The 288358-nt window shown below is 37.1% G+C and overlaps 1 long non-coding RNA gene and 2 pseudogenes across 1 annotated transcript; 2 read left to right on the top strand and 1 right to left on the bottom strand.

Annotated features, from left to right (window-relative positions):
• Positions 1–43024: 43024 nt before the first annotated feature.
• On the bottom strand, positions 43025–46956 carry LOC101045666 (partitioning defective 3 homolog pseudogene; annotated as a pseudogene).
• A 21587-nt stretch (positions 46957–68543) lies between these two features.
• LOC141581472 (uncharacterized) lies at positions 68544–231499 on the top strand. Its single transcript, XR_012514126.1, has 11 exons — positions 68544–69027; positions 116335–116476; positions 158173–163739; positions 187406–187487; positions 199237–199392; positions 210304–210391; positions 214863–214980; positions 219048–220393; positions 221476–221525; positions 230751–230827; positions 231073–231499. It is a non-coding gene; the product is annotated as an uncharacterized LOC141581472 (long non-coding RNA).
• Positions 231500–256544: 25045 nt separating this feature from the next.
• Positions 256545–256652, top strand: LOC120365388 (U2 spliceosomal RNA; annotated as a pseudogene).
• Positions 256653–288358: the final 31706 nt, after the last annotated feature.

Below are 288358 nucleotides of genomic sequence, written 5' to 3'. Positions count from 1 at the left end.
CATTACGTTAGAGAGTTATTGAGGTGCTTATGTTTACAGACTTGGAAACCTGACTGTGTGAGGCAATTGAGAATCATCTGTCTCTAAGATGCAGATTCATATTAGTTGAGCTTACAGTTGACATACAAACATAAAATGCAAATTTACTTATTCATAGTGAAAGCTCTGTCTTAGGAATCAGAATACTCAAGTCCTCAGCACCAGTGTGTTCTCTCGGGGAGCTCATTATAATCAGAAGACTTTCTAGGGTGGCATGAGATCATACTGTTAGCTTGATGAACTTTAGCGTTTCTTGGCGACAGGCTAAATTAGCTTGTCGTTTTCACTGCGACAAAAAGAAAGATCTTGACAATGGACTACAGTATTCTGGGTCTGGCTAGGCCTGTTCAAAATGCTTTGATGAGCAGCTTATATCTAACTCTCTTTTTAAATCTTCCATAACTTACCAGGCATACTTTGTATCAACATATTATTTCTTTTTTTTTCCAAGATGGAGTCTCACCTGTTCCCCGGGCTGGCGTGCAGTGGCACGATCTTGGCTCACTGCAAACTCTGCCTCCCAGGTTCAAGTGATTCTTCTGCCTCAACCTCCAGAGTACCTGGGATTACAGGCATCCACCACTATGACCAGTTAATTTTTGTATTTTTGGTAGAGATGGGGTTTCACCATGTTGGCCAGGTTGATCTCAAACTCCTGACGTCGTGATTTGCCCGCCTCGGCCTCCCAAAGTGCTGGGATTACAAGCATGAACCACTGCGCCTAGCCTTATATTATTTCTTTAGATATGTTAATGAACTCCATTTGATCCCAGTCATATTTTACAGGCTTAGTTCTCGAAGCGACCTTGCAAAATGGAATGACTTTAATAGAATAAATCGTATTTTCTTGTTCAGCTTCATTCATGATTAGTTAATTTTACCCTGTGGAAAAAAGGAGAAAATTTTAGTCATTGCTTGGTAGTAGGAGTGTGGTGTGGTGGTATCATTGAGGAATTTAGCTGGGAGTGACAAGTCCTTTAGTAAAAACATTGGGAATTGGGAGGGAGACTTCCATTTGTGGGAGAGATTTCTCGGTTGCAGGTGAAATCAGCTTGCGTTTGGAGTGGAAAAACTTGGAGAAGATCACTTGTGCCAGTTCAGCTGGGATGGTGATGAAGTGTTGACCCGCTGGTGAAAAGATCATATCTCTATACACATTAGTGCCAAAACCCATGGCAGTGGACGTGCAAATGAGTCCAGTGGCAAAACCAAATTGATGAGGGTTTTTCTCTGGTCAGGACAACATAGTAAAACCTAGACCTAATGTAGACTAACCCAGTGGATGCCCAAGGCTCAGAGAAAAAGGCAGGATGCAGGAGATAAACCTTGTGATTCGTTCTGGAAAACACAGTGCTACCCTGGCTGATGGAGCAAGCAGAGAAAGTAAAATTGTTATCTTTCTTCTTGTTATCTAGTCTTCCCTTCTTTCTGATAGAAAGTACACAAAAAAAATAGAGCATGGAAATATATATTTTTAAAAGGTTTATCGGCTTAACCAGTAGTCATGCTCATATTTTTATTTTCTCTTTATTGTCTTGCACTGACTGAGCATTAGAACAAAAAATAATTTATTTTACAAAGTGGCATATGGCACCACTACCCCCCACCCCAAAGCAACAACAAAAACAAAACTTTTTCATGGGGTTGTGCCACTGGTTTTGAATAGAGCTCATTAGCAAATCTAACTTTTGTCTTATTTAACCATTGCCTTGTAAATGAAAATCAAGGCATTGTTAAATTTTTAGAAAAAAAGGAATAAAGCAGTGGCTTAGTTAATAGTTCTCCCTTTCCCTCCCAAGACAAGAAAACAAAAACCAAACATTTATATGTTACTATAATTTGCACCAGCAAATATCCCTTTGATGGTGTTGTGTTGCATAGTATGTAACTACAGAAACTAATTTTGCAAACATACAAGAATGGGATATTTGCAAATAGCTCTGTTCTGCATATTAAGCACAAAGGGAATTGTTATTGAATTCCATTTAAGCAGCATTAACCTTGTTTTAAGCCTTTCACTTTCATGAGTCCACCCTTTTCTACCCACTTGGCTGTTTATAGTACATATTCTCAAGGTAGTACTTTAGAAAAGAGATGGTGGTAGAATTACCTGGATAATGAAAAACACAATGACATTTAAGACTGCATTAGAGTCTTTTTGTAATATAAGTCAGCCTCATGCTGTAGATCTAAGCTGTGGCTCTAATTTAAAAATATTAAATTTTATAACAGGCTCTTGGTTCAATGAATGAATGGTCTTTGATGTGCTCCAAGAATGGATTTTCCTGTGTTATATAGAATTGTACAAGAATGTTGTCAGGCTGTGTGTTGGTTTTATCTTGATGAACCTTCTTGAAATAGGAAAATTATAAGTACTGTCATTTCTGTTATAACATGACAAATGTGTTCCTATAAGTCACACTGTTATGGAAAATAACATAACATAAAAGAGCTTGTGAGAAAAATGGGGTTATGGGTGTAATACCCCCAAATGAAGTCATTGACACATAAATAAGAACCTACTAAAACAGGTAGCACAGTCTTACATATGTTAAGTGGTTAAGAAATAAATACTAGAATAAATATAGCCCTTTATCTTGCAAAATACTTGACATTTGGTTGTAGAAGAGTTGCAGCTTGGGAGTTGTTGTGAAGTAGAGGAAGGACAGTTATTCAAGTCATGGGAAAGTTGTAACACCAGAAAGGTATGGCTTATAACGCACGAATAAACTGAGATAATTGCCAAATTCTCGGTGTCTGTATGATTTGCATATTCCTTTGAGGCTCAATTTTGGCAGAGTGCCATTTTCTGCATTCACCTGTTGTTCCTTATAGAAGAAATAACTATACATTACTGTGAAATATAAAATTCCTGTTATGCTCACAGTTTTTGCTAATATATTGATGGTGTAGGAACAACTTTCATATCAAAATATGCATTCATAACAAAACCGACTACATCTAGTTCCAAATCTTCATTGGCATCATCAGCATCTTCATCATTTAACATTTTCATGAGTTGATTTTATAATAACATCTTGGGCATAAATTTTATCTGTAAGAATGTTTTATTGAAACAAGTTTTAATAACAATTCTGGGAAATAATTATCTTTCAGAAAAATATAAAAATCTATTATCACAATTAGAGAATAAATCCATAAGATGATATCTGACACCTATGAAGCTTTTGTTTTTGCCTTGCAGACTCTCCTTCAGAAAGAGGGAATTATTCTGTTATTTCTCTCAGTTCTAGGTAAACAAAAGGTGCCTAATACAGGCATGTTAACCTGACTTGACTTAACTCAGAGGAAATGAAGAGTCCCAGACAAGTAAGGTTAACTCAGACAAAACTCAGTTACCCTTTTTGAAGTCCATTCCAAACTCAATGGTGATTTATTTCGGTGACCTCTTTTACAGAGTACCTATGTCTCTCCAAGATCAGTGTATTAATCTGTCCTCATGCTGCTATGAAGAAATATCTGAGACAGGATAATTTATAAATAAAAGAAGTTTAATTGACTCACAGTTTTGCACGGCTGGAGAGGTCTCAGGAAACTTTTCAAATATGGCAGAAGGTACCACTTCACAGGGCTGCAGGAGAGAGAATGAGTACTGAGCAAAGGGGGAAGCCCTTATAAAACCATTGGCTCTTGTGAGAACTCACTGTCACAAAAACAGCCTGGGGACAACTACCCCATGATTCAATTGTCTCCACCTGGTCCCTCCCTCAACACGTGGGGATTATTGCAATTCGAGATGAGATCTCTGTGGGGACACAGAGATCAGGGATAGCATCCGTATATGAGGGCAGTAGACAGAGTCTAAGGAGCAAATAGATCCTGTGCATTAAGAAAAGATGAATACCTTTGGCTGTTTATCTGGATTTTGCTGGTAGGTCTCTATTTTTCTGCAGCAGTAAAACCATCATCCCAAGCTCTGAGGAGTAGTACTGCCACATCCACTTCATTTGTGGTCCCTGAATGCTCTTTGACCCTTTGGAGAAAACGGGAGGTACTTAGTTTCTAAAATACAATTTGAGAACATCCACTCTCAAACCACAATTTATTAAATTATCTGTAAAACGATTTGATTTCATTCTAACGATGACTCTCTCTGAACCGTACTGCGGAAGGGAGCCGGAATATTCTAAGTCCATTTCCTTTTCACCCTACTCCGATTTCTTAAGAAAAAAAGAATAGGATAACTACCACAGAGCAATTCCTTTGGGAATAGTAACAAATTCGCATTACTTATCACTAGAAATTATAGGTGGATGATAATGATTTGAATGATTTGCAGGTTTGTTGATGGTTTTCTGCAAAATTAGACCAGGGAGGACTGAGTATGTAGGAAGAGGAGGTTGGTGGAGGCCATGAACGATAAACTTGAGACGCCTACTACTTGACTTAACTCACATGAATATAATTTTTTGTATGACTATGATTATCAGTACCTATTATTTGGAATACAGAAATTCAGTAATACTACTAAATTAGTTCAACACCAATCTCCAAAGGTCCCATCGCTTAAATTCAACCTGAGACTCATCAGCAAAAAAGGAAACCAACTCATGGATATTGTATCAACTCTGTTTTACTATTGAAAACATAAACTAAAAAACTGATTTTATGTACCATCTAGCTGCTGTTAAATTTATCTTCAATGATTTATCGATTTGTAATGACACTGGAAAAAAGAGATTACACAGTGCAGGAATCTTATATTCTCTAAATAAGCCCTTCAGTTAAAAAACAAACACATATTATATAATCAAATAAAATTAGGATACAGTGTTACGGAAAGATAAATAGCTGTTAATTTATATGCAAAGTTAACAAAATTAAAAGCATTAAACTTACAATCGAACATCAGATACTACAAAATGTTGTGCTCTTTTTTCTCAAAAGGAAAAAAGGCATAAAGCATGAGTAAAAATTAATCTATAAGAATGCTCCTGTTCTTGAATTAACTAACCCACGGCCAAATAGAGGCAAAGGTATAAAGTGTATTGCAATGCTTGCACCAGGGATGTGATGCCAGGAGAATGTTCTATGAAACCTCCCAACCAGAATTCATAAGGCAACTTTTATTATTCAGAATTGGCATTCGAGGTCTATTACTTAAACTTGTGTTGAGGGCTTAGGAGAAAGGAGTTGCAAAAATGAGCTGTCAGGGCTGTGGTTCTCACCGTATGGAAATGAGTTGTGGAGAGGGAGAATGAAACTCATATGCACAGAGATGCAGAAATAAGGAGCAGGGAGAATCCCATGGAGTCCAAGCCCACACAATTCCCACCTGTATCCCTAATCCCACTCCAGGCTTGTTGCTGTATATGCGCCTTTAATTCCATGGATTAATGTATTTCTCTTTTTGCTCAAGCTGCCTAGAATTCTAGAATTTTCTTTCTTTCTTTCTTTTTCTTTTCTTTTTTATGCCAGTGGCAACCATATCACTCTTAAGTTATCTTTACGTTCATCCCATACTGAGGGCTTTTTGTGGATCTACAGCCCTGATCCTCCTTCCCAAACTCTCACGTGTTCTTTCAGCACACATCTGAGTGATTCATCTGATGCCACTGCTTTGAATTGGGCTGCATCTTGGTTTGAAGTAGAGTCACCATGTCATAGAAAACACTGCATACTTGAGTGGCAGAAATTAAAATCGCTAGCTAATGAGCAGAAATGAATACTAATTCTACCTGCTCCTGAGTCCAGGGAGGGGCACACTCCATCTCGGGGTAGTAGCTTCCTCTGAGATTCCTCATCCGTGGGGCTTTTCAGTTAACCAAGAGAGTATGTCCAGACTTGCCCACTTAGGCAAGGTTGAGGCAAGAGGAAGCTAAATGGCTCTGCCTGAAAAGAGAAGACAGGAATTTTTTAAGTGGGTAAGTCACACTAAGGCCATGGGGTTCCACAGCTCATCCATGTGCAACAGAACAACTAACTGTGTAACTATGCAGAGAAAAAGCTCCCTTCTTTCCAGAGTTTCTTCCTGGTTTCTGAGTAACTGAAGTTTATGGTTAACAGGAACTTCTGTTCAGGGTTGGAACATAAGCTCTTTTATGTTAGTTTTGGCACTTCCATGAGATTCAGGAGTCAAGCGTTTCTGGGTAACATGGAAAAGGTTTTGCAGTGACTCATCTTGGTTGAGGGCTATCCTGGACTACAGGGTAGCACAGCAAGATCATCACTCCTTCAGGGATTTACCTTATTATGTTTTGAAAAAGGTTTCTGCTCATAGTTATTACCTATCTTATTGGTAACCAACCTCTTAAGCTGGTGGTTATTCTTAGTAAACTTCAGCTTATTTCACTTCTGCTTTCATATTAGAATTTTAGGTTTGTAACTTTCATGAATTTAAGAAACTTAAATTTTAAACTAAGGAAGCGAGTACATATTTCCAGGATGGTCGCTTCTAACAATAAGTGACATTTATTTAATTTTTAAACAGTGGATTAAGTTTTTGGCTGAGGGGCCATTATGCCTTCTTCTTTTTTTTTTTTTTTTCCTATGATGGGTTATTCCTAAAGATAAATTTGTGCTTTAACTCTTCGTTAGTCACAGACTCTTTGCCTGTGACTAATGCCATTTCAGTGAATTTTACATTAGTAAAAAAAAAAAAAAAATCCTGATGATGATTTCTAAATCCAGACTTCAGGGAGAAAAAGAGGGTTTATTATTATAATAAGGAGGGAGAAAGAGCAGGAAGCGGGTGCAGTGTTTATAGGACAAGGGCAGACAGTGGCTGGGGATGGAAAAAAGAGATCTTTAGATGGAGTTTTTTTTTGTGTGGAATCCTAGGGATCTGCTGAAGCAAGCCTTTAATACTCCTGCGCAGATCATCATATCTCCATGCAATTGAATTTCTTCCTGAGGCTGGTGGAGCGGCTAAATTCTGAGTTAAGGTTGCACAGAGGTTAACAAAGAATGAAACTTAGCAGCAAGGATTATTTTAAATTTCTTTTAATGAGAAAAACTATACTTTCAATACACAAAAGTAAACTGTTCAAATTATATTTTATTTAATTCAGAAACCTGGCTCTGCTAAGTAGTATGGTGTCTGAATAGATAACATTAATAGAAACATAGTTGGGTCATAAAAATTAATTAAAAGCAATCACATTGAAATTGTTACGCAAGTTGGAGGGAAACTTTTACACTGTAGTAGCATCTAAAAATCCTCTTCTCGCTTCCTTTCTCTACCAATATCTCTCCTGTCCTCTGACTGCTAAGAAACCATTCTCCCCATCCTTCCATGTTTAACCCCAGACAAACCCCATTCCAAACCCAAGCCTTCTCCAAACCTAATCAAGAGCAACATATATTTACTGAATATTTACAATTCGTGAACGCTCATTTTGATTGATGAGGATATGTCTGTGGATAAAACAGAGAAGGAGTTCTAGTTCTCATGATCCTCTGCCCTTCACTCCGTGGGAGAAGTAGACAGTAAAAAGGCAGATGATAAGTAAAATATGTAATATGTCAGATGCTTATAAATGATAAGAACCAGCAAAGCGTCTATGATGTCTGTTGGAGGTGGCGGTGGCCAGTGAAGTCTTCCCTGAGGAGGGGATTTTTATTTTATTTTATTTTATTTTATTTTATTTTATTTTATTTTATTTTATTGCATTTTAGGTTTCGGGGTACATGTGATGAACATGCAAGATTGTTGCATAGGTACACACATGGCAGTGTGGTTTGCTGCCTTCCATCCCCTCACCTGTATCTGTCATTTCTCCCCATGCTATCTCTTCCCACTTCCGCACCCCGCCCCTCCCCCATTTCCCCCCAACGGACCCCAGTGTGTAGTGCTCCCCTCCCTGTGTCCATGTGTTCTCATTGTTCAGCACCCGCCTATGAGTGAGAATATACGGTGTTTGATTTTCTGCTCTTGTGTCAGTTTGCTGAGAATGATGGTTTCCAGGTTCATCCATGTCCCTACAAAGGACGTGAACTCATCCTTTTTGATGGCTGCGTAATATTCCATGGTGTATATGTACCACGTTTTCCCTATCCAGTCTATCATCGTTGGGCATTTGGGTTGGTTCCAGGTCTTTGCTATTGTAAACAGTGCTGCAATGAACATTCGTGTGCACGTGTCCTTGCAGTAGAATGATTTATAATCCTTTGGATATATACCCAGTAATGGGATTGCTGGGTCAAATGGGATTTCTATTTTTAGGTCCTTGAGGAATCGCCACACTGTCTTCCACAATGGTTGAACTAATTTACATTCCCACCAACAGTGTAGAAGTGTTCCTATTTCTCCACATCCTCTCCAGCATCTGTTGTGTCCCGATTTTTTAATGATCGCCATTCTAACTGGTGTGAGATGGTATCTCAATGTGGTTTTGATTTGCATTTCTCTGATGACCAGTGATGATGAGCATTTTTTCATATGTTTGTTGGCCGAGGAGGGGATTTTTAATAGAAACGTTGAGGAAGGGAAGAAGCAAGCCATGCAGACATACAAGGAAGAACATTCCAGGCTTAGGGAATGGCAAGACATACAATTTGTGTTTGGAGAAATTCCGGCGCCTTCAAGGAAGACAAGGGGGGTTTGTCTGATTGAAGGACAAGATACAAGGAAGAAGTGAGCAGGGTAAAGGGCCAGAGAATGTGTATGACTTTACACACAATAGAAAGGTTTCTCCCTTTATTCAGCATAAGTTGGAGGCCTTTGAGAATTTCTGAATGAAAGAGTACCATGATCAGGTCGTGTTCTACAAGCTCTGAGCTGAGAAGAGACGGAAGGGAGGCAAGCACAGACGCAGAAACTCCAAGAGGAGACTTGTACGATCATTCAGAAGAGAGTCAGTGATATTTTGGATCAGAGAGTTATGGTAATGGAAAGGATGTGAAGTAAAAGGATCCTGTTTATATTCTGAAGGTAGTATCAGTGGGAGGTTTTTTTTTTTTTTTTTTTTTTTTTTTTTTTTTTTTTTTTTTTTTTAAGACAGGGTATTGCTCTGCTGCCCAGGCAGGAGTGCAGTGGCATGATCATGGCTCACTGCAGCTTTGACCAGCTGGGCTTAAACAATCCTCTCACCTCAGCCTCCAGAGTAGCTGGGACTACAGGTGCATGTGTTATCACGTCCAGCTAATTAAAAAAAAATTTCTTTGTAGAGATGAGGTCTCTCTATGTGGTACAGGCTGATCTCAATCTCCTGAGCTAAAGTGATCCTCCCACTTCTGCCTCCCAAAGTGCTAAGTAAGATGGTAGATGTGAGCTACTGTACCCAGCTGGGATTGCTATATGATAAACCATGTGAAATAAAAAAGAAACAGTGGAGTAGCTATTGTTAATGAGAGCAAAGGCTGAGAGTGAGATGGTTTGAGAACGAAAACCAGGAGATCAGCTATGCATATATTAAGTATGAGATGCCCCCTGTATGCTCTAATGGATAGATCAGGTAGGCAGATGGATACATAAGTTTGGGTCTGGATTTTGGAGACACGTCTGAGCAGGAGATTTTAACATGAGACTTGTCAGAATGTAGGTGGTGCTTTATGCCACGTGGCCAGCTGAGCTCCCCAAGGGAGTGAGTTAGGACAGCATAAGGGAAGAGATACAAAGACTGAGGCTCTGGAATGCCAACATTTAAGCACAGGGCAAAGAAAAGGAGCACAAAAGACACAAGAAGGAGCAGCCAGAGAGATGGAAAACTGGCAGTTTACTGATCTGGAGGCCCGGGGAGGAAAGTATTTCCAGACCCAAGTGTAATCAGCTGGGTGGATGCTTTTGATAAGTAGAGTCTGATGGGGACTGAAAAATGATAATTGGAGTTAGTGATATGGAGACCATTAGTAACCTTGAGAAGAGCAGTTTCAATGAGTGATAGAGATAAATCATGACTGGAGAGGGTTTGTTAGAAACGAAGGACAAAAATTGGAGATGGTGAGTTATAAAAGGCTATTTTCAAGGAGTTTTGCTATTGAGGAAAAGAGAGAAAGGGAGCAATAGCTAGAAAGGAAAACAGAGCTAAGAGAGTTTTTTGCTTTATTCATTCACTCAGATCTAGGAGAAATGTTCGTAGGCTAACAGGACTCATCCAGTAAAGTGGGGGAAATGATGACTCCGAAGACAGAGGTAGAATTTCCAGAGCAATGACCTTGAGTGACCTTGAGTGGGCATGAAAGGCTGGGAACAAGAGCACAGGCAAAGAAGAGCTGGAGCTCAGGGACGAAGACAAGGGGCAGTGTTTGGACTCGGATGCAGGTCGGTGGGCGTCGACCTGTCGTGAGAGCTTGAGACATTGTCGCTCATCCTGCTTACGTGTCTCAGAGAGGTCGGAAGCAAAGTTGTTGGCTGACAGCGAGGATTGTTCAGCTTTGGAGGTGTAATAAAAGAAAAGCCAGAATGAAATGGTCACTCAGGTTAGTGGGGGAGTTTCTTCTAGAGAGCCATAGTAGCTCCGTGAAGCTTTTCTTGGAGTTTGTCCAGGCCTCTGGAGCAGGGAGATCTGCTTTAACCATGAGATCCTGCAGGAGGCCTATTCTCTGTATTGCTGTCTCCTGTGCTCAGCATACACAAGTTCAAGACAATCAGGATCAACGTCATCATGTGAGGTTATGGCCTGTCTGCATCGTCCCCAGAAGCATGCAATGCCATCATGAACAGGGTGAATGTCCTCTACAATGGGCAAGGCATCTGAGGCCAATGCAGCAGCTCTTCTGCTGGTGATGGGGCACTTGGAGGGAGGTGCCACAGCTCAGACAACCGTCCCAAAGAGGAGGGGTACTACACTCCTTTTAGAGAAACCTCTATGTCATTCATAAATGGGGAGCAGCCCCTTAGAACCCCTTTAAAAATTAGCATTAAAGGATCACTTGGTGGTGAGTGATTGCACACTTAAGTTGAGACAAGCTAGAACAGTTGTGTTTTCTTTTTTTTATTATTGATTGATTGATTGATTGTACTTTAGGTTCTGGGGTACATGTGCAGATCATGCAGGGCTGCATAGGTATGTACATATAAGGCAAGGTGGTTTGCTGCATCCATCCCCCCATCGTGGTTTGCTGCATCCATCCCCCCATCATCTATATCTTGAATTTCACCCCACATTTTCCCTCCCCACCCTCCCTACCCTCCACTATTTCTCCTTTAGCCCCTCCCCTCAACTGACCCCAGTGTGTGATCTTACTCTCCCTGTGTCCATGTGTTCTCATTGTTCAACACCTGCCTATGAGTGAGGACATGTAGTGTTTGTTTTTCTGTTCTTGTGTCAGTTTGCTGAGAATGTTGGTTTCCAGATTCATCCATGTCCCTACAAAGGACATGAACTCATTTTTTATGGCTGTGTAGTATTCCATGGTACATATGTGCAACATTTTTTTTGTCCAGTCTTATCATTGTTGGTTCCAGGTCTTTGCTATTGTAAACAGTGCCACAATGAACATATGTGTGTATGTGTCTTTATAATAGAATGATTTATAATCCTTTGGGTATTTACTCAGTAATGGGATTGCTGGGTTAAATGGAATTTCTATTTCTAGATCCTTGAAGAATTGCCACACTGTCTTTCACAATGGTTGAACTAATTTACACTCCCACCAAAGTGTAAAAGTGTTCCTTTATCTCCACATCCTCTCCAGCATCTGTTATCTCCAGATTTTTTAATGATTGCTATTCTAACTGGCATGAAATGATATCTCAATGTGGTTTTGATTTGCATTTTTCTGATGACCAGTGATGAGAATTTTTCATGTTTGTTGACCTTATAAATGTCTTCTTTTGAAAAGTGTCTCTTTGTGTCCTTCATCTACTTTCGAATAGGTTTGTTTGTTTTTTCCTTGTAAATCTGTTTTAGTTCTTTGTAAATTCTGGGTATTAGCCCTTTGTCAGATGGGCAGATTGCAAAAGTTTTCCCCATTCTTTTGGTTGCCAGTTCACTTTAATGACTGATTCTTTTGCTGTACAGAAGCTCCGAAGTTTAATTAGATTCAATTTTTCTATTTTGGCTTTTGTTGCCATTGCTTTGGTGTTTTGGTCATGAAGTCCTTGCCTATGCCTATGTCCTTAATGGTTTTGCCTAGGTTTTCTTCTAAGGTTTTTATGGTGTTAGGTCTTATGTTTAAGTCTTTAATCCATCTGGCGTTAATTTTAGTGTAAGGTGTCAGGAAGGGGTCCAGTTTCTGCTTTCTGCACATGACTAGCCAGTTTTCCCAACACCATTTATTAAACAGGGAATCCTTTCCCCATTGCTTGTTTTTGTGAGGTTTGTCAAAGAATCAGATGGTTGTAGATGTGTGGTGTTGCTTTCAAGGCCACTATTCTGTTCCATTGGTCTATATCTCTGTTTTGGTACCAGTACCATGCTGTTTTGATTACTGTAGCATTGTAGTATAGTTTGAAGTCAGGCAGTGTGATGTGTCTAGCTTTGTTCTTGTTGCTCAGGATTGTCTTGGCTATAAAGTTTAAAGTCTTTTTTTCCAGTTCTGTGAAGAAGGTCATTGGTAGTTTGATGGGGATAGCATTGAATCTATAAATTGCTTTGGGCAGTATGGTCATTTTCACGATATTGATTCTTCCTAACCATGAACATGGAATGTATTTTCATCTGTTTGTGTCCTCTTTTATTTCCTTGAGCAGTGGTTTGTAGTTCTCCTTGAAGAGGTACTTTACATCCTTTGATAGTTGTATTCCTAGGTATTTTTTTCTCTTTGTAGCAATTGTAAATGGCAGTTCATTCTTGATTTGGCTCTCTGTTTGTCTGTTATTGTTGTATAGCAATGCTTGTGATTTCTGCACATTGATTTTTGTATCCTGACACTTTGGTGAAGTTCCTTATCAGTTTCAGGAGATTTTGGGCTGAGATGATGGGGTTTTGTAAATATACAATCATCTTGTCTGCAAATAGAGACAATTTGACTTTCTCCTTTCCTAATTGAATACCCTTTATTCCTTTTCTCGCCTGATTGCTCTGGCCTATTGAATAGGAGTGATGAGGGAGGGCATCCTTGTCTAGTGCCAGATTTCAAAGGGAATGCTTCTAGTTTTTGCCTCTGTATATTGGCTGTTGGTTTGTTGTAAATACCTTTTATTATTTTGTGATACTTTCCATCAATACCTAGTTTATTGAAGGTTTTTAGCATAAAGGACTGTTGAATTTTGTCAAAGGCCTTCTCTGCATCTGTTGAGATAATCATGTGGTTTTTGTCTTTGGTTTCGTTTATGGGATGGATTACATTTATAGACTTGCAGATGTTGAACCAGCCTTGCCTCCCAGGATGAAGCCTACTTGACCGTGATGAATAAACTTTTCGATGTGCTGTTGCATTCAGTTTGCCAGTATTTTATTGAAGATTTTTGTTTTGATGTGCATCACGAATATTGGCCTGAAGTTTTCTTGTGTTGTTGAGTCTCTGCCAGGTTTTGGTATCACAACGATGTTGGTCTCATGAGTTAGGGAGGATTCCCTCTTTTTGTATTGTTTGGAATAGTTTCAGAAGGAATGGAACCAGGTTCTCTTTGTACATCTGGTAGAATTTGGCTGTAAATCCATCTGGAGCTGGACTTTTTTTGGTTAGTAGGCTATTAATTACTGCCTCAACTTCAGTCCTTGTTATTGGTCTAGTGAGGGTTTCAACTTCTTCCTGGTTTAGTCTTGGAAGAGTGCAAGTGTACAGGAATTTGTCCATTTCTTCCAGATTTACTGGTTTGTGTGCATAGAGTTGTTTGTCATAATCTCTGATGATAGCATGTATTTCTGTGGAATCAGTGGTGATATCCCTTTTATTATTTTTTATTTAATCTATTGATCCTTCTCTCTTTTCTTTTTTATTAGTCTGGCTAGTGGTCTATTTTGTTGATCTTTTCAAAAAACCAGCTCCTGGATTTATTGTTGTTTTTGAAGATTTTTGTGTGTGTGTTTTTTTTTTTCTCCTTCAGTTCTGCTCTGATCTTAGTCATTTCTTGTCTTCTGCTAGCCTTTGAGTTTTTTTTTTTTTTTTTTTTTTTTGCTTCTCTAGCTCTTTCAATTTTGACAATAGGGTGTCGATTTTAGATCTTTCCTTTCTTCTCATTTGGGCATTATTGCTATAAATTTCCCTGTAGACACTGCTTTAAATGTGTCCCAGAGATTCTGGTATGTTGTGTCTTCATTGTCATTGGTTTTGAAGAACATCTTTATTTCTCCCTTCATTTAATTGTTTATCCAGTTGACATTCTGGAGCCAGTTGTTCAGTTTTTATGAAGTTGTGTTGTTTGAGTTAGTTTCTTAATTCTGAATTGTAACTTGATTGCACTGTGGTCTGAGAGACTGTTATGGTTTCTGTTCTTTTGCATTTGCTGAGGAGTGAATAACTTATCTTAGAGTAAGTGTGATGTGGTGCTGAGAAGAATGCATATTCTGTGGATTTGGGGTGGAGAGCTCTGTAGGTGTCTACTAGATTTACTTGGTTCAGATCTGTGTTCAAGTGCTGGATATCCTTGTTGATTTTCTGTCTCATTGATTGGTCTAATATTGACAGTGGAGTGTTAAAGTCTTCCACTACTATGTGCGGGAGGCTAAGTCTCTTTGTAGATCATTAAGAACTTGCTTTATGTATCTGGTGCTCCTGTATTGGGTACATATATATTCAGGATAGTTAGCTCTTCTTGTTATATTGATCCTTTTACTGTCATGTAATGCCCTTCTTTTCTCTTTTGATCACTGTTGGTTTAAAGTCTGTTTTATCAGAGACTATGATTGCAACCCCTACATTTTTTTTTTGCTATTTTCTTGTAAATCTTCTTCCATCCCTTTATTTTGAGTCGATGTGTGTCTTTGCATGTTAGATGGGTCTCCTGAATAGAGCACACTGATGGTTCTTGACTTTTTATCCAGTTTTCCAGTCTGTGTCTTTTGATTGGGGCATTTAATTCATTTACATTTAATGTTAATATTGTTATGTGTAATTTTGATTCTGCCATTTTGTTACTGGTTGGATGTTTTGCTCTTTGGTTGATGCAGTTTCTTCATTGTGTTGTTGGTCTTTAGCATTTGGTTCTTTTTTTGCAGTGGCTGGTACTGGTTGTTTTTTTCTGTGTTTAGTGCTTCCTTCAGGAGCTCCTGTAAGGCAGGTCTGGTGGTGATGAAATCTCTTGGCAATTGCTTGTCCATAAAGGATTTTATTTCTCCTTCACTTATGAAGCTTAGTTTGGCTGGATATAAAATTCTGGGTTGAAAGTTCTTTTATTTAAAGACTTTGAATATTGCCCCCCACTCTCTTCTGGCTTACAGGGTTTCTACCAAAAGATCTGCTGTGAGTCTGATGGGCTTCACTTTGTGGGTGACCTGACCTTTCTCTCTGGCTGCACTTAGCATTTTTTCCTTTGTTTAAACCCTGGTGAATCTGATGACTATGTGCCTTGGGGTTGCTCTTCTTGAGGAGTATCTTTGTGGTGTTCTCTGTATTTCCTGTATTTGAATGTTGGTCTGCCTTGCTAGGTTGGGGAAGTTCTCCTGGATAATATCCTGAAGAGTGTTTTCCAGCTTGGATTCATTCTCCCTGTCATCTTCTGATACACCAATCAAGCATAGATTAGGTCTTTTCACATAATCCCATATTTCTTGGAGGATTTGTTCATTTCTTTTCACTCTTTTTTATCTTTTCTTGCTTTTTTGTTTTATTTCATTGAGTTGATCTTCAGTCTCTGATATCCTTTCTTCTGCTTCATCAATTCGGCTATTGAATGAAACTTGTGTATGCTTCACAAAGTTCTTGTGCTGTGGTTTTCAGTCATTATTCTCTTCTCTAAGCTTGTTATTGTTTATATTCTTCTCTAAGCTTGTTATATGTTCACCAAGCCGTTTATGTTCTTCTCTAAGCTTGTTATTCTAGTTAGCATTTTGTCTAACCTTTTTTAAAGGTTTTTAGTTTCCTTGCATTGGGTTTGGACATGTTCCTTTAGCTCAGAGAAGTTTGTTATTACCCACCTTCTGAAGCCTGCTGCTGTCAATTCATCAAATTCGTTCTCTATCATGTTTGGTTCCCTTGCTGATGAAGAGTTGTGATCCTTTGGTGGGAGCGAGGCTTCCGGTTTCTGATGGTTTCATCCTTTTTGCTCTGGTTTCTTCCTATCTTCTTGGATTTATCTAGCTTTGATTGCAGATAGCTACCTGGGGAGGTGGCCTTTCCTTTGTCTGCCTGCAGAGGTGCTGCTGGGCTGCCATGGATCCAGTGGAGCTGCTGCGTAGATTTCCTACCTCTTTTGTTTACTTAGGAAGATTAGGACCACCTCTGCAATGGTGGCTGCCTTTCACTCTGCTGAGCTTGGTCGCCACTGCTATGATGGCTGCCTTTGCCCCAGCTGAGCTTGGTCGTTCCTGGTTACGCTCTAACTGATGTGTCGGCTGTGATACTCTCAAGTGAGAGGGCTTCAGCCTGATTGTCTTTTTGGGGGAGAGATCCTCCCAGTTGTATTGTCTGATTCCCTGTTTTCAGTTCTCTTTCTTTCAGGGGGCTGGTAGCTCTGTCCCGTGGGCTTTCTCAGAGTCAGGCAGTGCTTCTGCCTAGATCTGTTCTGACAACCCCAGCACCACTGGAGTTGCTGCTCAGCACTGTTTAGAAGGCTCATGGGGGCTTTTCGGCCTGGTGAAAAATCTCCAGTTCCGTGGTTGTGGAGGGCTTGGATGAAGCACAGTATCTGAACTGAAGTCCCAGAGGGGGAAAGCCCCCAATTCTCCGATCAGCTGAACTCATCTCCTGGGTGGAGCATTGCCCCACCCTGCCTCAACTTGCCCTTTTTCGTTTATACACACTGTCCAACCAGACCCAATAAATGAACCTTACTCCTCGTTTGGAACTGTGGTGACCACTCAGCTTCTGTGTCTCTCTTGCTGGGAACTGTGTTCTAGAGCTGCCTCTTTTCAGTCATCTTAGAAAAACTCCCAGTTTTGTTTTCTTTTAACCACGTTCAGCTGCATAGGGGCAGCCATGGAATAAGAGGGTGTGGTTTGCCCAGACAAATATCACAAAGAAAGGGGCATGGGAGTGAAGAAAGGCCCATGCAAGAGAGGGGTGATGACGGTTGGCCAGGGTTAAAGCTGAGGAGGGAAAGAAAGGGTGAAGTCAGGGGAATGAGGAAGAATGAATAATAATCGGCAGGATGATATAATCACTGAAGCTCTAGAGGGAGAGTGAGATAGAAAGTTAACAGATGGCACTCAGAGACTGAAAGGTTAGAAATTGACACCATAGAGTGTTTACAGTTACTTGACTAGCAAGTTCAGGAGTTTGAATACTGCTTTATATTCTACTTTTCATTTTTCTCTTTTTCTGCACACTCCACTTTCTAAATGTAAGGTGTCCTTTCTGAGTTGGTAAATGCAGAATCTTACCTAAAATAGTGGTGTGGGGAAGGGAAGGGTGTGGGTTTGTTGGAAACCTACAAAGAGAGCTGATAGAACATAGGATGGTGGGAATGTTGAACACGTTCCCTTGAATATCTTTTTTAAGCCTTGAAAGTCATCTGTATTTGTAAAGAGAATGATTGATGATTATAGTTCAATAAAATAATCTTACGTCTCTCTATTTGTCTGCAGTACCATCAACCAGTTGAAAACTGAGAAAAATCTGTATAAACAACAGTGATTTAGATAATGCAGTGCTCATGAGTAACTTCATTCTTTTCCTCTACTGAATTGCCTGATTGTTTTCCCTATTGGAAGGGCACATATGAACCTGAAGGCTCATACAGGCCCCCATGTAGTCTGGTACCATAGCAATGGGCCCATTTGTTCTACATTAAACATTTGTTTGAAATTTTCTGAGAAGGTCATTATTAAATAGGAAAGAGGTTTGGTAGGAAAAGGAGTGGGATGGGGAGGGAAGGAGAGCTTGAGATTCTTTGGGGAAAGATAAGGATGGAGTTATAAAACTACCAAGGAAGGATGCTGTCAAGGAGTTAGGAGAGCCTTAAAGTTTGTCAACTCATATGATGAACAGGCACATAATTTTGAAAGTAATTGCATGCTAAATGTTCTAGAGTGGGATTATTAATGGTTATTGGTGACAAATGATTTGATTGACAATATCTAACCACTAAATGAAGACAGCTTAACAAGTTAAGCTAATAAATTTGTGTTTGATTTAAGAGCCACAGTTATTTAAAAATTTTATATAATACATATACAATTATAGACTCATATAGTGGGTGTTATATATAATATATATATATATTTGTAAAAAATGTATACATTAAAAAATATATATCTCCCAATACTAAGTGACTATAGCTTATTGGTAATTAGGTTTTTAGTAAACTGTTTTCCTCTGTGACAATGTTATTTATAAGCCAGAATCCTTGCAATGAAAGGCAATGAATTTGGAAAAGAGAGTCTCACTCCCTGACCTGGGAGAATGTTTCAGAGCTCCCCATTTGTGTGGGGCTCTTCCAAGGCTCTGTTCCTACTTTTAAAATCACAGTTTCATGTTTTTTATATTGAAGAGAGTCCCCAAAGTGATGAACTCAGGACTACAAATCCCAAGTCCACCCCTGCCTCAGAATGCTTTCAGCACAAAAGTGTTTAGTCTGTATGATAATTGCATAATCCCAGTGTAGTCTGGTATAATATCAAACCCCAAACTCATTCTGTATTCTCTTGCAGCTGAGGTCCAAATCAAGTGATGAAGTTGTCCAGGAGCCACCATTGGCTTCTGTTGTCTTTGCTCCCTTCCTCCTCCCGATGGCTTCTGTCCTTGGTGTGTCAAAGGCTGGGCTCAGGGGACAATCACAAGTGGCAGGTGTAAGCAATCTGGTGTGGGCTCAGCAAATAGTCCCACATGGCCTTCTTTTCTATTAGACAAGGCTTTGGTGGATTCCTTGGTGCCACCATTTTCTGGAGACTGTTCAGCTGCTTCCCATCTGATGAGGACAGTATCTTTCCTAGGCTGGCCACCCATGACTCTGACACTTCTGCACCTGGGTTCCCTTGGCCACTCTTTTGTTGGAGTGCATTTGCCTCTCCATGTAGACTTCTTCGCGGGATCTGTTTTAAGGTTTCCCTATAATAGAGCTCATGTTTGGACTTTAAGAAACCTCTCTGGGGGTAAAAATGTAGCTTGACTCAGTGCATCCCCCTTTTTCTCTGCATCTCAAATTCCTTAAGTCTCTCTAAGTCACTTTTTCTCTTGGCTTCAGGTTGAGGGGAAGTGCCACCTCCCCTTCCTCTGGGATGTGTGTGGGTAGCAATATGGCTCACTGACAACTCATGCTACAGAAGACTTTTTCTTCAGTCTTTTTTTCAGGCTCAGATCAGCAACCAGCTAATGCTGGAAAGACCAACTACTTTCCCTGCAATCTTTTTGTTTTTTTGAGATGGAGTCTCGCTCTTGTCGCCCAGGCTGGAGTGCAGTGGCATGATTTCGGCTTACTGCAACCTTCACCTCCCAGGTTCAAGTGATTCAACTGCCTCAGCCTTCTGAGTAGCTGGGATTACAGGTGCCCACCACCACGACTGGCTAATTTTTGTATTTTTAGCAGAGGTGGGGTTTGGTAGCCATGTTAGCCAGGCTGGTCTCGAACTCCTGACCTCAGGTGACCAGCCCACCTCAGCCTCCTGAAGTGCTGAAATTACAGGTGTGAGTCACTGTGCCCAGCCCCTGCGATCTTTTTGAAAATCTTGAAGGAATGGCTTAGACTAGCATCTCTCTTCTAATAGAAGTGGCCTTGGAGCTCACTGTTGTGTGCTTTACTTTAGAGCAATTATGTTGAAACAGGAAAAGGGGCATTTATTAACCTATTAACCCCCCAAATTGGCGAATCCAGGAAAATGCAGATAAAACAAGTCTAGAAGAATAGTTTGGCAAATGGAACCAAAGATAAAAATGGTACAAAAATCCTGTGGCATGAGACACTGGCTACTCATGGGGGGACAGCTTGGGGCAATGTACTGAGAATAAGACCATTCCATTTCTGACTTGGAGGATCAGACACATCTTTCTTTAAACTGTTCTATAATTTCCTTTTCTCATGTAGGTTTTGACCTGTAGGTGTAACACTTAAAGAGAAAGAGGGTATGGAAATGCAAAATCTGAGAACTCGTGAACACTTTTTTCACATTTGCAAATGGGTCCACAACAAGAAGCATCTAGCCCGGCTCCCTGCAGTTTTATACTCTGATATTTCCTTGGTCCTGTGGATCCAATTCTATCATAAAATCCTCAGGTCTCTGTCATAGCCTGGAAAAATTTATAATTCAAACTCCCAGTGGGTAAAGTTCCAGCCTAAGCTGGCTCTCATGAAGAAATACAATTTTATTCCTCTCTGTGTATTGTGCTTGAAATGGAAATGAAAATTCTTAGTTCAAAAGATTCTACTGGGTCTTCAGGATAAAATTATTACAATGGCAAACTCTTGTAAAACGTATGATCCCTGGTTGTCCATATCACACTGGTGGCATTTAGTTGGGAATTCCCTTGGATTTCACGTATGGACTTGTTTGGGAGGGAGGACAACAGAGCCGCCATATTTGTTCACTGTGGTCTGTATTCCTGTTCACCGTGGTCTGTATTCCTACGCTCATCTGCCAGAAAACCTGCATGAAAATTAACAATTTGCTAGAAAGTTTTCACTTTGGCCTGGCTTGACATGGAGTCATTAGGTTTTCATATATGCATAAAAAGCATAGGTTAAAAACTATCAAAAACAATTTAAAAGAGCATAATTTTATAATCCGTATCAAGGATGGGAAATAAGTTAATTAGAAACATTTAGTTCCTCAGGGTGTCTTAAATTTGCTTCAGGATATTAACCTTTCACATTTGGCCTCAATATGCATGCGGTTTTCATATCTGCAGAAATCTCAGTGCATTCCCATTAACCATCGTTTGATTGGAGTGAACATGAATTAGGTCATCTATACTTATCTTAATGTTTAGTTGTCATCAGTTCATGTCCGAGAGGGCAAAGCAGTTGAAAAGTGTACATGGTCACGGCAAAAAAAAAAAAAAAAAAAAAAAAAAAAAAAAAAAAAAAAAAATTCTTTGGTTGGAGGTCACTTGTCACCTTCTTTTCCTATGCATTAAGTGGCTGTGTAAATGCAATAGACTTGATTACTTTATAGCATGTGGTCTTGTGGCGTCTTAGCATGGCTAATTGGGGCAGAATTTTAAGAGACTGCTTTTTTTAGCTTTGTCTTTGTATATCAATTAAAAACCTGTTTAGGGCCAGGCGCGGTGGCTCAAGCCTGTAATCCCAGCACTTTGGGAGGCTGAGGAGGGTGGATCACGAGGTCAAGAGATCGAGACCATCCTGGTCAACATCCTGGTGAAACCCCGTCTCTACTAAATATACAAAAAATTAGCTGGGCATGGTGGCACATGCCTGTAATCCCAGCTACTCAGGAGGCTGAGGCAGGAGAATTGCTTGAACCCAGGAGGCGGAGGTTGCAGTGAGCCGAGATCGCTGCGCCATTGCACTCCAGCCTGGGTAACAAGAGCAAAACTCCTTCTCAAAAAAAAAACAAAAAAAAAAAACCCTGTTTAAATGAAGGAACCATGCAACATGAAATGCTTTTCACTTGAGAGTGGTAATTGTTCAGTGATACCTAGTATTTCCCATATCTGTAGCTGCCCCTGTGTGATTGTATAAGGTAGGAGTCAGCTAATAGGTTATCATTAAATATGACCTTCTTTCCAGAAATTCAGGTCATTCTCACCCTTCAGTGATTGTTAACATTAGTGAAGTTTTTCTCACTTGTTATGGCCAATTTCAACTCACCTCAAACTTCTAGACACTCTACTGATAATGCAAGTGACTAAATGCTCTCAGTATAATCTGGTGTTTGTGTTAGAATTTTCTGTGTCATGGGAGCCTTGCAATAAACTCTTACAACACATTGAAGACTTCTTTCTTGGATAACATAATCAATAGTTATGAAATCTATTATTTAAGTTAACATATAGTTTTATTTCCATAAAGATGCATTTATAAATCATTATTTGTTTATTTATTTATTAATATTATTTTTTCTAAATGGAGTCTCACTCTGTCACCCAGACTGGAGTGCAGTGGTATGATATCGGCTCACTGCAACCTCTGTTTCCCAGGTTCAACCTCGGGTTCAAGCAATTCTCCTGCCTCAGCCTCCTGAGTAGTTGGGACTACAGATGTATGCTACCATACCCGGCTAATTTTTGTAGTTTTAGTAGAGACGAGGTTTCCCCATGTTGGCCAGGCTGGTCTTGAACTCCTGACCTCAAGTGGTTTGTCCGCCTCGACCTCCTAAAGTGCTGGGATTACAGGCAGAAGCTACCATGCCTGGCCTACAAATCACAGTTTTAGACTTGAGACAGTGTTATTAAAATAATTGTCAATACTAGTGTAATTGATCATCTGTTCTACTAGCTAATGTCATGCTCTAGTTTTAAAATTTCAGTAGTTAGACCAGCCTGACCAACATGGAGAAATCCTGCCTCTACTAAAAACACAAAAAATTAGCTAGTTGTGGTGGTGCATGCCTGTAATCCCAGCTACTCAGGAGGCTGAAGCAGGAGAATTGCTTGAACCCGGGAGGCGGAAGTTACTCTGAGCCGAGATCATGCCATTGCACCCCAGCCTGAGCAACGAGAGCAAAACTCTGTCTCAAAAAAAAAAAAAAAAAAATTTCAGTAGTTCTCACAACATGCTTCCTTTGGTAAGAGGTTGTATTAGAATGTATACATTGAAATGCATTACAGAACATTGATATGCATTACACAACATCGAGGGCTGCCGCATGCTGAGGTCTCCACAGAACTTCCCTGAGGTGAAGTTCTGTGTGCATCGGTTGATTGAGAAGTTAAAGAAGCAGAACTAGGCACTGGGAGAAATTACAGGGCACTGTAGTTATACTGGAAACCTTAGCAGAGCCCTCAGGGAGTGCTGGAGCTGGGATGTCCAAGCCGAGTTGTCCCACATGGAAGCAAGAGGGCTGGGTCCACATGCTCCTGCAGTGAACAGTCATTTCTTACAGGTTTTCCCTGGGGAAGGGCTGTGCTCTTAGACCGGGTACCTCTGTTCAGACAATGGCAATTCCTGGAAAGAGACTCAGTTGAGAACCTTTGTCTACCAATACCCTAAGGAGCTGGCAGAATGACTGCTTCAGTTTCTGAAGAGGGTGGATCTGGGCAGACCACCTCTGCATACAACCTGCATAAGGGTTTACCAAGAGCAGATGGATCCCAAGAATAACAAGCGTGAGAAACTTCACTAGCTTACTCTCTGCTGGGGGTCTATGCTGTCTTAATATGCCATTCCAAGGTTATCAGAAAGTGCCTCAATCATATTTATATGAGCTTCCTCTGATGTGAGTTAATTCCGGAGAATAGCCTTGGTTAAGCTGTCAGTGGTGAAATGAAAATAGGAAGTAAAGACTGCTAAATGTTTGCAACAGAATTTTTCTCAGGTCTCAGGCTGGAAAAGGGCGATTGTTCAGTGTTTCATGTATTCATTCCAAGCATCCACTGAGTTTCTATAAGGTTCCAGACATTGTAAGAAATGACGCAGAAAAATCTGTCTCCACTTCTATAAACTTCTACAGGAGAAAAAAGACAAGTAAATAGCCATTACCCAGCATGATACTTGGGCCAAGCAGTAACAGAAAGGACAGATGATCCAGGAAGAATGACCCATGGGTGCGCTAGCGCCGGCTCCTACTGGTTCACCAGAGCCAGTTTGATTTTCAGGAATGTTGTCACCTTGTTTCTACTAAAAATCAAATGATATGAGCTTATCATCAAATTTTATTAAAAACAAGGTTAATACATACCAAAAACTCATTACTTCCTAATTATTTTACTATTATTTATGCTCTTAAGTTTGTTCTATTGTGCCTTTCTGGTAGTAATATTGCATAATGGTGTGCAGCTGTGCATAGATTCCCATTTCTGTGTTCAGTGATGTTACCTTGGAGGCTTGGAATTGCTTGCTATGGGAGCATTTATACCACAGAATTGGCAAATGCTTCCTCTCTCGCTTCATTCCTGAAGGGTTTGATTTATTGTTTTGTTGACTATCTAGACTTAAGAAAGTGATGGAGAAAATGCCAATAACATGGATGAAACTTACACATGTAATTTCTGTAGCCATTACATTGTGAAGGGCACAAAAATTGAGGAAATATTCTGCCTCTATTTACAAATCATCTGGTTCAGCAAGAGTTCCTCATGTCATTGACATATGAATAAACTTTTCATAGACATCTTCATTTTTTCACTTTTTTACTCATTAATGTAAATGAGAATATTAATATTAATTAGTTATCTCAGACCTATAGGATTTTGTCAATGACATGGGAAATTTCTGAATTGGAAAATAATCAAACGTTTATTCAGTCTAACTTTATGAAATTATAGCTGACTTGCAATCATTGTTTGGCTAAAGATAGCAGAGTTCAGAAAATCAAGGTAAGTATTTTGTGAGCATCAATTGGCTGTTTATAGTGAAGAGTAGTATATATTTTATTATTTTTGAGAATTGCTTGCTACACATTCCATTTTCATCAGTTAAAATTATAATAAAATAAATAAAATAAAATAATGTGCATATGTACACCCATACATTTTTCCTGCTTGAGAGCAGGTTGTTAAAACGTTATCGGCATAAAACTGGATAAAGCAGAGCTAATATAGAACTTTGCACAATTACCATATGAGCAACGGAGGGGGTGGGGGTCACATAACTCATTCTGAAAAGATTGAGTGAGGGGAAGCAGGAAGAGAAAAGGGAAGGCTGAGCTTAGATCATCAGTAGACTTCTGGTTCCTCCTCCTTCTCCTACACTGTATTCTGCTTTACAGCAGACCAAGAAGAAGACAAAATTCCTAGGCTCTCTTTCATTCTGGTGTTAATATTTCTGACTACAAATGTACCAAATATTTTCTGGACTAAATGAAGCTACCTAAATGCAGCACTTCTTATAGCTATTCACATTTCTGCCACAATCACATTTTTGTGACGACCCATTAGTGCCGTTGAAATTATTTGTGCTTTCCCTCACGAGATACTTCTGGGCAGTTTCGCTCTGTGTGGATTCGCTCTGTAGCACTCACTATAGGACCATTTCCCTGAGCTGTGTTTTGGGACACTTGACCTTCCCCTCACCATTGGGAAGCACTGTCCATTCATTATCCCAAAATGGCAAGGCCACTTCCTTTAGGTCCTGGTGTCCGTATTGGGCGTGATGATGCTCACCTCCTTCCAGAGAGCATGACGGAATGCTTTGCTTGGTTCCCCACGGGAAAGCATCTATTTAGGTGAGTTTCTGTTCTCAACCCTTCTCAAGTCACTTTTGCCCTGGTCCTGGTTCTCAGACCTGATTTCTCCATGTCTATTTTGCTATTTTCCTCATATGAATATGCTGTATTTAATCTTTATAGAATTCATAAGATTGAATATATGACAGATTAGAAATATGTTTGATTTTAAGTTTAAAGTATTATTTTTCCATTCACAACCACGTTTAGAATTCTTTAGGTCTTTTTCAGGGCAATTTTCAAAAGTGATTTTTTAAAGACAGCACAACAGTGGTGGCTCATGCCTGTAATCCCAACACTTTGAGAGGCTGAGGAGGGCAGATCACGAAGTCAGGAGTTTGAGACCAGCCTGACCAACATGGTGAAACCCCACCTCTACTAAAAATACAAAAATTATCCAGGCGTGGTGGTGGGTGCCTGTAATCCCAGCTACTCGGGAGGCTGAGGCAGGAGAATGGCTTGCATCTGGGAGGTGGAGGTTGCGCTAAGCTGAGATCGTGCCATGGCACTCCAGCCTGGGCAACAAGAGCGAAACTCCATCTCAAAAAAAAAAAAAAAAAAAAAAAAAAGTTGATAGTTGATTGCATAGGACACTCCTCTCCCTAGACTTTAAACTCCTTGAGGGAAGAAAGTAAATTTCACCTCATTATCCTGTAGGACTTGTCCAGTGTCTGTCATATACCTGGATGAATACACAAATGAGTATTTCAAAATAATTTCTTTAAAACCTGGTTATATTCGTGAAATTCTAAACATTTTTCTTTGTGTGTGATGAATATGTACTGAATCAAATTATTGTAAACAGAAGTCAACGAATGGTTTTTAAGATGTATTGATGCTAGCAAGGCCACTGTAAGTCCAGTCATCTCTGCCTTCCTCTCCCATAGCCATCCTAACTCCACACATTTAGAAAATCTATTCATTCATTTATTCATCTATTATCTATCTATCTATCTATCTATCTATCTATCTATCTATCTATCTTTCCACCCAGTTAGTCAACCAGTCACTTATTCTGCAGATATTCAGTTGTATCCTTGTTATATAATGGTGAGCAAGGTAGACATGGTCCTGCTTTCATTGGAGAAGTGAATATTAAGCCCATCACTTACAGTGCAGTAAGTACTGTGATAGAAAAAATACATCTCTCATGCATGTCAGCATTGACTCTCTCAGGTAAGAAATGAAGGTCTAGAAAAGCATGGGGGAGAAATGAAAATTATTCTGAGACTTCACAGGTGTGGAAAGGGTTAATCAAGAAAAGAGGAGAGGGGATGGTGTTCAGGCTAGCCAGCGTACAGTGTCTGCAGATCTACACCAGAGAACATGGTGTGTTCTAAGAGCAGAAGGAATGCAGTATTTCTGAAGCTTGGATTACCAAGTAGGGACTAAGGAATGATGAGGTTACAAGTACCAATAGGGGTTAGAATTTGAAAGGCTCCATGAATTGGTGAGAGTTTGAAGTTCTCATCTTGGCTGAAGAACAGAGAATGGGTGGCCAGGTGAGAATCTGGGACAAGAGTAGAGCCTGGGAAGCCAGTTAAGAAGATGACGCAGGGAAGAGGAAGAGGGTGATCACCTGACCTCAGGTAGTGGCTGTGAGGTTGTGAAAAATGGCACCATTCAAGTCAACTCTCTTAGTTACAAGGAACTGGCAGAACATGAAAGGATTGAAATGAATAAATCCTGGCAATTGGAAGATACAGGTAAATCATGTGTCTCTAAGTCTGTCTGTTGCTTCATCTTTGAGAAAGTGGTAATTTCTGATCATTTGATTTTGAGAGCTATTGTTTAGTCTTCCCTTTTAGCAAAACTGATCGCCGGGCACGGTGGCTCAAGCCTGTAATCCCAGCACTTTGGGAGGCCGAGGCGGGTGGATCACAAGGTCGAGAGATCGAGACCATCCTGGTCAACATGGTGAAACCCCGGCTCTACTAAAGATACAAAAAATTATCTGGGCATGGTGGCATGTGCCTGTAATCCCAGCTACTCAGGAGGCTGAGGCAGGAGAATTGCTTGAACCTAGGAGGCGGAGGTTGCGGTGAGCCGAGATCGCGCCATTGCACTCCAGCCTGGGTAACAAAAACGAAACTCCGTCTCAAAAAAAAAAAAAAAAAAACAACTGATCAACCTTTGCTATAGATGAGTAGATAGAAGAAACAGAGAAGAGAATTTAAATAGAGGACATATTTATTCTGGCATCTGGTAAATTTGTTATTTAACTTCAGGGCAAAATCAAAATAAGATGTCAAGTTGTGCTTAAGGTACATGCCTATCTCTGAGGCTATAAACATAGCATGACTGAGCAGACTACATGTGGTACCAGAGTCTTCTATGGTCTTTCTTGAAGGGAATAAAGACTATGAACAAGGACAGGAAATCTGGAAGGATATATCAAATCTGGAGATTCTGTCCCCCTGACTGAAAAAGGCATTAAGGCATTAGGGACACTAATTTAGAAGAAGACAAATATAGTAAACAGTAATTGTTGCATAAAGTCATGACATTATTGGTTTTTAAAAGCCCATTCAAAGTTTTAAAAATCATAGCTATATTCATATAATTTCTTTTTAGTGTCACATAGTATGACATTCTAAGGATCTCTATGAGTAAATGTCATTTTTTTATTCAATATTTGAGCATAATTAGTGAAGTTGTTTTTTGGTGTAGCTCATTTGCTCATGTTATCACTGTTGGTTACTGTTTTTATAAATTTCAAATTGTTCATTTTTAAAGATAATTTTATTTACTTGAAGATGAAGAGGAACTTCGATTGTAGGAGATTGCCTGCAGCGGCCTTAATAGTCAAAGAGATGGTTTAGTTCTCTTGGAAAAGGAAATGTGACCCTAGGATTATGCCCTTGAGAGATGATACTTCAATTCGAATTGTGATTCACAGAGTAATTGCAGCCTGTGGTAATGCATCTTCAACATCTTAAAATAGCTGTTAGACGGCAGAGCTTTCCCCTTGAGGAAGGCAGTGTTCAGGAGATGTCTTTTGTCTCTTTCAAACCAGCAGAGCAGACTTTGAACAATGAAAAGAAACCATGTATAATATTTTCTGGTGTGATTTCAAAATTAACTGAGAACAAAAATACCCTCACCTGTTTTGTACTGTGCTACAAATAAAAAAATATAACAACACAAATAAACACAATAATATCTGGAAGGTCTCTATGCCTGGGTTAATTTCAAGGCTTCTACAGGGAATATACAATTTAGACCTGGAGCTCTTAGTGTACAAGCAAGCAACTGAACACCTTCTTAATGTCATGGGTCGTTAAATCCATTGTACTCTTTACAGAGAAATATGCAAATGATAAAAATACATTACTATATTTTTCTATCTTTGTAGGTAAATGGTGGCTGATAGCAAACAGTGAGATATTTCTTTATTCTAATTGCGTAAATCGAATTGATGGTTTTCTTAAATATACAGTGAACGGAGCTATTTGACTACTTTTTTTTCTTTGTCAGGATTTTGACAGCAAGTAACCAGTATGATTTATTTTTTAAAGACTTATTGGAAGAGCCTTCCCTTCACATTGAAGGTTGTGAAGCACAGAAACACGTCAAGATGAAGTGGGTCATGGCAGGTGGGATAAGGCAGGCTCTCCCTGGAATAGCTAACAGGTAAGAGGCTGCAGGGGACAGCGCAGAAGGTGCATGGGTTCCTTTTTCATGTCCAGAACTGAGGGTTGGCTGCACCCAGCGAAGACTGTAGGGAGAGGAGGACAGAGGTTGAGTTGAGAAAGCCTGGCTGTGAGTGTGACTACGAAAATGCAAACCCCGGAGGGAAAGACAAAAGCCAGGTTAAGAAAGAAAATGAGATGGCTGAGAATAACAAGAGAATGGATTTTAAGTCAAACAGAACAAAAGAAGAATATAAATGACAGACAAGTAGCAAGGTTGGGCGATCGGGAAGATGGGACAGACAATATGACAAGGAACAAGGTGTGCTGCAGGTTGAGCTGATCAATTCAAGAACTAAATCCGTATGTGCTCAGAGGCAGCTTGGTGGTCGAGCTAAAAATTTTTAAACACAACGGGGGTTACTTAAAGAAAAATGTTGGGGTCCAACAGAATACAGACAGGGACTTGGCATCGAGACTAAAATATCAAGGATTTCAGCTAGATGGGTTGTCCAAAGTTTATAAAAGTAGAGACTGAGAGACCTGCAGATGCTGTGGCAACAGGGGTGTAAGCCAGGCAATGCCAATGTCAGCACAGCTCTAGCAACTGAGGAGTAGGGTAGATTCATTCAAAAACCAGGCAAAGAGCACTCATCATGTGGCAAGTACAATAGATAGGTTACAAGGAGTTTTCAGGGCTGATTCCTGTCCTCAGGAATACAACAATCTGGTAGTGATACCACCAGCAACCACTCCTTCCCCAACCCCACCCAACCAAACCAATGAAACATCTTGCAACACTCAGTAATACATTACTACATTTATTTTGCTCTATGGCAGGTGGTCTTCAGGCCCCAGTCAGCCTGACATGTAGGCTGTTATGTGGCAAGGCCTGCAGCAGTTCTGAGAAAAGTCATTGTTGAGAGATTAGAACGTAGGCTGAGATATTTTCTTGGCATCCTTCCTAATTAATCTCCTAGGCTTGTACCCATCAGATGCTCAGCAGCACAGTAGTTCTTGAACCCTCTCCTTAGCCACAGCAAGCACTAGACCCAAGATGAAATTACAGGACAGGTTTTTGGTGTGGTTTTATTGACAGAAGAAACAGGGTTTAATTTGCTAGGAAGGTATGAGTTTTACTTTTCAAAGAAATCTTCAAAAATAAGGATGCCTATACTTTGAAGAGTCCTTCCTGGCCCTGAGTTGACAGCAAGTGACTTTGAAGCAGCCTGTTTACTGTGGTTCTAAGTCTTTGTGGGTCACTTGGAAACACAAGTCTGGTAGGCAGGAGGCCTGTGTTATTCCTGTTTTTTCCTAACTCTGACTTTAGGCACATCGTCCCACCTCTTTGCACTTGAGTTCTGTTGTGGTCGGAATGTGTCCTTCAAAATGCATGTACTGAAGTTTAATCCCCAATGAAACACTATTGGGAGGTGGGGCACAATAATAGGTGAGTAAGTAAGTCATGAGGCTCTGTCCTCATCCACAGTTACATGTTATTATTGTGGAGTGGATGAGTTATTTCCAGAATGAGCTTGTTCTAAAAGTGAGTTCTGTCCTTTGCTTGCTCTCTTTCTCTTCCTCCCACTCTCTTTTTCATCCATTTTCTATTGTGGGATAATGCAGCAAGAAGGCCCTCACCAGATGCCAGACCCTCACCCTTGGACTTGGACTTCTCAACTCCCAGAACTGTAAGAAGTAAATTTCTCTTTCCGTCCTTCCTTCCTTCCTTCCTTCCTTCCTGCCTTCCTTCCTTCTTTCCTACCTACCTTCCTTATTCCTTCCTTCCTTCCTTCCTTCCTTCTTTCCTTCCTCTCTATCACTCTCCCCCCCCTTCCCTCTTTCTTATTACCCAGTCAGTGTTTTTTCTTATACAACACAAGATGGACTAAGACAAGCTCCTTGTTCATAGCCATATCCTGGGGTCAGACATATATGGATATAGCTCCTGGGTTGGCAAATTTTTGGCTGAATAGTCAGGTCTCACCATGGGCCCTTTAAGGCTGAACCTAAAGTCACTTTCTTTATCTCGACTTCAGTGTTCCCAACTTGTTCATTCATATTCTCTCTCTCTCTCTCTCTCTAAACAAATGTAGACATATTCTTGAAATTGTCAGAAATTTTTATGAGAAGCAGTCTAATTTTTTTGAAGAGATATGAGAATTAGGAAAAATGTACTTCCTTAAAACTAAAAAATGTGACTGTTGGTAGAATAAACACAGGCGTTATAACTGAAATTGAGTGAGTGCTCATGTTGATCCTTACGAAATGGAGTGTGTCATGCTTTTAGTACATGCAGAGATTACCCGTAGCGTGTAACATCAAGGGTGCTCTATGGGATATCTCTTTCTGTGAATCTTGACTGTACCTAGGAGATCCTATTCCCAGTGAGAAACACTCACTAAAGATAGGACCTTGTGTTTAAGGAGTGGGTAGGAGAGATCAAAGAGAGGGGTATGAGGTGAAAGTAAGTGAACTCCAAAGTGAAATCGTATTTTGCTTAGGGCAAAGATGGCATCGGTTGCTTTAGTCATGAAGCAATCTGGGTTCAATTATTCAAATTTGAGAAGAAAAACTGCATTGTTTAGTATGAACTGTGACCTATTTGAGTTTTCTTTGTTTGGTATTTGGCTACACATGGATTTAGCCTAAGTCAATACCTGGAGTAAATAAAAAAGGCCCATAAAACATGTATACTACCCTGTTTATCCTGTTGGGTTCTTAGTGGTTTCATAGGACATATGTGCAATAAGTCAGACTCTCCCTGGAATGGCTAACGTCATACCCATGCTGTGAGTTCAGAATACAGCCATTTGTTACTGGTGCCCAGGCATTAGAAATGTACAGCCAACCTCCTAATGTTCTGCTAAAATCAATTCCTTTTCTTTGCTTATTAGCATTTTTTTTTGTTTAACAGAATAAAAGTATTTCCATTTTTACATAAAAATAGGAACAAAGAGCACATGTTAAATATACTGGTGAGTGTAAAAAATCTCGGTACAAATTTTAAGAAACAGTATTATGCTTTGGGTAATAAATAATAATGACGCTTTTTTTTGTATTCCTTTCCCTACAGTTTAGCACTGTGATTTCCCGTTCCAGCATATTAAAAGTGTGGAAATTCTAGATTTTCCTAAGCATCAACAACATGAAATGACTTATGAAGATATCAGAGAAATGTCAGAAGAGATGTAGGGAGAAAGAAAGCACAAGGAAGCACGAGGTCTCTTTCTTGGAAGATTTTGCAGGGAAGGCTTTCTGTAGAAACTGATTGAGCTAGTTCAGTCTTTTTGTTAGGGTCCCCGTCTTTTTCTCTCACTTCCATGTCCAGCTCATAAGGAAACACTGTAGATTCTACTTTTAGAATAGATCTCAAATTTGACAGCATCTCACTGTTTTCTTAGCTCCATCACATATTGCAGGAGCAATTGCAGTAGCTCCTTCTATTTCCACAGTGACCCTCTGCATCCATCTCTTCTCCATATAACCACCAGGTCCCGAGTTGAAGATCAGATCATGTCAGTTCCCTGATTGAAGCTTCCAATGTCTCCTAATCACTGGGTTGTTGTTGTTGGTGTTTGTTTGTTTGTTGTTTTTGGCCGTGTTTGAGACATGGTCTCACTGTGTTGCTCATGGTGGAGTACACTCACGTCATCATGGCTCACTGCAGCCTTAACATCCCAGGCTCAAGTGATCCTAAAACTTCAGCTCTTCAAGTAGTTGGGACTGCAGTGGTATATCATCATACCTGGCTAATATTTTTGTGGAAATAGGATTTCATTATGTTGACCAGGCTGGTCTCAAACTTCTAGACTCAAGTGATCCTCCTGCCTTGACTTCCTAAAGTGCTGGGATTACACACTTGTGCCACCATACCTGACCTCCCAATCACTCTTAAGGCAAAAGTCCAACTTTCCATGGGCCATGTAACCTTTACTGGGTACACCTAAGATGTACCCCAATGATTGCTGCCTCATCTTATTCATGCTCTTGTGTATTTCCTGCCTGCAGTGTTTGGGTTAGAACTTCTCATGTGCCCTAACAAGCAGAATAAGGAAGAAGTGATGGCACCTCACTACTATGATTAGGATACAAAGGCCACAACTTCTCTCTTGCTAGAAGCCTCTGTGCGTCTTCATTGGCTCACTCTGATGAAACTGTCATACTGAAGGGGCCCTTGCGACAAGCAACCGAGTTCTCCTCTGGGAAGCAAAGAACTGAAACCCTTAGTCTAACAGCCCCCAAGAATTTGAATCTTGATAACAAAACTTGAAAGCGGATCGCCTGGAATTGAGTTGAGCCTTTGGATGATCCAGCCCTGGCCATTACCTTAATTGCAGGGATAGAAGGAAGGGCCGTGGGCAGAAAAACAGAGGAGGCAGCAGATCCATGAAGCAGGATTCAGCCCAGCTGTACCAGATTTGCGAACCGCAGCAACTGTGAGAGAATTAATGGTGTTTCAAGCCACTTGGAGGTAGTTTGTTTTGCAGCAGTAGGTAACTAATCCATGGCCTTATAGGAACTGACCCTTGGTTACTTCTCAGACCTCACCTCCCTTCACCTTCCACTTTCTACTTTTCTCCAGTATCTCTGCTCTTATTTCTTCTTGTTGGACATACCAAGCTTATTCTGACTCCATGGAATTTAGCTTGCTATTTAGAATGTGCTTGAATGCTCTTACATGAGACCTTTGCATGGCTGATTCTTTCCCATATCCAGGACTTCTTTCGATTCTCACTTTTGCAGAGAAGCTTTCTTTGGCCTCCCTCCATCCAGCAACTTCTTTTTCACACTCATTCTTTTCTCTGTCTCATTGTCCTGCATTATTTTTCTTCCTACCCTTATGTCTTTCTCATTCGTACTTTATTGCCTGTTCCTGTGTTCTGTTTTAAGCTCCATGAGGGTTGGGGTTTGGTCTGTTCTCAGTTTCTAGAATACATAGGTGCTAACTACATGTTGATTGAACAAATGGGTATGTTTTACTGTAATAGGCGGGCACTTCCTCATTTGCAAGATAATGGTGTTAGAACAGATGTCATTAAATTCGCCTCTCTATCTAAACTTACTGTTCTATGACTAATATGGCAAAGAGATTAAAAACAGGAAATCAAAATTAGAACAGAATAAGAATCGGGCAAGCGGGCTTTTGGAGTGGAAATCATGGGGTGTGTAAGACACCGTGGATGGAGAGGGGGTACTGTCATTTGACAAGAACCGTCTGGTCCAGGGTTTTCCCACAGAACTCTGTGATGATAGGAATATTCTAACCTGCACTGCCCAGCACAGGAGCCATAGCCTCCAGGGGCTATGGAGCCCTTAAAATGTGGCTAGTGAGACTGGATAAATTTCAAATTTTATTTTCATTTTATTATAGAGACAGAGTCTTGCTCTGTCATCCAGGCTGAAGAGCAGTGGTATGATCTTAGCTCACGGAAGCCTCAACCTTCTGAGCTCAAGCCATCCTCCCACCTTAGCCTCCTTTCCTGAGCAGCTGGTACAGGTGCAAGCCACTATGCTCAGATAATTTTTTTTGTTTGTTTTTTATTTTTAGAGATGGGGTCTTGCTATGGTGCCCAGGCTGGTCTTGAATTCCTGGCCTCATATAATCCTCACACCTTGGCCTCCCCAAGTGCTGGGATGCTGGTTACAGGCATGAGCTACTGCTCCCTGTCTCAAATGTTGTTAATTTAAATTTAAAGAGCCCTTTTAGATTCTAAATCATGTAATTCTTCATTGGCACTGTGATTGTACTTTCACAATCTTATACACCATGAAAGATCAGGGCATATTAGGCTGGCACAGCCATACCGTTAATTTTACTTCAGAGACAGCTGATGGACAGGAGAGGGGACATTATGTTCTCACCATAGATTTATGACTAAAATGCAAACTAGAAAAATTTTTTTTGCATAGAACCAAAAATATGCTATGGAATACACTGCTCAGTACTAATTAAGTGCCCTCCTGTAATAATGACAGTTTTCTATGGGGTTGATTTTTTTTCCTTTTCCTCCTCATTTTATTTTATTTTTCTGCTTTTCATTTCCATCTAGGTCGTTTTGAAAGTAAACAGAAAAAGCAAAAATAAACAAAAAGTCAGTGCTCGATAATTTTGCCACTTTTAGTGGAAGTGTTGATTACCACCTAAAGATATCTCTGTTGATGATTATGAACAAGAAATAAACCAATTGGTTGCCATTTTCTTTGGGTCTATGATGTCTCTCGTCATCTGGAATTTAAGCATCTGAGCATCTGAGCTTCCCAATTTCTTCTTCACTCTTTTTTTTTTTTTTTTTTTTTTTTTTTTTTTTTTTTTTTGAGACGGAGTTTCGCTCTTGTTACCCAGGCTGGAGTGCAATGGCGCGATCTCGGCTCGCCGCAACCTCCGCCTCCTGGGTTCAGGCAATTCTCCTGCCTCAGCCTCCTGAGTAGCTGGGATTACAGGCACACGCCACCATGCCCAGCTGATTTTTTGTATTTTTAGTAGAGACGGGGTTTCACCATGTCGACCAGGATGGTCTCGAACTCTCGACCTCGTGATCCACCCGCCTCGGCCTCCCAAAGTGCTGGGATTACAGGCTTGAGCCACCGCGCCCGGCTTTTTGAGCCACCGCGCCCGGCTTTTTGAGCCACCGCGCCCGGCTTTTTCACTCTTCTTAATTATTATCCCTTTTGCTTCCACAGACAGAATCTGAACTATCTTTTAACACGGGCAAAGGCAACATATTATCAACGGTCGCAGTTGCTCTTTATAACGAAGGGAATTCCCCTCCGCCCAGGCCCTTGGCTATAATACCTGGTATTGGAAAGAACCAAAATGCCTTTTTCTCTCTCTTTTTTTCATGTTAAATGACATGTTTATTTTCCTGGATAATAAAAATAATGACTCAAGAAAGTCCTACAAATGTTTGTTTTTCCTTAACACATGAATGTCTTGGCATCTGTGAAAGGTGATGTGTCGCATAGACTTTGAGACAAGGCCCAGGTTAAATTAGTGCTGTGTTAAGTATTTATACGTGACCCTGAGAAAATTGCTAAACATCTCTGTTTCACTTCCCTTCTCTCACAGGCAGAACAGACGTGGTAATAGGCATGTCTCAAGGTTACTGTGTGGACCAGCTGAAACCCTACATGTGAAAGCACTTCACAGCCAGAAGGGGGTAATGTGAGATTCAATTTTTTTTTTTTTTTTAAAATGGAAATTCATTCTAGTTTTGGGACACGGCTTTGTACTTGTTCTGCGTTGGGATGTTAATCAGCTCTTTCTCCATTATAACTGTCCCCACCCCACCTTAACAAATGGGCTCACCTCAGATGTCACTTCTCAGAGGTGATCTCCTTGACCACTCTCTGCCTATATAAAATTTTCCTACTTTAAGTATAGCTCTTATTAGTGTCTGAAATGATCAGATCTTTTGGTTTCTATGTATGTTAGCTGCCCCTTTCCCTGCACCTATGAGAATGTAAATTTTGTAAGGATAGGTACACTCACTACTTTGTTTACTTCAGTATCCCCAGTGCTGAGAACAGCGTCTGAACATAGTAAATGCTCCATAAATGATTGTTGACTGATAACCCCCAGGGACACTCACACTCGTCAGAAGCCAGCTGCGTTTTTTCATAACAGGTCGTATTTCCTGAATTTATGAGCCTTCCCACTTGTCAATTAATAGGAACGTGGCTGTTATGGAAGCCATATTTCCTTCTAGAGCCATTAGGGGTGGTTGTGGGAAATACAGATAGTTTGTCACCCTGAATCCAGGTTAAATATTTTGACAAAGATTTCTGCAGCTCACCAAAAGGCTGCAAAATTCCTCATTGGCAGTCCTCACAGTCTACAGTTTGCTAAGATATCTAGATGCATTTTTATATCCAAAGAAGAAATTTATATTTTTATTAGTGTCTGTATGCTAAACTTTTATAACATATTCCTAAGTGGTGTTATTTGGCTGCACAGCGTGTAAAATTCATAAAGTAATTTTGAATGGCATTTAACTAATACACACACACATACACACACACACACACACACACTCACACATATTTTCACTTTTATTTTTTGAGATGGAGTCTCACTTGTTCTGTTGCCCAGGCCAGAGTGCAGTGGCACAATCACGGGTAACTGCAACCTCCACCTTCTGTGTTCAAGTGATTCTCCTGCCTCAGCCTTCTGAGTAGCTGGAATTACAGGCATGTGCCATTATGCCCAGCTAATTTTTTGTATTTTTAGTAGAGACAGGGTTTTGCCATGTTAGCCAGGATGGTCTCGATCTCCCGACCTTGTGATCAGCCTGCCTCAGCCTCCCAAAATGCTGGGATTACAGGTGTGAGTCACCGTGCTTGGCTAATATTTTTATTATATGATCTTTGCTGGCATGAGTTGAAATACTGGCTCATAGCAAAATTTTCTGAAAGTTTCCTTTTGCCCTTTGCTAGTGCTCCAGCCAGAAGACTCTTTGCTGAGATGGGCAACTCAGGGATCTCTTGGTGTTCCTAATGTGTCACTTTGGTAGAAAGTGTCTATAATTTCCTGCTTAAAATACTAAGTGCACAAATAAAGATATTCAAATAACGTAGTGACATGATAACAGAAGAATTATCAGAATTGTTCCCCTATTTGGGGCCAGACTGCTGATGTCATGACATTAACTGCTGAATTCGAAGAGTTTCCTCATCACGGAAATATTTATTATTCCTAGAAGACCTTGAAGCTATCCAAATTCCTCCAAGTTATATGTCACATTAATTTTAGAGAAAACAGAAGGATTTTTTGTACTCTAAAAATTTGAAGGGAGAAGTCATAACCTTCTTATACACAAATTAGCTGAGAGTGTTAATTACTGCTTGAAAGTTCATTTTGGGGGGCCCTCTGATGGCTAATTTATGAACCACCAGGTTAAATAAGAATCAGAAATGATGTTTTTTGCCACATGTCTGCAAGTGACAGTGGCATCCTGCAGCAGGCACATCTATTTTGAATTATTTGTATTTAAGAAAGAATTAAAATAGAGGAGTGGTATTTTTATGGCATATTTATAATAGTTTCTATAAAAGTTGGACTAAAATTGTCTTGGTGAATGATATCATCAGCTAATAAAAAATCTTAGATGTATGGTGAAGACAGTCCTGAATGCAAAGTTAGACTCACTGGTTATGAATTAAAAACTTACCAATTATATATAGCATTAGAGAAGTCATACTTTCTTTAAGTTTGTTTCTTCTTCTTCTTTTTTTTTTTTTTTTGTATATAGAAGGGAGGGAGGTGAGGAGTGACACATAGTTTTTAATGTAAAGGATCCTATTTACTGTGTAGTAAGAAACTAACACTATGAGCAAGGGAAGTACATGTCAGACAAAGGCCTGGTGGCCTTGTCACCTAATACTTAGTAGTACATCAGGCTGATCGACCCCTCCTTTTGTATAGGCTGTCTTGAGATATTTGTGGGACTTGATTTATACACTTGCAGGTAGTCTGCATGGCAAAGTCTGCTTGATAGGAAAAAAGTTATACACTTGAGATAAGCCAAAGGAGGAACGCTGACTTTGTTACTAATGAGCCCACTGCCACCCTTGCAGCCTGGTTTTCAATTCTCAGTCTCAGAAATAATATAATTTGGGGGCTGGGGACTTTAATTACAGAAAAATTCAATGGATGGATACATGTTGCCTGAAAAAGAAGGCAACTTCAAGATATCCCTTATTTAGCTCTCATCTCCTGTCACATGGACAGTACTTGTTTCATATTAATTGCTAGAGAACACTATGATTTCTGGAACAGTGGGAGGGATTTATTTCATAACACACCAGCATAGCACCTAATTTTTAATTTAATCAAGTAGTTCCTCTCCTTTGTCATAAAGATTGGTTTAGAAAACCCAGGCTAAATCAATCAGCATAAGGCACTTTCTTAGTCCGAGATTGCTTTAGAAATGGGCATAGAACCAAATTTGGCCCAATAAAATACAGCAGAAGGTTTATTTGTAGATTTTGGGAAATAAGTGTTCTCAATTCTAAAATAAAACCACCGAGAGAAGTTCTATTTATTTCTCTTAAGATTGATGCATTTGGGAGACCCAGAAATGTGGATTCTATCTTTCTATGAGCCCAAGGATAAAGCAGAACAAAAGATCAATAGCAGAAAAAAGCAGCTGGATCACAGACGGTGCAGTCTGACCTCTGCTCTGCCTCTCCCTTTGTCTGTAATTTTCAGAGGTTTGACCATGATGTGTCTTGGTGTAAATTTCTTTGGGTTTCTCCTGTTTGTGGTTCCCTCAGCTTCTTGAGTCTATATACTTATGTCTTTTGCCAAACTGGGAAAATTTCGGCCACTATATCTTTGAATATTTTCTCTGATTTTCTTCAATGACTCAGATAATATGAATTTAGATCTTCTGTTATTTAGTCCCATAGGTCCCTGAGACTATGTTTATTTATTTTCTAATCTACTTGGAAAATGGATTTTCTCTTTTCCAGATCCACTAATTTGTAGCAAATTAGCAAATTGCTTTATCATCTTTCAGTTCATTATCTCTTTCCCCTGTCCCTTTCATTCTTCCTCGGAGCTCATCCACTGAGATTTTTATTTCAGTTACAGCTTTGTATATTTTTGTTTTAAAGTTCCCATTTGGCTCTTCTTCTTTATATATCTATATCTTTGTTTAGACTTTTCTTGTGTGTTGTGAACACGTTTGTAAATAGCCTTCTCAGCTAGTTGCATCATGGCTGCCACATTGGTGCTGGGGCTCTTTGTCTCTGCTGGGTGATGGTTGGGTTCTGTTTCCCCAGTAGCTCTCCATTGATACCTGTCTGGCTGGGAGGGGTAGAAATAACTCATGACTGCTGCCCGCATAACCTCCACTGACACCACAGAGTGAGGAGGCGGCTTCATTACCATTGGTAGTGCTGGAAGCCCAGGTCTTCCGTCGGGTCTCCTCCCACACCGCCCTGGTACAGACGGGGAGTGGTGGCTTGCTATTGCCAGCTGTGTATGGAAGGCCAGTCTTCCCAGGAGCCTGATTTATAGCCTTTCATCCCTTACCGCCTTCCCACCCTTTCCCCCAGAGTCCCCAAAGTACCATACTGTTGCCTTTGCATCCTCACAGCTTAGCTCCCACTTCCAAGTGAGAAAATATGATGTTTGGTTTTCCATTCCTGAGTTACTTCACTTAGAATCATAGTCTCCAATGTTTATGTTTTGAGTATAAAATTACTGACAACAAAGAGAATAAAGGGTGAGAATGAGGGTGCTGCATGGATGGATCTGGAACACCCCTGTGTGTCGTCAGAGAGGATGGTTATTGGTGATGAAGTGCGGGGCTCTGAGAGGCATTCTGCCTACTTCTCCCCAGCCCTGGGCCCACCCTGCACACCTCCACCTCGAGCTGATAGTTCCGTCACCCATTTATCCTTTTCCCACTCCCACTCACTTCCGTTCATCCCACCCTGGGCCCAGAGAATCACGGAGTGTCAACTATGGGCATATTAAGCTATATTATTTACTGAATATTAATTAGTGCCATTCTCTACATCTAAAAAGTTTTCTTAATTGTTTTTACAAATTATTTAAATATCTCCTGTCAAGGTGTCCATGATCAATCTAACTAGATGCACTCCGTCCTGTAGTTCATGGCACTACTCTTGCCTTCATGCTGAGTAATGCTTTGTTCGGGTTTTCTTGTACCCACTAGTCAGTTTTTTTTTTTTTTTTTTTAATTAGAGGGCTTAAATAAACATTCATTACAATATATCCTCAGTTGTGATAATGACTAAAGTCTTGCTGATTGAGCAAAGGATTACAACAATTTAAAATGTTTTCTTGAGTTTTGCTCTTCCTTCCTTGACTGTAAACATACCGGTATCTGCGTCCTTACTTTCCTGCTTTGCTCTGGATCCGTAGATGGAAACTCCACTCCTCTGAAGCTCAGGGTTGGCCTTTGCTACACACTTTCACCTTTGGGTCCCCTTTTCTAGAATTTTCCGTCTTTTAATTTTTTTACTAATTTTTGAATTTTTCTCTCCGCACCTTGCCTTCTCAACATTCTCTTATCTTGAAAAACAAAGCCAGGGAAAGAAACACAAACAGACCTTCCCCTCCAGCCTGTTTAATGGATTAGAGGGGGATGGGAAACCATTACAGTAACCCTGGTCCCGAAAGAGGAAACCTGAACTAAGCTCACGTCATTGCAGTTGGGGAAAAGGGAATGGTTTCAAGACGTATTAAGCAGTTTCTCTTCTAGCTGACAAGTCTCTATGATTCTGCTCTCTTACTCTTTCTTTATATATACATATATATATATATATATATACAAATTTTTTTTTAAATTGTACTTTAGATTCTGGGGTACATGTGCAGATCATGCAGGATTGTTGCATAGGTACACACATGGCGATGTGGTTTGCTGCCTCCATTCCCCCATCACCTATATCTGGCATTTCTCCCCGTGTTATCCCTCCCTGACCTCCCCATGCCCCCTACTGTCCCTCCCTTCCCCCCCAACAGACCCCAGTGTGTGATGTTCCCCTCCCTGTGTCCATGTGTTCTCATTGTTCAACACCCGCCTATGAGTGAGAACATGTGATGTTTGTTTTTCTGTTCTTGTGTCAGTTCACTGAGAATGATGGTTTCCAGATTCATCCATGTTCCTACAAAGGACATGAACTTACCATTTTTTATGGCTGCATGGTATTCCACTGTGTATATATACCACATTTTCCTTGTCCAGTCTATCATCGATGGGCATTTGGGTTGGTTCTAGGTCTTTGCTATTGTAAACAGTGCTGCTATGAACATACATGTGCATGTGTCTTTATAATAGAATGACTTATAATCCTTTGGGTATATGCCCAGTGCATTTCCCTTGCTGCTCTGTCTGTCTCCTTTGTTTTCTTCTTCACATCCAGGTTAATGAGCAAGTTTATCACCGTCTACCTTATTAGCTCCATTTCCACTGTCCTCTTAGTCTCTGCATGTGGTGAACCTGTTCCCTATCCACCACTCTGTTTGCTTCCCTTTCTTCTTCGTAACCTGACTGCTGGACATTTTTCAGTATCTTTGCTGCATTTGACCCTATTTTTGAACCAAACATGTTGAGAATGGTCATTTGGTTTCCAAATCCTTTCTCTCTGCAGTGTCTCTTTCTGCTGTTTCTTCGTCTCCTGTGAACATTTCTTCCTCTACTCTCTCTTTAAATGGCAGAATTCCCCATGGGTGTGCCCATGTTCCTCTTACCATGCTGAAACACTTGGGAGATCTTATCCCTTCCTATGACTTTACACTCCTTTACTCTGATGATTCTAAAGTTTATGTTTCTAGCTTTTATCTTTCCCTCCATGAGACCATCACAGTCACTAAACTATAACAAATGCAAACAGAATTCACCTCCACCTCTGTCCTGCCTTTCTTCCTGAACTTTCCCATCTTGAGGAATTAAGATGACTGAGACATCAGCATCAGGATCCCTCTGGATTTCTTTCTTTCTCTTACCCTGATATTTGGTCTCTTACCAAGTCCTCAGTGTGTTGCTGTCTCAAGCTCTGTCTCTCCATCCTCACTGCTACCATCTTTGTTCAGTTTTTTTTTTGTGTGTGTGATTTTATCCTGAATTATTGCTAGTATCTAACTCCTTTTCCATAATGCATGAACTTGGCCTTTCTAGAATATATTTCTGCCTTGAGAAAAGCCCTTGCTTCCTAGAAGAAAGAGAAGCACTGGGAACTCTTCGAGCATTTGGTACCTGTCACCTTCTCTCCCTGATGCCTACCATCTCTTCTGAGCTCTGAATTCTGTACATTTGTCCCTGTCTTTCACTGGTTGGGCTTCCTATCTGCTTCCAACACTATTCATTCCCTACAGCCATCTTTTGTTGTGGATATTTTTATTTGTCCTTTAAGACTTTAATCAGATCTGCTGACTTATGCGAAATCCTTCCCGTATCTTTTCCCTACCCATCTCACCCCAGACTAGTTTAAGGGCTGCCCGTTTGTGCCTCTCTGCTCACTGGGAATGTATGTTTCTATCACTGTTCTTACCAAACTGCATTGTAAATGGCTGTTTATTTATATATATATTTTTAACTTACAAAGATCTTTAAGTGCTCTGAGGAAAGTAACTGTTTCCTGACTTTTTTTTTTTTTTTTTTTTTTTTTTTTTTTTTTTTTTTTTTTTTCCCCCATAGGAAAATGTCTTTTATTGCTTGACATGAAGCATCCGTTCTCCGCGTGCTCAGGAATAGAAGGGCCTCCCTTTCTCAGGAGTCTGAAGTCTGTTCAGCCTCGCGACCCGAGAAGGGGATGGGGGCACGTCTTGCCGGAAGGGTCCCTTGGGAGGGGCGTAACTGGGGTCCTGGACTTTCTTATAAGAGTCATAATTGCTGGGCCCCTCGGAAGGAGCCTGCTTCTTCATCTGCTGCTCCTTCCGTCTCTGTTCCTGGCGGAGGAGCTCCTGCGTTTCCAGCATGACCCTGGCGTTGAAGCCATGTCCTCCCAGGTAGCCATTCCTGGAACCTTGGTAGCTGGAGTACCTGGGGTTCTCTTTGGCACTCTGGAAGCCTTCCCCGGGGGAGTAGTTCTGCTCCCAAGAGTCCTGGGAGACTGAGCTGGCATTTTTCCTGCTTTGCCGGGGCAGAGAGCTGTACTGGCGCTGCGCCTGCTGCGAGCTCTCGCGCTCCTCCTGCCGCTGCCGCTGCATCTGCACCTCCACGGACACCGAGTGCCGCCCTCTCTGCGCCGCCGGCCGCGCGTTCGGCCAGGGTTGCTCAAAGCTGTAAGTCCGTCGACGATCTTCTTCATCTTCATCCTGCTTTGCTTGTTGAAATTCTTGCCTCAGACGCTGTATCCGATCATGGTTGCTAGGAGTTGATCTGTTACTGTCTACAGGTGAAGGTTTGGAATTCCGCGGCTTTTTGACTTGAGCATACAAAGCATCCATCAAATGACCTTCTCGTGGGCTCTGAGGTCTAGCATTGAGAGCCATGGAACCTTCATAAGAAGAAACTCCCCCATACATCAACTCATCATCACAGCCAAACGTCCGATGAAAGTCTTGGATTTCGGCATAGTCACGCTCCCGGGCCTGTCGCTCCCTAAATTCTCGAGTTTTGGCTTGAATCCTCTCCTGTTCCTGCTTCATTCGTATCCTCTCCTCTTCTGACGTAAAGGATTCCTGAATTTTTATCTTACCCGTTTTCTCAATCTTGTCATCTTTTCGATGTTTGCCAAACCCGAACATGTCTCCCAAGCCCTTCAGCATGCCCTTCTTGGCTTTCATTTTATCCTTCTCCTTATCTCTTTCTTCTTTTCTTTTCCAGTTTTATCTTTCTTTCTATCCGTCTTATCACCTTTCTCTTGGTTTCCATTCATTTGTCTCTCCAGAGAGTGGGAAGGCTGATCACTGGCTGTGGACACAGACTCTCTCCCTGATCTTGAACTTTCTTCTGTGTCTTCTTCCAAGGTCTCCATGCCTTCGTCATCATCATCTGCCGCAGGCTTATCATAAGATTTGTCGATGGCAGTTCTGAAGCTCTCATTGCATCCCCTGCCTCTGATCATCCTCGGCCGTGGGCGATGGAAAGGAATATCCCCATTCAGAGTCACCGCGGCAACTGTGGTCTGCAGACTCTCTAATGAGCTTGACTTCTTCAGACCCAGGGAAGGACCCACATCTCTGCTGGGAGAACCTGCTTTCTGGTCATCCACTGTATTGAGTTTAGTCTCGTCAGCTATACCTAAATCCATGCTTTTTGATTTTTGTGTTTTAAAGAAATCCAATTGACTGGCATCCGAAAACTGCTTTGTGCGTTTTTCTGACATACTCTGACGTCCAAATCCTTCTCGTTGAAAAGTAAGAACTGGATCAACATCTGGATTCAAAGAGCAGTCGGCTGAATCACTAATTGCAGCCTTGGCCCAAGTACCAGCATCTGTTGTCACGAACCCCACATCGTCATGGGAGCTGGAAGAGGACTGGTCAGAGAGATGTGGAGGAAGCACTGGCAACCTGTCATCTTCTATAATGACAGTGTCATCTTGGGGCATATTCACTGTAGGGGACAGCTGGTATTTACCCATTATCCTACTGAGGGCAGCATTTCTGCTGGGCGATTCATCAAGTCCCTCAATCCCACCATAGAGGGAATGGGAAATTTTTCGTTCTCTGTCATCCAACGCTGTTTCAATGGGTAGCTCAGGTCCAGGGGGGCTCCCAGGTGACTTCAGCTATTGCACTTGCTTATTCTCCTCACAACAATAAGCTGGATCATTCCTCATTTATTGCCTTCAGTAGACATAGACCTTCTTAGGGTTTCCATGGCATCTTGGTTTGTCTTGCCCAACAGGGATTCTCCATTTACTGCTATCAGTTGATCATTCACCCGAAGCCTTCCATCTTTAGATGCTGCTCCTCCATTAATAATGGACTTGACAAAGATTCCCAAATCTGCGTGGTTCTCTTTTGACCGGTTACCCTTGACACTGACACCAAGGCCGGCAGATCCTGAATCATTAAGTGGGACTTCAAACGTCAGAAATTCCCTGGTGCCATCTGGTGTGAGAACAATATCCTCATCTTCTGCTTTCAGTTCCCTTGGGTGGAAGGCGTCTTCCTGGCGAAAGACCAGAAGGCTCACAGTTCCTTCCATCTTGGTGCTTCTCAACAGGGAAACAACTTCCTCTTGGGATTTGCCCGCTAAATCTACTCCATTTACCTCTGTAAGTCTGTCTCCTGCCTTAAGTCGGCCATCCTGAATGGCCGCCCCCCGGGGGAGGATGTTTTTCACATAGATTGGAGCTGAGCCACCAATTGTTACATCTCTAGAAGTGATGCTGAATCCCAAACCTTCTGTACCTTTCTTAAGCTGGATATTAAGCCTCTTGCCTATTTTTTTGGTGTTATAACCACTGTTTATAGTCGTACTAAATACATTCTGAGGTGCTGGGGCCGGAGCGGATGGCGATTTTCCCCAGGGGTGCGCGCTATGAGGTAGTCAGTCGTGAGTGAGAGTCTATCTGCTCAGGCGGGTGGTTCAATCGGGGTGCTCTCTGCACCGCGTGAAGCCCTGCACTGTTCACACTCCTGTTGTCAATATACTGGCTGTAAGGGCTAAAGCGGCTTGAATAATAATTGTTCTTCTCACTTTGGGATAGTTGTTCGTACTGCTCTTTATTTGCTGCAGGAACCACATGGAACCAAATGATGGGTGTACGCACGGCTTGGCGAAACATATGTTGTGCTTGTTCAAATCTTCTATTGCGAAGGTCGCCATCATTAATCCTGATAATGCAATCATTCTCATGAAAAAAATTTTCATGTTCAGCTTTACCACCTTTCTCCAATCGTTTTACTAATACCCCCAGGGTTCTGCCGCCTCGAGCACTGAAAGGCACTACATGGATTCCCAGAGGCCCTCCATCGTTGGGGACTTGTACGAGCTTTACCGTATCATCCGGAGAAAAGTTGGGTATGTTCTCCAAACCTGTGTCAGCATGTCCAACAGGTTCAACACGACTGCTACCCTCTTCTGTCCCATCCTCATCCTGTTCTTGCTTCTCCAGCCACTTGCCCACCATTGGGTGACTGGCACTCAGAGACGAGCGAGCGTTTTCTCTCTGAAATTGGTTAGACCAGTTACTAGTATCCCGTGGGAGGCTTCTGTAGTTTTCATCTTTCTTCCGGTCGCAGGTTTTAGGACTCCCAGCAGTGTTCTGCTTGAGGAACCCAGCTGTTGTTGACCAGCGTGTGGGATTTTTCCTTGAAGGCTCTTCAGAGGAAAAATTATTATCACTGATAGAGGTGGAGAGGCCAATTAGAGCTGGGTCACTACTGCATCGAACATGAAGAGGCATATTCTGTCTTTATCATCTGCTACATCACAGAGAATGTCATCCAGGTCTAGTATTCCTCCATCTCCATGTTCCAAGCGATGCACCTGTATCCAGTAGTTTGGATCCTTGGCGATGGCCTTCCGGTAGCGGGTCACCGCCTGCTGGATGAGGCTGAAAACTTTCATGTGGCCGTCCCCGCACGGCACGACTACCCAGGTCCGTCCGAAGCACACGGTCACTTTCATGCCGCCGCCGCCGCGGGCGGGCCCGTGCCCCTCCTTTTGTATTCTTTAAACTTAGCACATGGCTTTTTAAAATGAATAAAGAAAACTTAGCAGAGGTTTGGTGATAGAGCTAGATTGGGGTATCTAATCCAGTCTCATCTAATCTAAACATCAAATATTTTGATCTAATTGTTTTAATCTGAATTTTCTTCCAATCATTGTTCCTATGAAAACATTTTATAGTGTTTCATTTATCTTAACCTTATATATTATGGATTCATAGTTTTCATATTTTTTAAATTATACTTTAAGTTCTGGGGTACATGTGTAGAGTGTGCAGGCTTGTTACATAGGTATACATGTGCCATGGTGGTTTGCTGCACCCATCAACCCATCATCTATGTTAGATATTTCTCCTAATGCTATCCTTCCCCTAATCCCCCACCCCCACCAACTGGTCCTAGTGTGTGATGTTCCTCTCCCTGTGTCTGTGTGTTCTCATTGTTCAGCTCCCCCTTACGAGTGAGAACATGTGGTGTTTGGTTTTCTGTTCTTGTGTTAGTTTGTGGAGAATGACGGTTTCCAGCTTCATCCACAGTCTTCATATTTATTTTAAGTGTAGGGATGATACTCCGCTAAATTTCTGTGTAGCCATTTGTTTTCCTGTTCCTCTTTTGCTAGCCACCTTAGTTGTAAGCCTTTCTTTGTTATTTATAAAGCAACTGATTTTACAGTTCTTACAGGGCACTTTTCCCTGTTTTCTGTCAAGTGGGTGCTTAGTGGAAAACCAGGATCTTGCATAAGAGGATGCCATGCTCAAACACAGTCTTCGTTTATCATTTCAATTTCTCTGTTTTATAATTTTAGAATTTTAAATTTTCTTTTTAGAATTATTACGATCAAAGTTACATCAGAAACAAGGAATTAATGCTGACGCATCATCTTGACACTGTTGAGGGAGAGCATGGTTCTTAAGCTTGGACTGGGAGATCCTGTTTCTTGTTGAAATCTGCACTGGATTTCATCTTGGAAGAAAGTGACACTCAGGTTCTACATTCGTAACTCAAGCAAATACCTGTTCTGTTCTCTGCTGCTCTGAATTTTCTCCCATTGAAGTAATTGCTAAGGGAAGGATGGATGTTGGCTGAGATGAGAGTTTTTACCAAAAGAGGAGCTATAAAACCACATAAGGTGGAAGAAGATAGTGCCAGGCATTTTAAGCATAGAAGATACTTTGATATTTTCCAAAGTTTTAAATACATATTGGAAATTCAACAATACCAGAAATAATTAATTGATGGGCAAACAGGAAATAAACATTTCATTATCAACTGGGTATATATTTGCTACAGGGTGATACTCAAGACTTTTCTCTAATATTTTTTATATTATGTATTCCCACTGTTCCATCTTTCTGGTTATTCATCTTTCAGTAAGCTTCGGTATATTGGCAACTTTCTGAAAATGGAGCTCCTAGAGTATGTTATTCTAGATGGGGCATGTTCAGCTCTGAGAAGTGAGTTTATGGTTTTCCTAACTCTGACATACGTGCCTGTTAGTATAGTCAAAACTTGCATTTCCTTTTAGAAACCTCATCGTTACTGAAAAATGCAGTTCACCAATCATTCATGACAATGTTAACTCTGTTCTTTTCAAGGTCGTGCTCTGAGATTTTAAATTTGGGATGACAGGAACAAATCTATTGGTTAGGGGTGAGAATTTCAGGCCCTGTAGGAATTTCAGACCCTGTAGGAATTTCAGGAAGGTGCCATGACTGGGCAGTGAGGGAGTAACTTTTGAATAAACAGGATTTCACCTCTCACCTCACTCCATATGTTTCGTTTACTCAGCCCAGGCAGGTAGCCAACCTTGATTAGCACAACTTGACCTCATGTTGGGCTTCCTAGTCTTTGCTGGAGAAAATCTCATCTCCCTGTAGTAGTTACATGCCCAGTTGGCAATGAATTTTTTTATTACTTGTTAATTAATTCATTATTTCTGATATTATTGCATTTCCAATATGAATCCAAAATCTTTGGAAAGTATCTAGAAGCATTTAATATATTCCTTTATAATTAGACTGCACATCACAAAATGCTAGACTGAATATGATCTAATGTCAAAATATCTTTGGGGGGGGGGTCTAGATAGTTTTGAGTATCATGGCAGACATTTCTATCACTTACTGATATTTCTCATTCTCCTTTCCTTCCTGGATCCTTAGAGGGTTATATGCCTCTGTCATTTAAAATTAGGGATGGTCAAATTCCTTCCTTTACCAACAAAATATGAACAGAGACTCACTTTCAGAGAAACAAAATGTTTAAGAGTGGTTTGATTCTCATGGTCTGAACCCTGCCTCAGGAAACTGAAAGTTTCTTGTTGAAAGGTCAGCATTATGGGTAGGCAGACTCTATAGCCTCCCTGTCCTTGAATGATTACAATGAGCAGAGCTCCAGTGCAACCATAGTTGAACAAGTAGCCCTCCTGAGATTCATAGTAGTTACGCATTGAATATTTTTGGGCAAAACTATGCATACATGAATGAGTGTGAGTGTCCCCTAAGAAAATGATGTTTTTTTTTTTTTTTTTTTTTTTTTTGGTGGGAAGAGCGTTTTGGAATCTTGGCCCCCATATTGGCAGAGTCTGTATTTCTTTTCTGTAGGGCTAACATTCTAACACTTTCAAGACTTTTCTCTATGCCTGCTCTGTGAAAAATAAGCAGAAGTTTGAGAAAATTGTAATTTTTCTTCAAAAAACTATAAATTTTCAATGTTCACGGCCTTCTTGCTTATGTAGATTATCCTCCAATAAGACGGATGTGAACTGATCCAATTTTGCTTCAAATTATTTTAGAGCAAATGTTTATTCTTTACAACTTATTTTTGAGAATAAAATAAGACTTTTTTCTATTTAAATATGTGTTGTCCTGCTAACAATTTTATATGATGCATTGATTAAAACTTTGCCTGAAATATATGTTTTAATACATTTTGGATAAATAAGGATGCATTTTGCTGTAAAGAAATCACAGAATCTGAGAGTGGGCAGCGAACCTGGGCGTGGCACACTTTCTTCATTCCTTATATAAAGTGGAGAATTTAAGAGGCTTAGCCGAAGTGTTAGAAAGTTCCTAGTTTTAAGAAGAATGCTGAAAATTTAATTGGTGAAATTTTTGACTCAAAAATTACCACGAAATATTTAATTGGTTAAATTTTTTGACATGGAAATGATTAGCATGAAAGACCTTACAATTTTATGAAAAGTTTTTAGCATGTTAAAGTGATATCATCCATTACAGATTTTACCGATGAGGAGTCAACAATAGAGAAGTGAAGACAGCTGCTGCTTCATTTGTTATTTCTTGATCGATGTTTATCAGAGAAATAAATGAATGTTAAATGACTAACATGGGCTTTCTAGCTAAACATGAAAATAAGGAGCAACCGTGGTTTCTCTTTTGAATTTTCTACCATGTTAGTAAATTTTCTACCATGGTAGCGAGTGATGCATGTGTTCTGATTCTATTAATGTCACCTTATTCTCACCACGTCACTAACTGCAGCTGTGACTGGCATCTGGCTCTCCCTGGGACCATTCCAGTCAGAGGTGTAGTCCAAAGAAAACTTCCTGGCTAGAAATATCAGAATAGTGTTTGAACAAATAATTACTAAGAGTCTGCTCTATGCCTGCCTCAAATAGTGCCAGGCATATAGCAGGCTCTCAGTAATTGTTGTCAAAATGACACTTGAGTGTATCTTTAAAGCTTGTCATATAGAAAAGCGATGGTCTATGGAGTATTAATTTATTTGCAAAGTTACAAGCTATGGAAGGCAAAAAAATTATACTTCAAGAGCATGTAGAATGTAAAGGGAAGCAGATTCTTGTACCCTGAAGGAAGGGCACAGAAGAATAGAAGCAAGAGTGGCAGTTGAAGACATTTCTTGTTATATTTTATAAATTAGCTTAATTCTGCAATTAGCAGTTGAGTGGGTGATCCTTCCTTTTTCTCTTAGTTTGATTGACAAGTTTGTACTTGAGCATAGCTGAGTTAGCATTATTTCCAAATGTGTATTAAAAAAAAAAGTAAAACTTTTCCCCCCTTTCATTAGTGTCAGTAAAAACTTATTTTGAAAATCCCAAGAAACTAAACCACTTGAGCAAAATGAAGATTGTGTAAAGAGCCCTTTGATAAACTAATCAACACCTATCCTCTCTTCTTCCACATTGCAAATCCATTCTTTCATCATTTTATCATGTGCACTGAAATGAGATATGAATAGAAAGCTCAGTTTCATTTTGTTTTCTGTTGTTTTAATAGGACACTATGAAGTTAGTGCTTATGAAGCATCTATTTATCTAAGCATTCACCATGGACTCTTCTGGCATCTTTGATAAAGCATTGTCAAGAGGCTGACATTTGGTGTGCTTAGTGGGTGTGCATTTCTGCAGTTAACTTGCATTCGTGAAAGAAAACAAAGCATAAGCTTTCAAAAAACCTATATCTGGAATAAGAGATCTTCAAAAGAAAGGAATATTTTGATTTTTATTAAAATTACAAAAATTCACAGCCAGGCCAGTTCCATGCAAGTAGACATACCTGTGCCATGTCAAGGTCACTGCACAGATATGCTTATGAAACATGGAGGTGGTGTATAGCAGCTACAAGTTCTGTGTTAGGCCAAGTGGCAGGTTGAAAGAAGTGGATGTTGACAGAGGCCATCGACTCCAATGTTACATGAAGAATTGTGGGTGCCTCCCACATCTCTTCTGCCATGTTTAGACACAAAATAGATACTGCTCTAGGAAACAGCTCTCCAATTTTACAGATAGAGAATTGTAAGTGTGCTGACAATTATTTCATTATATTAGAAAGTAGTTTTATGTTACCTGATGTTGCATCTTTATGCTATTTTAAATAAATGAAAATATTTTATATAGCCAAAGTGAATCATTAGATCCCATTATCATTACGTACATCTTTTAATTTTTAACAAATTCTCGCAAAGAAAGATACATGCAGACATAATTAAGACTTTCAAAAATTATAGGGCAAATTTGTTAGTATGGAAACTATTTAGCACTTATGGGTTTAATAAAATATAATTCTAAATTTTAAATAATCAGATGGTGAAATAATTCGGAGTAGGAAGTAATATATCTACAATAAATTAAAAAATTTTAAATTGTTATCTGTTTGAATAAAATATTCATATTTATTCCATTTTATAATAAATATTCATCTTTTTAGGGTCTATAAATTTGAGAACTATTCCAGCATATTCTGGTGGGTTCACCTTCTCTCTGATCATCCACCCCCGGTCACCTTTGGGTGACATCTCACGGAAGGTGACCATTGTTGTCAGGGCCTGCCAGGAAGCTCCTGGGTCTAGGACGAGGCCTCATGAGGTTTAAATTTTGTGATGACCTCCTGGAGTCTTCACTGAGCCAAACTCACTCCAGCCCTTACATAAAGGAAATCCACTCCCCTTGTCCTCAGGCGGTCACAGCTTGCGCTGTGTCCTCAGCTGTGGTACAAATACCTTCCACCTTAAGCAGTCCTTCCTGCAAACAGAGATGTCACACAAAGGTGACCAATGGTAGATGATCAGAAGAAGCTGAATCCACCAGAATGTGTTGGAATAGTTCTCAAATTTGTAGGCCCTAAAAAGATAAATATTTCTTATACCTTCTACCTGATGTGTCCCCTAGAGGCCTCAGGCAGGGGCTCGTGCACAGACAATGGAATCTTTCTGGTTTTTATTCTCATCTTCTCTGGGGTCAGCTCCCACCCAAATCCAAACCAGTCAAATAGAATACAACACATCACCCTGCCGGGTACAGACTGCTGGCCCTTCCGTCAGTTTCTCAGACAAGCCCCGTTTCGTCCAAATGGCAGTTTCAGTTTGAACTGGATGCCTTGCTATTCTATCCCTTCTATTGCATGCATGTGAAGGTACAAAGAGAAAAGAAAGTTTGCTTTTTCTGCCACTCACCTTTTAAACCTGTACCGTGGAAAAGGCAGTTTTTTCCTTGCTCCTGGGTGAACTCTCAGATTCCTACCAGAGTTTTATTCAGTTACAGTTGGGTAAGAAAGAGCTCATATAAAACTCCAGAGAACAGTCTTACTTCAGCCATTAAAATGTCCAGGCCCGAATCATCATCACACTCAGACCCTGAAAATTCGTGCTCCTTGCTGCTGGGCTCCAGCTTGAAAGTGCTGCTCATCCCAGATTTACATCCCTCGCTCGCTTCCCCTCTTCCTCCCTCTCCCTATCTCTGCTGCTGGCTCAAGCTGTTAGCACCAGAGTTTCTCCCGATCTTCGCTTTTGCTTTTGTAAATCAGGTCTTAGTCAAGACTGACCTACGGTAAGTGGCGGAACCTTACAGATTGTAAAAATAGAAAAAAAATCCTTCTTTAAGTTTGATAAACAAGCGACCCTGAGTTACTGAGTCAAGTAGGCACTCCTTTCTCTTTCCCCTCCTTCATGATTCTCACTTTTCCCGGGTTCAGCAATGAAGAAACCTCAACCCCTCAGGGCTCCAGCGTCCTGTTCAGCCATTGGCAAGCTCTGTGCAGCAGCCAGTTGTTAAATATTTTGAATCTCACCATGGAAGCTCTCCACAGCCCTAAACCTTCCAGGGACATGGGTTAAGATCTTTGGTGGTACCTTGAAGCCCTTTGTGTCTGGCTGCCCTCACCCTTCGCCCTTCACAGGCAACTCTGTCGAAACCGATGTCCCTAATCTCCACTACAGGGGTGAGCACCCAAGAGCTGGCAGAACTACGCTGAGCTCTACCCTGTCAAGTAACCCACCCATGACCCGGCAGCTTGCTTTAAAAAGCAAAGGATACTTTGCAGCTACTCTTTGTTCTAGGCTGTTGGTGTTCTGCTGAATCACTAAAAGTTTATTTTCTAACCATCAGTCACATTCTGTTTGTTATGAGCCCAAATCCACCAAGAAAATTCATGTCCTTAAAAATCGCATTTTTGATTGAAATCTAATATTTAGCTGCCACTATATAAGGCTACTAAGGAGATATAGAAGGGGTTTCTTCAGGGGCAGATAAATGATTGTGTGACTAAGGTATACTTTGTCGACAATTTAGATATTATTTTGGCATCCATGAGAATGTCGGTTTCTATACTAATTATATACATATACATGTATATAAATATACAAATGTATTTATGCAGGTGTGTGTGTGCATGCTTACGCACAAAGAAAGCTTGGCAATCTACGTGTCACATTAAAATGCACAGAATTTATGGTTTATATTGTGAAGAACACAAATATGAAAAAGAGTAATCCGTGAGTGCTAGCAGAAAATAGAAAAATAATTTATTAGAAAATTATCTGAAGGTAAAAGGGGTGAAGATAATGCAAACTGTAGACTTCAGTTTTTCAAATGTTAAAAAATGGTTTAAAAATTACCCTATTTAACAGGCTGAATAGGCTGAAAATGACGTTCTTCTGAACCATCAACATACTCCCGATTTAACATGTCTTCCCTCTGTCTTCTCGTTTTTTCATCTCTATTCCCATCACCATCTCACTGAAGTTGTAAAACATCATTCAGTCATTTATACTCACCTATTTAGAATAAAAACCTCATCATACCAAGCAGAAGAAAAATGAGTCTTATGCTTTTAAGAGCGTGCCAAATGCCTGATGAGCATCAAAAGAGGAGCAGGGTAAGATTTGATTGTTACCTTAGTGCATTTTGAAATATTAGCAGGTCGAAGATGAAGACAGGGAGATAATTCAGGACAGAGAATCTACTAAGTTGCTAATGTATTTCAAAGAGCGCCAAGAGGAGTGTGATGTGTTTTGAAAATACTGATGAGGTTTTACTGTGGGTCCCCGCATGTCTGTGCTGCATTTTCATTCCTAATGACAGAGACGTATGCTTATTGTCCCACATATTCTCACTGTTCAGTAAAATGAAGAACTACCTTTAGATGTCACTAAATTACTCAGCTGCTGGCACATTTTAGTTGTTTTAGACATGGGTGCTTTTATGTCTCTCACATCAGTGGTGACTTTGAACACCTTTTGAATATGAAACTCATAGGTTATAAATAAAAAAATGGTGGTAGGTTCACATTCAAATATATTAGGGATATATTACAAGACAGGCATTACAAAAGGATCTGAGTCCTACTTTTCCCCCACATTTGCGTATTTCGGTAATCCTAGAGTGCGGTGACGGAGGTGGAGGCATAGTTTAAAAAGAGCTTTTTGACTTCTTCTTATAAATGATTGTTGCTGTTAAGTAGAAGATTCTAAATGAACTGAGCTCATATTTTCTCCAAGCCAGAATAATGAATTTTCTCAATTATGCACATGTTTTGTGGTTTATAATTTTAGTTCTTTGTGTTTTAGAGCTCTGAAGAAATACTAGTGAAAAATAAGAATTATCATATTAAGAGATGGTAAGTCAAAACAGAAATCAAGTAAGCTTCTTGAGAATGTTGTAAAAGTTTTTAAGGGAAATATGAATTTTAGGAATAAAACATACTTGATCATGCATCTGTTGTGGATTTCCTAATTTGGCCTCTCGAGTAGTAGGACACCTTGAGAGGCAAATAGTTCTACAATTGTATCAGAGATCCGAAGGTGCCAGCCGAGAGATTCCCTCATAGAGTGTGAAGTAAAGGAATGAAGCAAGGTCTAGGGAGGCATGCTTTTTTCTGTGTGTGATGGTTATAGCAATGATATAGCAATTTGTGGATGAAGTGTTTCCCGATCCTATTTACTCCCATATGATTATTTGATTATTTCAGTAACCACACACTCGGTCACCATTCATTCACACGCTCCTAGAAGAAACATCTCAGGAGCCACACCAAGCTACATTTCAAACATTTTATTTCTGCATTAAAGATTGGATTACTATGTAGCATCTCTGGACTCTTCATTTTTATGACATTTACAGCTTTTGTAACGTGCCTCTACAGATGCCATGAGGGTGGAGTGGGAGGAGAAGCAGAGAGCAGCTGAATTGTTTGGCATTCCTCCAGGAAGCACACCATCAAAAGGGGTGAAGGACCAGGTCTTGAATATGTTCATTGAAGACTCTTGTCAATCAAAGAAATCGAGATTGCTGAGAGGCTTCTTCTCAGGGACATGGGTCACCCTCAAAGCCGCATCCTGCTGGTGATTCCAGGCTGCATCACCCAATCTTGATGCACCTCCAGCTCAAAAGGCTCATGGTTTCCTCAGCCCTGCTGCTTATTTCTCTCCCTTGTTACATGCTTTGTATCTCTACTCTCTTATACTTCTTTTCCTCCTCACGACTGATTTTTAATAGACTCTCTGTTTCTCCTTTCTAGGCTGCATGTGAGTGACCAAATTCAGGTACGAAACATATTTCTTCCATTGCTGACTTCTGTTTCTCAAATCCTCCTCTCATGTTTACAACTTAGTTGAAATTTCCTGTCTCCATTCTCTTTTCTTGCCTTTGAACACTTCTCCTCCACTGCGCCCCTCCCCAGTAGAATCCAGCTTTGAAATGCCACCCTACGGTCATCGTTGAACTACTTTTCTCCCAATTTTCATATGGTTTACTAGAAAGCGTTTGTTGAGTGGGGACAAAAATTTATAAAGCACATTATGCTAAAAGACATCTGCATAACTTGGTATCCATCAACAATTCAAAGGTTGATGTAAAGCTAAACATAGGCTTACCACATGACCTAACATTTGTGCTTCTAGGTATTCATCCAACAGATTTGGAAAATTATGCTCACACAAAAGCCTGCACATGAATGTTCATAGCAGTTCTCTTCATATTTACCAAAACCTGTGAGGAATCAAGAAGTCCTTCAAAAGGTGAGTGGAGAAATAATTGTGGTACATCCATACCATGAACTACTATTCAGCAGTAGAAAGAAGTGCACCATCAAGCCATGAAAAGACATGAATGAATCTGAAATGAGTATTGCTAAGTGAAAGAACTTGGTCTTATAAAGCTACATGCCATAGAATTCCATTTATATTACATTCTGGAAAAGAAAAGAAAACTGTAGAAGCCAAATCAGTGATTGGCAGAGTTTTGGGGAGGAAGATGGGTTGATTAGATAAAGCACAGGGAATTGTTTTTCAAGTGCATAAAATCATCTGCACAAGACGTAGTGGTGGATACATGACATGATTATTTTTTTTTCAAGTTCATAAAACCATTTTGTACAGAACTGTAGTGGTGGATACATGACATTATTAATCTGTCAAATCCTATGTAACTTTATAGTGCAAAGAATTAACTGTAATATAGGCACATTAAAAAAAAAAATCAACCAGAAGGTCAGGAAATCTCAGAATGGGATGCAGACTATGACTAAAGAATCTGATTATATTACAAATATATGAAATAACCTCACTGAAGAGGTTAAGGATAAATAAATGCTGGTGTAATTAACTTCAGTCATTGGGTACAGTGTAAACTGCTTGGGTGGTAGGAGCACCAACATCTCAGAAATGAGCACTAAGGCACTTATTCATGTAATAAAAAAAACAACTATTCCCCAAAAACTATTGAATTTTTTTAAAAATTGAAGAAAAATATTATGTAAAAAAAATTTGGAATGACTGTAAGACTAATGAAAAACTATTAAGCTATGTAATTATTGTACTTTAATTGATAAAGTTATTTCTTATAGATGTATGACTTCACAATTGTGAAAGCTCTGTACATGTCTACTAAGATTAAACAAATAAATGGATGGTGGATGATGGGAGCTAGGTTTTTTACTGTTGGAATGGGGTTAACATGTGTTAAATAAAATAGGGCAGAAAGCCACTGGCCTCGTGCATTGAGTTCCAAATAATAAAGCACAACCTAACTTAGAGGTATGCATTTCGTAACAGATTTCTAGGTCTCAGCCAATCACAAGCAGTCAAGCTTCAGCCAATCACAGGTGACCAATTGACCAGACCATGTCCAAATAAGACAAATGCAACCAATCAACCTGTCTCTGTGCTTTATTTCTTTCTGTGTTCAGCCTATGAAAGCTCATTGCCCAAACTGTAGAGCAGTGCTCTCTGAATTCTCTTCTGAGAACTGCCTGTTCCCCCAAAAATACTGAAATTAAAAAAGAAAAGAAAAATAATTATTATGAATTGATATGGTTTGGCTTTGTCTTCACCCAAAATCTCACCCTGAATTGTAATCCCCATAATCCCAATGTGTTAAGGGAAGGACCATGTGGAGGTAATTGGATCATGAGGATGGGCTCCCTCATGCTATTCTTGTGATAGTGAGTGAGTCTCAGGAGATCTGATGGTTTTATAAGTGTCTGGCATTTCCTCTGCTTAAACTCATTCCATCATCCTGCCCTGTGGAGAAGATACCTTCTTCTCCTTTGCCTTCCATCGTGATTATAAACTTCCTGAGGCCTCCCTCGCCGTGTGGAACTGTGAGTCAATTAAGCCTCTTTCCTTTATAAATTACCCAGTCTTGGGTATTTCTTCAAAGCAGTGTGAGAATGGTCTAATACACATATTTTTAAAAAATTAACTTTGAAGATGAGTGTAAGACTAATGACAAATTAAACTATTAAACTGTATATGAGTATTATACTCTAGAGTGCTGCCCAATTCATGAATTATTCTTTGCCCAGATCAACTCTTTTATTTAATTTGTCTAAAGCTTTTATGTTAACACACATAAGCATGGGGAGAATCCTAGAATGAGCCTCATTATTCTGGATTAAGTTGGAAACATCCGTATGAATTCATATTTAGCTTAATGTAGGTAGTGATGGCTATGTGGATAAATAATTCTAAATAATGTGTGTGCAAAGGTTGACAGACACATATTTCCTAGGTATATTCACCCAGGAGCCTAAGAGCAATGGCATCCTGCTAGCCATGAGTACAGCCAGCACGCAGATAGTTTTTAACGTCATTCATCCGTAAAAGGAACCAGGACTTCTTGCAAAAATTGCTAATTTTAGGGCTGGTTCTGAAATACATGTGATGAGCCAGGGGCATATTCTAATGTCAGAAACTACAGAAGTGTTTTAAAAGATGTCATGGTATGTCAAAGAGATGCATGAGACAACTAAAAAAGTTTCCAATTGCCAAAGCTTATAATGTTATGTTTAATATAGTCATAGATTACAGTACAAAGTATAAATATGTGCTTGTAATCCCAGCTACTTGGAAAGCTAGGCAGGAGAATCACTTGAACCTGGGAGGTGGAGGTTGCAGTGAGTTGAGATGGTGCCACTGCACTCCAGTCTGGGCAACAGAGTGAGACGCTGTCTCAAAAACAACAAAACAAAACAAAAAGTATAAATAAACATCGTGATTGTATGCTGACACAAATAATTGAGTAAGTAAAGCAATGTAGAATAGATAAATCTGCTATATAAATAATTCCAAATAATCTACATAGCTGCTCCCTCCTCAAGGTGACAGAGTATACTTTGTGTTCCTTATGTGTTTGTGGGACGACACTTGGTGACATGCTTCCAAATAGTACAGAATGGAAATGGGTGAGTAACAAAGTAACTTTATAGTGGAGAAGCCTGTCAGTCTTGTTGAGTGATAAAGGTTTACAGTATCAGTGATAAGTTGTTAGCATAAACCCTTGATGTATTGTGTTGAGAATGGCACTTTGGCTTGTGATTTTCCTCCTCAAAACCCGTAACCCTATGTTAGCTGTGAGAAAAACTTCAGCCAAATTCAAATTGAGGGACACTGTACAAAAAACCCAACAGCTCAAGGTCATGTAAAACAAGAAAAGTGTAAGAAACTGTTACAGCTAAGAGAAGCTGTAGGAGACATGATGACTCAATGTAGTGTGGGATCCTGGAATAGAAAGGGGACATTAGAGAAAATTTAGGGAATCTGATAATGCATATAGAAATCTGATTTAGAAAAAACAATTATGAAAAAAATAGGAAATCTGATAACGCATATAGTAGTAATACTAGCTATTACTATATATAGAGTTACTCAGAAAACAGGACTTTACTGGTTAACAGCCCCAAACTAAGAAGTACCCTTGGCGAGACAAAAGCCTCCTGTGGGCACAGAGATGCATGGTAGACTGGAGTGGTCAGGATACTGGGACTGGGAGAAGAAAGGGTGGAGAAACGGAAGTAGAGCTCTATTATGGGACATAGACTTTGCTACAGGTGGGTGCTGGAAATCTTGAGAATCAATCAGCTGCAAGGATGCAAAGCCAGAGTGCAATGCAAAGGCTCTTTATTGGTGAGTGACTAAGAGATAGCCATACAGTTGTGTAGGATTCTTCAGAGTATCGCTTTCTGTTACTTTGGAATCCTGGGAAAACTAGAATCTCTATAGCTCAAAGCTAGTCTGGAAAGTTTGGGTAATGGAAACATGCTTTACATTGAGTTCTGAAGGTTAGCATGTGTATGGATTGTTGACGTTAAGCTATATGGGGTCCTCACAAATGAGAATTAGGCACAGGTAAACTGGCGGCAATCAACTGGCTTGTTTGGCTAAAATAGAGCAGACAAGTCTGGCTGTGACACTAGGAGAGAAATCAATTCAATTTGAATGTTGGGGGAATAAATAGAGAGAAATTGTAAAATGGCCAGTGGTGTCTTTACATAAAGTGGATGAGCTTATATTCTATATCAGAGAAATTATAAGCGGTTTTTCCTTGGTGAATGTATGTCTAACTCTTTTTGTGTATTTTTCTGTTATGTAAGGTATTTTAATTTGTTACAATGTGATTGTGATATTGTGAAATATTTTATTTGGTTTCCATCACTGTTTCCTGACATACAGCTCCTAAAATCTTTGTCATTTCCAGTGGTATGTGTCATTTGTATGCTAAGGAGGTGGCTTGTGGCTAGGAAGCGGGTTAGTCACCCAACTCCTAGAAGAAGGTCTAGGTTCCAATCTTCTATAGTTAGAAGATTAGAACTTTTAGCCCCATTGCCCAATTGCCCCTGACCTTTAGGGAGGGGAGAGGGGTTGAAAGTTGTGGCCAGTGATGTTATCAGTTATGTTTATGTAGTGAAGCCTCCATAAAAACCCCCAAAGAGCAGGGTTTTGGAGAACTCTGGATTGCTGAGCACATGGAGCTTTCTAAAGGAAAAATGCCTCCAGAGAGGGCAGGGAAGCTCCAAGCTACTTACATACCTTGCCCTTCGCATTTCTTTCCTCTGGTTGTTCATCAGTATCCTTTGTGATATTCTTTGTTAATAAACAAGTAAAATGGAAGTGTTTCTGTGAATTCTATGGGCCATCGTGGCAAATGAGTCAATTCAAGGAAAGGAGTTGTAGAAACCCTCAATTTATAGTCAGTCTTCAGGAGTTCCAGAGGCCCAAACTTACAGCTGGTGACTCTCGTGTGGACAGTCGCAGTGTTATGGCCCTGAACCCTTCACTTGTGGGATCTGACACTAGCTCCAGGTAGATAGTGTCAGAACTGGGTTGAATTAGGGGACACCCAGTTGGAGTTTGCCTTCCACCCCCACATTTTGGTGTCCAGAGATGAAGCATTCTGTGCAAGACAGGAAGGTAAGAAACTCATTTTTTGTTTTTCCTATAACTTCACTCACAGTGGTTATTTCCTGGTTGATGTGGATCAATTCATTTGTGTCATTTTATTAGGAGGTCATAGACACAATGCCAGATTTAGCCAGATAGTTAGGTTATCAGTTGGCCAAGTAACTAATCAAATATGGTGAATGAATAACAGGTAAAATTTTGGGTAGATAATAAATATATCTCTTCGTGATCTCCCAATTTAAATTGTTAAAGATATCTTACTTTAAAATTTGCATAATTTTCAATTAGTTAAGGACAGTTTTTGTCATTTTGAATGGCAGGCTCTCAAGTGGTCCCCAGTGATCTTGCATCTTGGTATTCACACCTTTGTATAATTCTCTTCCCTTAAGTGTGTGTTGTACGTAGTGACTGACTCATGAATGAATAGAATATGGCAAAATAGATGCAATGTCACTTTCATGATTGGGTTACAGAATACTGTGACTTTCATTTCTGTCTCAGTGTCTGTTACCAACCTCTTGCTCCTCTTGCTCTGGAGCAGGTGTCCCCAAACTACGGCCCACGGGCCGCATGCGGCCCCCTGAGGCCATTTATCCGGCCCCCGCCGCACTTCAGGAAGGGGCACCTCTTTCATTGGTGGTCAGTGAGAGGAGCACAGTATGTGGTGGCCCTTCAACGGTCTGAGGGACAGTGAACTGGCCCCCTGTGTAAAAAGTTTGGGGACGCCTGCTCTGGAGTATAATACAGCTACCTGCTGTATTGTGAGTGGTTTGCAGAGAGTCTTATGTGACATGGAGCTAATGTTACTAGCCCACAGCCAGCCAGGACTGGAGGGCTGCTGAGAGCTATGTGGATGAGTCTGGAATTAGGCCTTCTCCTCATCAGGTCTTGACATGATTGCAGCCATCGTTGACACCTTGATGGCAGTCTTGTAAGAGATGGTGAGCCAGAAGTCGCAGGGAAGCTATGCCAGGAGGCTGGACCCTGAGAAACTGTGAAATAAAAACCTTTGTTTCTAGGTGGTAAATGTTGGGGGTAATTTGTTATGCAGCATTACATGGCTAATCCAGTTCTATACCTTTTATATTACATTAAAATCAAGTCACCAGATGAGCTTTTGCCTTTAAATAAGGAAGGTAACATTAACATTCTGTGAAAACATCTTTCACCTGGTTGAATACGTGTTAACGGAGTTACTTCTGTAAATGGGACCATCTGAAACTAGACAGCAAGATTGCTATTTCTGGCGTGACACTGTGGCTCATGTCTGTAATCCCAGCACTTTGGGGGGCCAAGGTGTGTGGGTCACTTGAGGTCAGGAGTTCATTCAAGACCAGCCTGGCCAATATGGTGAAACCCCGTCTCTACTAAAAATACAAAAATTAGTCAGGCGTGATGGCACGTGCCTGCAGTCACAGATACTTGAGAGGCTGAGGCAGGAGAATTACTTGAACCCAGGAGGCAGAGGTTGCAGTGAGCCAAGGTTAGGCTACTACACTCCAGCCTGGGTAACAGAGCAAGATTCTGTCTCAAAAAAAAAAAAAAAAAAAAAAAAAAAAAAAAAAAAGAAAGAAAGAAAAAGAAAAAAGAAAAAAAAGATTGCTATTTCTTTTACCTTTTCAGAATAATCAGCAGCATGTAGTATATTTCAAAGACAGTTCCTTAACAGTTTCTTAAACAAACACACATGAGTCATCCTGTTGTGTTTTTATTAAATTTTCCCCCAGTTAGCATGGACTCATCAATCATTAAGAGGAAAAGAAAAAAAAAAAAAAACTTGACTTGAGGCATGAAATGGAAGAAAAAGAAATATTTAGTCTTGCTCTCAGACTCCTCCTAAATGTGTTTACATTTTAACTCTTCAAGGGGAATAGGCTTCTTTTACCTGTTTTTGTTAATGAAATGGAAAGGAAGAAAGTGATGGATCTAGATAAATAAGTAAAAGGCCTCTGTTGAAGCTCGGGACGGGGGATGGGGGAAATAAAAACAAAATGGAATCTAAAATAGTTTGTCCCACTATAATTTCTCTGGTTCTTCATTCTTATCATATTCAAAGTTGCTCCCTACACTTTTCTGTACAAATGTGGCCCATTTGCTGTACAGATATTTTCTTTTTTATTCTTTTTGCTAATGTTCCTTATATGCACAGATCTAGCTTCACACCTTCTCACACTCACGTTGCTTCTTTTGGCATGTGCTCTGTTTGGCTGCCGTATGTAACTATACTTGCAACATTTCCAGACCCAGTTTAAAGTCTGAAATACATTCTTCCCTACCCTTTGTGTTTTCGCACCTTTGGAACTTGGCATAACTTCTTTCCATTAGAATCTGATTGATCTTCTTCTTATTTTTTTCTTTAGTTAATTTCAAAGAAGCATTGCCTCTACTTTTATCGCTTTTGGCCCAACTCTGAGTTTCAGAGAACATAAAAATGTAGCAGTGTATCAGAAAAATGTCTTTGTAGTACTGTGGGGGCAATCCTAATAGACAGGCGAATGTGTTCATAGGCCAGCTGGATTAGATCAGAAAGTATTCATTTTTCAGCTGACTTTTTGTGTGTTGAACCTTCCTTTGCTAAGGAAAGATACTGTATCAAGTGACCTTTTACTAATATAAGAATGAAGGTTTGTCAAATGTGAGATCTGATTTATATTGTAATTCATAGAAGTATTATAGTTGGAGATATTGTTCCAAAACTAAAGTCATGCTTCCTAATTTATCTGATGACTCTTTACAGACACAGGAAATTATTCCATAATAATTTATATTGACCACCAAGTCACACATAGACAAGTGCTCATACAATTTTTCCAGATTGAATCTTCTTTCTTCTGCTGGATACCTCCACTTTGTTCTTTTTCTTTTTATTTTTATTATACTTTAAGTTCTGGGGTACATGTGCAGAACGTGCAGGTTTGTTACATAGGTGTACACGTGCTATGGTGGTTTGCTGTATCCATCACCCCGTCATCTACATTAGGTATTTCTCCTAATGCTATCCCTCCCCTAACGCCTCAAACCCCTGCTATCCGTCCCCTAGCCCCCATCCCCCGACAGGCCCCAGTGTGTGATGTTTCCCTTCCTGTGTCCATGTGTTCCCATTGCTCAACACTTACTTATGAGTGAGATCATACAGACAGCTCCATTTTCTAAGATCTAAGTCGAGTTTTACTCCCTTCACAAATTCTTCTCTGATTATACCCACATTGATCTTAAGGTATTAATTGTCTTTCTTACTTTACCTCTTAATTGTATATTCTTAAGTAGCTTGGAATACTCTTCCTTCTTTCCATTGCCTGACAAACACATACTTGTTATTCAGGACTCATGGAGAACATCACCTCCTCTTTGAAGTCATCCCCCACCACTCTCACCCAAGAGAGCAGGTATTCCCTTGACGCTGTTCCCATAGCATCACCTGTGTGGCAGAATATAGATGCATCCCTCCATTTGATAATGTACCTCTATCTACCGTTTCTCTCTTCCGTTGCAGAGTGAGTTCCTCTCCAGCAGGAGGTTGATCATGTTCAATTCTGTCTCACTATTACCTATCCCTGTCTGTAAAATTAAAGAAACTCAATATATATTTGTGCTTTTAAAATTCAACATATATTTGAGCTTAATAAATAAATGAACACAAAAGAATAAACAAATGAACATGTAAAGGAATGGATTATTGCAATTTATATGTATCAAGTAATGACAGATGCATATAAATTAGTTCATTATATGTATCAATACATCAAGCATGTGCATGAATTAATCACTGTGTATATCAATGTGGAAGCATCAAATTAATTACTCATACATATGAATTAAAGGTTATATACATATTTATTTATTGCTGAATCAGTAGAAAAAAATGAGAACATAAGATACATGAGCTCTTCTATTTAATGGAGGAAAGAGATTTTGTTTTATTCACATGTGACATATTTTAACAAAATGTTTTTTAGAAATACAATTTGCTCAATTTTAAGAAAGTTAGAATTTAGGGAAGAAAATAAGGAAGAAGTTACCTGGAGAACAAACACCAATAAACCCAGTGTTTTAGCCATAGCACTTGATGTATTTTCTTTACGTATTTTTTTCATGTAAAGAAGAAAATATAAGGATATAAGAATCAAAGTTTGTCAAGTGTGAGATCTGATTTATATTGTAATTCGCAGAAGTAGATATTCAATGTAGATATTGTCATGTTTATACTCTTGCATGCTATCATTAGAATGGTTGGATAATAATATAATAGAGGGTCACAGCTCAACCTATTGAAATCCACCAGCTGAAGATTGTAAAAACACAAATGAATGAAACAAAATGAGGTTTATTTTGCTTGCTGCTGCAAAGGAGAACACTCACTAGTGGACCCATGGAGGTTCCAGGAGGAGGATTTGAAGAAAGGCTTACAAAAGGATTTAGCCTCATCCAGGGTGATTCTAACAGGGCTTGAAGAGGAGGGGGCCATTTCTGACTCAGATGCTCTCAGAAAGCTGGGGCAATTTAGAGACTGGTTATATTGGCAATTACTCTCTAGAAGGTGGGAGGATCAAAACAACATTGTGTTATATTTGTAAATCAGCAGGCCACTAGGGTTAGAACAAAGAGAGGGCTGTTGAGTTATTTTGCGGCTGCGGAATGTGCTTGTTGCCGTCTTGTTTCAGTCATAGTCCCAAACACATCACTCTTAGGGCATCATTGACATTTAGTGCGTGTGTTTTTACAGCCTTCTCTTACTTCCCATTGCCAGGGCAAGTTTTCACTTTCTGAAACTACTTCTAATTGGATATTCAGTTTTTTTTTTTCATATTTTCAGTTTTGTGATGTAATGTCTTGAGCCCCATTGTAAATACAGTTTTCTTCTAAAAGATAGCATCTCAGAGATGGCTATTAGTGTCAAATATGTGGCCACTTTTCTTTGTTCTCCTTTATGGCCCTATTTTCCTGACAAATTGCCATGTGTCACTATTAACAGTAATATACGATATCGTACCCCCATCATTACTGTGAGTTGCACACTTTAGAAATGGATTATTTTAATAGGTAAAGATGGAATCTAATTTTTAACTTGAGTTTCTATAATTATTTGTGAGATTGATTTTCTTTTACCTCTGCGTTTATTCTTTTTGGAGTCTCTCTTTATGTTGTTTGTCAATTAGTCAGTTGGGACCTTGTGTTTCTTATTCAATCCATGTTAACTCTTCAAGTAATTAAAAATATTTCTACAGTCTAGTCAAAAACGTGTTTTTTCCATACTAAAATTTTACATAGTTCCATAGGTCCATTTTCTCCCCTTGTGCTTTCTACCACGCCTTTCTTATTTTCATACATCCTTCCAATGGCCCAAACTTGATTCTACTAAGTTTACCTGTTTAATCTATCTGAAATTATTTAGGAGTATGGTGAGAAATGCAACTTAAAAGTATTACTGTGAAATACATGATTATATTCAGTTTCTCAATAACTACCTTATTCATTTTCTTATACTGAGTAGCATCTTTGGACAGATGAATATATTTGTTGATGCTGAAAGCAAATATTGGCTGTTTTTGAAAATGGTGCTTCACTAGACAAAATATGCAGTAATTTCTTCAGGGCAGAAATGTCAACTATTGGCAGAAATCACAATGGATATTGTGAATAAGTGAAGGGATAAAGAAGAAAGAAAGAAATGATAATGAGCATGCAGTAAAATGTTATGACAATATATTTGTGCTGCATGATCTTCTATAAATTAAAATTTCAAAGTGAGTGCATTTAAAATTTCAAAACGAGATAATTGTGTTTTGCTTTAAGTTACTAAATTTGGGATGTTACTCAAGAATACTCTTGTATTTTTTTAACCATTTTCCCAAATAAATTTGGTTGGAAGTTTATTTGAGAAACAAAGGCTACTTCCTGAAAGAAAATGTGTCAGTCAATAATGTTTGAATCTGAATTTTTGTTGTATGTAATCTTGGTTTTAAGTCAGAGTGAGAAAATTCTATAAACGCAGTATAATCTTATAAATACCTATTGGAGGCTGGGTGTGCAGTGGCTCACACCTGTAATTCGAGCACTTTGAGGGGTAGAGGCGGGTGGATCACCTAAGTCGGGAGTTTGAGACCAGCTTGGCCAACCTAGTGAAACCCCCATCTCTACTAAAAATATAAAAAATTAGCCAGGCCTGGTGGTGGGCACCTGTTATCCCAGCTACTGGGGAGGCTGAGGAAGGAGAATCACTTGAACTCAGGAAGTGGAGGTTGCAGTGAGCCAAGATCATGCCACTGCACTCCTGGGTGACAGGAGCGAGACTCCATCTCAAAAAACAAACAAAAATACCTATTGGATGACAAAATCCATAGGTAAATGAGAATTTCTGAATGTTAATCTTTCAGTTCTACAGAATTTTCCAGATTGAATTATGAAATTAGGTGAATCTTAATAAAACACTCATAAAATAAATTCAAATATATTCCTTTGTTCAGGTATTGTGTACTAACTTTTATATCTGATTAGAGTTTTGAGGTAAGAAGGAAATGTACTCAATAATAAAATATATATTTTAAATGGCTGGTCTTTGAGTTTAAATAGTGTAATAATTCTCTGAGTATTGAGACTAGTAAATATTGAAACCAAATGCCGTGAACTATCTATACCAACACACATGTGTATTTTGTAAGTATAAATACGATTTCCTATATTAAACATATATAACTGTAAAAGCTACGATACTTTTAGAAATGTAAACAATTGCTTTTCTTCGTTGCATACTCAACCTCACTAGGACTCTCAGCTCTGAATATGACATGCTTTCTTCATGTATGGCAGTCTTACGGCATCAACCATGTCCTTCAGCCATTGTGTTACTCAGTGCTCTCCCTGTAATTATTTTCCAGAGTACTTCATAAAACGTTTTAATGCCACTATATGGAAACAGATATAAATTGATTTCATTTCCAAGGGCTTTTAAGAAATGTAGCTTTATTTTAGGTTGCAGCTAATTTTGAATTTTCTTTCAACAGAAGCTTAAAACATAGTTTTAGAAAGATGAGAGTTTCAATGTTGCAATCTAGGGAAAAATTGCAGTGTAACAGTGAAGGATTTTCGCTTTTTCTTTTTCTTTACTTTTTTTTTTTTTCTTTTTTTGGTCATGGGGAGTGGGGAAATGCAATCAACACTCCCTCTGCCATATGCTTCAACTTTCATGTCTGTTTTGCCATCATCTATTCCATGAATATTATGATTAATGAAACCTCACTAGAATTTCAAATATATTGAAAAGTGGCCAGTGCCAGCTCTTTGGAGGCTACGTTGAAAATAGAATAACAATAAAAACAGGGTGACTTAGGCTTTTGAAATCTTTGAAGAAACCATGACTATGATTTTTACTACTGCTGCAGAAGAGGACAACCCTGCACATTTCTGGCATTGTAAATGACAACACCGCAATGAAAGAAAGCTTGAATTTCTGCAAGTAGCTTTAGGATACAGGACTCCTGCTGAGCTCACCAGTTCCTTGCTCTACACAGCTGCTTTCTCAGCTGGGGTTTTGAAATTAGCACTGTGAGGAAAGACAGAAATGACCAGGATGCATCGTCCTCACTACGAGAAAAAGGTAATGTTTAATTAACGTGTCAGCCTTCTGATTTCCAACTTATTCCTGTATTTGTATGTTTTACTTGGGATCTTTTTTCGATGCTCTTGTTCCTTTTCATTGCATGGAATACAGTGCCTAACCAAAAATGTCTTTGTGCTTGTACTTATGCGAGAAGGATTCTGTACTTCTGGTTTCACTGAAATTAATGAGAGCAGCCTGCACATTTATACTCACAAGATATTAACATGGCCCGTGCTCACTTAGCTAAGCTTGTGTGTAATATAGTAAAAATGCCACAAGTGAGAGAGCCTGTTTTAAAAATATTTCAACAAATACAGCATCTGACTTGTTGAAAATTCATATATTTACTTTATCTGTTGCTGTAAAATTGTAACATGATGTGAACGATGAATTCTACTTTAAGGCTGGATTGAGTAGTAAGTAAAAAATTCGTCACTTTGAATAAATAATGCTTTAAATCTTCCAGGCATAAAAAATCATATTATCTCCATTTTAACTTGTTATAAATTGTACTTGGATTGCATAGATAAAAATTAATAAAAAACATGATTTTAAAGAATTCTATTCTCCGTAGCTTTATTTGGTTCTGCTTCTTAGAGAAAAACCCAGTGGGGTTCTTAGTAGTATCCTTTTCATCTCTTTGATAACAGAATTGACTCTTGAACAACACATGGGTTAGGGGCTCCAACCTTTATGTAGTTGAAAATCTGCATATAACTTTTTACTTCCCCAAAACTTAACTACTAATTGCCTACTGTTGAGTGGAAGCCCTACCAATAACATAAACAGTCAATTAGCACCTATTTTGTATGTGTTATGTACCACATCTTATAATAAAGCAAGCCAGAGAAAAGAAAATGCTAAGAAAATCATAAGGAAGAAAAAACATTTTTTACTGATTAGGTGGAAGAAGATAAGTATAAAGGTCTTCATCCTCCCATTGCCTTCACGTTGAGTAGGATGAGAAGGAGGAAGAGGAGGGGCTGGTCTTGTCTCAGGGTGCAGAGGTGAAAAAAAATCCATTTATAAGTGGACATTCACAGTTTGAATTTGTATTGTTTAAGGGCAACGGTAATTTATTTTACTAACCCAGAATGAGCTGCATAAAAATTGCTCCATGTTGTATGTATGTATGTATGTATATATGTATGTATGCATGCATGTGTAAGTGTATACTTTACTCCGACTTTGCTATTATGAATTACTTCTGTGATTTTCATTAGTTTTCTGGCTGGAAAGTTGAATACTTTAAAACTTGAATAATGTACTTAGGAATAAAGTTTAGAGGTTGGATGTTTATTGGAAACATGTCAACTTGGTTTTATTTTAGTGGTTTGAACGAAAATGTTGATTGCCAACACATCAGTAATCACTCAATATGAAAACTGGTCAGCAACTGATTTAATAAACGTTTATTATGTGTCAGGCTTTGGGCTTGGCAAGGATGACAGAAGATAAGTATGTGGCTCTCACTCTCAAGATCCTTCTAGTTTCACCCTTTGGCTCAATAAGCTGCTTTTTGAGGCAGGATCTGATGTTTAACTCTATTGCTGTGCAGCTTATGTTGCAGTGGGGTTCTGCAGAACTTACTGAATTCCGCCTCCAAGTAAAATAATATTTGCCTAGTAGGCAATTGGTCTTAACTGGATTAAGTTTTACCTACTCATGCTACAACTATTTATTGAATAAGTATGTTGTATCAAGGACTGTTGTAAACACTGCAGATATAGTAGAAATCAAGACAAACAGAACCTCCAACCTCATGGAGCTTACATCCTAGCAGGGACTGGGGAGGAGGAGGAGGTAGCATGCATTTTCACACTTTTTTATTTAGTAGGACAAGGAGGCAAAGGTGCCCTAGAAATTGAAGCTTCTGACTTGATACTAAGCAGTTAATATGGCCTGCTTGCTTTCTATATTGTATGGCACTGACCCAATGGAAAAGGAAGAGCTTCTACAATACTTGTAAGTAATTTCCTAATACTTGCAAATGATTTTAAAGTCAAACAGCAAAAAACTTGAAATAATATAATCCTTCCAAATTATGTATTAAGAATAGTATACAAAAAAACATTTACAATATTCATACAAGGTAGTGATTTTAAGTTTTGGGCATTCAGAAGTGGTTAAAATTTCTTAGTAATAGTTTACCTGGAGTTTTCCCTTGACAGACAGTTGGTAAAACTCACAGGTTCTTAATGCCTGCTAAAACTGCTGTCCACTCTCTGTGGGTCTGCTTAGGTTACTAGTGACAATAACATTTATACGTGGCTTATATTGCCTCTCTTTTCATTTTGAATAATTCATTTTTCCTGTTTTAAGATTGCAGTGGATTACATGTTTTCTATTTTCTTTCTTGATCTCTCATTTGGTTTCTTTCTTGATTTGTTTCTGTTTACTCTATTTTCACATAAGCATCTAATATTTTCAGCTCACACTAAAGTATTTTAAATCCATTTCTCCATTATCATTTCTGCCATAACAGTTGTAAAATCCTAAGTTATTCTTCTTTTTCTTTTTCTTTTCTTTTTTTTTTTGATAGAGACGGGTTTCACCATGTTGGCCAGGCTGGTCTTGAACTCCTGACCTTGTGATCCACCTGTCTTGGCCTCCCAAAGTGCTGGGATTACAGGCGTGAGCCACCACACCTGGCAGTAAAAAACTAAGTTCGTATGTCTTCAGTCTCTTTTGCAGTGAGAGCTGCCATGTGCTTTAGTTCTAGAAACTAAGATACGGCATGAACTTGCTAAGAGCTCTAGAAAGGATTTTGTATCTCCTTATGTAAGGGCATGTTATAAGGCATTACCTGATATAATCCCTGGCATGCCTCCTTCTCTCTTCTTTCTTGAAGTCAGACTGGAATGCTGAAAGCTACTGTAACCAGGAAGCAAACATGAGAAATCCCAAGAGAATTTCAGAAACTGTCAAACCATGGAACCAATGCTAGCTGCTTCCTTCAAGACTATTTGTTATGCCAGAAAAATTATCGAATATTTATTAAGTCACCCACTCTATATAGTGTTTCCTGTTATTTTCAGCTGGAAGCATTCCTAATGGATGATGTCATACACATAACATGCATAAACAATTGTTAGTAATTAATGAAAGTTGAGCATTAAGGTATAAATTAAAACATGACAATGAGGGCAAAACGCAATTTTTATCTTGTAGAAACTTATGGCAAACATTTCTTCTGTTAAGCCAATACAAATCAAAAGCTCTTCTGATATTAGTTGAAGGTCTGCAGCCAATCTGGACTGGTATGTTTCTGACTGATTCTTGGCATTTGTTTTCTCATATATAAAACAAGGGATCGCATTATTTCCCAGGTCTATTGCAGATGTAAATTTCCAAGTTTGTTAGGATAAAATGTATTTTAAATCCATGGACTTCTAACACTACCTGCCGAATGGTATTTTAACATTTGTTATCTATGGATACTTTGGATGTAAAAGAAGCTTTTGCACATTTCCTGTTTATGCTCAGGATTCTGTGCATACTACATTGAAGAAAAGCTATGAGTTTGAGCATTTTGATATGCCATTGTAAAATTTAATTTACTTAGCATTCTAAAAGTCTAACTTATTTATTTACCTACTGAACTTAGTATAAACAGAATACCTGGAAATACTTTTTTAGAAGAGTTTTTCCCAAGAAAATCCTGTACAACTTTAGTAATTTTTTTCCTTTTTATGAGCACACAATTCAGACAAAAATAATTCCATTAATACAGAGGTATGGCTGATGCACTAGGGTTTCCAGCCCTTTTATGATATGACTGCACCATTGTATGAAATTGCCAGAAAGAATAAACAGCATGAATTTCAGTCTATTATATGTTCCCATCTCTTTTTGCAATAGCAAGGGGTTATGCGTACTGACCAAGTGACAGTTGCTTCAACGAAGCTTTTTTTTTTTTTTTTTTTTTTTCTGGTCATGATATGTTGATGCTTAATTCGAACTTGTAATTTGGTTGATATTGGAAACTGAGATATGCAAAGAAGTCATCAATACTGGAACTAGAAATGGAGTAAAATATAAAAGAGAGAATTGATAGCAGCACAAAAACTTAAGACAAATTGATGAAAAGCCAAAAAGAAGAAAGAATGGTGTGTGTGTGTGTGTGTGTGTGTTTGTGTGTGTGTTTGTGTGTGTGTCGGCAGACATGTGGAGTAATTAGGCAGGGAGAATAAAAGTACATCAGTGTAGAAGTTGTGTCCTTTTTATGGAATGAGGAAATTATTTCTGGACAATTATCATTACTTCTTGTTTTCCAGAGTAATATGCAGTCCAATAGCTGGAGAGCCAATCTGGTACTTTAAAAAGAAAGATTCTTGCTTTCTTGAAACAGCATAGCATCTCAGGGTAGTGCTTGAGTACCACAAAAACAGAGATGCATGTTCTCTACATGCTGGAAGCAGTCATCCTGTTGCTAAGGAAACAGCCTCACTCAGCAAGGGTCACCTTTGGAAACAACTGCAAGACTTCAAAGCAGATTAATAGAGAAATACCAAAACCCTAACTTCCTAGCTAATATTGTCTTCTATTTTAAATATCCTTTTCAACAAAGGTTTGCTTATGTGATTTCTTTTTAGTGGGCAGTAGCAAGGCAAAATTGAATATGTAGTAAGTTGAGCCCAGTGTCTTTCAAGTTCTGGCTCTTGGAGATCTGTGGCTTTTGCTAGACGCTTTGAGTGTGGGATTGTGCAGGAACAGCAGGATGGAGACGGACTGACATCAGGTTTACAAAGAGACTCTGAATTTATGACTTCGTTTGAGGGAAAGGTTCCACTCATTAAAAAATGTAGAGTCTTTACTCATACAAGCATGTGTCATTACTCATTTGTCCACATTAGTGAGATTTTCTAATTTGGGAAAAGTCTTGTCATATCTTAGTTTTATGCATATTTTTTGTATTACTGAAGCAGATTTCATCCATGCATCCATTTATTCATTCATTTGTGACCTATCTTTGATTTCCTACTGTTTCAGGTACTCTGGGGATAAGAAGTGAATAGAACATATTTAAGGTCTGGGGGACTCAATCTGAAGAAAGCAGATATGGAAACAAAATAGTGGAATTACTTGCAGAGGGGACACAAAGAGATGCTTATAATTTTGTCATGGGGAGGTGAGGGAAGGCATTTGGGGAAAGAAAATGCCCGATCTTATCCTTGAAGGATGGATTAGAATTGAACAGGGAATCTGGTCCTAGAAGTCCCAAGACAGAGATAACAGCAAATACTAAGTGCAGAGATGTGAGGAAGAGATTTCACTGGGCTTCTGTTGATGAAGTTTAAGATATATTACGAAATGTGTTCGGACAAGAGACCAGAAAAGGAAAATGGGACTGGATCATAAAAGCTCTTACTTAATATAAAAATAAGTATATACTTTACTGCTAGTTTTTCATTTTTTTTTTTAAGTTTAATGTTACAATAAATAGAGCCCATCTTGGTAGTATTCCTCCCTTACCCCTTTGACAATATAAAATTTGTTACAAATGCCTAAATGCTTTCAGATGGCTTAAAAAACTGGAATTTCAGTGGCTATTTATCATCTAAAGCAAGAACTGTAAAATTTAATGATACATTCTTGCTATTAATACTCATTAAAATATTTGATTTCTTCAAAGATGAATGATGGATTTTTATAACTGAGATTAGGACAATTTCTACTTCCAAGATACCTAGTAAAATTAAGTTGTTGGTCTCAACCATTTCTTGAAATTATATACCTTTTTATTGGTAGAAAATTCAAGTGACAAATACAGATAACTGTTCTGTCTCCTAAAGTGTTATGAGCCACACTGAAGTGTACCCGGTTAACTCCTCCTTTATAAAGGACAAGAATGAAACTTGTGTACAAGAATATGCGGCGGGCACCCATGTTTGGGAGCTAGAGCTTGTTGGCATCATCTAAGTTAGCCACCTGTTCTAGCCTGCATTTGCTGAATAAATTAGATGCTCTGGGGAGAGTGTATGCAGCTGACTGGGTTGCCTTGTTACCAAGGTAACCGTTTTTCTTCTGCTCTATGACTCTGAAAGGTTTCATAACTCATTAGTGCTCCTCTGGGCATCAACATGACAAAATTCCTTTCTTTTTCTTTTCTTTGTTAAGTTCCTGGTCACGATGATGAGATTAGTGACAACTAATAAGTACTCTTACCATATTTGCTTACTCATATAGAATCTTTTCCAAATGTATGAAAAACTTAGGTCTAAACCTTAAAGGCACAAATGCGACAATTCGATGGAGGGATGTGCACAATAATGAATAAAAAGTGGAAAATATTTTCAATCGCAGATGTTTTCAGAAATCGAAAACATTTTCAAAGCGGAGTTTATCTAAGGCAAAATATGTAAAAACATCGATTCTCTAAGACAGTGGATGAAAACTTGTTTTTATGGTTATTCCAGCTGTTATTTCAGGCCTTTTTACTCAGTCTGATATAGCACAAGAAAGAACAGAATTTAGCAAAGCTGTTATCAGATCCATAAAACCAGAAATTCAGGGGCTAAGTGATCATTTTCAGAATGCCACAGGGCCCAAGGAGTCGTGGAGGGATGGCCAAGCCGACACGATGGAGCACCATCAGAAATCCATGCAAGTTTTTAATCCCCAGGTGAGATTTAGACCCCAGGATATTTGTTTTCTTCTATTTTGTGATCCATGTTTGTTGTCTTTCCTCTTCTCCTTTATATGTTGTCTTTTTTTTTTAGACAGAGTCTCAGTCTGTCACCAGGTGCCAGGCTGGGGTGCAGTGGCACAATCTCGGCTCACTGCAACCTCCGCCTCCTGGGTTCAGGCAATTCTCCTGCCTCAGCCTCCTGAGTAGCTGGGACTACAGGCACACTCCACCACGCACAGCTAATTTTTGTATTTTTAGTAGAGACAGGGTTTCACCATGTTGGCCAGGATGATCTCAATCTCTTGACCTTGTGATCTGCCCACCTCGGCCTCCCAAAGTGCTGGTATTATAGGCTTGAGCCACTGCACCCGGCCATATGTTGTCTTTTTTGATTTCACATCTTCATGCATTAGAAGAAATCAGGAAGCCTCCCACGCTGGTGAATTTCTTAAATAGTTACCTTATGCTAGGAATTCTACTTGTTATCTCACTTGCTTCATTTCTTATATCAACCTGATGAGGTGGATATCATTTACCTCATTTTACAAGTGAGAAGACTGAGGTTGAAGGGGTAGCAGAGCTGGTGTTTAGATTGAGTTGTAGCTTGTGCCAAAGCCGTATTTTCCCACTATGCTGTGGTATCTCTAAAGTTCTGTAATAATGATGTATATCCTTTCAGAACATTTGAGTATTAGAAAGAAAAGAAAACAGATGATATTTTGAAACGTTAAAATTAAGCCTCTCAGAGGGCTCTTGTTCTACAGGAAGAATGCAACTCTAAGGCTTTGCCAAATTCACTGTAGTGCTGAAGCTTTTGTACAGATTTACTATGGGGAATAGCTTTATCATACATGGCAATTTCTTTGACACTGCTTTTTATTATCCTTCTATAAGTACTAGAGAAACTGACTGAAATTGAACCTTAAACTCCCATTTTGTACCAATCTTACTTGTTGTTTGCAATTTGAAGAATAACATCCTGCTGATATCCACTGCAGGACGGCTAGGACCTCTGTTAGAGATTAAGCTCACGTTTTGATTGTAGACAAAACTTAGTGCAATTAGATTTACCCTAACTTCTTATTTTCTACTGATTTTACAACCTGAGATTTCAAAGATGGAATTGATATTTTCAAATAAATAGTGCATTGATAGATATAGGGACATTTTAAGCTATGACCACACCATGAATAGACAGTTTCTAAAGAGGAGTACAGTTAGCAGTGTCCAATAAAGCAGTGCAAATATTTTTCATGGTGTGAAGGCAGGGGATTATGTTTTTTTTTTTTTGTTGTTAAGTCCATTGTGATTGATCCCTGCTGTAGTTAAAGATTAACACTTCGCTAGACATCATAAACATGCAGGAGGAGCACAAAGATGTCATTCTCCTGGAATGCAGGGATTTGACAAAAAAAGGAAACACATACTTGTATTTGCTACAAGCATGATGCGTTTGCCTTTATCCTCTCCTATTTCCAGAATCAATGTAATGTCTGAAAGTCTCTCAGAAGAATATGGCAATTATTTGCAATCTGAAAAATAATGTTATGCAAAAGCATTCTATTTGCATTTTGAGAAACACCTTTATTTTTATTATTTACTTCTGCCATTCTCTTCAACATTTACCTCGATTAGATTAAAATACTACTTTTGTGCTTCATATAGTGTTCTGATGCCCTGGTTTATTCAGTGTGCTTTCAGCCACTATTTATGGTCTCCCTTGTATGAGGTACTCTGCTAAGTGCTTGGCACCCAGAGATGAACATGCAGTCTCTCTGTACCGTGAGCTCAGCTTTGTGTGGGAGACCTACAAGACAGTCAGTGGTCTAGGTAGGTTGAGTCCTGTCAAAGAGCACAATGCACTTGTGGGTTGAAGGATCTATTAGAAAGCATTTTCAACAGAGAGATTCTTCTAGCATCTATTCGAACTCAGTTTCAATCATCCTCAGTGCTTTGTACGACAGACCATTGTCCCTATCACTTGCCCAAACATGCCCTGCCCTCAGATAATGGCACTCCTCCTGGATGCCTGCTCAACTCTGTTGAGTATTTCTGCAAAACCTATGATTGATTTGCATGATGACCACCAGAGGCCACAGCACCAACCAGGAGGGCAGCCAGTGTACAGGCATGAAGTCTGCGGGCACTTCCCACCAACATTGGAAAGCCACATATTGTTCAGGCCAGGATTTATTCTGTCGTTGTTTTAAATCTAAATGTTAAGGACTTCTCTGTTTTCACAGAAATCATATTAAACATATTGATCTCCAACTTGATTTGTTCTCAAATAATTTGAAGACCTTTTGTTGTACTCAGGTCGCAAAGGGTATTTGGTGGTGGATCTTGGACCATCCAAACAGATCCTCCAGAGGGAAGCAATCAAGGCTGTTCTGGGGAGGCCAGAGCAGCAAATCATTAAATATTTCCGTGATGGACTCTAAACTATTTCCATGATGCCTCTTGCCTCTGGTTGTCCCTGCTCTACTTTATACATTCCTAACAGGGAGAATTTTTATCTAGCTTGGGTCACATGTCTCTACACTAGACTGAGCCAACCGTGACCAAGGAGACTGGTAGAAGTGACCACTGGAAGAGTCTCTATGAGCTTTCCAGCCCCCCGACCTTGTGTTCTGCAATTACACCGGCCTTTCCGTCATTTCCTTGAAAGGAGCCAATTTCTAAATAAAAGCAACTTGCCAGCATTGACTTTCAATTTATCGTCTCAAGTTTGAACTACTAGGCAAGACCTCTTTTTTGAACTTTATTTCTTCTTGCTTTATGTTATCAGGATCACTCTTTTTTTGGTGCGTATATATTACATATATACACACACACACACATATACATATTTTTGTGTATCTATATATGTATATATACACACACATATATATAGTGATCCTGATAACATGAAGGATATATGTATAAAATATATATAAATAGAGACAGGATCTCACTCTCACTATATTACCCAGCTTGGTTTTGAACTCAGGAGCTCAAGCAATCCTCCTGCCTATTTGTATATCTATTTATATATATATTTATAAATATATATTTTCTACCTATTTATAAATATTTATATATTATGTATAATATATATATGAATATATTATATATAATATGTATCTATTTTGTTATATATTTGTAAATAGAGACAGATCTCACTCTCACTATGTTGCTCAGCCTGGTTTTGAACTCTTGAGCTCAAGCAATCCTCCTTCCTTGGCTTCTCAAAGCACTGGGATTACAGGCAGGAGCTATCAAGCACAGCTCCAGGACCACCATTAACTTCTATCATTTTTTTTCTTTATGAGTAATATGTTTGGCCATAAACTTCCATTTGGCTTCACTGATCTTGATTTTACTCGAAAATGATTCCTGTCCTCCACATGATTACATGCCCTCCAGCTTCCTATATAGTGACTCTCCTACTACGGAATTGTCTTCTGTGTGAGGAATTCTTAGCTAATCTTCCATTGGCTCTGGAGTGGGTCTTTACTAAGCTGAATCTTGACAGCAGAAGGATGAACAAATGAATGGAGGCAAAAGGAAGTACAAGCCTTTTAGGAGACGTAGGAGTGCAGTCTATGTGTGGATGTAAGGATAGCTGAGCCTGGAAAGGTAAGAACAGGCCATGAAGAATTTGAAAGCAAGGAAAATCTCATGAAGAATTTTAAACAGAGGCATGATGTGATTAGATATGCATATCAGAAGGGAGGTTAGCTTGATATAAGACTTGGTGGCCATTGAAGGTCTAGTGAAATAACCTAAGGAAATATAAATAAAGTTGAAACCAAGGTAGTGGCAGTCAGGGAAGATGGAAGGTGGAGAACAAACATATGAAATGTTTAGGAGGCAGAATTTATAGTACTGGTGGAGTGATAGGGGAGAGAGTTGAGGCTGACCCTGAAGGCTTGGGGGATGTTGATGCTGTGACTTTGAAATGACTAAATCAAGCAAATTAACATATGCTTTACCTTACATACTTATCTTTTTTTTTTTTTGATAAAAAAAAACTCTCTTGGCAAGTTTTAAATTTACAACACATTGTTATTAACTATAGTTACCATGTTGTACAATAACACTCCTGAAATACTTCTCTTATCCAATTGAAATGTTGTACCATTTGCCCCAAATTTTCCTAATTCCATCTTGCACTCCTAGCCCCTGGAAGCCATCATTCTAATTTCTACTTCTATAAGTTTCATTTTTTTAGGGTCAACATATAAGTGAGATCATGTAGTACTTGTCTTTTTGTACCTGGCTTAGTTTACTTAGCATAATGTCCACCAGGTTCATCCATGTTCCTGAAAAAAGGATGTAATTCTTTTTCAACGCTGAATAATATTTCATGGTGTACATACATTACGTTTTCTTTAACCATTCATCCATTGATGAACAATTAAGTGGATTTCATATTGTGACTATTGTGAATAATGCTGCAATAAACATAAGAGTGTGGATCTGTCTTCAACAGTGTGCCCAGAAGTAGAATTGCCAGATCATATGGTAGTTTTATTTTTTTTTTGAGGAATTCCACACTATTTTCCATAATGATTATACTAATTTACATTCCCACTAACAATGTACAAAAGCTCCCTTTCCTCCACAGCCTTGCTAATGCTTGTTATCTCATCTTTTTCACAGTAACTATTCTAATAGGTGTGAGGTGATATCTCATTGTGATTTTAATTGGCATTTATGTGAGGATTAATGAGACTCAACTTTTTTTAATATATCTGTAGACCATTTATATGTCTTCTTCTGAAAAATGTCTCCAGGTTTGCCTGAAAATTTGCCCATTTTCAAAGTGGGTTATTTTGTTTCATTGCTATTGAGTTGTTTGAGTTTCTTAGATATTTTGAATATTAACCCATTATCACTCGTGTGGTTTGCACATTTTCCCTCCTGTTCATTGGTTGTCTCTTCATTCTCTTTGTTTCCTTTGCTGTGCTATAGCCTTTCAGTTGAATCCAATCCTGTTTTTCTGTTTTTACTTTAGTTGCCTCTGCTTGTGAAGTTCTGTGAAATTCTTAACCTCAGAATCTGATTGCTGATTCCTAACTGATGGGGCACTCAGGATTTCTAAACTTTTTCTTGTTTCCGACCTTTGATAATCACTGATAAATTACAGCCATTTTGAAAATATCTGAAATTTCAGCCCATTAAGAGTTAACAAAATAGGAATAGTCATTTTATTTCTTAGTGATAAATGTTACATTTTTATTAAAATTTTAAAGAAAATATAGAAATACAAAATGAAGAAAAGAAATATAGAAATACATATTGAAAGATATAAAGTATCTGAAGAATATATGCCCTACCCAGTGATAATTATTGCATAATTATTGCTAATCTTTCATTATACATCTTTTACGTTTCCTTTCTTTCTTCTCTCCCATTGGATATTTTTTTCTTTTTCTTTTTTTTTTTTTTAAAGACATAGTCTTGCTCTGTCATGGTGGTACAATCATAGCTCACTGCAGCCTTGATCTCCTGGGCTCAAGTGATCCTCCCATTTCAGTCTCCCAAGTAGCTGGGACTACTGGTGCTCTCCATCACACCTGGATGATTTAGAAAACCTTCAGTAGAGACCAGGTCTTGCTAGGTTGCCCAGGCTGGTCTCAAACTTGTGGCCTAAAGTGATCCTCCTGACTTCACTTTCCCAAGTGTTGGATTACAGGTGTGAGCCACCACACTCAGTCTATTATATGTTCTTTAATATTTAAATTGATGCCCTCTGGAGATTTTTCTGTTTACTGTTCATCTTATCTAGTACCAGAACTTTTACTTGACTGTAAAAATCTACATCTTTTTGTGTATGCAATAGGTTAAGATTTTCATCATACTCTTTGATGGTTGCTTGGTTTTCTCCTGTCTCTTCCATAATTTATGTAACTAATCTTTTGCTTATGGTCATTGAGTTATTTACAGTTTTAAAAATTATATATAACATTAAGATGGATGCATTTCTGCAAGTATCTTTGCACGTTTGCTGATTATTTCCTTAGCATGCATTCTCAGACATTAACTTTCTGGTCAAAAATAGGAATGTAAACATTTGAATATATGCTGCCCCGTTTCTGCCATTAGTTTCCTAGATTATTACTTTTCTTCTGCACGGTTGCCAAAAATTCCTTTAAAGTGACTGCTAACTTGATAGGCAATCAGAGTCCTACCATCGCCTGGCTCTCCAGGTCCTTATCCATATCTTGGGATCACGTGCTGCAGCTGCCTTGAATAACAAAGACTTCAGAAATCTATCATCTCTCTAAAGGGGGTTTTCTTAGTATTGAAAAAAATTTGGGTTTTTCTGCTTGGATTAATTACTTGGTAGTCACTCTTTTATCACTGCTAGCTGAACCCTTTCATTAAGGGATACCTCTACTACTAAAATGCTTAGCCAGAATCTCTTCGAGGACGTGATGTTTCCTGCAAGAACCAATTTCCTCTTTCACTCTTTCACTCTTGCCTTAGATATGCTTTTCCAAAAAAAAAAAAAAAAAAAAAATTGTCTCCTTCTTTCAAATATATCAACAATATTTGTGTGTATTAGCTTTTTTATTTTTTTCAATCGGCAAATTGTTCATGTTTGGCCAGAACTGCATGGATAATACATTCTACAATTTTGACCACCACGGCAAACCCCCCCTGCCCTGCCACAAGTGATGATGATAATGGTGGAAATTGCTTCAAAAGCAGACTTCTTGGACAAGGCATGTGACCAGATTCTGTGGCTTCACTCCTGACTTCCAAAGGTTTACTCACACTTGGGACTTTCTTCCTGTATGAATCACACTGACCAGCATTTTGTTGAGAGAACACACACAATATGGTTATGGCATCTGTCCCATCTTTAGCTTTTTATATAGAAACTTCTTTGCTATAAAATTGAACTGTGTAACATTGATTAAGATCACTCAGGGGCACACTCTATCACAACAAATGGTCAAGGCAATTCCAACACTACTGTATTTCACGGTGCCTGCCTTCTCATTCCGCTGGGGCTGACACCTGGCAACCTTTGGTTCCACTTCTCTGTCAAAGGTTTAATCATGCAGATACTTTCACGATCAATTTTTTCTCACTTCTTCACCAGAATGTGAGTTATTTAAGGTCACAGAATCTTTGTAAATGATCTTAGTATTCCCCACACACCTATCTTGCCAAAGGATTTATTTAGGATTCAAGAGATACTGAATGAATTAACTTTTAACTATGAGTCATGCTTCTAAGGAGGAATGCAGACATATCAAAGGCATAATAAATTCCGAAGCCTTTTCCCATTTTACTGCTACCAAGTTGATTCAGGCTACCTCTATTCGCTCACATCTCAAAGCTTTCCCAAGCAACATAGAAGAGATAAATGGCTAATCTTGGCAGTGATTACTCATGGTATTAATCTATTTCACATCCAAGGAATTTAGTACTACTCAGAATGCATCTGGTGTCTAGTGATTCAAAGGTTTTCATTCTGTCTTTTATCTTGGAAGTGTTCTGGTTCTTTGCTCATGGTCTTACCATGCCCTGATGCTGGTTTGTTTAAAAGATTTGGTCTCTCCCATCTTTTGGAGGCAAATCTATAACGGCACTATGTGATGAATTGCTCTTTGGAATATTGTCTGGGAATATTGTCATTAAAAGGCACTGTTTACATTACTTGGAAAGTAATGTATCCAGCACTTCCTTAAATCATCTGTGTTTACAATCATTTTCAAAAAAAGTGGGTCAAGATGAACTCTATCCTTACGACTATGCCATCGCTTTTGAACCAGGATAACAAATCCATTTGAAGGGATATATTCATGTTGGGATCCAGGACTATGAGCAAACAAAAAAATTGAAATTTGGGTTTATTTTTCTTTTTCTGCATCTGATGGTATAGCTTTCATTGGAATACTTATATTTCTAACGATTTCCTTGTCTTGAGTCATATAACAGTTATGGACAGATCTAGTCTTCATCTTGAACTTCCGGAATTCTTGGCAAAGAGAAAAGATAACAATTCATGACATTTGATCTACAGAAAACCTATTATTTAGGAAAGATGAGAGAAAGATAAATGGAGGAAAATATTTTTCTGGACCAAATGCAGAATTTTTGCATTTTTAATCTGGCTGTTGGTCCAAGTCAGTGTTTCCCAAACTTTACTGCACATTAGAAGTCTCTGGGGCATTTTAAAAATAACAACAACAGTGTTAATAAATGATAAATAAAGGCAAAGGTCTTATCTCGAGTACTCAGATTCACATTTGGGGTTTGCGTCTGATGGTTTTGATTTGTAAAGCCCTTAAGTAATTCTAATAGGCAGCCTCAGTGAAAACCACTGGTCTGTGTAGAAACACCCCATGATATTCTGATATTACCCTTTAATATTTTCTTAACAATTTAGTTTTCTTAGTTGCTCACAGTGTTTGCAACATTCTTCTGGCATCTCTCAAATATCTTTCATGTTAAAGTAAGAAAAAATATGCTTTTTATAAAGAAGAGACTTCATTGTTGATGTATAGTTTCTCTCACAATGTATTTTCATGACATGGAATGAGCATGACTCAGATACGCAGGGATGGGAATGATTTCTTTGGCTTTGGCTTCTCTGGTCTTATCAGCACTTTGTACCAGGGCCCTCATTTGTGGTGGAACTTATCATCGATCTGCTAATAAATCCGTATTGTTCTGTACCAGAAAATTCTGAATCATTTGCTTTCAGTCAGTTAGAAACAAAATTTATGCCTCATTGAGATGAGTTCCTCCTAACCAGATGCTCTTCAAAGTAAATCACTTCTTATATGACCTAATCACTGTTTCTTTCTCTGTCACTGTTGGCCACAGGTCTACAGGAAGGCTGCATGACACTTCTGCTCTGTAAAAATAAATGAGATAATAAATGACAAGGGCTCCCGAAGACACCTTTTCAACTTCAGGGTCAATGAACTATGATTTAAATAAACACTTTAGCGGACCACCAAAAGTCATTAAGATACAACAGCAAGAAGAATAGTCTTAATTTCTTCTGTAATTTTATCTGTTGAGGTAATTATAGCCAAATAAAATTGTTATGAGAGGACATGGCCTCCTAGCGTGTTCACATACATACAGTATTCCATTAAAAATATTCTACTGAGGTCTAAGGCCTGGTGCTGGCTGTCATAGGGACTATATACTTTTCTCAGGCATAATCACTAAAGAAATTTAATCTATCATCAGAGAGCTAAGATAGGTACACGAAGATGTAAAATACAAGGTTAAAAGTGACAAAGGCTATGAGATTGGTACACAAGAAATCCTAGTATTTAGAGAGAGTCTTTTCAGCAGCAAAAGATGTAAAGAAGATTGTTTTTGAATGAGAGCCTAGGCAAAATCATGAAGATGAGAAAATTTTGAATGCTATGTTTTAAGAAATTAGGGCAGCTCTGGATAATTCCCTTTCATTCTGGCTTCCAAATTTCTAAATCAAATACATTTTTCATCCTAAATCATGACTGAATGTATTCATTTGTCTCTGTTTCTTCCGCCTCCTGGTCCAAGCTATCCTCATTTTTCCACTGAACAACTGAAAAATCCCCTTGACTCTTCTCCTAGTATCCACTCTTGGTCATTGCAATGACTGTAATCAGATTAAAAATACAGACTTTTAAAATAATTTTAGGTTTACACACAGTTGTAAGAAATACCGCAGAGATCCTTTGTACTCTTTAGCCAGCTTCATCCAATAGCAATGTCTTACAAAACTATAACACAATTTCAGAAGCAAGATATTGACATTGATACAATCTACCAATCCATTTTAGATTTTTCCAATTTGACTTCTGCTCCTGTGTGTGTGCACACGTGTTTGTGTGTATGTGTGTGTACTTGTGTGTATTGATTTCTATGCAATTTTGCCACGTGTAGGCTTCTGTATCTACTACCACAGTCAAAATACAGACCAGCCCCATCACCACAATGATCCCTCTTTTTGTCTTTTTATAACTACCCGCCTCTTTCCCATTACCCACTTCTACCCAACCCTAAACCCTAGCAACCGCTAATCTGTCTTATCTTTCTATAATTTTTTCATTTCAAGAAAATTATATACATGGAATCATTTTGGAATTGACTTTTATTATTCAGTATAATTTTCTTGAGATTCAATCAAGTAGTCATGTGCCTCAATAGCTCACATTTTTTAAATTGCTGACAAGTATCCCATCGTATTTCATGACATGGATGCATCAGTTTGTTTAACCAGTAAGCCATCGAGGACCACTTGGGTTGTTTTCTGTTTTGAGGTCTTACAGATAAATTTGCTATCAATGTTTACATACAGGTTTTTGTGTGACTAATCTTTCCTATCTCTGGGATTCAATTCTCAAATGTGCATTGTGTAATATCGTAATTGCATAAATAAGTTCTTATAAATGCAGTCTGATTGGATCACTCTCCTGTTTAAATCCTTTCAGTGAACTTCCATTACTCTTTTTTTTTTTTTTTTTTTTTTTTTTTTTTTTTTTTTTTTTGAGAGGGAGTTTTTGTTGCCCAGGCTGGAGTGCAATGGCATGATCTCGGCTCACCGCAACCTCCGCCTCCTGGGTTCAGGCAATTCTCCTGCCTCAGCCTCCTGAGTAGCTGGGATTACAGGCACACGCCACCATGCCCAGCTAATTTTTAGTATTTTTAGTAGAGATGGGGTTTCACCATGTTGACCAGGATGGTCTCGATCTCTTGACCTTGTGATCCACCCACCTCGGCCTCCCAAAGTGCTGGGATTACAGGCTTGAGCCACCGCGCCCAGCCAGTCCCATTACTCTTAACATCAAGCCAGCCGGCCTAGGAAGCCTTGAAATACCTGGAGTCTGCTCTTCTTATGCAATGTCATGGTCTCCCTCTTCCTCTGCTTCTCTCCTTCAGACATGTGCTTTCCTTTCGTTTCTTAAATGTGTCACGCTTTTATCCTACCATAGAGCTTTGGAACATACATTTCACTTTTAGAATTTTTCACTTTTCCCTCCTCCATGCCTTTTCATTAAATTCGCTCCCTTCTTTCATATTTCAGCTCAAATCTTATCCTTATGAGGGATATCTTCAGTGCTACCAGACGGCTCCATCAATTACATGCCCTGATAACACTATTCTTTCCTTCTGTAGCAACAGTTTGCATGATGTACTTATTCATTTGAATATTTGCTTCATGGCCATTTCATTTAATTGAATCACTACTCTTTGTATCTCACTGTCATTAGTGAAAACTCCTTGGTAGAACCTAGACTTGCTACAGACCAACAGAATATGACAAAGGTGAGAAGATGCCACTTCTGTGACTCCATTCCTGTGATTCCATGATTGTGTTACATTATTCTCACTTGGCAACCGAGAGAGGTAAAAAGAGAAAAAGGGAGTTGCGCGCACACACACACACACACACACACACACACACACAGAGAGAGAGAGAGAGAGAGAGAGAGAGAGAGAGAGAGAGAGAGAGAGGATTTCTTGCTGGCTTTTATGAAGCAATCAACCATGTTGAGAAAGTCCATCTGACAAGGTGCTGCAGGCAGGTGGCTTCTAGAACCTGTCAGCAGACTCTAGCCGATGGCCAGGAAAAAAGTGTTGGGTCTTCAGTCATACATCCTTAAGGAAATGAATTCTGGTACAAACGAGAGAGCTTTGAAGCAGATTCTGACTCAGTTGAGTTTCCAGATGAAAATGAAGTCTACATGAAACCTTTATCTCAGCCTTGTGAGATTCTGAACAGAGGACCCAGTTAAGTCATGCCTAGACTCCCGATTCCCCAAAATTGTGAGATAGAAGCTAACACACTAGCTTTTATTACAACATTGTGGTCATGAGTTCTGGTCAATGTCACGGGGACTGAAGTGTTACATATAGCACCTCTGGGCTGGCTCATAAAAACTTTCTGCAAGATCCTCCCCAGTGTTTTCTGCAGTAGATTATCCCAGTTTTGAGCAGAGATCCAAGTACTGTAGACTGGAGGGAATCTGGAATGTTAATTATTGCTTTGGAGGTTGCCCACTAAATTCCTGCAATAAACAGTTGCTTATTTATTGTAATGCATCACTATGAATTTGGTGATTTTTGTTAGATTAGCTGATACTATTTAGTTTAGCCAAAAACCTATATTCTTGAGATATGTAAATAATATCTGACAGCAGGATCAGGGCTTGATACCTTAACAATAGAAGCTGGAAAAATATCAGATGGTAGGATAGCAAAACAACCAGAGTATCTTTAAAAGTCTCCCTAATAGCTAAAGGAATGAGATTTAGATGTTCTTATTCTATTACTAGATCACTTAGTAATAATTATACAAAATTTGCTGTTTCTCACACCTTCGAAACATTTTTCCTTGAAAATAACTTCAGGCCATGAGGATAAATTTGCCAGACCTTCAGAGTGCCCTTCTTGGGAATGCTTCTCTTCTTCTGGTTCTACCATATTTTTACAAATAACAAGAAATATCAGGTGAGCTAACCAATAGACCATTGCATTTCACATTCACTCTCAAATCACTAAGTAGAACAACTGGTTCCTTTTGTAGCCTCATCAGTGCTTGCCATAACATAATCTCCCATCCTTATATATAGCAAAAACAGTCTCTTTCTTTCAGCTGTTTGATTTTTTTAATTGCATTGAGTTCTTCAGCCAATTTAGCAATCACTGCATGAATAGAATATTTCCATGCAACCCAAAACAACATCATAAAGAAACTAAAAAAGACAAAGTAAACCTACAATGACAAGGGAAGTGATGATTTTTTTAAATTATAGAAGATGTACTTTACATCAAGTTAGTAGAAAACTAATGTGATGATTGGTCTACAACTGATTAGACTTTCTATGAATTCTTTTACCCTGTCATCCAGTTCATAATTCTCATGCTCTTTATCTCAAATTTAGTCATCATAATAAAGCTCATAGTACTATGTCCATGCGAGTACATATTTCTCTCACCTCCACCATTATATCATCTCAAGCGATAACATTTCCTAGTAAGGCAACTGTCTTGCAAGTCAATATGTGTTGTTGACTTAATCTGAATTCGTGCTTATATGTTTTGATGGGTCAATTCTATTTCCTTACTGGTAAAAAGTTTGTTGTTATTCAATTTGATTTAATATTCTATTGACATTAAGTAATTTTACTAATATGGAGATGTCTGTCCAATGTTATAATGGATTATTTTTACAATAAAAATGCATGGCTAATTTGTTTTTCTAAATAAAGACCAATATAATAAAGTCTAATGAACAAGAAGTCTAACATGAAACGATGAAGGGATTTATTAGCTTCCATTATGGTCCCAAAATGTGGTCTATTTAACAGCACTGAACTCAGTTAATGGTACAGTCATAGAGGCTAAAATAGAATAAACAAACGAACAAATGATTATGTTGTTTCTTGGCATCAATTATCATGCATATATATATATATATATATATATATATATGTATATATATATTTCACATCCATTTGGACTGTGTCCCCAAAATTAAGTTTTATGTTGAATGAAATGTAAACTCATCCTTTAAAATTAAGACATTACCACTGACTCCACAGAAATACACACAGACACACACACACAGTGACTATTATGAACACCTCCATGCACACAAACTAGAAAATTTAGAAGAAATGGATAAATTCCTGGACATATTTAACCTCTGAAGACTGGACCAGGAAGAAATTGAATCCTGAACTCAGAAATAAGTTCTGAACTTGAACGAGTAATAAAAATCCCGTCAACCACAAAAAGCCCAAGACTAGATGGATTCACAGCCAAATTCTACCAGAGGTGTAAAGAAGAGCTGGTACCAACCTTGCTGAACTGTTCCAAAAAATTGAGGGAGAAAGACTTCTCATTAACTAACTCTATGAGGCTAGTATCATCCTGATATCAAAACCTGGCAGAGACAGAGCAAAAAAAGAAAACTTCAGGCCAATATTTTTGATGAACATAGATGCAAAAATTCTCAACAAAATACAAGCAAACTGAATCCAGCAGCACATAAAAAAGCTAATCCACCACTATCAAGTAGGCTTTATCCCCAGAATATGAGGTTGGTTCAACATATGCAAATCAGTAAATGTGATTCATTATATCAACAGAGCTAAAGACAAAAACTACAGTTACTTAATAGATGCAGAAAGGATTTCAATAAAATTCAACATTCCTTCATGTTAGCAACCCTTTACAAACCAGGCACTGAAAGAACATATTTCAAAATAATAAGAGTCATTTATGATGAACCCACAGCCAACATTACACTGAAAGGAGAAAAATTGGAAGTATTCCCCTTGAAAACTGACACTAGACAAGGTTGCTCTCTTTCATCACTTCTATTCAACATAATATTGAAAATCTTAGGCAGAGAAATCAGACAAGAGAAATAAATAATGGACATCCAAATAAGAGAAGTCAGAGTATCCTTGTTTGCAGACAACATGATTCTATATCTAGAAAACTCCATAGTCTCGGTTCAAAAGCTCCTTGGGCTGATAAACCACTTCATTAAAGTTTCAGAATACAAAATCTACATACAAAAATCAGTAGCATTTCTATACACCAACAACATCCAAATAGAGAGCCATATCAGCAATACAATTGGATTCACAATTGCCAAAATAAAATAAAATAAAATACCTGGGAATGCAGCTAACCAGGGAGGTGAAAGAGCTCTACAACAAGAATTACGAAATACTGCTGAAAGAAATCAGAGAGGACACAAACAAATTGAAAAATATTCCATGCTCATGGATAGAAAGAATCAAATTGTTAAAATGGCTATTGCACCCAAAGCAAACTACAGATTCAATGCTCTTTCTCTTAAACTACCAATGACATTGTATTAGTCTGTTCTCACACTGCTATGAAGAAATGCCCAAGACTGGGTAATTTTTAAAGGAAAGAGGTTTAATTGACTCACAGTTCTACATTTCTGGGGAGGCCCCAGGAAACTTAGAATCATGATGGAAGGCAAAGGCAGCAGGATGGAAAAATGTAGAGTGAAGGGGGACGAGCCCCTTATAAAACCATCAGATCTCGTGAGAACTGCATTCACTAACATGAGAACAGCAAGAGGGAAACTGACACCATGATCCAATTACTTTCACCTGGTCCCACCCTTGACACCTGGGGATTATGGGATTATGGAAATTACAATTCAAGATGAGATTTAGGTGGGGAGGCAAAGACTAACCATATTGAACATTCTTCACAGAATTAGAGTTTTTTAAAAAAATATTCATGGAACCAAAAAGAGCCTGAATAGCCAAGGCAATCCTAAGCACAAAGAACAAAGCTTTAGGTGTCATGCTATTTTACTTCAAGCTACTGTAGGGATACAGCAACTAAAACATCATGGTATTGGTACAGAAACAAACACATGACCATTGGAACGGAATAGAGAACCCAGAAATAAAGCCACACACCTACAGCCATCTGATCTTGGACAAAACTGACACAAACAAACTGTGAAGAAAGGACTCCTCATTCAATAAATGATGCTGGATAACTGGCTAGTCGAATGCAGAAGCTTGAAATTAGACCCCTACCTTGCAACACATACAAAAATCAGCTCGAGCCTGATCAAATACTTAAATAGAAAACCTAAAACTATAAAAACCCTGGAACATAACCTAGGAAATGTCATTATGGACCCAGGACTTGGCAAAGATTTCATGATGAAGACACCAAAAGTGAATAACAAAACCAAAAATTGAAAAATGGGGTCTAATTAAATAAAAGAACTTCTGTACACTGAAAGAGATTATCAACAGAATAAACAGACAAACTACAGAATGGGAGAAAATTTTTGCAAGCTATGCATCTGACAAAGGCCCAATATTCAGAATCTACAAGAAATTGAAACAATTTTACAGAAGAAAAAGAAACAACCCCATTAAAAAGTGGGCAATGGACATGAACAGACATTTCTCAAAAGAAGACATTCATGCAGCCGACAAAAATGAAAAAATGCTCAACATCATTGATCATGAGAGAAAAGCAAATAAGAAGCACATTGAGATACCATCTCATACCAGTCAGAATGGCTATTACTAAAAAGTCAAAGAATAACGGATGCTGGGGAAGTTATAGAGAAGAAGGAATGCTTCTACACTGCTGGTGTAGATGTAAATTAGTTCAGCCACTGTGAAAAGCAACATGACAATTTCTAAAATAACTTAAAACAGAATTACCATTTGATCTAGCAATCCTGTCGCTGGGTACAGACCCACAGGAATAGAAGTTGTTCTTCCATAAAGATACATGCATGCATATATTAAATTGTGGTACTATTTACAATAGCAAAAATATGGAATCAACCTAAATGCCTATCAGTGACAGACTGGATAAAGAAAATGTGTTACATACAGCATGAAATACTATACAGCCATAACAAAGACAAGATCATGTCCTTTGCAGCAACATGGTCAGAGCTGGAGGCCATTATCTTAAGTAAAGTAACACAGGAACAGAAAGATAAATACCACATGTTCGCATTTGTAAGTGGGAGCTAAACAACAAAGACGTGTGGATACTAGAAGAGGAACAACAGACACTGGGGCCCACCTGAAACTGGAAGGTGGGAAGAGGGAGACAATCAGAAAAAATACCTATCAGGTACTATGCTTATTACCCAGGTGATGAAATTATCTGTATACCAAACCCCCATGACACAAAGTTTACCTATATGACAACTTTAAACATGTGCCCCTGAAAACAAAATGAGTTAAAATAAAAGGACTAACAACAAAAAAAGTTTGCTAGCTTTTTTCCTTCAATTTTCCATCTTAGCTTTTTTATTTTTCAGCTTTCCTAGTTTACCTCCTCCTCTTTCTGATTTCTGTATTAAGAAGAGATTAGAACAAGTCATTTCAATGTTTTGTTTTTTTTTCATTCCAGGAATTAGGCAAAGGATCTCAGAGTTATCTCTAAATAGAAAAAGTTGGACAAACAGGAAAAAAGAAGTTACATTTAAGAAACAACTGAAAGTATGAATTCTTTGTATTGGTAACTGATTTTTTGAAAGCAGCATTCTTTTTATGCGATTCAGGATTTCAATGAAAACGAAAGTTCTTGTGGCATTTAAATTATCTAGGGTGGGATATTCAATTATTATATTTCAATGCATAACACCTTTGGAAAGGTAAACATGATTAACTCTAGCAAAGAACAGAGAGAAAAAGAGGAATTTAATCTATAAGTAATAGATAATTTATTATGCTTCAGAGTACATTTCTGTACATTAATATAAAAAAGCGTAATTTAATTTACATGCCTTGCTGAATTTCCAAGGCACTGATGCTGGATCATCAAAGGAACAAGAATATATGTATGTAAAGAATTAATCTGAAGCTCAGCAGTCCTAATCATACACACTGAAAGAAAAATTTTTTGCCACCAATAGAGGTTTTCAGTTCTGAGTATCTACTTACTTTGAAACATCATTAAATTATTCCCAGTTTCATTAATTCCTTACTTCATTCATTTAACCAATTTGTATTACATAACTAATAATCACCTGACACTGTGCTAGGTGCAGAGATACATTTAAAAGCAAAAAACAGGAAAGGTTTCAAGGAAAGAGGGTGGCAGAAGACTATTAAGCGTGTTATTTCATGTTGATGAAAGAGCTCAGAAGGAGGAACTTTCATGACTCTTTGTAAGCTATGCCAAAGGCCTGGTTTAGGGTAGGGGATTCCATGTAGCTTTCTTGAGAAAATGAAGCTTTAGGTTGGACCTGAAGGGCAAATTGAGGTTAAGAGGGAATGTAAGAGGAGGAGCCAGTCAGAAGGAGCACTCAGGCAGGGTCACAGCACATGCAAATCCCATTTAGGAGAAAATATGTCATAAACAAGACACAAAGAAAGCAATTGTATGGTTGGAATGTCAGGATCCAATGGAGAGTCCTGTGCGTTGGAGGTGGAAATGTACCTAGAAACAGGACTGAGCATTACAGACCATTTCAATGACTTCTGCCCAACAAACCCATCTTTCTTATTGCAAGTTAGTATCGACATTGCATGTGAGTGCAGATAGTTAATTTTGGAAGAAAAGCCAACGAATGTAATATGAAATTTGGAAAACAGGACATTAGGTATCATGTGAACTATCACAGGAAGTAAATGGAATATATTTTACCAACTAAGTTTCCAACCTAATATTTCACAATGATTTTTCATCTAATAAATATTTTGGTGCTTTGGAAGAGGAGATAGGATCTCTGTATCAGAAATGCTTCTGGCTGTAAAAAACAAAACTTCTAATTAACAGTGCCTTTAACCATATGGATATTTACTGTTTACCTAACAAGAAATGTAGAAAAATATTTTCAAAATAGCCAAGGATAAAGTTCCGTTCTTTTCTGCCACACCTAATGACTTGGCCTCTCATGATTATGAGATGTTCGATATACCTCCAGCAAAAAAGAAAAATAAATGAAAACCTACGTTCAAAGCAGAAAGAAAGGAGAAGAGGGAGTGCAAATTATGATTTCCTACCTATAATTTTAATCAGGAAAGCAAAACACTTTCCTACCAAATCCAAGGCAGTCCTTCACTTATTTCTCATTGGCCAAAATACAATAATATTGCCTCTACTCCTACTTGGAAGGGAGCTGTGAACATGAGAATCTGGCATTTCTCAGACCCTCTGTAGAAAGCAGGAAAGGGAGAAAGCAGAGGCAGTGCTGCCTGGTTATTCAATCAACAGAGCAAATGCCTGAAAAGACTGGGTTACGAGAACACTTGCCCTGGAAACCAAGACAGGCAAAATTTATTTTGGACATTATTATGCGCCATGCTTCTGTTTCTCTAATTGTGGTTTTGCGAATATTCTACAATAGTTTCTTTGTTTTCTGTTCTGATTTTTATGATCACAGAGAAGCACTTGATGTTGGATCACATGGGTGACAGGACTAGAACATATCCCCATATTTGCTTGATGTTTAGATCACATTGACACCAATCGTACGTCTTTGATGGTGATCAGCTAATGAAAAGATAGTAGAACATGATAAAGAAAGCACACCATTCTGGCTGGGCGCAGTGGCTCACGCCTGTGATCCCAGCACTTTGGGAGGCCGATGAGGGCAGATCACAAGGTCAGAAGTTCGAGACCAGCCTGAATAACATGGTGAAATCCCATCTCTACTAAAAATACACAAAAAAATATTTAGCTGGATGTGGTGGTGCGCAACTGTCATCCCAGCTATTTAGGAGGCTGAGGCAGGAGAATCGCTTGAACCTGAGAGGTGGAGGTTGCAGTGAGTCAAGATTGTGCCACTGCACTGGGTAATGCAGACTCTGTCTAAAAAAAAAAAAAAAAAAAGAAAGAAAAAGAAAAAAGAAAGGAAGAAAACATACCATTCTTTCCCAGAAGTGAAGGCCAAATGATATCATGAAGCACTGTGCAAATAAAGGTTTCACATGAGTTTGAGTAAAGTGGTAGATGAATTGAGTTACGAGATGGCACACAGTAGCACAGGTGTGCTAAATGCTTTCAAAACCATGATGTGGCAGTCAGTGCGGTATTCAAATTTCAAACAGATTAAGATTCAACATGTCAAGATGATTCATCATATTAAATTAAAAACATTAATTTTAATTTTATTGCAGTGATAGTTTGGTCTGTAACTTGCAAATTTGTTTCTTACAGCTATGTCCTGTGAGCACAAGATGTTTATACCTAGTTTTATATTTATAAACATTTAAAAATATAATGAATATAATTATATTCTTAAGTATAATGAAAGCCAACACTGAGTATATGAGTTAATACTTTTTCTTTAAAAAGATTGTATTCAAATTTTAACAACACTGTATTAGAGGGCTTTTCAAGTTAGTCATGAAAGATCCTAAAATTACCCTTGCCTGCCCCCATGTCAAGAGTAATTAAGAACATCTATTTCAAATTGTAGAAGAAATATAATATTAATTATTCATCACGATAAAAAATCAAAAAAACATCTATTTCTTCCCTACTCTGTCTTTTGCTAGTCCACGTTTTAAAAAGCAATGCATATACTCTTCCTGTGTGTCTTTTAGGCTTTGCCCAGGGATTTTACACTCCAACTCAAGAAACAGATCAAAAGACACTGAGGTTTCTGAGCAGTGTCTGCTAAAGTCTTTTATTCAGTGTATACGATAAAGTGTTTACATTAGAGTTTTAAACCTCATAGTAGTTATTAATAATTTGCTGAGAAAAGTATTTGTGTTTATGCATGAAGCGTTGTAAAGAAAACTTGATGAATCTCCAATAGAAGTCTAATGAATTTGTTTAAACAGAACTTTGATTTTTGCTCACAGGAGGCAATTAACCCATTTTCAAGGAATGACCCAGTCAAAAGAAGTCTTAGAGGCCATCATGTTGTCTTCAGGAAACAGACTTCTGGAGGCTAAGTGCCCTGTGAAGATCATTTCATAAGCTTATAGAAACATAAAGCTTGGGACCCGGATGTCCAGAAGATTATGGGTCTTTTTCCTAGTATCACATACTTAAAAAAAAGGAATTATTTGGGGTGGAGGGGAGTGAAGGCATTTGTATTAAAACCTGGTTCACCTGGAACGTGAGTGAGAGTGGCCTACATGCCTCTCTCACTCACGTTCTCATTGTTGAATAATTGAATAAGTCAACACTCTACTCACAAATTATGATAAAGGCTATCAATAGATCAATCTGAAGTGCGCATTTAGGAAAAGTGATCCTCTAGTAAGTGCCCATCCTTTGTCATCAGGAAAACAGTACTAATGACCATAACTGTTTTAAAGTCACTTACAAAAATTTCTAAAGTTGATTCCACAATGAAATATTTACCTGAAAATATTCAATGATTGAAAAAAGGCAGTCAGCACACCCAGGACACTGAGAAATGTTTAGTCTTTAAACAAATGGATGAGGGCATCAATTACAAATAATTATGTTAGATAAAATAATGAAATCTCTGAGCAGTTTGAATGTTTCATATGAAATCAGACCTCTGCACAAAGATTAAAAAATGGAGACATGATTAAAAAATCTGATTAAAGACTTTGGGAAAAAATTGGTGCTTATTTTGAGCAAATCTTTCTTTAAAGTGGTCTTTCTAGTTAGCTGGTGTATCTTAACAGTCATTTGTGGTGGTTGCTTGTGTTTAAGCTGGGAGGCATATTTATGTTCAGCAATCACTACGACGTGCCAAATTTTTAAATATATTGGGCATGACTTAAATAAATACCACCCCAAAATTTCCACAATAGTAAGTTAGAAGATTCAGCTCTAAAACTCCAGATTTGCTGAATGACTCCTTAACCCTGAATGCAGCAACAGCTGAGCAGTTTTCCTCTCTCTGGTGCAATCCGTATATGTACCTGGTGGCCACATTTTCTTTTATCAGATACTGTTGCTACGGCAACCACCTCCTTTGTAAGGGCTCAGGGTAGCTGCTGCTTTTTGGAAAGGGCTTCTGGGCTAGTTGCCAGGTTTTTAATACCAAAATTCAGGATTCCACTGAAGCTTACTTAACCCTTTCACTGGCCTGAGAATAAATAGAGTGCAAAAGCTTTTTAAATTTATTTTTTTAAGTTCCAGAATACATGTGCAGAATGTGTAGGTTTTTTACATAGGTATACATGTGCCATGGTGGTTTGCTGCACTTATCTACCTGGCAACTAGGTTTTAAGCCCTGGATGCATCAGGTATTTGTACTAATGCTCTCCCTCCCTTTGCTTCCCAATCCTCGACAGGCCTCAGTGTGTTGTTCCCCTCCCTGTGTCCCCATGTTCTCATCGTTCAGCTCCCACTTATGAGAACATGAAATGTTTGGCTTTCTGTTTCTGTGTTAGTTTGTTGAGAATGATGGCTTCCATCTTCATTCATGTCCCTGCAAAGGACATGATCTCATTCTTCAAAACACTGCTCAAAGATATAAGAGAAGACACAAACACATGGAAAAACATTCCATGCTCATGGGTAGGAAGAATCAGCACCATGTAAATGGCCCTACTGTCCAAAGTAATTTACAGATTCAATGCTATTCTCATCAAGCTGCTATTAGCTTTCATTACAGAACAAGGAAAAAAAAACTACTTTAAATTTCATACAGGACCAAAAAAGAGCCTGTATAGCCAAGACAATACCAAGTAAAAAGAACAAAGCTAGAGGCATCATGCTACCTGCCTTCAAACTATACTACAAGGCTGCAGTAACCAAAAACGCTTTTATCCCCAAAGGGAAGCAGAAGATATCAGATGACAAAGCTAGAAATACTCTTTTACAGGGACACGTGCTGTGTTGAGAAGGAAAATAAAGGAGATTTTTGTTTTTAATAATTAAAGAGAAGACAATCATTCTTGATGTTTTTCAGGACAATTCACAAGGGTTATAATTTAAGTCCAATTTGTAGTTCTCAGATTCTAACCCCATATAGGGGAAAAATCAGTAGGGAAGAGTAAGGGTATACTAAAAATCAATTTCCATGTAGTTGTGTGGTTTTGAGTAAATTTCTTAGTCTTAAATTCTAATTTGATTGCACTGTAATCTGAGAGATTGCTACAATTTCAGTTCTTCTGCATTTGCTGAAGAGTGTTTTACTTCCAATGATGTGATTAATGTTAGAGTAAGTCCCAATGTGGTAATGAGAAGAATGTGTATTCTGCTGTTCATGGGTAAAGAGTTTTGTAGGTATCTATCAGGTTTGCTTGATCCTGAGCTGGGATCAGGTCATGAATATATTTGTTAATTTTCTGTCTTAATGATCTGTCTAATATTGTCACTGGGATGTTAAAGTCTCTCACTATTATCATGTGGGAGTCTAAATCTCTGCATATACATTTAGGATAGTTAGCTCTTTTTGTTGAATCAACCCCTTTATTGTTACCCTTCTTTGTCTTTTTTGATCTTTGTTGGTTTAAAGTCTGTTTGACAGAAACTAGGATTGTGACCCCTACTTTTTTCTGTTTCCCATTTGCATGGTAAATTTTCCTCCACCTCTGTATTTTTTATTTTTTATTTTTATTGAGCCTATTTTTATCTTTGCATATGAGATGGGTATCTTGAAGACTGCATACCAATGGGTATTAGCTCTATCCAACTTGCCATTCTGTGTTTTTTAATTGGGACATTTAGCCCATTTACATTTAAGGTTAATATTGTTATGTGTGAATTTGATTCTGTCATTGTGATGATAGATGTCATTTTGCAGACTTGTTTATGTGCTTGCTTTATAGTATCACTTGTCTGTCTATTTCAGTATATTTTTGTAGTGGCTGGTACCAGTTTTTCCTTTCCATATTTATTGCTTCCTTTAGCAGCTCTTGCAAGGCAGGCCTGGTGGTGACAAATTCCCTCAGCATTTAGTTGTCTGAAAAGGATATTTTTTCTTTGTTTATGAAGCTTAGTTTGGTCAGATACAAAACTCTGGGGGGCGGGAGCGGGTGCAGTGCACATGCCTGTAATCTCAGCACTTTGGGAGGCTGAGGCAGGCAGATCACAAAGTCAAGAGTTTGAGACCATCCTGGTCAACATGGTGAAATCCCGTCTCTACTAAAAATACAACATTAGCTGGGCGTGGTGGTGTGTACCCGCAGTCTCAGCTACTCAGGAGACTGAGGCAGGGGAATTGCTTGAACCCAAGAGGCAGAGGTTGAGGTGAGCGGAGATTGCATTACTGCACTTCAGCCTGGGTGACAGAGACTCCATCTCAAAACCAAGAAAAAACAAAAACAAACAAACAAAAAACCCTCTGAGTTGGAAACTCTTTTCTTAAGATTGTTGGATATTTACCCCAAAACTTTTTTTTTTGCTTTTAGAGTTTCCTCTGAGAAGTCCACTTTTAGTTTGATGGTTTGATGGGTTTTCCTTTGCAGGTGACCTGGCCTTTCTCTTTGACTGCCCTAACTTTTTTTTTTTCTTTTCAACCTCAGATTATGTGTCTTGGGGTTGATTTTCTTGTGGAGTATCTTACTGGGGTTCTCTGGATTTCCTGGATTTGAGTGTTGTCCTGTCTTGCTAGGTTGTGGAAGTTCTCTTGGATGGTATCCTGAAGTACATTTTCCATTCTCCCCATCTCTTTCAGGTGCCACAATCAGTTGTAGGTTTTGTCTTTTTTTCTCAGAGGTTTTATTTGTTCCCTTTCATTTCTTTTTTGCTGTTCTTTTTTGGCCTGATTTATTTCAGAAAGATAGTCTTCAAGCTCTGAGATTCTTTTCCCTACTTGGTCTATTTTTTTTTTTTTTTTTTGAGACGGAGTTTCGCCCTTGTTACCCAGGCTGGAGTGCAATGGCGCGATCTCGGCTCACCGCAACCTCCGCCTCCTGGGCTCAGGCAATTCTCCTGCCTCAGCCTCCTGAGTAGCTGGGATTACAGGCACATGCCACCATGCCCAGCTAATTTTTTGCACTTTTAGTAGAGACGGGGTTTCACCATGTTGACCAGGATGGTCTCGATCTCTCGACCTCGTGATCCACCCGCCTCGGCCTCCCAAAGTGCTGGGATTACAGGCTTGAGCCACCTCGCCCAGCGCTCTATTTTGTTTTTAATACTTGTGCTTACATTGTGAATTTCTCATGTTGTGTTTTTCAGCTCCATCAAGTCAGTTATGCTCCTCTCTAAACCGGCTATTCTGGTTATCACTTCTTGTATTGTTTAATCATGGTTCTTAGCTTCTTTGCACATTGGGTTACAACATGGTCCTTTAGCTAAGTGCAGTTCATTATTATCCATCTTCTGAAGCCTACTTCTGTGAATTAATCCATCTCAGCCTTAGCCCAATTTTGTGCCCTGCTGGACAGGTATTGTAGTCATTTGGATGAGAAGAGTCACTCTGGCTTTTTGAGTGTTTAGCATTTTTGTGATTTTGTGTTTAGCATTTTGTGATTCTTTCTCATCTTTGTGGGATTATCTACCTTCAATTTTTGTGGTTGCTGACCTTTGAATGGGGATTTTGTGGGCTTTTGTTGTTGCTGTTTGTTTCTTTGTCTTTTAATAGTCAGGTCACTCTTTCATAGGGCTTCTGTGGTTTGTCCGTCTCAATATGAGAACCTGGATATTTCTGTTAAAAGTTTTGAATTCACTGCCATTTGCATTCCTCTCCATGAGAGCTGCGCACTGCAGCCACTTCTAACTGGTGATCTTGGCCTTTACTATTCAGTTACTTTTTACTTCTTTGAATGAATAGTATTTTTTATTCATTTACATGTTGATAGTCATTTGGATTATCTCTAATTTTTGACCAATATGAAAAAAAACATGTATAATTTTATGACATATGCTTTCATTTATTTTAGTAAGTGGCAGTAAAAATGCTTCATCATATAACAAGTGTATGTTTATCTTTATAAAACTATGTCTAATTGTTTTCCAAAGTGGTCAGATTATTTTACATTTCCACTAATAATATATGAGAGGGAACTCATAGATTATTGGATTATTTTACATTTCCACTCATAATAATTCTAGGAGCTCTACATCCTCATCAGTACTTAGATTGGTCAGCCTTTTCCATTTGCCAGTCTACTGGATGCATAGTGATATTTCACTGAGGTTTTAATTTTCATTTTCTTGATCATTAACAAAACTACATGTATTTTTATGTGCATATTGGCTATTCTTGAATACATTCTTTTTTGAAGTATCTGTTCAAATTGTTTTTCTATTTTTAATAGGGTTGTCTTCTCATTATATTGTGAGTGTTTGAAAAATATTCCAGACACAGGCGTTGATAGGTGTATGAGTTTTCTTTCATTCCATGGCTTATCTCTTCTTATTCTCAAAGTAGTCTTTTGAATGACAGAAGTTTTCAATTGTATGAAGTATAATTTGTTAATTGTTTTATTGGCGTTTTTTGTGTTTAAACAATCTTTACCTTACTCAACATCACAAGGATTTTTCTGTGTTTTATTTTAGAAATTTTACAGTTTTGGCTTTTATGCTTTGATCTATGATTGTTGTATACGGTGTGTGTATATGAACTAGAGTTGTCTTTTCACCAATATGAACATCTAGTTCTAGCAGGTAAAGATCAATTGGCCTTATTTGTCTCAGTCTAGTTCTGTACTTTATTCTTTTTCATTAATCTGTAAGTCTAGTCTTACATGAATTACATACTCTCCAAATTCCTGCAGCTATGAAGGTATAATCTTAAAATCAGATAGTGTAAATCCTCCAATTTTATTCTTTTTAAAAACAGTTTTGGCTGTTTTATTTTGCTTTCTCCAGTAGATTTTAGAGTTATCTTTTCCATTCCTGCACAATAGGCAGGAATTTGGATTGGCAAATTCATTATTGTCAATTGACATGATAAAAATATTGAGTTTTTCAATCTTTAGATATGGTATATCACTCCACTTATTTGGATCTTTAATATCTCTTAGTAATATCTTGAAATTTTTACAATATAGATTTTGTACATATTTTATAATTTATTGCTAAACAGCTCATGTTTTTGTACGTAATTTTAAATGGTGTTCTTTGAATTTTATTTTCTGATTGTTCATTGCTAGTTTATAAAAATTTCTTGTGTATTTCCTAGGATGCTGAAAACTTGCTAATTAAGTTTAGTTCTAGTAGCTTCATTGTAAATTTTAAAAGATTTTCTATGTATATGACCAGTATATCTGTGATAGCCATGTTTATGTCTTCATTTTGAAGCTGTGCCTACTTTTTCTTTCTTTTTGCACTGGTGATACAATCCTGAACAAAAGTGATGAAAGCAAGAACTTTGCCTTGCTTCCATTCTTAGAGAAGAAGTTTTCAGTCTTTTATCATTAAATATTATTGTCACTGTGGGATTTTTAGAGATACTTTTTGTTAAGTTGAGGACATTTCCTTTAATCAATATTTTGATATAATTTTTTAATCAAAAGAGGTTTCAAATTTTTTGAAATGTTTGTTCTATATCTACTGAGATGATTATATAAAAGTCCCACATTCTTCTGTTAATGGCGTGAATTACACATCAACTTTGCATTCCTGGGATAAACGAATTTCACTTTCTCATGTTGCATTTTCCTGATGTTGTTGAATGCGATTTCTAAGTATTGTATTAAGAATACGGCTTGTCAATAAAAAGAATATTATTAATTTTCTTATTAGTAATATTCTTCTTAATAGTAAGAATATTACTTCTTAATACCACATCTGTGGTAGTCAGAATAATGGCTCTCCCAAATATGTCCACATCCTAATCTCCTTTATGTGTGAATATGCTACATCACATGGAAAAAGGAACTTTGAAAATGTGATTCAAGTGAGAAACCATGAGATGGGGAGATTATTCTGCATTATCAGAGTGAGGCCAGTCTAATCACAAGGATCTTTAAAAGCAGATAAGCTTTCCTGGTCGTGGTCAGGGACATGTGTCAAAAGAAGCAAGGTCAAAGAGAGGTGGTGTTGACGGCTTTGAAAATGCAAGAAAACAGCTATAAACCAATAAATGTGAGTGGCCTTTAGAGACAAGAAAAGGGAAAGAAATGAAATGAATACTGTACTAGAGCGTCAGGGAAGAAATGCAACCCTAGCAATCCTCGATTTTATTCCAGTGTGTCAGATTTCTGACCTACAGATCTTCATGATAATAAATCTGTGTTAAGCTACTAAGTTTGTAGAAATTTGTTCCAGTGACAACAACAGCAAAAAACTAATACAATGTTCATGAAAGATATTTGTTGGTAGGTTTCTTGTAGTTTTCTTCTTATTTAATATCTAGGTAATACTAGCCTTATAAAATGAGCTCAAAAGTGTTTTCTCTAGTTAAACTTTCTAAAAAGATTTGTGTAATTTTGCATTACTTCCTCCAGAAGTGTTCAATAGATTTTTACCAATGAAACTATCTTAACTTGTCCTTTTTTTTTTTTTTTTTTTTTTTTTTTTTGCGAGCAGGTTCTAAATTAAAACTTGAATTATTTAATGATTACAGAGCATTTCACAGTTCCTAATTTCTCTTGTCTGTTTTTATACTTTATATATTTGTTTATTTTATTTAAAGCTTTGAATTAATTAAAATAATATTCACAAGATTTTTAAATGTCTATAGGAGCTATAGTAATATTCCCTCTTTCATTCTTAAAACTCTTATTTTCCATCCTCTCACAGTTTACTTGACTATTGCAGCTAGAAGTTAATCAATTAATCTACATATTCTAATTAGCAGCTTTTAGATTTTAGATTTTTTATTTTCCTGTTTGCCAGAATTTTTTGTTACAGATTTCTGCTCAGATTTTTATTATATTCTTTCTTCTATATACTTTGGACTTGCTTGTTTCTTAAAATGGAAACTTAGACCATTTTCTTAGTCCTTTTCTAATGTAAGTATTTATAGCTAGACAGTTTTTTACTAACTCTTTTATCTCACTTTCAAAATTCTGATGTTATAATTTTATTTTCCTTCAGTTAAAATGATCTGAGTTTTCTTCTTTGACTCATGGAGTATTTAGAAGTGTAATTATTAATTTCCAAATATTTGCCAGTTTTCCAGACATTACTTTTTCACTCATATTGTGTTTTATTACTGATTTAGTTTTATTGCAGTCAAATAACATACTCTGTACAGTGTCAATACTTTAAAATTTATTGGGAATTGTATTATAATCCAGAATATGGTATAACTGTGACATTTTCATGTGCATTTGAACAGACTGTATTACGCAGTAAAAGAATGCAGTATTTTAAAAATATGAATTATGTCAAGTGTGTCAGCAGTGTTCAGATGTTCTGTATATTTAGCAATTTTAATATCTACTCGAAATTACTCAAAGAAGAATGTTGAAATCTCTAAATACAATTGGAAAGTCTCTACTTTTCTTTGAAGTGTGTCTGTTTGGCTTTACTATTTTAGCAGCTCTGTTATTAAATGCATACATCTTGGGATTATTGTGTCTCTTCGACAAATTGAACTTTTTTTTTTTTGTGGCTGTCCCTTTTTTCTTTTGGTAATATTTCTTCTTATGAGGCTTACTTTCTCAAATGTTACTATAGACATTTCAGCTTTCTTATAATTGATGATTGTGTGATATAAGTTTTTCCATTCTTTGGCATTTAAACTCTTAGTCACTTTATAAATAAGTGGAAAGAGAAATTGATTAATGGGTTCAAATAATAGAGTTTCATAGAAGAAATAAGATTTAGCGTTTGATAGAGCAGTAGGATGAGTATACACTAATCAATTGTATTTCAAAATAGCTAGAGGAGAATAATTAGAATAATTAGCACAAAGAAAAGCAAATATTTAGGGTGATGAGTATCCCAATTACATTGATTTAATTTTTACCAATTATGTGAATATACTAAATTGTCACATGCATTCTGAAAATATATACAGTTATGTATCAATAAAAAAATTTTAAAGTAACATACAGATAGCACGTATTTGCTTACAGCCAATGTATAGTTGGTAACCGTTTATTTGGTACCTCTCTCTTTTCTTGTCAATCTAGCTACTGATCTGTTCTGTTAATCTTTTCGAAAAACCTATTCCTGAATCCACTGATATTTTGAATGGGTTTTCATGTCATGATTTCCTTCAGTTCAAGTCTGATTTTGGCTATTTCTTGTCTTCTGCTGGCCTTGAGGTTGATCTGTTCTTGGTTCTCTAATTCTTTCAGTTGTAATGTTAGGTTGTTAATCTGAGATCATTCTAACTTTTGGATGTGGGTATTTAGTGCTAGGAATTTCTCTCTTAATATTGCCTTAGCTGTGTCCAGAGATTCTGGGACATTTTGTCTTTGCTCTCATTCATTTCAAAGAACTTCTTGATTTCTGCTTTAATTTCATTATTTACTCAAAAGTCATTCAGGAGCATGTTGCTCAATTTTCATGTAGAATTTCTCCCATCCCCTTATTTTGAGCCATTCCCTTATTTTGAGTTCTGTATCCTTGGTTTGTGTGGTTGCTTTATAGTGACACTGGTCTGTGTGTTTAAGTGTGTTTTTGTTGTAGCTGGTAATGGTCTTTCTTTTCTATATTGAGTGTTCCTTTCAAGATCTCTTGTAAAGCAGGTCTGGCAGTAATGAGTTCCCTTAATTCAATTCAATTGAATTGTTTTGAACAATTTTCTTAGTCTTGAATTCTGTTCGCATTGTACTTTGATCTGAAAGTGTGTTTGGTATGATTTCCATTTTTTTGCCTTTGCTAAGGATTGTCTTATGTCTAGTCATGTGGTCAGTTTCAGAGTATGTGTCATATGACAATGAGAAGAATGTATATTCTGGTTTTGGATGGAAAGTTCTGTAGACGGCTTTCAGGTCCAATGTTGAGTTCAGGTCCTGAATATCTTTCTTAATTTTCTGCCCCAACGATCTATCCAATACCATAAGTGGAGTTGCAGTCTCCCACTATTGTTGAGTGGGAGTCTATATCTCTTTGTGGGTCTCTAATAACTTAGTTTATGAATCTAGGTGCTTCAGTGTTAGGAACATATATATTTAGGATAGTTAGATCTTCTTGTTGAGTTTCACCCTTTTTTAAATACATAATTACTGTTACATAATGCCCTTTGTCTTTTTTGATCTTTGTTGGTTTAAATTCTGTTTCATCTGATATGAGAACTGTAACCCTGCTTTTTTTCTGTTTTTCATTTGCCTAGTAGATTTTCCCCCTTCCCCTTATTTTGAGCCTATGGTGTGTCTTCTTTGGAGTCCCCCAGACTGTTCCAACCTCTGCCTGTTACCCAGTTCCATAGGTGCTTCTACATTTTCAGGTACTTTATAACAACACTTGATTTATGGTACCAATTTACTGTATTAGTGGATTTTCACCTTTCTAGGAATAAATACCTGAAACTGGGTAATTTATATAGGAAAAAGATTTGATTGACTCAGTTCTGCATTGCTGGGGAGGTCTCAGGAAACTTACAATTATGGCAGATGGTGAAGGAGAAGGAGGCATCTTTTTCACAAGGTGACAGGATGGACTGAGTACAAGTAGAGGAAATGCCAGGCAGTTATCAATCCATCTGATCTAGTAAGACTCACTCATTGTGGTGAAAGCAGGATAAGAGAAACTGCCCTCATGACCCAATTACCTCCACCTGGTCCTGCCCTTAACACATAGGGATTATGGGGATTACAATTCAAGGTGAGATATGGTGGATACACAGAGCCAAACCATGTCAATTTGCTTATCTTAAAGAGATCTTATTTCTCCTTTGCTTAGATAGTTTAGTTTGGCTGGATATGAAATTTATGGTTGAAAAATTTTTTCTTTAAGAATGTTGAATATAGGCCCCCAGGCTCTTCTTGTTTGCAGGGTTTTAACTAAGAGGTCCACTGTTAGTCTGATGATATTCTCTTTGTAGGTGACACACCCTTTTTCTTTAGCTGAGTTTAACATTCTTTCTTTCATTTTAACCTTGGAAAATCTGATGATTATGTGTCTTGAGGTTTATCTTCTTGTGTAGAATATTGCAAGAGTTCTCTGTATTTCCTGAATTTGACTGTTGGTCTCTCTAAAAAGATTGAGAAACTTTTCATGGATGAAATCCTAAAATATGTTTTCCAAGTTCTTGCTTTCTCCTCCCTTTCAGGGATGCCAACAATTCATAGATTTGGTCTCTTCAAGTAATTCCATATTTCTTGGAGGTTTTCTTCATTCTTTTTTAATATTTTTTAAAATTTTTCTCTTACTGTCTTATTTCAGAGAATTAGTCTTTAAGTTCTGAGATTCTTTCTTCAGCTTGGCTTATTCTTCTATTAATACTGCTAATTGCATTCTGAAATTCTTGTATTGTGCTATGCCACTCTACAGACCCATTCAGTTTTCATATATATATATATATATATATATTCTATTTTATCCATCTATTTTCATATATATATGTATGCGTGTGTGTGTGTGTGTGTGTGTGTGTGTGTGTGTGTGTGTGTTTATAGGCAATTTTATCTTTCGGTTCCTGTGTTGCTTTATTGCGATTCTTATTTTTCCTTGGACTGGGTTTTACCATCCTCCTGAATCTTGATAATTTTGTTCCTATCATATTCTCAATTCTATTTCTATCATTCCAGCCAGTACTGTGTGGTTAAGAGCTCTTGTTGGAGGACTGGTGTAGTCTTCTGGAGGACATATGACATTCTGGCCATTTGAGTCACCGGAGTTCTTGCATTGGCTCTTTCTCATCTCTGTTTGTAGGTGTTCCTTTAACTGCAGTATAGATTCAGTGCAATCAATAGACTTCTTCTTTTGATATGTTCATTGGGCCAAGGCTTTCTGTAGGGTTTTTCTTTGAAGCTGACTTCTTGACTCTGGTATCAGAGGTGGGTATATTAGTGAAGCATTTTGGTGTTGAAGGTTTAGTGTGTGATTCAGCAGGTGGTACTTAGGCTTACTGGTCAGCTGGTAGACTCTTGCTCAGTTGTGTGGCTCCCTTGTCTTTCCTCACGGTGGCTGTTGTGTTCCTTCTCAATGCTCTGAAAGTGTGAATTCCTCTCCCCCTAGAATACTGTTGTAGACTGTGACTTGGCACTCCTGGGCTGTCCACTGCAGCTCTCAGGCAATTTTAATGTTTATGTTCCTTCCCCAACTTGGAGGCAGCAGAGGAAGGGACGTTAGTAGTGATTGTGGCCCAGGGTATTTTGCTTGTCTCCTAGGGCTCCACCCCAGAGAGATGCAAATCAGCAATTGCTCAGTGCAATCAGGCCAGGATGGAAAGTCTGTGCTGTGGGCCCAAGCCAGAGGTTACCTATATGGTGCCAAGCAGAGGTGGGTGTGTGGGACTTACCAAAATGGACTGACCTCCTTTCCTTGGATCTACTGAAACTTGTTGGAGGTGTAGTTAAAGCATTCATGGTCTTTGCTTCTCTATTAGTCTAAGAGTAGTGAGGGCAGATCCACTATTTGCCCTTACTGTAATAAGGAAGTGGCAGAGAGAGTTTCAATTGCCTCTGAAGGCTCTGTCCAGGGAGTTGCTGAGTTGGTGCTGGCTTGATAGCTCTGGCTGGCTAGAGGCTCAGGCCTAAAGGACCTGCTTGGTGAGAAGATAATGGGAATGGACACTTAACAGTCTGGCCACTTTTCTGTAGGCTGCTGCAGTCTGCCAGCGTCCCACTCCAGTCACTAGTCACCTCAGATTTTCCAGTACCTGGAGGTCAAATTTTGATTTGTTCTATTTTTATCTTTTATTCCTCACTATTTTCAGGTTTTCCTTTAAATCCTTCAGAAAATTTATAAAAGCTCTTTCAACCTTCTTGTCTACTACTTCCATCTTCTCTTGCATTTCCGAATCTGTTTCTATTTATTGATATTTATTGATATTTCTTATGTTTATGTGTCACATCCTTCTATTTTTTTTTTTTTTTTTAGACAAAGTCTCTCCTTGTTGCCCAGACTGAAGTGCAATGGTGTGATCTCGGCTCACTGTAACCTTCTCTTCCTGGATTCAAGCAATTCTCCTGCCTCAGCCTCCCGAGCAGTTGGATTACAGTTGCACACTACCATGCCTGGATAATTATCTTTAGTAGAGATGGGGTTTTAACATTTTGGCCAGACTGGTCTTGAACTCCTGATCTTGTGATCTGCCTGCCTCGGCCTCCCAAAGTGCTGGGATTACAGGTGTGAGCCACCGAGCCCAGCCTTCTTTCTACTTCTTGTAGCAGTTTTTATGGGAAGCAGGGTATCATCATAGTATGTTATTGAATACTTGGATTTTGTATTTTTCTTTTAAAGAGTATGAGGTTTTGTTTTGGCAGACAAGTTATTGTGGGTAAGCTTGATGCTTTTGTGTCTTATGTACAAACTTTATCAGAGTGAACCTAAATTAGCCTTTACCCTTAAATAAGCTTTAATATAGGGGCTGGTATATGTCTATGATTATGTTGTAATCAATGATTAGGATGTTCAACAGTGTCTCTTTTCTTCCTGGTTGAAACTCAAATATTTCCCAGCCCAGTGTGAGTCCTGGAAATTCTTCAGCTTTTTAATTCTTTGTCTCATAAAGTTTCACCCTGTGCATATGTATCTTAGTATTCAGCAGCATATTTAAGGGAATGCCTGCGTGTATTTTTGGAGCTCCCTTTCTTAGTAGCATCCTTTTTCTGTGCTCTGTATTGAAAATTCCAGGTATCTCAGCCTTTCTAAACTCCATCTGTCATTTCAAACCAGTGAGACAATAATGTTCTGCTTGGCTTTCTTCCTCGTATTCTATGGTCTAGAATATGTACAGGGTAGGAATCTGAAGTGACTAAGGTCTCACTTTTTTCCTCTTCTCTCAGGTATTACAGTATTCTACTGTCTAATGCCCAATGTCTAAACTCAACTTTTTAATATATTGTGTTCAGTTTTTTAGTGCTTTTTTTTTTTAATGATGGGAGGGTAAGTTATTATTCCATGTCCAGGGACCAGCACCAGTTTTTTAAAATGAGATTGTTTCTAATCTCTGTTTGAAGTTTTATGGTCAAAATAATTTATGTTTTCTTAAAAATCTTAAATTATGTCATGTTCTGTTTTTATATGTTAAGCTGGAATATTGCTTCCTATAACTTTCTCACAGATTAGTTATATCTTAAATCTGTAGGCTTCAGCTACATTGCATAGGTCTGTTTCTTTCTTTTTTTTTTTCACATGACAGCTGTTTGAAATTTGAAGACAGAAAGTACGTTTTTTTTCCCAAGAAATGGTTTTCTGAATCTTTCATCATCTTGGATACTTTTTGGATATTGTCAGATTCAAAATATCTTTTCTAAAATATATTTCCTATAAATAATAAAAGCATTCCAGATGTTATCTGATGAAATCATGCATATGGAGTTGATCTTGTGCTGTCAAATGATTAATAACTTTAAGTATTGTTACTAGCACTCTACCATAGAATCTGTATAACTTCAACAAAAGCCACTTTTAATCGCGTTTTTTTAATTACAAAATATAGGGTTATATAATTACAGAATTTAAGGCAGAAAAACCTACTGAGAACAGTTGATGCAACCATGCAATTCTACTGAGAAGTCTTTATTGACTCCCTGTCATTTTCAGCAGAGCCCAAAGTCTTAATGTGCAAACACAGGCTTGTCTACTTTTTTTCATTCATTACTCATCTCTGGCTCTATGATTTTTTGCTTCAGTAATTTGTTTTGTATTTTATAAATAGATTTCTTTCAGGAGTATTTTTCTATGCTATTTTCTTACCTAGAATGTCCTTTCTAACATGATTTCTTACCTAAAATTACATGTCCTTTAAGAATTTTTACAGATACTGATTAATCAAGGTGGACTTTCTTCTGTTGAAAGCACTAAGGATGAGTTAGCTCCTCCTCTTGCACCCGTAATCTTTTGAATAATTCTGTTGTTTCATTTACTACATTTTACCATAACATGAATGTACTTGTCTATCTAAAATAGTGAGAATCTTGACTAGTATTATTTATCATTTTATCACTAGTATTTAGTAAAACATCTGGGACATGGCATAAGTGAAATAAATGGCTATTAAGAAGAAAATGAGCTTTATAAGTTGGAAAATTGAGTTCTGAGAATCGACTTGTCTAAGGACACAGAGATAAATCTTCCTAATCAAGTCATAGAACTGAAAGTCTACATGTTTTTGAAATCTTGGTTTAATTTTCAAAATTTTAGTTTTTGCATCTGAAACAGAGAAAACTCATGTAGACATATATCTTTGCCTGGAAGGCAACATGCTTTCCTAGAAAGTAGTGTTAGGCAAATGTTTAAGACTTTCCTCAGGAGTCTTGGAGGTGTGGGAGAGAGGGAAAGGGGAGTGAGGCAGGAAGTAAAGAAAACGAATGTGAGGGGGTGTGTTACTGAGTTAGCCACTGCTTGAAGTCAAGTACAGTGACTATTTAACTTGGCAGGACTATTGCTGGAGAGACTGCATGATCTACTGGTCTCATAACAGTCCCTCTAGAGAGAGGAAGGGAGATAATTTACGTGCCAGATTTGTCTCTTACTGGTCTGAGATTGGTTCCTCAAGGATTGCTTCTCTAAGCTTATAGATCGAATATTCATGACTGTCAATTGGCTTCCAGGACGTCTTAAACGTCAGGGAGAACTTATTTCAATCTGCTTCAATTGTACCAACTTCACGTGAAAAATACCTCACAACTTTCTTATATAGCTCTTATTTGTTTTATGAAATGTTTATATAATGAAATCAGCTCTTTGCTGAAGTTGAGACTGTGCACTTTGACTCTTTTTCCTCTCAGGCATTTTGGGCACTAGAGTGGAGAAAGGAAATAAACAGAAAAATGACAAGTATGGTGTGTAATGAATTACAGTTATCTCCCACAAACGTTCACCCTAATTTTCTAAATGATAGATATCAAATAGAAGAGTCTTTTTGGGGCAATAGTATTGTCCTTAGAGATCCTCAGGAGCTTTGGTAGTCATTTTAATTTGTCGTTTTTAGAAGTTCCAAACTCTTTTTATGTTTTTGAATTTGATGATTGTCATTTACCAATTTCTGGTACCCTAAGAGATGGTATATGAAGCATGGTTTATGGTAGATTATTGCATGGCCAGAAAACAAAATAACACAGAAAAACATGTTTACTTAAGGTTTTTTGATTCTCTTTTCAACTCTTCAGAGATAAATATGGTTGAAAGTTTGGTACAATTTTTATGTAACCTATGTGCAATCATATACCTAGAGAAACTTTTCTATATTTCCTGCTCTGTACCTAGTCCTTTAAGCTAGGTAGCTTTCTTTTTTCTTTTTTCTGTTCATTTTTCTCTCCTTCCCTCCTTCCCTCTGTCCCTCCCTCCCTCCCTCCCTCCCTCCTTCCTTCCTTCTTTCCTCTTCTCTTTTTTCTCTTCCTTCTTCTTTCTCTTCTTTTTCCTTTCTGCCTTTCCTTCTTTTATTCTTGTAATTACACACTACTGTGATGATTATTCTATTGTCATAACTACTTGGGTAAATTTGTCCCTAATCACTAAAAGTTGAACTGTTAGTTCAAAGAGAAGGCAGAATAGGTATTGCAAAATATATTGTACCATTGGATCCTCCTTAAATGGTTGAGAATACCTGATCTCTTCTACATTCAAATGAGTATTAAGTATTTTAATCTTTGCCAATCTGTTGCATAAAAAATCTCATTGTTCTGATTTATAGTTTTTTGATTATTAAGATTCAAGATCTTATTATTTGCTTAATGGTCAATTCTGTGAATTGCTTTTTGCAAGTCTTTCCTGTTTGTTTGGAAAATTTGTAAAGTATTTCTTTTTATTATTTTTTGTTTACAAAGATAGGTCTGTTTTAGTATTAAATTGCAGACATTTTTGCTATTTTGCACAATAAAGTATTTCAAATGACTGAAATACTTTTTTTTCCAGCATTTTAAAATTTGCTTATAATGTTTCATAATTTGGTTTATGGGATTATTTGTTGTGAAACATTTAAATTACTAAGTTCTCAAATATATTGATCTTTTCTCTATATTGTTTCTAGGTTTTATATTCTTATTATAAACATATTTTTCATTTTAAAATTATGAAATGTTCTTTTTGTTTTTACATTTTAATCATCAAGTTGTCTTGATTTTACTTTTGAACATAGCAAGAGGTTGAGTAACACTTTAAAAGAAATAGTTACTCCAATTCTGCACACAAAACATATTAGGTAGTCTACCTTTAACTCATAGATTTAAAATATAATCTCTATTATATATTGGAGTTTCATAAATTTTTGCACTTGCCTGTGGGTTCTTGTCTACTGATATATACTCATATGTGCTATTTTTATATAATTTTGTTATGGCAAATTCATAATATATTCTTATATTTGCTTAGTCATTTGTCTGAACTGTGTGAAGGCCTGGGAATATAACATGAAACAAGAAAGATAAGGCCCTTGCTTATATAGAACTTGGTGAAGAAGCTAGACCATAACAAACAAGCAGATAAAATGTATCAAAAATTGTGCTAAATTTCTGTAAAATGATTGAGATGAAGTATTACAAGACAGAATTAAACAGAGTGCCCCTGAAGGAGGTCAGTTGAGGAGCAGTCTTTGTTTCTTATGCAGACTGAATTCCCCTTTATTATATAACATAACATATTTACAGGTTGCAGGGATGAGGTTATGAACCTTTCTGGAGGCTTGTTATTCTGCCACCTGCAAGAGGGGAGAGAAATGCACCAGTGTGTGTGGGAGGAAACCCGGATATGCTGGGGATGGAAGCTGTGGTTTTGCTAACGTGGCAAAGAATTTAGATTTAAGCGACTAGCAGCCATTTGTTTGTTTGTTTGTTTTGAGACGGAGTTTCCCTTTTGTTTCCCAGGCTGGAGTCCAGTGGTGGGATCTCAGCTCACTGCAACCTTCACCTCCCTTGTTCAAGTGATTCTCCTGCCTCAGCCTCCTGAGTAGCTGGGATTAATAAGCATGAATCACCACACCCTGCCAATTTTATATTTTTAGTAAAGATGGGGTTTCTCCTTGTTAGTCAGGCTGGTCTCAAATTCCTGACCTCATGACCTGCCCGCCTCGGCCTCCCAAAGTGCTGGGATTACAGGAATGAGCCACTGCACCCGGCCACAGCCATGGAGGTTTTTAACAGGGCCATACCATAATTTGATACAAGTTTTCAAATATCTATTTTTAACAGTGTTTAATTACCAATACAATAATTTACTGTTAGATGTTAACTCTAGAACAGGAATGATAAACGTTTTTCAAAAAAAAGAAAAAACAGGAGGAATTTTGATTGAACCGTGCTGAATTTATTGAAATATTTTATCAAATGTTATCTTTATAATATTTAGTCTTTTTTTGTACAGGATTTATATTTCCATTTATTTATTTGTGTTTTTAAACGTACACTTCATTAAAAAATCTTTACCTTGGAACTGTGTATTTCATATGAGATTTAACCATAGATATTATATAAAATTAAATATATTTTAATGTGATATCACTGATTATTTTTAGTTAAATTAAGTGTTATTGATTTTGTATATTTTTAAAAAATCTGGCAACCTAGTAAAATTCACTTATTCTAAAGATTTTCACTTAATATTTTTAGGCTTTCCAGTTAGATAATTTTTATATAACATTAATTCTTTCATTTTATATTTACATAACTTAAATTGCACTGACAAAGGCTTATAGTACAGAAGTATAAATGTAGCTATTGATTAGTAATAAATGCTTACTTTATTAAGAAACTTATTTCAGCATGTTTCATTTTTATCCACTGGTGGTAATGCAATGAATTTTATCATTGTATTTCCTCAGTATTAAACTTTTTTATTTCTGGAAGCAATAAACACTACTTTTCTCTTGGTACAATATTCTTTTACTTCTGCTGGACTTAATGAGCTAACATTTACCTTTAGGATATTAATAAAGTAAATGCATTAGGTGATGTTTATCTGTCATAATTTTTATGCTAGTTTTGTTCATTGAATATTAAAGATATACCAGCTTTATGAATAATGTTTGAAAGATCTCATGTTTTTCTGTGCTCTTGAACAAAATTAAAAACTTGACCCTTTGCTAAGATTTATGAATCTGGTGCCTTTGTTATGAGTCTGTTCAGGAGTTCTAAATATTTTGTAAAGTTGGTCATTTATATTTCCCAATAAAATAATTGTATTGGCCAGGCACAGTGGCTCACAGCTATAATTTCAGAACTTTGGTAGGCCAAGGCAGAAGGATTACTTGAGGCCAGGAGCTTGAGACCAGCCTGGGCAACATAACAAGTCTCCATCTCTGCAAGATTTTTTAAAAAAATTAGCTAAGCATGGTGGCAGGCACTTGTAGCCCCAGCTATTTGGGAGGCTGAAATAGGAGGATTGCTTGAGCTCAAGAGTTTGAGACTACAGCAAGCTGTGATAGTTCCACTGCATTCAAGCCTGGGTAAAAGGGTGAGACCCTGTCTCAAAAATAATAATGATATTATTATTATTATGAGACACGGTCTCACTCTGTTGCTCAGGCTGGAGTGCAGTGGTGTGATCTCGGCCTCCCGGGTTCAAGTGTGCAACTTCGGCCTCCCGGCTTCAAACGATTCTTCTGCTTCAGTTTCCTGAGTAGCTGGGACTACAGGTGCGTTCCACCATGCCCTGCTAAGTATCTGTATTTTTAGTAGAGACTGGGTTTTACCATGGTAGCCAGGATGATCTTGATCTCCTGAGCTCGTGATCCACCCACCTTGACCCCCCAAACTGTTGGGATTATAAGTGTGAGCCACCATGCCCTGCCATATTATTACTATATTTATAAGTTTATTGATACAAAGTTATACTTTATTCCCGTGTAACACTTTGACCTCTAAATGTTAGCCTTTAGTCTGAATCTCTATCAGTAATTTTTTAAGATCTTGGTTCTTTGTTCTTGGGAATATCTACAAGAAGTTTTTATTTTAATAGTATTTTGAAAAATGCAGCTTACTTTAATCAATTATGCTTATTTAAAGTATAATTTTCTATTTTACTTTTATTGCTTCTGCCATCTAACTTTCTCCAAGAAAAGACTGACTACCAGTACACATGGATGGATAGTTTGTTTTTTGATAAAATGGATGACTCACTCTACTGAAGAACAAAGACAAAAGTGTCTGAGTGTATCATGTATTTCACTCCTTAGACAGAATGTTTTAAAATTTTAGTACTTATATTTCTAAATTCTTTTGATTCTTCTTTGATTCATTTGTCATATGGTCTCAGTTTTCACAGAGAACACTAACATTCTCTCTTCTTTCTTGTATTAACCTCTGTTTAATTAGAAAAATGGCATTTACTGACTTTGAGCTTCTTTTTAGAATACTGACTATGTTCCTGTATCACCTTATCTGCCAGTAGTGCCAATTTTTTAGAATGGAGGATGGAGATCCATCCTTTGCAACTGTTGAAGACTTCCTCATTAAGGCACTAAGCCAGGAGTCTATATAGCTGTGCCGACAGGTTAGTATGCTTACCTTTCTCTCTGGGTTACAAAATCAGTTTGCATTGCTGCAGACATATCTTTTGACCATGACAACACTTTGTGTTTTGTTTGTTTTGTTTTAGTTTATTTTTATTTTCTTTACTAGGGAAACACTATACACTCATACTGAAAAGACCTTCTTTTCTTGTCTGTGGTGGAATTGCCCAAATTCTTTGGCTTGATCTCCAGTGTTGACTTTCTAAATCAACAAGATTTTAATCCTCTGATGGCAGAACGTTAGGAGTGTCTGTTTCTGGCCTGGATTTTAGTTGCTAGGGTGGTAAGTGTGCAGGAAAAGAATTGCTGTAGAAATTAAAGTTTCCATGGATTTTATTGCTACGCTGAGTCATTTATCCTCTTTGTGTGTTGGGGCTGAAAGTTAGCTGGAGAACTATTCATCTTTTCAAAGTCTACTTTGGCTCAAGTCCCAATTTTCTAATAATAAAGCTAAATTTCAGCATGGTGTGAATACTACAGTTAGTTACATTCTGTGTCTAGGAATGGGACAGTTCTTAAAGTCATGCTGCTATCTACCACAGGGCTTTCATATCACTTCCTCTTTCAACCCTGAGTTGTGGATTATTTTATTGAAAAAATATTATTATTAATGTTTCATAAAGCTTTCCTTTGTTTAAGTTCAGTTATGAGTGATATCTACTTGTCATCATCAAGAAATATTTTAGCCGATGTGATGGCTGATGCCTGTAATCCCAAGACTTTGGAAGGCTGAGGTGGAAGGATCACTTGAGCCCATGAATTTGAGATCAGCCTGGGTAACATGGTGAGACCCTGTCTCTCCAAAGAGAAAGAGAAATGTTTCATTTTCTTGTCTATTGATAGTACATGTCTCTGGCCTGAAGCCTTGCTTTCTCTTAATTTTTCTTACATGCAATTTTTGTTGGTAATTAAAATAGTATTTGGGAAAGAAAAATATGTATCCGGATAAATATGTCATCAAGAAATTGGAATTTGTAATTGGGTTCATTTAACAATTAATAGTTTTCTATATGTGTTTTTTCTTCTAATGATTTCTTTCTAGGGCATTCTAAACTCTCAAATGCCGCCCATGCACTTTGCTACCTTTTAATGAAAGCTGTAGAGTTACAGTAGCATTTGTTCAGAATCTATGGCTCCTCAGTGATGGAGAGCAATTTGTTAAGCATTTTATTGAAATGGAAAGGGTTAATGGCCTTGTTTGTCACGAGCCTTTTTTTTTCAATATCTGAAAATAGAATTATATGCTAATATGTAATTGAATTCTATATTTTCTGCAGTTACACAGCTCTCTACTGGAAGGGAACTTGAATACCATTTATCCAAAAACTGATATAGATCTCTTCTATTATTTTAGAAAGTCTGTCTCCTTTTTCAAAAAAACCTGTCAGGCATATTTGGTCTAACCTTCTATATACAGGTAGGTAAGTTGTCATTTAGTTACATTTTGCAGATGAGGCAAGTGAGGCTCATAAAATTTAAGTAATTCTCAAGATACCTAGTAAGAAAATACTAGAATCTAAATTGTCTATTTCTAATTAAAGTCATGCAGCTATCTCCCACAGGGCTTCCATATCACTTCCTCTTTCAACCCTGAGTTATGGATTATTTTGTTGAAAAAAACTATGACTTTTAACGTTTAGGACAGTTTTCCTTTGCTTGGGTTCAACCATGAGTGATATCTACTCGTCATCATCAAGAATTTTTTTCAGCTGAGCTGCTCTCACGTTAAATGAGCTCTCTAAATTTAAGACTAAAAAATTAGTAAAAACATATTTTATCAAGTATCTAATCTGTGCAATATACCAATATGGCCAGGAGAGACGTGCGAAAGTGAATATGGCATGATTCTGAAGCGTTAACAATGATCTGAAGAGTTAACAATGAAGAAACAGGGAAGATCTAAATTCATATCACTGTGTTCATGGACAGAGACGATGCCATTATAAACAACCAGAAGAACAATAAAAGATACACAGTAAGCACAGGTTTTTATTGTCAGAATAGCATCTTTATGATATTAGAGAACAGGAGTTGCCTCAGGCATGTTAATTGTAAAAAGTATCCTGGAGGATCATGGATAATTTGATGTCTCTAGAAACTGTTGCCTGTCCTGTGTCATCACAGATGCTTTCTGGGCTCCTGGTGGCTCCTTGGCTGCGGTTATTGACCATGGCATTGAGTGTCTGTCCTACTTGGCTCTGGGTGTTCTTGACTCCTGGATGCCCCTGTTCACCCCTGTGACCTGGCCTCTACCAGGGTCTGAACCTGCTGCTTCCTTGTTGCTTTTCAGTGCTGACTCTGCAAATTCCTGGTTTAAATTCTGCTTAGCCCAGAAGTAAGTGACAGTGGGGACACAGGTAGGAAAAGTGAATGGAGGGTTACATAATTGTCCAAATAACTCTTGCCAAATTCAGTTCAGCCAGAAGTATTCATTTTGATGTGGGTTAGGTATATAGAAAAAGAATCTTTTGATCAGACCTCTTAATTTAGTAATTCCTGGTTTCAACATGCCATACAATAAAGGAGTCCTAGTTTTATCATTACACAATGCACTGAGTAGAGACAATTAAAAGATAATCTGTAACTAAGAGATCTGTTGTAGAAAAGATAACTAAAAATAAGAAATCTCAAATGCTATTATTTTGGATAGACAATCTACAATAGTGAGGTAAGTTTAAATATATAAAAATTATCCTATTGTAGTTAAATCGTTTAGGACCAAAGACTCAAAATCCCAATGGATTTTATGTTATTTGAACCTCTGGGTTAGAAAGACATCTCTTCTCTCTCTTTCTTTCCTTTTCTCTTCCTCCACTACCACCCACCTTCTTTCTCTGTTCCTTCCTCCCTCTGTTCCACTTTTCTCTTTCTCTTTCTCTTTCTGTCTTTCAAATTGAGCATATGTAGTATAAAGAGTAGTCAGAGTGACCTTGATCTCCAAGATAAACTAACTGTAATCAGTGTTTTCATAGAAGTGTCTTGTACAAAACGAGATTGCTGAAAATGGGAGAATTTAGTCTGCCTATTTGTAAGAGATGGTTCTTGAGCAATGTTATAGAGAAAAAGATCTTATCTCTCAATGAAGACTATTATATCATCAATATCAATCCACCATCAGAGACAAAAAATAAAGAGCTCAAGCTTTACAAATGTTCCAGTAGTTCTTTGTGTTCTCTTGTACTTTGTAATTTTTTTTTGAATTTTAGGCAATTTTCTAGGTGTATAGAAGTTATGGTTTTAACTTGCGTTTCTCTAGTCACTAATGACATTGAATACATCATTCACAATGTTGAACAACTTTCACATAATTTTTTTAGTTGCTACCCATGTCTTTTCTCTGGTGAATGTTTATTCAAATATTTAACCTAAGTTTCATGGCTATCTTCTTCTTATTTGGTTATAACAGGTCTGTATGTAATCTGGATACAAAGCTTTATCAGACATGCATTTTGTAAATAAGTCAAATATCCATACCAAGATTTTGCAGCTAGAGAAAAGAGGGTATTTATTTTCAGGGCGTCAAGCAAGGAGAATTGGGCAGCTCACACTTAAGAACTGACCAGCCTCATGGCTTCCAAGTGAGAGGATTTTAAGTTAGATGTAAATTTCAGAAAAGCAAATTTACAGGCAAAATTGTAAATAAAGACATGAGGTTATATATTGGTTCAACATAAAAAGGAGGGATATCTTTAAGGTGGAGCTTACAGAACATGGGTGAATTTAAAGATTCTCTGATTTGCAACTGGTTAAGGGAGAGAAGCTTTGTCTAAAAACTTGGGGTCAGCAGAAAGGAATGTAAAGGTCTGGCATGTGGGTGTGACTTCCTCTAGGCCCCTCTAAAAAAGGTTTAGAACAAAGACTGTTGGTAGGAGTTTAGTCCTGAGTTCCACTTTATCTGAGATCTATGTGCTAGCAGATGGCATTTTCCATTTGGTGAGAGTCCAGTGTTCTGAAAAACAGCTCAAGGACATATGTTAAGATGTTATCTCCAGTTTGTATAGGGGACGATACATCCTGTGACACTAACATTTTTGGCCATTTTTTGAGCTGTTATTACCGTCTCACTTACCAGGTTGTTTGTTGATTTATCAGACATGGCTAGGTGTTTTGAATTCCTCTTCAAGGAACTCAAGATTTTCTTTTCTCTCCATGCTTTCTGGGGAGGCTGGTCGCCCCCTAAGAGGGTTTTCTACTTTGTTTTTCTTTTAGCCTGTGGCCTGTGCTTTCATTTTCTTAGCAGTGCCTTTCAACGGATCAAAGGTTTTGAGTGATTCCAATTTATATGTATTTTTATGGTTGATGCTTTTCTTCTTTTAAGAAATAGTTGCCTAAAGTTACAAGGATTCTCTCCTCAGTTCTCATCTAGAAGTTACATGGTTTCAGCCTTCAGAATTATGCTTGTGAAATATTTCTATCACTTTAGAAAATAATTTGGTAGTTTCTGATAAGTCAAGTGCTCCTTTAGCATATGATCTGTCAATCTCACTTCTAGGAATGAACTCAAAAGAAGTGAAAACCTTGATCTGTATGAAGTCCTATGCATACATTTTTACAGTGGCTTTATTCATAATTGCCCCAAACTGTAGACAGCCTAAACATCCATTAACTGATGAATAGATAAACAAATTGTGGTATATCCATATAGTGTAATTAAAGTAAAAACTATTGGTACATGTAACAACAAGGGCTCAGATCAAAAGCATTATAAGGAAAAAAGTCAAACACAAGAGCTACAGAGTATAGTATTCTGTTTATATGACATTTTAGAAAAAAACGTAAGAGACGGAAACCAGATGACGTTTTATCAGGTGCTAAGGGTGAGGGAAGGGAACTGATTACAAAATGGCTCAAATAAACTTTTTGGAGAAATGGAAATGATCTATATCTCAGTTACATTATGATTAATATGGTTTGGATCCATGTTCCTGCTCAAATCTCATGTTGAATTTTAGTTCCCAGTGTTGGAGGTAGAGCCCGGTGGGAGGTTAATTGGAGGTTAATTGGATCATGGGAATAGCTTCTCATGAATGGTTTAGCACCATCCCATTGGTGCTGTTTTGATAGTGAGCGAGTTCTCACAAAACCTTGTTGCTTAAAAGTCTGTGGCACCATCCTCCTTCCTCTCTCTTCCTCTTGCTCTGGCCACGTAAGATGTTACCTGCTCCCCCTTTGCCTTCCACCATAATTGCGAGTTTCCTGAGGTTTCCTTAGAAGCCAAGCAGATACTGGCACCACACTTCCTGTACAGTGTGCAAACCTGTGAGCCAGTTAAACCTCTATTCCTTATGAATTACTCAGTCTCAGGTATTTCTTTACAGCAGTGTGAGATCGGATTAACGTAATGGTTATGTGACATTTTATGTTCTTCAAAACACATTGACCTGGATATCTGAAAATGTTGAACCTTTCTGTATGTAAATTTTACCTGGAAAAAAAATCTGAGTAAATAAAATTTCTTTCAAAGCATTCAAGATTTTACAAAAGTATTTTCAAAGAAAAATTGTGTAATCTGTTTAGAAATCTCTGCCTCCCATTTTTTTTTCTATGAATGAACTAATATTTTCTAGGATGTGAAAGAACCCAACAACAAATTCCCAGCTTTCATATCGGTGCCTATAGATGTTGCAGAATTTCTCCATTTTTATTATAAATAGCACCTATGTTAGTGTTTCCAGCTAGAAAAATTAGACACTTATTAGCCTTTTGCTCTTATTCTTAATAAGTTATGTGTTCAATTATTGCTGCCTTTACTTTGATTCACATTTATTTCCTTTTCTCTCCTTTCCTCTCACTATGTTAGTCTAGGCTTCTGCACAATTTGAATTGAACCAGTAAATTTGATCTTTAATTTCTTTTCCTACCTGTAGGCTCTAATTCTTTCAATTCATATTGAATATGGTGACTGATACATCTCAAAATGCAGGCTTCATCAAATTGCCTAACATATCATGATTACGCCTTCCATTTGCCTTTAAATGCTTTGGATAATATGGCTTTAAACAAAATGTCCTCTCAAGAATAGGTGCTAAAGCATTTTTTTTTTTGGTTTAGCAATTATAATGTATACTTGAATATAAAGTAAGAATTTATTTTTCCCCAAATTGTCTACCCAAATGAAAGGTATGCTTGTGTCCTTACAAAGCCCCAAATTTTGGGGTACTCTATTACTTTATTTTGAGTAATAGTATATAATTGATGAAAGTCCTTTAGTCTTTAATGATGTCAGTAAAAGCTAGTTTACATGCTCATACAGGTCTCCTGTTGGAGTCAAATGCAGATGCAAAGAAATTTAGCATAAATCTAGTGAGGTATGTGGTCTCACTATTATTGCAAGATTGTACATTGTAAACAAGCCTTTACAAATGTTTAGTTGATTTCATAAGCTAAATTGTCTAAGAATATATTTCACTACTTTACATTATAGTTTAAATTGGCCAACTTCCTCCTCCTGCCTTTTTGTATATTCTCATAGAAACTTACCTATGTATCTGTTCATTTGTCTCTCTATTTATCCATCTATCTTGTCAGACAAATCAGTTGTTCAAGTGATTCTCCTGCCTCAGCCTCCCGAGTAGCTGGAACTACAGGCACATACAACCATGCCTAGGTAATTTTTGTGTTTTTAGTAGAGACAGGGTTTCACCATGTTGGCCAGGATGGTCTCAATCTCCTGACCTTGTGATCCACCCGCTTTGGCCTCCCAAAGTGCTGGAATTACAGGTGTGAGCCACTGAACCAAGCCAACAATGGATTTGCTATAGAATTCGGCGATGATTGACAAAATTTTGGTTTCTTAGTTCACGTTGTTATAACAAAATACCATAGATTTGGGCAGTTTATAAAGAACAGATATTAATTTCTCACAGTTCTGGAGGCTGGAAGTCTGAGATCAAGGTGCCTGCAGAGGTGAGGGCCTTTTTGCAGGTTGCAGATAGCCAACTCCTTGTATATTCACATGGTGGAAAGATAGCTAGCGAGCTCTCCAGATTCTCTTCTATAATGGCACTAATCTGGTTCAAAAAGGCTCCACCCTCAGGAACTAATTACCTCCAACCTCCTAATAACATAACACAGGGGATTAGGATTTCAATGCACAAATTTTGAGGGGACACCAATATTCAGTCTATAACAGCTGGGTTTATTGGGCTGTTGATACCCAAAAGATTCGGAAAATGTCATACTTGTACTACCTTCTCCTCTTATTAATCTATGGGAGTACCTTCATAGAAAAATTGAGGCTTTATAGAAAATTAAATCCTTAGAAATCCTTTAGGACTTGCATCTTTTCAATCATGTGCAAATATCTATCAGAATTTGCTCTTTTCATATAGCCTTTTGGACAGCATAATCAGTAAAATATGTAGTGTATACTGGACAGAGAAGTCAGTTGATATTTAGGAGTCTTTGGCTTTAGCCCTGGGTCTATGGTCACTTTCTCCTGGGCTTTGATTAGTCCTCCTTCAAATGGAGAAGGCAGGTGATATGGTTTGGCTGTGTTCCCACCCAAATCTCACCTTGAGTTGTAAAAATCCCTACGTGTAAAGGGCAGAGCCTGGTGGAGACCATTGAATCCTAGGGATGGTTCCCCCCATATTGTTCTCATGCTAGTGAATAAGTCTAACAAGATCCGATGGTTTTATAAATGGGAGTTGCCCTGCACAAGCTCTCTTGCCTGCTACCATGTAAGACATGACTTTGCTCCTCATTCATCTTCTGCCTTGATTGTGAGGCCTCCCTAGCCATGTAGAACTGTGAGTCAATTAAATCTCTTTCATTTATAAATTATCCAATCTTGGCTGTGTCTTTATTAGCAGCAGGAGAACAGACTACTACAGCGGGACTGAAAGTTGTGCATAATCTTTTCAGGCTTTAACACTGTTTGATCATATGTCATTCATAACCACAACAGATACTTAAATAGATGTGCTATCCTCAATATTTGCTGTACTCTCCTTTTAGTTGCAAAATTAATATTTTATTATATACAGATGGCCTGAAGGATGGATGCATATTGGATGTTTATTGTGGCTTATAGTAGAAAGACAATACCAAAAGTTCGATTATTTTTTCCTCTCTGCTGTAGGAGTGCTTGTGAGGGGTTGAGTCCTGTTCACATTGTTAGCAAATGTTAAGGCAAACAGAGGTGAGTCAGCATATCAGTGACTCATAATAACTTTCATAATTAGGCTCATATTTTTACATTTTTCTTGTGAGGAGAAAAACAAACAGAGATAGAAATGATTTCATGATTTTGTGATGACAAATACATCAGTAAGTAGCCAAGCAATCAAGAGTAAATGCTGCCAATTAACTTTGTGACCAGAAGAGACCTGTCTGTGTACTTGGGGATCCTGTATTTACACTAAAAGTCTCAGCTGCCCAAACCTACAGAGGACCTGAGTGGCAGAGTGTGTGGACAGATGGCCTATTTTCTTCTCTGGGTTTGTGGAAGTTATTACTTTCCCTTTCATGCTTAAATATCTTACATTAATTCCTTCTCATGACTGATATTCTCTATTTCAACTTATATTTTCCCTCATAGATGGTTTTACTGCTGCAGTGAAATTATTTAGGTCTGTAAGTCAAAATTTTTCAAGCTATAGATGAATGGTCCAGTTATCTTTCTGAGCAGTAATCATAATTCTCAGATATAAAATTAATATTCTCAAATGAAATTGATAAATGTGAAACAGAAGTGGGCTGCAGAAAACGCAGACTACAGCCTTTTTAAATTCATCTAAGAGTTACTGTGTACCCATCATGTATTAGGTTTTTCCCTAGACTTTTAGAAGATCTAAACATAGTGACCCTCAAGTAGAAACTTCCCTACAGGTAAAGAGTGTTCTGAAGAGAGTATCTCAATTGTGTACTGAGAGATATAATTACTACAAGGTTTTCTTTCCACCCAACGTAGAGTTCATCTTGACATGTTGAAAGCTGGAAGAGGTCTCATAGAGGAGAGACCTTTGTGGCTTTAAGTGCTTTCCCAGCTTAGCTGTAAAAATATCTCCTCCCACATAAACTAACTTTTTAGCCTAACTGGGCAGCCAACTATTATATTGTTAATTTTATCAAAAATATCTATGGTTGTGTGTGTGCATGTGTGCATGCATGCATGTGTGTCTGTGTGTTGCCCTGCTTAATAAATTGATAAGAAATTTATGCTTGCTCTGCCATTAGTTGAGAAAAGGAATAAGTGAAAGAAACTAAAGTTACAAAGAGATAGAGGAGTTAGGGCAGGGTTCTGGAAGTGAGAAACTCCTTGTAATGTGAATTGCTTTAGACAAAGGGATATGAAATGCTCAGTTTTATGTTTCAAGTTCTGTTGGACTTCGATGTAACACTGTGCTGTTACTTTTTGAGTCTTTAATAAAAGCCTATTATTTAAAACTGCTTGGTAAGAGTGCTGTTTGCCAGAAATCAAGATTAAAAGAGACTGTATATGACTTAAGGTCAACATAGGTTTGAAGGAAGTTGTAGTTGCTAGAAGAAAGATAAAAGTGAGTTGGGAAAATCAGGAGAGGCAGGGCTCAGAGCTAGAAGTATAGATAATTAGGAGAAAATGTAAGCCCGGACAAGCTCCTGTAACCGGGCCTGAGTTGTTTTGGTTTCGTCTCTGGGTTTGTGTAAGTTATGACTTCTCCTTTCATACTTAGAGGACTTGGAGACGTGGACATGGAGGTAACCATCTGGACTGAGATGGAGAAAAATTCTGAAAGTAATATTTATAAATTTAGAATTCGATCTCTGAAAATCACTAAAGAAACATTATGAAGTGACATCAGCAAGATGGCAGAGTAAAAGATCCCAACCTTTGTCCCCCGTAAAAAAGAATTAGACAGCTCTCCATGAATTAAAATACTCCTGAGAGAGCTTGGGAGCCAAATCAGGATGCTGTGGAAATGCAGTAGAATAAAATAACAGAGACCAACTCCACAGAAAGTATATGGAGTATAGTGTCATTCTACCTGCATCATTCCATCCTCCATGGCAACATGGCTTAAGCCAAAAAGATTCTCCCTGGCCCAGAAGTTTCCTCATGTATAAAACGTATAGCAAGTGATCTACCAGCTACCCTATCTTTTCAGGTCTCTTCTCTAATGACCTGCTTCAGTTTCACTACACCCAGATGGATGGGAAGATCAGCTTGTTCAGTATATCTGAGATGTCTGGAGACAGCTAGGAACAAAGAAGAACTGCAGGAGCTTAAGTGTCAGTCACAATGTGGGCACGACTCTGGTCCTCTGCTGAGGACCTCAAGAGCCATCATGGTCACCACAGAATCCTCACTGCTTCCACCAATAAGAATCCTATTATGCCTGCTTCAGACACCAGAGCCACCACTACAGTAAGTGCACCTGTGCCCTGGGTGTTGGAGTCATAATTATTCCATATGTGCCCATGCTCTGTACCTTGGTTTTGCAGCCACCCTGTGAGTGCCTGTGCATCACAAACTGGCAAGACCACTGCCATGAGCATTCCTCTGTGCCAGATCTGGCACCAAGAAAGAATTCCCTTAACCATAACTTCCTCTTATGGGAGAAACAGAATGGGCGAACCTCATCAGCTTTCTCCACTGACAGCCTCAACAATATTCACTACTGTCATGGATGTCCACAGCCTTGGTTGCTGAGGAACCCAATGGTCTTCTGACCTCAGTTGATGGGGCTAAATAGACTATCACTGTATCCAGAGCCAGAACAACTTCACCGTACCCAGCTGACACCCTGTACCCACTATAGTTAAAGACCTTTCCTCACCAAAACCAATTCATAAATCCTAGAATAGGTGAATGCTCTCCTAAATGATCAAGGAAACTTGAAAACACCAAAGGAAAACAATAATTTTCTGGTACCCAACTGCAAAGAAATGGATCTATACAAATTATGTAACCAAAGATTCAAAATATTGAGCTTTTTAAAAAGCTCAATGAGCTATAAAACAAACACACAGGCAGACAGACAACACAGTCATATCAAGTAAACAATTTATGTACAAACCTAGAAGTTTAACAAAGAGAAATCATAAAAAGGAACCAAACAAAAATTCTGCAGCTGAGTAATACAATGAACAAAATTAAAAAATGAAACACAGAGCTTGAACATCAGGTTCAATCAAGCAGAAGAATAAATCTATAAACTCAAAGATGGTTCATTGGAATTATCAGTCAGATGAGAAAAAAAAAAAAACAAAAACCAGAATTGAGAGGTGGGTGGATCACAAGGTAAGGAGTTCAAGACTAGCCTGACCAAGATGGTGAAACCCCACCTCTACTGAAAATACAAAAATTAGCCAGCGTGGTGGTGTGCACCAGTAATCTCAGCTACTCGGGAAGCTGAGGCAGGGAATTGCTTGAACCTGGTAGGCACCATTGCATTCCAACTTTGGGTGACAGAGCAAGACTCCATCTCAAAAAAAAAAAAAAAAAAAAAAAAAAAGGAACAAGAAGAGTGGAGACAGCTCTATGTGATTTTTAATATACTATAAAAGAAGCCAACATATGCATTTTGGCTTCTATCAGAAAAAGAAGAGAAAGAGAGAAAGAAGATACCTTGTTAGAAAAATGACTAAAAACTTCTCAAATTTTGAGTGGGGGGCACATGGAGAAATGGACATCCAGATTCAGGAAGCTGAAAGATTCCTAAACAGGGTTGATATGGTTGACTGTGTCCCCACTCAAATCTCATTTTGAATTCTCATGTGTTGTGGGAGGGACCTGGTAGAAAATAATTTAACCATGGGAGCAGGTCTTTCCCTTGATGTTTTCATGATAGTGAATAAGTCTCATGAGATCTGATAGTTTTAAAAAGAGATGTTCTCCTGCACAAGCTCTCCCTTTTCCTACCATCCACCATCCATGCAAGATGTGACTTGTTCCTCCTTATCTTCCACCATGATTGTGAGGCCTCCCTAGACATGCAAAACTATAAGTCCATCGAACCTCTTTCTTTTGTAAATTGCCCAGTCTTGGGTATGTCTTTGTCAGCAGCGTGAAAAAGCAGACTAATACAGTAAATGGGTATCAATAGAGTGAGACACTGCTGAAATGTTTAAGTGACTTTGGAAGTAGGTAACAGGCAGAGGTTGGAACAGTTTGGAGGGCTCAGAAAAACAAAACAAAACAAAACAAAAACAAAAACAAAAAAAACAGAAAAATGTGGGAAAGTTTGGAACTTTCTAGAGACTTATTGAATGGCTTTGCTCAAAATGCTGATAGTGATATGAACAATAAAGTCCAGTCTGAGGTGGTCTTAGGTGGAGATGAGGAACTTGTTGGGAACTAGAAGAAAGGTGACTCTTGCCATTTTTAGCAAAAAGACTGGCAGCATTTTGCCCTGCCCTAGAGATTTGTGGAATTTTGAACTAAAGAGAAACGATTTAGGGTATCTGGCAGAAGACGTTTCTCAGCAGCGAAGAATTTAATAGGTGACTTGGATGTCGTTAAAGGCATTTAGTTTTAAAAGGGAAACAGAGAGTAAAAGTTCGGAAAATTTGCAGCCTGACAAAGTGATAGAAAAGAAAATCCCATTTTCTGAGGAGAAATTCAAACTGGCTGCAGAAATTTGCCTAAGTAAGGAGAAACCAAATGATAATCCCCAAGGCAAACAGGAAAATGTCTCCAGGGCACGTCAGAGGTCTTCCTGGTTGTCTCTCCTCTCATAGATCTGGATGCCTAGGAGGAAAAAGTGGTTTTGTGTGTGAGGCCCAGGGTCCCCATGCTGTGTCTAGCCTAGAAAGTGGTTGCCCTGCATCCCAGCTGCTCTGGCCATGGCTGAAAGGGGCCAGTGTAGCACTCAGGCCAGGGCTTCAGAGAGTGCGAGCCTTAAGCCTCAGCAACTTTCATATGGTATAGAGCCTGATGGTGCACAGAAGTCAAGACCTGGGTTTGGGAACCTCCACCTAGATTTCAGAGAATGTATGGAAACACCTAGATGTCCATGCAGAAGTTTGCTGCAGGGGTGGGACTCTCACGGAGAACCCCTGCTAGGGCAGTGTGGAAGGGAAATGTGGGGTCAGAGCTCCCACACAGGGTCCCCACTGGGGCACCACCTAGTGGAGCTGTGAGAAGAGGGCCACCATCCTCCAGACTCTGGAACTGTAGACCCACTGACAGCTTGCACCATGTGCCTGAAAAAAACCACGGACAATGCCAGCCTATAAAAGCAGCCAGGAGGGGTGCTGTACCCTGCATAGCGAAAGGGGCAAAACTGCACAAGACCTTGAGAAACTATCTCTTGGATCAGCATGACCTGGATATGAGGCATGAAGTTAAAGGAGATTATTCTGGAACATTAAGATATGACTGCCCTGCTGGATATTAGACTTGCATGGAGCCTGTAGCCCCTTTGTTTTGAACAATTTCTCCCACTTGGAATGACTGTATTTACCTAATGCCTGTAACTCCATTGTATCTAGGAAGTAATTAACTTGCTTTTGATTTTACAGGCTCATAGATGGAAGGAGAGACTTGCCTTGTCTCAGCTGATACCTTGAACTGTGGACTTTTGAGTTAAGGCTGAAATGAGTTAAGACTTTAGGGGACTGTTGGGAAGGCATGATTGGTGTTGAAATGTAAGGACATGAGATTTGGGAGGCGTTTGAGACATAATGGTATGGCTTGCTGTGTCTCGTTCATCTTAAATCTCCATGTGTTGTATGAAGGACCCAGTGGGAGGTAATTGATTTATGAGGGCAGGTCTTTCCTGTGCTATTCTCATGATAGTAAATAAGTCTCATGAGATCTGATAGTTTTAAAAAGGGAATTTTCCCTGCAAAAGCCCTCTCTCTTGGCCTTCCACCATCCACATAAAATGTGACTTGTTCCTCCTTGCCTTCCACCATGATTGTGAGACCTCCACAGCCACCTGGAAGTGTAAGTCCATTAAACTCTTTCTGTTGTAAATTGTCCAGTCTTGGATATGTCTTTATCAGCAACAAGAAAATGGACCAATACAAGGGTCAAGTCAAAGACTACACCAATATATATAATAAAATGGCCAAACTTGAGGACAGGGGTGGCTCATGCCTGTAATCCCAGCACTTTGGGAGGCTGAGGCAGGTGGATCACGAGGTCAGGAGATCAAGACTATCCTGTCCAACATGTTGAAACCCCGTCTCTACTAAAATATAAAAACTTAGCTGGGCATGGTATTGTGTGCCTGTAGTCCCAGCTACTCAGGAGGTTGATGCTGGAGAATCACTTGAACCCAGGAGGTGGAGGTTGCAGTGAGCTGAGATCATGTCACTGCACACTAGTTTGGCAACAGAGTTGCCAAAGGGGGGAAAAAAAAGAGAGAGAGAGAATTTTGAAATTAGCAAGAGAAAAAGAAAAGACTTGGCAAAACCATCTATACAAAAGCATAAATTTTATTGATGAAATTTCTGAATATGCAGAAGTATGTATATTAATGTAATACTGTAACGATAGTGTGTAATTTAGTGTTAACTCTATTATAGAAGTTAAAAGATAAAAAAATTGTTTATAGATACACAATGTAAAAAGAATCAAACTCTGACTACAAGAACATAAAGTATGAGTGTATGTGGGAGGAAAAGTGTAGTGTTTTATAAACTTAAAACAGAAAATTACAGCTACAAGCTATTTTATGCAAGCTTTGAGCTGATCACAGAAAAAAGTCTCTAATACACAAACAAGAAAAAGGATGACAGCAAATTACTAAAAACCATGACCAAATGACAATGAGAGATGGCAAAAGAAGAAAAGAATGACAAAACAACCACAAAATAGACAGAAAACAATGAAATGGCAGTACTAAGTTCTCACCTATTAATAATTACCATAAATGTAAGTGGATTAAACTCATCAATCAAATGGGACAGCTTGGATGAATGTATTAAACAAATACAATATCCAGTGATATGCTACTTACAAGAGACTTACTTTAGATGTAAAGAACTGAAGAGGCTGGAAGTAAGAAGATAAAAAAAGCTATTTCACATAAATGGTAAACAAAAGAAACCAAAAGTGGCTACACTTATATCATACACAATATATGTAAAGTACAAAATGATGTATAAAGACTAACATCATTAAGAAATGATAAAAGGATCAATTCAATAGGAAGCTGTAACAGTTATAAATATATAAACATTCAACATCAGAGCACTTATATATAAAGCATATACTGCCAAATCTGAACATAGAAATCGACAGCAAAACAATAAAAGTAGGGTATCTTAATATCACACTTAAAATATTGAATAGAACATCCTGACAGAAAATCAGTAAAAACAACAACAACAAAACAAACAAACAAACAAAAAAAACAGCTGTCTTGAACAACAATATAGCAAATGGACCTAACAAACATACAGAGAACTTTCTGCCCAACAGGAAATGGGTACTTATTCTTCTCAAATACAGGTAGAAACTTCTCTGGGACAGAGCATGGATTAGATCACAAAACAAGCTTTAACAAATTTAAGATCAAAATCATGCCAAGTTCGTTTCCGAACATAATGAAATGAAACTAGAAACCAATAGCAGCAAGAAAACAGAAAAATTTACAATACAAAGAAACTAAACAACACCCTCTTGAATAGCCATTGAATTAAAGAGGAAATCAAAAGGGAGTTTAAGAATATCTTGAGATAACACGACATACCAATAGCTATGGGATGCAACAAAAACAGTACTAAAAGGAAAATTTATTGTGGTAAACTCCTGCATTAAAAAAGAACTATCTCAGGTGAAATAATCTAACTTTATACTTCAAGGAATTAGAAAAAGAAGCAAATGTGAAGTCCAAAGTTAGGAGAGGGAAGAAAATAATAAAAATTAGAGCAGAAATAAAACAACTTAAAACAAGCAGAGAATAAAACAACTATAGAAAAACATCAGCAAAATCTTTTTTTTAAATTTTCAATTATTATATTTTGTGGGTACATTCTAGTTGTAAATATTTATAGGGTACATGAGATACTTTGATACAGATGTGCAATGTGTAATAATCCCATCATGGAAGATGGGGTATCCATCCCCTCAAACATTTTTCCTTTATATTATAAACAATCCAATTACATTCTTTTAGTTATTTTAAAATGTACAATTAAGTTATTATTGACTCTAATTACCCTGTTGTGCTGTCAAATACTAGGCCTCATTCATTCCTTCTTTTTTTTTTAACCCATTAATCATCCCCACCTCCTTGTCACCCCTCAACCACTACCATTCCCAGCCTGTGATAACCATTCTTCTACTCTCTATACCCAAAGGTTCAATTGTTTTTATTTTTAGATCTCACAAATAAATGAGAATGTGCAATGTTTTTCTTTCTGTGCCTGGTTTATTTCGTCTAACATAATGACCTCCAGTTCCATCCATGTTGTTACAAATGACTGAATCTCATTCTTTTTTTACGGTATTCCATTGCGTACATGTATGACATTCTCTCTATCCATTTATCTGTTAATGAACACTTAGGTGGCATTCAAATCTTGACTGTTGTGAACATAACTGCAACAAACTTGGGGTACAATTTCTTTCACATATTTTATATGTTTTGGTTATATACCCAGTAGTGGGATTGATGGATCATATGATAGTTCTAGTTTTAGTTTTTTGAAGAATGTCCAAACTGTTCTCCATAGTGATTGCAATAATTTCCATTCCCACCGATAGCGTATGACGGTTCCCTTTTCTCCACATCCTTTCCAGCTTTCTTATTGCCTGTCTTTTGGATATAAGTCATTTTAATTATAAGTGAGATAATATCTTATTGAAGTTTTGATTTGCGTTTCTCTAATAATTAATGATGTTAATCACCTTTATCTATGTCTCTTAGCCATTTATATGTCTTCTTTTGAGAAATGTCTACTCAAATCTTTTGCCCATTTTAAAAACAGGCTAAGATAGGTAGGGATGAGGCAGCCTGGAATCCTGGGACCCCCTCTTGATCTGTGATGACAACAGTTGAAGACAGTGCACTCAGTGTAACTCTTCACCAGGTTTCGGGATACCCAGTCTAACTTGAGTGTGAACTTTTCTCTTGAGTGCCTGAACACTTCCATGGAAGCGGCAGCTACCCCAGCTGTGACTCAGTTACTCCTATTGAAAGTAAAATGCACCTGAGGCCCAATGCAGTGGCAATTTAGCATCTCTTCTTGACCCTAAATGATGGTCTCACTACTGGGATTTTTACATTTAATTCACTCCCTCCAGTACATTTTCTATATCAGTGGTCTTCAAATTACAGAGGGTAATGTCTGATTATTAAAATATATGAGCTCTCTGTTTGTATTAGTTTTATACAAAGCACGGCATTGTATAAGATTCAGGAAGTTCACAAAGATCATTCACAGTTTTTTCCTCCTTCAATGCAACGACTTCTACATTTTTTAGTTTACCCTCTTATTATTTGTCAGTCTTTTAGAGACAGTCTTGCTCTGCCACTCATGCTAGAATACAGCAGCACAAGCAAAGCTCACTTCAGCTTCAAATTCCTGGGCTTAAGCTATTATCCTGCCTCAACCTGTTGGGTAGCTAAAACTACAAATGCAGGCCACTACACTTGGCTTTTTTTTTTTTTTTTTTTTTTTTTTTTTTTTTTTTTTTTTAGAGATGGGGTCTTGCTATGCTGCCTAGGCTGGCTGGCCTTATACCCTTGGTCTCCCAAATTGCTGAGATTACTAACATGAGCCATTACACTCAGCCACTGTTGATCAATCTTTTGTCAGAATAGAGAAAGGAGCTCTTAGATATTTTCCTTAAAGATTTTTTTTTTAAGCTTCTAGTTTTGGTTTTGTGTTTTTTCTTCACTTCTATGAATTCCTAGTACCTCAAATTTCTTAGTCTTTTGGAACTTTGCAGCATAAGCTAGGATGTTTTAAAATGACTTTTCACACTTAGCTTTAGCTTAGCTTTAATCTCTTTTCCTAAGTCATATATCCCTAGTCCTTGTACTTTTCAGCTTCCAACATTTTATTGCTGTGGTCTCCTCTCTAATTTTCTTTGTGGTTTAATGCTATTCACCTTATATTTTTACTGTTATTTATTGTGGTTTGGGGAGAGAGCCAAAGAAGATGTGTATGTTAAATATGATAACTTTACCTGCAAGTATTTTATGTGTATTAAACTTATTAATATTCATGGCATATAATGATATAACTCATACTTGAAAGCACATATATTTTACTGATTGTTTGCACAAGACAAATTTTGGAGATCAATATTCACCTTGGCCAGAGAGTTCCTTCTAATTTAATAAATTATATTGATTGCAAATTGTGCCAGAGATTCTGCAGTGCTTGTAGATTTCCTACCAAATAAAACACGTTCATGTGAAACATTAATTCCTCTATATTTGAGAGCAGACACAAATCTTTTTTAAATAAAAAAGCTATTTAAATCTGGTGGGTGGGCATCAGGAGCAGTGGGACATCTGTCCATTTAAATTATTGGAAAATTGAGCAATTCAAGACATCAAACACTCAGATGGTCTTATGCAGTAAAATATGTACAATCTAATGATGTGGGTTTAGTGATGATGAGAAAGGGTCAGGTGAAGTACTGATCCTGCATTGATTCCCAGTTGTAGAAATCTCTTGCACTAATTTCACAGATCTGCACTCTAACTTCAGCCTAATAATGTGTGACAATAGGGTGCCACCGGTACAGTCTCATAGAAACTGCCCACCTGGAGAGAAGTCACAAAAACATTTAAATCTATGTATAGGAATCAGATCAATATTTTATTTTTGAGATCCCTTTAGTTAAACTTAAGTCAGATAGTTGAGATCACTTTTTAACTTTACATATGGCTTTAAAGTGTGTTTTTTTCCTACATATTCTTGGATAACAGACTTTAGCTTCAACTATTGAGAAAGTTGGATTTCCCCACTCCCCTTTCAGGAACTAGATGTTGTATATTATTTGGGGCTAAATGGCTATGCTATGGCAAAATGATTTTTCTTTTTAAAGTATTTATTTAAATTTTGTAATAAAAAGAAAAATCAAATAAATCTTGATCTTGGTCATTTCCTGTGCCCCTTCATCCTATATTACATTAAGATGTAATGATATCTGAAGCATCCTCTTTCTGAAAGCACCATTCATTACGTAATTACATTTCAGCAAGGTACCAGCCTTAAGCCAGCCTAACACATAAAATGAATGAGCCTAGACTCCGCCTGCAACATGTTACTGTACACCCCATGAAGGACCCTGGCAGTATGTTAAAAAGTAAAATGTTTTAATGCGATTTAGTTTAGACTGTGTTTCTTTCATTCTGACTTCCTCTCTGTCACATGTCCCTTCAAGAAGGGTAGATCAGGTACCTTTGGGATTCAGCTAAAGGGAGGTAGATATGGGGATACCAGTGGTTTGTGGTCAGGGGGCTATAACTGAGTGTGTCACAGTCACATTCATGTATAGTTCAGTTGTTGTCACCTATTTCAGCATATCATCTCCTTTAGCACACACTGGATATATATGGGTTATAAAAAAGAAACACATTTTGAAATGTACAGAAGCAGAAGCATGTCATTGGAAAAGGTGTGTCGTCATTGGATGTGCAAAACTTAAGTACAAGATTTAGTTCTCACTGAGCTTGTTGAAACAGAACGTTTTCTTGAAAACTGGACTAAACAAAGCAGCAAATAAAATTATAAGCACGCCACGTTTTACTTTGGATGGAAATCATGTGAAACACATTTTATTGGTGTTCTCAGGTTTTTAGGACACAAATGTGTAGTAGCTCTACAGACAACAGGACTGTTTATATGTGGAGTCCTTAAGTATCTCAACATGTCAGATCCTAGTGGATCTGATGCAATTTAGTCTGCTGAAGTCTGATAGTTCAACATGAAAATGCAGGAAAAAATTGCCTCCAGCATAGGAAAATGGCCCAGAAAACCCCAAGTATTCTTACGTATTTCATCATTAAGCCAATATATGCTAAGAATAACTTTATTACACAAATATGTAGCTCAACCTCAAATAGTGACAATTTAATCTGAGAGCACTGTTAAAAATAATTTTCAAAAGTAATGTAAAATCATGACTTTCATGGAGATGGAGAAAATGAATCCATGTTAAGGGTTTTATTTAACTCATTAATTAGGAAACTGGTAAGATTTTCCTCAAAGGGAAATCCAGAAAACATATTTAAAGGTCAGGAATGTGGAAACAAATGTGCAAATGGAGATAAAACTCGCTTTAGCCACAATGAGGGAGAGATGCTTTCCATGTCTACAGACAAGAATTTGGGTATTGCTATCAATTATCTACAACCTACAGAGTTATAAAAGAGCTCCTAAAGAATTAGAATAAGGTAACTCAGAAAGGTGTGCTCTAGAAAGGGTTGGCAAAGCTTTTCTGTAAAGACCTACACAGTAAATATTTTAGGCCTTGTCAGCCATACTGTCATTGCCATAACTACTCAACTCAGCCACTGTGGAGCTGACATAATCGTAAATAATATGTACATACACTACTGCAACTGTGTTCAAATACCATTTTATTTACAAAAACAGATGATGGGCTGGTCTTGGCCAGAGGTTGTGGTTTGCTAACTTCTGCTCTAGACAATGCACAGTTGTTCGTTGAAGCACATAATTCCCTCTTATGCTCTAAGTTCTAGGCTGAAGAATATTCCTGATCATCGCTCAGATGTTTGAAGCTAGACTGTAACTTTGGGAGAGAAACAGTTTAATTGTTATTCCTACTTATGCTGAAATCTATTTTTTTTTTTTGAATTTGTGCATAAAGAGAGGAAATAAATAAGAATTCCTGCTTGAAGATTTCAAATCTCGGGGGGACTATGGACTTCATATTTTTTCTTTGGTCCTGCATTGTCACCAAAATTCAATTATGTCTCAGGATTTTTCTCCTATAATTTAAAAATATATCTATCTGAGTGATGATCAGGAATATATATATATTCTCAGGGGCCAAAAAAGGTTTGAGTGCTGACCTTGTCTGTCTTTATTCATTTCTTTTTCTAGGTTTTGATGTAGTATATATTTACATGATGGTTGTTACTTTTAGGAAGATTTTTTTTTTCCAAAAATAATTAACCTTTATTTTTTAGTATCTATTTGGAGTGTTTGTCTGAATGTTTCAGTTAGCATTATTGTGCACAGAAGTCCCATTCTGTTGATTCTTTAAATACTTCAAATGTCCACTTAGCATCGCATAAAATAATAAAATGATTTTCATTTAATGTTTTTCCTGACTTTACATAGTCTCACTAAAATAATAAGACATATTATTTTGGTCATTCTTTTCTATTCTGAGCCTTTTGACTTTAGAAAATCTGGAATTAATATGCTTTCATAAAAAATTTAAAGATGATACTACACTATTTGGAATATTTTAATGCTGTTTTGATAAATTATGATATGTGTTTGGATATTAAAATACATTTTTATTTATTAAAGTTGAGTAAACTTTTAAAAATTAATCTAATGTATAAGAAATTTTATATGCATCTGACTATAGGTCTAATACTTTAGAGATAAGAGCAGTGTTCTATATCCCAAATTATATTTTTTACTTCTACCAAACCACTCAAAGTAAGAAAAAAGAAAAAATTATAAGACCACATTTATGAAACAGGTCAGGAAATCTATTTTAAATAAGCAAAAGTTATAAATTACAAATAAGTTTAAACATATAAATATTTTAAATTAAAAACATAGTCTCTATGACAAAGGCATGTTACACAGAATAAAAAGATGAAACACAGAATAGGAAATGACATTGATAATTTATAGGTACCAATTGTTAATTGATATATATCCAGAATCTAGGATGCATGGCAATTAAGAAAACATAGCCAATGCAATAGAAAAATTGGCAACAATATGAATTCCTCAATGCAGAAATTCTCGTGGCTAATAAACCCTAGTGGCAAATAAACAGATGATAAAGTTCCCAGCATTGTTACATGCTATCAAGGGAATTAACATTAAAACAAAAAACTAAAATTAAAATAAAAAATGAGAAATAACTGTACTTTAAAAAATGGTAAATATTACAAAACTGTTCTGCTTATTAATTGTTGTCCAGTCATATAGTACCACCTAAACCTGTGTAGGGCAGAAATGCCTGGAAGGCAGAGAGACCAATGGATTTGTTGAATGCCACAAATGCTCTCAACACCATGCCTAACCATTTGGTAACATCTGTTGAAGTTGAAGCGGTGCATAAGTAATGACTTGGCATTTAAACTTCTAGGAATCAACTGAAGATACTTTTGCACATGCACAAAAGAGGGAACAGAAAGAAAACTTTTATTTTTTGTTTTATTTTTTATTATTTCAGTAGTTTTGGGTAAAAGGCGATGTTTGGTTACATGCATGAGTTCTTTAGTGGTGATTTCTGAGATTGTGATGCAACCATCACCAAACCAGTATACACTGTGTCACATGTACTTTTATCTATCCTCTCCCTCCCACCTTCCCCCAGTATCCCCAGAGTCCATTATCTTATTCTTAGGCATTTGTGTCCTCATGGCTTAGTGCCCACTTATAAGTGAGAACATACGATGTTTGGTTTTCCATTCCTTAGTTACTTCATTTAGAGTAACAGTCTCCAACTCCATCCAGGTTATTGTGAATGTAATTATTTTATTCCTTTTTATGACTGAGTAGTATTCCATGGTGTGTACGTATATGTGTGTGTGTGTGTATGTGTGTGGTATATATGTGTGTGTGTGTGTGTGTATGTATATACACAGTTTAACAGTTTCTTTATTCACTCATTGATTGATGCACATTTAGGCTAGTTCCATATTTTTGTAATTGTGAATTGTGGTACTATAAACATGTGTGTGCAAGTGTTTTTTTAAGGATTTCTTTTCCTCCAGGTAGATACCCAGTAGTGGGATTATCAAATGGTAGTTCTTTGTTTACTTCTTTAAGAAGTCTTCCCACTGTTTTCCATAGTGGTTGTACTGGTTTACATTCCCACCAGCAGTGTAAAAGTGTTCCATTTTCACACATCCACACCAATATCTATTATTTTTTTGATTTTTAAATTATGACCATTCTTGTAGGAGTCAGGTGGTATTGCATTGTAGTTTTGATTTCCCTGATTATCAAATACTGATCAGGGAAATCAACATTCGATGATGTTGAGCATTTTTTCATGTTTGTTGACCATTTGTAGATATTCTTTTAATAACTATCTGTTCGTGTATTTAGCCCAGTTTTGACGGGATTGTTTGTTTATTTCTTGCTGATCTGTTTATGTTCCTTGTAGATTCTGGATATTAGTCCTTTGTCGGATGTATAGATTGTGAAGATTTTCTCCCACTCTGTGGGTTGTCTGTTTACCCTGCTGATTATTTCTTTTGCAGTGCAGATACTTTTAGTTTCATTACATCCCATCTATTTGTCTTTGTTTTTCCTGCATTTGCTTTTGGTTTCTTGGTCATGAATTCTTTGCCTAAGCCAATGTCTAGAAGAGTTTTTCTGACGTTATCTTCTAGAATTTTTATGGTTTTGGGTCTTAGATTTAAGTTTTTGATCTGTTTTTAGTTTATTTTTGTATAAGGTGGTAGATGAGGATCCAGTTTCATTCTCCTTCATGTGGCTTGCCAATTATCCCAGCACCATTTGCTGAATACGGTGTCCTTTTCCCACTTGATGTTTTTGTTTGCTTTGTTGAAGATCAGTTGGCCATAAGTATTTGGCTTTTATTTCTGGGCTCCCTCCCCCATTCCCTAGGGATGGGGCTTCCTGAGAGTTGACTGCATTGATTGTTATTGCTTTTTTGGGTCTAGCCACCAAGCGGGGCTACCAGGCTCTGGGTTGGTGCTGGGAAAAAGGGCCCTGTGATGAGATTCATCTTGAGGTCTCCCAGGCATGGACACCAGCACCTGCTTTGTTGGAGTTGGCAGGGGAGTGAAGTAGACTGTGGAAGTCTTTGGTTATAGTTTTTTTTTAGTGCACTGGTTTTTTTGAATGCTGGTTATGCTAGCAGTGAAGCTGTCATGTGGACAGACTCAGGATCTCTGGTTAGCCAGGATGTTGCAGGTGGTGGAATTAGCTGTTGTTTTCTCTTTCTTTTCTTTCTCTCTTTCTTTCTTTCTTTCTTTCTTTCTTTCTTTCTTTCTTTCTTTCTTTCTTTCTTTCTTTCTTTCTTTCTTTCTTTCTTTCTTTCTTTCTTTCTTTCTTTCTTCTTTCTTTCTTCTTTTTTTTTTTTTTTTTTTGAGATGAAGTCTCACTTTGTCACCCAGGCTGGTGTGCAGTGGCTCAAACTCGGCTCACTTCAACCTCTGCTGGTCCTTGTTCAAGCCATTCTCCTGCCTCATCCTCCCAAGTAGCTGGGATTACAGGCTCCTGCCACCATGCCTGGCTAATTCTTTTGTATTTTTAGTAGAGACGGGATTTCACCCTCTTGGCCAGGCTGGTCTTGAACTCCTGACCTTGTGATCCACCCACCTTGGCCTCCCAAAGTGCTGGGATTACAGGCGTGAGCCACCGCGTCTGGCTATTTTCTCTTTCTATAGAACAGGATTGTTCTGTTGTAAGTTGTTGTAATGGCTTGAGTTGCTTGGCCTCCAGCCAGGAGGTGGTGCTTCCAAGACAGCACCAGCTGCAGTAGTAGAAGAGGGATATAAGCTGGCCTAATTGGCCAGAATAAGTATTCACATTTCTCAGGCAATGGGTGGGGCTCTAGAGCTCCTAGGAATTTATGTCTTTTGTCTTTGGCTACCATTGCAGGTAGAGAGAATAGCAGGTGGGGACAGGATTAGGCATGTCTGAGCTCTGACTCTCTTCAGGTGGGGCTGGCTGTGGTCACTGTTGGGGGTAGAGGGTGGTTCTCAGGACAGTGGGTGTTCCAAAAGGGGTTATGGCTGTCTCTGCCGTCTTATACAGGTTGCCAGGGAAGTAAGAAGTGATAAGCTTCACCCAGTTCCTACACGGCCAGCAAGGCCAGTCTCACTCCCACTGGGCCCTACCAACAGCGCTGAGTTTACATAGAGGTAGCTGCTGTGTAGTGCTGAGATCTTTTCCCAGGCTACAGGCTTTCCTGCTAAGAAAGCAAGCAGGGTTTTCAGGCCTTGTCCCTCTCCACCTATCTGTGAGATCAAGCTGTGGCTTCTGTGCTTGTTTCTGCACTTCCTGTTTACCCCCTAGATTCTACTCAGGAAAATTTATGCTCAGTCAGAATTATTACAAGTTCAGCTAGAAGCTTTTTTCACCCTGTAGCCTGTCTCTCATTCTGCAGGCTGCCTTTGCCAAGGAACTCCGTGAGATGAGGTCAGGGAGTCAGAGATGGCTTCCCTGGGATTTAGCTGGGGACAAGAAATGCCTAAGGGCTCTTCCCACTCTTTTCTTTCTTCCTTCCTTCCTTCTTTCTTTCTTTCTTTTTCTTTCTTTCTTTCTTTCTTTCTTTCTTTCTTTCTTTCTTTTTCTTTCTTTTGTTCTTTCTTTCTTCTTTCTTTTTCTCTTTCTCTCTCTCTCTTTCCTTCCTTCCATCTTTCCCTTCCTTTCTCCCTTTACCTTCCTTTCTTTTCTTTTCTTCCCTCCCTTCCTCCCTCCCTCCCTCCCTTCCTGCCTTCTCTCTCCCTTTCTTTTCTTTCTTTCCCTTTCTTTCTCTCTCTCCCCTTCCTCACCTCTTTCTTTCTTTCTTTCTTTCTTTCTTTCTTTCTTTCTTTCCTTTGTTCTTTCTTTCTTCTTTCTTTTTCTCTTTCTCTCTCTCTCTTTCCTTCCTTCCATCTTTCTCTTTCTTTCTCCCTTTCCCTTCCTTTCTTTTCTTTTCTTCCCTCCCTTCCTCCCTCCCTTCCTTCCTTCCTCCCTTCCTTCCTTCTTTTCTTCCTTCCTTTCTTCCTTGACAAGGTCTTGCTCTGTCACCTGGGCTGGAGTACAGTGGCATAGTCTCAGCTCACTGTAACCTCTGCCTCCTCTGCCTCCCAGGTTCAAGTGTTTCTCATGCCTCAGCCTCCTGAGTAGCCAAGATTACAGATGCCTACCACCATGCCTAGCTAATTATTTTATATTTTTATTAGAGACTAGGTTTCTCCATGTTGACCAGGCTGGTTTTGAACTCCTGACCTCAAGAGATCTGCCCACCTTGGCCTCCCAAAGTGCTGAGATTATAGGCATGAACCATTGCACCAGGCCCCACTGTTTCTCCTACTTTTATATTTCCCTTGGTTCCCTATATCCATTTCAACTCTAGGTAAGGTTAAACCTTTCTCCCATGATCTGGATTTTCAGAATAATCAGTGGGGATGTGTGTTCAGAGGCAAACTTTTCCACCTCTCACACTTTGGGAACTCACATTTTTTTGGCTGTCCCATGGAGTTTGCAGTAGCACACTGCTTCTTTCAAAAGCTCTGTGGATTCTTTCAGTTTTCCTGATATGTTCCTAAAGTGGTTCTTTGATATGGTTTGGCTGTGTCCTCAACCAAATCTCATCTTGACAACAAGGTGAGTGCTATGTTCATATTTGCATAACAAATTTGTCCCCAACCAAATCACATCTTTCCATGTGTTATGGGAGGGACTTGGTGGGAGATAATCGAATCATGGGGGCAGGTCTTTCCCATGCTGTTCTCATGGTAGTGAATAAGTCTCATGTGATCTGATTTTTAGAAGAGGTGTTTTAGAAAGAGACGTTCCCCTGCACAAGCTCTCTTATTTTTGGTTTGCCACCATCCACATAAGCTGTGACTTGCTCCTCCTTGCCTTCTGCCATGATTGGAAGGCCTCCCGAGCCATGTGGAATTGTAAGTCAAATTAAACTTCTTTCTTTTGTAAATTACTCAGTCTTGGGTATGTCTTTATTCTCACTGTGAAAACAAACTAATGCAATAAATTAGTACCAGTAGAGTTGGGTGCTACTGAAAAGATACCTGAAAATGTGGAAGCGACTTTTGAACTGGATAACAGGCAAAGGTTGAAACAGTTTGGAGGGTTCAGAAGTGGACAGGAATATGTGGGAAATTTGAAACTTCCTAGAGATTTATTGAATGGCTTTGAGCAAAATGCTGATAATAATATGGACAATGAAATCCAGGCAGAGGTAGTCTCAGATGGAGATGAGGAACTTTTTGCAAACTGTATCAAAGGTAATTCTTGTTATGTTTTAGCAAATAGACTGGTGGCATTTTGCCCCTGCACTAGAGATTTGTGGAACTTTGAACTTGAGAGATTTAGGGTATCTGGCAGAAGAAATTTCTAAGTAGCAAAGCATTCAAGATGTGACTTGGGTGTTGTTGAAGGCATTCAGTTTTATAAGGGAAGCAAAGCATAAAAGCTCAAAAAATTTGCAACCTGACGATGTAATAGAAAAGAAAATTCCATTTTCTGAGGAGAAATTCAGGCCAACTGCAGAAATTTGCATCAGTAACGAGGAGCCAAATGTTAATTCCCAAGACAGTGGTGGAACCCAGGGCATGTCAGAGGTGTTCATGGCAGCCCCTCTCATGAAAGACCTGGAGGCCTAGGGGGAAAAAATGGTTTTGTGTGTCAGGCCCAGGATCCTCATGCGGTGTGCAGTCTAGGGACTTGGTGCTCTGCATCCCAGCCACTCCAGCTGTGCCTAAAAGGGGCCAAGGTACAGCTCGGGCTGTGGCTTTAGAGGATGCAAGCCTCAGGATTTGGCAGCTTCCACTTGATGCTGAGCCTGTGGTTGCACAGAAGTCAAGAATTAATGTTTGGGAAACTCCACCTAGATTTCAGAAGATATACGAAAACTCCTGGATACCCAGGTAGAAGTTTGCTGTAGAGGCCAGGTCCTCATGGAGAACCTCTGCTAGGGGAGTGCAGAAGGGAAATGTGAGGTGGAAGCCCCCAGCCAGAGTCCCTACTGGGATACTCCCTAGTGGACCTGTGAGGAAGAGGACCACCCTCCTCCAGGCCTCACAGTGGTATATCCACTGCCAGCTTGCACCATGCACCTGGAGAAGCCAAAGACACTCAATGCCAGCCTGTAAAGGCAGCTGGGAGGGAGGCAGTACCCTGCAAAAAGGCAGGGCTGGAGCTTCCAAGACCATGGTATATATTAGTATAGTTATCATTAATGACATGAAAACATTGACAGAAAGTATATATGCCATCTTTAGGAAGACGCAATAGGTATGAGGTTCTGTTAACTTTCTATTTATCATTTTTTTTCTAATCAAAAAATAGAATAAGAGAGAAGCCATGTATTAAAGGAAGCGGGTGGAAAAAAGTGGTCAGGCCAAGCCCAAAGTGTCCTGCCACACGTGAAGATTTTCTAAATTATCCTACATATGTGAGACTTGACTTCCACACATATCCATATTTCACAAAGATATTAAAGTTTTAAATTACCATTGAGTAAAACTGATGCACAAGAAGGTGACACATATTCCTATTTCTTTCCGTTTCTTTTGACTTGATTTGAACATGTACTTGGACTCCCAATGATCTCCCCCCCAGTGATCTCAGTGATCTCCCCTCCTCTGAACTCTCGTGATATTTCCTAGATGAGGCAACTGTTGTGACAAAAATTCCACTGCCTTGTGCAATTGCTTTCAACAGTTTTGTGAGTATTATTTGTGCCTGCCCTGTAGAGGCAAGCTCCTGGAGCTGTAAATATGCCCTAATCTACTTATATAAATGCTTACCACAGTGTTAAATTTATAAACAAATCCTCTTAATGTGCCTTATGACATTCAGAGATTTTATGTTATTATCATGCCCGTTGGTACAAAATAGCTTGTGTGTGTGTTTGTGTGTGTGCATGTGTGTGTATGGATGTGTGCATATGTGTGCCAACACTTGACAGAAGTAGATAGGGATAGAAATATTTAGATATAGGCCACTTGCTCTTTTAAGTTAGAGAATGGCAGAAGTTCCTAGCAAATGATTATATGTGTGTGACTTGTGGACATATTTGTTATAACACAGTGTGTGTGTTTTTGGAAAAAAAACAAAACAAAACAACAACAAAAAAAACAACCCCATGTTCTGCAGAATCATTGGATTAAAATTAAAGAGGATTATGCTGAACACAGGGTTATAGGTGGGCCAGTAAAATCATATGTAGGTTTGTAACTAATCTACTAAGAAAAATACGCCTAATAAAAATACTAGTAAAGCTCATAATATATTAACATTCTAATGAATATGTAAATACTTCCATACATTTTGAACTTTACCTTTAACAACCAAACAAACAAAAAACAAAGTAAGTATGGCAATAGCTTGATAGAAAGATTGGGATCATTGAATTGTGAAGAAAAAGGGGAAATATGCAGAGAACAAAGACAGTCATGCCACAACCCTTCCAAGACAGAGATCATGGCTCAGTTGAGTTCAAGAAAAGCACATGGATGAATGCAAGTCACAGAGAGGAAGAGACTTTTCCCTAGTTGCGTCCAGCAGCAGCTGACCACTTTGAGTTTGGTTGCTGTTTCACAGGGGCACAAGGTATGTTTACCTTGCTTTATTAATTTTATGTGCTTTGTTATCAAAGCGCTTTAAGACCTTCTTATTACTATTTTCTCTTCTTTCTTACACATGAATGCCATTACAGTTTTTTTTTTTCATGAGATCTGCACTTTAAGGAATTTAGCTTTTATATAACACATAGTGAATCAGCGTATGTACTTCTCTCTGGCTACCCATAAGGTAATGCATTGTCACCTTTGTCTTGATAAAACTAAAGTAATAAGAATTATTACATATCTTTATGTGTTTATATCTTTGACTAATAAGTATGGAATTTATAAATAATATCTATTTTAGACAGTAAAACTAGGTGAGTGCTGTGTTACTATTTATATAACAAATATGGAAGACAACATTGTAAAGTGGCTTTGCTAAGTAAACATTCAATTTATTTTCTATTTGATATAAAATTGTGTTTCTAATTGCTTTCTTAGCAAAGAGGTTATTACTCATTAAGAATCATCAAATGCATTTTATCCAAAACTCAGACTGACAGGATAATGGATTTCTGCTAATGTGTTGATTGATGATTGATGCTAAGCTTTGAATATCTTTCCCCAAAGTTATACTACAGAGACACATCTTTGGATAACAATCAGCCATAGCTAAAAAAGATTTTTGTTGAATAATTTGTGTTGCTCCACAGTGCACCCTAAGGTACTGAACTGATTGCAGAAAGGTAAATTACCTTTATGCCATTTTCTTCGTGACTACGTGGGTGGCAAGTACAAACATTGAATTCTGTCTTGAATTTAGATAATTATTTCTTAGTCTAACGCTGTATAAAGACTTTTTTTTTTTAATATTCTTTACTAAAAGTGTTTCTTAAAATTATAACCAGATGTCTAAAAATAAAAATGAATACATTCAGGCAGAAACTGCTACATAGCTATCTTTATCTACTGAAACTCATTTTTAAATAAAAAGATTTTAATAATCTGTGATCACATAACCATTTGACAAAATTAGCATATGTTTTGGCCTCAGATTTTCTGATTTCCTATTTTCTTTGAATAAGTGTTAAGAATCATGTTACTCTAAAGTGTGCTAATTAGCTAAGAAGAATATAATTTTTCTGACCTAATTATGAAATACTTCAGACTTTGGAATTTTAAGATTGGTATCATATTTTCCAACTTGACTATTAAAAAAGCCTCAAATCTCCCTTGAAATGGTTGAGTATTAAATTATTGTGAACCATAGATTATAATAATGTCTAAAATAACAGTGAGGCAATAATTTTAAATAAAGAAATCTACAGTCAAAATACATGCATGTTCTGCAATCCTTCCTTTTTCTTTTTCAAAATGTTGGCATATGATGCCTTTAAAATATATTCTCAAGCATTAAAATAAATTAGAAAACTTAAAATCAATTCTCTTTATTTTGTAATTAGTTGGATTCATCAAAGTATCACTCTTTTCAGTGATCATGGTAAGTTGTGTTTTCAGAAAAGACTTTTGACTGTAATTCACATTCAAAAGATTATTGTCACTGATTCCACTTTCTGTAATGGCTAAAATTAAATAGACTGTAAGGACCAAGTGTTGGTGAAAATGTGGAACGATTGGGACTCCCATAAATTAGAGCTGGGAGTGTAGAACGGTACGTCCAGATGGAAGAGTTGAGAAGTGTTTTAATAAATTTATTTATATGCCTACCTTATGACACAGCAATTTTACTTCTGGCTTCTTACTCAAGAAAAATTAAAATTTGGCCACAAAAAGACATGTACAAAACTCTTCATACCAGCTTTGTTTTATAATAACACAATCTGGATACAACCCAACACTCATCTTCAGGTGAATGGGTTAATGAATTACTCAATATGCATGTTCAGTAATAAAAAGCTATCAACTGTTGATATACACAACAATGGTATGAATGCCGAAACGTTACCTGAAATAAAAAAAAATCGCATTTATGTATTTGTAGCACAGATATACGAAAATGACAGAAACCAGATCCATACTTTTCTGGAGGAATTAAGTAATAGACTGGAAAGGAGCAAGAAGAAACTTTAGAGAGTAATGAAATTGTTTTCATCTTAATTAAAGTGGTATACATACGTATGAATGTAATTATCAAAATTCAAAAAACTGCGTACTTAAAATTAGTACATATTATTGTATATAAATTGAGTTCAATAAAAATAGTAGTAAAAGAGTGAAAACATTTAAAAAAAAGATTATTATTATTTGAAGGGCTGGAAAATATTACATTTAAAATAACTGCTAAGCCAGTGCAGTGACTCACACCTGTAATCCCAGCACTTTGGGAGGCTGAGGCAGGCAGATCACCTGAGGTCAGGAGTTCGAGATCAGCCTGGCCAATATGGTGAAACCCCATCTCTACTAAAAATACAAAAGAAAAGCTGGGCATGGTGGCCAGCACCTGTAATCCCAGCTACTTGGGAGGCTTAGGCAGGAGAATTTCTTGAACCTGGCAGGTGGAGGCTACAGTCAGCTGAGATTTTACCATTGCACTCTAGCCTGGGTGACAAGAGCAAGACTCCAAAAAAAAAAAAAAAAAAAAAAAAAAAAAAAAAAAAAGAACTGCTAGTGTTATACAGAAAGATCCATTTGCATCAAAAGTATGATTGTTGTGACAATATAATTGAGTATCTACAGTAGGGCACTTTTGAAAGTGAAAAGGATACTATGAATACAATACATTTGCCCAAAAGGATGAAATCAGTGCTTTTCCAGAACAATTGAAGAATATTGTTACCCCAGTGTTGACTGTTTCCCCAAAATGTTGATGTGAAGGACTCTAGAACAACTGCTGGTAGAGGTATATTCACCGTGTGCGTGTGCACACGTGCACGAACTCATTCCCTGCAGGCCTTCTTCAGTCCTTTGCTCACTGAATCTAGTTAGTGAAGCTGCTGATTATCTGCATCTGTGAGAAGTTCAAGGGCAGCTGACAATTTCCAGTAGCTATGAGCTACCATGCAGGCATGTAGAACCTCAGGATCCACAACTGATAATGAGGTGGGAATCGGACGTCCTGAGTGATGTCTGCAAACCCTGTGGTTCTGTGACTGAAATAACGGAACCGCTTTTACTCTGTTTCTCATCAACACCTTTGCCTCTGATCCTGCAGACTTGTTAGATTGCTTGCTCACACTCAAGACTTTTCCAGAAGACATACAAAATTGCCCTACAAGTGGAAGTGGTTGCCTTTACAGTGTGATTTGTCTCTCGGTCAATGACTAGTACATGTTGCTGTTTCTCCCAAAGTCAGACTAATATAGAATTATTTACAGGGAAGAGTGGGCATAATAAATTAGAATTATAAGCACATTTAAAGCAGGAAAGGCCCTCTGGAGAAGGTAATACTTGAACTGAGATTTTAAGCATAGGTAGGCATTATATAGACAGAGAAAAATAGAAGCAAGGGCCAGGCAAATAAAACAGCATAAAATGTGCTGAAGTTTCAGTGGGAAAAATTCAAGAATATACAAGTTGATGGGTATTACTACAGAGAGGAGTGTGTGAGGGGAGAGGGAATGGGAAAGTGATGATAAAGAAGTTTCCTTTACTTGAGTTTTTCTGTTGTATTGTGAGTATGCTACATGGCCTCTAGTCTTAAGTATGTAATCAATGAAATATAGACAAAGAAAACAGGACAAGCATCAAGTTTCTCACTTTATTTTTTATTTTATTTTTTATTTTTGAGACAGCGTTTAGCTCTTGTTACCTAGGCTGGAGTGCAATGGTGCTATCTCGGCTCACCGCAACCTCCGCCTCCTGGGTTCAGGCAATTCTCCTGCCTCAGCCTCCTGAGTAGCTGGGATTACAGTCATGCGCCACCATGCCCAGCTAATTTTTTGTATTTTTAGTAGAGACGGGGTTTCACCTTGTTGACCAGGATGGTCTCGATCTCTTGACCTCGTGATCCACCAGCCTCGGCCTCCCAAAGTGCTGAGATTACAGGCGTGAGCCACCGCGCCTGGTGTTTCTCACTATTTTTAAAGAAAATTGCAAAGATCGCATGGGTCTTACTTAGCACAATGTTATTGTAATTTGTGCAAACCGTATACATTTTTAAATGCTTTTGCATTGTTAATGAATTCAAACATATACCATAGAAAGTAATAGGAGCCTGTATTTCAATATATTTGAGTAGTATTTTTAACACTCACGTATCGGTTAGCTTTTACTGGGTAACAAACCACTGTAAATCATGGTGGCTTGAAACGACAATCCTTTATTATTGCTTATAAGTCTGTAGTAGGCTGAGCCCATTCAAGCGTCTGTAGTCCACCCTGGGTGGATAAATGTTGCTGCGGATCTCATTTATGTGCCGCTTGCTTGAGATCAACTGGCTGTCAGCTGGTCTAGAATGCTTCGTTTTCTCCCCATAGCCTCTCATCGCTTAGGAAGTTTGCCTGAGTTCTTACAAAGAGAGAAAATATGGTGGGCCTTGAAAATTGAAAGCAGATGAGGATGGAGACCGGCATTCCAACACTCAGCAATGCTCTGAACGAAGGTCAGACCATGTATGGAAAGTTAGAAGAGATAATAAAGAAAAGAGGCTAACTGAAGCTAAGGGATATGTATTAGTCATCTACTGCCAAAATAATGCCGCAAAGGATACTGCCAAAACCTCAGTGGCTTATGAGCGCAAGTATTTATTGACTGTGGTTTGACTGATCTGGGCTTGGCTTGACTGCAGGATTCTGATCCAAACAACTATCTTCTGAAATTGGCTCCAGGCTGTGGATGATTTTAGAATAGCTCCATATGTATTCATTCTGCGACTCAGGTTAAAGGAGCATCCAATACCAGGGTTAGCTCTTCTCACCGCAGAACACTGTAGTTTAAAATCCAAGCCAGACTGCATATCACATTCAAAGTTTCTGTTTGCCTCACATCTCCTAATTTTCAATTGGCAAAGTTAATCACAAGGCCACACTCACTATCAACAGAGCAGGGACATACACTCCACCTCCCCTGAGAAAGTGGCTATTTAATAAACAATAATCCAAAATATCAAAGGGTATATTTGGGGAAATAAGGGAGAAATGCGGACATAAGATAGAAATCGAATAGCCATATAATTTAAACTGAAAAATCAGGTTAAAATCATAGTATGTGAAGCACCTGGCATTTTCCAAAATGGCCACACCAATAATCCCCTATTCCCTATGCTCCTGTAGAAGTATAACGTGATATTATACTTCTATAAGAGTTAAGGTCTGTATCTGCTCTTGATTGTGGACCAGTCTTAGTGACTGGTTTACCAAAAGTATACCGTGAAGGTGAAACTATGTTATTTTCAAGCCTAGATTATCAGAAGGCACATGGCTTCCACCTGCTTCTCTGGAACAATCACATCAGAGCCCTTAGCAGCTGTGAAGCCATCTGACTCTACCAAGCCTATAAAGCTTGGAAGAAGTGCAAATCAGGCCATGTAGAACTAGCCACAGGGAGAAGCTCTGATATTGCATGAAGGGAGGGGGATGCCAAACTCACCCCCAGCTGTTTCAGTTCCACTGTTGCAAGTCCAGCCTTCTTCTGATTATAACCTCATGGAAGGTCCCAGGCCAGGACTACCCAGCTAAGCGCCTTGCAGATTCCTGACCCTCAGAAACTGAGAAATAGTAAGAGGATTGTTTGAAATCACTTTGTTTTGAGATGATTTGCTCAAAACCAAGTGAGGTCAACAAGGTCAAATGTTAGTTATCAGAGATTGTATAATCTAGCTACCCATTGTGAAAGAGAGACATTCCTAACTGCTTTTCAGTTGCAGATACTACTTCACATTATTGAAAGTAATGACCTAAATTAACTAAGGGAACTGACATGTAAATGTTAGTATACATCTAGTTGTTTATAATGTATATACAACAATATATGACTATATATATATATATATATATATATATATATATATATATATATACATGGCAGGGCATAAATATTAGGGAGAAAAATTTGACCTGTTTAATAAGAAAGAAAGAGCAACAAAATATTTTTGAGCAAAGAACAACAGGATACATGCAGTGTTTTAAGGAGTTCAGGCAAAGGACAGCATGGGATCACCTGAGGACAGGAGTACCTGGAAGCAGGGAAATGATCTCAGAGTGTTCCTGACAGCAAATGCACACACTTTGGCAATTCCTGTTTTAGAAAAGCTAAATGTGTCAGTTTTTGAGAACTTATGTATATTTTATAGATCTTGACCTCTTAAATGAATACACTATTGAGTCATTTTATGAAAAATACATTTAACTCCTAGTAAATCTGCTTGTTAAATGTGGGTTTTTATTAATTGTTTCAATGATTTTACTATTTAGTCACTTTTTGTTCATTTTCTTAAAAAATCTTCACTTAAAACTGCTATTGTGTGGAAGCCAAGAGATTTTTCTAGTATCCCATCATAAAAAATGAATAAGCTATCATTAAGCCTTTTCCTAAAAATGATTTGAAACAACAAGATTTAGTATACATTTCAGCAATTGGTAGATTTCATGACATAGTACCCTTAAGCCCAACATCATTAACTCATCTATTTTGCAATGTAGGGAAACTGATTCATATTTATATTGTTGCTGATGCTTCAGAGACATCTCAGACTGCAAAGCCTGTGATTTGTGACACGTGTAGCCTGTGTGTCAGTTGTTACCTTTGTCATTGAGGATCACCTCCTTCTATCACATTAGAAGAACAGGAGGGGTCTTCTCATAGCTGCCCTTGTCATGTCTGGCATGCAGCTCCTCCCAAACACGATGTGGCCTTTCTCTTTGCACCTGCTTCACTGTGAACCCTCACTCACTTCACTGATGTGCACCAACTGGAACTGCTTGGCAAAGACCCTTCAGTTCATGCCATTGCCTGCATTCCAGGCTTGCTGACAGGTACATGTGGGGTGGGCCATTCATCCCTTCATTGCTTGGTGCTTTCATTTGCAATAGTTCTGTTACTGAAAGCTCCAGAAAGTATGCCTCAGATGCTACCTAATGGGACTTAAGGGAAATTTTAAACTAGAAGGGAAAAAGTATGAACTGCACACCAGATATTTGATTCCTAGTGCTCAAAGTACACTCTAGAATGTAAACGTTTTTGTGTTTGAGTGTTCTGGAATGCCCACCCTGCTCCTGTCACTGTGCCTCTTTTTGAGAGAGACTTATTTTTCTTATCTCCATCATTACAGTTTTACTCTTCTTTTGTGAAATGCCCCTCACTGTCCATAGATTCAGCCTCAGGATCCAGCCTTTCACTTACATTTTTCAAGGTCAAGAGTATTTACTTATTCAAGAGTAATGAACGTGGTGACAGCAGGATGGTCTGTGATGGTATTTAGCATACCAAGTACTGTAAGTGGTTCGGGGGTGAATGCTCCAAGTATTATCCCCTTCCCTGTTAATTCACCCATGTAAATTGCAGTTACTCTTCAGATTCCATAATCTTCTCCTTCTCCTTCATTCTCATCTCTCAAGGTCAAATGTTAGTTATCAGAGATTGTATAATCTAGCTCCTCATTGCAAAAATGAAACATTCCTAACTGCTTTTGTGTTGGGGATACTACTTCACATTGAAAGAAATGAATTAAATTAACTAACTGAACTAATATGTAAATGTTAGCCATGCTTGTTGCCAGCCATATTAGTTCACTTAGTTCAACTTTTCCCTGCATTTCTTCTATATTTTGTCCCATCAGATCAGTTTAGACATAGAAACAGATCTGCTGATGACCCACTCACCCTTTAAAATGGCCAGTCTCTTTAGCTGAAGAGAGAATATTGAGAGACCTAGAAATTTGTTCAATTAAATATGGGACCAGGCATGGATTTTCTCATACCTGTAATTTCAGCATTTTGGGATGCTGAGGTGGGAAGATTGTTTGAGCCTGGGAATTCAAGGTGGTAGTGAGCTATGATGATGCCATTGCACTCCAAGTTGGGTGACACAGTGAGATCCCATCCTAAAAAAAACCAAAAAAAAAAAAAAAAATCAAAAATTGAAGATACCTAACCCTTTCTTGTCTGGGAAAAAGGATTGTTTTATTTTCCATGAAATAGAACTTCTACAATAATTTGTTTTGTTTACTGCATATTTTATCCTATTTTACAGTTTATTAATGAGTTTAGAATATATGAAATGACTGAAGGATTGCCATGCGAAGGTTTGGGATGAAAGCATGCAGACAGAAACGTAGGTGTTGCAGGCACATAAATGACTTTAGAATGTTTGAGGCAGGAAAAGGCCAGTGTGACTGGAGTACAACTTCTCCTTATCTTCCAAATAACTTTACTTTAGAAAGCAGAGGATGGAGGGGGTGATCAGGTCTCATATGCAACATTTTGTGTTCCTATTTGGAAAAAGAATTAAGTTCAGAAGGAGGTTTTAGATTTTTCTCTCTTGATCATCAACTATGCTTAAGAGCCATCTTCTATAAGGAAAGATTGGAGAAAGAAGAGAATGATGGTGTTGGAGAGTGATTTAGGACATTCTGCACCTCTTCAGAAAGAAGGAATAAAAGATTCAACTGTTTCACTTGGAAATTTTGACCCGGCTTTCTGACACGTTACTGTGGTTGAGTTTCTGTGGTGCGAATGTTGAAACCTGTTGTTTGCTGATATACTGTTCTTTTCTTTCTGGGAATGCAAGCCTGTAATGTATTTAATGGTTCAGGTAGAACAGCGAGATAAGTTTACCAGTAAAATATTTTGGATAAAGAAGTAGGAGAGAGAGACTGGCATGATTTTAGTGTCAGAAGGCAAACGGTACTGCTGGAGGGCATGTTGTCTCTTGCCAATCACAAAGATTCTCCCAGCTATCAGTCACTGGGATGCCTAGGTTCTGCGAAAACTCAGGAGACCTGCCAAGGATTTTGGCAATGCTGCATGCTCTGTGCTGGAGAATTTTTTTTTTTTTTTTTTTTTTTTTTTTTTTTTTTAAGCAGCATAAAGCTCCACGAAACTATTGTTGAAATGATTAAAATATATGAATATGCTTTTTTAAAGTCTTTAAACCAAACAATGCATTTTCTCCTGCTCTTCTGATGACCAAATTCTTTCTAGTATGGTAATTGGTTTTCAAGTAGTTTTTAACTTAAGAATAGCTATACCTGTGCAGAAGGCTCTAAGTTAAGGTGAACTTTTTCAAATTTTAGGCATGCTGGAGAGGATGATTAAAACAATTTAATTAAAATAATGAAAATAATTGCTAGGCTTTAATTAAGGTCATTAATTTCAATGAGTTTAAGTCATTACTTTCTCTCATACACACACGTATGTGAGTTTTGTTCACTAGAAACTTACTGATATGTTTTATACAATTCTTAAATATGGAATATTTCCACTCTAAAATGTCTTTAACTTTAAAATATTCAAATTTAATTTTTAATTCAACTGAGTATTTAGTTACGAGATAAAATCAGGTCTTTCTCTCTTTGCTGCTTAGTAGATACATGGTATAGTTGCTTTCTCAGTTCACACATAGACTTTGGGCAGTAATCAGTGGAGTGATCAAACATGGAGAACCGTATGCAATTGCCAAGTTTTGAGTGATTGTTCTGTTTAAAGAGAGAATTTAGATATTAACTTGAGAGGCTAAAATAAAACTGGTAACATTGCCAAGAAGGAGAGAATACTGTTAAAGCAGAATGAGATGTCCATTCATTTGTGGATAGATTGTTCATATTGCTCAGAGCTTGGAATACAGGACAAATGACTTCCCACTGAGTGGAGAGAAAGATTATACCTTCTTTCTCCGTTTTTTACAGAGCCATTAATTACACAGTCAAGTGTGACTGTTGTTCTTTACCTTATTCCCATTAATACTGACTTCAAAGTATAACCTTAAAAATTGAAGTCAACGCCTTGTAGCCCTGGATTCTGACAGCCTCAGAACTGTTACCACTTTCTACATAGCAGTGTCAACATTGGGTCCCTATTTCCATCTGCAATTGTGAGATTTTTAAGATGCATTATTACACCTATAATTAGTGTACTTTTAGCCATTATTTTACATATAGAGAAACCGGATGATGTAAAAATATTAAAAAGCTGTAAGTCTAGTACTTGAAAAAGTGACAACCAATATTTTAAAAAGAGGCAATGTTGAACACCTATAACGCACACATATTTTCTTGAAATGTCAAGTTGTTTATTTTTGCATAATTTAAACAAAACTGCCTAAGTTATCTATTATTAAATTCAGTTTTATCCTTTTAGGGGTAAGTTCAGTCATTTCATTTCTGTCCATGAACACTGCCGAAGAAATAAAAGTGGTTTTGATTGTTGGTATAGAAAAATTGAGTCCTCGCTGATAGCAATTGTATCTCCTCACTCAATATCCTCCTTTGACCTTGCCCTCAGGAACATACTACATTATTAGGCCATGAGTCAACCCTCAATACATATTTTGGATTAGTGTGCAATCTGAAAAATAAAAGCGATCTATCTATCTATCTATCTATCTATCTATCTATCTATCTACCTATCTATCTACCTATCTAGCTAATATATCAAATCATCTACCATCTATTTTTATTTCTCTGTCCTCATTTTAATTTTGCCTAGCACCCTATTTTTTGCATTTTAATTAATTTTTTTTTTTTTTTTTTTTTTGAGACAGAGTTTTGCTCTTGTTACCCAGGCTGGAGTGCAATGGCGTGATCTCGGCTCACCGCAACCTCCACCTCCTGGGCTCAGGCAATTCTCCTGCCTCAGCCTCCTAAGTAGCTGGGATTACAGGCACGCGCCACCAGCTAGTTTTTTGTATTTTTAGTAGAGACGGGGTTTCACGATGTTGACCAGGATGGTCTCGATCTCTTGACCTCGTGATCCACCCGCCTCGGCCTCCCAAAGTGCTGGGATTACAGGCTTGAGCCACCGCGCCCGGCCTTAATTAATTGTTAAATTGAAGTTTTTAGTTAGAATATATACAGTGGTATTTTAATAAAGTGTTACACTTGTATTTAAAAAACAAACAAACTGTAAGTGTTTAATTCTTTGTTGAGGATGAAAATCAAAAAGATCCTAATAAGATTTTATTCAGAACCTTATTTCTAATAAGCATTTTGGTTTTGGCTATTGTTTTAAAATTTGGGAATGTTTTTACTGTCTTTTTAAAAAATTTACACATACAATTTATTAAAAGCAATAATTTTCTTTAAGACATTAACATCTCTTTGTATGTATCTGTTTTTTATTTTTATTTCAGTAGGTTTTTGGGGAACAGGTGGTATTTGATTACATGAATAAATTATTTAGTGGCGATTTCTGAGATTTTGGTGTACCCACATCTGAGCAGTGTGCACTGTACCCAGTGTGTAGTCTTTTATCCCTCTCCTCATTTCCACTCTTTCCCCTGAGTCCTCAAAGTCCATTGTGTCATTCTTATGCCTTTGCATCCCCGTAGCTCAGCTCTCACTTATGAGTGAGAACATACAATGTTTGGGTTTCCATTCCTGAGTTGCTTCACTTAAAATGATGGTCTCCGATTCCATCCAGGTTGCTGTGAATGTCGTTATTTCATTCCTTTTCATGGTTGGGTAGTATTCCATGGTGTGTGTGTGTATGTGTGTGTGTGTGTGTGTACATATACATATAAAATGTGGTATATATATATATATATGTAAAATACCATATTTTATATGGCATACCATATATGTACCATAGATGGTATGTGTATATGCACATATATGCACATATGTGCATATATGTACATATGTATATGTATATATGCATATGTGCACGTATATGTACATGTGTGTATATATGTACATATATGTGCCATATATGGTATGTGTATATATGTACATGTGCCATATATGTACCATATGTGGTATGTGTATATATGTATATGTGTGTGTGTGTGTGTGTGTGTGTGTGTGTGTGTGTGTTTCTTTATTCACTCGTTAGTCGATGGGCATTTGGGCTGGGCTGATTCCATATTTTTGCAATTACAAATCGTGCTGGTATAAACATGTGTGTGCAAGTGTTTTTTTTCATATAATGACTTCTTTCCTCTGGGTAGATACCAAGTAGTGGGATTACTGGATTAAATGGTATTATATCTACTTTTAGTTCTTTAAGGAATCTCCACACCATTTTCCATAGTAGTTGTACTGGTTTCCATTCCCACCAACAGCGTAAGAGTGTTCCTTTTTTATCACATTGATGCCAATATCTATTTTTTTTTTATTATGGCCATTCTTGTAGGAGAGAGGTGGTGTCGCATAGGAGTGAAATGTTATCACATTGTGGTTTTGAATTGTAAATTCATCTGATTCTGGACTTTTTTGTTGTTGGCAATTTTCTTTACAGGTATTGATCCACTTACGACCTATGCAACTTACGACCATTCGACTTTACGACCACAATCTCTAGCCACGACTTCTCTGCATCTGACAGCGCGAACGTTGCACAGCTGGGTGTACGGCAGTGCAGACCAGCTTCCGGCAGCACTACTATCTCTGCGTGCACCATTTCAACTGTTATCCCAGACTCGGTACAGCAATGTGTGTTTTGTGTCTTAGATATTTTTCATCAAACCCCTCCCAATATGTCTACCAAGAGGAAATTGTCTGTCTACGCCTCAGCCTGCCAAGAAGGAAAGAAAAGCCATCGATCTCCACACGAAAATGAAGGTAATTAAGCAGTACGAAGGAGGAAAGAAAGTGAATGTGATCACACATGATACGAAGTTATCACACTCGACTGTGTTGATGATTTTGAAAGATAAAGAAAGAATTCCTGAAGCTGTGAAAGGTTCTGCACCCATGTGATCAACAGTTATAACAAAGCAATGAAGCGGGCCCATCCACAAAATGGAGAAATTGCTGCCTCAGATGACGACATCAACAATCCACAGCCAAGCACCAGTGGCCAATAAAATGTTTCATACATGTTTATATATTTTGATATGTTTTGCAATTGGGAAAATGTTTCCTATGTTATTTTTTCAGCTGTATTTTGCATTTTTGTATGCACCTGTATTTTGTAATTTTGTATGTTTTGCAAATATTAAACCAGTTGTACTGGTAATGCAGTGTTTTACTTAAACCTGACGAATGTAAAAGTAAGAAACAAAATGGTGTAGAGATGATACAAATGGCATAAAACGAACAAAGAAAATTATGATATATAACAATAATTTATTGAAAGAAAATTATGATAAAATATGACTTAAAGATTTTAACAACATCATTTCACAGTACTGTAGTGTACATATAGCCTACTCAACTTATGACCAAATCGTCTTATGACCGGTCTGTCGGAACCAATCGTGGCCATAAGTCGAACACTAGCTGTATTACCAGTTAAGTCTCACTATTGTTACTGGTCTGTTCATAGTTTATATTTCTTCCTGGTTTAAACCAGGAGGTTGTATTTTTCCAGGAACATACACATCTCCTCTAGGTTTTCTAGTTTATGCCCATAAAGATATGCATAGTAGCTTTGAACGATCTTTTGTGTTACTATATCATTTGTAATATCTCCATTTTGTTTCTAATTGAGCTTATTTAGATCTTCTCTCTTCATTTCTTGCTTGATCTTGCTAACAATCTACAATTTCATCTTTTAAAAAAACTGGCTTTTTGTTTCATTCCTCTTTTGTGAGGGGGCTTCAATTTCACTTAGTTTTCCTAGATCTTGGTTATTTCTTTTTTTTTTCTGCTGGGTTTGGGTTTGGTTTGATCTTGTTTCTCTGGTTCCTTGAGGTATGAGTTTAGGTTTTCTATTTGTGCTTTTTCAGACTTTTTGATGTAGGCATTTAATGCTATGAACTTTCCTCTTAGCACCACCTTTGCTGCATCCCAGAGGTTTTGATAGGTTGTGTCACTATTATCATTCAGTTCAAGGATTTTTAAATTTCCATTGAGAACCCAGAAAATTTGAAACAGGTCTCAGTTAATTTAGAAAGTATATTTTGCCAAAGTTGAGGATGTGGCCATGACATGGCCTCAGGAAGGCCTGAAAACATGTGAGCAAGGTAGTAGGGCACAGCTTGGTTTTACACATTTAGGGAGACAGGAAACATCAATCGATATATGTAAGAAGTACATTGGTTCAGTCTGGAAAGGCAGGACAACTTGAAGCAAAGGCAGGGAGACTCTAAGCTGCGATGGTGCTTCTAGGTCACAGATAGGTGATACAAAAAAGGTTACATTTATTTGAGTTTCTGATTAGCCTTTCCAAAGGAGGCAAATCAAATATGCATCTAAGTGAGCAGAGGTGTGACTTTGAACAAGGGAGACAGGTTTGTCCTAAGCAATTTCTAGCTTGAGTTTTCCTTAGTGATTTTGGGCCCAAGATATTTTCCTTTCACACCATTTTGATTTCATTGTTGAGCCAATAATCATTGAGGAGCAGCTTATTTTATTTCCATGTATTTGCATGGTTTTGAGGGTTCCTTTGGGAGTTGATTTCAAATTTTATTCCATTGTATTCTGAGAGAGTACTTGATATCATTTCCATTTTCTTAAATTTGTTGAGATTTGTTTTGTGGTCTATCATATGATCTATCTTGGAGAATGTTCTATGTGTTGATGAATAGAGTGTATATTTCTGAATAGAATGTATATTCTGCATAGAATTTAGGGTAGAATGTTCTGTAAATATCTGTTAAGTCCATTTGTTCTAGGGTATAGTTTTTAAGTCTATTGTTTCTTTGCTAATTTTCTTTCTTGATGACCTGCTCAGTGCTGTCAGTGGAGTATTTTTTTTAAAGTCTGTTACTATTATTGTGTTGCTGTCTATCTTATTTCTTGGGTCTAGTAGGGTCTAGTAGGAATTGTCTTATAAATTTGGGAGATACGGATTTAGGTGTATATATATTTAGGATTGTGATATTTTCCAGCTGGACTAGTTCTTTCATTATTATGTAATGTTTCTCTTTGTCTTTTTCTTAACTGCTGTTGCTTTAATGCTTGTTTGGTCTGATAAAAGAATAGCTACTCATGCTTACTTTTGGATGGTGAGTATGTGTCAGGTGAGTCTGTTGAAGACAGCAGATCCTTTGAGTTCTTATCCATTCTGCCATTCTGTGTCTTTTATTTTTTTATTTTTTATTTTTATTTATATTTATTTATTTATTTATTTATTTTGAGACAGAGTCTATTGCCCAGGCTGGAGTGCAATGGTACAATCCCAGCTCACTGCAACCTCTGTCTCCTAGGTTCAAGTAATTCTTCTGCCTCAGTCTCCCAAGTAGCTGGGAGTATAGGTGTGCACCACTGCATATGGCTCATTTTTCACCCTGTTGACCAGGCTGGTCTCGAACTCCTGACCTCAGGTGATCCTCCCACCTGGGCCTCTCAAAGTGCTGGGATAACAGGTGTGAGCCACCATGCCTGGCCCATTCTGTATCTTTTAAGTGGAGTATTTAGGCCATTTGCATTAAACGTTAGTGTTGAGATGTGAGGTACTATTCCATTCATCATGCTATTTGTTGCCTGAATACCTTGTATGGTTCTTTTTGTTTTCATTGTTTTATTTATAGGTTCTGTCAGTTTATACTTTAAGGAGATTCTATTTTGGTGTATTTGAGGGTTTGTTTCATGATTTAGAGCTCCCTTTAGTGGTTCTTGTGGTGCTGGCTTGGAGTGGCAAATTCTCTCTGCATTTGTTTGTCTGAAAAATATTGTATATTTCCCTCATTTCTGAAGTTTACTTTTGCTGGATACAAAATTCTTGGCTAATAATCGTTTTGTATAGGAGGCTAAGGATGAAATTACAATACCTTCTGGCTTGTAGGTTTTCTGCTGGGAAATGTGCTGCTAATCTGATAGGTTTTCCTTCCCTTCACAGGTTACTTGATGCTTTTGCCTCCCTGCTCCTGAGATTCTTCCCTTCATCTTGAGTTTAGATAATCTTATGACTATATGCCTAGGCAATGACGTTTTGGCAATGAATTTCCCCAGTGTTCTTTGAGTTTCTTATATTTGAATGTCTAGATCTCTAACAAGGCCCAGGAAGTTTTTCTCAATTTTTTCCTCAAATATGTTTTCCAGTCTTTTAGATTTCTCTTCTTCCTTGAGAACACCAATTACAATTATTCTTATGTTTGGGCATTTAACATAATCCCAAACTTCTTGGAGACTTTGTTCATTTTTTAAAAATTCCTTTCCTTTGTCTTTGTTGTATTGGTTTAATTCAAAAGCCTTCTCATTGATGTCTTAAGTTCTTTCTTTTATTTGTTTGATTCTATTGCTGAGACTTTCTAGTGCATTTTGCATTTTTCTAAGTGTGTTTTTGATTTTCAGGAGTTGTGATTATTTTTCATTTATGCTTTCTATTTCACTGGAGATTTTTCCATTGATATCTTGTATTTTTTTTTTCTCTAAGTTGGATTTCGCCTTTCTTTAGAGCCTCCTTGATTGGCTTAATACTTGTCCTTCTGATTTTTTTTTCTATCTATTCAGAGATTTCATCTTTGTTTGGGTCCATTACTGGTGGAGCTAATGTGACCTTTTCAGGGTGTTAAAGAACCTTGCTTTTTCATATTACCAGAATTGCTTTTCTGGTTCCTTCTCATTTGGGTAGACTATGGGTCAGAGGGAAGATCTGGGATTCAAGGCCTGCTGTTCAGATTCTTTTGTTTCACAAGGTGCTCCCTTGACGTGGTGTTTTTCCCTTTCCCCTATGAATGGGACTCCTGACTGCATTGATTGTTATTTCTCTTCTGTATCTAGCCACCTAGTGGAGCTACCAGGCTCCAGGATGGTACTGCAGGGTGTCTTCAGACATTCTTGTGATATGATCCATCTGCAGGTCTTTCAGCCATGAATACTAGTGCCTGTTCCTGTGGAAGTTGCAGGGGAGTGAAGTATACTCTGTGAAGATCCTTGGTGGTATTTTTGTTAAGTGCACTGGTTTTGTATTTGATGACCTCCAGCTAAGAAGTAGTACTTTTACCAGCACATCAACTGTGGTAATATAGGGAACATTAGGTGGTAGGCAGGGACATAAAGCTCCCAAGATATTATGTCCTTTGTCTTCAGCTACCAGCCTGGGTAGGGAAAAAATCATCAGATTGGGGCAGGGTTAGGCACTTCTGCGCTCATACTCGTTTTGGGCAGAACTTGATGTGGCTGCTGTGGGGTATAGAGGTGTGGTTTCCAGGCCAATGGAGTAATGTTCCCAGGGGGATTATGGCCAGCTCTGCTGCAACACACAGATAACCAGAGAAGTGGGGGAAAGCCAGCAGCCACAAGCCTCGTCCAGCTCCCATGCAGCTCACAGCCCAAAAAGCCAGTCTCACTCTCACCGCACCCCTCCAGCAGCACCAAGTTTATTTTCAGGCAGCTAGTGAGCAGGGCTGAGAACTTGCTTTAGGCTACTGGCATCTCAACTGAGAAAAAAAGCTTGCTGTCCCATGGATCTTGCAACAGCAATCCACCTCTTTCAGAGTCTGTGGATTCTCTGGGCTTATCTGGTGTATTTCTACGGTAGTTCTTGGAGCAAAAGTTCATGATATGCATCTCCACACACTGCTCTGTTCCTCTGAGTGGGAGCTGCAAGTTAGTCCTGCCTCCTATCCACCCCTTTTCCTCTAATTGACACTCCTAGTTTTTGAGGTAGAATTTTATTCTCATAACGTGAATAAAGGCATTATGTTATGGTATGAATGTTTGTGACCCCTAAATCCATATGTTCAAATCCGAACACCCAATGTGATGGTATCAGAAGATGAAGGCCTTTTGGGAAGTGATTACCTTATCATAAATGTATTAGTTCCTTATAAAAATAGGCCAAAGAAAACTCATTTATTCCTTCCAAAAACTCATTTATTCCTTCCACCAGGTGAAGACACAGAACAAGAGAGACTGTCCTTACTAGACACTGGACCTGCAGATGCTTTGATCTTGGATTTCCCAGCCTCCAGAACTGTGAGAGATAAATTATGCATTTTTTAAATGGCCCAAACAGACTTAGACACATTCCTAGAGCATTATTCTTAATATATGTAAGGTGAAGTAGTTAAGGAATGAACTATTTTCTTTTAACAGGTAATTTGCTTGATATAGTCCTAATACAATGAATGCCATATGTAATTGGAAGTCCAATAAATTACTCTGAAATAATTTTACCTGCTATAGGAAATACGCTTTCCCTTTACTATTTGAAGGTTTTTGAGTAGGGAAATATCAACTTTTTATAATAATGAAGATTTGGAACTACGTCCAGCATAACACTTGTTGGGAGATAATTCTTCAATTCTGCACATCTTGTGAGCAGAGTCACCAAAAATCTTTGTTTTGGGCTTTTTTTTTTTTTTTTTTTCATGGATGTTGGCACAGCAAGCAACACTGGAAGGTTGAGGTAATATCTCCTCCTAAGCTTGGGGGCCATTTAGCTGGGAAGCAAAACCAGTGCATGCACAGCATCGTCTTGGGTGCCTCTCTGTCACCCCTCTGAGACTTAGAGAGCAAGAGGAACCAATAAAACCATGAGGCTCTTGCTTCCTGCTGTGCTATGAGTAATAAAGGCCTTTGTTCCTGTCCCAGGAGCCTTGTGTCTTTGGTCAGCCTCCATGAAACTGTGGCATGCACACTTGTTACGTCGCACATAAGGTCAAATCTCAGGCCTTTCAAAATTCTTGACAAACTTTTGATGGGTTAAGCAGAACCATGCAAGTTGACATTTGCCAAGGAAAAAGGAAGTTGAAGGGGCCTATGACAAAGTTGCCTTAATCCCCTTTGTAATTAAATACCCTATATACTTGTTTTTTGGTGTGTTTCTTGTTTTTAAAATGGCCAAGAAAATTTGTTCAAGGAGTGCTAGGTAAATAAAAAAAAAGAGAGTGTTTGGATAAGGTATAGAAGAAGGCATTGCTAAGGTGCAGCCAGCTCCCAAGTGTGCAGCTCCAGCCATCAGATAGAATGGCAAAAATGTATGATTCCTAGTGGAAAGAAACAGGCTTTTGCTCAGTAAATACCTCATTCATAATTTATTCTCCTCAGTCCCCTTTTTAAATGGAGCATAAATATAGGTTTTATTAGTGATTTATTTTTACATAGCAGCCAACAATGTGTTTGATATATTTTTTCTGTAAAACCAAGCGGTGATTTTTTAATTTGTTTCTTCTTTCAAATTTGGCTTAATTATCCCTCAATAACTCCTCTTTCTTGAACTTTATTCCACCTTTTATTCATCGCCAAGGTAGAAAAAACTTAGAGTTTTAAAGACAACTTGTCAGTTTGACATATCAGATAAAGCAGCTAGTCAACCTATACCTTTTATGTTTCCTTGTGTGACTAAAAAGTCACAGTCACTCATTCTCTCTTTTTTTTTTTTTGAGACGGAGTTTCGCTCTTGTTACCCAGGCTGGAGTGCAATGGCACAGTCTCGGCTCACCACAACCTCCGCCTCCTGGGCTCAGGCAATTCTCCTGCCTCAGCCTCCTAAGTAGCTGGGATTACAGGCATGTGCCACCACGCCCAGCTAGTTTTTGTATTTTTAGTAGAGATGGGGTTTCACCACGTTGACCAGGATGATCTCGATCTCTCGACCTCGTGATCCACCCGCCTCAGCCTCCCAAAGTGCTGGGATTACAGGCTTGAGCCACCGCGCCCGGCTCATTCTCTTTTTTACTTATCACAGAGTCTCCAAATAACCAGAATCCATCAGGCGACTTAACATGCCTAAAGGCAATCTGTGTTATGGCTAGTGGATTAGATAGGTATCGAAAGTTTAGAAACTTGGGTATCTAACTTGAAAATTCAAAAATTTTTAGTAAAATACATCAACAGACTCAAGCTCCACTGTAAACAGGTTACAGTAGCCAGAGGGTCTGGTCTGTCATTCTGAAAAAGTTGGACCATCACCAAATGGGCACATAGCTTGCCCAGTTTCTCTGACAGCCATCAGGACAAGAAATATTTCAATATATTTCCTTCTTAAGCTGCACTTAAAGCAAAATTAGTGGTACTTTACAAAATTAAAATAGTTACAATTAAAGAGGAGTAATTTAGAAATTATAATCTTGTCATTTTTTATTAGTAAAAAGGAAAACCAAACCCAGCATAAAAGTTATACAACTTTTAAAAAATAGAATGGTCCTGGATACCACTGTTGACAATCTCCCTTTTTGATGATATTTGAATATGCTTTAATACTTGCACGGTTTAAAACTATTTTTGATTGTTTTAGAATCATTGAGACCAATATGTCATTACTGGAGGTCCTGCTGTTACAATGATCAAGAGTTGGTCAAGTATTGACTCCAATTAGGAATATCAAGGGTGTGTGTGTGTGTGTGTGTGTGTGTGTGTGTGTGTGTGTGTGTTTTAATCTATCTTTCTCTTTTATGTTTGCAAACCCCAAGAATGTCATTCAGGGTTTGATCAGAAAAAGAGGACTTACAGTATGGGCATACAATAGCGATATATTACAGAGATTTGACTTTACACAAATGTGGGGGCTATAGACATAGTCTCAGTGAGGCTGCTGTTTTTCTTTCTCTTGTTTTTTTTTTTTTAATTGCATTTTATGTTTTGGGGTACATGTGAAGAACATGCAAGATAGTTGCATAAGTACATACATGGCAGTATGATTTGCTGCCTTCCTTCCTCTCAGCTATATCTGTCATTTCTCCCCATGCTATCTCTCCCCACCTCTCCACCCCCCCGTCCCTCCCCCCTTCCCCCACAATGGACCCCAGTGTGTAGTGCTCCCCTCCCCGTGTCCATGTGTTCTAATTGTTCAACACCCGCCTATGAATGAGAACATACGGTGTTTGATTTTCTGCTCTTTTGTCAGTTTGCTGAGCATGATGGTTTCCAGGTTCATCCATGTCACTACAAAGGACACGAACTCATCCATTTTGATGGCTGTGTAATATTCCATGGGGTATATGTGCCACATTTTCCCTATCCAGTCTATCATCGTTGGGCATTTGGGTTGGTTCCAGGTTTTTGCTATTGTAAACAGTGCTGCAATGAACATTCGTGTGCATGTGTCCTTATAGTAGAATGATTTATAATCCTTTGGATATATACCCAGTAATGGGAACGCTGGGTCAAATGGGATTTCTATTTTTAGGTCATTGAGGAATCGCCACACTGTCTTCCACAATGGTTGAACTAATTTACACTCCCACCAACAGTGTAAAAGTGTTCCTATTTCTCCACACCCTCTCCAGCATCTGTTGTCTCCAGATTTTTTAATGATCACCATTCTAACTGGTGTGAGATGGAGGCTACTGTTTTTCTTTCTGACTTTAGTAGCCCAAGTCCACAGAGCAAGTAGTTTGGAAGGAAAAATGGATACAATGCAGGATCTCATGGACAAACTGGAATCAGAGAGGCTAATCTGGAACCTGTGAGAATAGAGAGGCATCCACGTGGCTTTCATTGCTTCCCAGATTTCAGCTTCAGTGACAGAGCTTCCTGCAGGACAAGCTGGTGTCCCCCTTGCTGTGACGAGTGCACACCCGGCCCAAGTGTTGGAGAAGCTGACCCAGGTTTCCTAGCAAGAGCTGAAGAAGCTATGGGCCCAAAGGTGGCCTGGCATGAACCAGGTGTGCCACAGGTGAGTGAGAATGTCACTGAGCCACTGCAGCCCCTCACACCTTGCACTGACCTCTGAGGGAAAGGACGTGGTTACTGTTTCACTTCCAACTTCTAAATCTCATGCAAATGCATGTTTGGTTCATACCAACCTGGAACGGTGCAGAAGTGCAGAGGAAGAAATCCTGGAGAAAAGATGTTCAGCTTAGCGAAACTGACATACTTCAAAATCCACCACAAAGCATCTAACCAGTTTAGTCTTTGTCACAATTCAGATAAAGGCTAGATTTCTGTGTCTCTCAAGACTATTAAAAAAAAAGGCTACGAAAATAAATGGCATTTGAACATTTGCCTGTTTCTATCTGTACCAGACACAAACAAAACCCTTATATGTAAAGCAAGCCTTTTGCTCTACAAACTTTCTCTAACATTGATTTGATTTATTCCATGATCTTGCATTTAGTGAAATTAAACTGAGTCTCAGTTTTTATTACTTAGAGAGGAGGACATGACCCAGATTAATTTCGATAAAGTTCTTCTCCACCACTAAATATGTAACCTTGAGCAAGGTTCACAGCCTCTGTGAGTTTTCCTTTTCTCATTTATAAAGTAGAGTACAGAAAAGTACTTGCATCTAGTTCCTTGTTGTGAGAATGAAGCCTGAGAATGTATGCCAAGTCCCTAGCAGGTTATGAAAAGTTAGCTCTCATTCTCACCCTCCTCTTCCTCATTCCACTTTGTATAATGTAAATAACTATAAAATATGAAATTCAAAATCTTAGGATTAAGATTTCTAATTCATACATAATAATCCTTTTATTACTTTTCCTTTGGTTTCATGTAAAATTATATTCTCACTTTTCAGATGAACGTAGAAATGTAATATTAACCAAATGTTAAGAAGTCCCCCTGCGAAGTCAAAATTAGGATAACTCATTGCCTCTCTACTAATTAGTTGTTGTTTTTTTAATTTAGAAGATTCTTGTGAGTCTTTGGTTTACAAAAGACTACCAAGTTTGGGATTGGGAAATAAGACCAGGAGAAAAATGATTTTTTTTCCCCCGATTTAAAAGGAGGACTTTTGCCCTAATCGCCAGTCCTGCCACGAATCAGAAAAGGGCAAGAAAGACAGTGAACAACTGTAGAATCAAGAAAAAGTGACTAAAGACTAGTGTGTTGTGTGTCTGCCCGCCAGAAGATTGCAGCTTCTGCTCCTGGAAGAGGAAGCCAAAAGAACCCTGTGTTGGATTCCTGTCGCTACTGTACAAATCACCCCAAACTGAGTGGTTAAAAGCCACCCAGATTTATTATCTCAGGCTTCTGGAGATCAGAGGTTTCAAATCAGTCTCAATTGGGGTTAAAGTCAAGGTGCCGGTAGAATTGCTTTCCTTCTGAATGCTTGAGGGGAGAACCTGTTCCTTGCCTTAGTCAGCTTTTAGAAACGGCTGGAATTCATCGGCTACCCGTTCCTCCATCTTCAAGGCAACCTCTGCTTCTGCTGCCCTATGTCCTCCCTTCTGCGGCTGATGCTCCTGCCTCCCTCTTTTAAGGACTTTTGTGTAAACATTGGACCAACCCAGATAACTCAGGATGACCACCCTATCATAAGATCCTTAAGCTAACCCCATTTGTAAAGTCCCTTTTCCCATGTGAGGCTTTACCATATTCACAGATTCCTGGACTTCGGGCAGACGCTCTGTGGAGCCATTATTCAGCCTGCTGCAGACCTGTAGCAAGGGGAGCATCTATTATCCAGAACAAAGTCACTTGCAGTACTGGAATCTAACCCCACTTTGACTTTCCAAAAATTTAGTTAATCTCTCTACCATCTATAAATACCTTAGTGAAAGCAATTGAGAGAGATAAAAAGATGTTCTTCTATTTGTGACTGGAATGAAATACTAGCTGCTTTGAAAATGTTAATAGCTTTGTTGTAAATACCTTAAAGTGTTTGCTCTTATCAAAGTCCACCAACTTTTCATCTCACTTATCTCCTTTTTCTACTAATCTGATTATTCCAAGCAATGTTTACAATAGATTAGGAATATTTTGTGCTAAAACAGAAGGCCTAGTTGAAATGTATTTTATGAAAATTATTAAAGTTCTAAAAGCAGAGGCTATTATATTCCTTGGGGCATTTGAAATCCCTTCAGTGGTCAGATGGGTGTTGCTCGGGAAGGATTTTGTTTTTTAATCTCTAATCAATCAAATGGTCCCTGAAGGGTTCTTTGAAAGAACAATTTAGAATTCTCTACAAAACCTCTCAATGATCAGTGTTAATGTTTGTCACCCACTGAAAAGTAATAAGCATTATTTGCATGTTATGCATATGTTATCTCTAGCTATCAGACCCTAAAATAAGACTTTATTGATGCCCTATCTGACATTAAGATGTCATTATGAAATATTTAATGACCTAATTAATTTTAAATGAAAATTTTTTTAGCTGCTTCTAAGTTTTTGCTGGTAAGATTTGTACCTTTCCTCTCAGAGCTCACTGATTTCATTACCATGTATAAAGATGTAGGTATAAATATTTTACATAGTTTTATCCCTTGAGTCTGTTATGACAATGTTTGATATTTATTATTTATTTAGTTTATTGTGGTTTTTACATTAATATACTTGCATATTAGCTCCAGGAGTATCATGACTTGAAGAAACAAAATAAGCTAATATACTGAAAGCTCTCTTATTTCCGGGTTGCCTAATTAAAACCAGTTTAAAGACAGAAAATAAAATTAATGATTATAACAGGATATAATACATGTAATCGTGGAAGGATTCTCAAGATCCCCTGGGAAATGATGAGAAGCATTCAACTCAGATAGGGAAGAATTCCAGGAAGTAACACTTGAGCCTTTGATTAACACTGCTAAAACTATATGTGCACACTGAAAAAAATTTACAAGTAATACAGAAGGGTATAAAACCAACAGTGAAAAAGGATATTAGTGGAAAAACAGATGGAAACTATAAAGTTTGGATTTGGTTAACAGTAATCTACCATGTTGGTTTTTTTTAGTTTTGTGAAATGTATTGTGGAAATGTAAGATATTAACAATGGGAGAAAATAGGTGAGGAAGTATTTACAAATGCTCTGTACTGTCTTTGTAAATTTTCTATAAACTTAAAATTATTCCAAAATAAAAAGCTTATTTAAAATAAGTGAACAATAGTTTTTTTCTTTCACTGACAGATCATAATAACATATTGTTCTATCTTCACCCCCAACTATATAGAGTTCACTTTCAGATTAATACATATGAATCTACCTTACTTTAAAAATGCCTGTAAGTTATTTCATGAAACTGATTTACATATCTCAAAGTCATTCTGTTATCTCCATAGATAACTGCAAAAATCATCTTTACAAATATATTCTTGTTTAAAATTGACAAAAAATAAAAATATTAACATTTTAACATGAAACAAATGTTTAAAATTGCCGAAAAGGAAGAGGAAAAATTCTTTTTCAAATGGTTGTTGGAGTTTATAAACCTACCAATATTATCTGAGAATGCCTTTTTTTCTCGTGTTCTTATTAAAATGGATATTATCATTTAAAAATATTGCATTCTATCAGAAAGCAGTTGGTATTTCAGTTGAGTTGTGATGGGTGAATGAATACTAGCTAGGCAAATGGGAATCTGTGAAATAATGGATAAGATAAAATCATGAGCAAATGTATGGGAGCACAGAGGAAATGATGTTCTCACAGTATGGTATTTTTCAGAAAAGCTGGAATTTATCATAGCACTGAGAATCAACATCATAGAGTTGGCTGCTATCATCATGAAATGTTTGCATCCCTCCTAAAGGGATGAACCTTGAAAAGTTAGAGACGTTACAGTCTTTATAAAGGGAAGGCCATACTCAGATTTTCACTTTAGAAGATCTCTATGAATGCATTGCAGGAGCCTGGCTTAAATGAAGCTACATATGGAAACAGGATAATCAGTTAAAAGGCTTTTAATATGATATGATAAATATCTGTACTGAGGCAAAGGAAGCACCTTTGAGAGAGGCATTGGAGACAGAAGTTTCAGGACGTAGAGACTGATGAGACCGAAAGGGTAAAACAAGTGGGATAGACCAGGTTAAATCTCAGTTCCATCTCTAGAATGTCAGTGCCAAATTAGAGACTGTAGGGAGAGAAGCAGGTTTGGGAAAGAGATGATAATTTTTTTTTTTTAGACAAATTTCATGAAAGCTGCCTGTAGGACTCAAAATTGAAAAGTACAAAGGACAGAGAGAGAAGCAGATTTCAAGCCTAATTCTGGCCCAAAGACACAGATTTGAGAGTTATTAGCGTACAAGTGGAAGAGGAGACTGTGTCATTATTGACATTGGAGTGGATATGTCTTTGTTGTGGGGACTTCCCCTGTGCTCTGTGGGATGGTTAGCAGCACCGCGGTCTCTGCCCACTGGAAGTCAGGAGGTCTTTCCACACTGTAACAACTAAAAATGCCTTTAGATATTGCCGAGTGTCTCCTCAGGTAAAAGTTTCCCTGGTTGATAACCATTGGACTATGTGATGTGAGAAGGGAAAAAAGAGGATTATGGATCCCTGGGGAACTCTGGCATTGAAATGTGTCAATGATGGTGCATGGGAGAAATCCAGGCAGGTAGGCGTAAAACAAGTAAGAAAAAACAAGTCCTCCATCGAGGACAGGGCATGAGATGAGGCAAGAAGGAAATAGACATCAATGTCAAATACAGAGAAGTCACGTCAATTGAAGACTAAAATTGTTAACTCCATGTGGCAATTTCAAGGTCACTGGTGACATTAACAAGAGTAGCTTTTTGGATGTCAGCTTCAGGTGCCACCTGGAACCAGTTCTCAAAATTCAATACACTCTTAGTTTTTGAGTGATGGCTGTCTCACTGTTTCTTGGGGGTTTGAATGACAGTTCTATTAACTCTTCTGACACTCACTCAGCCTAGGTATTTGCCTTGAGAAATACTAAAACCTTTCTACATATCTCACTCCTGGTTCATTTTTGGATTTAAACTTTTAATAACCAAATGCCTTTCTTATTTTAACATGACGACTCTTTTAGTATCTATTATTGTAGTCCCCTCATCCTAAAATACCCAGTGGTGTGTCCCGATGCTAACTGGAGTGGCAGACATTATCTTTGCCAGAAACCTCTCTTCTCTCTTACTCTTATACCAAATTTAGATGACTAAAAACTCTCCACTTTCAGGGTGAGTTCATTTCGGTGGAGCACTGGAGCTGGCTCTCACAAGCTCCAGGGCTGATTGTTAAATCTGCAGTAATTTTGGAGCCAATTGTTAAACGCGATCATTCTAAAAAATTAAGTTATAAAATGTGACAATTCATTTTATAACAACAATGGTAAATATTCAGCCCACATTACTTTTAAATTATTTTACTATTATCTAAGTTCTTGCGGTTACGTATATTATATCACAATGGTTAAAGTGTCATATGGTGTGGCACTTCTGTGCATCTCCTGTCAAATTTGTGTTCAATGATGTCAGATTGGTAGCTTGAAATCAGCCATGGTGAAAGTCTATACATTGCAGATATTGTCAGAGCCTGATAATTTTTTAACTGTTTAAAGTAATTGATAAAATACAATAATGCTGATTAAACTTAAAAGTATCTTGTGTCTGTAGCTGTTACATTGTGAATAGAACACACGGTAAAAATATTATGGTATCTAAAGACTAGTATCCAACCAGCAAAGAAGTCATTCAGGTCCGTGATGAAGGAGTGAAGTTACAACACATATCTCTATTGTTTCAGCGTCATCTTATTCATTAATAAATTAACATTCATGTTAGCCAAAATTCAGTTGGAATCATGCTCATTTGTTAATTGCAAAACTAGGTTAACTTTATAAGAATTTGGCAAAAAATAAATGAGCCATTTTGTGTGAATAAATTTGCCATAAGAAATTTACAATAAAGAGTAATATATATCTCATTTGCAAATTATATGCTGCATATCCTTTATATCAGTCAAATTTATAATGGACTTAATGTTTGTATATCTCTGTCTATACATATATTGTTTATATACACTTGTTTTTCAGAAAGTGAACTATTAAACATTTGCCAGAATTTCTTTCTTACAAGATTTTCCCAATTAATTTCCAGGTGCTGCCTTTTAAGGTCAATGGGTACCAAAATCTGACATAAATACACTTTAGACTTCATCAGAAAGTGTTACTATGCATTGGTATTTCTAAAATTGGTCTCTTCTCTGTTCTTACTGCTGTCCTTGTCCCACATTTTATCATATCTTTACAAAATTACTCTGTATTAGCCTTCCTGTGTCTACTTATCATACAGTATTTACCTTGTAATAATTTAACCAATGTTTATCTTGTAGAATCCGCATTGGTCTCTGGATTTATCTTTTTTGATTCTTTTCTGTGACATTATTGCATGTGGTATGAATTTAACTGTGCATATCGAAGTTCTACACATTTGGGTCTCATTACTGAATTTTTTTCTTATATACTTCTGTTTTTTATCTCTCTAGTAAGTGTAGTCTCTCTAGTCTTTGGGTGGGATTCATGACTGAAAAAAGGTTTTCTGTTTGTAGGTGTCATCTATACTACAGTCATTCACAGGCATTTTTCTCAAGGGCGGTAGAAAAGAAAATGATAAGGCTCATTCAATGTTTCAATGGATTAGCATCCCCTAGTTTTGAACAAAATGGAACAAAATCACCTGGAAACTTGGGAGAGTCTAGGGTGGTCTTTTCCCCTTTTTCTGCATCTATGTTCAATTTCTCTTTTTATATTTTCTTCATCGAGTCATACTGTTAGGCAGATAATCTTTCACCAATATTCAGCTCTCACATCCTGGTCCAGCTTGCAGAATGTTGTTAGACTCTAGTAAAACAGTGGTCTTTCTTTTAAAAGCAATTATCATCTGTTGTAGGCTAAATTTTGTCTTCTTCCCCCTATGCCAAAGTTATATGTTGAAGTCCTAATTCCTACTACCCCAGAATGTGACCTTATGTGAAAATAGAGTCATTTCAGATTTAATTAGTTAAGATGAGGTCATACTACAGTAAGGTGGACACATGAACCAAAATGGCCTTATAAAAAGTGGAAATTTGGACACACACACACACACACACACACACACACACACATACACACCCTGCCATGTGGACATGAAGGCAGAGGTGAGGTTGATGAGTCTACAAGCCAAAGAATATGAAAGATTTTCAGAAAATCACAAGAAGCTAGAAAAGAGGCATGGAACAGATTTTTCCTCATAGTCTACAAAAGGAACCAACTGTGTTAACACTTTGATCTCTGAATCTTTGCCTCCAGGACTATGAGGCAATTAATTTCTTTGGTAAAGCCACTCAATTTGTGGTACTTTGTTATGGCAGCCAGCCAACGAGTGTGTCATCTAATTATAATACTATCACTGTAACTTTATATCTTATATCACACATATAGTAAAAGTTTTTTGAGAGCAGGTACTGTGTCTATTTTGTTCATAATTGTAGTCTTTGTGTCTACCATAGTGCATGACATATACTAGGTGCTCAATCAAAATTGGTTAATTGAATGGTTAATTGAATGAAAATCCTCTTCCTCAACAAAGTTTACTCTTATGATGGTTAAGAGAATTTTAGTTGTAAACTTTCTATCAGATTTTTTTCTGGTTGCAAATTCAAGGGGATGCAAATTTCTTCTGTAAATTTGTCTTTGAAATGGAGAAAGGAAGGAAACCTCTTAGTTGGGTGGATGCATGTGCCTGGTGATGAGCCTTCTTTATTTTCACATAGGCTAAATTTACTCATTTTTGGCCATAGCAACAGAATGCGTGCAAAAGTCGATAGAGTAGTGTGTGGAATGTGAGGACAGCGCCATATGGGGAATTGTGTGGTACGTGGTTGATATGATATATTTTAATGTTTAATTTAAGAAGGTCTGATTTTGACTGTAGGGTTTGGTTCTAAAAATAGAAGCAAATGATAAATATGAAATAGAACTGTGTGATACTAAAACAAAACAAAACAAATATACAAATGAATGATAGTCCATTATGTTGTTTTTATATATAATGCTTTTACACAGAACGATAGCATTTCATCTCTCTCATTTACCTAATTTGCATTATAAATGCATATTGTCATTTTGCATGTGAGATGTGAGAAATCTCTCTCATTTGTCTCTATTTCAGGCTGTTTATTTTAGGTAATTCTTTTATTGTTGAGTCCATTTTAAAGATACTCTTTGTTAGCTATTTTTAATCTTATGTAAATAGAGTATTTAAATCCTCACAATGGAGTTCTGGCCACAGGTTGATTTATATAAATTATAGCATATGGATTAGCATAAGGAATAAGATCCAAAAAATCAGAGTTCATTCCAGAAGAGCATATGTCAGTTCAATGTTTGGTGTCATGTACATTAGCTAGATAAAATAAAATTGATTCCAAAATATATTTTCTAAATACATATATGTTAGTTTATTTTTAAATAGACTTTTCTTTATGGTTATAGTTAATATATACAACCTTCATATTGCTATGCTAATTAAATGCAATTCTTTCCCCATCACCCCAGCATATCTATGTAATTATGACATAATTTGATAAAAATACTTTTAAGCAATATCTATAATAACATATTTTAGTCTTCCATTACTATAAGCTTTTTAATATGGAGTCATGCAAATAAATTCAATTTTACAGATTTGGAAAGAGAATAAGAAAGAATTTTCTAGTAAGTACATACACACGAACATACATATACAACAACACAGGCATGCACTCATACACACACACACACACACACACACATGCACATGCACATACATGCACATACAAACACACACACTCCAACCAACTGTCATGAAATCATTGAATCAAACACAATGCTTTGGAAGCTACATTTGCCAAGTTTAAACAAACTGAAATTTTACGCTTTTAAAACAATCCTTTAGGGAATTCAGTTTATGGAAGTTAATTTCTAATTCTCCAAGAATAATTTAAAAGAAATTTAAAAATTCCAAAGTTTTCCTGAACCTCATAAAACTTTGCATAATCATAGAGAACTAAAAGTAGGTGCAGAAGGGAGAAAACAGAAAGACAAATTGTCCATATTCAAACATAAAATGGTCCAGGATTTTTGGAAATGAAGAATGACACAAAACACACACATACACATGAAACTAAGCATGACGTTTAATTTTTTTTCTATTTCTCAGGGATAGATTAAATGTTTAAAAGGAGATGTTTCAAAATGGAAAGTCTTTTACAAGTGAAACACCCATACTCTTAAATATTACTAGTTTTTTTTTTCTCTTCTTATATTATTATAAGACGCAGTATAACAAAATAAATTTTCTCCTGAAATTTTGAAAGGACAGAGACTAGAAAGATGTACATTTATCTGGGGAATCGTTTGACAAATGTAAGCACAGCCAATAAGGTGAAATATCTCTGTATCATTCTAGAGCTAGAGAATAATACTACCAAAGATAAAGAATTATTGGCATTTGTGAGCAAAAGAAAGATGACATGCAAAAAAGCGAAATCAAGTTATTTCAGTTGACTTTTACGTTGGAAACTCAGAACTGTCCACAGGTTTTGTAAAAAGGCCTGAATAGCCAAAATAAAATGAAACATTTCTGTAGTTTTTAGTGTTGATTCCGTCAATCATATGATGTCATTTAGAAGATGTCATAATCATCACATAATCAAGTTACAACGAGGTAATGGCTTTCAAAGGATGACAAAGTACAATGCACAGGAAAATTCTTTAGATAAATAGTAGCTAATTGAGATTAATATAAAATAAATAATTAAAGCAATATTATTTGGCTTTTATTGGCAGTAAAACAGAAAAAAAATCACACACTTTCCATGGGGAGCACATGACATGCACGGGAATGTACCCTGGCTGTGAGGCTTCCCGCTTCAATGCCGGCCTGGGGTTGGAGCTGCAGCCTAAGATCTCGCTTTACTTGAGCTCTCTGCTTGAAAAGATCTGGATACTTGCAATGGTTGGCTCAGGGTCTGAGCTGGAAGTGAGCTGCTCTCTCTGACTCACCCATGTCATACTGGAATCATAAGATGGTTCATGTAGGGTTTACTTGCCCTGCATTCACTCCAATCTTGTGATGTGAGACTCCTAAAGTAGGATTTTAACCTAGAACCTTGTTTAGAATTGTTTCTTTCAGTGGAACTCCGGAAAGATCACAACAGTTGTGGAGTTGCTACCTAAAGAGGCTTCTATTCCCCAAGGGATGCATAGGAGGAACTGGCTAAATCGAAGAACTGCACAAAATTAACTCACAAAGAAGAATTAAAAACGGAAGACGTTTACCTAAGTTAACGAACCTGCACATTCTGCACTTGTATCCCAGAACTTAAAATGAAATAAAACTTTTAAAAAAGAATTAAAAAAATAAGGATAAGAAAATCTAAAACTAAGAGATAGTCTTAAAGCTAACAATAAAAGAATTTACATCGAAGTTGAAATAGAGTTGGTAGGACACTCTTGGAAGTGGATCTCAAAATGAGTATAACAAAACTTCTTAAAAAGATAAATAAGTAAATAATACTCATGAAAAAGAGAATACAATTATGCACAAAGTAAAAATAAAAAAAAACTTTTTCTTTGCTTTCTATGAGGGATTATAGATAGATATAGAGGAATTGTTCCAAAATAGAGCCAGATACGTAAATAGAAGTTACAGGACCTAGAGAACAGAATGAGAAGCTCTAACAAAGGACTAAAAGAAGGTGCAGAAGGGAAAAAAAATAGAAAGAAAGGCAAATTGTCCATGTTCAAATGTAAAATGGCTCAGAATTTTCAGAAATAATGACACGAAACACACACACACACACACACAAACACACATACACACTCTCTCTCTCTGTCTCTCTCTCTCTCTCCATCAAACATGAAATATTTTTTTAAAAAAACAGAAGTAAGCAACAAGGTTACATTTTTTTTTTCTTTTGGCACCCATCTCCTATTTTGATGCTTTCACTAAGGTAATTTATCATTCAAGCTGATGACTGGTTGGTAACTGTTGTTGTACTCTATCTGCAGGCATCTTCCTGCTCATCACTGAGCCTTCCTCATTCTTTTGTATTTTCCCACATTGTTGATTAAAACCAATCGCTGCTCTCTAAATGGGTTCATGTTTAATAATAGTAATAAGTTCTTAGCACATCATATATATTTCAAATATTAAGAGTAGAAATATATTTTCAGAGAGTAGTTGAATTTTCATAGAATTTTAATTTTCTATTCAGTTTGTAATTCTTCTTTAATTCTTATAAATGAATAAGATTGTTAACGGTTCAAGAGAAAGCCAGGCAAAGATATGAACACAGAGTTCAAAAGGAAATACAAGGAACCAATACATACATTAAAAGAAACTAAATCTCAAGAACCACTTTAAACAACAAACATAAATTAAACAATATTGAGATAGGCTTTTTCGTCTAGATGGTCTAAAGTAATAGGCACTTTCATGTATTAACATTGGTTTATTCGGTTTAGAAACTTATTTTAAAATTTGTAGAAAAATTAAAATACCTTTTATAAGGCAGCTCTAATTCTAGAAATTTAAACAACAAAATTACTTAAACACTTACCTAATGTTTTGTGCAGCTTTTTAATAACTTAGAAGTGATTTTAATCTCACTAAAGGGATTCTAATTAGATATATTATGATCAACTTAAACAATGAAATATTACCCCAGCCATTAAAAGGAAGAAAGCATCACTGTATCTAAAAATGATAGGGGACAGGGGAGTTTGGGAAGGATGAAAGTGGTATTTCTCATTTCATCATATGAGCATTTTTACAACTAAATAAATATTTAAAATGTAAAAATCCAATTAAATATTAAAATGATCTATGGATGTTATATCAATGTCATAATTCTGATGTAAATATTATTTGATGTGTTGGAATAGAAAGCATACATGCACATCTGATTTGATTTGCTACTTTTCATTTAGGAGTTTGAATCTGTACTCACAAGTCTGGTTGTCCCTCAGAGTTCCTTGTGCTCTCTTGTCAGGTGCTGGTAATACATTTGTAAGATGGAGCACTACAAAAGAACTATTTTTTTCTTCTGCCTACTTAAGAAAAATTTGTGTTTTTTTTCCTTCAGTTAAGAAAAAGGGTAGAAAACAGTTATGAGGAGATTTTGTGGGATTTTTTTACATGCAAACCTGGCAGATCACGGATAAGAAACAAGATATTGAGGCCATTACAATCTTTTATTGGGTTTGACATTAAGCCCCTCCTCTTGGTACAAATGTGAGGGCCTCCCAAAGCACTCAATTTGTCTATGTGCTTCTCATTCATTGGGAAGAAGGGATCAATAGTCTTCAAACATCTGTCAGAATTAAAACATTTTTGGAATAAATTTGGGTGGGTGAAACCAAGATACAGAGGTAGGGAAGTGATTGAAGAAATTGAAGTAAAATGATCATGATGTTAGGGATGAGGTATCCAGTTGATTGGTTTCAGCAGGGAAACGGAGAGAGAAGAAAGGAAGATAGTTCTCTTTCATATCCTGTTGAAAATGGTTTAGACCTAGGAAACTACTTTATCTGAAAATTTAAACGTTAAGGTAGTCAGCTGCAATCATACTTGGGGATAAGTCAAATTGACCTGATGCCCTTTTGTGAGCAGATTTAACCTAAGTAAATTCTTTGGTATCTGGGCCTTGTCTCAGTGACAGACCAATACTTACTCTGGAGGAATCTCAGAAATTGTCCCTAATTTTTATAGCTGTAACCACCACATACGTAGGATACTAGAAAGTGTTTACTCTCTAAAACCTGGCCAGATTGCTGGGGAATCTTTTGCACTCTTTTTAACTGAGAAACTGGTCAGTCCACCTTGGCCACTTGAACGGCTGATACTGCAAAGACGAGATGCCACCTGCTACATGTGTTTGCTACTGAAACGGAAACTTTTCTTGAGCTACAACATTTATCACAAGCGCTATTGGTCAGTGATAACAAAGGCATGAGATTTTTGATATATTAGCAGTAAGTTATTAATATAAAACAGCAGAAAAAGGTGCTAAAACTAAGAAATGCAGTAGTGAAACAACCGTATCATTAGATAAGAATTAGTATAAGTATACCAAGATTTTATCATTTGAAGTTATTTAACTTTGAAAAAGTATAAATAAAACACAAATCTCTCAATAATGAATGAACACTAGGAAGTTTGATAATCCCCAAACTAGAATTTAATTTGCAATAAGTTAATTTTCATTTATATCCTTCAAATATTGATTCTTCAATTTTAAGCCAGCAATTTGTCAATGCTCCAAAACTTAGTGATTTCCTGAAATGGTTCTTCTGTTTTCTTTTTCTTTGAAGAGAAAGTAAACAGAATTATTTTATTAAAAAAAAAGTTCCTTACAAATACCAAACAAGAAGTACTATTAGCAGTCCCATTTTTTCTTTTATGTATATATTTACCAGAATGTATTAGTAAGTTCACATTAAAAGAAAAAATAGAGGAATTTTTAATAAAGTTTTCTTTTGATAATGAAGTTTTACAATGTTAGGCAGACCACATTGAAAAATGTATATGCATCAAAAATATTCTCATGGCCAGTTGTCACATAATCAGCATTAAGATGTGTAAATACTGTGCACAATCATTTGACCTTAAAATGAAATTTTTATTCTTTCAATAAAAAATGTTGAGCAAAATGGATTTTAAAGATAATAAGTACTAATATTACCAAATAAATATTTTAATAGTAGTTTAGCAAATAAATGCGTATATCTATTTAGTAGAGTTGTCCATTGGTGTTCATGAGTGATTTCGAGACCCATATAGGATGCTCAAGTCCCTGATATGAAATGGCACAGTTTTCTCATAGAATCTTTAAATAATTTCTAGGTTACTTATAATACTTAGTACAATGTAAATGCTATGTAAGTAGTTGTTATACTGTATTTTTATTGTTGTGGTGTTATTTTTATTATTGTTGTATTATACTTTTCTTTTGAATAGTTTAGAGCTTTGGTTGGTTGGAATCAGTTGTGCAGGAACTTGTGGACATAGCGGGTGGTCTGTGTGTTTAATTCTAATTTCAAGCTTTCACTTTCCTTGTAGAAAGAATACTTGCCCACTCTGTTCTGTGTTCTTTGTGAGTGCTTTTCTCAGTATGCTTCTTGGGTGAGTGACTGATCTAAAGAATATGATTTCCATTACTCTAAGGGCTGGATACAGTTGGAAGAACATAAGAAAACATGGAAGGGAAACTGAAGATAAATATTTATTCCTTTTCATAAGCTAATACCACTCCAGGGATTTTGTTTTTAATGCATATTGACAGCAGGTTCTACTTAGTAGCTAGTTTCCATTTGTGTAGATTCTGCCTAATGTAATTTCTTTTTTGCCTAAGCATTTGCATGACTATTAGTGCTTCAAAATCAGTTTTTTAAAATGCACAAGTTATAATACAGAAGAAAGATCAACCCCCCAAACCTAACAAGGACCCTGAACATTTTCATATTAAGACTATAAGTAGATCTCAGTTCAGCGTTTATTGTAAGTTGGTCAAAACATCTAGAAGAAAATGACTAAAATTGCATCTTTGTATGTATTTATTACTTGTTGTAATAAAGCTTATTTTCATTAACAACTTGTATTTAAAAAAGAAATGACAGATAAGATTTATAAAGGAAAAGGGGAGTGCTAATATTCAGCAAGCAAACACCAGTATTTCATTAGTTTGAAAGCACTGGCTTTTATAAGGTCTTTGATCAAATTAGCGTAGATAGAAAATAACCTCTTTGACACAGGTTTTGTCAGATACAATGTTATAGAAAGCAAGATTCCTGATTAACGATCTTCAATTAATCCATCCACTTGGAACTTCAGTTGGTCATGAATAATTTCATTGTTCTCTCTGTTGGCTCCTTTTTAAACCAAAGGTCTCTTTCCAGATAATTTGAAATTGACTCACTATTATCAGTTTTGATAATTATTTCTAATTTTGTTCATTCTAGGAATATTTATATTTTACAGAAATCAAAACGTTCACACTAATGGTAAATTTTTGGTGCCTTGTCTAGTTATTTTTTTTGATCAGTGTTTAGAAAAATAAGCTGTTTCTATGAAATAGCTAATTTTATGAAAGCAATGATAGTATTTTTATTTTCACTGGAATAAAGAGGCAAAAAATTTAAGGAAATTTTAACACTATTTTATATATAATAAATTAATATTAATAGGAAATATGCTACTAATTTTAAATCTTCCCTTGGTCAACAAGTTCTTTCAGAATCCTTCTCCCCTAGAGCTTACAAATATGTGTGTTTCTGATAGTGTGTGTGGTAAAAGTCTGTTTTATCTTATATTGACATATGGAACATCTCAGATTTGTTGTCTCTCAATTCCCATTTCAATCCCAGACACAGATAGGTTGAATGCTTGAGATGAAACACACACACACACACACACACACACACACCCCTTGGATAGCGTATAATCGACCTTCTCAGCAGAAGTGGGGTATTTCTCAACCCTTTACTGACAGATATTTTCCTATGAAAACTTCTTTCCACACCATGTGTCATCAGGTCTGTTACACGTTTTCTAGCTTCCTCCTTTTTAACAGAGCACAGAATCAAAGTTTACATCTCTAAGATCGAAGTTTACATTTCTAAATCTACCTGCCAATCAGGAAATTCCTAAGCAGTAGTTACTACTGGAGTTGTCAGGTGGGCCTGTCACACCACCACAACAAGAAGACAATGAGCCCAAGTAGAGTTGACAGTTTCGTGCCCACTGCGCAATAGAGAGCATGAACCTTTTGCTTACATCACTTCCTCTGGTCCCCACAGTTCCAAAGCAGGCCCAGGTGAATGCTGCTCACACAGAGTGGATCACGGCTCTGCCTGAAGAATGCTGAGTTTAGGAAGCTATCCAATCTTATGAGGGGACCACAAACACATTTGCTTATCTTTCACTCTGGAGAGGGCCATTACCTTTATAATTTTTTTTTTTTTTTTTTTGAGACGGAGTTTCGCTCTTGTTACTCAGGCTGGAGTGCAATGGCGCGATCTCGGCTCACCGCAACCTCCGCCTCCTGGGTTCAGGCAATTCTCCTGCCTCAGCCTCCTGAGTAGCTGGGATTACAGGCACGAGCCACCATGACCAGCTAATTTTTTGTATTTTCAGTAGAGACGGGGTTTCACCATGTTGACCAGGATGGTCTCGATCTTTCGACCTCGTGATCTACCCACCTCGGCCTCCCAAAGTGCTGGGATTACAGGCTTGAGCCTATCTTTATAATTTTAATCAGAGACAAATTGTCAGGTCAGAAAACAAAATCTGCCTTTGGACAGAGATGTTACTTTTATCACCCTGGAACATGTCAGGAGATGGGAGGAGGACTCCAACTTTAGAACTTTGGAATCTAAGGAAATCTGCTTCCTGTCCAGAAACATCTTTGCTAACACCTTGGACAAGTTTCCTTGAACAAGTTGCCAGCGCCTTTTGCTCAGATGTGCAAAAACGGCAGATCCATGAATCATCTCCCAGCACTATCTTTTTCTTACCTTTGGTTCCTTTGCCGAAATTTCACTCATTTTGCATTTTGCATTTTTTCTTTCTCTTTATGTATTACAAAAATAAAATTTTGTTATTTTCCTAGTTATTCTCCAAGACAGCAATTCCCATGTGCTTTACTAGATATAAATAAGTGTATATGCTTGTGTTAGATGTTATGGAAATCTGCAACTGAAGAGAAATTAATTTTTTAAATTTCCTGATAAAAACACTAAACGCTGACTACTATTTCAGATTGAATCAGTGTTAGTGGGACATTTGACCTTACAAATCTCTTTCTACTACAAAAAGAGATAAATTTGGATGTATGCTCACTGCTTTGGAAAATGCTAATATGAAGAATTTAAAGAGGCACAGGTATGAATGTACCCCTAATAGAGGAAGAAGGGGAAAAATATATTGTTCATTTCAAATTAGCAAATATATATTTTCAAAGTGTAATCTATTAAAGATATGATTACTAGGTACAGAGTCTTATTGTCTTACCACTGTAGCACCTGAAATCCATCTCAGATTAAATCAGGTTACCCTGGATTTTGCTTTTTTGATAAATTATTATTTTTTTTATTACCAGAATTCTTGAGAGGAGGCAGTGGCCAAGCTTCATGTCTTGTTGCTAAGGCCACACTGTCGGATGGATGGTGCAATGTCACGTGTCTGGTTTACAGCACTCACATATCAGTTGATAGAGTTAACGGAAGTGCTATTGGCTGGCAAGCACCCAAAAACATCAGGCTGAAAACCTGCTCACACTGGTGCTTCGGCCTTAGAGAGCCCTGAGAATTTTCACAAATGCTTAACCTCATTTGCTGAGAAAGGCCGATATGGACTTAAAATTAATGAATGCATTAACTAGTTAATGTAGAGGAACACAAAGTCAAGAATGTGTTCCTTGTTATTCTGTGTTTCAAATTTGGCTGGGCAGTTGAGCAAATGGTCTTAATTCTTCTAAATATTGGAAACCTGGTGTCTAGGCACAAAGCTAGATTTTTTGGCTTCATTGAGGAATAAATATATTTGTCATTCCATTCAACAAGCAGAGATCAATACAGTATTCTAGATTCATCAGGAAGGGGGGCCATGCTTGATAACTTACCTACCTAGTGCTTTGTTGACTGGAGGCAATGGGGCTCGGATGTACCTTTGCCAAAGGACTAATTTTAGTAGGACTTTGGGACTGTTGGAAAATGAACTAGTCAGTGTGATGAAGATCCCAGTCCCTTTGAGCTCTTGGAGCTTATGAAAGTCTAAATGTTAAGCCAGAGAAATTGTGAAGATTATTCTTCCTAAGTAGTAACCTCCAAAAAGATTAAGATGTATATTCACACCTACTGACTTTGGAGAGGCTACTATTTTCTACAATCCCTCAAATGGGGTTCTTATGCCCACCTTTCTCAATGTTAACTGATAATGAGATTGAATAAGTCATCAATGAGAACAGTGGTTTTGAAACTATGTAATGTAGTACATAAATATTACATAGAATTAAGGAGGCAGCACAGTCCTCAATAAGGTCTAGATATTCCACTTACATTTAAAGCTCTAATTAGTGCTTTTACCTTTTGAAATTGTAATACAGTTACACTGTTGTACATTCCTAAAAGAATGATACAGTTAGACCTTACCAACAATACTACAATTCCCCAAATACAAAGTCGTAAACCTATATTTATAAAAACTCTTGCATTGTGAACCTGAAACATAATATATATCACAATCATTCAGCTTACAATACTCTGAGAGTGCTGATGTGAGGATTTCATCTTGGTTAACCGAGGGAAGTAATATTTTGTTTAAGATCATCAACGTGTGGTCAACTTGAAATAAGAGCTTCTCTGTGTTATGAAAATTGTGATTTTGTAATGGGTAACACAATCAGACTAAAATAAGCCTTATTAAAGCAGATTTCTCTAAGGGTACTTCTGCTTCATTTTGCCAATTCTGGAATCTGCAATCTTGATTTCAGTGGTTAAGGAGGATCTACTCCCTCGAACGCAATACATGCAAATCATAAATTAGAATTGCTTGCATATAATGTAATAGAGAAGTTAGATTCGGCTTACTCTATTAGCAGAAATGTATATACAACTGGTATGATACACATTAACAGATTGGAGTGCAAATATGAACATATCTCTCTTATTTCAAATTTAAAACTGGTAGGGACCCCATTTTTCAGATTAGGAGGAAGTCCAGCATCTTTCTAAAGAAATCCCTCACTGTCTGACTTGTTAAGATACCGCACAGATTTATTCAATATCAGTTACCCATTCCAGCGTCTCAATTTTACTTCAAGACAAACTGGAGAATTCACTTGGTGCACAAGTGAAATCAGGTTTTTGCCTGTTTTTGTTCTTCATGCTGCCATAACATGTCTCTCTTGCAAGTTGCTCCATGTAATCCAGTGAGTGGTTAACACACACACACACACACACACACACACACACACACACACACACACTGGCATAGTCCCTGCCTGAACATGGAGAGGCTCATACTTGGACTTCTGAGGTCAGGCTCATTGATTAATGCTTACATGTTCAAACATTTTCCCCAAAGCATGGTTGCTAATCCAGGATGGCTGGGCCAGGCTGGGTTTCCAGCCACAGCTGGTCATTTTCCCAGAAACAGCTCTAGCGTGCTGTTTGAGTCACCAGCTCTGACCTTCCCTCCCTTCTGTTAAAATCCCCTTTGAGGGGGGCCTTGATGTCCTTTTCTGCTACTTGGTTGGGGAAACCTCAGTCTATCGGAGGATGTTCTTCTTTTCCACTGTATGCTATTAAATCCTGGTATCGGTTCAGGAACAGAAACAAAAACCTCAACTCTTTACAGAAACTGTGTTTTCCATTTATAAGTCTAATTTTTAAAGCATAGATGACAAATGATTACACTTCAGTATTTTTATCTACTGGATTCTGTTGAGAAGATTTGGAGACACTGGTGGGTTAGAGAGGTACAAGATCATGAAGGCAATTTCCTAACCAGTAAGAAAAGCCACAGTCACTTTCATCATTACTTATATAATTACTTCTAAGAGTAGCAAAAGAAAAGATTCTGCTTTCAAATGACAGAAGCCCTGAAAATCTCATCTAAGGAACTGGAAATAACTTGTCTGTACTTTTTCCTCTGTGCTCTAAATTCATTTTTAGTAGCAGTGGAAGCAATTGGAAATGAAATACAACACTTAAAGCAAATGAAACGGAAATGAATGCCAGCAGTAAATGGCAAGAAGAAATCCAGTTCAGTGTGTTCCTCAGAAATCCTATCTCTTGGGACTAAATATGGCAAATTTAAGTCTAATTCTTATTTTTCAAGTTTTACCATCTCGAAGTTACCCATTTATATTAAATTAGTTTTGTTATATTATGTCAATTTGTATCCTTAGGAGCACAAGTTTGGCCTCGAATAGACCTGAGTTCAGATCAAATTCTTTAATTTATCTGTGCTGTTTTCTTTTTCCTTAGCTTTAAAGTGGAAAAAATGAGACTGGCATTTTATTTATGAAGGTTAAAGATAAAGAGCCTGATACGGGACCTGTTATATGTGGTAAGCACTTAACACATGGTAGCAATTGTGATGATTATATCTGACATTAGCATTATTATGATAACTTGTTTTAATCTTCAAGATATCAACTGTTTCTATTACATTTGGTGTAAATGCTTCTAAACAGAGTTTTTAAGTTCAAGTGTCCAAAGTTGTTAGAAACAAAGATATTTGACAATAACATAATCATATCACATGGCTTTATGATTTAACCACCTCCCAAAGTTGCCTCCTCCTAATACCATCACCTTGGGGGTGAGATTTCAACATATAAATTTTAGAGGAACATAAACATTCGGACCACAGCAATAATGAAGCTACGAAGTTTATTCATAGATAAATGTTAAGAAATAGATACTGTTTGCTAGGAAAAGTGTCTACAGTTAAGAAGTAGTTATATGTCTCGTGTCTTCTTCGATTTTTGTGTTTCTTTCTGACTCCTGTTACCTGAATTCCTACACCATTTCTGTGTCTTTTTCTTGTAGTTAAATATTTTTTCCTTGAGTACTAGTCTACAATCAATCGTGCTTTTATCCAATGGACTTTCATTGAATATGCCCTACTGAAAAATTTAACAACAATTTAACAACTATTTGGCACTTTCTGTATCACCAACATTATTCAATGTCCTAAGAATACATACATAAATAAAACTCGATCTCTGTTCTCAAAAACGTTGATCTATTTGGAAAGACATCAAGGAAATCATCTTAAGAGAACCATGTGATTTTATAATAACTTAATTTCTTGGGGTACCTGTGGCTGGGGGAGGAAACACCAGAAACTTTCTTGGAGGAAGCTGAAGTTTTTGTGCAGTCTTTATGAATGAAAAGTTTAAAAGAAGGACAAGTATATGACTAGAGTTTCTGGAATCGAGAACATCATGAATAAAAGTACAGATGCAGAATATCATCATGTAATATATGGAAAAACTGAAATCCACTTGTAAATGATAGGGTTGGGGTTAGTAAGTGATAAAGACATAGAGATGCACAGATGCCCAGTGTGGGAGAGTTCTGTGTAGAAGGCTAAAGTGCATGCATTTCACCTCAAAGACAGTGAGAAGCTCTTGCAAGGACTGTTTAAATGAAGAATAATGTGCCATTTAGAATTTATGAGTACTGAGTAGCACTAATTTACAATTCAAACCAAAACTGATTCATACTAACAAAATTGAGAGTTCAGAAATAATTTAGCAAACATAGAAAGAGGTGTTCAAAGTCAAGATTCAATTCTCCGTGTGTATCCCATTCCATTTGCTCAAGCCCTGTATCCCTGAGAGAAATCCAGTGAAACGACCCTTCAGTAAGGATTTGAGAGAAATACAGTGTTGAGGAAATCACATGGTCTTTTTATAACAGTGATTTACTCATTGTTTTCTCTAATGTAGAAATGCTGGTGGCAAACACTACAAATAAAATGGGTTATAACCTTGGTTTTTAACAAAGAGATAAGCCTAAATGGAGGCTGTTATTAGGGAATGCAAACTGAGAAAGCAGGGGTGAGACAGAGAAGGAGGGAGAACAAATACCTGAATGTTAATAACAAGTTGGTAGCTGTTTGGTATTAAGTAAAACTGAGAGCTGGATCTTGTGGGAGTGTCCTGTCAGCTATATCCCAGGACAGCACCTTGGAAGATGAAAGAAGAATTTATTCATCAACTACAGTCTCCATTGTACTCTTCATCGTGTGTCGCTAACACTATCTACTTGGTTTGGCATCTTAAAATCCACAAGGGAAGACCTGGGTGTGAAATGAAGCATATGTGGGGCAATGGCATAAGGGAATGCACTATTGAGTTACACTGACATGAAGAACCCATATGGACTGAGCCACTTCTATTATGGCCAGTTGTGAGTGTTGGTGGTCAACAGCCCTGAGGTTGAGACAAATCTGAAGACTCTCATATGAACACACTATTGTCAATGGGGATGAAACAATCACAGTGTGCAGAGACTGGATTGGAGCACATTTATCTTCAATAGCGAAGTGGATGTGATGTTTAAAACAGAGAATAGGACTGGCATTATCATCATGTCTCTGAAGTTAGGATATGCTGAGTTCTTTCACATTGGCTAGTTGATAGTAAAGTATCTTAAGACTGTTTCTAATAGTCATTATGTTCTTCTTCAGTTGTTCAAATACAGGAATTCCAACTTTTACGAATAGAGATCTGACTTGAGCAAACATGATCAAGATGATATGCATCTTCTCCCAGTGTCAGATAAAGGATCAGGTCATAGACATAGATATTATGAAGGAAGAAAACCCAACTTGGTTTCCTGAAAAGGGGCTTCATGATGGCTGAGTAGAAGCATCCAGTACTTGCCTCCCTCACAAAAACCAAGATTGAGAGAAGATAATCAAACTTCAAATAGAACATCTAAGAGAGAATGCTGGAATTAAACAGAGAAGTGACAGGAAACACACCTAAGGCAAGAAAGGAGAGGAAAGTGAGGTAATCTGTTCATCTAGAATCAGCTGAGAGCCTGAAGAGGCTTCCCAATGCAGGGAAAGAGTAAGTGTGTAACCCCAGTGGTCTATATTTCTACCACAGACTCTTGTAAACCTCTCCAAGTTTTTCTTTATAAATGAGAAGTGATGTCTTTCTCAGATAAAAGCTGCAGGGATTCATCACTACTAGACCAGTTCTACAAGAAATGCTCCAGAGAATCCTACAGGTAGAAGTAAAGGAACAATATGTACCATCATAGGAACACACAAAAGCATAAAACCTGCTAGGTAGAGCAAATATACAAATGAGGAAGGTAAAGGATTCAAATGTTACTACTACAGAAAACTACCAAACCACAATGATAAACAATAAGAGAATAATAAGGGGACAAAAGATATATAAAATAGCCAGAATCAGTTAACAAAAGGACAGAATAAGACCTCACATAAAAAGAATTACACTTTGAACTTAAATGACATAGACTAGCTGAATGAATTAAAACAAAAACCAAAATGGTCCAACTACAAGTTGCTTACAAGAAACTCATCTCACCTGTATTTACACATTTAGGCTAAAAATAAAGGGATGAAAAAGGGTATTACATGCAAATAGAAACCAAAAAGGAGCAGGAACAACTATATTTATATCAAATGAAACAGAATTTAAGTCAAAAACAGTAAAAAGAGACAAAAATGTTATTGTGTAATGACAAAAGGATCAATTCAGCAAGAAGTTTTTAAAAATTGTCAACATATATGGTTCCTATACCAGAGCACAAAGATATATAAAGCAATTATTAGATCTGAAGGGAGAGACAGAACCAAACACAATAATAGTTGAGTATTTCAATGTCCCACTGTCAGCATTAGACAAATCATTAAAGTAGAAAGTTAACAAAGAAACAGTAAATTTATACTGTACTTTAGACCAAATGAATCCAACAGACATTTACAGAACATTTCATTTAATAGCTACAGAATTTACACTCCTCTCATAGCACATGAAATATGCTATCGCACTCCAGCCTGGGGAACAAGGGTGAAACTCCGTCTCAAAAAAAAAAAAAAAGAAAGAAAGAATTCACATAGTTGAAATGACCACACTACCCAAATCAATCTACAGATTCAATGCAACCTCTATCAAAATCCCAATGTCATTTTTTTGCAGATGCAGAAAAACCTAAAACTTGTATGGAAACAAGAAAGAGCAATCCTGAAGGACGAAAGCGATCTTGAAGAGAAAAAAATAACCTGGAGATATCACACTACCTGATTTCAAAATATATCAAAATGCTATAATATCCCAAACAGCATGTTATTGATATAAACAAAGAAGCAGAATGAAAATCACAGAAATAATCACAGAAATAAATCCAAATAAATCCATGCATTTACAGCTAACTTATTTTCAACAAAGGCACCAAAAATATCCATTGCAGATGGAACAATCTTTTCAATAAATGGTTCTGGGATTGTCAAATGCAGAAGAATGAAACTGGCCCTTATTTCTCGCTGTATATGGAAATCAACTGATGATGGATTTAAGACTTAACATAAGATCCAAAACTATAAAACCAATAGAGGAAAACAGGAAAAACACTTCAGGACAATTGTATAGGCAAAGATTTTAGGGATAAGGCCTCAAAAGCACAGGCAACAAAAACAAAAATAAATAAGTGGGACTATACAGAATGAAAAAGCTTCTGCACAGCAAAAGAAAAAATCAGCATAGTGAACAGACAACCCGTTGAATGGAAGAAAATGTTTGCAAACTCTTGATCCAACAAGGCACTAGTATGCAAATATACAAGAAATTCAACTCAATAGTCAACAAAATAATAATCCCATTTAAAAGTGGGCAAAGGACATGAACAGACATTTTTCAAAAGAAGATCTACAAATGACAATGTATATATTTTAAAAATATGCTCAGTCCCACTAATCATCAGGATCATGCAAATCAAAACCATAGTGAGATATCATCTTATACCAGTTAGAGTGGCTATTACTAAAAATACAAAAGTAAGAGATGCTGGTGAGAATGTGGAGAAAATGGGACTCAGATACTGATCTTGGGAATGTAAGTTAGTACAACCATTATGAAAAATAGTATGCGGATTTCTCAAAAAAATAAAAATAACACTTTCATACACTCCAGCAATCCCACTACTGGGCATTTGTCTAAAGGAAAAGAAACCAGTGTTTGAAAAAAGGTACATGCACTTCCATGTTTATTGCAGCACTATTCACAATATCAAAGATATGAAATCAACCTCAGTGTTCATCAGTGAACTAATGGATGAAGAAAATGTGAAATAGAAACACAGCAGAATACTATTCAGCCATAAAAAGAAATGAAATGCTGTCATTTGCAGCAACATAGATGGAACTCGAAGTCATTGTGTTACATGAAATAAACCAGCTGTAGAAAGACAAATATTACATGTTCTCACTTATATGTGGAGGCTAAAAAAATGGATCTCATAAAGGTAGAGAGTAGGATAATAGAGATCAGAGGTTAGGAAGGGTGTGTGAGTGGGGCAGGGAGGATGAAGACAGGTTAGTTAATGGGTACAAATATACAGTTAAATAGAAGGAATACATTCTCTTTCATATGTTCCCCACTTTTCCCCTCTCAGGCCCTGCTTTAATAACTCTTATAACCAAGAATCCTTTCCTGGATTCAGTGTTATCCTCAGGCTATGCTATCTACATCCCTTCTGTCATTCTGTTCACAGTTACAAGTGTCTAAAGAAGTCTTTAAAAAGGCAAGAGATGCAAATATTGGAAGGAAGGAATAAAGATATAGCCTCAACTTTCTAATCCAAATGTACATGGGTATGAGCAGATTCATTGAAAACATGTCAAGGGGAATATCTTTAGCAGAGACCCTGATTCCAGTTAGGCCAAAATATGGGGCTATCATTCAGCAAATAAGCTCAGAATTTACTGGGGCTTTGTTATCTTGCCAAAGATATTTTAACAAGTACAATGGTGGGGTATTGCAGGAAGGGAAGAAAGTGAGCAAGAAAAAAAGAGAGGAGATGAATTTGTTGTAGGTAAAGAGTATACAGTGAGTTGTGGAGATGACATTGGTAGAGCAGCGTTTCCCAAACTTTCTTATGCATAAGATTGAACTGCATGCAGGTGAAAATACGTTTCTCAGTTTTCCCCCCAGTTATGATCCCTAGAACAAGAAATTTGAACTTTTAACAAATGCTGTGGGTGATTTTTTTGATGGTGCATTCTTAGAGGGTCCTTAGAGGGGTGTGCGTGCATGTGTGTGTGTGTGTGTGTGTGTGTGTGTTTATGTGCATAGGTGCTAGTACTTAGCTGTTAAACAAAGATGATGGACATGGAGAATTTGGGTTCTAACAGTTCCTTGGAGCTCCATGGATCTTTGGACCACACAGACTTACCTGTGGCTTGAATGGTTAATTGTCTGATAAGCGTGTTCCTTAGGCATTCCCTTCGGTGTTTAAAGCTGGCATCTGTGGTTGTTGTATCAGTGATCAGCACAATGAAGCAAGGGAATATGAGGTCCTGGCCGTTTTATGACTATGATTATGTGGCTTAGAGGATTGAAGCCTCAAAGACTCGAGGCAGTTTCAGTCCAGCAGTGGTGTTCTTAGGGAGTATCTGGCTGAGATTCTTGGCTGGCTTGAGCACATGGCTTTTTATTATGTTCAGCCAAAACTGTTATAAGGGTGAATCAGGGCAGTGGTGTCAGGGGCCAAGATGAAAAGCAGAGTCAAGAAATATCTAAGCTACAACTGTGAGAGGAGTTTGTGATTGGTTGTAAGGGAGAGACAAAGATAAAGGAGCTTTCTGCCTTAGAGACTAGGTAACTGGTGATGCTGTGGATGGACAGAAAATGCGGGATAAAGAGCCTGTTTTCTAGGGTCGAAAAACTCAATTTTGCATCCTTGGAGTTTAAGGTGCCTATGCTACATTTATATGGACATGCTCAATGTTACATATTTATGGAATTCAGTAAAGACGAATGGGTGGAAGGAAGGTCCAGGTTCCATAGTGTGATGGTTAATTTCATGTACCTAGTTGGTTGGGCCACAGTGCCCAGATATTTGGTTAAACATTATTATGGATGTTTCTGGGAAGGTGTCTTTTAGATGAGATTTACCAGTGGTCCCCAAACGTTTTGGTACCAGGGACCAGTTTTGTGGAAGACAGTTTTTCCACAGCTGGCATGGGTGATGGTTTAAAGATTAGGCATTAGATTCTTGCAATGAGCTATAACCTAGATTCCACATATATGCAGGGTTTGTGCTCCTTGGAGAATCTAGTGCTGTAGTTGATCTGAAAGGAGGTGGAGCTCAGGTGCAAATGCTCACTTGTCCAGAGGTCGCCTCCTGCTGTGCAGCCTGGTTCCTAACAGGCCATGGTCCAGCACTGATCCATGGCTCAGGGTTGGGGACCCCTGAGATGACTGTTTAAATTGGTAGACTTTGATTTAAGCAGACTATCATCTTTAATGTGAGTGGTCTCATCTACTCCATTGAGGATCTTAATAGAAGAAAAACTGATACTGGCCGGGCGCGGTGGCTCATGCCTATAATCCCAGCACTTTTGGAAGCCGAGGCAGGTGGATCACGAGGTCAAGAGATTGAGACCATCCTGTTCAACATGGTGAAACCCCGTTTCTACTAAAAATACAAAAAAAAATTAGCTGGGCATGGTGGGGCGAGCCTGTAGTCCCAGCTACTCGGGAGGCTGAGGCAGGAGAATTGCTTGAGCACAGGAGGCAGAGGTTGCGGTGAGCTGAGATTGTGCCCTTGCACTCCAGCCTGGATAACAAGAGTGAAACTCCGTCTCAATAAAAGAAAGAAAAAAGAAAAGAAAAACTATCACCTGGTCAAGATGGAATTTTGCCACCTATCTGCCTCAGGTTCAGACTGTGACTCTTCTTGCATCTCCAGATTACTGGCCTACCCTGTAGATTTTGAACCTGCACCTGCACAAATATGTGAACTGATTACTTAATTTACATCTCTCTCTCTCCTCTCAGTATATTTATACATATAGGGCTCTAATAAATATGGTATATACCCTGAGAGAGAGGGATGGGAAGAGGAGAAAGAGAGGGAGAGGAGAGAGAGGAGGAGGAGAGTGAGCGAAAGAAGTATGTATTTAAATAGGCACACACAGAGTCATGAGGGGCTTAAAACTGTGGATAAATTTTGAGAAATGGTTTTAGTTAATCATTTCAGAGAAATGGTTTTGATATGTTTTGTCTGTATCACCACCCAACTCTCATCTTAAATTTCCATGGGTTGTGGGAAGGGCCCCATGGGAGGTAGTTGAATCATGGGGGCAAGTCCTTCCCGTGCTGTTCTCATGATAGTGAATAAGTCTCATGAGATCTGATGGTTTTACAAAGAGGAGTTCCCCTGCACAACCTCTCTCTTTCTCCTGGTGCCATCCATGTAAGGAGTGACTTGCTCTTCCTTGCCTTCTGCCATGATGGTAAGGCCTCCCCAGTCACATAGAACTGTAAATCCAGTAAACCTCTCTTTCTTCCCAGTCTTAGGTATGAAGTAGTGTGAAAACAGGCTAATACAGTGTTCATTGTGTGAACAGCAGAGTGAACTTACATAATTCTAGAGGGTATGCCCCATATGTGTAGGCATTGCTCTTATACACATGGCACTGTACTGAATACTACAGAAAATTTAACACAACAGTAAGTTATTGTGTATCTAAACATATTTAAACATGGAAAAGATAGTGTATCATGCCTATAGATTTATATAATCGCTAGGCAATAGGAATTTTTTAGTTCCATTATAATCTTATGGGGTTGCTGTTTTATATTAAATTGTTGCCCAAAATATAATTATGTGACACATACTATAACACACACACACACACACACACACACACACACACACACACACACACATGTTGGTCCTGTTTCTCAGAAGAACCCAATCTTCTCTGAAGATTGGAATTTGTCTAACAATAATACATGCTTTTCTTTTTCTGTATTGTATTTGGTAGCCTAAATTCAGGAGCAGAGCCAGCACTGTACTGTTCGTCTATGGTCCTAATGTAAGGTAACACTAGCAAGTTAGACAATGTTTCTTGTGGATAGAAATTAAGGTCAACATCAATGGGATCCAGGCTTAGTGGAGAATGAGGTGATGATAGAAAGGGAGCTGGTAGACATGATAAAAGGAAAGGTAAATTAAAAAAAAAAATCCTCCTCTTACCTTAGACTCCAAACTATATTTTTAAGGCAGCCATTTTTCCTTCCATGGCTTGAAGAATTACCCAAAAAGCTACCACTGGTGCTTGCTAATTGACCCAGAGAATTACTCTAGGTGGCTACAACTCTCACCATCTGCTTTGGACCTTATCTCCAGTCTGCTGTCCCAGATTTCTCTGCCATTGGCATGATTACTTGGAAGCTTTCTTTCTGCCTGGCCCCAACAGATTGATTACCTATTTGGACAGTCTGCCATTCTTTGGACAAGCACTGCAACGTGTGCAGCTTCTCAAATTATCCCCCATGGCAACTGCAGCCAGGAGTAAGGTGGCCCACCGTCCAACACAGTTCCTAGGACACTAAGTGCCTGCTTCATGGGAGCATTGAGAGCTTCATTGCCATGTTCTTATGTTGAGCAAATTTTGTGTCCAAATTTCTCTTGTAAACGGAGACACAATTAATATACTGGTGATATTTTACAATGCCCACAACCACATAGGGGTAAAGTACGCATGTTAGAGGGTTATAAGCATTAAGAATTTTATAATACTTGATAATCAACACAGTTATTTGGTGACGTGAAAATGTAGCTCCCTTCAGAAAATAACTTGCTGTGGTTTAATCTCATGTTTTCTGGAGAATTAAGCTATTATCTGAGCTTTCCCATTTGTTGAATCATCATCATGCCTTCTGGAATTTAGGGGCATGAGTGATCAGGATAATCATTATTTTGGAGTCTATTTGGTTTGGAGTAAATTTGAAACTATGAAACAATTCAGCTTTGACCTTTGGAATTTCTTAGCAGGAGCAGCTGTAGACCTAGTTTTGCCTACTTTTCAGGGAAAAATTATTGCTTTGTGACCAGGTCATCCATCCAATAAACTGCATGAGCCTCTAGGTGTTTTACATTGCTGTGTAAGGAATACTGGGGATGCTATTCTTCATTTATCGTAGCTGCTTGACTTGGCATTATTTTATGATGAAAGAAATATGGCATTTAGAGTCAGAAAATCTGGAATTTCTTTCTTACTCTATCAAGCTGTCACCTTGAGAAATTGCATCATTTTCAGGTCTTTAGTTTCTGCATGTGTAAATTTGGTCTGTCGTTCCATTCTTAAAGTGGATGCAATCATTTACACTAAGCTGTATCCTGAAGTTATAAATTGACTTTAATTTTACAATAATATTACACATAAATAAAATTTACAGAGTGATTCTTGTTTTTTAGCTTTTCTTTTTTTAGTTGTAAATAATATCATGTAAAGATCATGTCTTTCTTTTCGGTCACCAGAGTGCCATATAAATTGTACAAACTTATAGTCCATTAAATGTAAGGCTTGCTGATACTAATTGATTTTCTTCTTTTTTTAGTAATGCTTTCTTGTATCATGTTCTTTTTTTAAATTGGAAAATATATTTTAAGTTGTTACACTTGTACTTCATTATTACTTATCCGACATCAGTCAATATAAAAAGCATTTAAACTAGCAATTTCACAAATACATATATGGTAAACATTTGCACCAAATTCAGAACATATTTTTTTTACTATCTTTTAAATGTATCTTCCCTTAAGTATATAATTAATATAGATTTATTTCATTTCTTATATTATTACCTTACCTTGTTCTTCTCCCTCTATTCTTTGTCCTTCAGAAAAATTTCCTCTAATAAATCTTTTGCATGTCTATTTGGGGTATATTTTTCTATATATCACAAATGCTATAACCACATGTGTTACTAATTTTTCCGTGATACTTTGATGTGGAGTTTATTTTGAGGATTATTTATTTGTTTTTTATTTCAGTAGGTTTTTGGGGAGCAGGTGGGGTTTGGTTACATTAACAAGTTATTTAGTGGTGATTTCTGAGATTTCAGGGCAACCATCACTCAAGTAGTATATACTGTACCATATGTGTTGCCTTTTATGTTTCATCCCCCTCTCACCCCTTACCCCAAGTCTCCAAAGTTCACTGTCTCAATCTTATGCCTTTGTTTCCTCATAGCTTAGCTCCCACTTACAATTGAGAACATACCCTCTTTGGTTTTCCATTCCTGAGTTACTTCACTTAGAATGGTCTTCAGTTCCATCCAGGATGATGTGAATTGCCATTATTTCATTCCTTTTTGTGTTTGAGTAGTATTCCATGGTATATATACCACAATTTCTTTATCCACTTGTTGATTGGTGGACAGCTGGGCTGGCTCCATATTTTTGCAATTGCAAATTGGGCTGCTGTAAACATGTATGTGCAAGCATCTTTTTGATATAATGACTTTTCCCCCTTTGGGTAGATACCCAGTGGTGGGATTGCTAGATCAAATGGCAGCTCTAATTTTAGTTCTTTAAGGAATCTCCACACTGTTTTTCATAGTGGTTGTACTGGTTAACATTCCCACTAGCAGTATGAAAGTGTTCCCTTTTCACTACATCCATGCCAACATCTATAATTTTTTTGAATATGGTTATTCTTGCAGAACTATGGTAGCATTGAATTGTGGTTTTGGTTTGCTTTTCCTTGATCATTAGTCATGTTGAGCATTTTTTCATATGTTTTCTTGTTGGTCATTTGTATACCTTCTTTCGAGAATTGTCTATTCATGACCTTAGCCTACTTTTGGATGGGATTGTTTAATTTTTTCTTGTTAATTTGTTTGAGTTCCTTGTAGATTATGGCTATTAGTTCTTTTTCAGATGTACAGATTGCAAAGATTTTTCTCCTACTTTTTGGGTTTTTTGCTTACTTTTTCTAATTGTTTCTTTTGTCGTGCAGAAGCTTTTTAATTTTATTAAGTCCTGTCTATTTATCTTTGTTTTTCTTTAGTTTACTATTGAATTTTGCTCATGACGTCTTTGCCTAAGCCAATATTTAGTAGAGTTTTTCTGATTTTATCTTCTAGAACTTTTAGGCTTTCAGGTTTTTGATTTAAGTCATTAATCCATCTTGAGTTTTTGTATAAGGTGAGAGATGAGGGTCCAGTTTCATTCTTCTACATGTGACTTGTTAGCACCATTTATTGAACAGGGTGTCCTTTCCTCACTTTGTGTTTTTGTTTGCTTTGTCAAAGATTAGTTGACTGGAATCATTGAGCCCTCCTCAAGCACCTCTACAAGACAAAGTCAGAAATGGCTTCCCTGGGGACCGAAAGAGGCCACAGGGCTCTTCTCCCTGCATATTCAACTCCTGTATTTTGCTCGGCTCTCTACATTTGTTTAATCTGCAGGTAAGGTCAAATTCTCCCATGATCTGGACCTTCAGGTTCCCCAGTTAGGGTGTGTGTTCTAGGACAGATCAATCCCCCTTTCACACTGGGGGCATTCAAAGTTTTTCATCTCTCTCCTAGGGCCTGCAGGAGAAATCTGCTTCCTTCAAAGGGTCAGATAATTCTCTTGGTGTTCCTGATATGTTCTTGTGGTAGTTCCGGGAGCAAAATTTCAGGATGTGAGCTTCCACATACTGCTCTGCTTCTTAAGCTTTTCTTCAGTGAAGTTTAAGCAAAGGAAAACTTTTGATAAAATAACCATGTGCCTGTCAACATTTGTATTTTAAAGTGATTGATCACCTTTGTTCAGATGTAAAAATGTTACAAATTTTATGCTGTATATTATCGGCACATAGTAGAAGCAAATGTCAGAACAAACTTCTGTGATGTCATAATTTATGAAAAAAATGAGGGTTGAGCATATCAGAAATCCTCAAACTGTATCCTTTCAAATTCCACTCACATGTGGCCGTTGTCTTATAATTGAGAAATGGTCTTTCATTAAATCCCCATTGTCACTGCAATCTATTGTAAAATAAATTAATTTAACATCTATTTATTTCTTTTTCATCAATATTGTTAGAGGAATTTTACTCATAGAAAGAGGCGCTCAATTGTTATGAGTTATTTTCTCTGCATTTGCATATTTATTTTAAAAAACGTTTTAATATGAAATTGAATAATACAGTTTCCCTTATTGAATTGATTTACACAAGATGAAAATTTTCTAATAAAACTCTAAGATTCTAGTCATTACCATGTTGTATTCTGATATGTCTATTCTCTCTGCTAGCTGAGAACAAATTCTCTTTTTAAAATCATGACATAAATGATTTCTTTAGTTGCAAAGGACAAATATATCTTCATGCTTTTTGAAATTCAGATAAATTTGTAGAAGGCAAACTGTCTTTTTTATAGAAAATAAAGTATACTCATTATCAATTTCTTTATAACTACAGAACAGGTGATTTTGTTTAGCTTCAAGTAAATTACTGCACTAACAACAGTGGTCTAGGAAACATTTGAATCTGTAGAAAAAAATTGGCAGCAAGTGCATAAAATAACAGTGCATCATATATTATGTGATTCTGTTATGTGAATATTTGTTTAAGTGGGCAACACATTATATTTTATTTTTTTATGGGTGCCTCATTAATAGAACTGATTGGTAAGATTTAGTTTTACCATGTAATTCTATAAGAAATTTCTTACAATAGAGGGCACTAAACTAATTGCAGTAATTCACAGAATAACTCTTCCATAATGTTTAACAAACAAATACAACAGCTGATTTTAAGCCTAACATCAATAGACCTATGAAGAAAAGTGCCCATTATAAGAGGACCAATATTGATATCTCCTCTTCTATGAGACAGCTGGGCTGTCACAAATTTCAGAATAAAGCTGGTAATTAGGCAAAGAAAACTACTATGTTCTTTTTTAAATTTGACAACAGTTAGAAGGAATAAAATATAGTGTTCAAGTGACACAATAGGGAGACTATAGTTAAAAATAATTTATTGTATTTTTCAAAATAATGAAAAGCATAAAATTAGAATTTCCTAGCAAAAATAAATGATATGTGTTCTAGGTGATGGTTATCCCAATTACCTTGATTTGATCCTTACATGTTGTATGATTGTATCAAAATGTCATATGTGCCCCATAATATCTACAACTATTATGTATCCATAAAAGTTAAAAAATTCCAATTCGTAAGACTTACATATTTTAGCTATTTTTTGCAGCATCCTTTCTTGACACCCAACTAGGTGTCTTGTTAGAATACTCTGTGTTCAAATAAGATATTGAAATGTTAAACGTTTTTTCTCTTCTTCATTTTATTTCCTCTTTTCTTCCTCTCGGTTACTTGCATTATAAAACAGTATACCTCACGGAAACTAAAATATTACAGAAAAACAGAAGATTTTAAGCGCTGGAAATCTAGGGGGGCCCTATGGTACTTGGGATATAAAAATATACTCATGGGACTTGGGATATAAAGAAAACACGATTAATTGGAATAAGTCTAGACGAAGTTTTCCTAGATTGGTGGAGGAGAAGGAACAAAGTCAAAGGAGAAATGAAGATGTCTAAAAAGCCAATGTGTCCCTCGAAAGCATCCTCATACTCTGTGTACAGCTTCAGAGTTCTACACAACAAAAGAACAACCCAACCGAAAAAAAGTAGGCAAGGGACTTGAATACACTTTTTTCTGCAGAAGATCTATAAACAGACAACAGATACATAAAAGATACTTAACATCATTAGTGATCAAGAAATACCACTTTGTACTCACTAGGCTGTCAAAAATATAAAAGACCGAAAATGACAAATGCTGACAATGTTGTGGAGAAAATGAAACTCTTATACGTAGCTGAGGAACTTTTAGAATGGTGCAGCCCCTCTGGAAAGCATTTTTGGTAGTACTTCAGAATGTTAAACTTAGAGTTACCACATGACCTAGCAATTTCACTCCTAGGTCTATACCCAAAAGAAATGAAAATTTATATGCATACAAACCCTTGGACATGAATGATCACAGTGGGATTATTCATAACGATCAAAAGATGGGAGAAACTAAAGTGGCCATCAACTAATGCAATGGCTAAATAAAATATGGTATATCCACACAATGGAATATTATTTGACAATAAAAAGAAAGAAAATATTGATGCATATTACAATAGGGTTGAACCTTAAAAAGTGTTATGCTAGAAAAAAGCTTTAAAAAAGATAATTAGAAATGAAGGAGAGATGAAAAAGAAAAACACTTAAAAAAGTGTTATGCTAGGTGAAAGAGGCAAATTGCGAAAGACCACATATAGTATGATTTCAGTTATATAAACAGTACAGGCAATTTATAGAGACAGAAAACAGACTAGTGACTGTTAGGGGCTGAGAGAGGAATGTGGAACTACTGCAAAGGGGTGTCGAAGTTTTTTGGAAATGGTGAAATCTTCTAAAATTAGAGTTTTAACAACTTTGGGAATACACTAAACAGCACCAAAGTGTATATTTTAAAAGGATGCATTTTATTTTATGTGAATTGTAACTCATAAACAACAGTCAACTAGAATGAATGCAAGGGTATCTTGAATCATTGAATCTTGAATCATGGTCTATTCTCTTACGGAAGAATTGTGATATGGTTTGGATGTGTGTTCCCTCCAAATCTCATGTTGAAATGTGATCCCCAGTGTTGGAGGTGGGACCTAGTGGAAGGTGTTTGGGCCATGGGGGTGGATCCATCATTAATGGGTTGGTGCCTTCCCCTTAGCAATGAGTTCTCACTCTGTTAGTTCAGGCAAGAGCTGGTTGTTTAAGACAGCCTAGCATCTCTCTTGTTCCCTCTCTCACCAGGTGACACGCCTGCTCCCCTTTCTCCTTCTATCACGATTGTAAACTTCTTGAGGCCATCACCAGAAGGAGACGTTGGCATCGTGCTTCCTGTATAGTCTGCAGAACCATGAACCAAAATAAACATCTTTTCTTTATAAATTACCCCACTTCATGTATTCCCTTATAGCAATGCAAAGCAGCCTAATACAAATACCAATTGATTAGGCAGATTTTCAGAATGTATGGCTAAGTTAGAATTTCCTTGGTCCTATATAAGAATAAATTTGAAGTAATTCCATAGAATGTTATGAGTGTTCTGGGAAGAAAAAGGGTGATTTTTCAGAAGGAAAAGAGTAAAAGAAAAACATGAAATTCAATTTTCAAATGACAGTTCTGAGAACACTTAAACAAGGAGGGATGTGGGAAGTGATTTTTAAGTCTGTATCTAGAAATAGGAGTTTCTAAAATAACTGAATCTTTTTCTGGAGAGATTAAAAAAAAATACTAGCATTATTCACCAAGTAAGTAAAAGCAACCAAGCTAGCATGGCCCTTAATGTCATTAAGAGTGATCCATTGAGCACAGTAGAATGTCATCCCTTTCAACATCCTTTGGACACTATGATACTAAGATACAAAGTAACCCTAGAAAACACAGTGATCATCCCAGGAGAGATTATATTTCTAAGGTAACCACTACGGATTCAATGAAATCAAAACTCAAACTTCCAATAGGAAAACTAAACACACCATAATAATTATATGCATAATGAAAATGAGGCTTTGGAGATTATGGGAAGTCTGCAAAGAGTGTAGACATATTTATTTCTTGAGAATCTAAGCAGTAGACTTTAACTCACTTTTTCTCTAGTATTGCAGATTTCCTGTGTCCAGAGACAGAAAAATGACTCTGGTGAGAACGAGGAAGTGGTTGGGAATATGGCTAGAACATGGCTCCCCACCAGTTAATGTGAGTCCGTTGGGAGCTCCCTCTGAAAAGGGAAATTGTGCCTGCTTCCAAGTCCACGTTTCCCATGTAGAAATGATGTTACTGTATAGAGAAGAAAGAGCTTCTTGCAAGAATAAGGGGTGACCGTAAGTTCCAGTCCTAAGGGCAATGTGAACTTTACCTCTATCCAGCCTTATCTACCCATCCATAAAAAGTCTGGATATATGATACACATTTGTATCTGTTTCTCTTTGAGATGGGGTGGAGCTAATGATATCTACATAGTCACATGCTGATCGGCATGTGAGTAGTAGTATTTTGGAGAAATTAGTTGAGAATATAGTTTCAGAATACAGTACAAGTTCCCAAAGAGATTTTATATACATATATATTTAAAATATATAATGTGTATGTGTGAATACATATATATATGTATATATATGCACACACATTATATGTAGTAAATTATACATACACTCACACACACACACACACACACACACACACACACACACACGCTAAAAAATGGTACAAAGATGGAAAAGAGTTTTGATGTGTGCTTATGGTAACCACTGTGGTAGAAAAGATGACTTGAATTCACATGCAGATGAGGACTGATGAACATATCACCTGAAGATGAAGCAGAAATGACACTGTGGAAAAGCCATGGTATCTCGCTGGACACAAACAACCCAGCACTGCCTTCCCCACCAGATCCTGTGTCTGGTTCATGCAGATGCAAAACAGCCAGTACCCTTTAGAAGCACACACTGCACCATCATGCTCACAGACTGTCTTTTGGATTTCCACCCTTGGAGACTTGCATTTAAACAAGTGATTTATTATCAAATCACTGTTTAGATGAATTCTAAAGTCCTTCCTAATTTGAAAATCTAGGCACGTAAGCCTTATCATTAAATTGACACTGACTTTTATTGTACCTGAAATTTGAATTATTGCTAGATCAATTTTTACCTTGATAAATATCACAATATTTAATTTCCCAAGTTCCTTTGCTTTGTATAACGCTGATGAGAAAATCGTTGCATTTATGCTCCGGTTAGGGTACACCTTTCTATTTTTTTGACTCCTACAAGTACCAAGATGAGAGCAATAGTTTCATCTTATGGCATGATAGCAGTAGTTTCACTAGGTTTTTATAAAAAGAAGTATAGTCATTCAGTTTATCAAAACCTGACATGGAAAAATAAAAATATGTTGCTAAAACACTTATCAGGAAGGATTTTTGGCTTCATCTCTCAGAGGTAAAGAGCGTAAAAGTCTTCACTTTATCTTTAAAACAAGAAACAAACCAGGAAATCTAAAAATCAATGACTTTTTAAGATCCACCAAAGAATTGAAATTGTAATCCAAACCAGCACTCCAAAATCTGGAAAGACGGGTGCATCCAGAGAGGCACTGCTGAGTTTGACTAATCTGAAACAAATTTCGCTGGAGCCACAAACTCATAGAAACATGAAAATAGTAATTTTGACTAATTGCTGGAAGCTGAACATGGACTAGTGTGAGTGTGAGGATCTCCTGCAGGCCCCAATCTTAAGGGTCTTCCATCTTTTCATAGGCTTTGCCTCAAAGAACCTTACTAGTTTCTCATGATAAAGAGCTACTCATCTCAGTCTCATCAGGGAACAATATCCTTTGTTAAAATCTGGATTTCATGTGCATGCATATGTTTGTAATTAATTTCTGTGTACTGATATTTTGAGGAAACAATTGTAAGTATCCCAATGACTTCCCTCACTCTTCACTCAATTGCACAATTTTGACATAAATTTTTAGGCATAAATGTTTTCAACAGTATCCTCTCCTTTCTACTTACCTGATTAGTAAAACATTCTCTAAATACATCTTTAAATGAATTTCTCTAATTTCAAACAAGTAGAACAGTGGATGCAAAATTGCAAATCTGGATATAAAGATTTTCTTGTTATTTATCTAGTGTTTTTATTCCCGGATATCAAGCAAAGAAGCAGAGTAATAAATTTCTCAACTAGATAAACTCACAACAGCTTAGAATATATTCGTTTTAAAAATATGATTAAATTATTATAACAAAGTTTTGATAACTCTAGTACAAAACTGCTAACTTTTTACAAGGTATATATTTTTTCCTTATGAGAAGACATAGTAACATTTCTGAATCACTTTATTACATAGGGGTAACTTTATTGGGAGGCCGAGGTAGGTGGATCACCTGAAGTCAGGAGTTTGAGATCAGCCTGGCTAACATGGTGAAACCCTGTCTCTACTAAAAATATAAAAATTAGCTGGCTGTGGTGGTGGGTACCTGTAATCCCAGCTACTTGGGAGACTGAGGCAGGAGAATTGCTTGAACCAGGAGGTAGAGGTTTTTGTTTAAATAATGTTAATCAGTCAAATCTTCTGAACTATTGGATTTAAATAAAAACTAAAACAAAGTTTTATTGTCAACCCAGTAATAGCACAGTGCATGATACCTTGTGGTTCTAGACTTATCTGAGGCTGTTATAATTTTAGATCACCCAGTATGTTCTCAACGGAACAAAAATGAAAATGGGTTATTTAGGTCATTTGGTAGTGTCATAAAATAAAGTTTTCTCCACTATCTTTGATTAACTTCATGTAAAGTGTTCAGGAAGAGGTCTTAAAAAGCCTCTTTTAGAACGGCAGCTAGCCTTTCTAAGTGAGGAAAGCAAACCATTTCCGTTTGGACCATCAATCAATGAATAAGCAGCTTGGTTCCAATTGGAAAGCTGCTGCTGCGTTGTCAGATAGGAACAGTTATTAACCCGTCCCTCAGCAGAATGTATTATTTCCATTACTTTTATCCCTCCTGATGAGCACATAAATTGATAGAAAAAAATGATTTAAACAAAATAGACAGAGCGGAAGATGATATATTTGCAGGGCACCAAGGTGTAAATGAAATCCCTAATAGCTTCCGTTGTATCTGAACATAGGAGAGCAGAACTAAGTCAAGGAAACAAAAACTACTTAAGTGTGACAGTATGGCTCCATTCATGCTCATTTTGGATTTAAAAAGCTAAGGATAAAGGAAAAGGAGATATAGACCCTGCCCTCAAGGAGTTTTCAGCTGAGAAAACAGAAGGAAGGGAAGGTAAAGCATAAGAGTGTGACATGTATAGAGATAACAGTCAACCCAGGGTGTCTGGAAGTACACTAGCAAGGAACCTTGTCCATAATATGAGGGCCAGGAAGACTTCTTGTATTGAGATTTTAAAGATACATCAGTGTTAGACAAACTAATGAAAAGGAAGGACGGAAAGAACATTTTACGTAGAAAGAAGAGAAGGGCAAAAGAAAGAAGGTTTGTGAAACCAAGGCAGGAATGAAAACTGAGTATATGGTTTAGGATGGCTGATGTGTAGGGACTGGGTGGCTACGAAGTAAGAAATTAGGTGGATATATAGAGGGGGTGCAGATTGCCTTTTTAGAAAAGGTGAGAGGAAGGACTATTGCTAAAGGAGATTCAGAATAAAGACATTTTATCAGGACCAAGTAACCTACATACAGGCTCACGGGGAGTAGCTCAACTCCCCCTGAGGAGGAGAAGCTGAACGACACAAAGGTGTGAAAAGTTCCTGCTCAGAATGACTAGAGTCTTATCTTTCAAATGCGTAGGTGAAGAAAGTGAAGTGATATTGAGTTTGCAGCTGTGGGGGAGGGAGATTGGCAAAGTGCTTGACAGATTGTCTTTTTTACCAGAGGAATGTGGTTCTCAACTGGGGTCAATTTTTCCTCACTAGTAGATTTCAATATTGGACAATGTTTGGAGACACTCTTGATTCTCAAAACAGATGGAGGCACTGCTACTGGCATCTAAGGCATGGAGGCCAGCGTTGCTGCTAAACAGTCTGCAAAAACACAGCAGAAACCCCTGCAGGGCTGGTCTAGGGATGGTCTTGGATCAGCCCAGTTTTCTCTTCTTTATAGTTTTCAAGAATAACTGCAGAATGTGCTGGGAATGCCATATCTTGGGATAAAGGGGAGGTGGCTGAGACAGGCCTAGATCTGTTTTAGCTCTGACACCTCCAAGCAAGATGTCTTTGAACACTTTAGCCCAGCATGCATGTGACCCCCAGGGTATAAAACCCAGGGCAAGCTGCTTTCCAGGGGTCCTCAGCTGTGGTGCAAGTGGGACAGACACAGTTCAGATTCTAACTGCCCCAGGCAGCTTTCCTGAGTGATAAATCCTAGGCTTCTGGTGTCCTTTACTGCCTATCTGTAAATAATAAACCCATTTCATGTAACTTGCTGTGTGTGCAGATGTATGACCAGACTTAAACAAGTGGGTAACTAGTGCACAGTGAACCAACTTTGCACCACCCACATGAAAAAAATTATTCAGCCCAATATTTCCATGGTACCCAAGGTTGAAAATCCTACTTTTTGAAGTAGCAAATGATGTTATTTGCAGAATTAGGGATTTGAAGATTAGTTAGGCACTTTAAAAGAATAGACTGAATTTGGAATAGCTGTTTAGCAGAATGGTGGAAATGCTCAGGATGGTGAGCTATGAACAAAGACTGGCCAAAAATCTGTATGGCTACAAAATGTAGTGTGTTCAAGAAGGAAGGCAGTAGATGAAATTCAACTGAATTACAAAATAATAAGCAAGAAGACATGTATGGTGTTATGGCTGTAGAGGGTGGACACCAAGGTCACTATGTAGGAGAAAGGTTTGGGCCTCAGAGTGGGCAAGACGAGGCTGGGACCACGTCACTACGTTGCCTGTCTCTATTTGTCATTCAGACCTCAACTCATTGGCCATCTGCCTTCTCCTGCCTCGTCGCTACTGAAACCGCTTTCACCCAGGAAGCCAGTCACTTTGTTATCCTTTAATTCAAGAAACACGCTTCTCTGCTTACTTACCTTACATTTGAACGTCTGTCCTTGTTGACCACTTGATTCTTCCTGAAACACACTTTACTCTTGGTTCTTGAGATGTTGAAACTTTCTGGCTTTTATTTCTGCATCAGATTCTTAATTTTTCACTTTGCAATAGCCTCTGTCTTTGGCCTTCTTCTCATCTCACTGCCATCTCCGTCTGAATGTTTCATAAGCAACTTAAATTCCATGTATGCAAAATTGAACTCCTTTTCTTTCCCTGACAAACTCCTTCTTTTTGTATTTTTTAGCACTGAGTGATATCAACATAAATAGAGATAGCTATATTGGTTAAGATGATGAATGCGACAGAAAACCCAAATTGATGTTGGCTTAACCATCCTAGATTTTATTCTGTTATGTAAAAAAGGCCAGAAGTCAGCAGTTCCGGGCTTGTATGACAGTTCCATGCATTTTTAGAAATCATTTTCTTCTAGATTATTCCTCTGCCACCCCTACACTTCTCTCCTCTTTAGCATTGTCACAGATACCCGGCAGAGCTTCAACGGACATCATCATCATCATCACATAAGATAGTAGGAAAAAATCACTATGATTCAATTTAAGAACGCTTCTATGAAGTTGCACATGTTAATACTGCTTAGAACTCTGAACTCAGTCCCCTGTCCAAAGCAAGCTTCAGAGGAAGCTGGTTAATGTAGCATTATTTCAGGCAGCTCTGAACCCAACTGAACAGATGTTTCCAGTGCCATAGAAGGGACACTAGGCATTAGCAGCCCCTGCTATGCAGTCCAATGCCTAGAAATCTGGACATAAATCTATTTTTCTTCTCCCACTCTCACTTCTCATGCTCATTCAGTCCCACATCTATTGATTCCATCTTTCATATTTTCAAATGTTTATTATTGCTTTCATCCGTGTTGATATAGTCTCTCAATCAGTTTCCTTATCTATAGACTTGGATCTAAGAAATCTATTTACAACATTGAAGACACATCCTTAAAACAAATAACTACTAAAATTTATTGTTACTCTGCTCTAACAAACTATCATTAACTGCAGAATAATGTCTAAATGTATTAATGCCATTTATGTCCTCTGTGATTTCTCTGCTCCTTAAAATACAGCAATTTGTTTCCAAAATGCTATCTCATGACTTGTTAAAAGCCTAATATCATCTCAAAATGTCAGCGTATTACCAGAAAATTTAGTTTCTCATGATCAACTCTGACTCTAAGCATCTGTTTTATGGAAGTGGTTTATTTTAAGGATAGACGATGATGTTCCTGTTTTGTGCTAGGTCTAAAACTAGGCATAAGGCTCAGCTATTTTGTTTGGATGACAGGTTAAAAGTAATTGCTAAGGATTGATCGTGTGGTCAATAGATTGGATATTTGATGATACCAAAGATATTAGCACTTAGCCCTGCGGCAAAATAGGTCTAAAATTGAAGATGAAATATTTATTATTTGTTATTCAGCAGTTCCTTGCTTTTTATTAACCAAAAGATATTTCCTTGTCTTTACTAGCTTAAATCCAAGCTGTAAATACAAAAAGAAAAACAAAAAACCTCAAAATTGAATCCTATCATTTCATTACATTTAGATCTCCATAATAATAGCTACATTTGTTGATAGCTTTCCATGAGCCAAGCACTGTGGTTGGCATTTTATGTAGATCTAATTTAAGTCACCTTCTTCTTTCTTTCCCTAGGTTTGATTTTAGATGAGGCATTCTTAACTCTCAAACTCATTTTAGCTACTTCATCACATTGCTGAGTCATTCTTCTCCCTCTACACAGGTCAGTTCCATTTCTTTCTTTATTCTGTTAATTCTGGTATATTCCCAATGCAGTCGAGTTTAATCTTTTTTTGTTGTTTGCTAACTCCTTTCCTCAGGGCTCACCTTTTATTTCTATAAGTTCCCATATTATTGACCCAAACTGTATTAGTCCGTTTCACACTGCTATAGAGAACTGCCCAAGATTGGGTAATGTATAAAGTAAAGAGGCTGATTTAACTCGCAGTTCAGCATGGCTGGTGAGGCCTCAGGAAACTTACAATTATGGTGGAAGGTGAAGGAGAAGCAAGACACCTTGTTCACAAGGTGGCAGGAAGGAGAATGAACGCAGGAGAAACTACCAAATTCAAAAACCGTCAGGTATCATGAGTACTCACTCACTATCCTGTAAACTCCATGGAGGAAACCACCTTCCGCTACTCAGTCTCTCTCTTGACATGTGGGGATTGTAGAAATTACAATTCCAGTTGAGATTTTGGGTAGGGACACAGTCAAACCATATCATGAACCAAGACAGTTTCTGCCTTAAGTGGAATGCTTCCATTAAGATAATAGCATTGTTTTGTCGTATTTCATGCTTTACAATTATCTTAGTGATTTATCTCTCTTTTCCTTCTGTATCCTTTTCTCTTGCCATTCCAACCTTCTCTCTGTCTCTCTCACTTTCTCTCTCTCTCTCTCTCTCTCCACATACTCTGGACATTGACTCCTAATGTCTTTCTTTACTGTAGCCATCCTCCTCTCCCTACTTATCCTGTAAGTTATACTCAACCTGGCACTGCAGCTCTTGCATCTTTTTTTCACTTGAAGGTTTTACCTGAGTCTCACCAAGTTTTAAAAGAGTGGGGTATGTGCTTCTGCCATGAATTCTAAACTTCTGTTTTTGTATTTTCAATTTCCTTTTTTCTCCATGGCTTTCTATTTTAAAACACTCTCTTTTATTTTTCCAAACACATCTTGAACTTCTCCCCCATAATCCCAAATTTATCTATCCTACGCAACCAAACATCTAGATAAAATCTTCTATACCCACTGTATTTACTCCTTCACCTCCCACCTGCTCCCCTGTCTACTCTGCTCCCTCAGACTTCAATCCATTTGCTTCTTTTCTATGGTGGCTGCTGACCTTTGTGTCACTAAATACAATGTGTTATTTTCAACTCTTTTATTACTTGATTCTTTAATAAAGGTTGACTCTTTATTACTCCTTGCTTTTTGTTTTTAAATTTTGAGAACACTTTAAACTTTTTTATTTCTTGGTGAGAAGGCAATGGATAGATGAAAAAGAATATGTAGAGCAATAAAAGTGTACCTCTGACTCCTGCTCTCTATTTCCCTGGGTCTGCTTTCAAGAAGAAACCACTTTTAGCAGTCTCTCATCAATCTTTGTAGATGGAAAAATATATATGTACATACATATATATTTTATTATATATATATATATTTATTTATTCATATCCACTCAATGTCTCCATTCATTTTTACACAAAGACCCAGTATCTTATTCTATCACAAGTAACTTGTTCTCTAATTGTATATGCATAAATGTTTTGCAAATTGTTTCTTGTTAGAGATGAATCTTTTTAATGGAACAGTCCATTGTATTCTGACACCACTGTTTAACTGATGTAAAGAGTGCTTTTTTCACATTGTAATTACCATTAGTCTCAAGAAGGAGCCCTGGACACTCTTAAACTGTAATAGAAAATTGCTGTTATACATCAGTTTATGAGTACAGATAGAACTACTGTATGATTCTGCTGGGCATTTCCCTGGGGTCTTTTTTCAGGATCTTTGTTTGGTCTATAAATATAAAATAAGAAAGACCAGGACACATTAGATTTCTAGCTCTGAAACAGTGTGGGGGCAGCTTTCCTCCTGGCAACATTTGACTTGTAGAGATGACTTTGGCCAGCACTTTCTCAAGTGCACTCATTTGAGTGTGTGAGTTGTTGTGACTGTTGAGCCCTCTCAGTCCAGGGCTTCCATTTATTCCAATAACGGAAGCCCATGTATGTTAATTCTCAGAAATGTTCTTGAAACTTTTTTGACTCTTTCTTCTCCTTCATTTTCTTTTTTTTTTTTTTTTTTTGAGACGGAGTTTCGCTCTTGTTACCCAGGCTGGAGTGCAATGGCGCGATCTCGGCTCACCGCAACCTCCGCCTCCTGGGTTCAGGCAATTCTCCTGCCTTAGCCTCCTGAGTAGCTGAGATTACAGGCACGCACCACCATGCCCAGCTAATTTTTTGTATTTTTAGTAGAGACGGGGTTTCACCATGTTGACCAGGTTGGTCTCGATCTCTCGACCTTGTGATCCACCCGCCTCGGCCTCCCAAAGTGCTGGGATTACAGGCTTGAGCCACCGCGCCCGGCTCCTTCATTTTCTAATTACACTTTTTGTTCTTTGGATATTGGCCCTCTTGGAATCACCTAATTTTCTTACTTTTTCTCTATTAATTTTTATTTATTTATTTTTCTAATTTCTGAAATTTTTTTTGAAATTTACCTTCCATGTAAGTTTCCTATTGCTATTATAACAAATTATCACTCACTTGTAGTGGAAAACAATAGAAATGTATTACCTTACAGTTCTGGAGGCTGGAAGTCTGAAACAGGTCTCAGTGAGCTAAATCAAGTTGTCAGTGTCACAGGATCCTCAGGGTGTTGCTTGGCTAGCCAGAAACCTCTATGGCTGGTGGCACCTCTGTTTGAGTTTTGCTTGCGTCTGCTGGACTTATTATGCCACCTCGGCCCAGCAGGCTGTGCTCAGCTTGTACTACCAGCCCAGATCCCACGCCTGCCGAGGGTGAGTCAGGCATGGAGCCACAAGGGATGTATAAGTGAGTGAATGCAGGGTCCAGGCAATGCACACAGTTGGGCATGCTGGCTGCTGCAGCAGAGTGGGTAGCTCCAGGTACCAGCAAAGACTCTGGCTCCATGGGAGGCTGTAGCTGAACTAGACACAGTCAAGTGGCTCCTGCTGTGAGGACTAACATCTGAATGAGGGGAATGCAGTGGTGCCTGAAAGGTTGGAGATACAAGAAACCACAGAGCTCCAAAGAAGATGTTACAGAATGTCAGAGGCCTGGCTTGGGGAGCCCTGAGGTCTGGAATCCCAAAAGGGCTGCAGCATTTTTCTCCTAATTGCCTGCAGCTTGGTGAGTAGGGAGGCATGCTTGGAGCAGGAAGGGGAGCGTGTTTCAGCTCATTTGTGCTACAGCTCTTTCACCTCCCACTCAGCTCCCACCCATGGTTCCTGGGCTAGCCTGGACCTGCCACTGCTTCCCATCACATGGGGCAGGTGCCTTGCTATAGTGTTACAGACCCTTTAGCTCCCTCCTGCAGCTCAATGAGCCAGCCAGGGAAGAGTTACAGCTCCTTTCACACTCACTGTTTGGTGGGTCCTGAGTTTTTGCCCTGAGTCTAGGAAGAATGAAGTTACACAGACAACTGGAGGGTTAGCAAAGTGGAGAAGAGATTTACAAGGCAACAAAACAGCTCTCAGTGAAGAGGAGATGTGAAATGGAAAGCTCCTATCCTCAGGCAGGTAGTCCCAATAAGTATCTGAGTCATGCTGAGTCTAAGGTTTTTATGGACTCAGAATGGAGGAAGTGCAGGCTGACTGGTCCATGGCTGGGAGGAAATATGTGCTGACCGATATATGCGTGGCCATGGGTGGGCCTGGAAAAATAACACCATTGTATTAGTCAGGGTTCTCTACAGGGACATAAATAATAAGATATATCCATATAGACACATAAATATGTAAAGGAGAGTTTATTAAGCATTAACTTACATAATCACTAGGTCCCACAATAGGCCATCTGCAGTCTGAGGAGCAAGGAAAGCCAGTTCAAGTCCCAAAACTGAAGAACTTGGAGTCCAAGCTTTGAGGGCAGGAAGTGTCCAGCACAAAAGAAAGATGTAGGTTGAGAGGCTAGGCCAGTCTAGCCTTTTCAAGTTTTTCTGCCTGCTTTATATTCTAGCCATGGCGACAGCTGATTAGATGGTGTCCAACCAGATTAAGCATGGGTCTGCCTTTCCTAGCTCAATAACCCAGATGTTAATCTCCTTTGGCAAAGTCCTCACAGACACACCCAGGATCAATACTTTGCATCCTTCAATTCAGTCAAGTTGACACTCAGTATTAACTATCATAACCAACTAATTGGCTAAGAGGCATCAAGGAAGTTTTTACTCTGGGTTGTGAACTCCACCTGGAAATGGCAGCCAACCCACAAAGTTTCAGGCCATTCCTGGCTTGAACGTTGGACCTCACCAGGGACCTGTCCCTCCCCTCCTAGGAACCGGTTTGCCTTCCACTACTATCATCAGTAGAGCTGCCTTCCTTTCTGGAGGCCCTAGGGCAGGCTCCAGAAGAGAACTGATAGTTTTGCTTTTTCCAGTTTCTAGAGGCTTCCTGCTTGTATTCTTGGTTTATGACTCCCTTCCATCTTTTTTTTTTTTTTTAGAAAGAAAAAAAGAATAACAAGAAAAAGAATAAAGAAGAGGAAGAAAGAGAAAGAGGAAGAGGGAGAGAGAATGGGGGTATTGCTTTGTTGCCCAGGCTAGAATGCAGTCTAAATATGGGTATGCCTATAATTGTCCTTAATAATGGAGACATGAAAGAAAATGAGGGAAGAGAATAACAAACTAGGAGCCAACCAACATTTCATTTAAACTTCTAAGTTGATATGATGTGGTATTGATAAGAGTATATATTTTGTGTAAAGTGGAGAGTTCTATAAATGTTAGTTATGTTTACTTGTTCCAGATCTGAGTTCAAGTCCTGGATAGCGTTGTTAATTTTCTGTCTCATTTATCTGTCTAATATTAATGTTGAAGTCTCCCACTATTATCGTGTGGGGGTCTAAGTCTCTTTATAAGTCTTGTATGTCTGGGTATTCCTGTACTGGGTGCGTATATATTTAGGATCTTTAACTCTTTTTGTTGTTGTGTTGATTCTTTCATCATTATATAATGTCCTTCTTTGCTTCTTTTGATCTTTGTTGCTTTAAAGACTATTTTATCAGAGGCAAAAATTGTAACTTCTGCTTTTTATTTATTTATTTTTGCTCTCTGTTTGGTTGGTAAATCTCTCTCCATCTCTTGTTTTGAGTCTTTTTGTATCCTTGAATGTGAGATGGGTCTGGATGCAGCATACCGATGGGTTTTAGTTTTTTGCCCAAATTGCCTGTCTGTCTTTGAATTGGGGAATTTAGTCAATTTAAATTTAGAATTAATAATGATATATGTGAGTTTAATACTGCCATTTAATATTAGCTGGCTATTTTGCCCATTAGTTGATGTAAATTCTTCATTATATTGATGTTCTTTACTTTTTGGTATTTTTTAGAAAGGCTGATACTGTTTGTTCCTATGTGTAGTGGTTCTTTCAGAAGCTCTTGTAAAGCAGGCCTGGTGGTGATAAAATCTCTGAGTGCTTGCTTGTTCACAAAAAAACTTTATTTTTCCTTCACTTACGAAGCTTAGTTTGGCTGGATGTGAAATTCTTGGTTGAAAGTTCTTTTCTTTAAGGATGTTGAATATTGGTCCCCACTCTCCTCTGGCTTTTAGGGTTGCTGCTGAGAGATCTGCTGTAAGTCTGATAGGCTTCCCTTTGTGGGTAACCTGACCTTTCTCTCTGGCTGCTCTTAGTATTTTCTCTTTTATTTCAACCCTGGTGAATCTGACGATTACGTGCCTTGGGGTTGCTCTTCTTGAGGAATATCTTTGTGGTGTTCTCTGTATTACCTGGAGTTGAATATTATCTTGCCTTACTAGGTTGGGAAAATTTTCCTGAATAATATCCTGAAGCATATTTTCCAGCTTGGATTCATTCTCTTCATCACATTCAGGTACACCTATCAAGCATATATTAGGTCTTTTCGCATAGTCCCATATTTCTTGGAGACTTTGCTCGTTCCTTTTTATCCTTTTTTCTCTAATCTTGTCTTCTAGTTTTATTTCATTGAGTTGGTCTTCGAACTCTGATATCCTTTCTTACGCTTGATCAATTCGGCTGTTAAAACTTGTGCATACTTCACGTAGTTCTCGTATTGTGTTTTTCAGTTCCATCAATTCACTTATTTTCCTCTCTAAATTTTGTATGCTTGTTGACATTTTGTCAAACCTTTTTTCAAAGTTCTTAGTTTCTTTAGATTGTGTTAGAACAAGTTCTTTTAATTCACAGAAGTTTCTTATTATCCACATTTTGAAGCCTGCTTCTGTAATTGGAACACACTCGTTCTCCATCAAGCCTTGTTTCGTTGCTGATGAGGAACTGGGATCCCCTGCTGAGGGAGAGGCTTTCTGATCTTGGGTATTCTCAGCCTTTTTTGGCTGTTCTCATCCCTTCATTGTAGATTCATCCATCTGTGGTCTTTATAATTACCGTCTTTGTAATTGGGTTTCTGAGTGGACGTCCAACTTATTGATTCTCAGCGCTGAAATCTGAGCAACCCACTGTGCGGACTAAATCAGCGGCGTTAAGATTGATGGTGCTTTTCTGACTCTGCACCAAGAACTGACCTCCGAGGCACCAGCAAAACCACCTCACCGGTCACAAGAGTCGCGCTGGTGACCCGTGGGGCTCCTCCACTGGGAATCTCCTGGTGCGTGAGCAACAAGAATTCATGTGAAGGTGTGGCGTCCTCTCGTTCTTTGCGTTTTCACTGGGAGCTACAATCCCGAGCTGTTAGTGATCAGCCATCTTGGATCTACCTCTCCCTTCCATCTTTAAAGCTAGCAATCACCCATTGACTCATTTTCACATTGCATATTGGAATTTCCTCTTCCATGTTTAAAAACATTATTACATTGGGCACACCTGAATATCCTAGAGGCTCTACCTATCTTTAAAGTCAATTGATTAGAAATTTTAATTCTATGCAGCTTTAATTCCTCTTTGCCATGTAATTTAATAAATTCTTAGGCTCCAGGGATTAGGACTTGGACATCTTTAGGGGCCTTTATATGTCCTATTATACCTCCCAAACCTGCAGGGCTCTTTTTTTTTTTTTCTCCACTGCTGTGACCACATGTTGTCTGAATGTTCTTTTTCATGGAATGCTTTTTTCTTTTTAAAATGGTTTGAGTATCTTGTCTCTCTAAGAGTATTCATGATCCCTTATTATTGTTTTAGTTTTTAATTTTTCTTTTCCATGCACAGTCCATTTTCTCTTTGTCCCTTACCCTCCTCATTAGTCTTGTTCTCTACCTTTCATGTTAAAAGGCTCTTCACGGGTAATTTTTTAGGATTGTGCATTATCATTTATTGGATGAATTTCCTCAGATAGTTGGAAATCCTTCATTTTATACTTATTTTCAAACGTGAGAGACTTCAAAGATATTAGAAAACACTACTGTTCCTGCTATCCTAATTTTTCTTCTTCTTTTTTTTTTTCTCTATTCTCATAGCCAGCTCCTCCTCATTCTATATCTCCCAGCTGACATGACACTTCAAGGGTCACCTTTTTAAATCTCCTAGATTGGGTAAAAATATATTTGGTAAAGGATCCAGTAACATTCTGCATTTTCTTTTCAAAATCATCACACTTTTTATGATGTCCAATACACGTGCCTTATCTGAATTCACTGGGACCAGAAAAAGAAGGAAACAAATGGTGTATTAGTTCATTTTCGCACTGCTGTAAAGAAATACCTGAGACTGGGTAATTTATAAAGGAAAGAGGTTTAATTGACACACAGTTCTGCATGGCTGGGGAGGCCTCAGAAAACTTATAATCATGGCAGAAGAGTTAGCAAACACATCCTTCTGCACAAGATGACAGGAGAGAACGAGTGTATGAGAACACAGGAAAAACTACCATTTATAAAACCATCAGATCTTGTGAGAATTCACCCACTATCACAGGAACAGCATAGAGGAAGCCACCCCCATAATCCAATGACTTCCGCCAGGTCTTCTTCAGCATCTATTGTTTACAATTCAGAAAGAAATTTGGGTAAGGACACAAAACCTAAACATATTAGTCGGCACTAAGGAAACTATCATTGGGAAGTAGTGGGGCTATTTACCTTTTTGCCACTGCAGCCAACAACACAGCAGATCTTCCTTAGGAGAGCATTGGAGGAAATGGCATACTGTCTCCTCCGGGCTGAACTAAGTTTGGTCAAGAGTACAGGAGAAAGAAAAAGCTGAGTTTATCTACAATGTGATTTAAAGGGGCAAGTAAAAAAGAGGAGTAAAAGACCAGATAGATAAGATGAAAGGATATTCTGCTAGATCTAGGGAAGGCTTATACTGGGAATGATAACATTTTCACTCTCTGGCTCCTTCAATATGATGTTTTCTTTCATTTCAGATATTAAAGTAGGTAGATAAAATCTAGTTTTGATCAGTCATGACTAATCTAACACACTGTGCTCTGTGTTTATCCCTTTGACACTAATTCCCTAAGTTTAGTTTATTTACCTCAGGTCCTGATTTGCAATTACCTCCATTGGCAAACCATCCAGACTTCTTTCTCAGACATTCTGATTTCAGTTCCCTTCTCATCTCCACAATTTGTGCTCTGCCAGTTGGACATAGTGTTCAAGCTCCAGTAAGAAACTTGCCCTCCCTATTCCAAGCCAGTTGGAATTTCTGATTGCCTCTCTTAACAGGCTTTACATTTATTCCCTTTCCTCTCCAGTCATGCATATAAGGGGAGCAGTATTTGGGAAACTGAATGGATTACACATTATGAGTGGGAGCAAAAGTAAGCACTGGGCTAGCAAGACTTGATCTGAAATGCTGAAAGAAATATGAACATGAAGATCCATGAAGATACTCTGGTATTTTACTTCACACTTATCATTCTTAACCATATGATTTTCTACTTACTGGTATAAAAAATGTTCCGTAGCCAATTTCGCTGATATCTGGGATATCAGTGGCTATTTGTTATTCTTTCCTGTCAAGATTTTGAATCCTATTTAAGAGACATTTGGAATCTGTATGGTACCAATATTCTGGCTCATAGCCATTGCCCAAAACTTCTTGGTTGTTAATATAGATAATGAATATATTCCTTGTAGAACTGTTATACAGGAATGCAAACATTTAGAAATTTGTACAAGTATAGTTTTAAGGAACAGGTAAAATTAAGATGTATCATTTAAATGATTTTAGTACCTATTATATCTTTGACAAAAGTACTATTTATTCAATGATTTGTCCCTCTATCCCTATTAAACTCTATAAAGAATCTATAAAAGATTTAATATCATTAACAACTAGATTTTAATGACTTTAATTAAAATAACAAATTGTTTTTGATTCTTCAGTGGCTATCGCATTTCTTGGCTATATGAATATCACATTCATTCCCATGTTTTAAAAACAGCTTTAAGAAACATTAAAACAGGATGAAGAACATCTAAAAATGATTTGGCATCTTTTACTCATAAAAGATGGAAATATATAATGAGAAAAGAACAATGACAATATGGAGAAATAGAGATATAAAAGCAAACCTTAACAATGCAATGCTTGATTGCATGGAAACAATATATTATTGTTATTCAAATAAGATTTTTCCATCAATTTATTTTCCATTGTTATCTCTATTCTATAGTCAATCCCTTCCAGTTCTGTATTGCATGCATCAGGGTTCGGTATCAACACCAGTGAATACTCCCATCTCAACCATGGTAAACCAGGTTAAGCTGCAGCCAGGCTAACAGACAACTGGTACATATCAGTGGCTCATCAACAAAGGTTTCTCTCTTATGCTGTGTATCCAAGATGAGCTTACTGAGGCTCCACTCCATGTCTTTTGAAGGACATGGGCAGAAGAGGGAAGGGGGACATTGTGGGAGAGGGACACAGCCCCTGAGAAGCTTGGACTGCTCCTCTGATTTAAAAATGATACATCTGCCATTTTCATATACATTTCATTGGTCATAACAGGTCACGTGGTCATGCCTGAGTTCAACATGCTGGGAATGTATAGTTTTTTCCAAAGGGAGAGTGATTAAAGATGCATTGGATATAAAGGTGACTAAAAATACAATATATCTCATTTTCTTCTTCTCCATGAAGTAGATTTAGTACTTTGAGGTTGTGTAAACTGTTCAAGGTCACATGACAGGTAAGTTATCAGACAAAAATTCACACTTAAACAGTTTAATTTCCAAAGCATGGGATTACAGTTTTACTGTGTCTCTCTTTCCCGAATATGGTTTGAGACTCTCCTGTCACCAAGTAGTATGAAAAATTAGATTTCTTGAAAACATTTATAGAGAATCCATGTTTATCAGAACTGTCCTACATTAATAACGGAATTCGAAATTTCCTATTTTTTTCTCTTTTGTCCTTCCTTTGGTCATATCACAGTCATAAACTTGATTTTTACACTAAATTTTTATCTGCCTCTTCATGCATACAAAATCTGTGTAGTTACTCGAAGGTACTGCTGATGAGGAAGAGAATGCCAATGTTTAATCAAACGTAGGGCACCACAGGTCATGGGAAAACTACATGATATATACCACGTTTTCTAACTTTTAAAGTAGATGACAGTTTGATTTCAATCATTGCAGTTTTAGTTTCTAATATTATTTTACATTGTTATGCTTTCTAACTAAAGAGTTCAAGTGAATTGTAGTATAACTCATTTCTCTTTCATTGCTATGGACTATTGCAATATCATTGAATTACACAATCTCATAAAATGCTTGGGGACAAATCTTTTAAGGATATTTGACACTCAAAATTACATTTAAGACATTTATTTATAAGTATTTAGATCTTATGTGGATTATTTTTTTCATGAAATAAATATTTGGATTTTGATGATTCTTGCCTCTTTAGCTGTGCAATATTTTTTAAATAGTGTTTTCAGTATCTTAATTTAAATATGTTTTAAATAGCTGATATTTATATTTATAAATATATTTTTAAATAATACAGAAAAAATAGATTATAATCTTAGGCTAGCTTGCTATTTTGCTTGTAGAATGTTCTAAGTGCATGACAATTTCTGTGTAACATCATAAAACACATTCCTGTCAGTGCCTGGGGATAAACTGTTAACCATTTTGTTTCTGATTTTTTTGTTAACTGCATGTGATATTGAGGCTGGGGGAAGATAAATGAAGAAAAACATTTTGAAGATGAAAAATAGGAGGTAAGTGAAGACTTTATTAAGAATACTATTCCAAGGATGTTAAAGTAAGTAAAATGCTATAAATATTCATAGCATTTGGTATTGTTCAAACTAAATATCTTATTAGAATACAAGCATTTTTAATATTAATTATTTCCTATTTGAATATAACAGTTCCTAGGCCTGGGACATGTTTGTTACCACCCAAAATGATACTTGGTACCAAGGACATATAATACATTATATATTGAATAAACAAATAAATATGGCCTAAGAAAAATAAAATGCTTACAATTAATTTTATAACTGGAAATTAAATTTAACTTATTGTGGAGTTCTTTATTTGCAATTAAGTATAAATATCAATAATTTATAGGTTATTTTATTAAGGACAAAATGACATACTAATAAAATTTTAAAATCACAGTGACAAAATGATTATATTTTAAAATTAATTTTAGGAGGAACAGTTGAGAAATCTGAAAGTTACTTTGAAAGTGTAATTGACTTACCTGGTAATGGAGTGCAGCTTTTATAACTGGCTTTTGCATAATAAATAGTCACTCTTTCAGGTTTCAGTTTAACAACACTCCAAGACTCTATTAAAGTTTCCAGGCACAGAGTCAGATTTTTAAAGTCCACAACAACGTCCAGTTGGAGAGAAGATTTGGCTTTCTTCAATATTTTCTTCTAAATGTAAGATAATCTTACTTCCCAGTGAAGCCTGACTCAAATTATTTGTACTGGAAATCAAATTATCTAAGAACAATTAAATCTGTGCATTCCAAGTTATTTTCTGATGTTTTTACCAGATTGGCTTAAAGTATATAGTCCTTTTTACTAAATAAACAGGCATCCTTATAAGGAAAATTCAATATAGACACTAAGACTGAATGTTAAAGAGGATATTTAATTATTGTTTTAGTTATAATTCTTCATAATACCTAGAAATATGATAATCCTTACAGCTCTAATGTTCCCTGTAGTTTGTCTCCATGTATATAAACAAGAAGCTAGACTTATTAACTATGTATTTTTAAATAATGATATGTATTTGAATAAAATTCAATATAAACTTCTTAGGAGTTTGTAATCTGAACTCTGTATGTTCAAAAATTCTTTGGGGTTCAAAACACCAGTATCATAAAAACAATTCGTTTTATTGTAAATTGCGATTTTGATAACATTTTATGTATTTTTTTCTTATATGATCTTCTTAACAATTTTATGTTGCAGGCAGACTATTTATTAACTAATAGACTATAACTTAGAGAGTTTCAATGATTCGTGATGTTTACAAAGTTAGTGATGACACAATTAAGACTTCCAACTTCAATTCTCTTTTCAGCATGGCAAAATTTTTATATGTTTAACATTTTTATTTATAATTTCACAATACTTACATATCATTCCATGTTGAGGTTTGTTATCTTGAGTAAATTCTTACTAACTTGTGGAATTTCCCTGGCAATACTATATTTCAGGATTTAAAAAAAAATCTTTAAAGCAGAATCCCAAACAGTATTTCTCAAATAGTGGTTCACAGATAACCTGTTACGGAGTGAATTGTTTTGATGTTTGGAAATGCAGGCTTCTTAGATCTATATAATGATAAGAATCTCTGAGGAAGGGTCAAGGGTCTGCATTATAACAAGCTCTCTGGGTAACATAAAACATATGCAACAATGAAGGAAAAATCTTACCAGCGAAAGAAGATAATAAAACTGGTAGATAAATCGTGGTTAATCAGGAAATGCCTTTTAATGCTAGACTGAGTTTTAGGATTAGATGGTAATAAGCTATTATACATTGTCAACCAAAGGAGGTTTTTAAATAATTATTTTATAGAATGATTTACCTAATGATGTAATGAAAGGTAACAAAAAGTAGAAATAGAATTGAAAACAAGCTAAGCTTTAGAAGGTGATTTCACAAATTTAGTCATAAAATGGTGCAAGGAGAGAAGAGGAGAGGATTAATTAAAGGCAAATATAAAAATAGAAAATAGGAAGATATTTGAGGGAAGAATAAATATAAGATTTAATATAATGCATGAGGGAATGACTTTACGTTTCTAAACCAACAATCAAACACTTAGTGGTAGCAACACAAACGGTGAAATAGGGAAGGTTCATAACGGGTTAGGAATAATTTGCCAACTATAAGCATATTAAATTTTGGAATTCAGTCAAGATATTCTCGGTAGAAATATGGATTGTAGCAAATCTATGGGGTCGTGTTAGAAAAATGCTTTGAGAATTATTAGCATGAAAGTAAAACCTGGAAGAATGAAAGTATAAGAAATATCTGAGAAAATGAACAAAAATGAGATAAAACATTGATGATAGATGAGTCTCAGAGTCATGGTTAACGGTAAGCACAGAGCATCATTGTTGGCTCTTCGTGTGTGTGAACTCATTTAATTGCATGAAAACCTTATGAGAAGGGTCCTATTGTAATCCACTTTTTAGAGGTAAGGAAACTGAGATCCTAGGAGGTCTAGAAATGGCTTAAGATTCCAGAAGTAGAAAATAGCAGAAACAAAATAGTAAGCCAGAAGACTTGGCTTCAGAGGCAATGCTCTCTATCATCTACTTGATTCTTGTGCCTTAGTTATGAAAGCTAATGAGCACAGGGAGCCAAAGAAGAAGACTGTTAAACTTATGCAAATTCAGTTAAAGAATGAGGAGAACTAAGTCCTAGGAAACTGTAGAATAGATATATGGAATCTCTATATAATCTTTTTTCATTTATTAACCCTGACTATGGATACAACATGAATAATAATGGTAAAACTTCCTATCATGGGAGAAGTTTGAAGGTCTGAGTAAGAGATCATATTTCTGAATTATTGACCTCTGTGCAAAAATAAAGGACAAAGATATGGAAAGGTATTGTCCTAATCATTATGTTGCCAAGTATAAAAATTAACTTATTAGAAAATAGTGATTAGACAGAAAGACTTAAAATCATAAAGAGGAAAATGTTTCTCCAGTTCATTAACTCAGAAGTGATAAGTGAATTCGTTCCTAATCCAACTAACTTGGTAATCTGTCAAACATAAATAACAAAGAATATGAATGCAACTTATTTCTGGTAAATCGATAGAATAGAATGGCTAATTATTCTAGCCTATCGATCCTATCCACACACAATTATTATATTGAAATTGTATCTAAATTCTTTTGAAGAGATGTTTTCAGTAAAGTTAAAAAAGACCAAAACGGTATGTAGTAATTATATCCCTCTTATGTATAAGCATTGCATGTCTGAAAAGATGAAAAGGGAGTAAGTCAATTAAATACATTCCCATTCATCATATGTGATATAGATTTTACGGGCCAGACAGCGATGAACATTTTTACACATGGTTGCAGTTAATACCTGTTCCATAATTTTGCAAGCCCAGTAATATACACTTTTGTTGGGTAATCCTTGCATCTTAGTTAGTTTAGACTGTGTCTTAGTTCATTTGGATTGCCAAAAAAAAAAAAAAAAAAGCCTTAGATAGGGTAATTTATAAGCAGCAGAAATGTATTGCTCACAGTTCTGGAAGCTGAGGATGTCAAGATCAAGGCAGCAGATTTTGTGTCTGGTAAAAGCTCACTCTGTGCCCCACAAATGGCGCCTTGCTGTTGAGGACTCATATTGCACAAGAAAGGGTTGTTTACTTATCTCTTATAAGGGTAGTAATCCCATTCATGTGGTTGGAACATTATGAATTAGTCACTTTCCAAAAGCCTCCACCTCGTAATGGTATCATGATGAGTATTAGGTTCCAACATACGAATCTGAGGAGAAGGTCACCAACATTCAGACCACAGAAGTATGCTGTAACACCTTATGTTGATGGGAATTGACTCATGCTGATCACTAAAAATGTGTAGCCCATTTTGCTATTACCTCCTTTAGGATGAAGACAGAATCCGGCTTAAACTATTGTTAACACTCTCTCAACTTTCCTTCTGACCTCCACATTCTGCAAAAAATATTTTTCTGAAATACAGCTTATTCATTCATTCATTGTTCAACAAAAATACATTGTGTTCCTGCTGTGTGCAAGGCATTCTGTTAGATGCTGTTTTAATTATCCTCCTTTCAAATTAAAAAAAACTCTAGACTAGTACTTTAATGGTTTTTCATTTATGCTTATGCAATATGCAAATACAGTTACTACATTACCTACAAAATAAATCCTAACTGTTAAACACCAGAGTGTTTTAAAGTATGGACTTGACCTTTTTTGCCTTTCACATTCTTCCTGCTATTCTAGATGAATAGGAATAATTCTTCTTTCTTACATACTCTTTCTAGATTATTTATCTATATTCAACATTTCCTCTCAAGTCCATTTTCTAGCATTTTATTCCACAAATGTCCCGTTCACCATTTGAAGCATAACACAAATGCTATTTTCTACAACGAGGCTTTTTCTCATTTTCTAAAACCTGTCCTCTTTCACCCCTTCACCCAAGTAATCTTTTCATAGTATGAATTCTGATAAAATTCTATCTACAGTCTTCCTAAGACACTCAGTTTCTAACTAATGGGCACTTACTGTGTGGCAGTCACTGTCCTGTAACCTGGAATGTGGTCAGGAAGAAATAGACAACACATTTCAGTCTCTGAATTTAAATTCGGTCTAATAGGAAGATTGACATATAAATAGCAGAGTAAAAAACATTTGGTTGATGCAGTATCATGCTAATGGTAAGAAATATGAAACCAATTTAGCAAACAACTATAGACGAAATATGGGGAGAGATAACATTAAAAGGAATACCTAAGGTAGGTGTTGGGGGGATGGATGCAGCAAACCACCATGGCACGTGTGTACCCATGTAACAGTCCTGCATGATCTGCATATGTACCCCAGAACTTAAAGTATAATTTAAAAAAAGAAAAAAATGAGGAATGTTTAAAAATATAAAATAAAATGATGATGAAAAAAATTGAGACAAAATTCCAAATTCTCTATCAATTCAAGCTCTATAAAATACTGCATCTTGCTCAATGATAAGAAATAATCTCTATGATGTCTCAAACACAAGGCAAGCCTCAAGATGTTATAACTTATCTTTCAGACAATGAAAATGTAAAGTAAAAATCTTTTAAGTCTTTTTATGTAGGAAGCAGAAAACATTCCTTAGTTACATACTATATTACCATTGTATAAGAAAATACTTAACATATGAAACAATTTTATAGAGGAAGGAATACTTCAGCTTCTACTATAGAAGGATACCAGTTCTATGAATATTAATATTGGCCAAAGCTTTTCTCATTGCACATGATGGCATTTGCAGCTCTAAAATAGCTGCCTTATCCTTAAAATACCATCATCAGTTCAAGGATATAGTCATTATCAAGCTAAGTCTAAGGGAAATTAAATAATGTGGCTCTTACAGAACAAATGAAAAATAACAACAATTTAATAAAGACATGGTAAAAATTATAGAAGAACTTTACATAGTGATTACCTTGTTCACAAATGTGTAACTTACTACCAAAAGAAAAGATCATTCCAGATTATCCTACGGCTATACTACAATGCAAAGCAGTAGGAGAGTCATATAAAGAATCGCTTCATTCCATTATTCCTAACAGAAGATACATTGAAAAACCAATATAAATAAATATTTAAAAGTTTTTTCAACATGAGAGTTGATTACTGAAGCTGAGAATGCTTGGCAGTATAAGTGATAATACCTGTTTTGATGTTAACCCAAGTAAATTGCATTCTGATGACCAAATTGATTAAAAAAACAGATGTAAGCTTTTCATAGAATGAATTTTTGAAAGGAATACTTTGAAAGTGTACATGGTTTACAAGACAACTGTATGTGCTGGTTCAAAGCAGCTTCTTGAGCAAGGGTTTGAATCCTGGCACTAACACTACCACTGTGACACCTGCTAGCTGCTTCATCTTGGCAAGTCACTTAAATGCTAATGTCCTCATCTGTGAAGCGTGATGATGATATACCTAGTCCATAAGGTTATCGCAGCAGGTAGCTGAGAGCCTATGTATGAAATACTTAGGACATTGTCTGGCAGATGGTGGTTACTATAAAATATTTGCTGTTATTATTATATATTTTATTATTGGGACCAATAAATAGGTTTAAATTCAAAGTAACACTTACATTTCAGGCAATGTTCCAGATGATTTTAGCATTAAGACACAAAATGTTGATTGATATAAATAAAGATGACACTTAAAGTAGTTTCTCATTTTGTTATTAGCAAGTACTGCTGGCCTTTAGGTCATGGACACCTTCAAGACTCAAATATCATCTTCAATGCTCAAATTCTTTCATCTGGGAAAAGTCTGTTCATATATATAGCTTTCCAACCTATTTTAAGAGATTCAAGGACAACATATTAATAACCTCTTACATAGTTAATACTTTTGGACACAGGTACTGAAAAAGATTTCATGACAAAGACACCAAAACCAGTCACAACAAAAGGAAAACTTGACAAATGGGATCAAATTAAACTTAAGAGCTTCTGCACAGCAAAGGAAACTATCAACAGAGTAAATAGACAACCTACAAAATGAGAGAAAATATTTGCAAACTATGCATCTGATAAAGGTCTCTAATATCCAGCATCTATAAAGAACGTAAACAAATTTGTAAGAGAAAAACAACCCCATTAAAAAGTGGGCATAGGATATGAATAGACACTTTTCTAAAGAAGGCATACATGCAGCCAACAACCATAAAAAAAAAGCTCAATATCACTGATCATTAGAGAAGCAAATCAAAACCACAACAAGATACCATCTCACACCAGTCAGAGTGGCTGTTAAAAAGCCAAAAAATAACAGATGCCAAAAAATAACAGGTGAGATTGCAGAGAAAAAGAAACTATTATACCCTACTGGGAGTGTAAGTTAGTTCAACCATTGTGGAAAGCAATATGGTAATTCCTCAAAAAGCTAAAAGCAGAACTACTATTCCACCCAGCTATCCCATTACTAGATATATCATCAGAGGAATATAAGTCATTCTACCATAAAGGCACATGCATGTGAACGTTCATTGCAGCACTATAATAGCAAAGACATGGAATCAACCTAAATGCCCGTCAAAGAAAATATGGTACATATACACCATGGAATACTATGTAGCCAAAAAAAAGAATAAGATTATGTCTTTTTTTTGGGAACACGGATGGAGCTGGAGGCTATTTTCCTTAGCAAAATAACACAGGAACAGAAAACCAAATACTGTATATTCTCACTTATAAGTGGAAGCTAACTGATGAGAACATATGAACACAAAGAAGGGAACAATAGACACTGGGGTCTACTTGAGAGTGGAGGGTGAGAGGAGAGAGAAGAGCAGAAAATAACCCAATAGTTACTGGGTACTGGGCTTTGTATCTGGGTGATGAAATAATCTGTACAACAAATCCCCATGACGTGAGTTTACCTATGTAACGAACCTTCATATGTACCTCTAAAGCTAAAATAAAAGTTTATTGAAAAAATTAATAACCTTTAAGGGTTAGATTTATTTTGTTATTATTCTAATGAAAATATTAGGTAATTTTTTGTTTGTTTTTTGAGGTGGAGTCTCACACTGTCACCCAGGCTGGAGTGCAGTGGTGCAATCTCAGCTCACTGCAACCTCTGTCCCCAGGGGTCAAGCAATTCTATTTCAGCTTCCTGAGTAGCTGGGATTACAGGTGTGTACCACCATGCTTGGCTGATTTTTATATTTTTAGTAGAGACGGGGTTTCACCCTGCTGGCCAGGCAGGTATCAAACTCCTGACCTCATGATCTGCCTGCTTCAGCCTCCCAAAGTGTTGGATTACAGGCATGAGCCACCACAACTGGCCAATATTAGGTAATTTTACATGCAGAACGAAAATTTATCTTACCTAAGACATGCATATGAAAAAGACACTTGCACACACGTTTGTAGTGGCACAATTCACAATTGCAAAAATATAGAACCAGCCTAAATGGCCATCAACCAATGAGTGGATAAGGAAAATATTATATATATATATGCATGGAATGGTACTTGGCCATAAAAGAAACAAAATAATGGCATTCACAGTAACCTGGATGGAGTTGGTGACCCTTATCATAATGAAGGAATAGAAAATCAAATACCATATGTTCTCACTTGTAAGTGGGAGCTAAGCTATAAGGACACAAAGGCAGAAGAATGATACAGTGGGCTTTGGGGACACCAGGGTGAGTGATAACAGATGATACACTGGGCACGGTATATAATACTCAGTTGATGAGTACACCAAAATCTCACAAATCACCACTGAAGAACTTACTTATGTAACGAGAAACCATCTATTCCCCCAAAACTATTGAAATAAAAAACTTTTTAAAATGCCTTCTATATATCATCTCTGAATATAATTACTTATTATTTCATAATTTAAAAATAATTGCCACATTTTTCTTTCTTTATAAAACACCGTAAAGTTTTTTAAAGTTGCTTGAAAAACATATTCAGAATTGTACCCTAGAGACAGCTCTGACATCTGGATGACAACTTACCTTAATTGGAAACATTAGGAAGAAACATTGATTGCATCAATCACTAAAAGATGACACTATAGCACCCCTGAAGTATTTATTCAGAACAATTGAGATGTGAGATTTTATTCCCCAGGAAAACAAAACCTGCTGAGTAGGCAAAATTCTTGCCTATAACTGCATCCTGCTGTTATAGTCACTGCAGTAATTAAACTTTAATATAATTCGTGTTTTCGATGTTAAAAGTAATATCATCATTTTATAATTTAAAAAATCGTTAGGCTGGGCATGGTGGCTCATGCCTGTAATCCCAGTACTTTGGGAGGCCGAGGCGGGCCGATCACCTGAAGTCAAAAGTTCAATGCCAGTCTGGCCAACATGGTGAAACCCTTTCTTGACTAAAACTGCAAAAATTAGCTGGATGTGGTGGCACTCACCTGTACTCCAAGCTACTTGAGAGGCTGAGGTAGGAGAATTGCTTGAACCCAGGAGTCGGAAATTACAGTGAGCCGAGATCGTACCACTGCACTCCATCTTGGGTGATAGAATAAAACTCCGTCTCCATCTCAAAAATAAAAAGTCAGTGAATATACTTTAATAGATGTTTGCTTCCACCAGATTGGAAGAAAAGGATTCTGTAATAACATAATACTTTTTTCTTTACCCGTCCAGTTACAACTCTAGAACGTCACCACTTTCTCAATTTCTTTATTCTTCTGCTCTTCTTTCAAAGGCTCAGAAATTGGTCTGAAGGAGCCACCAGTGAAACAGTATCTGATTGTCCCCACTGCAGGATGCTCTCAAGATAAGGTACTTCTTTCCCAGCTGTTGTCCCCATGCCATGTGTGTGGAAACTGTTTCTTATCTGTTTGCTAGTTTGGGGAACAAAGTGCTTAGGCTCAATTCTATGTTCATCTTGTTTCCTGAGTCTACATGTCTAGGGCTATGTAGTCTTTTAGAATGGAAAAACAAATTAAAATCTGTCTATCCTTTGAGACTTTCCACATCTAAATTCAAGGATTTTTTTTTTTTTTAATTTTTATTTTTCTTGACAGGGTCTCGCTCTGTTGCCCAGGCTGGAGTGCAGTGGCATGATTTCAGTTCATTGCAACCTCTCGCCTCAACTCAAGTCATTCTCCCACCTCAGCTTCCTGAGTAGCTAGACTACAGGTGTGCACCACCATGCCTGTCTAATTTTTGTATTTTTTGTAGAGACAAAGTTTTGCCGTGTTACCCAGATTGATCTCAAACTCTTGAGCTCAAGTGATTAGTCCACCGTGGCCTCCCAAAGTGCTGGGATTACAGGTGTGAGACACTGTACCTCAGCCTCAAAGACTTGAAGTGTAAAATTCAGCATCAACACCCTTGTACCCATCACAACTATCAACATATAGAATGTTTGCTTCATTTGAAAGAGTTTCCATGTTCTACTTTGCAATCTGTCTCTTCCCTTTTCCATGGCCCCAGGCAGCACTAATCAGCTGTCACTATATTTTTTTTTGCCTTTTCTAGAATTTAATTTAATAAAATCAAAAAGCATATAGTCTTTTGTAGTTGTCTTTTCTTATTTATTTAGCATAATTGTTTTGTGATTCATTCCTATTTTTATACGTGTCTGTAGTATATTCCTCTTTATTGTGGAGTTCTGTATTCCACTGTATGGATAATTCATTGATTATTTGATAAATATTTGATTTGTTTCCAAATTTGACCATTATAAACAGAACTTCTATGGACATCATATAAAAAAAGTCTTTTTGTGGACAAATCTTTTTGTTACGCATTTTCTTGAGTCATTGCTAGGAGTTTTCTTTCTTAAACTCATGAAAAAAGTATCTTTATAAGAAACTGTCAACTGTTTCCCAAAACATCTGTTTCATATATATTTCCACAAGCAATATATGGATAGTCCATACATAGAAAAGGACTGACCCATCACATCACCTCACCTATATCAGATAATGTGTGCAAGAGAATTAATCTTGTAATGTTTTGTAGTGTTAAGCTACTCAGATTAATTGGTGAAGAGTTTTCAAGTTGAAAGATTTAGTGAATTTTTAGGATAAGTAAGAACAAGGTTGATAAGGATACAGTGTTGATATTGCACAATTTAAAGTACTTTCTCCTGGCATTTTACTTAGAGGTGCTTTAACACAGATTTGATACTTTATTCTATTATCCCTATGGATTAACCATGAAACAGAAGTGAGAAGTTAATATCACATAGTATCCTGCTTGAACAAATCAACGATTTTCTTTCTTTCTTTTCTTCTTTCTTTTTTTTTTTGAAACAGAGTCCAGCTCTGTTGTCAGGTTGGTGTGCAGTGGTGAGATCTTGGCTCACTGCAATCTCCACCTCCTGCATTCAAGCGATTCTCCTGCCTCAGCCTCCCAAGTAGCTGGGACTGCAGGTGAGCACCACCAGGCCCAGCTAATTTTTGTATTTTTAGTAGAGATGGGGTTTCACCATGTTGGCCAGAATGGTTTCTATCTCTTGACATCATGATCCACCTGCCTGGGCCTCCCAAAGTGCCGGGATTACAGGTGTGCGCCACCACACTCCGCCAAACCGGTGTTTTATTCCTGTATAGAGCTATCTCCCCAGCTCCAGGGTAGTGGTGAGAACATTGTGTCAAAGCTTCAAAAAACTTTATACCTGGAAATTCTCTTAGCTTTTTGGGGAATGATTAAATATAAGAAAATAGCTGAGGATCATGTGATATTTGAAAAAAGTCCTTTAATCTGAGTTTAGGTGTCAAAATGAACAAATAAGAAATAATTTGGAAAGAAAAGAAATACTCATTTTCTATACTGCTAACAAATTACTACAAACTTACTAGCTGAAAGCACACATATGTGTTTTTGCAGATTTTGTGGGTCAGGAGTGCTGACAAGGCATGACTGGATCCTCAGTTTAGGGTCTAATATGGCTACAATCAAGATGTCAGTTGGAAATGGGCGTGGTGGGGCACACCTGTAGTCCCAGCTACTCAGAATGCTAAGGCAGGAGGATTACTTGAGCCCAGAAGTTCCAGGCTTTAGTGAACTATTATTGCACAGCTGCACTCCAGCCTGGGTGCCAAAGCAAGACCCTATCTTAAACCAACAGACAAAACAAGACGTTAGCCAGGCTGCATTTACATCCCTGTGCTTGACGAAGGAAGACTGTGCTTCCAAGCACACTAAGATTGTTGGTAGAATTCCTCAGTTATGTTTGTAGAACCGAGGATATTGTCTGTTGACTAGAGACTTCCATAAGTTCCTAAAGGTTGTCATAATCCTTAGCCCAGAGGTTCCCAACCTTTTTGATATCAGGGACCACTTTCGTGGAAGACAATTTTTCCATGGATGGGGATGCTTAGGGGTGTCGGGGCTTGAGGGGTGGCGGTGGGAAATGAACGAAGCTGTTTTCAGGCATTAGATTCTCACAGGAGTGAGCAACCTAGATCCTTCACTTGTGCAGCTCAGTTCACAACAGGGTTCACACTTCTACGAGTATCTAAGGCCACTGCTAATCTGACCAGAAGCGGAGCTTAGGCAGTAATGTTCCCTTGCCTGCCACTCACCTTCTGCTGTGCAGCCCAGTTCCAAACAGGCTCTAACCCTCACCCTAACCCTGCCCTCGCCACGTGAGTTTTCCAGCACTGCCTCGTCTTCACACGGTATGGAGAAACTCAAGAGCAGGTCTACTAGCAAGGAAAAGTCTTACACAACGTAACATAATCATGGGAGAGACAAAGAGAGGAATCCCGCACAGGATGAAGCACCTCCATGATGACTGCCCTTCTGGAACTGTGCATCTAGCCCGGACAGACACGGGTCCCATTCAAACTTGAATAGGAAGAAAGAGGCTCCAGAAAAAGATAATCTCCGAGAAAAAACATGTCAGTTTCTTGATGTATTTGATATAGTAAATAGGCAAAGCAAAAAGGATACAATATTAAATCCCCATGACAACAAAAGTTTGCATAAACAGTAAATAATAAGTGCTAAACACTGAATTCACCAAAAATGCAGCAAAACTATTTTGGAGGTTGGGTAGAGATGTGTATGTGTGTGTATACAGTTGGGGTAGCAAAATAGACATCTAAATCTTCATATTCTATAGTATGTAAACATCTAAAACTAAAAATATAAAAATGCATGCACATTTGTGAATAGTGTAGCAGTAAATAGATGGAGGAATTAAAGAGCTGAAAATCACTACTTATGGCAAATACACAGGAAGATATATGTGTGTGTGTATATGCATATATACATATATATATTCAGCAAAGTTTACTCTTTTGAGTCATACACTTCCTAATTTGAATTTCTCAAACTATGTACTTATATAATCATGATGAAGATAACAATGAAAGAGCAAGCGTAATGAGAATATGAACACTGCTTCATATACCTTAGTATTACTTGAATTTATTTTTATAAAATGTATATAAATCTAAATTTGTCATTAAAAAACAAAAACATCTCCTTGCTTCTTCCATGCTCCATAGACTATGAAGCCTGTGAATGAATTTTAAGGAGAAAGGGATCATCTTCTTTGAGGATGAAATAGAACAGGAGTAATAATAGGAGAGCTAATGGAGAAGGCACCGGGTATAAAATTAGAAAGAATAAATTTCAATAACATTACAGTTCTGGCCAGGCCTGCAGTTACATTTCAAGAAGGCAAGAGATGGACAAAGAACCTCATTAATGGTGTGCCAGGCACTGTGAAGGTGCTTTACCCTATATCCTCACTTACTCATTGCCGTAACACTGTGACAGATACTTCTTATCCCACGTTCCACAACATGGGACTAATAACAAGATGTGAAAGGACTTGCTCAGACAAACCAAGCCTCTTAGCGTCAGAGCAAGAACTGACTCCAATAGCCTCAGTTGTTCAGGGTTCTACACTGAATCCATGGGTAGCTGCAGTTCTTTGCACGTAAAATTTGCTTTATTATCATTATTATTATTATTTTATTATTTTATTATTTTTTTTTAGACAGAGTCTCGCTCTGGTGCCAGGTGCCAGGCTGGAGTGCAGTGGCGGGATCTTGGCTCACTGCAACCTCTGCCTCCTTGGTTCAAGCAATTCTCCTGCCTCAGCCTCCTGAGCAGCTGGGACTACAGGCACACGCCACCACGCCCAGCTAATTTTTGTATTTTTTTGGTAGAGACGGGGTTTCACTATGTTGACCAGGATGGTCTTGATCTCTTGACCTCATGATCTGCCCGCCTTGGCCTCCCAAAGATTACAGTAAATTTGCTTTATTTATTAAATAAAAACCTCTTTCATTGTGTTACTTAAATATGCCCGCTACAATCCTGTTTACGTGAATTCCGTTAAAAATAGACAACTCAAAGGTAACTGTCAGTTTTGCTGTTGTAAAATAGCCAGGTCTAGAATTTTAAATCAATTTTTATTAAATATAGTGTATTCAGATATTACAACAGTATTTTATTGTGTGAGTGTAGATGGTTAATTAAAAACAAGACTTTGCTAAATATAAGTAATGGATGTTTATGTAGTTTTTAGTTAACTACGGCAACTTGATTTACCTGTCCCTATTTGATTAAATCTTAACACACTATTTTAGCAATAAATCAATATTTAATAGACTTACTAGCATAGAGTTGATATTCTGCCAAGTCTTTATGAGAGAATTTGCTAAATATGAGCTGATGGCTTTATGTACTATCTTCATTCTTAAGTAAGGTTTTTTTTTTTCTAACTACTGTTTATGAAGAAATCTATTTTTTTAGCATATTTAGGACTTTTGATAATCATTCCTAAAGAATCTCAAAATGGACTTATTTTGAGATTTGAGATTTTATTTTGAGATTTTTGAAATAAATGGACTTTATTTTGAGAGTTATCTGTATTTATTGCTGTGATCAAAACAAGTGAGAGTGTCAAAGAAGAACAGTAATGCTGAAAACTTACAAAGGGCTTACTAGTCCATTGATAAAATGGTTCTATTAATGAGTCTGTGCATATGCACAAAGAACAGTCTTGTAAACACACAATGGGTAAAATGAGCACAGTGCTATATGGCTGTCACCAGGATGTACCACATTTCACAGTGTATGAGCAGGCAAAGGATAGCAGGTCACAGCCTAGAGTTCTTCTGGAGGCCCCTATCTTCCATTGCTGATAAACTGCAACAAAACGCATGAGTATGTGGTTTATGTGTGTGTGTGTGTGTGTGTGTGTGTGTGTGTGTGTGTGTGTGTCTGTGTGTGTGTGTATGTTTTAATTAGCATTTAATTAATAATTTTAACTTTCCAATTTGTAAATGAAAAATAGATTTTTTTGGTAATAACTGGTCACAAACAATCTCATCAGAATTAGACTTTTCCTTAAAATCTTTAAGCACATTTTTTCAATGAATAAAGGTACCAATATTTCTGAGTATAAATTGCCAGCTTTTACGAGACAAAAGTGTAAAATTTATTTTCGTTTTCTATTTCAAAGTATACTTCGAACATCTGTAACATTTAGATTTTATGAGACTTACAAATTAAAAGGTCCAGATTTCTTTTCTCAAGCACATAGCTCAGGTGTTCAAAAGGAGAGAAAGAGAGAGAGTGTGTGTGTGTATGTAGGTAAGTGTGGATGTGTTTGCACACAAACAGTAAGGATTTCACGTGCATGAGTGTGAGGGAGTGCAGATTTTTCATGATATAGGGTTGATGCTCACCCACATTGTCACTGACCAGCTTGATGGCCTCTCACCAACCTCCTTTCCTATTTCTATGCTAGACTCATTTAACAGAAAGCATGATGAAAATGACAAAAAGGGATCAGCTGATCCTTAAAGCTTTTGTTTAGCTTAATAGGCCAGGTTAGCATTTTGCAGATATTGGGTTTCCAGATTAATAATCCTAGTGAGAGCATCCAGCAACAGTAGCTGTTAGATGATGCAATTTGGAATCTCATTTCCTTCTTAGGTTAAGACAGACAAATCTCGTTTACAGTGTAAAGGATCTAAAATCATGAAAATAACGACCTCTGTTTTGCCTTCTCCTCCAAAGACATTTTCCAGAATTAGAAGTCAAGGTTACGATGACAGTTGTCACACTGCAGAAAACTGCCACCGCAGACTGTGTTTTGAAGCCTCATTTTTTCACTTATTAGGTTATAGAAAGCAACAACCATACCAGTAGAGGTATGTGAAGCTTTATATTGTGTTGGGAGACATAGAATCCCCTGATATTACAGCTGCACTTCTGATTTGTCATTTATTTGGAATAAATAGAGGGTGGCATGCCAGTTGCTATGGAAACTACTTCCACATTGGAGCAGGGCAAGACCTTTAAGCACGTTTGAAAATTGCTTCCTGCTCATTATGTTTCAGCACTGAAGAAGGTGTAGTGTGCAATTAAATAGAAATGAAGATTTAATTTAAAAAATTGAATTAAATTTTCTGGATTGTCCTTTGTGTACAATAAGCTTATGAGAGGGAGCATTGCTACATGCAATGCTAAGTGGATGTGCATTTTGGAAAGAGAGCAGGATCGCATTCTTACTGCTCTATGGTGTGTATGTGTGCATGTGTGTGTGTGCATGTGCAGGTGTGTGTACGTGTATGTGTACATGAGAGAGACTTACAATGATTCCTCTCACAGCAGTTTATATCAATTTCCAAAAATGTCAATTTCACCTAGCATATTCTGGAAACATTGGTAAATGTATGCAGGGCTATAAAAAGAAACATATATGTTTGGATTCATTTGTAGGCTATAAAATTAACATCAAGAGAGTTAAGCAGTATGCAGAGACAAAAATACAAAATTTAATTGTGCAGATTTTTAAAGAGAATATTTTAAGGTAAATTAGTGAGAACATGAGATTGTTATGTAGTCAGACTTGGAAACACAGCACTATAAAAACGATAATATATGCATATGAAGCAGCCAAAATATAAGGATTTTACATGATAGAAGCCAAAAGCAGGCTATGCTATATTTTAAAAACCAAGTAAGTATATTTTGTACATACATAGATGGTATTCCTTGGCTTCTAAAATTGAAAAATATTACAAAATGTTTATTTAGTCTTATACTGTATATTAATTATATAACTTATCCCAGAAATACAAATATAGATAATTGTTCTAAGAGGATCAGAGGATTACTTTAGCTATAGCCATGTAGTAAAAACTTATCTTTTTATAGCTCTTTACAAAATATAATGGGCTTCATCTGCATGATTTCATTTGCTCTCTAAACAATTCTGAGGTAATCAGTGTAGTGCAGCTATTATCTCTATTTTATATTTAAGTGACTCGTGCCAAGTCACCTAGATAATCTATGGAACATCAGGGAATCAACATCTCCTGATTTATTTCAATTTCTAGAAGTATTAATCTCACACTAAATTTGCAAAATATATCTTGTTTTCTCTTGACTAACTGAGAAAGGCATTGTAACGTATTCAGGAATACAATTGAACTTTTCTTTAGAGTGACAGAAAGTGTGTAATGAAGTGTGCTTTAACATGATTATTTTTCTAATCATTTTATTCTATGTATTTCTTAAGGGTTTAAAATGAGTTCTGGTTAATTTGCATTGTTCAGACATCTTTGCCATGATAGGAGATAGGATTTAGATGTAAATAGAAACACACCTGCTATGTTGATAAACAGGACTGCTTTTATCATGGCTCTGCATGTCCACCTAACTAGGTGCTATTTATGTTGAGTAGTTCTCTGCTCAATCAGTCCCTTATTGGTGATGAGCCCTTGTGGCAATGGAGCCCCGTGCTATAAAAAGATTGTATGGATAACTGAAAAATATTGCCCTATAATATCAGGAGCTTCCTTGGTGAGCAGCTGCTGGCCCAGCAGTCCTGGGACTTTCATGAGGCTGCTCTGAATATGTTCACAGCATGCTGAGGCTGACTCCATGCTGTTAATGTGCTGCCTCGCCAGATCTCAGGCTGCTGGTGTGCGCTGGTTTCATTCTATTTAATACTGCTTTTCTTATAGGAGATACTTTATGCTTCTGTCAAATAAAAATTACATTGCTCAATATACAATCGATGCCTTCATAATATCCCCTGCAGAAATCAGCACTTTATAAATATTATGAGTTTTTTTAGATTGTTAAATATAAAGGTTCTACATTATCACAAGTAACCGGTGAAGTAACTGTATTTCAAAAGGAAAAAAAAAAAAAAAAGATCTGTTGTTAATTATTTGAAGACCTACTGTCTGCGATTTAACATATTGATATGTGAAGATTTAATAAGACTTTAATTCTTGACTGAGAAGACAGTCATATCAAAAGCCAACAAGCTAGAATCCCCCTTGAGTCTAGGCCTTTTTGGTTTAAAGGGAGCCTGCCCTAAGCAGCTAGTCCCCAGGGCTTTCCACACTGGTACCAACCCTTGTGCAGTAGAAATGGAATAAAGGCTGCAGCAGAAATCTAGGAGAGAAATGGTAAGTTTCAGAGCTACGGTAGTGATACTACTCGGGGTGTAGAGATTTGGACACTCAAGAGAAAAAGAAAACGTGACAGTGTGACATATGAGGGTTGATTGAATGTGAGCATTTGAAGTAGATAATGGAGTCCAGAAATTTATCCAGATAGATAGAGTTAGCAATTGGAGTAAAGGAGAGATCCTGATAACATTCAGCAGGAGGGCTCTGCTTCAACCCTGGCTCCAAGCATTGAGGTCAAAACCTAGATAATATATAATTTGTGGTCAAAATTAGTTTCAATCTAATGGGAGTCAAGACATTTTATTAACAAATAATTTTATTTTTGATTGACGAAATAATAGCATTTTAGGAGAAAGACAAAAATATCCTACGAAAATTAATATCTGTGACCCTCGGCATGTAAACTTGTAGAAGGCTAGTGGTGTTCATGGGATGTGGGGAAGAAAATGTCCTCATTGACTGAAGTTACTTAATACATTTTAAATGTTAACTTGCCTGGTCAATTTTGGAAGTAAATTATTCTAAGTCTTCAATTTTGACATTGTTTCATCACACTTAAAATACTGTGTGGCTCCCTTCCCCTTGAATCTTCTTTTCCCCTATCCCTCAGTAAAGAAAAAAGAACAGCTTCTTTGTAAGTTTATTGTGCTATTTTGTGGGACAATCTTAATTCTCAGCATCAAACTCAAAGTTATTTAAGGAAGTGGATTCTTTTGGCATTTATATTCTCAATGACTGCTATGGTGACTGGTTTATTCACACTTTTGGATAAACAAAATACTTATACCACAACACTTGCTACCACATGCAAATACTTCATGTGACCTCCCATTACACAACGTAGCAATTGAAATGAGCTGTCTTTTAAAAGGTAGACATGGCTGGGTGAGGTGTCTCACGCCTGTAATCCCAGCACTTTGGGAGGCTGAGGTGGGTGGGTCACCTGAGGTTGGGAGTTTGAGGCCAGCCTGGCTAACACAAAGAAACCTGTCTCTGCTAAAATACAAAATTAGCCAAGTGTGGTGCTGCATACCTGTAGTCCCAGCTACTTGGGAGGCTGAGGCAGGAGAATTGCTTGAACCTGGGAGGTGGAGGTTTCAGTGAGCCGAGATCACATCATCGCACTCCAACCTGGGCAACAGGAGCAAAATTTCAACTTAGAAAAAAAAAAAAAAAAAAAAAAAGGTAGACATTAATGAGCACTAAGGCATGAATCCAATGGAATAAAAAGTAGTGAATATGTAAGAATTTGTTCAATAAACTGGATTCAGCTAAAATAGTTTTTAATTATGATTTTTAAATCCATAATACACATTCATTAATTTCTTAAGTAATTTGCAACTCTTAACTTCTCTTAAGTACAAAGTGTTTCCCAAAATGAGTACTGGCTGGAACTTAGATATTTCCCAAGTCAACCTATCTCTGGACACTAAAGAAGTGATTTATGCAAATAAGGTAACGCAACTGCTAAGCTCAATAAATGGCATAATTCTATTTAACTATTTTTATTTTACACCAAAACCCCAAATGAGCAAGGGTACAATTAAAGGTGTCATTCAAATGAGGAAGAATGGTTGAAAAATTATAGAATTATTCTTATGAAAAAGCTTATAAGGCAATATGCCATATGTTAGAAATAACTGAACATTAAATATTTTTATTTTATATATTTGTTGTTTTAATGACATCTGAGGAATAAGCTTTAATTTATTTATATACTTAGAAGTAAATCATGGGAGATATTATTAGCTGGAGTTCCCCCATTCAATGTACCCAGATCTCAGGGATTAACATTGATTTCAACCTACATTGTGATCCCATTATTCCTTTATGGATACTTATTTTTTAGCTAATAAAAATTAACACAAGTTAATATAATTTAGGAATGTAAAATACATCACTGAGAAATTATTTATATCCTTTTGAAAATTATTTTTGTTTTTTGAGAAAGTGTCTGGCTCTGTTGCCCAGGCTAGTGTGCATTGGCAAGACCTTGGCTCATTGCAGCCTCCGCTACCTGGGCTCAAGTGATCCTCCCATCTCAACTTCAAGTAGCTGGGATTACAGGCATACACAACCACATCTGGCTAATTTTTGCATTTTTTTTGAGACAGAATTTCACCATGTTTTCCAGGCTGGTCTGTAACTGATGAGTTCAAGCCATCTGCCTGCCTGAACACCCCAAAGTGCTGGGATTACAATCTTCACTCAAACTTAATTTATTAATTTATTTCTTTTAGATGATGACAGATTTTAAGCTGTTATTCTCTTTACCAAAGTCCACCTCATGTACTGAAAGTCTCTTTTTAAATGTTTTCAGATACTTTATATTTAATTCTCCAAAATGATCAACTGAAGAATCCAGATGGACTGTAATAATTTATTTTATTATTTGTGTGAGTCACATTTAAAATTGCTCATTATTATTTTATTCTTTTACTTAGAATGTTAAGGAAACGCATATGAGCCACATTGTGGCCAAATAGCTCAATGACTAACCAAGGAATGAGTTGTTGATTTCATGAAAGTAATTTTCTTTCTTTTTTTTTCTTTTTCTTTTTTTTTTTTTTTGAGGCGGAGTTTCGCTCTTGTTACCCAGGCTGGAGTACAATGGCGCGATCTCGGCTCACCGCAACCTCCGCCTTCTGGGTTCAGGCAATTCTCCTGCCTCAGCCTCCTGAGTGGCTGGGATTACAGGCATGCACCACCATGCCCAGCTAACTTTTTGTATTTTTAGTAGACACGGGGTTTCACCATGTTGACCAGGATGGTCTCGATCTCTTGACCTCGTGATCCACCCGCCTCGGCCTCCCAAAGTGCTGGGACTACAGGCTTGAGCCACCGCACCCGGCCTCATGAAAGTAATTTTTAAAAGTTATACAATCAGTGACAGCTTTAACTATCTTTAAAAACAAACCAGTCTCTTACTTTTCAGTAGTGTGTCTTAAGAGGTAAGTACTGGTAGAGACACTATCAGTTAACTACTCACTGTAAGTTTCGTTTTTACTAATAAAAGTTTAATTTTGTTTGGGACTTACTCCTGCCCAACATAGCCTACAAATCTCACGCTAATAATAATAAAAATAAATGTAATAACTATGTTATAAACTTCTTATGTATGCCATGTCACTTTTATGCACTTTAAATGTAGTTAATATAAAACTCAATGGGACATTATCATCAACAATTTATAGAGAAAAATGAAGTAACCTGGTAAGGTTTCACAGATAGCAGGTAACAAAGCTAAGAGTTGCTTAGTGTTCCAATGCATAAATATGGCTTGAATTTAGCTCCAATTTTCACGAATACATAATGATGTTTAAATTAATAAGTGGATATAGCTCTTTTTATTTTATATAGCAATAATTACTTCTTTAGGAGGTAGAAGTACAAATCCTGGAATAAGAATTATGTACATTTTAGGAATCTTGAGAAAGTGTACATCCCCATACCTACTTACCACTTGATATTTTTCTTTCACTTTCTCTTTGAAATAAAATTTGCATACAATGAAAACCACATATCCTAAATATGTAATTCAATGAACTCGGATCAGTGTCGACACCTAGTAAACAAAATCTCAATTAAGTTATATAAATACCTTTCATTCCAGAAGTTTTTTCACATTCTTTTCTAGTTAACTACCATCCACAGTTGGCCACTACTGTTCTGATTTTCATCACAATAGAATAGTTTTTCTATGTCACTTCAGATAGAAGAAATCACATAATATAATTGTAGTGTTTGATTTGTCTCACTCAGCATAATGCTTTTGAGATTCTTCGATATTGTTTACATTTCACAAAGTTTTTCTTGTTTATTGCCAAGTAGTATTTTATTATATGAAAATATCTCAAATAATCTTCATTATCTTGTTGATGGACAGAGATTTAGGCATTTTCAATTGGGGGCCTTTATGAAAAGAAATTGCCATAAACATCTTTACACAAGTCTTTTTTTTGGTGAAAATATTCTCTTACCTCTTAGGTGAATATCTAGAAATGAAACTGCTGAGTTACATGATCAGTTTGTGTTTGAAAATAAATTGCCTAATTGTTTGCCAAAGTGATTCCATTGCATAATTCTCCTTGGCTATTTATGATGGTTTTAGGTCTCCATTTACAACAAAAACACAAAACATAAATATACAGTGCTAAAATTATTATAACTTTTAAGGATAGCAGAAATTATATGACAATTTAAGATCTGAAAGATATATTTGACTTGACTGTGAAAAGAGTACATAGACATTTCCATAAAATTGCACTCTGATGTAATTGCCAATATGAATATTATTAGGTATTCAAAAAGCAATGTTAAGATTTTATGAATCACCCTGTAATTTTAAAGCTGGCCCGTTGCTTTTACCTGTAGGTTTCTTCTTCGCACAGCTATACTTATTATATATAAAAATTATATTTTTATTTTTAGGAAATACGTTGTTTTGCTTTATTCAAATTCACCTCAGTGTCCTATAAAACTAAGTGTTTTGTGCTCTAAGTACAAAAGAAATAGAAAATGGTATAGGTAAAACAAAACAAGTGCATCTTGGATTTTTGTCCTGGTAGCAAACTTTTAAAAATACTTGTAATTATTATTTTTTAAAAATTATCTTAAAAGTTGGTGAAACTACAAGATCTTTATGATATACCAGAAATCGATTCCAGGATGTATTAATTACAAGTCAAATGCATGTACTAGTATAAAAAGTATATGGGAGAGGAAATTACATTTAATCACCAGAATCAATAGACTCTGAAGTGTGAGCTGACCCCACTTTCCCTATAACTTTGTTATACGTTTGGGAAATAGACCCGTGTTCATTATTCACATGGATCCTCTTCTACTTGATTCCTGTGAGAGATTCTCCTATGCCAGGAGCACAACTTAACTCTGAAATGTTGGTTAAAATTTGACAAAGGTTTACAAAATGGTCTCATAATATTAATATCCTGTTGGCGCTTCATAAATCTGTAATTAGACTATGTGAACTTTTTTCTTGTATATGTCTCAGTTTTGAAAAATACATAAAAAGATGATCTATTCTTTTAATGTTATGAGAATTGAATTGGATTATAGTGGACTAAGACAAGCAAAGTATTTTACTTACAATAACGATCACTATACATATGTAGGAAATAGTTTTATTAGAAGGAAAAACTCTTGGCAATTTCCTTTGACTATTACTCTCAGGAACTTAATTCTGAAAACTTTTACATTATTATAACAACTTCCTGATTCCTGAAAATTCTTCATGTATGTTATATATCTGTAATAAAAAATTAATATGTTAGACTTCTTGGAAACAAAACATAGACAAAATTTTTGTGCATAGAATGCATTTTCTTTCTAGTTTTCTTACCGAAACTAATCAAATGTGTCATTTGCCTTTCTTTTAAACATTTTATTTTTAATTGATAATAATTCAATAGATTTACAGGGTACAAAATGATGTTTTGGCACACGTATGCTTTGTGGAATGATTAAATAATGCTAATTAATATATCTATCACTTCACAAACTCATTTATTTGTGATAGGAAAATTTCAAATTCACTCTTTCAGCAATTTTGAAATATATATTATGTTATTATTAACTGTAGTCACAGTGCTGTGCAGTAGAACACCAAAACTTATTCCTCCTGTCTAAGTGAAACTCTGCCCTCTGACCAATGTCTTCCCTTTCGCCGCATCCCTCCCCAAACCCACTGTCTCCTAAGAACCATCTGCTTTCTCTATCTGTGAGTTTGACATTTTTAGATTCCACTTACAAGTGAGATCATGTAGTATTTGCCTTTCTGTGCCTGGCTAATTTCACTTAGCATAACGTCCTCTATGTACATCCATATTGCTGCAAGTGACAAATACCCTTTTTTTAAATGGTGAATAGTATTTCATTTTATATATATATATATATCACATTTTCATATTTAATTATATATATGTATCTATATCTATCTCTCTCTATGTATATCACATTTTCTTTATTCCATTAATGGGCACTTGGTTGTTTCCATGTCTTGACTATTGTGAATAAAGCTTCAATGAACACGGTAGTGCAGATATCTCATTCACACATGGATTGTAATTCCTTGGATATATGCCCAGAAATAGGATTACTGGATTGATCAGATGGTAGTCCTAATTTTACATTTTTGAGATACCCCCATAATGTTTTCCAAAATGGTGGTGCTGATTTACAATACCACAAACAGTGTACAAGTTTTCCTTCTTTTCCACATCCTAGCCAACACTTATCTTTGATCTTTTGATAATAGCCAATATAACATGTGTGAGGTGTTACAGCATCGAGTTTTTAATTTGCCTTACTCTGATTTGTGATGTTGAGCATTTTTTTTTTTAATACAGCTGTTGGCCATTTGTATATGTTCTTTTTAGGAATGTCTACTCAGGTCCTTTGTCTATTTTTAATAGCATTATTTGTTTTCTTGTTACTGAATAGATTGAGTTTCTTATTTATTTTGAATGTTAGCCCTTATTCACTGTTTGATTTGCAAACATTTCCCCAATTTGTAGATGATCTCTTTATTGTTTCTTTTGATGTGAAGAAGATTTTTGGTTTGAGAAACTCCCATTTGTCTATTTTTTGCATTTCTTGCCTTTGCTTTTGGGATTAAATGCAAGAAATCACTGTCCAGACCCATGCCATGGAGATTTTTTTTCCTATGTTTTCAACTAGTGTTTCAGGTATTACATTTAAAATTTTAATTTATTTTGCATTGGTTCTTGTATAAAGGGTGAGATAAAGGGTACCATTTTATTCTTCTGCATGTAATACCCAATCTTTCCAATACAATTTATTGGAAAGACAGTCTTGGGTGGGCATGGTGGCTCATGCCTGTAATCTCAGCACTTTGGGAGGCCAAGAGGAGTGGATCACAAGGTCAATAGATAGAGACCATCCTGGCCAACATGGTGAAACTCTGTCTCTACTAAAAAAACCAAAAATATAATAAAAATTAGCTGAGGGTGAGCCTGAGAGGTGGAGGTAGCAGTGAGGGGAGATTGTGCCACTGCACACCAGGGAAAGGGAGGGGAGGGGAGGGGAGGGGAGAGGATGGAAGGGAGAGAAGAAAGAAGGAAGGAAGGAAGGAAAGAAAGAAAGAAAGAAAGAAAGAAAGAAAGAAAGAAAGAAAGAAAGAAAGAAAGAAAGAAAGAAAGAAAGAGGAGGAAAGAAAAAGAAAAGAAAAGAAAGTGAAAGAAAGAAAAGAAAAAAGGATAGTCCTTTCTGCATTGTGTGTTCTTGGCACTTTTGTTGAAAATCAATTCTGGGTTTATTTCTAAACTTCTTATCCTAATCCATTCGTCAATGTGCCTGTTTATATGTCAGTACTATGCTATTTTAATTAATATAGCTTTGTAGTATAGAAATCAGGTGGCACAATGCCTCCAGGTTTGTTCCTTTGGGTCAAGATTTCTTTGTTTATTTGAAGTCTTTTGTGGTTCCATGCAAATTTTAAGATTGTTTTGTCTGTGTGTGAAGAATGACACACACATTTTGACAGAGATTACATTGAATCTGTAGATTGCTTTGGGTCATATGGACATTTTAACATTAATTCTTCCAACCCATGAACATTGGATATCTTTCCATTTACTTCTGTCACCTTCAATTTATTTTACCAATGTCTTACAGTTTTTAATACACACATCTTTAACCCCCTTAGTTGAACTTATTCCTAGGTATTTTTAATGCTATTATCAATGTGTTGTTTTCTTAATTTATTTTTCAGTTAGTTCATTTTTAGTGCATTCAGTGCTACTGATCTTTGTACGTAGATTTTATATCCTGGAACTTTCTGAATTCATTTATCATTGTGTGTGTGTGTGTGTGTGTGTGTGTGTGTGTGTGTTGTAGTCTTTAGAGTTTTCCATATGTATGATTATGTCATCAGCAAACAGAAACAATTTCACTTCTTCCTTTCTTATCTGAATACATTTTAGTATTTTTTAAAAAATTTCCTAATTGTTCTGACTAGAACTGAAAGTACTAGCCAGAACACAAGTGAACAAAAGTAGTGAGAATAGGCATCCTTTTATTGATCCAGATCTTAAAGGAATTCCTTCAAATTTTCACTACTCTGTATGATATAAGCTGCAGACTTGTCACATATGGCCTTCATTGTGTTGAAATACATTCCTTCTATACCTAGCTTTTATAGCAGTTAATACTAGTCCATACTAGTTAGTTTATGCTAGTTATATACTAGCTTGGTAGTTTTTATTATAAAATAATTTTGAATTCTGTCAGACACTTTTTCTGCATCTATTTTGATGATCATATGACATTTGACTTTCGTTTTGTTAATGCGGTGAATCATATTTACTGGTTTGCATATGTTGGATCATTCTTACATCCCAGGCATAAATTCTACTTGATCATGGTGAGTTGTCATTTTAATGTACTGTTAAATATGATTTGCTAGTATTTTGTTGAGCAGTTTTACATGTATGTTCATCAGTGATATTGGCCTATAGTTTTTCTTTTCTTTTGTAGGGTCTCTTGCTTTGATATCAGGTTAATTAATACCCATCCCTTAAAATGAGTTTGAAAGTATTCCCTCCTCTTTATTGTCTATTATAGATTAATTGTAGAGACAGGGTCTTTCTATGTTGTCAAGGCAGGTCTCAAACTTCTGCTTTCAAGGAATTTTCCCGCCTCCTTCTCTCAAAGTCCTGGTATTGCAGGCATGAGCCCCCATACCTGGCCTTACCTTTTCATTTTTGAAAGTTTTCAAGAAGAATTGGTGTCAGTTCTTCTTCAAATATTTGGTGGAATTCATCCATGAAGGTAACTAGTCTTGTGCTTTGATGGGAGACTTTTTATCGCTGATTCAATCTCCTTACTCATTTTTGGTCTGTTAATATTTCTGATTTATTTATAATTCAATCTTGGTAGGTGATATGTTTGCAAGAATTCATTAATTTCTTCTAGGTTGTTCAATTTGCTGGTGTGTAATTGTGCATTGTAGCCTCTCATGACCTGTTGTATATCTGGAGTATCATTTGTAATGGCCATTCTTTTATTTCTCATTTTATTTGTATCTTCTCTCTTTTTTACCCTTGTGGTGTCTATAAAAGTCAGGGAGCTCAAAGTGTATAAGCTATTTTCAGGAGGGATTGGTAGGCCTGGAATTCTTGCAAGAGGGGGTATACTTAGGAAGTGGAATCCTCAGAAGTGGGGTATGGAGGGGGTTGATTGGGGAGAATACTCAGGAAGTGCCAATTTGCATTTAGAGGCTGCCAGAGGGCTATTGTTTGTCTGCTCCTTTAACTCTCCAACGCAGGTTAGTTAGAAGCCAGGCTGTCAAGTAGACACTGGAAGTGTGTGTCATAAACTTCTTCTAGGCAGAAAAAGGAAGCTGCATTTTTAAGCCCCTTTTCCACCTTGCTTCCAAGGGATGAAGCCCCTAGAAGTGCCTGTGTACCCACATAAAACCGTCATTTCATTCTGTGGCTCTAGAGAGACTCATGTGTGCCTAATTTCCTCCACTCTCAAAGTCGGTGAATTAAGAGGCAAACTGTGAGTAAACTTAGAGTGAGGGCACTATATGTGTGGTTTGAACGCTTCCTTCTAGGGAGAAGCTGGGTGTTGGGAACTCCTTCCAGATTGCATGGTACAGTGGCTGGGATGCGGCCCATACCCAAGTGTGCTCAGCTTTTCCTACACATCTGAATAGATTTTTTTTTTAGTTGTTCAATTGGTGGGAGTCTCGACTCACTTCTGAACTTGTCAGAGGGAATTTGTCTAGAGATAGATGTTTATTTCGTACTTCCATGGATGGGGTGAGTCAGGAGCCTCTTATTCCACCGTGTTGCTGATGTAATTTTTTAGTCTTTTCTAGTTATTCAGGTGTATTTTACTACTCTTTATTTCTTCTTCTCAATATGATTTAAAAATCACATAAAGCAGACATATTTAGCCAGTTTTTGTTTGTTTTAGACACAAAAAATTTCAAGTGAAGTTTAGATAATCCCTTAACATTTTGTAGGAATAGAAAAATATTGTGTGAAGATTTTGTTTTTCTAAGACTTGTTTCTAGTCTAAGTGACATGGGCTTTTCAGGATCTGTGACTAAAATGAAGCTTTATATGGTTTGTATATGGTAGTGAGAGGTCCTGGATAGTTATAACACAGACAAAACTTGGAAGCTATCCTTGACTTCTTTGCTGTCTTTATTCATCAAAAAATAATAAAATGTGCCTTTTAAATCCATTCATTCATTCATTCATTCATTCATTCAACAAATTTATTGAGCAACTACCATGTGGCAGTCCTTTTTCTACCAGCTTTGTATATACATTTTCAGTTTCCATGGATGAGGTGGGATAAACAGATTATACATTGCATAATTAAGCAAAATAAATGAGATGACATCTCAGGGAAAATCACAGGGTAAGGGAAGAGGATAAAAGAGGTTTCAAGGACTGTAATTTTATATAAGATGTTCTGGAAAGGACTCTCTGAGAAAGTGATATTTGAGTAAAGACCTGGAGGAGGCAAATAAGTGAGCCTTACTGATATTTGGTGAAAGAATGGTGAAAGGAGAGGAACAGAGATTGCAAAATCCCTGAAACAGGGGCAATATCTTAAGTGTGAAAGAGTAAGATGGTTAGCATGGCTGCACTGAAGTGAACAAGCATGAAAGACAGTTTATGGGGGACCTGCACGTATAGGGCCACTTAAACCACCTTGGCTTTTATCTTGGGCCAGATTGGAAGCCATTCAAGGGTTTGGGAGCAGAGAATTGACACAATCTAATTTCTGTGTTTACAAGGTCATTCTGGAGAGCCTGAAAGAGGAAGGGCAAACATAGAAGTAGGAAAACCAATTAAGAGATTATAGTAATGGCCCAAAGGAGAGACAATGGTGACTTGGACGGGGGTAGTAGCAGGAGAGCTGATGAGAAGAAGCTGAAATTTGGATATATTTTGAAAGTAAAATATTTGACAAAGAATTTTGCAAAGTGTTAGATATGAGGTGTGAAAGAGGGAGAGAAGAATCAATAATACCTAACTTGTTGATTTCAGAAGCTAGAAAGAGTTGGCGTTAACTGGTATGACAAATACTTTCGATGGCTACTGCCATTTGCTTATTCAAGTCCTCATAATTTTTCCATGGAGAGCTACACAGACCTCCTCACTGATCTCTGTTCTACTGTTGACATCTTCCAAACTACTCTCCATAACATAACTAACTTTTTCCTTCTGAAAACGTAAGTCTCTCTTATCATGCCTAATATAAAATCTCAATAGCTCACCCGTGTCTGTGGAAGAATACTCAAACTGCCACTTGTTTCTACGCATTTAAACTTAACAATTTCCAGTGCAGAGAACAACGTTCTTCCATTCTTTGCTCAGTTTTTATATTCTTGTCCAACTCTTTCTTTCAAGACTCACCCACAGTTCCTTCTCCTCCAGAAAATTTTCATTAGTAGCTAAAATATATTGTATATATATTTTTTACTTTATCTTTCATTTATTTTAATGAAAATATTTTTGAAAAGGGAAGTTATATTTGATAGGGGATTTGAAAATGCAGGCTGAGCATGGTGACTCATGCCTGTAATCTCAGTACTTTAGGAGGCCAAGGCAAGAGGATTGCTGGAGCTCAGGAGTTTGAAACCAGCCTTGACAATATAAGACCTCACCTCTCATAAAAAAGAAAAGGAAAAGAAAATGCAGGATTCTCCCTGATTGTAAGGAAAACCATGGGCTTATTTTTTTAATGAATAATATTTTGTTGCTATTTAAAATTTTAGATTTTTATCACCTAAGTATCCAACCCTAAACCCTATAATTTTGTTTTGCAATGTTTACAAATTTTATATAAATGGCATCATAAATTAAGGATTTATATTAGTTATCTAATGCTGCCTAATGCACCGCCCCATATCTTAGTGATTTAAAGCAACAATAATCATTTATTATCTCTCACAATGTTTGTGGGTTATGAATTCAGGAAAAATCCAGTGGTTAAGGTTCTTGTTTGAATTTTTTTGTGAGTTTGCAGTCAGAAATTGACTGTGGCCAGAGATATCTGAAAGCTTGCCTAGTGCTGGAGTGTTCAACTTATATGGTGGGCAAGTAGCTGCTGGCAATGGCTTTTGCTCCATGTGAGCCTCACGACAGGTTGCTCCAGCACCCTCCTGCCATGACAGCCAGCTTCCTCCAATGCCTTGCCAAGGTAGAAGCCTTCATGCTTTCATTACACAGCCTTGAAGTGAAATCAGTTATTACTATTTTATTCAACTATGTAGGTCTGTCAATAATTTAATAGTGTGTATATGTGTTCTATTAGTCACATTAGACAACCATCCATGACTCAAGGAAGAAGAAAACTACTGAGGTGTATAAACACCAGGAGACAAGGATTGTTGCAGTGCATTTTGGGAAAAGCCTATCATAGTTTGTGCCCTAGACCTCAAGGATTTAGGTTCTTCTCATATTCAGGATACTCTTAGTTTTTCTAAGGCTCCCAAAAGTCTCATCTTGGCAATAGTTCTAGGTCTAGAAACTCATCATGTAACCCAGATCCTGGTACAGATACAATTCCTTGATTGTGTTCCCTAGCGTATACTTGAGCAAGCATAGCTTTTTTTTTTTTTTTTTTTTTTTTTTTTTGAGACGGAGTTTCGCCCTTGTTACCCAGGCTGGAGTGCAATGGCGCGATCTCGGCTCACCGCAACCTCCGCCTCCTGGGGTCAGGCAATTCTCCTGCCTCAGCCTCCTGAGTAGCTGGGATTACAGGCACGTGCCACCATGCCCAGCTAATTTTTTGCACTTTTAGTAGAGACGGGGTTTCACCATGTTGACCAGGATGGTCTTGATCTCTCGACCTCGTGATCCACCCGCCTCGGCCTCCCAAAGTGCTGGGATTACAGGCTTGAGCCACCGCGCCCGGCGCAAGCATAGCTTTTTTAAAATCAAAAGACATAAAAAATAGAGATGAGTTATCTGCATCCCCTTCTTATATACTCTCAGTACAAAATGGTGGGGCAAAAACTATATTTGTTATACTATTCAAAAAAGAAAATAGAAAAAAAAAAAAACCAAGAGGCAAACAGGAGTTACTGTTCTATCGCACCTTTAAAATACAGCTGGGCATCTGTTGGAAGTTGCTTGATTAGGATTTAGTTCCACTGCTCTTTAGTAACAGCTCTCCACAGCTCTTGGCTTTACTTTCTGGGTTCTTAGTTCCACTTTTTCAACTCTCCATTATTCTTCCTTTTTTAAAAATACAAGATAGTACATCTTTATAGGTGAGTAGATTTCTTAGCCTGCTTTCTGTCCATAGGGTTTGGATCCAAGGAGTATTTTCATACTCCTTGGAGTTGAACTGCTTCTGCTTTTTTTTAAATCCAAGCTAATAGTGTTTACACTAATTCCCCTAAAAACTTTGTAGCTCTTCCATAAATATTTTTGAGTTTACTTTCTTAGATGAAAGGCAACATTCACAAATCTCTCCAGCAAAAGTCTTTCTTTATCTTAGGTTTCTTGTCCCCAGCATTCTCAGCTCTACAGTTTAAAAGAGAAGATCTAGGTGGCTCACACTTAATTTTTTTTTTTTTTTTTTTGAGACAGAGTCTTGCTCTGTCACCAAGCTGGAGTACACTGGCACCATCTTGGCTCACTGCAACTTCTGCTACCCAGGTTCAAGCAATTTCCCTGACTCAGCCTCCTAAGTAGCTGGGACTACAAGTGTGTACAACCGCGTCTGGCTAATTTTTTGTATTTTAGTAGAGACAGGGTTTTACCATATTGGCCAAGTTGGTCTCAATCTCCTGACCTGTGATCTGTCTGCCTCAACCTCCCAAAGTGTTGAGATTGCAGGCGGGAGCCATCACATCACACACAAAGAAAATTTGTCCCATTGAATTTTCTTCCAGGTATGCCCTGAATGATTTAAATAGTTGCTGAGGTTTGCTCTAAGAAACTCTGGTAAAATGCTTATATTTTACTTAAGTGAGTTAAAATCCCAGCCCCAATGCATAAGTGATTTATTAACAAAGAAAAATTACCTAAGGAGAGTACTCAAAAGAGCATGTATGTGTGTGTGTGCATATGTTGATGTGGAACAATGGTGGAAGGAGTAGGTGGTGAATTAACATTGCAACACTCAGAAGCATTACTTAGCAAGAGTAAAAAATTATTTGTTTTTATTTTCTCTATAAAGAGTAGGGGAAATTTTAACTTGTGTAAGAATAGACAAGTTATAATATAATTAAAATTATAATGTAGACATCCAAGTGTTAATGATTTACTGCTATCCTCACAAATGCCGTTAAGTTTAACAAAATAAAGGCCTTTATTCTTTTAATGTTTTGACCAAAAGTTTTTCAAATTAGGTATTTGTCTGAGCCCCATATGATACCGAATGCAATTATCCATAGTGGTTTTATTTGCATATCTGGTTTTGAGGCAAATATGGCCAACAATAAGAAATTATTTTATTGAAGAGTATTTCAATATATTATAAACAATTTTCCTCCCCTATAATTACTATGAAAACCTCAAAAATTGCAAATGAATAAATATGCTAACAAGAGGGGATAAGCATGGAAACTGGTTTAATAACCTTAGCTATCAAACTAATTGTGAATAACTGGAAACACTTCATTCAGAACTGTTTTATAGAGTGATTAAATATGATTTGCATAATTTTCTTTTAGAATAAAAATAGAGCTAAAATATTTTGAAGAATGAAACAGAAAGCATAGCCGAACAAATATTTCAGAGATCGGTATGAGAGAATTAAATTTTTATTTCATCCAAGTTTATAGAAAGCATATCTGAAATAATTTATTCTGTTTATTTATTCATCTAGTCATTAAATCACCCATTCATTCAAAGAAATATTTTGAGGCTGTTCTCTGCCAAGTTTCAGCATGAAAATTCTCACATATTGCCAAAATTCAAATTAGTCCTGTTGAAAGAGGTAATAAATAATCATTATATGTGTAACTAATTCTGAAATCCAACAAATTATTATGTAGTCCAACTATAGTAAATGAATTATACATTTTATAGTTGAAATTTTGAAGTTTTTGCTAGATTAATTTACTTCTATAATTTTTTAAGAGAATTTTCCTTTGTAAAATTGAAAACACTGAAGGGAATATGAAGAATCTAGAAAGACAGAAATATTTTTCCAAATCCTTTTGGATCTTTTAACTTATCTCAGCCAGTGAAAATGAATTAGCAAATTTATTTTAATGTGCCTATTTTGTTAATATAAAGCACTTTTCTTTTAGACTTACTGGCTAAAGTAGAATAAATATTCTGAGAACATTAATTGGAATAGATGAGAATTTTTACATATCCAGGGCAATAAAGTTTATTTCTGCTCTGTGTTATGTAGGGCTCTATTTTCTTGAAAATATCACCAACTTTTCTTAGTCTAGCTTTTGGCAGACGTGATTGAGCTTTAGTGATGAGAAATGTAGAATTTTTTTTTACAGTTTTGAGGAAATTATAGCATAACTGGAAAAACTAAAAAGCAGAAAGGAAGATAATAAACAGCTGATGAAAATGACTTGTCTGTTAAGATTCCTATTCTGTTGCATTCTTGATTTGGTTTGGCCTTTTCAACTGTAAGCAGGATGTGCTAATGAAGAGAACATGAGTTTGGGGATCAATCATGATATGTACTAGTATTTTTTTATTTGATTAGTAATAGTTAAAATAGCTACAATTTTTAGGTTGATTGATATTGCTAGGCATTAATCTAAGCATTTTTTAAAGAAATATTTGACTTATACCACCCCATGGGGGTAGGTAACTGGTTGAGAACCAAATTATCCATACACTTGTACACATATGATTATTTCAATCCCCATTTTGCAAAGGAAGAAATTTAATCTCAGATGAATTAAACCTGGGCAATACAAAACATAGTTGGACTTGGAATTAAGACTGAATCCAAAGCAAGGAGGCTACACTTAAGGACAATTTCAAGTTTTGTGAAACCAGAAGCTTAGTGAATGTTGAGGGTCCCCTGTTAACAAAAGAGAATGTGAAATTACAAACAATGAGTTTGATACAAGTATGAATATCTGCAAGAAAATAAATCACAACATACCACAAATTTTTAAAAGCCAGCAAATGCTGCAAACATCACAACAGGAAAAATTATTTTGTATTAATGACCTAGCAAACTTCTCTAAATGACTTGTCTTTTGCCAAGTATTTCATACTTTTATTTCTTATAGATACAAAAGAAAAATAATTATATGTGTTATTTAACATAAAATTTATTATTTATCATTCAATATTGGGAGGCAGAAAATGTGCAACTTCATAATAAATGAACTCACTCTACTTTTGCTATGTATGTGTACCCACCAAGAAAGTTCTGACAAATTTTATTTTAGATAGGTCCTACATGATTAATTTATAATCCTATGAACTGAGGGTCTCTGACAGCAGGCTGTTTTTTCTAAGACTGGATAGGAACCAGAGTTTCCATGTTCTATTCTACAATATCATAATTGGAAACATTCCTAAAGATGAGCTTCTCTTTATGTGTACTGCATATCGTGTTTTGTTGTTTTTGTTGTTTTTCCCCAGGACCCACCTACTTCCCACATAGCCACACAGTCACTGGCTATGTCACAATGCATTATGACCTCTGGCCCTGAACCTTCATGTCATGACATGGGCTTCATCAGCATAGTGAGCAGCACGGTGCTGCTGAAAGCCATGCTTCCTTTGGGATGATAGCAATCACTTAGGCATGCTTAGATGGGACTGCAAATGACTTCTGTATATTCCACTAAACCTTGAATCATTATATATCTTTATGTGCTCTGGAAAATCCTTGTTCACACTTAGTGTCCAAGTGAATTTATTAATTCTGCCCACTTTAATTTTCAAATGTGTCTCAGTTTGGACAACAATTGTCCAAATTGGACACAGAGTCCCCTTAACTAAAACCAAACTGAATTGCCCCTAACTAAAACCTTAGCAGGGAAGAAAATTTCTTCTAACTGTAACAAATATACAAAAACTAACCATAATCTACATTGACTCCTATATATTTTATTTTCTTAAAAATGTGTTAGATTTCTTATCGCTTCTCGGCCTTTTGGCTAAGATCAAGTGTAAAAATGTGTTAGATTTCTGAAGAAAGTTTGAAAAGTAATGATGAATTGCACAATTTCATTTACCTAAAGTTTAACGGAAGAACAGCAAATAGATAAATCTAGAAGTTAAAAGGAGAACAAAACCTCACAAGTAATAAGAAAAATAAAAGAAATAAGAATATATTTTCATATAACAGGCCACAAACTCTGAAAAGTAGCAGCCATGGGAGAAACAAAACAAAACGAAACCCAGTAAATTCAATTATTCTATGGCATACCTCCTCAGTCTACCCTCACTTTCCAGAGGTGACAGCAGATACAGTCTGTGAGTCAACAAAATTCATACTTTTGCTTTTCAAACCTTCTAAATTGCATAGAGGCAAGCTGAAAAGTAAAAGAATCAGCCAGCAGAGCAGTCCAGTATACTGGTCCAGAGTATAAACCAGTCATATAACCCTTCAAGAGAAGAAGAAACTTGGAAGGGCTCACAATTTTTCAGGACTTGCCACTGATTTGCAGGAATAATTGGTAGTAGAAATGCATCCCAACACAGGAGAAACATAAAACAATTTTTCAGGACTTGCCACTGATTTGCGCGAATAATCAGTAGTAGAAATGCATCCCAACACAGGAGAAACATAAAGCCCTTCCTAAGAAGAATGAGTACATTTCACAAAATTTCAGAAGTGAGTGTGGACTCAACACTCCATAAAGGCTGCCAGCTCTGCAGCTCAGCCTGTCTTCACTGTATGCACCTTGGGCCCAAAATGAGAAGAAAATCTCTTGAAAACAATCACAGCCTCTAACTCTAACAGTGACACAGGAAGATTTCATTTCATTTTAGGAAGGAAATATGTCAAAGAAATTTCACGTGTGGCATCTGAGAGCAATGTTCATGTGAATGATACTTTACACAAAAATCAATAGCATGGTGGCTGCTGTTGTACACAACTCCAGAAAAGCTAAAAATAAGGAAAGAAACAGCACAAAGAAGGGAAGTAAAAGATTTCATTAAAAAAATTTAAATTTTATTAAACTGGAGGCATGGTTTAAAAAGTATTCATATAGAAACCAGTAATCCTAATACTGATTCTCATTAGAAAGAACTTGAGACATTTCAGGTGTTAGTTGTATTTTCCCCTGACATGTGACTTCATTTTTTGAAATATTATGCACACAGTATCATCTATACATCTACAAATTGTGAACATTATTGACATCCTCTTAGGGTAGCTAAGGATTTTAATATAATTAAGCTACTTTCTTTCCTTCTTTCTCCATTAAATTTATATGTTTGTTTAATGTCAAAATGTTACTCAGTATTTTTTTTATGACATCATTCAATGGCATTCTTTAATTTCATGAAGAAAACACAAATTCAGCACCTCCAAAATGAAAATTATTTGTACAATAAAGAATAATGTAATGTGTTATGTAATGATATGACATATAACTTTTTGCTATTAATACTGATTTAGACTATGTTGTATAGTGAGTACTAGAATGTGTATTTGAATACAATATTTTGGCATAGTTTGACTTTAAGGATTTTATTTTATTTTTTAAGACACAAGACCTCACTCTGTCACCAAGGCTGGAGTACAGTGGTGTGATCATAGCTCACTGCAGCCTTGATCTCCTGGACTCAGGCAATTTTTCTGCTTTGGCCTCCCAAAGGGATTACAGGTTGAGTTACTGCGTGTGGTATATTTTATTTTTTAAAATGAATTTTTCTAGCCCCTTTTGCCAAAGCCAGGACCTACCCTTAGATGAGGCACAGATGGACATGCAGAGCCAACACATCAGTCATCCTGAGCTAGGTCAGAAAACCTATGTGATTCCAGGGAGACCCTTTGAGAAGTCCCCCGTTGACCAAGAGCTAAGGCAGATAGGCAAGTATGGCCTCCAGAGCAAATGTGACATCTGGAGGGTCAGTATTTTCATTATTATGACTAGATGGAAGAAGTATAATTATACATATTTTCTTCTCTAGAACTTTTCGTATTGTAACTTTTCAATTTTCTTGAGCCTTTAGGTAAGTCTTTCTAGTCCTTCTACCAACTTTTTAAGGTTCTTCTCAATAAAGTATTTCTAATAACTTGTCTGACAATGTATCTGATCCTTTTTATTGCTGGCAATATTTTCCTACTTGTCTTTCATCTTCCTGCTTTGAGTCTATGCTAGAACTGACTGCTTTCAAGGGCTTCTCAAGGTCAGCATGCTGGAGACTCTATTCAGCTCTCTCTCATGTTAGATCTCCAATTTTTCGGATTGTATTTATTACTTATTTCTTCATTTTAAGGAAGCTACTTCTATAGGTTTCTTAAAAAATGATATTTGACTTTAATATTCTTATGGATGGATCAAAATAATGGAGACACAAATATTGTTAAAAACACACATATTGCCTCTCAGCACTTTATGAAATAAGAAGATATTCAAAGAAAGGGTTTGATTAGCTAACTCTCAGAAAAGAAGTAAAAAGGTCACTTAACCTTTTGTTGTTTTCAAGAATTAGTTACATTAAAGATTTATGACAACATAACATATATTATTTTAATAAGTACATAGATGGGTAGATAGATGACAAATAGGTAGGTAGATAGTTAGATAGAGCAATTATTTGGTGCAGTATGCCTAGTGGAAAATATAGGATTAATTTTAACTTTAAGAGAAAACTTTTGAATAATAGTGACCTAAAAATTACAAGATTATTTCTTCCCACACAAAAAATCCATCTTAACACTATATTAAATAGATAATATAGGCAAACAAAATTAAACTAATTCAGGTAACAATTGATCACATTGCTCTAGTTTTACAGATTTGTTAGAATATAACCTGGGGACAAAAAAAATAACCTTAAAGAACTCTTAAAATATTCTTATTAGGTTTGCAGATGGTGGTATTTATGTAGAAATTATCAGTTTATGTATGATATGGATATATTTAGGTTGGTGCAAATGTAATTACAGTTTTTGCCATTACATTCAATGGCAGAAACTGCAATTACATTTGCACCAACCTAATAGAAAATGAATGCGTTTTGATATTTGAAATCAGGATTCTTACTGTAGGAGAAGTTTATGCAAATCAGGAGTGGGTGAAACTGAAGAACTCTGCAGTGTTGGGTTTCAGTTGCAACATGAATGAACACATGACTTTCAGAGCAATATATTTATCATTTATGTTAACTGAAAGTGCCTAGAAGTGGTAACCACAGTAACAACCACATAAACACAGCTAGTACAGACGGTGTTTTCTAAAAAATCTGCTTCCACTAACAGGAACCACTCACCTTGGAGAAATATCTAATTCCAAATATATCACATATAAATGATGAGGCAAATGTAGGATATCTTGCCATGCTGGAAAACAGGAGGTGTTCAAAAACTAATGAATTCCTGTTAAAACAACATAGATTTTGTTTGCGTAAGTTCCTACATTGATCATCTAATTTGAGCATCACAAAAAAATTAATGATGGTAATGAATGACACCACATCAAATAACAAGGAATTGATGTTTTACTTGCTACTCAAAAGGAAAGAGATAGTATATTTAGAAAGATTGCCATGTTGAAAATATCATGGTATTGATTGATGCCTGCAAAGTCCATAGGTGATTGCTGAAAAGTTGGATGAAAAGTTGGATGAAAAGTTGATGGAGAAAAATATTCATAAGCTTGAAAATATTAACACAATTATTTAATAATTACAAAGAGAATGGAAACCTTACAAAAGAGATGTGGTAGGCCCATATTAAAGAAGTCATCAGGCTCAGCATCACAAAATATGATTTACTGACATTGTATGGCTCATAGTTTAAGGCAATGGTGTCCAAGTATTGTCACCTGTGTTGTACCATGAGAAAAAAGTTGAACCTGATTCAATTTATGTGAAAGTGTTCCTGATTATGGAATAGTCTACAAGAGCAATTGCCATGACACTTCCAAATATCAAAATTGTATAAAATGAAAAGAAAGTGGGGCTGTCTGTTCTAGATCAAAGAAGATTACACATAAAAACTAAATATGATGTGTGATCCTTGTTTGGCTCTTGGATAGTGAAAAAGTTAAGAAAAAATTTGAGATAAAGAAATTTGTGAGCTGTTTTAAAAATATTATCTAAATATTTATTGAGTGTGATGATATCATTGTCATTATACAGATGAATGTCCCAGTTTAAAAAGTGCATGATGAAATATTTAGAGAGAATGTGTCATGTTGACTATTTCTTACTTTCAGTCTACTTCTTACTTTCAAATGTTTGAGCAGGAAAAAAATTCTGTGTGTGTGTGTGTGTGTGTGTGTGTGTGTGTGTGTGTTTCTTTTTTCTTTTGCTTTTTTGAGATAGAGTCTCGCTCTGTAGCCCAGACTGGAGTGCAGTGGCGCCATCTCTGCTCACTGCAGCCTCTGCCTCCTGGGTCTGGGTTCAAGCAATTCTCCTACCTCAGCCTCCCAAGTAGCTGGGATTACAGGCACATACCAACAGGCAGAGCTAATTTTTGTATTTTTTAGTAGAGACAGGGGTTTCACCATGTTGACCAATCTGGTTTTGAATTCCTGACCTCCCGATCTGCTGGCCTTGGCCGCACAAAGTGCTAGGATTATAGGCATGAACCACCGCGCTCGGCCTGTGTGTGTATTTCTTACTGAGTCCAGCTTGGTAAATTATGTTTGTCAAGAAATTTGCCTATTTTAACTAGGTTGTCAAATTTATGAGCACACTATCTAATTATTCTTTTAATAAATTGATGAATATGCTATCCTTTTATTATCCTTTTTAAAAAAGATCACTATTGATACCCTGTTTTCATTCCTACGACTACTATTCTAAGCCTTCCTTATTTTTTTCCTTTAATTAGTCTTGCTACTAGTTTATCAGTTTATCAGTCATTTCCAGGAATCAGAAATTTGGCTTTGTTGATTTTCTCTATTCTATGTCTGCTTTGCATTTTGATTAATTTCTGCTAGTTTGTATTTCTTTCTTCTTGGGAATAATTTGCTGGATTTTCTTGTGGTTTATTGTCATGAAAGCATGAATTATTCATTTTAATTATTTTCTTTTGTAAAATATAATTGAAAGCGAAAAAATTCTGTCTAGTACTATGTCACTATATGCCATACGTTTGGATAAATTTTATTATTAAATTCACCAGGATGTAAGTTTTTTTTTTTTTTGAGACGGAGTTTCGCTCTTGTTACCCAGGCTGGAGTGCAATGGCGCGATCTCGGCTCACCGCAACCTCCGCCTCCTGGGGTCAGGCAATTCTCCTGCCTCAGCCTCCTGAGTAGCTGGGATTACAGGCACGCGCCACCATGCCCAGCTAATTTTTTGCACCTTTAGTAGAGACGTGGTTTCACCATGTTGACCAGGATGGTCTCGATCTCCCGACCTCGTGATCCACCCGTCTCGGCCTCCCAAAGTGCTGGGATTACAGGCTTGAGCCACCGCGCCCGGCCCAGTATGTAAGTTTTTTTAATGATGTCTTCTGTGACCCATACATTTTTGTTTTGCTTAATTTCTTAATATTTTGGGATTATTCAATATACATTCAATTTTGCTAAATATTACATCTTCACTTGAAAAAAAATTTTTATTTTTTAGATGTTGGATACAAGGTTCCATATATGTCTATAAAGTCAATGTGGTGTGTTTTAAAGAACAAATGCTAAAATCTTCAACTTTGATATTTCCTTTCCTTAAGATTTCCTCAGTTTTACTTAATAAATTTGGAAGTAATATACTTAGATACATGCATATTTAGGCTGCTATGCCTTCCTGAAAGATTGATTCTTTTATTATTATGAATTGTCTCTCTTTATCTTTTCCAATATCTCTTGGCTTTAAATCTATTTTGTCTAGTAGGAATACAGACAGAGATTCTTCATTGTTGTTGATGATAGAATTGCATTGTACATTATTTTTCATAATTTTATTTTTAAACTATCTATGTCCTAAGATTTAAAGTGTATGTTTAAATTGTGCTACAGACAGCATGTAATTGGATTTTGTTTTGTCATTTAGATTAACAATCTCTACTTTTTAATTGGCGTATACAGGGCATCCTGTGTTTGCCTCACAGATTTAGAATTTTCATTTTACATTTTTATATGAATCTCAGCTAAAATTGCTACATTTACACCCCTTTTATTTGTTTTATTCTCATCTGTCTTGAGTATGTTAATAATAGTTATATTAAACTCTTCATCCTCAAACATCAGTATCTGGATTGTCTATTTGTATAAGTCATGTTTTTTAAAATTATTAATTAAATTTCTGTGTTGCTTCATATATCTATTAATTTTTGATTGTTTGCTAGACGATATTTTAAAAGAACCATAGCATGCTGCACAGAATGGGCTAAGTTTTTAGTTGTGTTGCAGTTTTAGTAAGATTCACATTCTTTCTGGTTTCTTTGTGGGGTGCAGCCATTCCAGGTTTTGATTAAAACTCTGGCTGGTCTCTTTCTCCTCAGTGCTGAATAACCACAAAGATTTAGTACTGCCCTTTGTGAACTATCAGCTTAACTCTTTAGGCTTCCTTCCTATGCAAATTGTAGCATGTGTGTCAAGGAGGAGATTGGCTGTATATTTGTGGTGGGCTTCCATTCTGTTGTACAACTATTCTACTCTACTATGCATTGCAGGAATGTGGGATATTTTAATCTCCTTTTTTTGAGATAGTCTTGCTCTGTCACCAGGCTGGAGTGCAGTGGCACAATCTCGGCTCACTGTAACCTCCACCTCCCTGATTCCAGTAATTCTCCTACCTCAGCCTCATGAGTAGTTGGGACTACAGGCATGTGTCACCATGCCTGGTTAATTTTTGTATCTTTAGTAAAGAAGGGGTTTCACCATATTGGCCAGGCTGGTCTCAAACTCATTACCTTGTGATCCTCCTGCCTCAGCCTCCCAAAGTGCTGGGAATACAAGCATGAGCCACCGCTCCCAGCCTACTCTCCTTTTAAGAAACCTCTTACCTATCCACCAGTCTCCACTTTCCTCAGCATATGTGCTGTGGGGAAACTGACTGACTGTCTGGAGTTCCTGTAGTTTCCCATGTGTCAGGCCAGCCTCATGAGATAAGCAATAGCTCTGTTGGATTCTCTTTTCCTCTGTTAGAGGATGTCTGTTAGGGCTTAGCCTGAGCCTCATCCATGAACCAAATTAATTAAGGCTTTAAGGGATGAAAGCAGCCAGTATTTATCAGCTACAAAAGGGTTTCCCTTGCCTGTGATTTAGGTCTATCACTTCTTGTTTCCATAGATCTCTGAAATCTCTAAAATATGACTTTTCAAAATGTATCTATTTCTTTCTAATAATTGCACTAGGAAAATTGGTTTTCCGTTATTTAGATACGGAAATATTTTCTATTTATAGAATGTTTGTTAACAACCCTCTTACTTTGTTTTACATGTTTATTGTATATGCCCGTAATCCAAACTCTAGAATAATATATAAGAAATGAAATCATATTCTATTACACTGTTATTGTTTGCTTTACTCAGTTTTGTTTGTGAAAAAAATCATATTTATACATATAGTTGCAGTATGTTTTTAAATTTAGGATTCCAGTTCACAAATTTATCAAAATTTTTAATATATTCTATTGATGATGAAATGTAAAGAATTTCATAGTTGGCTAACGTGGAATTTTAAGTCAGCAAGGCTGGCTTCGTTCTTTCTTCTTCTTCTTCTTTTTTTTTTTTTTGCTATGTATTGTTTTTATTACCAAAATTATCTCATGGCTTCAGATGATTTCTCAGGATCCAGTCATTATTTCCACTTTCTGGCCAGCACAAAGGATGGAAAGAAGAAGGCAAGCACACTCTTTTAAAGACATTTTCTAGAAGCTGTTCACATTGCTTTTACTTGTTCCCAATGGTCAAAATATAATCATTTACTCACATCCAGCTACATGGGAGGCTGGGATATGCAATTTTCATTTTAGGGAGTAGTATGTTTAGGTAAAATTTGAGCCTATTTTTATAGAAAATGTGGAGAGTGCTCATATGAGACAACTATCAGTTTCTTCCACATTACTAATAAACAATCTATAACAACGTTTCCGCATGTGATTTATGATTAGTTTGTGTTTTCTAAGATAGGTTTTAAATTTACACAGAAAAATCTGACATTTGCAATTGAGAAGCTATTATGTCCATACTGATTAATGTATAATATATAGAGTTACTAAAATATCAGCAATGTATGTGTTTTAGGCATTTTTTGTTGTTGTCATCGTATATTATTTTTGGTGACTATCTTTGTGATAATTATAGTACATAAATGTGCTATTAAAAACAAAGCATTTTTTTTTTACTAGGCTAAAGTAAATTCTGAAGAAAATAAATGATACGACATTCCAATATTTATTTTCCACCGATAATATCTGACACTTAACAAACTGTATACTGTGAAGAAAAAAAATGCAGAGCACATACATGATTTGTAGTATCTTAAAATAGCATCTTGTGATTCTGACCTATTAAACTGTAAGACTATCTCCATGTTTTGAAAAAAGTACTAATTATATATTGCATTTTAAATCATAACTTCAGTTACTTGAAAGTTTTGATTTCACTAAGATGTCAATTACTCTAAATCATAGTGTTTATACTCTACTTTTAGTGTAGAATAAATGTGTTTAGTATTTCTGTCTTTTTGATAATTATAGGTCATAAAAGATTAAATTAACTTCTGGGTATTTATAATTCTGTGGACGCATAAGAATTTTAAAAATTGCCTTTCAGTCACTCTGAATGTGGTAGTATTAATACACTATATACATGTCCAAGGAAATCAGGATAACAGTAAAACAAGTAATTGAAAGTAAACTACATTTGAGATTATTTTGAAGCACACTTTCAATTGCTATTGCAGACCAGGTGTAATCTGTTGCCATTAAGTCCTAAAGTCAGCTGGGTCTAGGTTGCAACGTGAACCTCTTGGTTTCAGAAGGAGGAGGCAGGTGAGATAAATGCTTATCTACGAATTGTCTGCCTTCCTTCTCTAGCACTATTGGTGTGGGTAGAAAACAAGAACCCAGGCAAGGCAAGGAAATTTATGCAGTCTGCTATAAGACAGGTCTTGGAGGATGACTCTACTCTTGCTGAGGTGGAAATCATAGTTCTCATTTCTTCTGTGTATTCTCAGTCAATGGAAATTGGAAGTGATGATTAGTTCTGGAAGAATCTAAAAATTAAAGATGAATCACAGAATAATTAGAGAATGAGAAACGTCTGCCAACGATGAAATGAAAAGAATTGATTAAAACGTAAACAAAGGAACTGAGGCTGTGAGGTTCAGCAGGAGTGTTTGAGCCTGAAGTCTGATGCAAGTTGTTAAATAAGGTTAATACAATAGAAAGGAGCAGTGCTGAGTGTGTGAAGATACTCTTCTAAAGTAGTGCACATGAATTAAACAATTTAATTCTTATCAAATATGATGAGCTAGATATGATTACATTACCCCATTTTACAGATGAGAAAGCCAAATCACAGAAAAATTAAATAATTTATTCAAGGTCAAACAGGTAGTAATTGGTAGATCTAGTTGAACATAGATATTCTGGTTACAGTATCTGCAGTCTTTACTGCTTCATTAATGAAATAATTAAAGGCAGATATCAGAGAAGCTGAGGTTATATTTTAATGTAAAAGGGCATAGTATGCTTTGTTTCCTATGAGAACCAGCCACAGAACTTGTTGAGGCATCTATTGGGGTGATTATTTAACTGTCAGTATTTGAAGAGTTGGAACACTGCAGACAGACTGTGGAAGGGAAGAAGTGACATCAAGATTATGACAGGAGGCCGGGCGCGGTGGCTCAAGCCTGTAATCCCAGCACTTTGGGAGGCCGAGGCGGGTGGATCACGAGGTCAACAGATCGAGACCATCCTGGTCAACATGGTGAAACCCCGTGTCTACTAAAAATACAAAAAATTAGCTGGACGTGGTGGCACGTGCCTGTAATCCCAGCTACTCAGGAGGCTGAGGCAGGAGAATTGCCTGAACCCAGGAGGCGGAGGTTGCGGTGAGCGGAGATCGCGCCATTGCACTCCAGCCTGGGTAACAAGGGTGAAACTCCGTCTCAAAAAAAAAAAAAAAAAAAAAAAAAAAAAAAAAAAAAAAAAAGATTATGACAGGAAAATTTGAAGTTCAGGGACAAGTTGGATCAGGACATGGAAGAGAGCAAAGAAGACAGTACCTTCCACATGCAGTGCATCAAAAACAAGTATGGGCTTTTCATTTGTAAGAATTCTCATACCTTCAGAAGGTATAAAGGAGCCAGTAAAGAATTGTTAGGGGGAGCCCTAATAACAAAGAAGAAATGTTATTGGATAGACAACGTAAGTACTTTTTTTCTCCTAAAGGATCAAAATGTTACTTGGGCACTCATCTAAGGAACAGATTTGATAACCGGATTCAGAAAAAGACGACAGACCTCCTTATATCTTTCCGCACTGCTAAATCAAATGTAAACCGGAGTAATTTGTCAATATCATGACTGAGTTTTTCCCACATAGGATATGAAGTGACTGATTCCAATTTTGAAATTCAGGGGATCTCCCATGAAGCCATCCAATAAGTGCAACTGGGAAAAAGGTAGCAGTAGATAAGTTTAATTCTCTGTAGACATCTAATGTTTGGAGGAGGTGACAATGTCGTAGAGTGGAAAAGAACAGCGTTTTTGGAATCTTAAAGTCATCGTTTCTTTATCTGGTTAGTGCCTTTGCTATTTTTTATCTTCTTTTATATTGAGGACACTTAAATTCTTAGAATCTGTTTTTATTTCCCATAAAATCGAGAGAAAAGTGTCAACGTGATAGTGTTGTTTTGAGTGGTACATGACACACGGTGTGTGAAATTTCTGTGCAGAGACCAATTTCATAATTATGAATATTTTCTGATCGCCTTTGAAATTGTTTCAACAATTTCAGCTTTCAAACAGTTCTGATATATGTTACATTCTGACGTATAGTAACGATTAGCAAAGCTCATGAAGAAAAGTGAAGTACTCTATAATTTATTTTGCTTGTGGCACAGACCAAGCTGTTCTAACTCAGTGGGTTCTACACATTGTCCAGGGCAGGTGGGAGGTTGTATCAGGGACTGAGCATCCTCTAGGATATGGCCTTGGCCTTGGCCACACAAATGGATGAAGACAGTATTTCACCACCATACCATGGCCCCGCTTGTGGACAAGAAGAAAGTGATCTGGAAGTTGACGACCTCTCTTCTGCTCTCATTCCATGATCCGGGGCTGAGTCATAAGACTGAAACAACAACAGTAGTATGGACCAGCTGGGGAGACAGAAAGTCAGGAGAAAGCCTGACCTATTAAAATGTGACATTGTACAAGCTATGATGAAGGGATGAACAAGCTGCAATGGGAACGTGGATGAAGGAGCAACTATGTCCACATTTTGAAGTAAGGAATATATTTTCACAGCCCTCATCTTTACTGATTTCTATCACAATTTCAGAATAATGACAAGATTGAAATATACTTTCCTCATTGATTCATGTGAAAATGTGATTTTCTGTGTATAATTTAAAGTATCTGTGCTATTCTCAATTTTTAAAAATCTCACTCCCTGTATAATATAATTTGGCTGTATCCCCACCCAAATCTCACCTTGAATTGTAACAATCCTCACATGTTGAGAGTGGGGCCAGGTGGAGGTTATTGAATCACAGAGGGCAGTTCCCTCATACTGTTCTCGTAGTGAATAAATCTCACGAGATCTGATGGTTTTATAAATGGGAGTTCCCCTACACATTGTCTCTTGCCTGCTGCCGTGTAAGATGTGTCTTGCTTCCCCTTCATTTTCCACCACGATTGTGAGGCCTTCCAAGCCATGTGGAACTGTAAGTCAATTAAACCTCTTTCCTTTTTAAATTACCCAATCTTGGGTATGTCTTCATTAGCACCGTGAAAACAGATGAATACACTACATTTTGATGTTTCCTCAGAGTGTGGTCTTGGGTCTAGGATGTTGAAATAATTATAATGGTAGAAGTGTGTTCTTCAAGTCATTTAATTGAATTAAGTGAAACTTACTTGAATATGACTCTTCCCTTGTTTCTTCATTTAAAAATGGCAATTAAATCAAAGCAGAGGTTTGAAATTAATAGAGTTGGAGATGAAAAGGAAGAAAGTGATGAAGCCGGTGGCCTTAAGCTGTGGGGGAAACAGAGAAGCTGACTCAATGCTATTAAAATAGGGGAGCTGTATTGAGAAGAGGGAGAAGTCAGGTGAGCAGTAAGGTTGCTACAGCATGCTTCAAAATGGAGTTTTGCCAGGTGCCGTGGTTTACTCCACTAATCCCAGCACTTTGCGAGGCCAACGTGGGTGGATCAACTGAGGTCAGGAGTTTAAGACCATCCTGACCAACATAGTGAAACCCTATCGCTACTTAGAAACACACACACACACACACACACACACACACACACACACACACACACACATACACATACACACAAACACACACACACACACACACAAGCTAGGTGTTGTGGCCTGTGTCTGTAGTCCCAGCTACTTGGGAGATTGAGGCAGGAGAACTGCTTGAACCCAAGAGGTGGTGGTTGCAGTGAGCCAAGATCACATCATTACACTCCAGCCTGGACAGCAGACAGGGACTCCATCTCACAAACAAACAAACAAACGAAACGAGACAAAACGGAGATTTCCTGGACATACATCTGGTGGAATAACCTCTCTAAAGGCCAACACTTACTTGAAGTCCTCTTTTAGAATCTTTGGCGTTCCTGCCTTCCCTCCTCCCCTCTCTAACGAATCGTGGCTAACGGAAGTTAAGACTTAAATTAATAGAGATTATTCTTTCTTTCCCAATTGAACCGTCAAGGTATTTTGTGGTCTTGGTTCCTAATTCCATCTAGAACCTATCATCAGTACTACATTTAAGAAATGTTAAAGGACACCAAGTATGAGCCCCGTGCATGTGTTAGTGCTAGAGGTGGAAAGATGAATAGTAAAGTGTTCATAGTCTAGCAGGGTGGACAAACAGTGAAAACAAATTCTCATGCAAGATGTTCATTTAAGCCACCTTAAGTCACGTATCAAGTGGTGGAGCAATGGTTTGCATGGGGGATAAGGAAGAACACTCAGCTGCTGTTGGTGGAAGTGGAAAAAGGATGGAATTCTGGGCCCTTCCCCACTCCGGGCCCTCTCCCACATCTTCTTTCCACGAGTTTAATCACAGTATGCTTTTGACCAGTTTGCATATTCAGATTTTCTATTTAGTTCATTTGAATTCTTTGGCCAGAATTCAATAGGTAAATAAAAATGGGAAATCTCATTGTTCAAGAATATTTACTATATATACAGTTTGAGTGCTTCAGCAGAATTTAATAGGCAATAAAAATAAAAAATCTTGTTGTTACAAGATCACACAACCATAAAAAGCTATTGATCCTACCTAGGTGTTATGAATGTAAATCATGAAAATTGTTCTTGGCTAATTCCATATTTTCACAAAAATGGTTATGAAAAATGATATATTTTCATGATTACAAAATATACCTAATGACTAAATGTGAATGAAAAATACCAGCTGACTTTACCAGAAAAAATAACTAAATTCTGAATCATTAATCTTGTAGCTAAGACTTCTCTGTGATATTGCAGTTTTCTGGGAAAGCCTTTTACTAAGATGATCTCATAATAATATAGAGTATTAACATGTTTTTCTAAATATCCATATTGTAGATTTATCTCTCATATTGCATAGTGTAATAACCACATTTTTAAAGTCAGAAAAATTACTGCAGTAGCCAGAAACTCCAGACCAACCTGGAAAACTTAGACTACATTTCCACAAAAAGTAAAAACATTAGCTAGGTGGGGTGTAGCTTGCCTGTAATCCTAGCTACTTGGGAAGCCGTGGAGGGATAATCTGTTAAGCCAAGGCGTTCAAGGTTGCAGTAAGCTATGATCACACCACTGTACTATAGCCTGTATGATGAATTGAAATCCTGTCTCTTTAAAATTAATACTGCAATAGTAATTATGGATGCTAATTTTTTATATATACTCTGTTTTTCTGTTACTTTTTTTTTTTCTTGAGAATGGATGGGTTCATTGGCTTATTTAATGTACACACTAAAAGACAATATAATATATTGTCCATGTCCAGAGTGCCCCTTAAATTTATGGGTAATGCTGACATAATCAAAACCATTTAAACACCTTAGAGGCAGACACATCAGGAAGGTCACTGATTTTGCATCTGCAGATCCATATTTGTTCATGTTGCTAGGCAGTGGAAGAAAATCACAGTCTCAAAGCTCTTTCCCCATATTTATTATTAAAAAATAAAACAAAGGCAAGTATTTGCAGTGACGTAATTTTATATAACCATTTTTGAAATGTTGTTGAACTCTAATACCTATCTGAGGCAATAAAAATTTGATTTACGCCACTTCCCAAGGTTGAGGTTTTGCTTCATATCATCCTTGTAAAAATATAGTGTTCTAATATAATAGTTATCCTTGTGAAAATATAACAAGATCTGAAAGGATCTTTTATTTATTATGACTATTTATTATATTTATTATAGCTATTTTATATTTATTATAACTATTATTTTATATTTATTATAACTATTTATTATAACTATAAATTTATTTATTATAACGAAATGGTTATTATAACTATATATTATATTTTTATTATATTATATTTATAACTATTTTATTTATTATAATTTTATTTATTATAACTATTATATTAGAACATAAAATTATTTAAAAGTCTTGAACATTATTCAATAGTCTCTTGGCGTTTGCAGATTTACTATTTGGGGCTTCATTTTTCACAAGTGATATTGTTTATTATCTATATTTCTGAAGTGTTCGAGGCATGTATTTGAGAGTGAGCTTAGCTGACCCCACCAGGCATACTCATTACATGTGCCTTATTTCTCTCTACACAGGTGCTCTTTCTTGTGAATCTAAAAAATAAACCCCAAACAGAAAAAAACAGCCTTTTGTTTCTGTGTTAAAATTATCTCCCCCACAATGCATACACATAATTCCAGCTCTGGTGGTGAAAAAAGTAATGGAATTTAGCTTAAAACATCTCTAAAAGCAAGAGACCTTGGTGATGGTCCCTCTTTGAGATTGCAGGTTTTCTGGAAGTCTTTAGAAAGCACCTGCCTCTAATGTCAAGTATTTTCTTTTGACATTATGTGCCATTCATTTTGATATTTATCTGTAGGGAATAATATATCTGACTGATTTTTTTTTTTTTTTTTTTTTTTTTTAGTGAAAGCTGCAGATACGTATTTTCTATCTGTTGTGAAGCTGCCTTCTTTTGCAACTCTTTGCAGTGTGTTTTAGGCCTTTTCCCATCTTCTGCCTGCGCCTAGCTTGGGATCTCTCCTGCCTGTGTTTCCTTTACACCCAGTACATGCTCGAGTGAACATCACACAGCGTTAGTGTAGTAGCTGCCTACCGACCTTCCCTGGACCACATATTTCAACATGGCACAGCGCTTACCTGCATGCTGCCTGTGACATTCCAGAGATTCTTGCCCGGAATACAGCAGGGACTTAGCAATTCTGTACTGAAGCAAGTGCAGGCAGATAGTTAAGAACATGAATTCTGGAGCCACACTTCCTGGGTTGGAGTCCAGGTTTTAATGCTTGCAAACTGTGAAAGTCTTCAGAACCTCCCTATAGAACCCCAAGATTTAACTGCAGCTTGACTCCAGAGGGCACCATTTACATAACCCAAAAGGTAAGTGGTCAACACTAGGATCTTCATTACTGATGATCTTGGGAGGTTAATTAGTCTCCACAGGTCCTGATTTTCTCATTTTAAAAATGAGAATAGTTATTTCTACTTCAAATAGCCATGAAGATTAAGAGCTAATGTATATCAAGTGCTTAGAACCCTGCTTTCTATGGAGTAAGCACTCAATGCTATTGAATTTTTTTTTTGTTTTTGAATTATTTTTATTAGACGAGAAGCAAAGTGATCACAACTGTTGTGTAGCATTCCAGTCAATGGAGAAGCCATTTTTAAAATTCTCTTACTGAGTAATCATTAGGTTTTGTCCATTTTTATAATTATGGCCAAGAAGAGAGAAAATATTACATCATGTCTCCATAAGCATATACTCAATCTCCAGGACAGAGCCCTAGAAGTGGAATTTGTGGGTCTAAACATATGTACCTTAAAAATCTTACCAGAAAGAGACTAATTGCTTTCTGGGATGATTGTATCAACTTATACTGACCAATATGCTACTGGTGTATATTTTCTCATTCCTCAAATCTTCATTAACACTTTATTTAATCTTTGCCAAGCTGATACATGTAAAATATTTTATTGTTCTTTTAGTAGTTTTCTACAGCAACTGTAACAAATTATCACACATTTAATGGCTTAAAATAACAGGCATTTGTTTTCTATAGCTCTGTAGGTCAGAAGCCTGGGTATAGCCTGTGGCTCAGCTGGGTCCCACATTCAGAATCACACAAGGGCAAACTTGAGGCATTTACAGGTCTGTGTTTCTTTCTGGAAGCTCATTCAAGTTATTGGCTGAATTCAAATCTCATTTGTCTTTCTGTTAACAGCGAAAGGTAGTCTTTGCTACTAGAACTTGCCTAACTAATATTCTCATTCTTTCCATGTGGTTCTCCCTCTAGCAATGGTGGTTCAAGGCACTCTCATACTTTGAATTTCTCAAACTTCACTTATCTTCTTTTTATCATTCTAGCTGGAGAAAGTTCTCTGGTTTTAAGGGCTCACTTGATAAGATTGGGCACACCTGTATAATCTGGGCTTTAACCTCCTTATTTTGAGGTACAAAATCTTAATCACATCTGGAAAATCATTATTTCCATATTGGGTAATGTAATCACAATTTCTAGGGATTGGGGCCTGGGATTTTCGGGGGTCTGTTCTACCAAGCATGGTTCTTTTCATTTGTATTTTGCTGATTATTATTGAGGGTGAACATATTTTCTAGGTCAATTGGCCATATTGATTTTTTTATGCTTTAAATTTTAGTTTTATATACTTTTTTCCAATTTCCTATTGGAAGATTTATCTTTTTAAATTGATTTTTATAGTTTATTATATATTGTGGCTAATAATTACTTTTCAGAAATGTACATGGAAAATACTTTAAAACCATAACTTAATTTTTAAATGAGTTTATTTTTTGTTCCTGTTTTTTCATAAATTATGGGGGTACAGGTGGTTTTTGCTTATATTACATGAGTAGGTTCTTTCTCTTTTTTCTTTTGGAGATGGAATCTCCCTCTGTCACCAAGTTGGAGTGCAGTGACATAATCTCAGCTCACTGCAGTCTCGGCCTCCCGCGTTCAAGCAATTTTACTGCCTCAGCCTCCCAAGTAGCTGGGATTACAGGCCCTCACCACCACATCTGACTAATTTTTTTTTTCTTGTATTTTTAGTAGTCCCTTCCAATACTAGGATTAATAGTTGCATGTCTGGCAAGCACAAATTCCCTTAGTTGTGTCACTTTTACTGTTGCTCAGTGTGGTCACTCTTACCAGTAGCCATTGGTTTGTGGACTCATGAATTCTTCCTAGTGAGGAGGAAATGCAATACATAGGTTTCTGATCAAGTGCATAAACTCCATCCTGAAGAATAACACTATATTTAGAGTGTTTCACTTTTGCTGGCACGTCTGCTACCCAAGGGCCACCAAGTGCCTGGTTGGTCTCCTTGAGATATAGTACCATCATACTGGGGACTCCTCTTTGTTTTCTGTGATTGGCAGATTGTTTTTTATTTCAGCAGGAGCAGTTGCAAGATCAGTTTTAGTAAGCGAAGGTCCATGGTGCTTGGAAGGTTAAGTTCTAAATTGGCCATCTCCTCTCCAAATCATTGAAATGAGGCCAGAGTGGCAATGATCTCATAATGAGAGTCCCTTGGTTTGTTAAAGACTTTGAAAATATTTCTGGAAAATTTAGAAATCACATTACATCATTTCATATTTATCTGAAAATTTTTTATTTTATTAGGCAAGCATTGCATTTTAATGAGAATGAAAAGCCTTTAGACAGAACAGTGGAAAGAAATCTTTTGTGCAAATCTTCAAATCGTTACAAACATAGAAAGCATTCTACAGGACAATGGTCCTTAAACTTTGGCATGAATCAGAATCACATGAAAGGTTTATGAAAATATGGATTTCTGGGCCCCATCCCCAGGTCCTGATTTAGCATGTGTGAAGTTGGGCTGAGATTTGTATTTCTAACACGTTCCCAGTGTTGCTAGTGCTGCTGTTCTTCCTTGGAACCACACCTTAAGAACCAATGCCTAGAAGGTACTGCTTTCCTAGCTTGCCTTTTCTAGTCTCTGGGCTAATTCAGTCCCTAGCACTATCCATGATGTTCTGTTTTCTCTATGTATCAGTTTTTAGAGTTCATCAGGAAAGAAATTTAAGACAACAAAATCGTTTCTGGTATGATTTGATTTATCTTACTGTTATGACTTGGCTCTGTGTGCCCACTCAAATCTCCTCTTGTATCTCCCGTAATTTCCACTTGTTGTGGGAGAAACCCAGTGGGAGATGATTAAAACATGAGGGTGGGTCTTTCCCATGCTGTTCTCTTGATAGTGAATGGGTCTCATGAGATCTGATGGTTTTAAAAACGGGAGTTTCTCTGCACAAACTCTCTCTTTGCCTGCCACTATCCATGTATGACGTGACCTGCCCCTCCTTGCCTTCCACCATAATTGTGAGGCCTCCCCAGCCACATGAAACTGTGATATATAAAAAAATATATATCTTTATTATGTATTATATAGATTGATTGATATATAAATATATAATGCATATATATTTATATATATGAATATATATCAATGAATATATAAAATATACATCAATGAATATATATATCAATAAATATATATACACACACACACACACACACACATATATATATATATATATATAGTTGCATTGACTAGAAACTGGTTTTTGCTTTTTGGCCTACCATTCCTTTGAACAATATTTCATTTGGTTATCAAACCATGGAGTGCCCAAATCATGAAGGCAACCAGGTTTGGCTCCCAGACTAGACAAAATTCTTTCATCAACATCTAATATGCTTGAGAGGCATCTACAGGCATTCATTTTAAGGTTTTTATAGAAGTGTTCAGATCCTTTTTGCAGTTGCCCAATGTCTACAATAAACACCAAGTGTTTAAAAAATTTCTAAGGCAACTCTCAAAACTGGTCCTCCATAACCTACTCATAAAGACTCCAAATCTGGAAATAGCTTGTATGTTTCTGATTCATTGCTTTGGCTTGGTGGTGTTACCCTCATGCATATTTTAGTTATCTTCCAAGCTGTTGATGGGGCTGTTTTATTTTGCTAATTATTTGGTAGACAATAATTCACATCAAAGCGGAAACCAGAGCTTTTTCTGAGCAGAAACATTGGGATGATGACACTTTTTAATGATTTTTTGGGCTGCAAAACTCAAGGATATTATTATTTAAGCAATTTATGTCCAATTTTATGTGAGCGGCACACATTCATTGTCCTATTTAATAGTCACACTAATAAACAAAAAGCATATACTACATAGTTCAGCCTTCAACTTTGAGGATGCTTTTCTTAACATTTTAATTTTAATTTTTTAATGGCTTGTAATTAACAGCCCATGTGGGAACAGTTGAAAGTTGGATGTGAAACAAACTATTTTTTATTTGTTGTACTTAAGGTAACTTCAGGTCTCAAGAGCAAATGTTTATTATATTCATCTTCCTCACATATTCTTTTAATCTTTTATGCAAATTATCTGATCATAAAGCATTCCATGGAGTTGTTAGTTATGCATGTTTTATGACACTATTAATGCATCTTTGCTCATCTAAAATGATACATTGGCAAAAAAACGGATTAACCACTATGTATTTTACAAACTGAAACTAATTGTTTAACTGAATGGATTAGTTAGAATCTGTTAGACTTCTGGGAACACATGTTGAATTGTTTTCATGCCTTTCTAATTTTATTACAATAAATTTTCTGCAAATGAATGGCTTTCAAACAGAGCATCTTAATTTATAGGCAATTATGAGTATACCCAGTTTCCCAAGATATATTTTAGAACTAACAAAAATGACTAACTGGATACATTATTGTACTTTTCATGAGGCACATTTTTGTCAGTCACATTAATATAAAACTAGTTTGGAGACTTGCAAATCATTTAAAATTTTATCTAAAAAGTTTTTTATAACTATAGTCATTATGAAACCTTGACCTTTTCTACCCTTAACTCTTGTGACTGTAGCTCAGGGAGGAAATAATGAATTTCAGTTCATCTCTTACATTGCTACTATGCGACTTTTAATGGTGCTCACAAATGGATTTCCCTTGAATTTTGTAGCAATGAAATCCATTATGATTGTCCCCATAAGAATACAATTTTAGCTTCTGCTAAGTTTTCTCAGTAATATTTCTGCTAAGTTTGAATATATTCAGCTTGAGCATTCTTACATATGAAAAAGTCAAAACTAATATTTATTAATACAATCTATTGCCTACTTTCGAGGAAATAGATATATTTTAAGGTTTTTATGCTACTAGTTATCACACACTCTGTTTGGCAAACTTCCTGGCATATTCAGCTTTATGTACTGTTGTTGCTTGTGTTATTTATTGTAGAGATCAAACTGCAGTAACAAATGGCCCTGATGCATAGCATTGCAAATGTTTCTCTTACGTACTAATTCAAAGCCAACTAGGTGGTACAGGGTGAAACTGTCAGCTCGGTTCTACATGATCATTCAGAAGCCCAGCTGCTTTTCTCTTCTTGCTTTTCCATTTCCTGGAATCTTGTCTCTTTTCCGCAATCTGGTTCATACAAGAAGAAAGAGTAAAATGGGAGGCAAGCAACTTTTCCAGAGAAAAGGGAAGATTGGGCGTGGGGGTAGCAGCTGTCAGGTTGCTGTCTTCTCTTTTGAGGAATAACAGGTTCATTTCATTATATCTAGTTACAATACTTACTCTTGAATAAAAATATATTCAAATTTGTTGTATTCAAGATTGTTTTACATTAAATGTATGCTAATTGAAATATAAAATTGCACAGTGGTTAAACATCCATTTTACGAGTGTATCTATTAAGAAAGTTACAGTAGCTGGGCGCCATGGCTCAAGCCTGTAATCCCAGCACTTTGGGAGGCTGAGGCGGGTGGATCACGAGGTCAAGAGATCGAGACCATCCTGGTCAACATGGTGATACCCCGTCTCTACTAAAAATACAAAAAATTAGCTGGGCATGGTGGCACGTGCCTGTAATCCCAGCTACTCAGGAGGCTGAGGCAGGAGAATTGCCTGAACCCAGGAGGCGGAGGTTGTGGTGAGCTGAGATCTCGCCATTGCACTCCAGCCTGGGTAACAAGAGCAAAACTCCATCTCAAAAAAAAAAAAAAAAAAAAAAAAAAGAAAGTTACAGTAAACATAATACAGATTTTTCTGTTAGGAACTTAATGGGACTAACATATTCATTTCACTTGACCAATTTAAAGTAGTTGTATCTTTTAGCAGTGTTATAAGAAGAATTTAATGTTTTTGAACTTAAAGCTATGGTATTTAGATTCCTGCCACCATATCCTTGTAGCATTTTTCACAAATGTGAGTCAAGTGTAATTATTGCTACCTCACAAATGCATTTGTTAATTTATCGCATTTAAGCTCTTATTACTAAAAAGTGGCATTGCAATAAACATTGAACCAAATATTAACTCATTATTCACATTAATTGCTAGGTTCAAATGATTTTTTTTAATTATAAAATTCAATTCTGTATTAAAAAAGTGCTCAGAAAACCTTTTTCTAATTGAGTAATTTATCAGGATGGCAATATATATATATATATATATATATATATATATTTCTATATTTCTGTATAATAATATCCAATGATCTATATAGTGCGCCATGATTTAAAAACATTGAATGGGTAAATATAAGAGTAGTAATAGTATTTTGCCCAAGCTAATTCTACCTAATGTCTAAGGGCTTCCAACCTGAACATTTTTCTATCTTTAATATTTTTTGACCACACGTAAATTTTTAACTATGACTTCTCCTCAATCGTATGCATTGAGATCACACATACCTTTTAATATTTAAGAGTATTTTAACGCTACAGCTCTTTTAATAAGGCTACTTGTTTTAGACAAACATCCAGCAGACTTTAGAAAATGATTTCTAATTTCTAATTATATTCAAATATATTTGTTAATTGCTTTATTATTCTCAATAATTAATGAAACATGCTATAATGGAAATTGATTTCTATTAGAAATTAGAAAATTTAATGTCGAATTCCAGCTCAGTAACTCTTTTTGTGACCTCGAGCAAAGTATTAAAACCCTTGAGTCTTAATTTCCTTGTCTTTGTATGAAGGGGTGAGATTAGATCATTACTAACAATCTCCTATTTCCATTAATGTAATTATATATAACTATCACTTTTTAAGAGCCTCTTATAAAGCATCTTGTTAAATTTAGAAGATATAAAGATGATTTAGATATAGTCTTTCCCCCTGAGGAGCTTATTGTCTTTATGTAGTGAGCACTAGCATCCAAGTAGACTCATGAATAGATGAAATAAGTGTCACGAGAGAAATATATGCTTTCAATTTTTTGAAAAATCTTTAAAGAAGAACATTACTATTAACCTTATATAAAATGACACGTTATTGTAATTTTTATCAACCAACAGATTATATTATTCTAACTCCAACCAGTGTCACGACCTGTCTCCAAATACTGCCCATTCTCTTTTTTTCATGCATTCAGTTGCTGCTTTTTCAGCCCCCTGCTTCCCAAGAAATTCTTCTTGCATCCTAACACTTCCAAGTGCAGGAAAAAAAATGTTTTTCCTAGAAAAATAAAGTCCAGGCTGCTTAAATAAGCACTTGCAACTTGCCATATGTTGCCCTGTACCTTTCTAACATTAATTCTCATTATTTTTCTACACAAATTTTTACTGTAAGTTGGCAAATCTATTTATTATCCAGCTACAGGAATGTAACTTGCTCCCTTACAATTTGATTGCCTAAAATTTTCTTTCTCTTTTTTAACTTTTAAGTTTAGGGGTACACGTGAAGGTTTGTTGTATAGGTAAATTTGATTCACAGATGTTTGCTGTGCAGATTATTTCATCGCCCAGGTCTGAAGCCCAGCACCCACTAGTTATTTTTTATGACCTTCTCCCTCCTCCCACTCTCCACCCTCCACCTTCTGATTGGCCCAAGTGTGTGTTGTCCCCCTCTATGTATCCACGTGTTCTCACCATTTAGCTCCCACTTATAAGTAAGAACCTGTGGTATTTGAGTTCCATATTCCTTTTATCTTTCGAGATGACTGTGGTATAAAATAACTCAGAGAAGTACTCCCACCACTCTTTAAACATTATGAGCAACATCTTGCTTGTCTTTTCTTTCTTTGTTTTTCTTTTTCTTTTTTTAGACAGTCTCACTCAGTTGCCCAGGCTGGAGTACAGTGGCAAGATCTCAACTCAATGCAACCTCCGCCCCAGGTTCAAGGTATTCTCATGCCTCAGCCTCCCAGGTAGTTGGGATCACAGGCACACACCACCATGCTGGGCTAATTTTTGTATGTTTGGTAGAGATGAGGTTTGCAATGTTGACCAAACTGGTCTCCAACTCCTGACCTCAAGTGAAACACCCACCTTGGCCCCCCAAAGTCTTTGGATTACAGGCATGAGCCACTGTGCCCAGTTTCTTGGCTTATTCTTGAAACATAATCTAGACACATATACAGATATGAGTTAAGAAATTAAGCATACAGTTAATACCAATACCGAGAAGGACAAAAGTGTACAGCACAAAGGTATTTGCTTGCTATGTCAGTCAGCCAAATAAGCTCATTGTGTTTGGTTCCTCTTAATCCTCAAGGAAAAATTAATTCAGACCCAAACTGGCTCTTTTCTGGGATTAACAAATTAACTGGCTCTTTTCTGGGATTAACAAATTAAAAAGACACCTAAAGATAGTTAGTATTCCAAGATCAGAGACAAGCATCTTCCATTGAATCCACTGATTCACTGGAAGAACAAGTGACTAAAACTCTGGCCGTAAGAAATACCCCCTTAAGAAACTAGAGGTCATGGAAGGAAATGGCTTGATTACATCTGTCTTACTTCCAAATAAGTGAATGCAAACTTGCCAATATAGGACTGAGTACATATTATAAAGCATGAGAGCTAGGAAGCATAAATACAAAACACCTTCGAAAAAGCCTAGTTTCGAAAATAGACTTTAGAAATCATTGAATTTTGAGATGTCAAACATTAGAAAGTTGTCTTAATAAAAAAAAAGCCATAAAAATACAATTTTAGATTATAATGCAGATTTTTAGGCTGAGACAAAAACATAATATATGAAATAGAGTAATAGCACAAGCAAACCTTACTTAAGTAGAATTACATATTGTATTTGAATAATAAAAAAGTAGAAAATAACAAAGAAGATGGTATATAAGGAGCATAGAACAGAGAAAACCAGAAGATAACTTCTGGGGAAGATTGAGAACACATATAAGGGAAGGAATAATTGCAAATAGAGATCTAATTATAATTTTCTTGTGATGAAATCCTGTTTTACATGAAGATAGTATGAAAGTATCCAACACATGATACTAATCAAAATAAGTAAAACTGAGCCCATCTCACACATATTGTGGGAATTTTTGCTATCATATTTCAAAAGCTTATTTAAAATTACTCATGTGAAGAACATTTTCTTATGAAAACAAGTCAAAATACTTAGATATATACATATCTCATATATTTTTTGTCACAACACCAACATATAAGAACTATGGCACAGTAGTTAAGAAAAATTTGAGATGAAAAAAATGGTACAAAAATTTTACAGGAAGCTCTGTAGATCATGGGTGAAGCAAACAAAACTTCTTTCTCTGCTTTAAAAAATTTCTTAGCTAATACCATTCACATACTTCACCCCTCAAAAAATTATTGAAGTCTCCCGGGTGTGCAAATAAAAGTAGAAAGTCAAGAATGAGGAAGTAGTGCTATAAGCGAGTCAGAACAAATATTGAAGTTAGTTAATCATCTTGTGTGACCTAAATAATTGGATCAATTGATAGTATCCAATTGATTGAAAACATTTTACACAGTTCTCAAATTATCCTCTACAAATAGTAATAATAAAGATAATAAGAATTTGTGACTAGAATCTCAGGTCACATAAATAATTGTTTTAAATGGTGGAAGGGTTAAAGAATATAAAACCGATAATTCTATCCCCTTTTCAGGGGGTAACACAATAAATGCTTTTTTTTATCCTTGGCATTGATAAATTCCAGCAACTAATAAAATGGTATGTTTTACTATGTCAGCATCAGAATACATCCTTTCATAAAAATCTTGAATAACTCTTTTTGAGGAGCCACCTGTTTACTCCCTATCAGAAGCCAGGAAAGATGTAGGAGGCTCCCCTAACGAGTTACTGAAGAATCTAATGAAAGGATATTCATAGTGAATTGGGCAGAAGAATTGAACCATCAAAAAAAGGTGTGGCGCCAAGGACTAATAGTAGCAGAAAACTGTTATCACCCCTAAGCCTGAAGGAGCCAGAAACAGAATTGGTTGGCTGATATCCTCGAATCCTGTAGAAGAGTGTGCCTGACAGCAGTTATGAAGGAACTTCACTAAGAAGTTTCCAATTTCTCTCCTCCCTCCCACTGGCCAAACTAAAGTGGAACCCAGGCGCAAGATGGTCCAGGGGATACAATCTCGAAGTGCAGTCTCCTGGGGCAGAGTTCACGGTAAAGTAGGATAGAGAAAAGGTCCACAGGGATGTTGACACAAATGGAATATAAAACGAGGAGGACTTTAAAAGTCAGTTGAAAGTCTAAAAAATAAACCTCAGTAGCAATATAAAGATATTCAAAAAATTTAAAAAGATGCAAAAGGGAGTGGCCATTTCTTGTTTTCTAAGTGAACTTTATTGTGTGTTTTTGAGGTTTATAACATGATGTTATGGGATACAAACAGATAGTAAAATGGTTACCACAGTGAACGAATGAACATAACCATAGTCCCACCAAGTTTTGGTGAGACAAGAGCAGTTCAAATCTATGTATTTGCTACTTTGTGTCCTTCGAGGTACATTTCCACATTTCCTCTCTCCCACCACCGTTTTATTCTCTATGTTTGTATATTTGTCCTTTAAAAAGAAGATTCCACATATACGTGAAGTTGTGCAATATTTTTCTTTCCGTGTTTGACTCATTTCACTTAGCGCAATGTCCTGCAGATCCACGCATATTGTGGCAAATGACAGAGTGTCCTTCTTTTATGGCTGAATGAGAGGCTATTTCTGTTTACAGGACCTAGTTCGCTTTGTTCTCATTACTAAGATAAAGTGATGCAAAATTGTTTTTTTGAGATACATTGTTTTTGCTGGTCATCCTAAGAGGTGCCCTTTCGTCAGCATGTATGACAGGTGACTCATGAAGAAGACTGGGGACAAAGGTCTGTGCTATAAAGTATTCTATAACCAATACTGGGTTCGTAAATTCATAATTTAAAAAATCCCTCAGGATTGATTTCTTCTATTTATATTTTGTGCCTAGACAAGTGATTTCGGACTCCCGTTTGGAAATCAAGTGTTAAAATCAGAATGCAAACAGGTTTGGGATATTGATGTGTTTGGGTCTATGTTTCTGCCCAAATCTCATATTAAATTTTAATCCCCAATGTTGGAGGCGGGGCCTGGTGGGAAGTGATTAGATCATGAGGGTGATTTCCCCTTTGGTGCTGTTCTCATGTTAGTAAGTGAGTTATCATGAGATCTGGGTGATTAAAAGCGTGCAGTCCCTCCACCCCCTGCTTTCCTTCCTGCTCCAGCCACGTAAGACCTGCCAGCTTCCCCTTCATTTTCTGCCACGATTGAGTTTCCTGAGGACGCCCCCAGCCTTGCTGCTTGTACAGCCTGTGAAACCATAAGCCAATTAAACCTCTTTCTTTATAAATTCTTTATAAATTTTTAAATACCCAGTCTCCGGTATGTATAGCAGTGCAAGAACAGGCTGATATAGATAAATAGGCTTTGATTTATACTACCTTCTGCTCTGGGGAAACTTTGAGCTAATGATTAGGAGAGGCCATTTGTACCTTTAGGTAAGAACATTTTAGGGGTATTGCCTAGGGTAGATTACTAGACTAGAATAAAAGAAGATAATAGTAAAGGACATAAACTCTATCACATTAAAAACAAGGAGGCAGCGGAATTTCCACATCATCATGTAACGCTTAAAACCAAGGCAATATAACAGCTGGGTAAATGTGAATAATAACCATGACTCCAAATTTTTAAATTTACAGCAATTAATAGAAATATTAAGGCAAAAAGCAAGCTTCCTCTACCTTCCCAAAAGAGAAAGGACGTAAACACAATTTGTGGGAGAAATACGTAATACTCTTAGAAAAATATTCAAATGTAATAGTAATAGAAAATGAAAACCAAAAACGATAATGAGATTTTTCTCTAATTTTTAGAATCATTAAAAATAGATTTTCCCCCTCAATATTTCTAAAGGTGACAAGAGCTGTTAATGGAGCTAATACCTCAGTGCTAATGGAGTTAGAAGTTCATCACTGCTCAAAAGCAACTTCTTAACAAACCCTTATGAAATTTAACTTCATTTTGATAAGTAATTTTAGATGGTAATTACTGTTTTAGAAAACAGCCTCAAGAACAGTAATTACAACAAAGATTTGTATGCTGAAATGTTCATCACAGTGTTCTCTATAATAGTTAAAAACTAAATATAATTCAGATTAGTAAAAATAGGGCAGATATAAATGATCTTTATATGAGAAAATATGTTGCATCCTTTAAAATGTTGGTTTTGTGAATTTCAGTATAGTGGGAAATTATTTGTGATAGTGTTTATATAAATGTAGGACATAAACAATATGTACTTATATACCCATAGGAACTTATATATAAATATACATGTATGCATATATGTCTTCATATATGTATTTCATACATACATCTTTTTATAATAAAGATTGGAAAGTGTATCAAAATGTTAATTTTATTTTTTTTGGGTGGAATAAAATATTGCAAGTAGTCTTTTATTATTCTGCCAAATTCGGTCAATATGGCTACCTAGATTTTTTTTTTCCGCTTTCAACATTTTTTGAAAACACATGACTTAAATTCTGTGGTATGTTGAGCAGAATAGGGTGATCTCATACATTTATTAAAGCAGATGCAGTATGCTCATCCACTTGGTTGCTAAAGAAGTTTCTAAATCTGCTATTGTCAAGAATTTGCATGTGTCAGTTTTATTACACTAAAAAAAATAACCTTTAGATGTTATAAATTTAAATTTTTAGGAAGTGTACTGGTATTAATTAAAAGACTATATTTTTTCTTAAAGACATATATTTCTGAAGATGCAAGCTGCATTACTAAAAACATAACTCAGAAATGTGACATTTGGTTTTAAAAAAGGAGAGAGGAAAAAATTTGTGGAATTCAATCAAGTTTGCATATGCCGCTGTCTAGATAGTGTGGATGCTCAATTACCAAATATAGATTAGGAGATATAAATGGGGTTTGTTTTTTCTTCTGAAAACAATATACTTCTATATATGGTATTTAAGGGAAAAAGAGATACAGATGTTCTGGAACTGTTAAGAGTGAAGGGATTGGCATTTTCTTTTTGACTCACCAAGTTGATTGTCTTTCCAGAATGTACAGGAGTTAGGTTCTTCTAGTATATTCTCAAGTGTGTTTCATTGGTTGCTGTTAGATGCTCTATTTAAAAACCAGAGTGGACATTGTTATTTGTAAGTTTGGGAAATACAGGTCAAATAAAGATTTTTTAAATTTTTTAATTGTGAGACTTCTCAGTGTTTTTAATATAAGTAATTGCTAATATTTTTGAGTGCTTGCTGTGAGTTAGGGCACTATGTTAAGTTTGGCACATGCTCTTATGAGGTTGATATTATCTCATTTTGTGGTAAAGATACTTAAAGAGGTTGAAACTATATGCTTGGAGTTACATAGATGTTAACTTCTGAAGGAGGTATATGGTCCAAAGCGGACCAAAATAGAAGTCTGAACTCTGAATCACTTGGAAAATATGTCACCTCTTCTTATCAGCTGATGCTCACTGACGGTCTCTAATAATATAAGATAGTAAACTGGGTTTCCCAGATTTACTGAATTATATACCTCAGGGGTCCCCAATGCCGAAGTCATGGACTGGTATTGGTCTGTGACCTGTTAGGAACAGAGCTGCTCAGTAGGAGGTAGGTGGCAGGTGAGTGAGCAAAGCTTCATCTGTATTCACAGCTGCTCCGCATCACTTGTATTACCACCCGAGCTCCACCTCCTGCCAGATCAGAGGTGGTATTAGCATCTCATAGGAGCACAACTCCTATTGTGAACTGTGCATGACAGGAATCTAGCTTGTGGGTTCCTTATGAGAATGTAATGCCTGATGATCTGTCATCCTCTCCCATCACCCCCAGATGGAATCGTTAAGTTGCAGGAAAACAAGCTCAGGGCTGCCACTGATCTACATTATGGTGCATTATATGATTATTTTATTATATATTACAATGCAATAAAAATAGAAATAAAAGTGTACAACAAATGCAATGCACTTGAATTATCCTGAAGCCATCCTCCCACCACTGGCCCTTGGAAAAATTGTCTTCCATAAAACCAGTCCTTGGTTTCAAAAAGATTTGGGATTGATGATATACCTTATGTTTTTCCCAAAGAATCTGAGTCTTTCTGTTTCACAACTCATTCATTTTGATAATAGTCTAGGTTTAATTATCTTATCTGCAACATCTAGCTACAAGATTAAACAGTCTTTCTTTGTTTTTATCGTTTCTCTTCCAAAATCAGAGAGGGAAGTAGCATGAAAGAAGGAAAATCTGAAGATAGGCCATGGGATCATTAGATACAGAAGAAAATATACATTGCATTGATAGAAAATTAATGAGTTTGGTTGGATGTTTAAATCAAGGTGAGCTCTTCCTTATTACTGTTATTAAAATATCATTTAAAATATTCTTATAGTCCATTGCTAAGCTAAGCATTTGGGCCCTGAAGCAATTCACTGAAGAAATAATTTTAAAGAGTTAAACAGAAATAAAGTCTGAAGAGGACTCTGCTTTTTTTTTTTTTTTTTTTTTTTTCCTGAAAAATCATAATAAGAAATCCACAGAGTGCTTTCAGTAAACCCCCAGCATGGGATAAAAAGAAAATGAAGAAAATTTCTTTATTGACCCTTTTCAAAGTTCCTACTGCTTCCTTGATCAAGGAGTTAGTACAACTCAGTGAGCACAGTGGGCTGGTATAATTTCATACCAATTTTCAATCGATGAAATTTGTTTTTCACCTGGACCTGAGAACAGTAAAGTAGATCCAGTTCAACATACATGACCAAATAAAAAACATACTAAATTATTTATGTCATTCATAGTAGTAGGGTAGCAGAGAATATCTACTTTTAATGTATACTTATTCATCCTAGATTAAATTATTTATGGTGAATAGCTTAACAAATGCCTATTCAATCTTCAGGAAACTTTTTCCTTTGGCCTAAATTTTATAAGGAGCTAGATTAGGTCTACACTGCAGGACTAAGTCTTGCTTTATAATAAGCATTTGACTTTCATCTAATGGCATTTGTTTGTGTAAGGAGCTGTCGTACTAAAGCATCCACATTCATGATATATTGCATGTTGATTACAGGCATCATTTTTGTTGGCAGGGCTTTAATGGCCATGGAAGTGGTCACATGTCAGCATTTTCTCATGTTCTGGCATGTATCTGTAATACCTTGGAGACAGGCCACCCCTGGATAACTGGGTAACTATTAGACAAGTCTTAAAAATGGAACATTCTTGGGGAAGTAATTCACATAAAAAACTCTTCGAGTTCAAGTTTTGGTTTAGTTTACACTGGGAGTGAGAAGTCCATAGAGATAAATGGAACAAACTTAGGCATAATTTACAGATGTGAAGATGATAGCATGAGATTTTGTTTTCTTTAGTATCATGATGTACATATGATGGTATTATTCATCAAGATAAGTGTAACCACCTGGAATTTAGTACAGCGTTGTTATTATTTTATGCACCCGTGTCAGGTAGTCATTTTGATTACCTTGGAATCATTTTGGTTACCCTTTAAAAATGCAAAATGTCTTCCCCCATCCCAAGAAATTATGATTTAGCAGGATTGGCAAGGATTCAGGAAGCTAAAAAAATAATAATTTTAAAAAATTTCTAAAAAGTCCTGGTACACAGGATCCATTTTGGAAATACCAAGTCAGACTATATAGAACTGAAATAAATAAGGCACAGTGAAAGATGACAGGCTGAATCACTAAATTAGGTTGTTGGCTAAGCATAAGTCTTGAAGTAAAAGTGGGTCAAAGGGTCAAATTAACCTCTATTTCATTTTGATGGAATTTTTAGCTCATTTTTACAACAAAAGGAAGAATTGTATTTCCCATTCTTCCTGGCACTTAGGTGTGGCCATATGACTGAATTATGGCTAGCTGAATGTCAGAGAAAATGTGATATCTCTTTCTAGGAAACGTTTTACCCCATTCCATCATTCTTCCCTCTCCTCTGGGTGGTTGGACTATGAAGCTGCCAAATTAGAACACCAAGACACAGGGATAACCTTGGGGATGGTGGCACAGTGATCTGAAAAGGGCCAGATC

The sequence above is a fragment of the Saimiri boliviensis genome, chromosome 1 (genome assembly GCF_048565385.1).
Source record: "Saimiri boliviensis isolate mSaiBol1 chromosome 1, mSaiBol1.pri, whole genome shotgun sequence".
NCBI lineage: Eukaryota > Metazoa > Chordata > Mammalia > Primates > Cebidae > Saimiri > Saimiri boliviensis.
The sequence above is the reverse complement of the archived record's forward strand: the minus strand, read 5'-3'. Positions and strand labels throughout refer to the sequence as shown.